This window comes from Cygnus olor, chromosome 6 (genome assembly GCF_009769625.2).
Source record: "Cygnus olor isolate bCygOlo1 chromosome 6, bCygOlo1.pri.v2, whole genome shotgun sequence".
In the NCBI taxonomy this organism is placed as follows: domain Eukaryota; kingdom Metazoa; phylum Chordata; class Aves; order Anseriformes; family Anatidae; genus Cygnus; species Cygnus olor.
Genome location: NC_049174.1, coordinates 23,417,175 through 23,694,753, shown reverse-complemented (window position 1 = coordinate 23,694,753; position 277,579 = coordinate 23,417,175). Strand labels below are relative to the sequence as shown.

Here is a 277,579-nt window from a genome sequence, read left to right as displayed (position 1 = left end):
CGCCTCACAATCCCCGCAGCCCTGGGCACGCGGTTAATTAGCAGCAATTCCTTGCGCTGCCAGGAAGGTGCCCCTTGGTCCCGTCTCGTTTTCTCTCGCTCTGGCCGCAGGGCTCTGATCTCCTCCTGCCTTTATCCAGGAGATGAAAGAGCCGCCGGCTCGCCAGCCCCCCCCGTGCGGGTTGGCGGGGGCACCTCTGTGAGGATGAGCTGAATCGCAGGGCAGCACCCGCCTCTCATTTTCCAGGCCCTGGTCCCGTCTTTTTAGCCCGCGATAGATACGTCTCATGTCTGGAGCATTGTGCTCCAGGCCGGATGGGGGACAGGGCCCCAGGAGCGGGCTCGCAGGCACTGGTTTGGTGCTGGTGCCTCCCCGAGGGGCGTGCGGAGCTGCCTGGTGCTGAGCGCACTGGGCAGGCACTGGCACGGGCAGGGTACCAGGGCATCCCCTAGTGCAGGGCTCTCAGGATGGGGCTGGGAGTGCTTTGGAGGGCTGCAGGACCCACACAGGGGGGGCACAAGGATGAGCACCCCCTGCTCCTGCCCATAAACCTTGTGCAGAGGAGCACAGAGACCTGGAAGGAATCCCTGGGCTTGTCCTGGCGAGGCCGGCAGGAGCTACGGGGATGGAGAAGGTGCCCCGCCACCCGGGGGGCCCAGCAATGCTATTGCCAACCCCAACGGGCTGTCGGTCAGGGCAGCGGGCGGCGGGGCTGCCCAACAGGCTGATGGAGACGGATCGGCGCTGGAGAGACACGTGCGCCCGCGTGCATGTGCACGGGGGGGCCCGGCTGCGCGTATTAGCAGGCCCTTAAATCAACACAGCACTTCAGACAGGAAGGAAATAGGCTTTGCCGACGGCAGGAGCGGCACTTGCTTTGTGCACATTACAGAACATCAGGAAAATGTCAAATTTACATAAAAATGATACAAACTCATTGGAAGAAACATGCATCCAATTATCGGCCCCAGCGTTGGCACGGCTCCGCAGCCAGAGGCTGGCCGGCCGGCTGGCTGCGAGGGACCCAGCCCCGGGGCACACATTTCATCTCTGGGTGTTTAACATCAAAGCAGCAAACAGCCGCGGCTCTGCGGGTTCCTGGCTGAGCAGGGCTGGCCTTTGGTCCTGCTGCTCTCAGGGCGCGTTGGGGCTGGGAGGTGGCCGACACGCCGGGCTGTCCCCAGCGGTGCCCCCAGCCCTGCCCGCTCCGTGCCGGTGCCAGCGTGCCACCCCGCCACCCAGGACTGATGGCCCGTCCCGATGCTACGTTTTTATCCGAGCCGCCCGGCAGGATTGATGTCTCACTGCACGCAGGCAGAGGCCATAACTCACACCCGGGAGCCGGGCTCCCAGCTCGTTACTCACCGGGCACCGACACCCCGTGAGTTACGGCGGGCGCTGGCGGGGACACGTCACCCGCAGGGGGTCAGGGCGAGGGGATGCGGCGCTGGGACGGGGACAAACCCATCCCTGCGGGCATCACAGGCAACCCCAGCGTGCCCGACACCTCCGTCCCTGGCAGCGCGGTGGGCACAGGTGGCACCCAAGGGTGATGCTGCCCCCGGGGGTGTCACCGCAGCCGGGATTCCCCGCGCTGCGCCCGCCGGAGGGTGCCCGGGCTGCGTGCGCGGGGGAGGCTGACGAGCTGTTAATTACAGGTGTTGCTTGGCTGCTGCAGCGCGTCTCTGCTGCTCGGCTGGCAGAGCCGTGCGGCGGGTGACACACTCCATGATAAATTGATATCCCGTTTAGCATCAATTTTCCCTTCTCTGGTGGCAGACAGCTGTGCTAATGGGATGGGACAAGTGAAAATGAAATAACAGGCCCTGAGCACACCGGCACGCGCCGCAGCAGCAGCCATGCTGCACGGCTCTCAGTCCCGCAGAGACAGGCAGGGCCGCGAGCACCCATGGGTGGGGGAGCCATGGGGCTGCCCCCCGAGCCCCGGCTGCGGCTCGGGTCACTGTTGGACGCCTGTGGTGTGTTTGCTGCACGCAGCGTGCCCAGCGCCCGGGGTTTGAGGTTTGCAGAGCACGCGGTGCCTGCAGCGGGCATCGAGGTGGGTGTCAGAAGAGGGCTGGTATTGCAGCGTGCACAGCTCTGGGTGGTCAGCGTGGGGGCTCTGCGCCTCTTTGGTGTCTGCGACACACTCGGAGGTCGGTGCCCTGCTGTGGGTCCTGTTCACAGCATAGCACATAGCGAGGAGCGAGGGTTTGTTTGGTATTCACAGCGCCCGTGCCGCACTGGGGCTTTGGAGCACACACACACACAGTGCCTGAGCTGGGTTTGATGTATGCAGCATCCCCAGAGCCCACGCCACGTTTGGTGTTTGCAGTAGCCCATGGCACTCGGTACCCACACCCGTACGGCTATTTTCAGTGCGCTCGGCGCTCAGCACCAGCAGCACACTTGTTATCGGGCGTGTATTTGTCAAATTGGTGCCTGCAGCGTGTTTGCACTCATGGTGTGCGCAGTGCTTGATGCCCAGGGTTTGCTTGGTAATTGCAGAGTGCTCAGCACTTAATACCTGTGGCATGTTTGTTATTTGCACAGCGCTCACCCTGTGTCTAAAGTGCTCGGCGCATGCAGTGTGCTCAGAGAGCGGGACCCGCGGTGTCTGATGCTTCAGCGCCTTCAGCGCTCGGTGTCAGCTGTGGTTTCCTATTTGCCAAGCGCTCGGTGATCTCCGCAGGCAGGGTTTTGTATTCCAGGTGTGCCCAGCGCCTGTTATATTTGGCATTTGCAGCGCAGCCGGTGCTCGCACTGGCCTGCTGTCTGTGCCGTGCTCGGTGCCTGGTGTTTTTCTCCCCGTGGTGTGATCAGTGCTCGCAGCAGGCTGCTGGCGCCGTGTCCGGCTCTCAGTGCCAAGGCCACCGCTGATGTTTGCAGCGGGCCCAGCCTGTGGAGCCCTCGGTGTGATCCCGCTGACCGTGCACTCCCCGCTCGCTCCCTGGGGCGTGCTGGCTGCTTGCTGTGCCCTCAGCCCTCAGGACCTGTGGTGCACGCTCCTCTCGCTGCGTGCTTTGTGACTGCTGCCCACAGTGAGGTTTTTCCCAGCTTCCTGATGTTTTGCGATTTACAAAGCTTGCTGCACACCATTTCTGGTGCATCCTGCACTCACAGCTCAGTTCTCAGTGCCCGCGGCACGGACAGCGCCCTCAGTGCTCAGCATCAGCCGTGTGCTTGCAGGGAGCTGGTGCTCGGTGCCTGAAGCTATATATTTGTGATATCCCAGTGCACATTTGTGGTTCCCCTTCCAGGATGCTGGGCACCCAGACACTTTCTGCACCCACAGCATGATCAGGACAAAGCCCAGCAAGGTGTCTGCACTGTGCTCGGCGCTCGGTGCCCAGGCTTTGCAGCACAGGGTCCCCAAGGGTGCCCGTCTCCGCAGCACCCAGCCTGGCACGCACGGTGTTTGCTGCGTGCCACGTGCTCAGCAGCAGGCAGGATCCGTGCCGGCAGCGCTCGCAGCCCATGCTGGGGCTGATTGATGCCGCGTGCTCGGTGCCCAGCTGGGCGCCGTGCCGGCAGCGTGCGCAGCCCCGGGACGTGCTGGGGGCTCCTCTGAATTCCCACCCCCACCCCTGCACACCCTGCCCAGGCACCGGCAGCCTCCGTGGGGACGTGTAGCCCTACAGCTTCCCCACAGCACGTGGCCCCAGCCCTGGGACCCTGCCGTGGGGGTGGGACAGAGGGACAGGGAGAGGGCTGTGCATCCCCAGGGCGCTGCTCCCGCGGGCACTGCTCTGGGCGAGGAGAGATAAGGGCACTCTGCTCCCGGCCGCTTTGCCCAGCAGCCCAGAGGGCAGACGGGGTGCTCTCGCCGTTGGTGGGGACGTGGCACGAAGGTTGAGGTTTTAATCACACAGATGTCAGGAAATCGGGAGCGATGGTTCCCATGGTAACGCTAACTCTGCCCCTTGCCCGTGGCGCGGCGGCTGTGCGCGCGCGGGGCCGTAATGGGCACCATGTGGCTGAGCTACGGCTGCTCAGGGACCCATAACTTTGAATTTCCTGACTTGGGTGCATTTAAAACCTCAGCCTTAATGCCGCGCCGAGGCAGCTCCGCTGGCAGTTTACAGCTCTGTTGTTTTAGGGAAGGCAAACGGGAGGCAGGAGCCGCCCGGGCTGAGCCCTGCTGATGAGGCAGGAGGAGCGGTCCGGGCAGGAGGGCTTGGGGTCAGCATCCCGGGACCGAGGGCAGGAGGAGCAGGCAGGCACTGCCCCGTGCGCCATCCCAACGGCAATGGCACGGTCCTGGTGGCTGCAGGGGACAGGACGGGGCCCGCGGGTGCAGCCGAGCGTGAGGGAGCAGCTGAGCAATGTCTCGCGGAGCATGAAGAGCCGATCCTCACGCTCTGCTGGCTGGGCACGCTCCCTCCCAGCTCCTCACGTCCCCAGGGCAGGGGGTCAGTCCGAGGAGACGCATCCTGCGGGTACCTGCCCTGCTGGGGAGCACCCAGTGCTGCGGGTGCCTCCCAGTGCTGGGAGCGTGCTGGTCCCCCAGCAGAGCACCCCCTGCCCGTGGGTCAGAGCCCCAGCAGGCTGCGTTAGGGGCTCACGCTCCCCCCAGCTCCTTTTGCCCCGGGGGCCTCCTGCCCTGGCTCACCATCAGGCAGGGCTTTGGGCCAAGTGGGCTGCCCGCTGGTTGCCTTTGCTCGCTTGTCACCCGCGAGGGAGCCAAGCGAGGGGACATCCTGCTGGGGGAAGGATGGCATCGCTGTGCTGCGTGGCAGAGCAGCGTGGCTGGAGCATCTCCCGGCCCCGGTGCAGCCCTCCCCGCGCAACCGCTGCAGCTCCCGTAATGTATTCATCCCAGGGTGCCCCGGTGCAGCTGCAATATCATTATTGGCGTTTATTACACCATTAGCTTTAAAGTTTTATAAACCACCAGGCAGGTGACAAGTGGCGAGGGGGGGGCCCAAGCTGCGGGCAGGGGGCTGCGCGGGGATGGTGCTGGGGTCCGCCCCAGCGGGGTGCAGGGCCTGGTTTGCCCCTGTGCTGGTGCTTTCACGGGCACTACAAACCAGTGGCACCCCGGAGCAGGCACGCACATCGCCACGGAGCCGCTTGGCACAGCGTGGCCACGTGCCCGGCCGCCCTCCTCAAGATGGCAGAGACCACGGAGGATCAGCCAGCTGCAGCAATGAAAGGCTGTAAAAGCAAACGAGCCTCTCTGCAGGCTGCAGCGATGCTTCCCCAGACGCCCTCCCCTTCCTAAGAGCACCGGGACAGGAGGGACCCCGCGCACACCCCGTGCAGGGGGCCGGGGCTCCTGCTGCCACGCAGCCACCAGCCAGTCACCAGCCCGCCCCGTGGTGGGAGTCAGGGCAGCCAGCAAGGTCCTAGCTGCTCTCTGGGATCAAGTACTGGGGAATCAGTCTGGCCCAGCACAGACCCTTCTCTCCCAAGAACAGGGCTGGGATTTGATCTGTTATCCCATTCAGAGCCCATAGGATCTGACCTGGCTGCGACGAGGGCTGACGTCTTCCTCCCAGCCATGACGGGCGGCCTGACACCCGGACCCTACTGAAAGCCACCCCCTAAATTCCTGCAGGAACAGCCCCAAAGCCACAGAAACCCAGTGATATTTTTCAGGCAACAGCAAAAGGTGTCCAGGGCACCTTGTGAGAGCTCGTGCACATAGCTCACAATAGGGACTTCGTAATTGAGGTTTTGCGCTTAATGAAGGAATAAATTGAATGGGAGTGTTGTCCTTAATTGGGGTGTTGCATTAATTAAGGTATTGCACTCCATTGGGGTAAAGCATTTAATAAGGTACTACATTTAATCGGGTGTTTTATGTGGGCGGGGTCCGTGCTTTAATGGGGGTGTTGCATGGCAGGTGCGTCTGCTGGCCCTGGCAGATCTCACCTGTGGCCGTGGTGCCAACCAGGGAACGGGTCCCCACACACCTGGGGGGTCTGGCACAGCCCCGCCACCTCCCAAGGGAGAAGAATGGGGCAGGTCTGCGGAGGAAGAGCTGCTGCCCTCCCCATCCTAGCATCCGTGGCTGCTAATGCTGCTTGTAACCACCGCTGTGCTCCCGCCCGTGGTGCCGCACGGCTCCCCAGCCACCTTCCCCAGCCCTGCCAGCACCACTGCTCCCCTGGGTGCCCCCCTGGGTGCTCCCCCGGGTGCCCCCTGTTGCGAGCAGGATGCGCGCAGCACCGCTGCCCCCGTGCCCGCCCCTCGGCTGGCTCCCGTGGTGCAGCCAGCAGCCGTGCCTGGCACGCTCCCCGCACCAGCCCCGCTCTCCCGTAATGGGAGCGGACACCTTGTCATCCCGCATCTCCCCGAAGCCGAGGCGCGCGCACGACCCGCGAGGCGGGCACAGGGGCACGCCGCCCGGCTCGTCAAAGCCGCCGCCTTCGCAGGGGTCTGGGAGCTTCCGAGGCAGAGACGAGCGCTGCGGCCAGCTGGGCTCCGCAGCCACGTTTCCTCCAATTAGATCAAAATTAATGATCGCCCCAGATCCGCTCCCCTGCGGGCACGGGGCTGCATCCGGCACCGGCTCCGGAGCACGTGGAGCTGGTGAGGGAGGTGCAGCGGCCGGGTCCCTCTGCACAGCCCAGCTCTGTGGGCTTGGGATGGTGACACCGACACCGAGCGGGCAGGTCGGGGCCCAGGCCAGCTGGGACCAGCGGGGTGATGAGGGCTGCTGCTGGGGCTCGTCCCTCCGACAGGTCCCCCTGTCCCCCCAGCCTGCTGCCTCCTGCGCCCAGAGCTGGTGCTGGTGGCTGGGGAGGGGACGGCGGGACCCTCACTGGGGTCTTCGTGTGCGTGGCCCCTCCAGGGGAGGGCGCACGGCAAATAATCGATCTCTCGTCTCGGTGGCAAGGCAAGAAAACCACAAACAAATCCTCTTCCAGACTGGCCTGAGAATAGACGAGGGCAGTGGCTGTGTCTCGGAGGGGATGAATCATCGCGAGCGTGCTGCAGGGCACCAGGGCAGGATGAGTCCCACGTAAACACCCCTCCAGACGGGGGGCAGCTTCCCCTGTGTGGGGACTCCACCTAACCCCTTCTGCCTCTTACAGCGTAGAGGGGCCGCGAAACTCCAGAACTCCCCCCTTCTTCTGTGCTCACAGCATTTATTTCGTCTAAGGTTGCAGCCTCTGCTCTCGCCCAAACCCCCAGTGCCTCCAGCCAGTCTCTGTCACTGCTATCTGTTATTGCCATCCTCTGCACTCTTTCCAATTAGTCTGGATTTTTCTTGACGTCTGGTCCTGGACCAGGCACAGGGCGCCCGCCGAGGCCTCGCCAGCAGCGAGAGCTTCAGCTGCCTCGCGAATGCTGCCCCTCCTCACGCAGCCCTCGGCACCGTCCTCCTTTCCACAGCGCTTGGCGCAGCTGCAGGGCAGCCACTCATCCCCTGTGACAGGGGCACATCCCCCCAAAAAAGCAAGGCTTCTTCTCTTCTTCCCTAGCTCCTGGCTGCTTCTCCAAACAGCTGGGCATCTGGGAACCTGGCTTCTGCGTGCACAGACACCCGCACCTGCACGGTGCCTCCTGCCTGGGGGTTCAGCCCCCCGCACGCGATGCGCACCCGGCTGGAGCCACCCTGGGTGTTAAATTCGGAGAAGCCGACACCACCGCTGCCCACTGCCGGGGCTCTTTTCTACTCCCCGACCCAGCCCAGATCTTTGCGCTTGTCCTTTTGAATCGGATCTGATTGTTTTCAGGCCATTTCTCCGATTTGTCAACATCATTTCAGATTCCAGTCCTGTTTTCTCCAGCCCTCACAGCTCCCCCCCTGCCATCCAAGCACGGCACGCCAGGACCTCGCTGCTCACCCACCCAAGCCTGGGGGTGGGGGGCAAGCCAGGGGGACCCCAATTCCCCAACCTGCCAGCGAGCCCTCGACCGTCTCTCCCCCGCTGCCTGCTCACTTGCACGATGGCAGCGCTGCAGCGTCCCCCCCCTCGCCGCCTCTCGCCCCCCGTGCACGCGTGCCGCGCTCGGCCGCAGGTGGGAGGCTCCGGTGCAGAACGGCGAGACGCGAGACACGCTGCCGAGTCGCAGCGAGGGCTGTTCCCAGCTGGTGCTTTTCTCGCTGCCTTGTCTGGCCCCAAGGAAAAGCAGCCCCTGAGCCTTGCTGCCACCCCTCTCCCTGGCCCTCCCACCCCAGTGTTAGCTGCCTGTGCTGCGCTGGGAGTTGGGTTCCCCAGCTGGGTTCGGCCCCATTCGGGCAGCAGGCATCTCCACTAGCTCTCAGCCTCCTTGCCAGCTCCATCCATGGTGCACAGCCCATGGTCCTGCTCATTGCTCTGCCCTGCAGGGCGCTGCCCACAGCCACGGGATGGGGCTTGTGTCCTGGGTGCTGCTCATTTGGACGCAGCTCGATCCCAATCCCAGCCCGGCCACGCTTCAGCCCGTTCCCAGGGTCCAGAGGGCCTGGTGGCCAGGCAGGAGCAGGGCACAGCAGGGCAGGAGACAGAGGAGAGGAGGGAGGAGGGGACACGTCTCTTTGAGCACGGTGGAGGGGGCCATGCAGATGTCCTGTAGTCACACAGTGTGGTTTGCCCTAAGGATCTGGGGCACGGATCCTGCCCCTACACCACGGACGCAGCAGGGGCCGGCTGACGGCATGGACCTGCCCGGCAGACCCTCGGTGTCCTCACACCCCTTCCACCATGGCCCCGGGAGACACAGGCAGGGGTCTCCACACCAGACTCAGCAGATCAAAGACCCAACCCCAGTGCCGCACCACAGCGCCTCCTCCCCGCAGGATCAGGCCCTTGCTGCCCGTGATCCTTGCAGGACCAAGCCTCCCCCCAGCCCTGCGGAAGCAGCCTGGGGCTTGTCACTGCGTGGCCGAGGCCGCTCATGGTGGCGGTGCTCCCTGCCACGCTTCGGTGGGCCGGGGGCACGGGGTTGGCACGTGCACGCCGCATCCCATGGGCAGGGGGAAGCAGGCGGCCGGGGCCGTGCGTGCTCCCCGCCGGAGGCAGCCTATCATGCTGTATTGACCCGCACTGGAGGCAGGAACATGCGTGCCATGCACGGATCGATGCGAAGATTGAAGATGCGTGTGCGCTTGCCGGACGACTGGGGAAAGCTTTGCCGTTGGCACCGGCAGCGCAGCGAAGGTCACGCTGACCTGCGGCGCAGTCCCCGGGGAGAGGCGAGGCCGCTGCCGAGCTGCTGGGGGGGGGGTCTCACTGCCCGTGCTCCCGGACCCCGGCCTCCCCATCGGGCACGCGCCTCCCCGGCAAGAGCCGCATCTCCTGGGGGGCTGCCTGGTGGAGACAGGGAACCGGTGGGGAAACTGAGGCAGGGCCACCACGGTGCCGCGCGGGGGAGCGGCCGGACCCAGGTGCCGGTGCCCCCCAACCTCACCCCGGCCCCCAGCCCACCGAGAAGCACGGGCAGAGCCCCTCCAGCTGCGGGCAGGACGGGGCAGGAGGAGGGGGTGCCGGGGGTGCTGCGGGGAAGCCCCGCGGCTCCCCGTCCCGGGGCTCGGCGCCTGCCGAGTCGGGGCGCAGCGGGCCGTGGCAGGGAGGCGGTTAACGGCCAGGGAGCCGCCGAGGCAGGAGGAGTCCGCGGGCGGGCGAGCAGGAGGGGGCCGCCGGGCGAGCTGCCCGCAGGCTGCCCGCCCCCGCCGAGCCGCGCCGAGCCGAGCCGAGCCGCGCCGCGCCGCGCTGCCCCGGGGCGCACGGGCCGGGGCGAGGCGCACAGCGCGGCGGCGGCGGCGGCGGCTGCGGCGGCGGGGGGCAGGCACCGTGCCCCGCCCGCCTCGGCACGGCACGGCACGGCACGGCACGGCACGGCGCGGCGCGGCGCGGCACGGCCACGGCATCGCACGGCGCGGCACGGAGCGGCACGGCGCGGCATCGCACGGCTTGGCTTGGCGCGGCACGGCTCGGCACCGCTCGGCGCGGCTCGGTTCCGCTCGGCTCGGCGCGGCTCGGCACGGCACGGCTCGGCTCCGGCAGGTCCCGAGCCATTCAAACAAGTGGCTCCGGCAGCACTTGGGAGCCGGGGCTGGAGAGAGGGCGCAGAGCGGCTCCCCCTGCCCCGGAGGCGCCGGGCCCTTCACACTGCCTCTTTCTCTGGCGCTCGCTCTTTATTTGACGATGAAATAATGTTGACATGTCTTGAATTATTAAGTATTCCCTGGATTTTATTAGCACATGATGCCTAAATGCTGCCTGTATCTGCCGGGGTCTTAACCAGAGAGGAGCGAAGGAGAGAGGCAGAGACACAGAGCGAGGGAGAGGAGAGAGAGGGGTTTTTGACAGCTGTATTTGTGCTGATAAGCGAAGGCACAAGGAGACGATCGACTAGTGAGACAAGAGGGAAGCGGCGGCTCGGAGCTGCTGAGAGGGGCTGCGCTTCCCTCCCGAGACGGCTCGGCCCTCCCGGCGCCGTGCTGGGGCTTGGGGGGGACCCGAGCCCCCTCCCAGCGCCTGGCCGGGCTCTCGGCCGGTGCCCGTGCCGGGGGGCAGCCCGCTGGCTGGGCACGCCGGCCGCGCGGGGCAGATGCCGATTGAGATCGTGTGTAAAATCAAATTTGCCGAGGAGGATGAGAAGCAGAAGGAGAAAGAAGAAGGGGACAAGGAGAGCCTGATCGAGGAGCCCGCGCGGCCCCGCTCCCGGGACCTGGCCGCCTTTGCCAGCGCCAGCACGCTGCACGGCCTGGGGCACATCTGCCGCTCGGGGCGGCTGGGCGTGCGCCAGACCCTCTGGGCGCTCGCCTTCCTGGCCTCGCTCGCCTTCTTCCTCTACCAGGCGGCCAAGTCGGCGCTGCTCTACCTGGAGCACCCCCACGTCATGGCCTTGGACGAGGAGGCCATCCGCGAGATGGTCTTCCCCGCCATCACCATCTGCAACATCAACCGCTACCGCCACTCGGCGCTCACCGACGCTGACATCTTCCACCTGGCCAACATGACCGGGCTGCCCCCCAAGGACCGCGACGGCCACAAGGCCACGGACCTGCTCTACCCCGACCCCGACATGGCCGACATCGTCAACCGCACCGGCCACCAGCTCGACGACATGCTCAAGAGCTGCAACTTCAGCGGCGAGAACTGCTCCTCCCGGGATTTCACTGTGGTGAGTGCGCAGCCGGCCCGGCTCCCCCGGGGACCCCGCCGGCGCGGGGGTCTCTGACCCCGCCGTGCCTCGCCGCAGCGGGGCTCCCCGGCTCGCTCCAGCTGCTGAAGTTTTGCATCTCTCCGTGTTTGAGTTTCTCTCCAAGTTTCGCATGGAGAGAGAGAGAGGATCCTCCGTGGGAGCTCTCTGCTGCAGGACCGTGCTGCCGGCAGCTCCGGGGCTGCAGGAGGGGGTCGTGGGCAGGAGCGGGGGCGGATGGGGGAGCGGGGCGCAGCAGTCCCTGGGGTGGGCGAGCAGCGGGAAGGGGAAAAGCAGTGGCACGGAGCCCTGCTCCAGCCTCTCTTCACCGCGGGCTGAGCTGCTCCGTCACAGGGCGTTTTGCACAGCGAGAGTGGAATGGGGGGGCCGGGACCCCTTTGCACGTAGGAGAGCCCTACTGCCTTCGGGGGTGGGCACTGGGATGTGTGCGAATGCGGGAGGCTGTCAGCATTGCTCACTTGTGTGTGTGTGCAAATGCACGTGCCCAGCACCCCCAGAGGGTCTGCTCTGGGGCACGGCCATGTCCAGGTGCCCTGGGGGCCACCCCCCACAGCTGGGGGTCCCCAGCCCCCCACCCAGGCAGCGAGCTCCCAGCCGGGCACCGCGACTGTGCGGCTCTGGCTAACGTTGAGCCTGGAATCACAAATCCCCGCTGTGGTTTGGGGAAATAAATGTGCTGAACGGGCGGAATACCTGATGGGACCCCTTTCAGCCCGTAATGACTCTGGAAATGAGCCGCCTCTCTCCTCCGGCTGCCAGGGGCTGCTGCTCTGCTTGCTCGCTGCGCTCCCCGGAGCAGCGCTGCCAGCCGGAGCCCGCTCCGTGCTGTGGAGGGGGATGCGATACGGGGGGCTGCGCAGGCTGCTGAGGGGAGAGGAGGCTCCGTGGGGCTGGAAATGGCTGATGCAGCACGTCCTGCTTCGCTTCGTGCCCATCGCTGCAAAGCCTGCTCTCGTGCAGGGTGCTGTTTCGGGGGGGTGCTGCGGGGGGCTGCCCTGTGCGGGGGAGCCGTGGGGAGCGCTTGCCTGCGGTGGGGTGGGGAGGAGCGGGGGGCAGCAGCGGGGACCCCCCTCCTCCTGGGGTTTTTCTGGGCTCTGTGCCTGCTGTAGCCGAGCTGCCCGAGTTTGGGTGCTGGGGGGAAGTGCGATCCAGCGGGGAGAGCGCAGGGAGCCCCGGTGCTGGACAATCCCGCACGTGGCATGTGGGGCTCAGCCACGCTGGCCGGTGGGAAGGTGGTGAGCCCAGCATCGTGCCGGGTAGCAGCATGGCATGGCAGTGGGGTTTGGGCTGGGTACAAGCTTGCCAGAGCATGGACATGCATGGGGACAGTCACCGGGACTGTCCGGTGTGCCGTCTCCGTGTGCTGGAGCAGGCTTCAGGCAGGGGGTGTCAGGACGGGGAGCCCAGAGCTTGAGGCACCCGGAGCGGTCAGCAGGCAGGGCTGTCCCTGCCACCTCTCGCTGGCCACTTTCCTGATGCGCCTGGAGCAAAGGGGCGATCTTGGGGCAGAAGAAGGTGCAAGGCGCGGGCTTGGGAAGGGGAGGGGAAGGCAGGAGCAGAGGGGAGGGATTCGGCAGCCTCTCTGTGCCGCACACCACGTCCCAAAGCCGTGCCAGGCAGCGGCGGGACCTGCCGAGGCAGCGCACCATTTGCATCTGGAGCCTGCTGCTCCCGTTCCCCGAGCCGGATCTGTCCCCTGTGCCTCCTCCTGGGGATGGCCCAAACACGGTGCGAGCAGCTTGGCAGGCACGGGTGAGTCCCAGCCGCCACGTGTGGGCTTGGGTGCGCCGTGCCTGCCAGCTGTGGCCCCGGTGCAGGAGCACCCGGTGCTGCGCCGCACCCCGCCGTCACACCGAGCTCCTGGCCCTGGGTGCCCCGCGTGCCTTTCTGCTCGCAAGGCTCCTGTAAGCCCACCGCAGCGGGTGCCTCTGGGAGTGTCCCAGCAGGGATGGAGGGCTCGCAGGGCTCGCAGCGCCGGGAGCAGAGGTTGTGTCCCCAGGGAAGGCAAGGAAGGGAAGTTTTCCCTTGCGGCTCCCCGGAGCTGTGCTTACGGGGGTGCTGGCGTCGATCCTCTGCTCTGTGCGCACGGTGGGCTTCACCCAGAGGCCACAAGTGTGACGGCCCGTGGGTGGCCGTGGGCAGCCTGCCCGCCGGGGCCAGCAGCGCTGCCGAGCTGGAGCGTGGAGCTCGCAGCCGGTGAGCACAGGATAAATAGCTCGCGCGGGTCCTTTAAGTAAGCGCCGCGAGTGGTAAACGATCTTCCCCTATTTAACGTCACAAATCCTCATTCTTTATGGGGTAGCAAATTAAGAAACTATGGGGAGAAAAATCCCCGGCGTAAGCATGTTCCGTGTAATAAAGCCCGGCTGGGCTGTAAATCTCCCCAGGCGGCAGGGACAGCACCGAGCCGCAGCGAGGCTCCCCTGCAGCCTGCTGACAAATGTGCCCCGTGCGCAGGCTGCCGGGAACCCCGGGCAGAGCCCTTTCCTACCCCTCTGCATCCCTTATTGGGGGGCAGCCCCATTCCCTGGGGGGCACAGCCCCGTGCCCACGGGCACGCTGCCCGCTGCCTGGGGCAGGGCGCTGGGGGCCAAGCCCGGCCGGGCGGGCGCAGCTGCAGCACCGAGGGTGCGAGGCGTGCGGAGATGGTGCAGGGAATCAATAGCTCGCTTTCCGCGCCATTAAGCGGGAGGCGTCCCCGCGGGGCCGGGGCTCAGCTGCGGCAGGTGGCCCGTGGCCGCCCGGTAGCCCGCTGGCACCTAGCCCCGGGGCGGTGCTGGCCACCCCTGGGTGCACCGCGACGGAGGGGACAGCGGGGAGGTGGCTTTTTGGCAGGTCAGGGCAGGTGGTGGCCAGGCCAGCCAGGCAGGCAGGGGGCTGCAGGAGGGGCTGCGGGAGGTGGTCCCCCCCCCGGACAGCATCGTCACCCCACCTCCTCGCTGGCTCTGCTGGTGGTTGCGCTGGAGCCTCTCTCAAAACCACGTTCCCCCATCAAAAGCCTTTTGTTTGGGAGCCGCTGCTGCCGAGGCTGCTCCTGCGAGGGCTGGAGCTGGGGGGAGCGCAGAGATTGCCCAGAGCTGGCAGCGGCCTCGGAGCTGGCACCGGCCCCGGCTCTCCCGGCAGGGCCCCCCCGGGACGTGGGCTGTGCGGGGCTCTCTGCGCCCTGTGCTGACCCCCAGAAGAAAACCCTACACCGGGTGGGCAGCGTCGGCTGCGTGCTGCTGGCGGTGGGGGGCCACAAAGCGCTGCATGGGGCCGAGCCCTGCAGCCCCCCGGCGGGGAGGGCACTTCCCCAGCTGCCTCCTTCCCCCCTGCAATCAGCGCCGCTCCCGACGCGGGGACTCTCTCTGACCTTTCCATCAGAACCATGTTTAATAAATGTCGCATTTTCAGCCTGTTTTTACACCTGGGAAAAGCTGGGCTCGTTCCTCTCCGCCTGCCCCTGCCCCGCCTGGTGCTGCTGCTCACCCAACGAGGCGTTCGGCCGCCCCATTTTGCCTCTTTGTGGTCTGTTCACCACGGGGAGCAGGGGGCTGGGGGCACGCATTTCCCTTCCGCGCTGGCCCTGCAAGAGCCTCCTGCTCGCTGCAGCCCCCGAGCAGAGCTCAGGACCGGGCAGGATTTGTCACCGTGCCGTGCCGTGCCAGCATGTCCCCAGGTCCGTGTCTCTGGTGGCACAGATGGGCTCTGGTTCCTCGTGCTCCCGTCCGGAGCGGCGGCGGTGGCTGTGGCGCGGTTACACATGAGCCGCCCGGGCACGGCTCGAGGCGCTGCTTGTGCCAGAAACCGGGGGACTTTAATGCAATTCGTTGCCATTTAATTTTACACAATTCCTGCTGCTTAATCCGCTGAGAAATGCTAATTTATACAATTCACGTCTAAAAATAAATGTCAGTCCAGCAGCTCCCAGCAGTGGGTAGCTGCTCCCCCAAACCCCCGCCGGAGCCTTGTGCGGGGGACCCCAGCCCGGGGCACACCCCCGAGGTGCCCAGACCTTGGGGTGCAGCCACGGGGCTGGTGGATGTGGGGTGATCGGGGCTATGGGGTGCCACGGCAGGACAGCGAGGGGCTGGCTGGTCCCACGGGCGTCACCACAGAGCCCCTCATCGCAGTGGGTCTCGGGGCTCCGTGGCAAGGAGATGCCGGGTGTCGCGGTGGTTTGGCTTGCTTTTGGGATGGACTGGGAGGTGGGAGGTGTCTTCAGGGCCCGATTCCCGGGGCTTTCCCCAGGGAGGGCAGCCTGGCCCGGCGTGCAGCTGCAGCTGACAGCGCTCAAGGCGAGAGCCCTAGTGCCAAAGAGGCGCCCGGTGCCAGGGGCTGGCATGGGGACAACAGAGCTGTGTGTGCTGGGTCCGGCCGCGGGTCAGGACAGCCCCGCGTAGCTGGTAGACATTAATATGTTGTAAGGCACCTTTAATTTATGTGGGAGCATAGAGAAACTCATACTCCATCTGCCTGGGCTGCCTGGATGCATCCTTACCTCCCTAAGGACGCAGGGGATGGGGAGAGGGTGGGATCCTGCCGGGAAGCGGACCCGGGGTGGGGAAAATCCCGTTCTGATGCCCATCCACGCGGGGTGGCACCAGCCCTGGTGGCAACGTGGGGACCGGGTCCCCGGGGCAGCGGGTGGGCTGCGAGGGCTGCGGGAGCCCACGGGTGGGGGAGCGGGGGCGCGGGGGCGGCGCGGCGGGGGAGCGGAGATGCTGGAGGAGCCGGCGGCTTTCCCACCGTCTCCCTGATTGAGATCGGATCACCGCGAGCATAAAAAAGCTCTCTTCATAATTATATTTAATGAATTGACTTTAAAAGCTCTTACACTCTTATCTGGGTAATTTAATATCACACACTTAATAAGCCTGTCTCCGATACGGGGGGGAGCCAGCGGCCACGACGCCCGCGCCTGGTGTGGCTCCCCGGGGACGTGGGACGTGCCGCGCGGCCGGCCCCACGTGCGGGGCTGGGCAGATCGGGGGACACCGCTGTCCCCTGGGGCCAGGGCACCCCTGGGGGCTTGGTGCAGGGGCTGCGGGGCCATGGGGCTGGGGGGCACGGGGCCATGGGGCTGGCTAGGGGCGAGGCGACTGCCTGTGGGGCCGGGGGGGCTCACGGGGTGCAGGAGGCTGGCTGTGGGGGACTCGGGGCATGGGGCAGGGCTGGCTGGGGTGCCAGCACTGGGGCTGGACACCGTGTGGCTGGCAGGGCTGTGCTGTGACCCTGTCCCCAGCGCCACTGTCACCCGTGGCAGGAGTCCCATGGCCAGGAGGCGCTGGGGGCAGCCGCAGGGCAGAGCACACACCGTGGGCCCCCAGCACCGTGATGCTGTTGGCTCCCCGTGTCCGTCCTACTCTGGCGCACCCAGGGCTCACTGAAACAAGGCAATGGATCCCAGTGGCACAGCTGCTGTGGGGACAGTGGGGCAGGCATGGGGGCAGAGCCAGCTGAGGGGGCAGGGAGGCAGACAGAGGGCTGCCGCTGACCCCGGTGTGCATGCACTTGTGCGGCACATGGCCCCCCCAGCACCGCGAGCAGGAGGAGCAAATCCCCCGTGTGTTCCCAGGGACGTGGCAGCCTCTGCAGCTCTGCCCCTTGGCCCTGTGCTACGGGCTGGGAACTGGGGGCTCCCCTGGGTGTGGGCATCGCTGCAGCCCCCAGCAGCCGTCCCCAGCCCCCCTGGGGCCATGGGGGCTGCAGGTGCTTGTGGTGAGCCCAAGAGGAAACCTCTGCCACGTGGAGCCGGGCGCCCCGGGGACGCGGGAGCCCCCAGCATCCCACAGCCACAGCGGGGGTGACAAAGCCACCAGCCGGGCTCGCGTCCCCGCTCATCAGCACAGAGCTGCAGGGAGGCAGCAGATCCCTCCAGCCCAGCACCCTGTCCCAATACCTGCGCCCTCCGCTCCCCAACTCCCAGGTGACAAAGAACAGGGGGGCACCTCCCAGCACCCCCCCAGCCCTGCCCCATAGGGGTCCCCACAGCCGGGACGGGGACCGCCAGGGTGAGGAGGGCGAGGGCGCAGCGCTGGCGCGCAGCTGGCCGTCCCCGTGCTGCCTGGCGGTGCCGGCTGCCGTGCCAGCGCGCGGTGCCAAGGCCCGGGCAGGCTGCGGGGAGCCGCGTGCCAAGGCGGTGACGTGGGGGGGACGCAGCTGCCACCTGGCCCTGCCTGGGGTGGCAGTCCCAAGGAGAGGGGTTCCCGGGCACCCCGCGGGCAGCCCGGGGCGCGGGGCCGGGTCTCCCCGCGCTGGAACAGGAGGTTTACAGAGCTGCACTAAGTGACGCAAATGGTTTGAAGCCCATAAAGAGAGACGGTTTTATGTAAGACGACTATATAAAGCTCCGCTGTTCTGCCATTGATGAGATATAGGCCTTTATTTATAGAAGGCAATGTTTGCGGTGCGAGGGCTGAACGCCAGCCAGGGACCCGCAGCTAGGACGTCGAGTCATTTCACATGCAGCTGCCGTCGACACTGTTCACACATTAAAGAAAAAAATTAACAAGTTTGCAGCCAGTCAGGTGGAAAAAACAATAATTGTCGAAAACCGTATTTCCCCCTTTTTCCAACAACAAATAGCTGAAGCGCTGCTGGGGAGGCTTGGGCTCGCTCAGCGCCTGCAAAGAGCCGTCTGAGGCTGCGGCATGGCCAGGAGGGGGGCGGTGGAGAAGGGGGGCGCACGCTGGGACCGTGGGGCTCCGGCTGGGCATCGCCCCCAGGGCACCGTGTCCCCTCCCTGCCCCGTGCTCGCTGTCCCCAGGGGCACAGGCGGGCACGGCGTGGGGCTGAGGATGCTCTCTGCGCGGCGGCTGCAGACAAAGCCCTGCTCGCTGGGTTTCCCTGCCAGCATCTCCCCGCCTGCGCGCAGGGGGATGTGCTGAGCTTATTTCTTGGCCAGATGTGGCCGGGTTCTTGCTGGCGAGCAAGCAGCACGTCCCTGTGGTCAGAGCGCCCTGCCAAATTTCGTTTCATGCACGAAAGGAGGAAAAACTTCTCATGATTAATTGCGCAACAGGGGAGAACACGCAGCTCTCTAACCTGCTCCTTGCTGATCGCTGCCCTTCTCTTCCTCGCTGCAAGCGCAACTGGGGAGAAGGGGGCGAGCTCTTCCCCAGGGCACGCTGTGCTGCACGACCCCGGGGCTGCACGGGCAGAGAGCGGCGAGCTTGGCAGTGCGCAGCGAGGGCAGGAGGACCTGAAACATCCCTCGCTGCCCTCCTAACCCCGCAAGGGGAGGGAAGCCAGGCAGGGCTTCACAGCAGGAGAGCAGTCAGGCTGGTGCTTGAGCTGCTTTCTTGCAGCTCCCTGCACATTGCTGCGGGCTGATGTCCGAGGCTGTCCCTTGCTTACGCTGCAAAACCTTCCCTCTGTGCACTGGTCCGTGCCCTCGGTGTGCTGCGCCAGCGCGGCTGCAGGCAGGGCATTGCCTGCACCCTCTGTGTGCTGCCGGCTTGCAGCAGGGAGAAGAGGAGCGGGGCCACGGGGCCAAGCTGGGGCACATCTGGGCTCTGTGCCTGCATGGCCGGTCCCCCACGGGCAGCACACACGGGTGGGGAGGGTCCTGGGCACCCCGAGCTCTCCGTTCCCTCCCTGAGAGCAGATGCTCGCTGGGTGCTGAACGGCCATTAAGCGCCGGCTGAGCTTTGATGGAGTCAACAGGTTTTCTTCCAGCAGAACAAAAGGTTACCTTCTTGATTGCAGAGCCGGGAACACAAGCAGAGGTGAAAAGCGAGGGCAGGAAAGCCAGAGGCCGGGAGAGCTGCGGGTGCCCTGTCCGCGTTGGGGAGCTCAGAGACGCCGCCGGCCGCGAGCCCATGGGGTGTGCGGGGCCGGGGCCCCAGGGTGGGAGGGAGAGCTGGCACCAGCCTCCTCAGCCAGAGCCCCTGATTAATCGCTAGCTGCCAGCCCTCCAGCCAGCAGCTCATTAGCAGTTTAATTCCTGGTGCCCATCGCGCTGGAGGGCCGCACGGCTCTGGTTGAGCTGCTGGGACAGGCTGGGGATGCCCACCAGGGCCAGCAGAGCAGGCAGGGGCAGGCAGGAGCTGGGTGCCCCAGCAGAGCAGTGGGGCGTGCAGAAAGCTGGCCCGTCCTGGGCGCACAGGGGTGGGCACGGCCACGCGTCCCGGCTGCCAGGAGGGGTTTCGATGGGAGCAGCTCGGCTGCCGGCCCCCAAACCCTGCCCTCGCTCAGGAGCTGCAATCTGTGCTATTTCTTCCCAGCCGGAGGAGGGAGGGGGCCGCGCAGAGCCAGGGTCCCGGCGGGAGCAGGGCAGCGTCTCCATCTTCTGCAGCGCTCAGCGGCTGGAGAGGCCAAGGTGGCCCCCGAGCGGGGCTGTCCCCAGGCCACCTCCGCGCAGGAGGCAGGGCTGGCACGGCATCTGCAGCTGCCCCGGGCAGGGCAGGGAGCAGCCGCCTCCCTGGGGACCGAGGACACTATGCAAATCCGAGATGGATGCAAGCATTAATTATGTCCTGGCTGCTCGGCCACCGCTGTGGCTGCTCCTGCAGAGAAAAGGGGTTACACCGGTGGCATGTACTCTGCGCCTGGCCCCTCTGTCCCCAGCTGGCTCTGTCACCCCGCTGTGCCCCGCGCTGCGCCGTGCCAGCCAGCCCTGCTCTGCCCGGCCCCAGGGAGGGGAATAGCAGGGGGAGCAGGAGGCAGGAGCGGTGCGAGCGCTGTCGAGCAGCCCGGCTCCGAGGTCCTGCTCATCAGAGAGTGTCTGCACATATATGTGCTGATTACGGGCAGAGGTTCGCAGGCTGTTCCTGCCCTGCCAGCACAGTGCTGCTGTGCGAGGACAGGGCCGGATAAACCAAGGCTGCTTGGGCAGCTCTCCCTGCCCTGCCTCTCCACAGCCACCTGCCCATCCCCATCCCATCCCATCCCATCCCATCCCATCCCATCCCATCCCATCCCATCCCATCCCAGGCTGTCAGTGTGCGTGGTGCCATCCCTGGAGCCCCGGAATGTGCAGCAGTGACAGCCGCTCCATCCCCAGGTGCCTGCCTGATCTTATCGTGGTGGAGCTGCCTTGCAGAGGGAGTTTTTCAGGCTCTGACCCCTCTGCGCTGTTGCTGCTCCGACATCCTCTTTCCTTATCACCTGACATGACCTTAATTTACTCCCCAGGCTGATAGCACTCCGGGCTTCTCCTCCAGGAGCTGGATCTCAGCACCATGCCCTGCCTCACCTGCTGCAGGACCTCTGCACAGGCGGCACAGGAGGCACCGAGCAGGGCACAAAGGGCTGCGCAGGGCAGGCAGCGCGGGGACACTGCCGCCAGCCCGGGCGGATTGAAATGCTGGCACCGACGACTTCTGTAGCCACGTTATCTCCCAAGCTTGGCAAATATTGGCGGAGGGGAGATTATTCAATAGCAAAGTTTGCAGATGGGAATCACGGCGTGTGATCCCGCGGGCTCCGTGCCGCAGCCCGCCTGCTCCGGAGCAGCCTCTGCTCTGTGGTGCTGAGCCTCGCGGGGGCAAGGCGTGGGGACAGGACGGGGCTGCTCTGAGCAGCATCCTGGGGGCTTTTCCCCTGTGCTGGTACCCAGCAAGGCACTGGTCCCAGCTTCCCTGCAGCTCCTATCCCACCCTGCAGCACCGGCGTACATGTGTGCACCGTGCCGGGGACCCTGCGCAGCCCCACGCAGCCTCCAGCATGGCGGGGCTGAGCTTCCCCAGGCGTGGGCACCACCTGGAGCATCTCTTCCCATGCTGGGGCCTGCACCCAGGTCCCCTCCCCGGGCAGCTTCTCCGTGTGGGCCTTGGTTGCCACCTGGGCTCCTCGGGGGCACCCTGCAGCCCCAAGAGGGGCGTCCCCCCCCAGCACCCAGCCAGGAGGCTCCATCCATCGGCCCCCGCGCCCAGGAGCACGCGGGCTGGGGAAAGCCAGCCCCTATCATGTTTGTTCCATTGATTTAGTGCCGTGGAGAGGGTTTAATCAGCCTTTAGCCTGCACGCTCCAGCATTAAGAACAAATCCATTAGCCACGAGATAACCACAAAGGGTTGCGCTGAGGCTGGATGAGGTCCCAGCGCCTTCAAGATGCAAATTGGCTATCAAAGATCAAAGCCGTGCAGCTCCCTAATCTCTACTAAAAGGGCTCAGCTATTAACGAGCCCTTTCCCGCTGGGCTGTGATCACCCCACTTCACTCCTGTCCCGATGCGCGGCGCGTTGCGCCGTGCCCCTGGCCCCCGCGCTGACCCTGGGGACGAGGGCGCAGAGGGGACCCGGGCTGTTTGTTTGCGCCTTGCTGCCTGCGGCTCTGACGTGCTGCTGTCAGATCTGTGCTGGCGCAGAGAGCGAAGCCCCGGGGAGCCGCTGGTCAGCGGGCAGAGGGGGCAAGAAGGGAAAGGGGCGGGGGCTGGGGTGGTGAGGGCTGTGCAGGGCTCGCGCAGAGACTTTGGGAGCAGGGGGGGTGCTGCCAGGTGGCTTCCTTCCCTCTGCTCATGGATTTAGCCCCGGTGTGGCTGCACCAGGTGGCTCAGGTCAATCCCTGCCGGCCCCAGGGAAATCAGGGCTGGGGACGTGGCGGTGGGGCGGGCGGCAGGGCTTGGGCAGGGCGCCCTGGGGCCGCGTTCCCCTTTCTGGGGTATTCCTGCCCGTGCACGAGGCCCCGGCTCCCGCGCAGTGCCGAGGCCAGCTGCAGGGTGGGGGCTCCCGTCACCGCCCCAGCACGCTGGAAGCCGTGAAGCCGTCGAGCTGTGACAGGAGCTGAGCTGCCAGCACCGTCAGCAGATCTCGGGCAGCACAGATGGGCTGCCAGCGCCGGGGCACGGCTCACCCGGGACCCTGGCGGAGAGGCACGCACCGCTGCCCGGGTGCCAGCACAGCACTTCCAGCCCCGCGCAGGCCCCGATGTGCCTGGTCCGGCTCGGGGAGCAGCATCCACGCCGCGGCATCCCTCTGCACGGCGGGACGCTCGGGAGGACCAGCACAGGGAGAGGTTTGGGCTGGGGCTCGGTGCTGCCGCTGGCTCTGACAGCACCCCCGGGTGGTGGCACAGCCTTGCCGTCGCTCAGCTGGGGGAGCAGGCAGCGAGGTGCTGGCAGCCTCTCAGCCGGGGTGACAATAAATCTTATCAGCGTAAACCCATCCGCAGGCAGCAGGATAACCCCTGTGACAACCCGGCTTCATCCGCACAGAGTCGGCGCTGCGGATTTACAGATAAATAACAATAAGGCTGGAGGGACCGTGCCTGTGCCGGCACCTGCGGGGTCCCGGGGGCACCCCGCGGCCACCCCTGCTCGGAGCCTCTCTGCCACCAGAGCGTGTGCGCAGGGACAAAGACACGCGTGACGCTGGCAGCGCATCCCCCGTGCCCTCACCCCGCTTTGGCCAGGCGGGGGGACGGTGCCAGCTGCGGGTGCCGTGCCAGCAGCGCGGCGGTGCCAGCCAGCGCGGATGCTGCCGCCGGGGGGGCGGCGAGGTGTGCTGGCAGGAGCTGCTGCCCCGGGCTGGCCGCCCCAGCTCGGCTCCTGCGTTCGCTGGCGGTGCGGCCGCGCAGCCGTGGGAGCCGTAATGAGATGGAGCAGCAGAAGGACGGCGAGATAAGGCTGCCTGCGCTGCCCCAGCAGATTAAACGCTGGGATTAAGCAGGCGGTGCCAGCTCTGCTGCCTTTTTATCTCGCTGCTTCTCCCCTCTTATTCTCCCGCAGTCGATAGTGAACGGTCTCGGAGCTGTCAGCAAAGGAAATTGCTTGTTAACCCTTTGGGGACGGGCGTGGGGCTGCCTGCACGGCTGCTTTCAAAGAGGAGCGTTCCCCGGGGACGGCGCTGCCTGCAGAGCGGGGCAGGCAGAGCAGTGGGGACCGCGGTGCCTCCCCCCTGCGTCCCCAGCCCAGCGTCCCTGCTGGCCCGTGGTGGCCCCATGGTCCCCATGGGGCTGCACGCAAAGGGGCTGGCGGTATTTAGGATCTGGTGCTGCCTCTCAGCCAAAAGCCACCAGCATCCAGTGGCAGGGGGGAGCAACGTCGTGGGGCACGTGGGGTGACAGCAGCCAGAGAGCGAGGCTTGCCCGCGTCTGGCCCCGTGGACCCCAGTGCCCCACTGGGCATCCTCGATGTTCCCTCCGGGCACCACTGGGAGCCCAGTACCCAAACCCCGGTTATTGCTGTGTGTGTGCATGTTTTTGTGTGGTGTGCAGCAGTGAGGCCGGGCTGCAGCCCGTCACGGCGATTTTCCACGGCACGATGTGCGCTGTGTGCCCGGGGGCTGCGTGCGGGGGTGTCTGAGGATGCAAAACGGGCTGGGGAGCGCGGGAGGGGTGCGCGGAGCGCTGCTTGGCACAGGCCAAACCCGTGCCAGGGGCTGTATGAGCAGCAAAATCTCGCTCTCACCTGCTGTCGGTGCGCCTCTCCCAGCCCCTCGGTGCCTCTGGCTCTGCCCCCACAGCTGCCCCCGTCATGGGGCAGAACCCCCCAGTGGCCAGCGCCCAGCCACATGCTCAGCACCCCAGGGGGCTTGCAGGCTGCTGCCAGCAGCGGTCCGGCCCCGGGTGGGATGCTGCCCCCCCCCCCCACGGCTGCTGTGGGGTGGAAAGGTGCCCTGGGCAGCCGGGTCTGAGCGCGGCACGGCGCTGGGGCAGCTGCTGCGCGGGGCAGGCGGGCTGTGCCGGCGAGCAGAGCCTGAATTAGGAGAGGGAATGGGAGCGATTGGCACGTGCGGGCTGGCAGGAGGAACGCTGCGAGAGGATGGGATTGCTGTTTATAAATACATCAAGGGAGTAAACACAACGGAGGGAAGAGAGCTATTTCAGCTCGGGGACAATGCTGGCGCGAGAACAAATGGTACAAACCGGCCGTGAATAAATTGAGCTTGGAAAGCAGGAGATCGGCGAGGTCCTGGGCCGGACTCCCCCCAGGAGGGGAAAGCACAGCGCTGAGCTCGCCGAGCTGGCAGGGGCGGCCGTGTGCTGGCCTCGTGGGTCCACGCAGGTCCGGGTGCCCCAGCTCTGCCCCGCTGACAGCACAGCCTGCAGCACAGCTGAGCACTTGGTATTCCAGCCGCGAGCCCGCTTGGCACCGCCGGGGCTCCCACGTCTCCCTGCTGGCTCCGGGGACACGTCCGCGGGGCTCAGCTGGCACGGGCTGGCCCAGCACATCTGTGCGAGGGGGTGGCAGGAGGGGTGCAGCCCCCCCGGGGCGTGCCCGTGGGTCGGGGATATGGGAGGTGGGTTGGGATGCTGGGGGGCATGCGGAACATCCCATAGCGGAGCCCAGCTCGGTGCTGGAGGGCCCTGCTTGGGGACAAAGGTGTCCTGGGGACCCCGTGGGGGTGGCAGCCCCGGTGCAGGGCTGTGTCCTGCAGGAGCCGTCCCCGCTACAGGCAGCAGCCCTGCGTGGGGCAAGGACACGGTGCAGGGGGGCTGCGGGTATTGGGGGGCGATGGCACCGGTGCTCGAGCTGGGATGAAGCCAAACTGGCTCCAGTCCTCGCCCCTCCGGGGAGTGGGGAAGGGAAATGATGCGACCGTGCATGAGAGGGACGTTTGCAGAGGCGAAAACATCCCACTGGCTCAGAAAATTGCTGCAGAATCGGGCTTGAAATGAGTTGAAATTGCTGAATCCAAGCGGATCTCATATCCCGGGCAGTTGCAATGCTGGCGTCAGCGCTGCGGCTTCCCTCCGTGGGCACCCAGGCGGGGGCTGTCAGCACCGCGCGGGGGGAGCGGGGCACCGGGGACACGGCCGGGGACTGGGGGGGGCTCCAGCAGGGCCTGGCCAGGGCTGGTTGCAGCGGGGGGCAACGGCAGAGTGGGGGCAGTGTCTGTGGGCACGGCGTTACCCAGCCCTGCCCGTATCACCCCAGGACAAGCAGCACCCTGTGCCTCCAGCTCCGTGTGCTCACTCAGGGAGCATCGTTTGCAATCTGGGGGGCTGCAGCCCGTGCCCCAGCTGCTGCTGGGTTGCTGTACCCAAGGACACCCCCGGGTCCCCCTGGATGGGCATCATACAGGGGTCTCCCCACCCCTGTCCCCATCGTGCCCAGTGACATTTGGCACCGGGGGGTGCCCGCTCCTGCGTGGCGTGCCCGTGCCCTGCCGGCTGCGTGTCCCAGCGGGGACATGGGACAGGAGCGCGTGTCCCAGGCGTGCAGGAGCCCCACGCGTGCTGCAGCTCGTCTCCTTTGCATGCAAACACGCGGCTGGCAGCTTAGCGCGGCCTCTTGTCTCTGCAGAGCAATCAGGATTTGTCGCTGCTTGCACTGTTTAACGTCGTCTTCCAGAGGCTAAATACCGTGGGGAGCCGTGTAAGCCGCGGAAATACCTGCGTGAGCCGGGATCAGCCGGAGGCAGGCACAATGGGCTTGTAGCGGCGGGCATGGGGGGGCTCGGACATGTGTGGGGCCGGCCCTGGTGCCCCGTGCCATGGGAAACCCCAGTGCTGGTGGGTGGGCTGCGGTCAGGATGCTGGGAACCGGCACCCATGGGGTGCCCACACACAGGGGGCAGAAGGGGGGGCCCCATGGGGTGGGGGCAGCGGGGTCCCAGGGCTGTATGGGGCAGGGAGGAGGATCCTTCAGCCCCCTGGCAGCGGCAATCCCCGGCTGGGATCTGCCTGCCGCGGCGCCGGCAGCTATTTCTGTCAAGGTCAAAGTGTCTCCACGGCACAGAGCAGGGAAATGAGGAATCGTGTCGAGAAATTACCTCCCTAATGGGGTCTCCCCTGCGCGGGGATGCCGGTGTGTGGCAGCTGAGCGGGGAGGCCTGGAGGCGGTGCGGGAGCCCTGCCTCCCAGCCCCAAGGCCCACAGCACCCTTGGGTGCCCCGCGAGAGGAGCAGGGTGCCCAGGGGGCCATGCCCCCAGCCGCCGTGCCCGGCAGGACACGTGTGCTCCATTCCACCCCGCGAGGCGCTTTTCTGGGTCAGCAGCGGGGAAAAAAACATCTTCCAGAGCAGGCAGCCTCTCCTCTGCCCTTCCTCCTCCTCCTCCTCCTCCTTTTCCTCCCGCGCTCCCTGTTACCTAATTGGGTTTGTCATGCTGGAAAGCCAAAGCCCTTCAGGACCGTGCTGTGCTCTCGCCGGCGAGATTTCACAGCTGTCCTCGGCACCCCGGCAGCTGACAAGTGGGGAACTCGGCTGGGCGCCGCGGGCACCCCTGCCCTCCCCGCGCACCCCTGCACCGTGCCGCCTGCCCGTGGCTGCGGGGGATGGAGATGGGGACGGGGACGAGGCCACCACCGCCACCGCCACCGCCACCACAGGACCTCTCCCTCTCTGCCAGCCCCGGCCCGTGTCCCCAGGCGCCCTCGCCTCTGCGTCCTGTCCCCATCCCTCGCCCCTCCCCACGGTGACCGCGATGCTGCCCGGCGACGTCTGAGCCGCCACGAGCTGGCAGCGAGCAGAGAAATGCCATTTCCTGCAGCCGGGGAAGCTCGTCCTCCCTTTGCAGAAAACTAATATCAAAGCTGCCCCGGCGCGCCAGGCGCTGATGCTATCAGGCCGGCGGGCTCGGGCTCTCCGAGCCGCAATAAAACCCCGGCCGGCGGCTCCAGCAGCCCCCCCGCAGCCCTCCCGCACCCCGGGGAGCTCGGGCTGCGCACCCCCGCGAGGGGACCGGGCACCGGGAGCCCGGCGGGGGGCTCGGACGCAGCCGGGGCTGGAGGGAGCGCGGCGGGGCCGGCTGCCCAAAAGCGGGGCCCTGCTGCCCCCTGCTGGATCCCGGCCCTCCGGGGCCCCCCCCGCTCCCCTCCCGGCGCTTTGAAGCGCCCCTGACGGGCAGCCGGGCCCCCGCCGCCAGCCCCGAGCCTTTGAGGAGCCGCTGGGGGTGCGCAGATGTCGCCGTCGTCGCCGTTCCCCCCCCCCCCCCCCCCCGCCGCCACCGCTGTGATCGGAGCCGCAGCCGTCACTTCAAAGCGCCCGCCGGGCTCCCACGCAGCAGCAGCCCCGCGGGGACGGGGTGGGGGCCCCCACGCTGCGGGGTTTTGGGGTACGGCACCGGGGAGCGGGGTACGCAGGAGGCGACCGCCCCCCCCCCCCCCTCCAGGCCTGGCACCGTCCTGCCCGCGTGGGGCAGGGCCCCCAGCCCCACAGCCGCTTTGCACCGCGTTGGGTGGGAGGTTTTGGGGGGCAGGCAGGGCTCTGGGGGGGCTGCGTGGCCCCGCAGCAATGGGCAGGGATGCTCCAGGGGGCAGCACCCCCGGGCAAGGGGCTCACATGGCACTGCTGGGTCAGGGCATCCCTGTGCTGGGGCTGCGGGGACCCCCTGCCTGGGGTAGCACAACGCCCCCCCCACCACCACCACCCCCGGCCCGGCTCGGGGAGGAATTTTCCACTCCCAAATCGAGGCTGGGGGAAGGCGCGCGTTTGCACCAGCCCCCTCCTCTCCCTCCCCTCGCCCGTCACAGCTCGGGAAGGCGCCTGCCACATTCAGCTCCGGGAAGGTGCGGAGCAAAAAAAGCCTCCCGGGAGGGAGACGGGGAGCGGGGAGCGGGCAGGAGCCCCCCCAGCGCAGCGATGCCGCTGCCGCTCTCCTGCTGCCCCGACGGAGGAGCCCTGGCACCGGCGCAGGGCGGCTTCCTGCGCGCCACCCGCATCCCCGGGCTGCACTACATGGGCACCCGGCCCCAGTCCCGCCTGCGCCGCCTCCTCTGGAGCCTGGCCTTCCTGGCCTCCGCCGGGCTGCTGGCCACCGGGGCCACCGACCGCCTGCGCCACCTGCTCTCGCGCCCCGTGCACACGCGGGCACGCCTGGCCCGGGCCCCCCAGCTCCGCTTCCCGGCCGTCACCCTCTGCAACCCCAACCGGGCGCGCTTCCTGCAGCTCACCAAGCCCGACCTCTACTCGGTGGGGCAGTGGCTGGGGCTCTCGCGGGAGGACCGCTCGCTGGTGCCCGAGCTGCTGGCCGTGCTGGGGGACGAGCGGCGCCGCTGGCTCACGCGCCTGGCCAACTACTCGCGCTTCCTGCCGCCCCGCCGCTCCGAGCGCACCATGCAGAGCTTCTTCCACCGCCTGGGCCACCGGATCGAGGACATGCTGGTGGAGTGCCGCTTCCAGGGAGAGCGCTGCGGCCCCCAGCACTTCGTCCCCGTGAGTCCCCGCCTCGGGTGCCCGGCACCAGCCTGCGCCCCAGGAGCCCTGCGGGACTGTAAAGGGGGGCCTGGACCTTATCCTGCTTGCAGAGCGCCCTGCCTGAGCTCTTCCCCATCCCTCACCCTCCCTCTCTCCATCCCCAGGTCTATACACGCTACGGCAAATGCTACACCTTCAACGGGGACCGGAGGAACCCGCGGGTCACCCGCCAGGGCGGCATGGGCAACGGGCTGGAGATCATGCTGGACATCCAGCAGGAGGAATACCTGCCCATCTGGAGGGAGACCAGTGAGTGGGGCTGCGGGCAGGGCGGGGGGTGCCGGGGTGCAGGGGCTGAGGGCTGTCCCCTGGGACCGGCTGCCCACGCTCCCCTTCCATCCCCCGCAGACGAGACATCATTCGAAGCTGGCATCCGAGTCCAGATCCACAGCCAGGACGAGCCGCCCTACATCCATCAGCTGGGCTTCGGCGTTTCGCCTGGCTTCCAGACCTTCGTGTCCTGCCAGGAGCAGCGGGTAAGGCCAGCTCAGGGGGCTGGCCGTACGGGGCCAAGCGGGGGGGGACAGCGGGGCGGTGCCATTCCTGGGGATGCCGCTTCACCCCATGCAGCCCCAACCTCTGCCGGGCAGTGCACGATGTCCCACAGCCCTGGGGATGCACCGGGGCACCCAGCCCCATGCGTCCCTACAGCGATGCCCTCTCGCCCCGGCAGCTCACCTACCTGCCGCAGCCGTGGGGGAACTGCCGGGCCAGCGTGCAGGGGGAGCAGACGCTGCCCGGCTACGACACCTACAGCATCGCCGCCTGCCGCCTGCAGTGCGAGAAGGAGGCCGTGGTGCGGAGCTGCCACTGCCGCATGGTCCACATGCCGGGTGAGGGTCCTACCTACCCCTGCACCTTCCGGCCTGCACCCAAGGGTCACCCCCACCCCATCGCTCGGCCCCTGCCCAATCTGCCCCCCGTGCCCTACCCCTATAGGGGAGCGAGCCCGGGATGGGGTGGCTCAGACTCCCACCCCCTGACCTGCAGCTTCCCCGCAGGCAACGAGTCCATCTGCTCTCCCAACGTGTACATCGAGTGTGCTGACCACACGCTGGGTAGGTGCGGGGCCGGGAGGGAGGTTGGGTGGCTCGGGAGGGACTTTTGCGGGGGGGTGCAGCCGTGCCCAGCGGTGCGTGCCCCCAGACGCGGCGGTGGAGGACAGCCAGGAGCGCTGCAGCTGCCCCACGCCGTGCAACCTGACCCGCTACGGCAAGGAGATCTCCATGGTGCGCATCCCCAACAAGGGCTCGGCGCGCTACCTGGCCCGCAAGTACAACAAGAACGAGACCTACATTCGGTGAGCCCCCGGGGCTGGGGCTGGGCAGGGGGCTGGGGGGGCTCCAGGAGGCGTGCGGGGGTGGGGGACACTGGAAATCTGGGGGACCCCCACTCTGCTCCTAGTAGTTTGTGGTGCAGGTCCTGGCACGCACAGTCCCTAAAGCATCCTCTCCCCCAGGGGGTTGTGGTTAGAGGCGGGACACCATCTCCTTGGTGTCCTCCCAGCCTGTACGTCCCCACCCCGCAGTCCCACCCAGACCAGGACATGTCCCTTCTGTGTCCCCTCCACACCCAGGGCCCTGCGAACCCAGCCTACGTAACTCACAAGGGCCCTGGGAGCACCCTGGGACGGGGTTGGGGGGAGGCTGGGGGAGGCTGGGGACAACGTGGGTGGTGACCGGCCCCACGGTGTCCCCACAGGGAGAACTTCCTGGTGCTGGACATCTTCTTCGAGGCGCTCAACTACGAGGCCATTGAGCAGAAGAAAGCCTACGACCTTGCCGGGCTTCTCGGTGACTCCCCAGCCTTCCCGCGGGACCCCCGCACAGCTGCCCGTCCCTTCCCCTGCACACCCCTGCTCCCCCCGTCCTGCAGCCCCAGACCCCATCTGTCCCCCTCTGTCCTGCTGCCCTGTCACCGTGCCGTCCCCCTCTGCCCTGCTGCCCTGGCACTGCCCTCCCTCCCCAGCCCAAGCGGGCTGTGCAGCAGCTGCCGGTGACCCTCTCTCCCCGCTCCTCCCCAGGGGACATCGGGGGACAGATGGGCCTGTTCATCGGTGCCAGCATCCTCACCATCCTGGAGATCCTGGACTACATCTACGAGGTGCGCTGAGCCCCCGGGGGCATGGCAAGGTGCCGAGCAGGGGCCAGGCTCCCCGGGGAGCCGCGTGCGGGTCCGTGCAGAGCGGGGTGCGCCCACGGGGTGCCGGGTGCGCGTGGCTCTGGGGCTGACCCCCTCTGCCCCCAGGTGATCCGTGACAGGGTGAGCCGCCTCCTGCGCCGCTCCAAGCCGCCCCTGAAGAAGCCCTCGGGCAGCATCGCCACGCTGGGGCTGGAGGAGCTCAAGGACCAGGTATGCCGCCGGGGTGGGATGGGCGGGCAGGGACCTGGGCACGGTCACCCCAGCCCCATGGGGACGGGACGTTGCTCCCTGGAGCCAGGGGGCTTGGTGGCCTCAGGCTGCCGAGCTCTGGGACGGATGGGGAGAAGGGACGGGGAGCAGGAAGGACGCCCCCCTGACGCTGCCGTCCCCGCAGAGCCCCTGCGAGACGCTGGGCCGGCACGTGGAGGGCGCCTACAACGCGGGCATCCTGCCCAACCACCACCACCGCCACCACTACCCGCACCAGGGCATCTTCGAGGACTTCGCCTGCTAGGCCAGCTGGGGACAGGGGGCGGCCAGCCCCCATCCCCTGCCGTCCCCTCCCCGCTGTCCTCACGGAGAGGGACTGCGGCACCGGGAACAGCCGCACCGCTCGCCCCCGGCCGTGCCACCGGAGCCACCTGGGCACCGGCACCGCCGCGGCCCCCCAGCCCCTCCGTCCAGCCCCTCCGCTTGCCCCCGGCGTGTGGGGTCAGCCCTGTCTCAAGCACACGGTATGGGGGGGCCGCCCCCCCCATCCAGCAGCAAGAGCAGCCCCGGGCCCCCAGCTGCATGCCAGGGAGCAGAGGGGCCCCTGCGATGCAGAGCATGCGAGGGGGGAGCTGGGTTTCCCACGAGCCCCTCCAGGCCCTTCCCTGCTGACCCCTCCTGGGGGGGGTCTCTGCCCTGCCCCGTCCCCCCAGGGGAGGGCCATGCCCGGACCACCGGTCCCCTCCCAGGGAATGTCGCAGGGTCAGGGGCTCCCACCTGCAGTCACACCTGCATGGCACCACCCTGCCGCCCCTCCGGCCCCTGGCACCACCACCACTGTGACACCCCCACCAACATCTCCCCTCCTTCCCCAGCCCCACGCAGCCCCCCAGGGCTGCAGCCCCCCAACACCGTAGCCGCCCCCAGCCAGACCCCTGCACTGTGACCCCCCCCCACACTCCAGTGTTAGCCCCCAGCCCTGCAGACCTCTCTCCCCGCTCTCCTGCCCCAAACCCTCTCCTCCCAGTGCCCCACAGCCCCCTCCAGCCTCTCCGCACCCGTGCATCGCCCAAAGCAGACTGTCCTCAGGCACAGCCACCCGGCACGGCCCAGGCGGCGCGGGGGCACCCGTCCTCGCTCCCCTGGCTGTCGCAGCTCTTTTGCACCGTGCACGTACCCACCCCTGCCACGTTCCTCCCCCCTGGGTGCTGAGCACCCGCTGTGCCTCCCCCAGCCCAGACACGGTCAGGAGTGTGCTCCGTGCCCAGCACAGCCCGGGGAGTGGCAGGACCCCGTCAGGACCCTCCCCCCCCCCCCACCCCGGTGACCCCTTCCTGTAGGACATCTCCTCCTCCCCCTCCACTGTAGCAGACACCAGCGCAGGGCAAACAGCCCCAAAATATCTCAGGAGGGGGGGGGCAGCTGGCAAAGCCCCCCTTGACACGCACACACGGCAAAGAGGGGGACCCGCGGCAGGAATTGGTGACATCGGGGGGAGATGGGGCGTAGCCAGGCTGGGTCCCATCCCTAGTGCCCCAAAACCCGAGAGGGCACAGCCGTGCCGTGGCCAAAGCCATAGATGCAGGAGGAGCCCCTCCACCACAGCGGTGTGCCCTGGAGGGCGTCCTGGTCCCCATGGGGTGGCAACACACGTGGCGTGGGACCCCCCAGCCCCAGGGAACAGCCACCCCATGCCCACCACGTGCTCCTGCACCATCACCCGGGTGCAAGCGGAAGCATCCCTGCAGCAATGCCAGGCGTCAGCCAGGGCCGTGCCAGGCCCCTCACCCAGCCCCACGCGGGCAGGAGGGTGCCTGGGTGCCGGGTGCAGGATGTGGCCCCCTCCCTGCCAGCGGGAGCGAGCCCCGGGCAGGGCGGGCACGGGCACGGCGGCGGGAGGTGACCGTCGGTGATGTGCGTCACTGTTTTATAGATGTACAAAAGCTCCCTAATAAAGAGGCACAAGTAGGTCTAGAGCTGCCTGCGTGGCTGGGGTGGGGGGCACGGAGGTGTGGGGATCCTCATGCGTTCCCCAAAAGAGCTGTGCCTGCTGGCTGCACACCAGCACCAGAAGCCCTCACGTCGTCTCCGTGGGCTGAAGCACAACGGGTGTGCCGTGGCAGGGCGGGCGCCCCGGCAGCACCCGGCCGGGCTCTATCAGCCCCATGCAGGCGGTGCCGGGGGGGGGGGAGGTCGGGCTCTGCCCACTCCGGGGGCTGCCGAAAGCTCACTGGGAGCCAGTGGGGGCAGAGGGGCTGTGGTGGGTGCTCCCCATGCCGGGGCTGCAGCCCGCAGCCCTGCCCGTGGCCAGGGCTCTGCTGGAAGGTGCCGGGCATTGGGGTGCCCCCAGCAGCGGTGCTGGCAGCCCCTCGGCTCCCGGGCGTGTTATCAGCTCCAGGCACGGCCCCTATCGATGAGAGGCCACTGCTTGCTTTCCCCGGCACTGCACTCTCACGGGGCCACCAGCTGTCTGCTCCTCCGTCACCCGTTCCCCGGCCAGGGGCACAGCGCAGGTGAGGTCGGGGACACCACGGTGGGGCCCTCGGGGTGCTGGTGGAGCCCAGAGGTGGGAGGTGGAGGATGGGGTCTGGGCTGGAAGGGGGGGCAAAGCAGGAATATCCCCGGTGCTGCAGGGAACGGGGCTCTCCTGCCTCCTCCTGGCCCTGCTCTGTCCCCCTGGGCAATCCTGCGGCACAGGGAGGGGACAGGGGGAGGCCGGAGGCGGCCCTGTGGCGGAGGCTGCCAGCACCGGTAGAGGTCCCCTTGGGGTCTTTGGGTCCCCCGCCACCATGTCCTGACCCAGCTGCCCCTCCAGGATGTCCCCCCGGAAGGCCACCCTCATCCACACCAAGGCGGTGACGGGCAGCTCGTGCTGCGCCCTGCCCTGCAGCGAGGACGTGTCGGAGGAGCTGAGCGAGGAGGAGAGCGGGATCGCCCGGCGAGCCCAGCGCGCGGCGCTGGAGGTGCTGGAGGACGCGCTGAGGAAGGACCGGGTGCTGATGAAGAACCTGAAGGACGTGGTGGTGCTGGCCGGGGAGGGCCAGGGGGGCGAGGGCTGGGTGGAGCGCTACGCCATGCTCACCAAGAAGCTGCTGCGCAGCCTCGTCTCGCAGCTCCAGCAGGCGGCTTTCCGCAAAAACCCCCGCAGGGCCAGGTCCTACGCCTACGTCAAGAAGAACGCCCGGGACCGCACCATCTACCTGTGCCCCCTCTTCTGGCAGGCCCCCGGCGAGCTGGAGAAGGACTCGCAGCCCGGGACGCTCATCCACGAGGCATCGCACTTCCTGGGCTTGCACGACATCACCTACGCCACGGCCAGCTTTCGGGCCGGAGGCGGCGGCGCGGCGATATGGACCGACCGCCGCGTGCCCCTCTTCGAGTCCCTGCGGAAGGCGCTGCTCAACGCCAACAGCATCGAGTACGAGTTCGAGATCGTGCTGAGGCACCGGCAGCCCTACCGGGGCGGACGCTACGCCTGCTGCGGGGAGACGGCCAGGAACTCCGTCTGCGAGAACGCCCTGCCCCACGGGGGGCTCTCCTGCGGGACCCCCGAGAGGTGAGCGCGGCCCCGGGGTGGGCACTGCCAGCAGCGGGGTGACGTGGTGGCGGGGGACACAGGGGGTGGCGGGCTGGGAAACGCTTCCTGGGCTCCCCCAGCCCCACATCCCACCCCAGCCAGGGGCCAGGTCCCTATATCCCGCGGGTTTTGCTCCCCAGGCACCTTACGCCCTGGGTGGGCCCGGCTGAAGCTGCCCCCAGGCTGACAGCCCCGCTGTCTCGCCCCAGCCCAGCACCCAGCCGGAGCACCATCGGGGACACGGTGCGGCTGTCCCTGCTGCCCGCCCGGGACGCCATGCGGAGCTGCCTGCGGGACATGCGGCGAGCGGCGGAGGCCACGGAGCGGTGCCACCGGGCGGCGGCGGTGGCCAACGTCACCGGCGGGGCGCTGGGGGCGGCGGGGGGGGCCACGGCCATGGCGGGGCTGCTGCTGGCCCCCACGGCGCTGGGCACCGCGCTGCTGCTGTCGGCCGTGGGCTTCGGCGTCTCGCTGGTCGGGAGCCTCGTCGGTGCCACCGCCACCGTCAGCGACAGCCTCGGGTGCCTGGCGAGGAAGGACGGGGTGGAGGCGCTGCTGGAGGAGTTCGGGGCGCAGGCGGAGGTGTTCACGGGCAGCCGGGAGCACGTGGAGAGGACGCGGAGGCTGCTGGAGGTGCTGGGGAAGGACGAGAGCCTGGACGTCATCCTGGGGGTGTTCAGGGTGGTGACAGGGCTGGGGCGCAGCGTCCTCAACGGCAGCAGCGTGGCCAAGGCCAGCGCGGCGCTGGCTGGGGCCAGCCGTGCCGTGAGCCTCGCCGGGACGGCCACGCAGCTCCTCCTCGGCCTCTCCTTGGCCCTGGACATCTTTTTTGTCACCAAGGACTCGGCTCACCTGTCCCGCGGCGCGCGGGCAGAGCTGGCGGGGAGCATCCGCGCGGCGGCAGGCGTGCTGGAGAGGGAGTTCGGCGTCATCGACGAGTTCTGCCAGAAAATAAACCTCTTCTTGGAGGAGCAGGAGTGAGGCCGGGCGGAAGGAAAGGCCGAGCCTCACGCGTGGCCGCCCCTGGACGGCTGCCAGCGAGGCGATGGGATGCGCCCCGGGAGCCCTCTGACGGCTTCGTGTGTGACCCAGCACGGAGCCCAGGGCGAGCTGCTTTCACCTGCCCCTATCCTGCTCCCAGGGCCGGCCCCAAACCCGGTGCCGTGGCCCCAGGGGCCCCACCCACGGGCCAGGCTGCCAATAAACTCTTCCAGAAGTGCCACAAGAAGCGTAATTTGTTCTTGCTTTCGCTCGAGCAGGGGGTGGTTCGTTGGTTTGGGTAGTGCAAAGCTTTAAGTACGCAAACAGCTCTAACTCAGTCTGGGTAAGCAGCAAGGAGACGAGAGCAGCTCTATCTAGACCGCCTTGCCACGACGAAACGACAATCCACGATTTCTTTTCGCAGCCAACTTCATTTGACGCCAGTTTGCTTTACATTAGCATCGGATACTCTTTCAGCGCGTGATCAAACGAGGCTCCTGGGTCTGCTCTCGGGAGAATAAATGTATCTGTAACGCACCTGCACCCGCCTCGCTCCCTTCTGTCCCAGATTCGCATTTAAAGGGAGTTAAGGATGTGCTCGGGGAAGATCAGAAATAGAAATATTTGGGGCGAGCTAATGGTTAGCATCCGAACTGTAACACCCGTGCATTTAAACACATGCGTTCCTACGCCTGGTTACAAGGAAGGAGCAGGGACACGTGTATAGCCGAGGTATCTTTCTTCGGGCAAGGACTGCCATACAGCCCTGGGGATTTCCAGGGGTTTTGCTGAGCACTTGTCAACTAAAAGTAAGCACTTTTAGTTAATTTTCTGGGGGATTTCTCTTTGATATGGGAATTTCGTGACCAAGTGCTGAAAGCAGCTGCCCCATAAAGTGTGCTTGCTGCAGCGAGCGTGCCCACGCCGAGGACCATGAGCAGCCCCACTCCCCACCCCACGCGATGCTGGGAAGCAGACTGGGGAGCAAAAAGGGGTGGAGAGGGCAGGCCAAGCAGTGCTGATTCACCATGGCTCTTAGATGGGGTTTCTGGCCTGGGAGCTCCCTTGGAGCTGGTCCTGGGAGGGCAGAGCAGGGCTGGACCGTGCTGCGCACCCACTGCACATCTCCGTGCTGTGCACGCCTGGCCGCTGCCACAAGGTGGGCTCCTGGTCCTGTGCTACTCACACAGCCCTCCTGTGGGAACAGAGCACATGGGAGCGATTAAAATCCTTTTTAACGCTGTTTCAGCGAAGGCCTGAAAGCCAGCCCCGTGGGAATTTAGGGCACCAGGGACGCCACAGCACAGCCCGAGCTCCGCACCCCTGGGTCCAACACCAGCCCCGTGCCCCCAGCGCTGCCCCCCAGGCACTGCCAGCAGCTGGTGACAGCAGGGCAGCCCCGGGGACCGCGGGCAGCACAGGGGGTGCCGGGCTCCTGCTGCTCACGTGGGTGTTTCCGAGGGGTTGCTTGGCCTCACGCAAAAGCAAAGCCAGAGCTGGCACATCCCAGCTCAGGTGCTGCATGCAGCCTCAGAACGAAATAAATAACCCCTCACCCTGCACGGCGTGCCCGAGCCCCTCACACACGCAGTAGCAGTGCCCCAGGGAGGAACCAGCCGGAGGCACGTGTTCATCTCTCCATTTTATTAGTGTAAACACCCCCCACCCCCTCTCCCCACTATTAAATACAAACCAGGAGCACAGAGCAGCTCCTCAGTCGCTTTCTCCTTAGGAGATGCGCAGCCGAAGCGCCCCTGGAGCCCCTCAGCCCGGGGAGCAGAGTGGGGGCCCAGGGGGCGGCAGGGGGGCAGCACGGCCTGCGCGCACGTCCCCGAGGGCAGGGACGGCTCCTGTCGGAGGGCTGCGACCTCCGTTGTCCTATGGATACTGCGAAGGCCGAGGCGGCCCGGGTCAGGGTTCCCATGGGGAGCAGCTCACGGTACACGAACACGGCAGGAGCACTCCCTGCGCCCCCGGGGGCCACAGCTCCCCCCAGCCCCAGCAGCCAGGGGTGCTCAGGCAGCTGTCTCCCTGTCAAGTGGCATACGCTAAAACCAACCTCGTTATTGCTTTTTTTTGGGGGGCCAGTCCCACCGTTCAGGGCTGCACGGGCACAGGGAGGCAGCCCTCCCCGCTGCACAGGGCCGACGCTCCAGTCCCTTCTGCTGTAGGGTGCCAGGAGAGCCAAATGAGCACCGGGAACAGCCCTGCATTCTGGGGGGGGGAAAGGGGAGACGCGTGTGGGATCTGCCCCAGCCCCGGCTGGTCCCCCACGGCAGCCACAGCCCCACTGCGGGGTCTCAGTGTCCTCCAGCAGCCGGAGGTGGAGCAGTTCACAGGACAAAGCAAGGGGCAGCACGGCCCCGCTCCTCCCCGCCGGGCCGGCGGCGAGCGAGGCAGCGGCCGGCACCGCTTGGGGTGAGGACGCGGGGGTCCCAGAGCTCAGCTCGGCTCACCCCATGCTGGCAGACCCCAGCCCCGCCCGGGCAGCATCGAGGCCGATCTCCACAGCCGCAGTGGAAGGAGGAAGACAGATTTTGGGCAGCAGGTCAGGCGGGGCGGGCAGGCAGGCTGGGCAGGGCCAGCCCCTCCGCGCCCCGGGCTCAGGTGCTGTTCCCCTGCTCCTGCTCGAAGAGCACCATGGCGAGCTGGGAGCGGGACCCGACGCCCTCCAGGCTGCTCTGCACGCAGCGGTGGTAGATCTCCTCGCTGAGCCGCGGGTTGCAGGCCTGGTGCCGGTAGCGCTGCAGCAGGGCAGGCTCCACGGCCCGGAAGACGTGCAGGTTGGAGTACTTGATGAACATGTCGTAGATGTCCAGGGTTTCCAGGATGTCTTCGTTCTCCTGCACGTCGCTGGCCATGCGGGTGCGCGCCGCCATGTAGTCGGCGTTGTAGAAGCAGGCCTCGTGGAAGACGTCGCGGTCGAAGCGCCCCGCGTCCCGCAGCAGGTCCAGCGTGGGGGGCGGCACCTGGTTGTGGTAGGCGATGGCGGGGTTGTAGCCCTGGAAGTGGATGGGGAAGAAGACCTGCCAGTTGTTGATGGTGTTCATCCGGCAGCGGTTCAGGAAGTCGATGGTGACCTCCGTGCCCACGCCCGCCACGAAGAACAGCGTGTCCACGGGGTGCTTCTTGGAGATGATGTCCATGACCTTGATCTGGGAGGGGGCGTCCGTCTTCACGCTGATCCAGGGGATCTTCACCTCGGCATACTTGCGCTCGTACTCGGTGATCTGCGCCTTCACGGGGGCAAAGATGTCGTTCTGGGTCACCTGCTGGGCCTCGAAGGGGTCGTAGATGAAGAGGAAGGTGAGCACGGCGTTCTCGCTGCTCTCAAAAGCGGCTGCGGCGTAAGCCTCCAGGAAGCGCGCGGCGTGGTCGCGGTCGTGGGCCGTGAGCGGCAGGATGACGTTGATGCGGCTGGCCTCCGTCACGTAGGGCATGGGGATGATCTCCACCTCGCTGAGGGGCCGCACCAGGTGCACGCGCTTGGTGACGGAGCGGCTGTGCCCCTTCTGCGTGACCACCTCCACCTGGAGGTCCAGCGTGTACTCCATGCCGCGCGTGGGGTCGAAGCGCCGGTACCCGTTCACCAGCTGCTGCTTGCGGACGTGCAGCACCGGCTGGTACTTGCGGTTCAGCTCCTCCATGGCCGTGGCCACCACGTCGGCCACGTCGGCCAGGTCCGCGCCCTGCAGCTCGCACTTGGGGGAGCCGTCCACGCAGGCGTAGACCTGATCCTCCGTGAAGTAGTCCCAGCGCAGAACCTCGAAGCGGGTTTTGGGCTGGAACGGGGGAGGGATGCCAACGGGCCACGTGGCGCCGTGGTCCCCGTCTGCGGACAGGCTGCTGGCGTTCTGGATTTCCAGCTGCAAGGAGAGACGCGGAGGAGTTAGAGCAAAGCATGCATAGAGCTAGCGCGCAGCACGCCACCTTCAGCAGCAGGATCTGCACCTTGTCCCACCCCGCGCTGCCTTTGCTGGCAGACCTCAGCACCCTGCCGGCTCTAGCACCCTGAATCGCCCCAGCCCCAGGACCCATCCGGACCCAAAGCTGCTCTCCTGACACCGCTGCAGTCACAAAAGCTGAGGTGATCGCACCCCAGAGTGATTGCAGGTCAGAAAGCCCTCTCATTAGAGCAGAAAGATGGGTGATGCCAGAAAGCGATGCCAAGAGGAGCCCAGATCCTCCCAGCCAAGCCACGTCTCACCTGGAGCTGCTCAATCTCCAGGTACGTCCTCTCCAGCTCCACCTGGGCAAAGTACTTGTGCAGCCGGTACATCTGGACAGGATCCAGCACAGGGTGGACAGTGAACGCGCTCTGGAAACGGAGGTCGGTCTCCTGCTCAGGGTCCACGTTCTTCCCCAGCTCAAAGTATTGGTAAAGCAGGCCCTGCGTCAGCGAGGGGAGAGAGGTTACGGCCGATCCAGCCCCACAGCCCCACCCCACCACATACAAGCACGGCAAGCTCCAAGGAAAGCAGCACACAAGGGCTGGTCCCACGGCCCTGGGAGCCCATGGGGAGCGGGCAGCACCGGCGAGACGCTGCCAGGGGGCTCTGCTCCGTGACAGCAAGGAAAGGGAGAGCAGCAGCCCGTGCCAGGCTGAGGAGGCAGGGATCAGGCTCTCGGAGCCCAGCTCCGTTGCAGGACCTACCTCGTGCTCCTCGGTGCAGCTGACAGCCGTGTGGTCGATGATGCAGCGCCCCAGCCACTCGTCGGGCCGGGAGCTGAGGATGTCGTTGCGGCAGGACTCCAGGTGCGGCTGCAGGCGCAGGAGGAGGCTGCGGGACAGCAGGTACCCGAAGCCCCCGTAGCAGTAGCGCCCGTCGGTGTCCCCGCCGATGAACTCCTCGGGGCGGCCCAGGTAGAGGAGGGTGTCGATGCTGAGGTGTGCGACCAGGCGGTTGATGCGGTGCGCCTCCGTGTAGGTGTCGTCCTGCACCAGGAAGAACCAGTCGAAGTCGTTGACGTGGTGGTCCAGCAGGTACCTGACGGTCTGGTACATGTTCCAGATGGGCCGCTCGTCGCTGTGGGTCACCACCGTCATGCCGTGGGGCACCTTGCGGCCCCGCGTGCCCGTGAAGTACACCAGGCGCTCCAGGCGGTGGGCCAGCGTGCGGTTCACGGCCACCGCCAGCGTGCTCAGCGTGCTCTTGGAGGTCAGCACGCCCACGAAGAGCCGCTGCCGCATCCCCAGCTCCGTGCTGATGTACCGGGTCCTGCGGGAGGGACAGCACCCCTGAGCCGACGGCGCCGGCACCCTGCAGCGCCGGGCAGGTGGCTGCGACGTGGGAGCGGGGCCGGAGCCCAGCTGCTGGCACGGGGAGGGCGCAGCCGCCCCCAGCTGCCGCGCTCACAATGACTTCCAGGTTTAATTCTTCCAGCCGGCCCCGAGGCAGGAAGCGACCCCCCCCCCCCCCGGCTCCCACGCTGCCTCCGCTCACACACTGGCCCCATTCAGCCCCACGGCTCCCCCCCCCGCCCCGTCCGCCCACCCCCTGGCGGGGACAAGGAGGCCCTTTCACGGCCCGCTCCGTGCCATCGGCGGGGTGAGGGCTGGGGACACGCCACCGCAAGGACGCGGCCCTGCTAGGGCTGGGCGTCGTGCAGAGCGTGCTGCGCCCGGCCCCGCAACCTTTGCACCGTGGGGACGAGGTTCCCCAGCGGTGGCGGGCAGGTGGAGGCAGTGGGGGACGGTCACGGGGAAGGGTTATGGGGAGGGGGACACGGGGCAGGGTCACGGGGCAGGGGACACGGGGAGAGGTCATGGGGAAGGGTCACGGGGAAGGGTCACGGGGAAGGGGACACGGGGAAGGGGACACGGGGAAGGGGACACGGGGAAGGGTCACGGGGAAGGGTCACGGGGAAGAGGTCACGGGGAAGGGGACATGGGGAAGGGGACACGGGGAAGGGGACACGGGGAAGGGGACACGGGGAAGGGGACACGGGGAAGGGTCACGGGAAGGGGTCACGGGGAAGGGGACACGGGGAGAGGTCATGGGGAAGGGTCATGGGAAGGGGTCACGGGGAAGGGGTCACGGGGAAGGGTCACGGGGAAGGGTCACGGGGAAGGGTCACGGGGAAGGGTCACGGGGAAGGGTCACGGGGAAGGGGACATGGGGAAGGGGACACGGGGAAGGGGACACGGGGAAGGGGACACGGGGAAAAGGCTAAGGGGTCGGGTTATGGGGAAGGTGCCACAGGGAAAGGTTATGGGGAAGGAGCTACTGGGAAGGGTCATGGAGAAGGGTCCCAGGGAAGGTTCATGGGGAGGGGCCACGGGGAAGGGTTACGGGGGCGCCGCCGGAGCTCAGGTCCCACGAGGCAGCCCCGCAGCAGCCCACGGGGAGGTGGCCGAGGGGCAGCAGGCCCCCCGCAGGAGGCAGCTCCCCCCCCAGCACCCCCCGGCGCCGCCCCGCACCTGACGGCCTTCTTGGCGGCCCTGCCGGGGCTGGGCGGGCGGTAGGGCACGACGCGCGGCTCCCAGCTCTCGGCTCCCAGCCCGGCGGGCACGGCGTTGGGCCTGCGGGCCGCGTTGCCGTTGTGCCGCCCGCCGTCGTGCGGGCCGCCCGCGGGGCCCACGGGGGAACCGGCGGCGGCGGCGTCGGTGCGCGGGCGGGCGTCGGTGCGCGGCGGCGTCCCGCAGGGCTCCTCCACCCAGGTGACGCTGAGCAGGCTGAGCGTGAAGCCCAGCGACACGCCGATGGCCACCGGGCCGGCGGGGCGCAGCACCGACAGCAGCAGCGACAGCCGCATGGCGGGGCCGGGACCGCGCCGCGACCGCGCCGGGACGGGACGGGACGGGACGGGACCGGAGGGGCGGGGGCGGCTCCCGCGGCCCGCTGGCGGCGCCGCCGTCCGACGTGTCACCCCCGCGCCCCGCCCCGCGCGTCACCGCCGCCCGCCGCCAATGGGAGGCGCCCGCGGGGAGCGCGTCACGGAGGGGAGGGGGCGGGGGGAGAGGGGAGGGGGGGGTCGCTAGGAGACCGCGCTGCCGCGGGGCACGGCCTGGGGGGGGGACGGGCCTGAGGGGGGCCGCGGCCGCCTCACGGGGGGGCAGAGCCACACAGTCACAGGGTCACCGTCACGGAGTCACCGTCACGGAGTCACCGTCACAGAGCCACACAGCCACAGAGCCACAGTCACAGAGCCACCGTCACAGAGTCACACAGCCACAGAGCCACAGTCACAGAGCCACCGTCACAGAGTCACACAGTCACAGAGCCACACAGTCACAGAGTCACCTAGGTTGGAGGAGACCTCCAACATCCCCCGGCCCAACCTCTGACCCAACACTAACAGGTCCCCCGCTAAACCGTGTCGCTAAGCTCCACATCGAAACGTCTCCTAAAGACCTCCAGAGATGGCGACTCAGCCACTTCCCTGGGCAGCCCATCCCAATGCCTAACAACCCTTTGGGTAAAGAAGTTCTTCCTAATGTCCCGCCTCACCACCTAATGTCCCACCTCAGTACCTAATGTCCCACCTCAGTACCTAATGTCCCACCTCACCACCTAATGTCCCACCTCACCACCTAATGTCCCACCTCAGTACCTAATCTCCCACCTCAGTACCTAATCTCCCACCTCAGTACCTAATGTCCCACCTCAGTACCTAATCTCCCACCTCAGTACCTAATCTCCCACCTCACCACCTAATGTCCCACCTCACCACCTAATGTCCCGCCTCACCACCTAATGTCCCGCCTCACCACCTAATGTCCCACCTCAGTACCTAATGTCCCACCTCAGTACCTAATGTCCCACCTCACCACCTAATGTCCCACCTCACCACCTAATGTCCCGCCTCACCACCTAATGTCCCACCTCAGTACCTAATCTCCCACCTCAGTACCTAATGTCCCGCCTCACCACCTAATGTCCCGCCTCACCACCTAATGTCCCGCCTCACCACCTAATGTCCCACCTCACCACCTAATGTCCCGCCTCACCACCTAATGTCCCACCTCAGTACCTAATGTCCCGCCTCAGTACCTAATGTCCCGCCTCAGTACCTAATGTCCCACCTCACCACCTAATGTCCCACCTCAGTACCTAATCTCCCACCTCAGTACCTAATGTCCCGCCTCAGTACCTAATGTCCCGCCTCACCACCTAATGTCCCACCTCAGTACCTAATGTCCCGCCTCACCACCTAATGTCCCGCCTCACCACCTAATGTCCCACCTCACCACCTAATGTCCCGCCTCACCACCTAATGTCCCACCTCACCACCTAATGTCCCGCCTCACCACCTAATGTCCCACCTCACCACCTAATGTCCCACCTCACCACCTAATGTCCCGCCTCACCACCTAATGTCCCGCCTCACCACCTAATGTCCCACCTCACCACCTAATGTCCCGCCTCACCAGGCACACAGGAGAACAGACCAACCCCCACCTCGCTACAGCCTCCTTTAAGGTTACCTGTAGAGAGCGATGAGGTGGCCCCTGAGCCTCCTCTTCTCCAGGCTGAACAACCCCATCGCCCAAGTTCAGCTCGTTTTCATGGGCCTTGTTCTCGTGAATAGCTAGCACGAGGCAGAGGCAGTCACACGGAGAGCAGCTTAACAAAGAGCACATCAAAAATACAAACAGCGGGAGCACGATGGGACTGGGAGATGCCAAGAGGGAAGAGATGCAGAAATGAGCAGAGATTTTCCATGGAAAAAGGCCAGAAAGCAAGTGTGGTCGTAAGCAGCCAGAGTCGCCTTTGTCTTCTATACACAAGGAAACGCAATAGAAATAGATATATTTGATTTCCCTCCCAGATTAAAATAGTTAATATCAGTTGCCTTACACGAACCCAGATAATTTTACACTTGTGATGGGAAGACGGGGCGGGGGGGTTCATTCTGAAAGTGCTGCTGCTGATCGGGGCTTGCAGTCAGACACAGGTAGGGACCGGGAGCACGAAGCCTTCTACAAATAGGACTGAGTTAGGAAAGCTGAACGGAGACAAAGCCACGGGCAAAGCAAGGCTCGTGCCTGCTGACAAGTCTTGGGGCAGCCTCCCCTGCCCTCGCAGCCCTTCCAGCCGTGCTCTCCCTGCAGCTCCAGGCTCCGTCTCTCCCCACGCACCAGGCAGTGGCCGAGGCAAAGGCCCCAAACATGGCCCCGAGGAGCTCCCGGGGGGAAGCAGCCCCCAGGCAGCTTTGCCGTTCCTCTGGCAGCCCCTCCGCAGCCCCCGCCAGCTGCAGCTCCGCGCTTTGTCTCGGGCTGGCGCGGGGCTGCAGGGGGCTGCCAGGGAACGGCTGTCGCTGCCAAGAGCCTGCTCCCTGCCAGGAGGGGCCGTGCCCGGGGGTCTCAGAGCCACAGCCGGGAGATGCAAGCCCAGGGGGGTTCCGTCCCTGCAGAGCCCCGTGCCCTCCCATTTATCCGCTGTGCCTGCCTCCTCCGGGCTCTTGCAGGGGAGAGCAGCCTCCGGATGTGCACCTAACTCGCTTTGTTAAACTCCCCGTGTGCCAAATTCCCCATGGCCCTGGGCCAGGCCGCCTCGTGCTGCAGGGCCATGTGTGCCCCGCACCTACCTTGCACGTCCACAGCGTGTCTTTCCCTGCGTGCCTGAGGTACTGTACCCCTGTACTTTTCACACCTGACCCCAGCGCTGTGCCCCCTGTGCTCAGCACCGCTCTGTCCCCGTTGCATGGTGCCTAGGGCCCACAGCCCTTGCAGCCATCTCCCACCAGTCATAGAATCAGAGAATGGTTTGGGTTGGAAGGGACCTTAAAGACCACCCAGTTCCAACCCCCTGCCATGGGCATGGACACCACCACTGGATCGGGTTGCTCAGGGACTCGTGTAACCTGGCCTTGAACACCTCTGGTGATGGGGCATCCACAGCTTCTCTGGGCAGCCCGTTCAGCGCCTCACCACCCTCTGAGCGAAGAACGTCCTCACAGCCTCTAACCTAAATCTCCTCGCTTTTAGTTTAAAACCCCAAACCACCAGGCGCACCCTGCACACGTCGCACAGAGCACGTCGCGCACACAGCATGGTTCGCACTCCCCAGCACGTGTCCCGGCGCATGCCCCATCGCCCACCCCATCGCACGTCCCCATCGCCCACCCCATCGCCCACCCCATCGCCCACCCCATCGCACGTCCCCATCGCCCACCCCATCGCCCACCCCATCGCACGTCCCCATTCACACCCCGCGGGCGAAGCCCCGCCCCCTCCCCGAAGCCCCTCCCCTCCCCGAAGCCCCGCCCCCTCCCCCGAGGCCCCGCCCCCCTCCCCCGAGGCCCCGCCCCGCGTGACGTCAGGCGGAGCTGTCCGCTCAGCACCGCCGCCACCATGCGCGGGGCCGGGGCCCGGGGCCGGGAGCGCCGCGCGCCGCGGGGCCGCCGCCGCTGCGGGGCCGGGAGCGCAGGTGCGGGGCGGGGCGGGGCCGGCGGCGGGGAGCGGGGCCCGGCGGCAGCCCCCGGGACGGGGCCGGCCCCCGGGCAGCGGCGGGGCCGCGGGAGGGCGGCGCGGGGCCGGCGGCGGGGCCGGGGGGGGCTCCGTGCCGGGCGTCCCCGGGCCGCCCCCGGCGGGGTGCCGCCGAGCGGGGCGGCGCCGCCCGGCCGGGGGGCTGCCGGCGGCCCCCGGGCCGAACAAAGAGCGGGGCGGAGCGGCCCTGCCGCCCGGCAGCCCTTGCGGCCGTCGCGGAGCAACGCCGCGCCCAGCCCGCCGGGGGGCCGGGGGGCCCCGACGGGGACCGGGGACCGGGGCCGGCAGCGGGGAGGGGGCGGCGGGTGGCCCGCCTGGGGACGGGCCCGCGGGGGCGCGGAGCGGGCAGCGCCGGGGACGCGGAGCTCAGCCCTCCCCCCCCCCGCCCCGTGGCGGCCCGCTAATAGGCTTGGCTCGTTAGCGGCTTTGTGCGAGGCGCCGCCGTAGTGCCGGCCCCCCCCCGTGGGCGCTGCCACGCGTGACCCCGCGTGGGCACCCGAGGCACCGGGGCCGGAGGGCAGCGCCCCGCCGGTGGTGCCCGCAGCAGCCGGAGCCCGGTGCCGGGCTGGAATGGGCTGGGGGCGCTTTTGGGGTGCCCACCCGCGGGGGTCCCACGCGTGGGTATTTGGGGCTGGATGTGGCTGTATGGGCCCCCAGTGGGGCGGGGGGCAGTGGCCTGTATGGCACGGCAAGGGGCACAGCGCGGTGCCAGGCGTGGGGCGCCGAGCCCTTAGCAAGGGGCTGGGGGCTGCGGGGTGCCAGGGGCTGCGCGGCGGGGTCACCGTGTTGCAGGGCCGGGGGCAGCGGGGGCAGCAGCACCGGGACCGGGGGCAGCGGCGGGGAGCCGGGGAGGGCGGCAGCAGGTGGGCGAGCATTGCCGGCGCCAATGAGCAGGCGCTGGGCTCCCCTAGCAACACTGCCCGCGCCAATGGGCGCCCGCAGCTGCTGCAACGCTGCCTGCAACGCTGCCTGCGCCCGGACCCCCGGGAGACCCGTCCCCGCCACGGGCAGCGTGCTCCGGCCACGCGCGGGGCGGGGGGCACAGGGCTGCCTGCCCTCCTTCTGCTCGGCCCGGCCGTCGGGGGAACCTCGCTCGCACCCCGCATGCTGCCATCGGTCGTCGCGCCCGGGCTCAGCGGTTAAAGTCCAATCCTGCTTAGCATCCTCCCCGGGGACGGACCGAGGGGCTTAGGCAGCCCCCCTGATCCCCCCGGGATTAGGCGCCGCGCTCAGCCCTCCCTCGCAGCCTGCTCCGGGCGGGTTTGCCCTGCCCGGCCCGGGCTGCCCGTGCTTTATCCCCAAATAAAGGGGCTGGCGGCAGGTGGGGTGCAGCGGTGCGAGGATGGGGTGAGAGGGCAGCAAGGAAAATGCGCCCGACTGCTGCCCTGGGGAGGAGGCAACGTGCACGGAGAGGAGCAAAGTGAGGCATCGGGGGGATTAAAGCCTGGCACGGTGCAGGGCGCGAGGCTGGCGGCAGCACTGGCAGCTGGGGCTGCTGGTGGAGAGCCTGAGCCCGTGCTGGCCCCGCAAAGACAGAGAGGCGTTGAAGTCACTGCAGGTCCTGCGTGGGAGGACGTCCTCGCCTTGTCATGAGCTGCCCGTGTCCAGGGCAGGGGGGAAAATGTGGCATAATTGCAGCCTGTGCCCTCTTTCCGGGCCCTCCCCAGTAACTTGGTGGGGTGTTTGCTTTTGTGGCCGGTCCCGAGCTGGCTGCTGTAAAGTGACACTCGGAAGGACGGAGCTGGCGCGGGGACAAGTGGTGACATTAAACCGATCCCAAACAAACCGAGCCTGGAAACGCGCCACGGGAACAAAGAGATGCTGGAGCGGCCTCCAGGTGGGAGCGGGCAGACAGCAGGCTTAATTGGGCTTAGGCTGGAGCTGGCTCAGTCTTTGCGAGGGATTATGACCCCTCCGTCTGTGGAGGCACCGCAGGGGCCCCAGGGTCCTCCTGCTCCGCGTCCTGGCACAGCCGCGGGCAGCGTGGCCGTGGCGTGCCCATGCTGGGGGAAGCCCTGGGGCTACGTGGGAGCGGTGCGTGGGGTCTTGGGGAAGGGGCAGCAGCTCCCCACCGGCCCCCTCAGGTCGGCGTGGGAGGGCTGGGTCTGGTGCGGGGACCTGCTGTTCTCTGGGGACGCTAGGAGCTGGAGCGGGGATGAGAAATAGCCAGAAATATGATTAGAGGATTGGTGAAAATGCCTTAGAGTACAAGCGTTAAGAGCTCAATCTGTTTGGCCTATAAAAATAGAAGATTGAGGGGTGACTTAATTACTGAGCATAATTACTTCACAGGCAGAAAATACCAGGTAGTAAAAGTCTCTCTAATCTAGCAGGGAAAGGACACGCGGGAGCCAGGGGCAGGAAATTGAAGCTGCAGGCAAATTACGAGGCGCAGCATCCCAGCCGCGAAGCCCCCCGGGGACGGGCACGGCCCCCTGGGGACGGAGCATCCTTGCTGCCACCTTCCTGGGCGATGGCCAGCTCCTGCTCGGCACCAGGACAGCAGCACGTCTCCGCTGCCGTTCCCCAGCTCCCTTTCTCCCCAGCCCAGCAGCAATGGGCTGGGGTGTTTTTCCGCGGCCGGGTGCCCATCGCCGGCGAGCGCTTGCCAGCGGTGCCCACATCCCCTTTCTCCCACCCTCTCTCTCCAGCTGGAGCCGGCGCCAGGGCGCAGCTTTGCCCGCAAGCAATGGGGCAGGAGCGGAGGTTTTGACGCCATCCCCAGGAGTTCCCAGAGCCATGACTGCAACGGTGCAGACGCTGCGCTTCAAGCTGCTGCCGCCGCACGACGCGGGCCAGGAGTGGGCGCACAGCTGCCAGCAGGAGATTGAGCGTCGCTACCAGGTGGTGCCCTCGGTGGTGTGCGCCATGTGCTGCCTCTTCGGCATCATCTACTGCTTCTTCGGTGAGCCGGTGGGGCGAGCAGAGAGCCGGGCGAGGGGCAGAAAGGCGATATTTGCCCTCGTGGTCCCCGTGGAGGTGGTGGGGCACGGGGCTGGCCGTGCCCCCGCTGACGGCGGTGGTCTCTCCGCAGGCTACCGCTGCTTCAAGGCCGTCATGTTCCTGACGGGGCTGATGTTCGGCTCCATCATCATCTTCATGCTGTGCTACAAGGAGCGGGTGCTGGACACGCAGCTGAGCGTGGAGGCTTCGGTGGGCATCGGGCTGGGCATCGGCGTGCTGTGCGGGCTGGTCACCATGCTGGTGCGCAGCGTCGGCCTCTTCATGGTGGGGCTGCTGCTGGGGCTGCTGCTGGCGGTGGCCACGCTGGTGGTGATGGAGCAGTTCTACCACCCGCCCACGGTGTGGATCCCCATCGCGCTGCTCCTGGGCGTGGGGATGCTCTTCGCCGTGCTCACCCTGCAGTGGCAGCGCTTCTTCACCACCCTCTCCACCGCCGTCTTCGGCAGCGCCATCATGACCGTCACCGTCGACTACTTCATCGAGCTCTTCCTCCTGGTGCAGTACATCTACGAGCGCATCAAGGTGGCCCCCGCCCGCCCCGTGTGCTGGTACAGCTGGGTCATCCTGGGCGTCTGGCCGCTGCTCACCGCGCTGGGCGTCCTGGTCCAGTGGAAGGTCACGGCCGAGGGTTACTCTCACACTGAAGGTGTGCAGGGGCTGGGGGGGGGGGGGAAAAAACGGGGATGGGGAGGGGGTGGACGTGGCGTTTCGGGGCGCGGCCGCGGCGCTCCCCAGCGCTGACCGCCCCCCTCGCCCCGCAGTGATCATCAGCCGGCAGCAGCGCCGCGTGCAGCTGATGCGCATCAAGCAGCGGGAGGACCGAAAGGAGAAGAAGAAGAAGCGGCGGCCCCACCACCCGCCGCCCCACCAGCACAAGGCCCACCCGCCCGAGCCCGCCTACCGCCGCAAGCCCAACCCCGTGCGCCGCTTCGATGGGGACGTGCTCTCCCCAGTGAGTCCTGCGCCCAGGGTAGAGATCTCCCCGGGCCTCGGCCGCCCCTTCCTTCTCCACGCGGGCGGGCTGGGGCGCAGGGGGAGAGGTGCTCGGGTGCCAGGTGGTGTCCGAGCTGCCGGTCATCCCCGAGGGCCCGGAGCGTGCGCTTGGCTGGAGACGCTGGGTTTGGGGGCTGGCGGAGCTCAGGGTGGGCTGGGGTGGCACGGGATGGAGTGGGCTGGGAGCAGAGCCCCCTGACTTTGACCCCCTCTCTCAAGCAGAGCTACATCCAGAGTTTCCGGGAGCGGCAGACGGGCCCGTCCCTCAACAGCCTGATGGCCAGCTCCCACGCCGTGGTGGACCTGGACTATGACTGCAGCTCCACCGTGCCCCTCACCACGGGCTCCGGCCCCGCTGTGCGGGTATAAGCCAACCCGGTGACCTCGAGCGACACCAGCACCCCAGCCTGCTCCCGCAGACCCCCTGGGACGCGCGGGGCTGCTCCTTTGGCCTCGGGTGGCCATGTGCGGCCCCAGGGTTGTGGAGGCTGCGGATGGAGACCCTTCTCGGGGCAGCGTGGGACTTGGCTCGGCAAGCCCAGGATGCCCGTGGGTCCGGCGGTGCTGGGGACACCCTTGGGCAGGGACTGAGCCCGAGGACTGGGGACACGAGCACCCGCGGACTCGTGGAGCGCGGTGTGAGCGGCTCTGCTGCGCCTTTCTCCATGGCCCAGGCTCGTCCTGCATCCCCACACCTCCCTCCCCGTACTCCAGCCCCCCGTGCCCCAGAGCAGCTCCCCGTGCCTGTTCCCTCCCCGTCGTGCCCCCACAGCAACTCCCCAAGTGCCTGTGCCCCGCGTCTCTGTCTCAGAGAGCACCTCTCCGAGCCCTTGCCCCAAGTGACTCCCCGAGCATGTGTGCCCCATCCCACCCCAGCCCCAAGGGCAGCCCCCGGGCAGCGCTCCCCAAAACCTGCCTCCTCAAGGGACCCCCCTGCCCTAGGCACCCTCCTTGCCCCCAGAGCAGCTTTGCCTGCCCCACCTCGCTTTTCCTGGGCTGGACCGGGGCAGTCCTGGGGCAGAGGCTGCCCAGGCCCAGCGGTCCCCGTGGGGATGCTGCCGTGGGGTGGAGGCACCGGGGAGCAGGCGGCACCCATCCAGCACGAGCTGCACTGGCGGGGCACCGCGTACATCTCCCTCAAAGGTTTAGACGGGAGACAGGACGAGGGATCCAGCTTTTGGGTGAGGCCGGGCTGCCTCAGGGACCCCTGCAGCACCAGAGGCCATCGCGGTGTTGCTGGCGACTGGATTTTATAGCGGCTGGGGGGGCCTGGGGGCAGCACCTCTGCGGGGCAGGGCAGGAGCCCCTGCCCAGAGCGCTGCTGCAGACAGAGGCTCCCGCCCTGTACGTACTTCTCTTGCTGTGATTTGTATTAATTTATTACGGAGTGAGCCAGGACTTCCCCGCAGCCGGGCAGGCGGGACGGCGCTGGGACCAGACCGGGGTGCCCCCCCCCGGGGTGCCGTCTCGTCCCCGGCTGCTGCCCCAGGAACCGCATGTTTCTGCCACGCCGTGTCCGCAGCGCCGCGACGCCGTCCCCCTTCCCAGCCTCTTTTGTAAATGTGCCAAACGCTGCTGAGGCCACGGCCGTGCAGTAAAGAGCCTTTCGGAGCCGGCGTGCCAAGGTGGGGGCTGCGCCGGGGGGGCAGGGGGGAGCGGGACCCCGAGGTCTGTGCCCCGTGGGGACCCGCTGCCCTGCCGTGCTGGGCTGGGACCCAGCGCTGGGGAGGAAGAAGCCATGTCGGAAAAAAAAGGCTGTTTAATGCAGAGCCGTGAGGCCGGGGCAGGACGGAGACGGTCTCCCTCTGTCTGTGCGTCCCGGGGGAAATGCGACCCCGTCTCCCAGCACCGCCGTCTGTCCTTCCATCTGCACACAGCCCCCGTGCTGCATCCTGGCGCCTAGCTTCCTGCAGGGACAGAGCGTGTCAGCATCCTTGGGGGTAGTGGGCGCACTGGGGGTGTCCCAACAGGGCACCACCCCAGGCATCAGCCCCTCCAAGTGATGGCGGGTGAGGGCAGGGTGCCAGGGATGAGCGCAGGGGCGAGGGAGGCTGTGGGGTCACTGCTGGGGGCTCCCGGCGTGACCCCGTCCCCGTGGGGTCCCCTCCCCGCTCACCCTCCACGAGGAGCCGCGCGGTGGAGCGGTCATCAAAGGCGTCGCAGGTGTACGAGTCCTCATCCTCGGGGCCCACGCGGTGGATGATGAGCGTGCGGTAGCAGTCCAGGTTGCAGATCTCGTACTTGTCCCCGGCGAAGATCTCGGTGTCCCCGCGCAGCCAGCGCACGCGGCCCCGGGCGTGCGACACCGTGCACTCCAGCGTCGCCTTGTGCCGCGCCAGCACCGTCTTGTCCCGCAGCGGCTTCACGATCCTGATGGGCAGCGCTGGCGTGCGGGGCAGGGACATCAGCATCGGGACCCCACGGGCCGACCGTGTCACCGTCACGGCGCTAGAGCCCGGCCACCCCGCGCACGAGCTACCTTCCACCTGCAGGCTGGCCTCCGAGGCGGCTGTCCTGGCCGCAAAACGGATGCGTCCCGCGTCCTCGGGGCACACGGCGCAGAGCAGCAAGAAGTGCCGGGTCCCTGCGGGGGGTGGAGATGGGCACCCCAGTAAGTGGGGTGCTGGGACCCTGCCCGGCCCTACAATCCACGCCAAATGGAGCTCTCCCTTTCCCAGCCCCAAAACGGGTATGCAGGCTGCCCGGTGCGCGATGCAGGCGGCACCTTCTTGCCGTATCTTCACCGTGCTGGACACCTTGATCTTCTCCCCGTCGCGGAACCACTCGCCCGCCACGTCCCCGTGGGACACCTCGCACGTGAAGACGGCGTTGTCACCCTCTCGCACGCGGGCGTCCTGCAGCTCCTGCACCACGCGGACCTGGTGCTCTGCGGGACAGGGGCAGGGTGCTGGGACCGGGCGGGCGCCAGCACCTCCGCAGGGGGAGGGTGTCCAGGGGCCGTACCGTGGACGCGCAGCGTGGCGGAGGCCTGGCAGTCGCCTGCGTCGCAGGTGTAGACCCCGGCGTCGGGCAGCTCGCAGTGGCCAAGCTGCAGGAGGCGGCGCCGACCCACGGAGTAGATGCGGCAGTGGGGCCCTGGCCGCAGCTCCTTGCCGTCCTGTGCGGGCAGCGGGGTCAGGGGGTGCCGGGGGGGCTGCGTGTCCCCCGCCTGCCCTGCCCGCAGCCCCGGCCGGGGGATGAGGGTGCTGCTGTCAGCCTGGGTGGGGTGGCTGTGAGGCCTCACCTTGAGCCACTTCACCTCGGCGGTGGGGCGAGACAGCTCGCACTCGAAGGTGGCGACCCCCGACTCCGGGACCCCCAGATCCCGCGGGAGCTTCAGCATGGTGACGGGAGGCTCTGAGGGGAGAGGACACAGGGTGGAGGGAGGTTTCAGGGGAGAAAGGCTTCGGCTCGGGGGTGCAGGGATGGGAGCGGTGCCTGGGGGAGCTCATCGCAGGGCTTCCAGGCACCGCTATGGGCAAGCTCCGCACGTGCCAGCACGTGCCCAGAGTGGCCCTGCTCAGCCCTGCCACCTCCCCGGCTGGAGGACAAGCAGCGCTGGGTCCCCATGCGCCCCCAGTCCCGTACCCCGCACGAGCAGGCGGGCGCTGCAGCGCAGGGTGTCGGTGGTGAAGGTGACGGTGCCCGAGTCCTGCAGCGTGAGCCCTTCCAGCGTCAGGCTGTGCGTGCAGCCCGTGGCGCTGATCCGGCATGTGCCGCTGGGCTTCACCCGCACGCCGCCCCGTGCCCACACCCCGGGCACGCCGGCGTGGGACAGCTCCAGGAGGAAGGTGGCTGTCTCCTTCTCGAAGGTCTCCACGTCTGCCAGCGGCCTCCGGATCGACACCTTGCGGGCTGTGAGGGACCACGTTGATGAGCGGTGCTCACCCACGCCCCAGAGCCTCCACCTACCCAGTCCTTGCTGGAGCGAGCCCCGAATTCAGCCCTGTTTACCAGGCTCCCACTGCTGCCTTCCCACTGCCCATCCCCAGCCCCGCTGCCCACCTCCCTGTCCGAGCACAGCCCTTCCCTGCAGCAGGAGGAGCCCACACCCCCATCCCCGTCCGTCCCCGCGGGGCCAGGCGGTACTCACGCTCCACGCTGAGCTTGGCCTGCGTGCGGTCGTGCAGGCTCTCACAGCGGTAGGTGCCGCGGTCGGAGGGGCTGACGCTGCGGATGGTGAGGGTGCGCCGGCGCCCCGACTCCTGCAGCTGGTGCTTGCCGCTGGGCTGGAGGAGGACGCCCTGCTTCAGCCACTGCACCTCGGCCGCCTCGTGGCTCACCTCCACCTCCAGGCACGCATCCTGCTCCTCCTCCACCACCACGTCCCGCAGCTTCTGCACGAACAGCACCTGCGCCTCTGCAGGGCCAAGGTGTGGGCACGGGGGTCGACGTGCGGCCCCGGGGCTGCCCGTGCGGGTCCGTCCCTTCGTCCCCTTCACACTCACCTTGCACACTCAGCCGGGCCGTGCTCAGCAGCCCCTCGGCGTTGGCCGTCACGGTGGCCGCGTCGGCCGGCTGGCACCGCCGGACGGTGAGGCTGTGGCACAGCCCGCTCCTGGCCACCAGCAGCCGCTCGCTGGGGACCACGGGCTGCCCGTTCAGCTGCCACACCACGGCCACATCCTCGGGGGACACCATGCACTTGAAGGTGGCGTCGTCCCCCTCTAGCACCGTCAGGCTGTGCAGCTCCGCGATGATCTCCACCACCCTGGGCACTGCAGCGGGGGCGTCAGGGCGAGTGCCCCCCGGCACGGGGCGGGTGCTGGAGTTTTGGGGGCCCCCAGCGCAGGGGGGCTTGTGCTCACCCTGCACCGTCAGCGTGGCCAGCGTCCGGTCGTCGTTGGACTCGCAGCAGTACTCGCCGGCGTCCTCGGGCCCCACACGGCTCAGCACCAGCGAGCGCTCTCGCCCCTGCACCCGGACCTCCCGGCGGGCGCTGGGCGCCAGCGGCCGCCCGTCCTTCAGCCACACCACGTCGCCCCTGGCCTTGCACAGCTCACACCACAGCACCACCGTCTCGCCCTGCCGCGCGCGCACGTCCGAGAGGCCACGCAGGAACTTCACCTGCAGCTCTGCACAGCCGAGCCCCGTGCATCAGCAGGAGGGTCCCCCCCAGCGCGCCGCGGCGTGTCCCCCCCAGCGATGCTCACCCCGGACGCTGACGTCGAACTGCATCTGGTCGTGGGGGGACAGGCAGGTGTAGACACCGGCGTCCTCCTTGGCCACGTTGCAGAGGACCAGGCTGTGCACGCGGCCGTCCTGCCGCAGCTGGCAGCGCTCGCCGGCCACCACGTGCCGCTGGGGACCCAGCCAGGTGATGTCGGCTCGCTCCTTGGACACGACGGCGGAGAGCACGGCGCTGCCACCCTCCAGCACCAGCAGCTTCTCCCGCTCCTCCTGCTTGTTCACGAACAGCACGGGCGCCTCTGTGAAGGGGAGCGGGGGCTCAGCCCGGTGTTGGGACGAGGGACACCGGTCCTGGCCCCCCGGGGGACATCTCGGCAGGCTTACCCTTGACGTGCAGCGTGAAGTTCACCTCGTCGTCGCCGGCATCGCAGAGGAAGACGCCGGCGTCGCCCAGCTCCGCTTGCTTGATGGTGAGGCTGCGCGCGGGGCCCTCGCTGCACACCAGCAGCCGCCCGCCCGAGCGCAGCGTCTGCCCGTCCTTCTGCCACTGCGCCGCCGCCGCCTCCGGGGACAGCCGGGCCACCAGCGTGACGCTGTCCCCCTCCAGCACCTCCAGCGGGCTCTGCGCCTCCTCCTTGTTCACGATGCGCACGGGCTGCGCTGCGGTGCGCGGGGGGACATGGCACGGGTCAGGGGTGACCGCCGCAGGGACAGGGTGATGCTGCTGACGGTGGGGACTGCTGCGGTGCCACAGCACATCGCCACAGAGCAGGGGCAGTGGGGTGACAGTGCAACCAGCTGAGGGGTGCCCGAGTCACTGGGGGTTGCTGTGGGTCACAGCGGGGCTGACTGGGGGTCTCTATGAGGCAGGCTGGTCACATCTGGCAGCTAAGCTCCCCCCGAGGACAGGGCCCCAGGCAGGAATGCTGACAGAGCCCGCTCCTGCACCCCCCCCGCACAAGCAGCCCAGCAGCTGGGTTGGAGCCATTAATTTCCACCCCCTTCCCCAACCCAAGCGCCTTGCTGGGATCGGGGATACCTGCCTGCACCACCCCTCTCCCACCCCGCGCGGCCCGCTATCCCCAGCTGATAAAGTCTGGGGCTGAGCTCAGCCCTTGGCAGCCAGAGCAGGAGGAGAGGCGCCTGGGAGCCGGCCAAGGATAAATTTAACCAGCCCCTGCCTGGGGAGGCAGGAGGTATGCGTCTGACGGCCCTGACATGCCCCTTCTTGGCTGACAACTCCAGCAGGACTTGGGGACAGGACTCCCCCCCTCCCCTGGTGCTGCTACCCTGTCCCCTGCCACCAGCAGGTCACAGAGCTGTCCCCTCCCCTCGCCAGCACTGGGTTAGCCTCAGGACACGCAGGAGAGGAGGACGCCACGTGGAGCTGTGGCACCAGGGGAGCGAGGGACATCCGCCCTCTCACCTGCCACCTCCACGCTCGTCACCATGCGGTCGCTGGCAGCGTCGCAGACGTAGCACCCCGAGTCCCCGGGCTGTGCCGCCCGCACGGTGAGCTCCCGCAGCGCCCCGCGGGACACCGCCTGCACCCGCTCCCCCAGCTGCACCTCGCGGCCGTCCCGCAGCCAGCGCACGGCAGCATCGGGCCGGGACAGCTCGCAGGCCAGCACCAGGTCCTCCCCGGCCACCAGGCAGCGGTGCTCCGTGGTGCCCGTGTTCCCCACGATGGTCACCGGTGGTTCTGGAGCTGGAGAGAGACACGGTGTGACACCGGGAGCCACAGCCGGTGGCTCCGGCTGCAGGGTGACGTTGTGGGGTGGGGGGAGAGGAAGGCTCCCTGCGTCCTGTCCTGAGCATTCAGCCTCTGTCAGCACCAAGTGCACCCTTGGGAGGATCCGCTGCACCCTTGGGTGGTGCCGTCCCGCGAGGGAGCTCCCCCTTACCTTCCACGGCGACGCAGAAGATGATGCTGTCGTCATGGGTGTCGCAGAGGTACTCCCCTGCATCCCCGCCCGTGGCACCCAGGACGACGAGCGAGCGGCGCGCCCCGTCCTCCTCCAGCCGCACGTGCCCCGTGTCCTGCAGCTTCTCCCCGTCCTTGTACCACTTCACCTCCCCGTGGGCGTGCGAGAGGAGCACCTCCAGCACCAGGTCCTCCATGGCCCGGCAGCGCCGGCGGGTCAGCAGCGCGTCCCTCTCCAGAATCCTGACGGGGGGGTCTGCGGCACCGCTCAGCACCACAGCTACCATTAACCACGGCCGGGAGCCCCTCGTGCGAGGTCTGGCCCGTGGGGAGCCGTGCCAGGGGGCTGCCCACAGCACGGGTGCTGAGGGGAGGACCCCCCCCACCAGCTTTGACCACAGCCCCCCAAATCCATGGGTGCACAGTGCCCCGTGTCCACGCGCCCAGCACCCAGCGCCCCAGCCCCTCGCTCACCGGACACTTGGACGGTGAAGGTCACCATGTCATCGCCAGCATCGCAGGCATATTTTCCAGAGTGCTCGGCTCGAGCAGCAGGGATGAGCAGGCGCCGGTGGGCGCCCTCCTCCTCCAGCACCAGGCTGCCCCCAGCCTCCAGCCTGACGCCCTCCTTGGCCCAGCGCACGGGCGCGTCCGCGCGGGACAGCTCGCAGGCCAGCGTCACCGTGTCCCCCGGGGATGCCTTCACAACCGGGGGAGGTCGCCGTGGCTGCAGGATCATCACCGGGGGCTCTGCAAGGACAGCAGTACCCACAGCTCCAAGCAGGAGCCAGTCACCCTCACCCGGGCTGGGAAAGGCTCCCCACTAACCTGACACCTTGACGTCGAAGGAGACGGCCTCGTCCTTGCTCTCGCAGATGTACTCGCCCGTGTCCTCCGCGCTGCTCCTGGGGATGAGGAGGCAGCGCCGGGCGCCCTCCACCAGCAGCTGCAGGTTGTCGGACTCGTCCACCTCCAGCCCGTCCTTGAACCAGCGCACGGGGGCGTCGGGCACGGACAGCTCGCACCGCAGCTCCACGCGCCCCGGCGCCAGCACCGGCAGCTCCAGCGAGCGCTGCGCGGGGTGCAGGATCCTGACTCGCGGCTCTGGCGGGGCACAGAGGAAGGGTGAGAGCTGCTCGCCACGCCGCTCCTCCCGCTGCTTACCCTCACCTGCGTCCCCGTCCCCGGGGCTGTGCAGGTGCCGGGTCACAGCCTCTCCCCCCAGCACACGGCGGCAGAGCTGCTGCAGGGCAGGAGCAAAGGGCGCACATCGCAGCCCAGCTTCCCTTTCCCTATGGCATCCCAGTTGTACCACCAACCTGCCACCACGACGTGGTAGGACACAGAAGTGTCCCCAGCATCGCAGACGAACTCTCCCGCGTCCTGCGGCCGGGCGCAGGGCAGCACCAGCCGGCACCGCGGCCCCTCGCGCTCCAGCACCAGGCTCTCGCCCGCCTCCACCTCCTCCCCGTCCTTGTACCAGCACACCGGGGCCTCGGCGCGGGACAGCTGGCACCACAGCTCCACGCGCTGCCCGGCCGTGTAGGCGTGGGGGGCCCCCTCGTTGGAGCTGACGATCCTCACCGGCGCCTCTGCCCGGGGACAGGGGGCTCAGCGCGGTGACAAGGCGGTGCGTGAGCCCCAGGCGAGGATGTCACCCCCGGCAGCTCACCGATCACAGTCAGCCTGAAGCTGGCGGCATCGTCCCCGGCGTCGCAGGTGTACGTCCCTGAGTCCGACAGTGCGGCTGCGGGGACGTGCAGCCTCCGCAAGCATCTCTCCGACTGGATGGCCAGGGTCTCGGAGGGCACCACGGCCTCGCCGTCCTTCAGCCAGCGGACGGGGGCTCCCTCCGGGGACACCTCGCACTCCAGCAGCACCGGCAGCCCCGCCGGCACCTCCTGGAGCTGCCGGACTTTGGGCACCGGGGTGATGCGGGCCGGCGGGGCTGGGAGGACCGAGAGGACCAGGGATTGGGCTGTATCCCCCGTGCCTGGCCCACACACAGGGTGGGCTGTGGGGGCCCTGGGCTGCCCCGGCAGGAGATGGAGCAGCCGGCCCTGCCGAGGAGCTGCAGCTGCTGCATCCCGCGGTGGGACAGCAGGGAGCCAGCGCAGGCAGCAAGGGGGAGGCGAGGAAAGGAGAAGGGGCAGGGGGCTGCCGCTGTGCCACACACCCACCTGCCACGGTGATGTTGTAGAAGACGGAGTCGCCGCCCACGTCGCAGACGAACTCTCCCGCGTCCTGCGGCTGGGCGCAGGGCAGCACCAGCTGGCACCGCGGCCCCTCGCGCTCCAGCACCAGGCTCTCGCCCGCCTCCACCTCCTCCCCGTCCTTGTACCAGCACACCGGGGCCTCGGCGCGGGACAGCTGGCACCACAGCTCCACGCGCTGCCCGGCCGTGTAGGCATGGGGGGCCCCCTCGTTGGAGCCGACGATCCTCACCGGCGCCTCTGCCCGGGGACAGGGGGCTCAGCGTGGGTGGGTCGACCCGAGCTGACAGTGGGGCAATGCAAAGCCCTGCGTGGGGCAACGGCTTCGCCTGCTCACTGGTTTTAAAGCTGGAAGCCAACACCTGATCCATGGCCTGCATGGCACAAGCGGTTGGGCTGCCCTGCTCCGGGGCTCCCTCTGCTCTCACCCCTCCAGTGCCCCAACTTCCAGCCTGGCTGTAAATCCCCGCATGGTGCCAGTCCCCATCCTTCCTGCTCACCCCCCGGGACACCCTGTTGAGAAGCCCTCAAGAGGTCAGGATGTGGCCCCTGTGTGGCCGTGGGTGTTCCCACCACCACGTCCCACATTGCAGCGGGCTGTAGCTGGCCAGGTCCGTGCCGCGGGTGCTCAGCCCGGCCGCGGGTGGCACGGGGCACGGCTGGCACTAAAGCACCCTGCCGGCACCCGACGCAGTGACCTGCCCTTGTCCCGGCCCCGTGCTGGGTGTCTGCTCTGCCACCATCCGAGGGGTTTTCGGCCCCGTCAGGGCTCGGTGCCGGCACTCGGCAGCACACCGCAGGGCAGCAGTGGCAGCCGGCCAGCTCGCAGGGACTGACCCGCACCGTGCCGAGCCTGCATCCGCCCCGCGCCCTGATCAAACGCCCCGCGGCTTCCTGCCCAGAGGGGCCTGCTAAAAGCAATCACGTCGCTGGGGACACTGAACCTGAAACCCCCGACCTCCTGCTTGGGTCCGCTATTTCCCCATGCCCCCAGAGCCCCCTTCAGAGCAGCGGGCGGTGTTAATCCCTTGGGAAGCGGGCAGCGAGCTCACGGCAGGGCCAGACAGAGTGAGACGGGCCGAGAGCTCCAGCACGGAGATGCGGAGGTGGAAATGGGCCCCACAAACAAAAACCTCTGAAGCTGAGGAAGCACAGCCACGGTGCAAATCCACCCGCAGCCACCACCTGGAGGGCTCTGCATGCAGGAAGCCCTACACGGAGGAGGGGGCGATGCTCCAGCCCCACCGATGGCCCCAGGGACCCCCAGCGCCCGGCAGCCGCCAGAAAACCCGGAGGCATCTGGGGATGTCGGGGCTGTGGGCAGCTGGGCTCATGCACTGCAGCAGCCTGGGGGATAGCTGGGATGCCTGGGGGAATCCAAGCGTGCCGCAGCGGCAGCGCCGCTGCCCCCAGCCAAACCTGCCTCCTTGCCAGAGCGGGCACAGCCCCAGGCTGCGGCACCCCCTCGCGCCCCGCTGACACCGGTACCCGTTACCCAGTGACCCAGCACTGAGCTTACCGAGCCGGGCTCCCTAAGACCCTTGAGCCTGTGGTATGCCAAGCTGGCGGGCTGAAAGGCCGAGCTCCAGCAGCTGGTGCTTCCCCTCCCTGGCGTTACAGGAGCTGAACCAAACTGCCGCGGGACGGATGATGCCTCCTGCATCCAAAGCACTCCAGCCACTGCCTGTCCTTTCCGTGGGTGATTTTGACTCCATCACGCTAAAATCCCTTCTTTCTTCCCCCTCCCAGCAGCTACCATTTTGCTGTTTCTCCCAGCCTCTCTTATCACCCATCACACCGTGCACCTGCATGCCCTGCCATTAACTTCCCCCCTTGGCCACCTCCTGCTGCTGCGGAGAGCTTTTATCGCTGCACTCAAACTGCCCTGTCACCAGGCTTTCCCTCTGCCCCCGTGGCCTTCCTGTGTTTGTGGGATTGTGTGTTTTGGGGCCAGCAACAGGAAGCCTTTCACTCCTTTTCAGGTTTCATTATCTTTTGCCATCTGAGCTGCCACCCACCAGTGCCAACAACCGCCCTGCGACCGGGGGAGCCGCTGCGCGGTGCCGGCCCCGCGTGCAGGCAGCAAACCGGGCTGGATCACCAGTATCCAAGCAACCACTAATTTTCAGGTCAGCAATTAAAGCTGTCCGTCAGCTCAGCCTCCAGCTGCGAGTCACCCCACGCCAGGTGCCGGTGCTCCTACCCACTATTTTTAGACCCTTGAGGGAGGTTTTGTTTACCGAGCAGCAAACACCCCAGTGCAGGGATGCTGGGTGCCAGCCCGCAGGGCTGCAGGGTGATCGAGCAAGCTGCCCGGTCCGCCAGCCAGTCCCGGTGGTTTTACGCACCAAAACTGCCACAGAGATCCCTGCCTGACGGGTATGCTGCTGAGCAGGCACCAAGAGCATCTCTGATGTGCCACCAACACCCTTTGGTTCTGGCCATGCACCACCCTGGGACGTGTCCCCACACACCCACCTGCCACGGTGATGTTGTAGAAGACGGAGTCGCCACCCACGTCGCAGACGAACTCTCCCGCGTCCTGCGGCCGGGCGCAGGGCAGCACCAGCCGGCACCGCGGCCCCTCGCGCTCCAGCACCAGGCTCTCGCCCGCCTCCACCTCCTCCCCGTCCTTGTACCAGCACACCGGGGCCTCGGCGCGGGACAGCTGGCACCACAGCTCCACGCGCTGCCCGGCCGTGTAGGCGTGGGGGGCCCCCTCGTTGGAGCTGACGATCCTCACCGGCGCCTCTGCCCGGGGACAGGGGGCTCAGCGCGGCACCCACGTGGTGGCAGCTCCCAGCCCCGGGGATAAGGAGAGGGGCAAGGGCACATGAAGTCACATCCAAGCTCGTGCCCGCGGTGCCCAGCTCACCCGTCACGGTCACCACGAAGCTCACGGCGTCGTCCCCGGTGTCGCAGGTGTAGGTACCGGCGTCCGCGGGGGTGGCCGAGCGGATGAGCAGCCTCCGCACGCAGCCCTCCGCCTGCATGGCGATAACGCCGTCCAGGGGCACGGCCTCGCCGTCCTTCAGCCAGCAGACGGGGGCTCCCTCCGGGGACACCTCGCACTCCAGCAGCACCGGCAGCCCCGACGGCAGCTCCCGGAGCCGCTGGGCTTCGGGCACCGGGGCGATGCGGGCCGGCGGAGCTGGGAACCAGCGCAGAGGATAAAAACATTAGAGGCAGCTCCCCACCTGCTGCTCTTTCACTTGCAGGATCCCAGGGCGAGCGCCCGCTCACCTTGCACGTGCAGCGTGGCCGAGTCTCGCACACCGCCAGCCATGAAGGTGACCGTGGCACCGCTCTCGGCCAGCTGCGCTCCCCGGATCAGCAGCGAGTGCTCCGTCCTGCAGTGCTGCACGCCGTACCGGCCACCCTCCTCATCCCCCAGCCTCGCACCGTTCAGGAACCAGGTGCCCTGCACCGAGGCCGACAGCTCCAGGGAGAAGCGCGCGTCCTCGCCGTCCCGCACCCACGCGTCCTGCAAGCCCCTCTCCAGGCGAGCCGCGGGGGCTGCAGCACAGCGGGAGCTCAGCTCCGGCAGCCTGCCAGCAGCCATCACCCACACGCAGCTCCCACGCTGTGTGGGGCACCCCACATCCCCAAAGGGGTCCCCAAGGGGCTTTGCACCCTCACCGAGATGCACGGATCCGGGGAACTCCACGGGGCCGCTGCGGCCGTGCTTGTTGACGGCGCAGACGCGGAAGCAGTAGTCGGCCTCGCGGGGCACGCTGTCGCCCAGCACCTGCACCCGGCCGGCCAGGTCGGTGGTGAGGCACTGCACCCACTCGCCGCCCGCCGCCTCCCGACGCTCCAGGACGTAGGTGCTGGGCGGGCGGTGGTGCACGTCGGGCGCGGGGCACCACGTCAGCAGGGCCGCGTTGCTCTGCTCCGTGCTCATCTGGGCCGCCACCGGCGCGCTGGGGGGGTCCCGCTTCACACCTGTAACACACAGCCTGCGTTGGCTGCATCGAGGCTCCCAGCAGGGTGGCTGGGGGGGGGATAATGGGGGGCAGGCAGCCTTTTTCACTGGGATGTGCTCCGGTGCAGCGCAGTGCCTGTGACGAGGCTCTGCAGTCTGCCAGCGAGACTGGAGCCCTGCTCAAAACCTTGTCCCCAAAGTGCCATTGCAGCCAGCCCACCTCTCCCCCGTGTCAGCGCCCAGTGAATGGGGAGGATGGAGGGTGTGGGGGCAGCTCCACGCAGCCTGGCCCTTACACTTGACCCGGAGCTGGGAGGACGTCTGTGACTCCCCGATGGTGAAGGAGATGACGCCCGCGTCCTCGCGGGTGACATGCACCAGCACCAGGAGGTGCGTCCTGCCAAAGCTCTTCAAAACGATGCGGGGCGACTCGTGCAGCTGCAGCCCGTTGTGGCTCCAGCAGATCCCCTCCACGGCCTCCCGCGTCTCCACGCAGAAAGCCGCGTTCTCCCCCTCCATCACGTCCAGCTTCCGCGGCAGCCTCTTCACAATCACCCCTAGGAGAAGAGACGTGTGAGGACGCTGGGGAGTGGGCTGGGCTGGCCGGAAAGCAAGGAGCAGGGCTGGGACAGAGGAGGAGGTGGTTGAAAAAGGTCACCTCGGACGGAGACCTCTGCGATGCTGCGCCCCTTGTCCTTCATCTGGCAGAGGTAGATGCCGTCGTCGTCGGTGCGGGCGTCGCGGATGGTCAGGCGCCGCACCACGCCGTGGTCCTCCATCACGTACTTGTGGCTGGGCTGCAGCTCCCGGTCCTCCAGGAACCAGGCGGTGGGGATGGTCTCCAGCGGCACGTGGCACTCCAGCACCGCGTCCTCCCGCTCCGCCACCTCCACGTCCTCCAGCTGCACCTGGAACCTCACCCGGTGCTCTGCAGCCAGGAGAGACGGGCGCTGAGGGTGCACAGCACCCTCCTGTACAGCACCCTCCTGCCTACCTCCTCGGGCACCAGGGACCACCACCACCAGCCTGCCCACCCCCGGGAGGCTGCACCCACGTCCTGCTCACCGAGCATGAGCACCCACGTGTGCAGGGCCCCCGCATTCCTCCCATGTCAGGAGCACGGCCACGGGGGTGGCAGACAGCAGACCCCTGCTCCCGACAGCTATTTTGGGTCGCAGCAGCTGGGAAGGAGGAATTTGGTATGGGGAGCACCCAGAGCCTCAGGAAGCAATGCCTGCCTGTGCTGAAGCACAGCATGGACTGGAGAAACAAAAGGATGCCACCACCAGCACCTCAGCAGCGAGTTGTTGGGGCTGCAGGAGCGGGCACCTTGCAGCAGGGGCTGCGGGGAGCAGGGCAGCACCGGGCACAAGGGAGGTGAGGGGTGGGGATGGTCCCACAGCCTTGATCCCACAGCCCCATCTGGGAGGGACCCCAAAGTGCTGCATGCACCCCAGGTGCCCCAGCATGCACAGATGCCTGCCAGGCAAAAAAACCCTGACCCCACAACCCCATCCCCGGGCATGCACCTACCCTTCACCTGGAGCTGCACGGCGCTGAGGGTCTGCCCGGCCGTGTTGGAGGCGGTGCAGACGTACAGCCCCTGGTCCTGGGGCTTGCAGTACAGCACCTTCAGGATGAAGTAGCCCTCCCGGTCCTCGTAGATGAGGTGCCGGCGGCTCGGCGCCAGGGGCTTGCCGTCCTTCTGCCAGACGATCTCCGGCTTTGGCTTGCCGGTGACATAGCAGCGAAACTTGGCGTGCTTCCCCGCGCTCACGGCGAACGCCTTGGCCCCCGGCACCCCGTTGGGCACCGGTACCCAGGTGTCCGTCCCCACGTGCCGGTGCCGCCGCGGCTGCCGCTCGGCCAGCAGCTGGGGGCCATTGGAGGGGGAGTTGCCGGGGGTCCCATCCATCGCCCGCGGCTCCACCAGGAGCACGGCCGCGGCCAGGGCCTCCCGGGAGCCGCTGCGTGCCCGGCACACATAGACCCCCGCGTCCGGGGGCCGGGCGCCGAACAGCTTGAGGAAGTGCCAGTCCTCCGGCGCCTGCCCCACCGCGAAGTGGGTGCTCTCGAAGAGGTCGCCGAGCTTGTGCCCGTCCTTCTCCCACTCCAGCAGCGGGCAGGGCTGCCCGGATACCCGGCAGGAGAAGGTCACGTCCTCCCCCCGGCACACCCGCAGGGACGAGGGCCCGACCAGGAAGGTGGGTGCCTGGCTGCCCGGGCATCCTTCCTCCTCCTCCTCCTCCTCCTGCCATGACTCCCCAGCCTCCACTTTGAGCGTGGCCGCGGCGTAGGTCTCACCAACGCTGTTCTTGGCCTTGCAGACGTAGAGGCCGCTGTCCTGGGGGGTGACCCGGGACACCAGCAGGCTGTACACGTTCCCCTCGGCCTCCACTCGGAAGCGGCCCGAGGGCTCGATGGGGGTCTTGTCCTTCTCCCAGAGGATGCTCGGACGGGGCTCGCCCGTGATCTGGCACTTCAGGACAGCGTCGGCGCCGCTTTGCACCGTGAAGGCGCGAGGGTAGGCCAGGAACCTGGGGGCTCCCCCAAGCCCCTCCATCACTGGCTCAAGGCAGGCGGCCAGCGGGCAGCATCAGCCTGGGGGCGCAGAGAGCAGGGAGGGGGCTCAGGCTGCGGCAGAGGGACCTGTGTGGAGCATCATGCCCGGAGCAAAGCCACCGAGCCCAGGGTCAGAGAGGGGGCCCTGCCCAGATGGGCGCAGGCAGCCACTCGCTGGGCCCCAGGGTGCTGGGGATGAGGACGGCCAAGGAAGGACTGGCCCCGGCATGGGCCCGTCCCCACCCGCTGGGGCATTCCTGCAGTATCGGGTGGTGGCAGGGCTGCATTCCTGCAGCATCTGGGCTGGCTCAGCGCACAGGTGCTGATAAGGGGCTGTCATGGGGCTGGAGGCATCCGGCCGCATCCGGGCGCTTCCCACCGGGCTCAGCGGGGCAGGGGAGCTGGGGTTCCCCGGGAAGAGGTGGTCCCATGGGCAGGATCCCCACCGGGGGTGGCCAAGGCCAGGACTGGACATAGTCCGTCACTCAAGCCCCTGCGGGACAGGGGGATGGCCGGAGAGACGGGTCCTGCTTTCCGAGGCAGTGCCTCTGTCCGCAGCACTGCAGGTAACCATGTCCACCAGCACAGCGCAGCGTGCTCGGTACCCCCCGGGGCGAGCATGCACTTTGGCCTCTGTCTACACCACGGCCAAGCCGGGCAGAAGCCTTTGTGCCTCCCTCGGGGAGAGCAGGAGCAAAGAGAAACCCAAATATTCCCTGGCTGGGCCAAAGGTGAAGGTAGGGCAGAGCCCGTCCCCGAGGGCCAGCTTCTGCCCCAAACCTTACCCCAGTCGGTGCACCCACACAGATACATCCCTGCCACCTTCCCCAGACCCACGGGCCACCCCCTGGCAGCCCCGCCAGAAAGACACAGGCAGCCCCGATGGCTCGGCTGCTCCTCTCCCCCCTCGGCCACCCCCTTCCCCAGTCACCCCGCCGTCCCCTGCCCCACACACACCTCGCTCCAACGCCTCTTCCCCGCGGCTCCCGCACCGGCACCCTGCTCCTGCCGCTTCCCCAGCTCCGCTCCCCAGCGTCAACACGCAGGGACCGAGCGTTACAAACGCCTGCAGCTGCTGTCCCCAAAAATACCCTCTGATGACACGCTGGGTTGATAAGGCCGAGCCTGCTCCATTCAGCGCCTCGGCGGGGCAGGGCTGGCCTATGTATAGCACCCGGCGGCAGGGCGCCGCAGCCCGGAGGCTCTGGGGTGCAGCAGCCCCGGTCTGGGTGCGGGCTCAGCCAGGGGCAGCAGGCAGCATGTTGGATGGGGTGCACGCCGTGGGGGCGGGATGTGCCACACAGGGTGTGGGACGCACGGCTGGCGGGCTGCAGCCGGGGTGGGTGCAGGCCCGGGGCTCTCCCTGCTGTCCCCGTGCCCTGGCGACGGGCAGCCCCCAACCCTGCGACCTCGGGGTGTCTCAGCCATCCGCAGCACCGGGGTGCTCAGCCTGCCTCCCCCATGTGCTTCCCCACGCTGGGACTTCACAGGGCTCTGCACACCATCACCCTGCCCAAACCGCACTCTCAGCCTCCTGCTGTCCCCCCCCCCAAAAAAAAAAATAATAATCTGCATTTCCACCAGCCCTGGGACACCCAGCACCAGGAGCTGCAGAGCTGTCCCAGAGCACCCCATCCATCCCAGCGGTGCCTTCCCACCCGCAGCCTGCTCCCCCAGCCCCACGCACCCACCGCAGCATCCCCCCTGCGCCCCCCTGCCCGGGCACCGTGACCCCCCCCCCCCCAGACCACACTGTCCTTGCAGTCCTCACATTCCAGACGTCTCAGCGCTCTCGCTGCCCAGAGATAATATTCAGGGCGAGCAGACGTTTGCGTCAGTGTCAGATACGTCTCAATGCCACCCTGCCCCGGGCGGAGCGCCGCGGGCAGACGGGCTGGGCTGGCAGGCAGCGCCCCACGGCAGAGCCCCCCGAGCCCCCCGGCCATGCTGCTCCTCCTGCACCTGCTGCCCGCCGTGCTGCCCCCCGCCGCCCTGGCCAGCTGCAGCGGGGCTGGTGCCGAGCGGCAGCTCGTCCTGGCCAAGGTGCGGGCACGGGTGCTGGAGCACCTGAGCCCCCCAGTCCTGCAGGAGGAGCCCCAGAAGGAGGCGAGGAGGGTGCACCGCAGAGACGTCCTGGAAAGCGCCGACGTGCAGCCCGAGGAGCCGGAGGACACGTCGCAGGTGATCCTCTTCCCTTCCACAGGTGAGAGAGCCCTGCTGGGATGGAGAGGGTGGAGGCGTGCTGGGCTGGGGCACGGGGTGCTTGGGAATGGGGCAGGATGTAGGGGGATAGGATGCTAAGGGATGGGGCATGATGCTGAAGGATGGAGCAAGATGCTGAAGGATGGAGCGAGGTGCCCAGGGATGGGGCAGGACACTGGCAGAGGGGGCAGGATGCTCGGGGTTGGGGCAGGGTGCTGGGGTGTAGGACAGGATGCTATGGGGAGGGGACACATTAACAGCATCCGATGGCACAGGGGGGCTCGGTGACCTCCCTCTGCAGCACAGCCAACCCCAGCCCCGTGGAGCACTGCCTGGTGCACAGCCCCAGCTGCTCCGGGGGACTGAATCCCCCGCCCCTAGGCCATGGGGAGCTCGGTGCGAGGTGCCACAGCCGTGCCAGGCTGGCAACAGGCAGGGCTGAGCAGAGCCAGGCAGAGCCATGCCACAGAGCTGGAGCTGCAGCGGGGCTCGGGCGCAGCGCAGGGGCTGCCGGGTGGCGCCAGGTGTCAGCTGCACAGTGCCAGCCGCAGGGCACCCCCCCGCAACACCCACAGGTCCCTCCATGCCCCGTCCCCTGCTTCAGGCACGGCACCCTGAGCTGTTTTCTCTCCCCGCAGACGTGCCGTGCGAGCCCACGCAGCCGGACAAGCTGCTGGAAGAAGAAGGGATCTTCACCTACCTTTTCCAGCCCTCGGCACACGCCCTGAGCCGCACGGTGACGTCCGCCCAGCTCTGGTTTTACACCGGCCCCTCGGCCGCCCCCAACCACTCTGCCCCCGACGTGCTGACCCTCTCCCCGCGGGGCCGGGTGCCGGTGGCGGCCACGGTGTCCCGGACACCCGAGCACTGGACCGTGTTTGACTTCGCCCCCGCCGCGCTGCCCCACCTGGTGCAGCCGCTCTTCGTGCTCCTGGTGCGCTGCCCCGGCTGCCCCTGCCTGGCCGACGGGGACAAGATGCCCTTCCTGGTGGCCACCACGCGTGCCAAGGGCGGCGAGAGGGCTCGCCGCTCCGCCGTGCCCTGGTCCCCGGCCGCCCTCAGCCTGCTGCAGCGCCCGTCCGAGGACGTGGCCGCCCACACCAACTGCCGCCGGGCGTCCCTCAACATCTCCTTCGAGGAGCTGGGCTGGGACAAGTGGATCGTGCACCCCAGCAGCTTCGTTTTCCACTACTGCCACGGGAGCTGCGCCGAGGGCCACGGGCTGAGCCACCGGCTGGGCGTGCAGCTCTGCTGCGCCGCACTGCCCGGCACCATGCGCTCGCTGCGCGTCCGCACCACCTCCGACGGCGGCTACTCCTTCAAGTACGAGACGGTGCCCAACATCCTGGCCCAGGACTGCACCTGCGTCTAGCGCCTGGCACGGCACGGCCGGACCTACGCGGGGCTCCCCCCTGACCCCCAGGGCCCCCGCAGCCCTGCCCCAGCCCCAGATGATGATCCCATCCCAGGGGATGGAGGAGTCGCTTGCTTGGGAGCTGCATGGCCCGGGGCAGGGATGAGAAGGACCCGGAGGGGAGGTTTCGGTGGTGCCACCCTCCTCTGTGCCAGCCAGGTTTCGTGGCCCCAGGCTGTCCTGGGTGTGTTGGTGCTGCCAGCCCTGCCCCCGGGCTGTGCCCAGCCCACAGCAAGCCAGGGCACGGGGCTCAGGACCGGCAGTGCCTTCCGCAGAGCTGCCGGCACGATGCGTGCCCCACAGAGGCAGCCTAGTTTCTCCCCCCACCCCAAAATAAAAGACTGGGGCTGCAGAAGCAGGTCCCTGCTCCTGCAGCAGAGCACAGCCACCTGCTGGGGCAGGGATGGGGCCAGGGCTGGGATGGGATGGGTGTGCCAGGGGCTCACACAGGTGGCAAGGCTGGCGGCACGTGGCGCTGCGAGAGAGCCCGCTGCCAGCAGCACAACCTGTTTGTGAGATTAGTGGGATGAGTGAAATAAACCTGTTTTTACAAAAACAGCCTCAAAGTGCCAGCTTCCACAAGAAACGGCCGCAGAGGCAGCGTGTGGTTACGCAGCGGGACGCAAACTCCCCGGAGGCTTTAGGCTGCAGGAGGGAGGGGACAGGCGAGCTGCACGCATCCAGCATGCGGCAGCAGGGAACGGTCTGCTGAGAGGGGTCCGGCTCCAACCCTCTGTCCCGGGGAGGGAATGGGGTGTGCTGGCCAAAAACGGGGCGCAGGGTGGCTGGTGGAAACCCGGGGCTGATCCAGCCGTGGGGCAGGGGAGAGCCAGAGCCAGAGGGCAGGATCCCATCCAGCTGCGGCAGACTGGGGTGTGCGAGGAAACCCCTGCTCCAGCTGTGCTGGAGCAATCCCGCACGCCAGCAGAGGCTGCCCCAGCCGAAGCCGCCCCCGCACAGCTGGAGCAACTGAGTCAGCCCAGGCCAAGTGGGGACGGCCGGGTCCCACCACGGCCCCCAGCGCCCCTTCCCTCCCCTCGGCAGCGTCAGCCGGCCCGCCCCAGCCCATCTGCGTAGGATCCCCTTCCCACCCCTTCCTCCCAGAGGACCGGATGCAGAAGTTCAGTACAAAACGTCTCCAGCCTTTACTGAATATAGATATTAAAAAAAAAAAAAAAGTCACAATCATCCAAGTACAAAACAACGCTACAAAATCACTGCGCGACCCGTGCTGAGATGATCAGAAATGCCCAACTGGCTCCCTGCCGACCCCGGCTCGGGCGCTGCACAGCCCCACCGTGGGACGGGGATCCAGCCCCACAGAGGGGCCCCAGCCCCATAGCAGGAGGGGATCGGCTTTGGTCCAAAGCCCGGCCACCCCCGCGGTGTGCGGAGCCGCTGGCAGGGAAGCGGAGGAGACGGGAAGGCCGGCCCCTGCCCTCTGCGCACACATTCCTGGCAGGACAGCCCCAGCCACTCCGTACGTACCCATGTGTGAGGGTGTCCCACGGCTCTGCCCCCGCTGCTACAGCCCCTCGGGGACAGCGTGGGCCCCCACAGAGGGAACCCCCTGCACCCAGAAACCTCTTCGTCCCCTGGAAAGAGCAGCCGGGAAGGGGACAGGCAAGGAAGAGGCAAAGAGGGACCTGTGTGTCCCCACCACACCTTCCAGCAGCAGTGCCACCAGGACGTGTCCCTCCTACCAGGAAAGGTCCCTGCTGCCACCTCTGCTTCTAGCTCCGTGCCCTGCCCCGTGGGATGGCCCGGCCAGCCGGAGCCCGGGTGCAGCCCCCACGCCGCAGGTATCAGTACTGCTGCCGTGACCTGCACGTGCTCAGCAGCAGATGACGGCGAGCACAGGGGGCACAGGGGAGGCACAAGTGGGAGATGCTGCGGGAATGGGGTGTGGGAGAGGGAAAAGGGGGTGAAATGGGAGACAGGGAGGGGAGGTGCAGGCCTAGAGTGGGTTTCACTAAGGGAGTATAAAAATGCCAGGGTGCACGCTGCTGAGTTTATAAAAATGTACAAAAATAAGATATTCCCTTTGTTAAAAAAAATTAAGAACAGTGAAGGAAGGTTCCCCAAGCCCCAGTCCCCATAGCTGCCCACTGGGACAGGGATGCCCTGGCCAGTCCCAAGGGACAGACGCACGTCACTGTCCCGAGCTGGCAGCCGCATCCGACCGGCCGATCCCGCCGTCCTCCGCGCTCACAGCCCTGCAGGAACAAGAGGAGGGTTAGCAGCCATGCCTGGGGGTGCCCCGACACCCCGCACTGCCCAGCTGGATCCGTCCCGTCCCGTCCCCTCCAGCTCACCCGTGGTCCTCTCGCAGATGCTGCCACCCTTCTCATGGGCCAGGTTGAGGCGGTTCTGCTCGGCGGCGATGCCGTTGGCCTCGGGGCTGCTGCTGCGAGAGGGGCTGGGGGGCTGCGGGGGCGGCTGGAGGTGGAAAGCCATCTCCAGGTGCTCCTGCGCCATGCGCAGGTGCTTGCGCAGCCGCTCCAGCTCGTGCTCGGGGGGAGCGCCGGCCAGGGCGAAGCGCTCCGCCGCCGAGTTGGCCAGGTTCTCCCTGTAGTCCAGCTTGCCGTTGGGCAGGGGGGCTTTCAGCGTCTCCTTCTTCAGCGAGTGGTAGGTGGGGGGCGCGCTGGGGGCTTTCTTGGCGTACTGTGGCGTGGGGCTGCCGCCGGGCGGGTGCGGGGGGCTGGCGGTCTGGCTGAGCGCGTCGCGGATGCGCCCCACGCCGAGGTGCAGGAGCTCGCAGAGGTTGAGGAAGAGGCAGAGCCCGCTGACCGCGTACATGATGAGCAGGAAGATGGTCTTCTCGGTGGGGCGGGAGACGAAGCAGTCGACGGTGTGCGGGCAGGGGCTGCGGCTGCAGACGTAGGACGGGCTCACCTCGAAGCGGTACAGCAGGTACTGCCCGAAGAGGAAAGCCATCTCCAGCAGCGAGCGGCACAGCAGGTGCAGCACGTAGGCGCGCATCAGCCCGTCCTGCTTGATGCGACGCCGGCCATCGTGCTTCTCCCCGCCCTCCGTGCTCTTCTCCTTCTCCACCTCGATCTCCTCAAAGATCATGGGGTCCTCTTCGTTATCGTCCTCTGCCTCCTCGTAGTCCCGCCCGGCCCCTCGCCGCACCACCGGCATGCGTCCCCGTGGGGCCACTGGCGCCCGGCGCCGCGAGGACTCAGGCATGCGGGCGATGCGGTGCATGGCAAAGCCCAGGTAGAGCACCGAGGGGGTGGCCACCATGATGATCTGGAAGATCCAGAAGCGAACATGGGAGAGCGGGGCGAAGGCGTCGTAGCACACGTTCTCGCAGCCAGGCTGCTGCGTGTTGCAGACAAACTTGCTCTGCTCGTCGTAGTAGATGGACTCGCCCCCCACGGCCGTCAGCACGATCCGGAAGACGATGAGGACGCTGAGCCAGATCTTACCCACGAAGGTCGAGTGGTTGTTGATCTCCTCCAGGAGCCGCGTCAGGAAGCTCCAGCTCATCCTGACCAGGCAGTTGGCTCAAACCCTGCGGGGAAGGGCAGGCAATAAGGCACGGAACAAACTACAGTGCACCTCGCCTGGCTCCCCCAAAGCAGCGTCCTTCACCCCAGCGCTGACATCCCTTCCCCTACCCACCAGCAGCATCCGGGCAGCATTGAGCAGGGAGCACCCAGCAGCTCTCAGCACCTCCTCCCCATGCTGCTGCCAGCCAGGGGAGTAGGGGAAAAGCCAGGACACTTACCGTCCCTTACAAGACACATCTGGGGGAAGAGTCATCAAGGCCTGGGTAAACAAGGGAGCATGGCAGCGCCAGGAGGGCGGGCGAGGGGACAGCTCCCTCCACCCCAGCGCCGGCACCCGCCTGCCACCTGCTCCCGGGCAGGTCCCCGAGCCATGCTGCACCCTGTGGCGCGGGCACGGCGGGGGGAGCAGAGGCACGGGGAAGGAGGGCGATGGCAAAGGGCAGCATGGGGCGGCCGGGGAATTGCAAAAAGTCCCAGAGAAGCCACTGGCACTGGAGGTCGGGGAGGAAATTTGGAGGAAAGCAACCCAGCTTCTGGCCAAAGGCGCAAGAGGAGCCACGCCACCGCCACCCAGCAGCACGCGTTGGGCTGATGCAAGGGAGGCAGGTGGCGGGGCTGCCGGCGGGCCCGGGGGCAGCAGCAGAAGGGATGTGTCCCCAGCCTCGGGCAAGCCCTTCTCCCTCCAGCCAGGTCTCTCCAGGAGACCACCGGTGCCTCTATTGTTCTGCTCCCAGCCCTCCGCCAGAGCCGGGGGCTGCGTGGCTGGGCTCAGCGCCCTCCCCACAAAGACCCCAGCACAAGCACCAGGCGGGACACCACGCGTGGCACCGGGCACCCCAACCCAGCCCACCAGGGCCACCACGCTCCCTGGGGCCACCCACCCTCGATGTCCCCGCGGCACCAGTCCCCCGGGAGCCCCCCGGAGCCCCCCCACGGGCAGGAGGATGCTTCGCGCCCGCACCACAACGCCCCGACCCCAGGGCCGGAGCGGGGGTCCCCCGGTGGCCGAGGGGAGCCCACCCGCGGCCGGGGCAGCGCGGAGCCCCCCGGGGCAGCGCGGAGCCCCGAGCCCCCCGCTCCCCGAGCCCCCCCGCCCCACCTCAGCCCCCCGCCGCCCCACTCACGGCGCTCCGGGACGAGCGGCGCACAAAGCGGCGGCGCGGCGCTGCCGCCTCCCGCCGAACAAAGGGGCCCGGGGCCGCCCCGCCCCGCGCCCGCCCGCCGCCGGTACGCGGCCCCCCCCCCCGCCCCCGCCCCGCCGCCACCCGGTTCTCACCTCCCGGCCCGCCGCGGCCGCGCAACTTCCCGGCGGGCAGGGCGCTCCGCCCGGCCGTGTCTCAGGGCCGGGAGGGCCCCCGGGAGCCGCTGAAGCACCCCCCCGGGGGGCCAGTTCAGCCCCCTGGGCGCACGGCGGTCGGGGCTGTTCCCGCTGGGGCACCCCGGGGCTTGTGGGCTTTGGGGACGTGGGGGGAGTTCCCCAGGAGCCTGGTCTGAGAGGGGAGGGAGGCGGCGCTCTGGGCGTGCGAGCCCCACGGAGTAACGTGCTGCCACGTTTGGTGCCGGATCTCCCTCGCCGGACCTCCCCGTGAGGAGCGGGAGGACGTGGAGCAGGCAGGACCTCTCCTGTGGAGCACAACGTGCCTGGGGGCTCCTGGTGGCCCCCATCTCTTCAGAGCGAGGGGTGCTTTCTCCCCCCCCCCACCCCCCAGCCAGCTCCCTGGCTTTGAGGTACCCCCGCTGCACCCCACACACAGCACCCCGGCCACGTGCTTTGTCTCCGCTGCTAAAATTGTCCCCGGAGGTTTTTGTCAGGCTGGGGATCCCCACGCTGGGTCAGCCAGGCCCACCACATCCAGGGCAGAGCAGCCCGCTCCTTGTGCAACCCGGAGAGCCGGGGAAAAGCCGCTTTGCCCTGCTGAAGCACGCTTTTTGGTTATTTTGGGCCCGCTGAGTAACAGTGGCCTTGTCACTTCCGTGCCCTAAGTCAGCAAGAGCCACGGCAGCGCAGCCCCAGCCATGGGGAGAAGGGTGGAGAACAGAAGCTGGGGACGCGGGGAAACACCGCAGGTTGAGAAGGGACCCGCATGCAGGGCCCGCCCCCATGGCGGGTGGCCTCGATGGTGCCGCATGCACGTGCTGACGAGGCTCCCCAAGCCGAGGTCACTGCGCCAAAGGGAGCCGCTGGCTGGGCCAGGGCAGCGCTCACCTGAGGCAGGCTGGGGAGGCCAGGCCCCAAGGCCAGCGCCAGCCACCCCTGCCTCATGACAGGCATCACGGTGCTTGCCACCGCAGAGCCATCGGCTTCGGAGCCCTCTCGTTTCCCCCTGTGGCGGTGTCACCGGGCTTCAGCCTCAGTGTGTGCTTACAGCATCGGAGCCAGCGGCATCGCCCATTCTCCCCAGGGCAGAGGGCAAAACCACAAGCACGCAGAGCTGGGAAGGCAGTGGGTGAAGGGTGCTGCCCACCCGCACCCCTCCCCACATCAGCTGAGGCTGACAGGGCCGGGCCCCCCTCGGGCAGGAAGGATGTACGAGAGCAGCAGCCTTGCGGGGTCCCGCTCACGAGGAAGCAGGAGCAAAGTCACCGACCGCAAAACCAGGATCAGCCCCAAGCCACCACATCCGTGGGGCAAAGCCCGCCGTTGGAGCAAGTGCACGGCGTGCAGAGCACTGCCGGTCACTGGGGTGATAGTGGCTGAGGGGGGAGTGGAGAGGAGGCTGTGAGCACAGGGATAAGGAGAGCTCCGGCCATGGGGAGAGCGCCTGCTTCTGCGAGAAGCCCCACAGCTCATGGAAATAGCTCCTGCAGGCAGTCCATGCTGAGTGCTCAGCCAGACGGAGGCATCCTCTGAGACTCTGCCACCAACAGACCGTGCCTCAGGGTGCCCAGCATCGCCAGCAGCCTCGTTTCTCCATCTTGGCTCTGCTGTGACAGCCTTCATTTCCGCTGGTGGGGCAGCTGCCCGTGGTGTTTGCTCCAGGTGGGAGAGGAGCCCGCCTGTCTGGCGTTGGCGCAGGGTGAGCCAGCTCCGCCTGCTTGGCACAGGGCTGCAGCACGCATCCTGTCCCAGCGGCAAACACGCTCTTCCCAGATTAAACAGCCCTGGCACTGGGACAGGGAGCAGACGGCTCCATTAGGGACTGTTTGTCCTGATACGGGACAGCCCCACAACCCCTTTAATATCCTTTTGATAACGGGCGGAGGCACGCTCCATCAGAGGAGCGCAAAGGGCAATGAACAGCTTCCACGCCACAAGCTGGAGCTGAGGGAAGGCTGAGACCTTTTGAAATAAAGTCCCCTTCCCTTTCTTCTGGCTTGATTATGAAGCATGGCAGCGGGTACACGGCACCGTGCTCACCTGCCAGGCTCTCCTCCCTGGTTCCTGGGCACTGCCAGCACCCCGCGGCACTCACGCCAAGCTCGGAATCACAGAATATCCTGAGCTGGAAGGGACCCACAAGGATAATCAAGTCCAGCTCCTGGACTTACGCTTGCTGCTGTCCCCCTCCCCTACAAGCTGCAGGGCAGCCCCACGGGAAGGGGCCTGCCAGCAGCGGGGCGCATGTGCCTTTTGCTGTTACATCTCCACGTCCCGCAGGGGCTGGAGCTGGGGCCGGCAGGGAGGGCCTGCTGGAAGCAAACAACCGGTCCCTCCAGTCACACAGCTTGATAAGAAACAAGGCTACTTGAGTTAGATACAGCGTGAGGGAGCTGACAGGCAACCCACAGGCTATGTATGCTCATGGCACAGCTGCTTTAGAGGGCAGAGAGCAGGAAGTAATTCTGTGATTCTCTAAGTGCCTAAAGACTCAAACCCACGTCTGAGGCATCATCCTTATCAAGGTAAGGCAGGACCAGTTTTAACCCCAGGGAAGCAGGTTGGTAGCTTCAGGCTAGCGGCGATGGCCAGCCTAAAGCCTGAGTCTCACGGTTCGCTGGGGCCTGTTTCCACAAAGCCCTGGAGTCCGGCAGCAAGGAACAAAGGCCACCCCTGGTCCTTGGCACCCCTCCAGAGCAGCCTGCTCCAGGTGGGGAAAAGCAGAGATTCAGGCAGTGCTAGCGGCTGAGTATTGGAGCCAAGTACACCCAGAAAAGGAGAGAGGAAGGAGGGGAAGAAATCTAGTGTGTCTAAGATGAGGTACTGCGTGCTCAGAGCTGTGACAAGCAGCAGATGTCTGCAACTGGTTCAACAGATGTCACACCTTTTGCAAACCTTGGCTCACCGGCACAGCCCCTCTTCTCACACACAAGGCTGGAGCACAGGAAGATGTGGGGCGAGCCCCTGCACACACCCCATGGGTGCAACGAGACCGGCTAATCCCACCACTAGTTATAGCCTGAGCAGCTCTACAGCAGTGTTCACAATCACGGAGCAAACACAAAGGGGTTAGGGTTACGTCCTGGTGGGTCCCAGATTAAGGGAAAGCAAAGCAAGCACTCCAGGAAGCAACAGCAGAAGCAGACTGCATGTGAGCTTCTCCCGTCAGTGGTCAGGGAGCTGTTAAGGGGTCTAAAGTGTTGGTGCTGAGCCAAGGGCACAGACTTGCAGAGACAAGGCAAGGAGCAGAAGCAAAATGAATAGTTACCTCGATGGTAAAACAAAGAAATAGCTTGAGAACAGCTATGGGCAGGCAAACAGATGAAACCTTTGGTTCTGGCAGTCCACACTTTGTCAGGCCCCTCAACATGTACCCAGGTGCAGCTCTGAGGATGGAAAAAGCAAGCTGGGGGTGAGCTGCGTCAGGAGATCAGCTGGCACAGAGGAGACATCAACAAGCTGGTCCAGTAACTCCAATTTTGACTCTTGCCCTTTACGAAAAACACAGTTATGGAAGGGGAAGACTGTACTTACACAAGCTCCTTAAATGGCAAGATGAAGGCAGAAAAATCTTACTGGTCTTTACTGGCTCAGCTCTGAGACTCCTTGCCCCAGACAAAGCGCTAGGTGCTGGCAGTGCTTTCACTGAGCTCACTCTGCTTCCCAGCTTGAGATCACTCCAAAGGAACGGAGAGCAGCAGCCACATGCCCATTTAGGAAGCGGGGACAAAGTGGAATGCGTTGTGACATCTGCCTCAAGACAGTATAGATCTTGTCAACCCAGTCTATAGAAGGCTAGATAAAAATATTGGCGACTGTGGGCCTTCAGCAACTTAACTGCTTCTCGAAGTGACAGGAGAAAGCCTAATAATAAGGAGATTCCAAGAAAGCGCCCAACAGTGCGCTGTGAGGTAGCCCTTAGGCCACGACAAAGTACAGAAACTAAACTTCCCCCTCCCCTAAGGCTCTGAGGATGGCATAGCTGGGTTGGTTGCAGCCTTGCCCCTCGGCCAGCCCCAGAACTGACTCCTGGAAGTAGATGATGATGCACGACCAGAGGACTTAGAGCGCTGCAGGGGCAGGTATTCACACCTCCACAGCCACGGCAGCAACAGCTCCTGCAAGAGGCATGCCTTTGAGATTTGGTACAGCCAGTAAACAACTTGGTGGGGCTGGGAGCCCAAAGATGATAACCACCCTAAAGAGGATGGGGGAAATGGCTCTCAGTCTGTGGGATCTTGGGGACTGCTTGAGGCTACTGTGAAGCTAGCATGCAAGACCTTACAAGGACATTATAGCGAGACAAGAAAAAACATGGTGATTCAATAAATATAAGCTTTTATTGCAATAGAAAAAAGTAAAACTCATGTTAAAATAGACTCTTGCTTTTGGACTGCTCAGAAAAGCCTAAGCCTCACTTTTACCTGCCAGTGCCCACGAGGGTCCTGACCCCTAAGCGATGAGCAACACGACTCTGTGCTAAGAGCTGCACGGCTCCTCCCTCCCCCGTGACAGTGAAGGACTACAGCAGCAGACTGAGCCATGCCCTGCCACGCAGGTATGGGCTCTCTGTGGGGTTATCAGTACAATATGCCTTATCCCTTTGTGCAACTAGGCTCCTGATTGAAGCAGGCAGCTTTAGGGAAGCTGTGGATAAGAGGGAAGAGGGAGAAAGAAAAAGAAAAAAATATTAGCAGCAGATAACGGCAGCTGTTCCGAGACAGCTAGGAAGGCAGCAAATACACCTGCTGGAGAGACCGCAGTGTCCAACTGCCTCTGGCCTGCTGGTTGCCTGAGTACCACCGAACATGCTCTGGCTCGGCTCCCTTCTTCCTTCAGTCACATTTCGTACTATCCTGAAGGAAACTAGCAGACACCACCAAGTTAAAACCCTGTAGCTTACGCAGTGTTACAAGGAACACCCTCCACCGCCTCCTTTCACGGCCAGCCCAGTGCCAGTGAGTGACTGTACAAAGTCTGGACCATCATGTGCTCACCTCCTCCTCACCAGAAAGGGCCAGGGGCAAGAGTACGTTAGAAGGCAGAGGCCACAGGACAGCAAGGTCAGATGGGAGGGGAGACATTTGTGTGCCACTGCCAGCACAGCAGCACTTCTGACTCCAAGTCCCGCCTGCCTACAGCGGGCAGGCTCACTCCAGGCCCTCATACACAGCCCTCCGTAGCTCGATAGAGAACATCTCCTCCCAGGGCCCCCGGATCCACTCCACCAGCTCTACCAGGAGCTCAGGGCACTCTGTGCGGATGTGCCACGTGCTCTCCACCTTCAGCACCTGGAAAGGAGGAAAGAGACAGAGGTGGGTGAGCAGGGCCCAGACTCAAAGGCACTGATCAGCCCCAAGCTGCCACTCCCCAGTGCCACAGCCAGCTCTTCCCAGTTTTTTCTGTTTCTAAGTGATATCCTCCTCTCCCTCTGCTGCCAGCCGTGAAAGCGTCCCTGCATGACTTTTGCACAGCAGCAATTCTCTGTGCTCCCCTGCCTCCGTGGTGCAAGGCCCTGGGTTAGGATGGGAGATGACAGCCCCAACATGCTCTTGGCAGGAACAGGATCTGAGCACAACCCAGCCCCCAACATCTCGTGTGCCCCACGACCTCCTTTTGGTTACCTCATCATAAAGCATCAGCTTGATGTCGCAAGGACACAGGCGATAGGTTATGACATTGCTGATACTGCTGATCGGCTGCTTCTCCTTCAAGTGGATATTGCTCCTGGAAGGCATTTCTGCCTCACGAGCTGCATCCAAAGGAGGCTGCACCTGCCACTGGTGATTCTCCTCCAGCAGAAACAACATGCTTCGGGTGCTCAGCAGGGTCACAGGGAAAGCAGATGCCCCTAAAAGGATACAAGGGAATATGAGAGGCTTTGCTCGGAGCCTGAGTCACCATAGAACAAGCTTTGCTTTCCATTCCTTCCCTGGGGAAACCCTTTTCAGCAACAGTAACTGGGTGAACAGCTTAACACAGCTTCTGGACTAAAGGCGGAGAGCAGGGTAGTAAATAGATGTACCTGGGCTTGATCAAGCTCATTCCTGGAGCATGCATATGAAAGACCATCACCCAGCCAGCTTTTTCTAGGCAATACCCTCATGTGAGGCAGGAAAAGGAACTCAAGTCCTTTGACCTCATAAACACCACCACTATTCCTTAGTTAAGTCAGCAGCTCCAGCTAAAAGGCCACCATTTTTGGCCTTGATTTGCCTGGCTGCAGATCTGATGGATGGAACACAGCATAAATAAAGTTTAAGATGTGTTCCATTTTGGTGGTAAGTACAGCAGAAAGCAGAAGAGTTTTGATAAACTAGAGGGAGCATAAATATCATCCAGCTGACTTCAGTGGATGCAATTAAAATGCACTAGAATTTGAGAATAAGTCAGAAGTAGGGAACCACTAGCTGAGGTCACAGGGATCACAAGCTGCTACAGCAACATGTTGTTTTTCTTGTCACATCTCACTCTTGGGAATTAGCAGGAATATCAGAGATGGCATGTTTAATTAGTCCTGTCTACTTGGCAGCGAGGCCTCAGCTGGAACTGTGTCCGGTTCTGGGTACTGTACTCTAAAAAAGGAGAAAAACGTACTTTAAGTTCTCCCTCCCACCCTCAGATACCACATTTGGACCTCAGCAAAACCTGGCACAGAACTTAGAGGACTCCAGCAGGCTCTTCTTGTCCTGCTGTCTAGGGGTTCAGACACCTGCTTCTGTTCTCCTAAAACATGGACCCTTTCAGCTCCCACACACTAACCAGCTGTGTGTGTGACCCCTCAAGCTTGTGGCAATAATACAGCCCTTGGATCACTTCCAGCTTCTCAGAAGTCGTTCTGAGTTTTCACCAAACCTGGTGTTCAAGACCAAATGCTCCCTACAGTTTGGATTTCCATGTAGAAAAGGACTGTGAGACTTTCTTGTATGTCTCAATGCTAAAAAAGCCCTTACCCATGCCCCTGCCCCATCTCGCTGATGGAGCCATGGCCCAGCCACGTTCCCACACGCTCTACACTGTGAACACAAGCATGTAAGCAGAGAGCACAGCATGTGGGATATCTGCCACGGAGATCTCCCGTACCTTGGATCAGGTAGGCCAGCAGGTAGAAGAAACAAGTGCCATCTGCAGCTGCAGAACCTGTGGTCTTGGAGTCCAGCAGAGGCCTGGAGGAGATACAACAGAGGGCCACTCAAGGAAGCGTGCTGTTCCCAGTCTAGGCGTGCTGTGAGCTAGTTACTTTTTGCTGTCCACTTGAGGAAGGGAGGGACCCAGCTCTTACAGTTTTTCCAAAATACTTCTCTCTCCTGCTATTTTCTCTGTCCACCACCTTGCTAATTGGGAACCAAATGTTCCCCACAAAGGGGGAGGCAGCCTTGTGGCTCCCTCTTTTCCACCTTCCGTTGTGTTCTGCTCAGGTTCCTCCATGAGAGCTGGAGTTGCACCCCCTGTGCCGCAGGCACCTGAGCCAGCTGCCATAAACCTATCCCACAGGCCTGGCTGCCACTCAAGCGGTGCCTCCTGCTGCCCTGTTCTGAGCACTGCACTTCCCTGCTACGGCTGGACAAGCACCCTTTTCTATCCAAACCCCCACCTCATATGCTGCTCTTACCATAGCCAATGTTGTGGATTCATTTCCACAGTGGGGATTTCCTTCACCTTATTGCTGTGCTTGGCAGGCAGCTCTTGTATGAGATCTAAAGAGGGGTAGAAGGTAGATGACTTATTGCAAGCCCACAGGCAGTACATAACAGCTCAGGATAGTTCTCCAAGTCTATAAGAGAGATATTGGAAGATATGATGCCAGCGGGGTTCTCCCCCAACTATTTTCTGAGCTGGCAAGAAATGAATTTGCCATACACACCCAGCTACAGATCTCCTGGTAGTTCTCCTAGAGAAAAATCCTCCAAATGCTCACCCTCCCCTCTGCTACAGCTCTACTCTTACATGTCAGGGTCTGCAGAAACTGGTCACAGCAGCTTTGGTTCCGGATCAGCAGATTGTAGGAGGCTTTGGGGTTCTCAAACTCCATTCGAAGGCTCTGGTGGCAGAGTCCCACTTCCAGATGGGAAACATCGGACAGGTAGTGAGAGTCGTTCTTCTTCAGCCACTCTGCAGGTTGTCCCCTAATCGCAGAGCACAGCCCTCAGCTGCAGCAGGCTGCCCCGTCTCCTCTCCCGCTTTGGATTGCGGCAGGGGGGTTTTAACCAGCAGAGCCTTTGCACGTCACCACACCTCCAGGGTAAGGCTAGCAAAGGCTGGCGCTACCCAGTGCTCACAGCCTTGCTGCAGGGTCTCATTGCCACCACTCTCCTCACCTGATAACCCCAGTGACTTCCAGCACATAGATCCTGAGGTCAGAGGCAACCAGGATCGAGAGGAACTCTCCTTGCCGGCCGAACTTCACCATGGCCACCTAGCGCACAGAGAAGGCAAGTCACAGCGCTGGCCTGCTCCTTGCCTGCCCACCCGCGGACAAGACTGACCCAGGCACACTGCAGCTCCCTTCAGACTCCAGCCTCCAGACGCCACCCCAGAGCAGAACTTGCAGGGTGGCGAGGACAGCCAAGGAGCAGGGCTGTAGGAGCGGCGCTGCAGGAGCTCACCTTGAGGAAGCACTGGAACTCCTCGTCGTTCTCCTCAAAAACCTCCATGTCCAGGTAGAGCTTCAGGCGGTGATCCACGGAACGGAAGTCCCTTGTGTTCAGGGCGCCGTTTGCAGCTGAGGAGAGCAAAGGGTGGGATCAGCACTCTTCCCACTGATCAGAAGCTGCCCAAAGCATACGGACTGGCACTAGGGCAGCAGCATCACCCCCTCCTGCCTCCATCACACACACCTGCCTCCATCAAGCCTCTCCTCAACACAAGGGGCCAGAACTAGCGCTTCCCAGGCCACAAGTCTCAATACTGAAACACGAGGGGATCCCAACACTGACGTTTGCCCTTTCAGATGTACATGGCTTTTCATACTAATACCCAAGCAAAAGCAGTCTCTGCCACACCAGAAATCCAAGGCCTTTCATATAAAGCGTGCATGGACCTCCTGTTAACTGCTATCTTGCAGGATAGGCCTCACACAGCCAGCACGCAGTCTCTTCTTTTGGACAAGCTTTGTCATCTGAGCTCACAAAACCCACTGGGAAGAACACAAGTGTCTGTAAAACCACTAACCACAGCCTCCTATAAACACGCTAGCCTCACACCACACTTAGGCCAGAACCTACAATCAGAAACTGACTACTGTTCTCCAAAGGTGATGCTCCAGCTGGCAGCTTACTAGTGCCGCAGGAACCCAAGTGCACTGGTAACTGAGTGGTGCAGCTCCCGCAGCAAGATCCAATTACTCAAAGTCTGAGCAATACTCGGGATTAGGAGCTGACTCGGTTTTCCCTACCTTCAGGCATGAGAGTTGAACAGAGAGGGGCATGAAGCACCCTGCTCACAAGAACCAGTCACTGCTGCTCATGTTTGATGATCTCCTTCCACGTGAAGCAGGAGGCAGTGCAGCCTGCAAGCGCCAGCAATAGCACTCAACACCCCTAAACCCCGCACAGCTCTGACATACTCACAGGGACTGAGGTTCCACGTTTCCTCTGACTCGGAGTTCAGAGAGAGCTGGGAAGGAGTGGGCCCGTGAGAAACGCTGTAATGATAGCTCCCCATCATGCTGCCCCCGCTGGTGTCCGTGCGGCTGAGGGACAAGTGCTGGCTCTTTGTTCCCAGCTCCTTATTCCCACAGACCCCGTCCAAACTGCGGGAACTGGAACGGAGAGCGCCGTCATGCTCGCCACTCAGCTCCGGGGTTCTGGTGCCGTTGCTGGTATCCACCTCCGAGCTGTCCTCCCCACCGATGTAGAACTTCCCACTCTCACTGGCCCGAGCAGGTGCTTCCTCTGGGCCCTCCTGCTGGCTGCCTCCTTCCAGGAGGGAGTTTGACAGGTCCTCGCTTGTGCCATCACGGCTAGGCGGCAGGGGCGTGCAGGAGCATACCTCTGAAGGCAGGATGACCACGTGGTCACTGGAACAACAGGGACAGGCGATGGGCTCACCAGCTGCTGCAGCATCTGTGGCAGATTTCATAAGGGATACAGAAAAAAACAGAATAGCTGTCACGCAACAAGATTTTACTTTCCCCTTAATGTCTGCAAACCACAAGCAATCCCTTTCAGAGCAGATGCTAGGTAGGTATAGCGTGACCTGAGAGGCTTGTTGAGCAGCTCTATTCAGAACCATATCCGACACACCTCCCCTTGGCAAATCAATGAGAAATTCTAGATCAGTGTCAACATCCACCCAAAACAGCCATGTTCGGAACTAGGGTGACCAGGGCGTACTGTAGCTGCAACTGAAACTACATCAGTTCTTTGACTCATCTCTTTCTTCCACTTCACGTCCACAAATGCTCACATTGCCTTTGAAGCCCCGACTCACACTCAGTTAATCCAACCATTCTTAGTCACCTCCATCCCAAACTGGTTTATCCTCAGCCAGCCAACCTACAAGCCCACTGTGTCTGTTCTCCAGCTGTCCTTATCCCTCCTGACCCCAATTCCTGAAGTTCACTTCACCCACACCACACACTGAGCTGGATCCTGGAACCCCCACTAGCTCAGGGGGAAGAAGAAAGTGTCTCAGGATGAAGGAAAGTGCTGCAGCCAGGACCGCACCTCTGCCCTCATTGCAGAGTTCTCCAGTCCCAGGATACTTCCACATACCAGAAGCATCTTCCGAGCTAACACTCCCCTGACACTTCAAATAAAACCTGAGCTTTGAAAAACTCAGCCATCAGAAGATGCTTATTCAGCACTAGCAATGCCTCAGCCAAAATACCACATCTAATTTCAGACACCCAAAGAAAAATGTGGACAAGTGGGGAAGAGTACAGAGGAGACCAGCAAGAATAACTGGATTGTATGAGATATGAGTGACAAGCAAATTATCTAGGGAGTTGAGCTTATTTAGTCTAGTGGACAGAACACAGGACTAGCTGTGGGGGGAGAACAACAGCCCTCCAGTACAAAAAAGAAATAAATCACTCCCCGTAAGGGAAGCAAGAGAAAGCTCAAGATTGTAGCTAGGAAGACTTAGGCTGGGGTTGTTTTTCTGATACCTAACAGCCACTGGAGCAGATTCCCCAAAAGCTTCCATTAGCAAGGCGTTTTAGAACAAATTAGTCTCTGTGCCAGAACTGGCCACGGATTCAATAGGATGAGACATGACATGACCTTTAAGGCCTCTTCCAGACTTCTGCAGACCAATTGGCAGTTTCCAGCACCCCTAACGTTCTCCTAGACCCAAAGCAGCCCGCAACAGGGGTGGCACTTGCTTAACAGTAAAACAGTGACTTATTCCTGCTGGTGAAGAAGGCGGACTGGGCTAGAGAAGAGCCTAAGTGGGCCGACAGAGTAGACTCCACACAGGTTGTAATTCCAGTACGACCAAAGCATCACCTTCTCCTGTACGTTCTATGCTTTGCAGCACAGCTGCCATTCTCGTAGTCTGCTCGGGCACTAGGGAGTATCCTTTCTCCAGGGACTACAAGCTACCTTGATTTGAGGCAACTAGGGTCTCTAGGCTTTCGGTGTCTCCAGCTCGTGCAGGATAAGGACCTTGCTGCCAGGGAGCCAGGGACTGCAAAAACTCGTGCTTGCATTTCAGGCACTGGAGCCTCATGGATCCTTTCTCCTGGTCCTGATTTTGCCGATTCTCTTCCACGGCTGGGGACAACACTTCAAGCACACACTAGAAGTCGCAAGACAGGGAAAGAGTGTTAGCAGGCATATACAACTGTCCTTCCTTCTTGTGGACACGCAACATAACTTGACTACTAGAATTCAGCGTGCCTTTTCCCAATGGGAGAAAACTGCAAGGTTTATGCACCCTTTATGCTCCAGGAGATCTACTGCTCATGGCCATGCTCATAGGGCCCCCCACGGGTCATTTGTGCAGAAAGAAACCCTGAGCTTACAAGCAAGACAAGGGCTACCTAGATAGTTACAGGACAGTAGATGTGCACGTGCTCTAAGAATGGAGGCTCTGTGCTGGCTGGCAGAATCCAGCATCTTCCAAGAAAATTGTCCCCATGCTTCCTCCCAGCCCCTCCAACCTGCAGACACTGCTCCGGGCAGTCATCCAGCACCACGTATTTGCGCTTCTGCCGGTCCTTGCGAATGTAGCTAAAGTGCAACGTGAGGACAGGGAAAACTCGCTCCAGGTCCTGCAGGAGACAGAAAACACCCCTTCCAGAAAGATGGCGCAGCATCCAGACTATGTTTGTTTGCAAGTGTTGGAAACATGGACATACAAGTACTTAACTTAGTGAGCCTGTAACAGTTCTCCCAGGAAAGCCCTGATAGCATTTGGTAAAATGCACAAAAAAAAAAAGTTCATGTGCTAGGTACAACAGTAAATTACAAGGCCCAGAATGAAGCATCTCAAATCAAGCCACAAACATTCAAGAGGTACAAAGGTAGGAAGAAAAAGTTTGAGCTTTTGGGGAACAGTATTAGAGAAGCCTGTGATCAAGTTCATGCACATATTTAATATTCTTAAAACCCTACTGCGAGAAAGAGAGGTTACTACACTCCCTTTCTAAAAGGCCACAAAAGCAAAATAGGGCTGCGAGCAATAAAACACACATCTAGCATGGATAGAGAGCTGCCCACTGAGCTGCCAGTAGCTTTCCAAATGTCACATTAGACTCAGTGCTGCGCTGTCCAAGAAAAAGTGCAATCCACAAATAGCTCTGCAAGGACAGGATGATATCCCAGTAAGGAATGGACAGGAAAGAGTTCTCCTTCATTTGATTCAGGCTCCCCTCAAGAAGTCTCTTATTCCTGTCACTGGGACAAGTCTTTTAACCCCAGCTTTAGAAGAGAATTGGTGCTGACTTCTGCTGCATTATCACAGATACTCTACTCAATACTGATGCTGTTAAATACTTATGCATAGGGTGGAATAGATGATCAATCAGGCTTTGCAGGCATTAGGAAAACACCTGCAGGGTCCTCTAACAGAAGTAAAAATCCAAAATGTTGACCCATACAGGGAATAAGAAGCCAAAGGCATGAGACATGACTCACCATCCTCTTCCAATTCATCTCAGAGGTCTCTATCTTCTGCAGACATTTCAGCTCCAGCTTGTGGAGGACTCTGGCAGCCTTCAGTTCCACCTCAATCACATGCCTAGCTGTGACCCGCAGGAAGATCCAGTCTAACTCTGGGTCCCCTTCACCTTCTATTTGGCTCACCAGCACTGGCTGGCAAAGGTCCACTGCCAAACAAGACACAGCACAAGTCAATACACACAGCAGGCTTTCAGGCCTGCTTGAACAAAACCTTTGCAAGTCCCACATTGCTGGGCAGTATGATAAAGCTTCAAGAATACCACATTCAACCCACCTAATCTACCACCACCCAAGCCCTCACACAAGGCGGTGAAGACCCATTTACCTTCTGGCTTCTCATCATCTTCTTCCCCCAGCATTAGCTCATCTGCCTCCTCTTTTCCTCTCAGCTCTCCTCCCACATGCTCATCCACTTCAAGGTCTTCCTCCTTCTGAGTATCATCCACAGCAGGAGAGAATTCTTTTGGGGATACTTGGGGTTTTACTTGCTCTGGTTCAAAGTTCTCACTCTGCAAGTCTGTTGCTGCAGGTCTGCCTGAGATCTCATCCGCAGAGCGGCTCCGGCAGATGACAGGTAGTTGGTCATGCTCCTCCAGTCTCTTGTACTGCAGCCAGTCAACACCAAAGCGATCTCTGAAGCTGTCCATGCGTTCCATCTCCTTCTGATGCTGTAAAACCAGGCCTGCAGAGAGAAAACTTGGGAAGTATGAAAATAATCACCATGCCAGAGCACTCCTCTGACAGGAGGCAGTTCAGCTGCCTCCTCTGAACTGCAGGCAGTTCAGCTGCTGCGTTAGTGAGAAAGAAGACAAGCCTCACCAGCAGAGAGAGGTAAAGTCTGGGACTCATGTTCCGTGTCACTGGGCTCTGAAATGCTCGCTCTGCGCACTTTGACTTTTCCCTGGAACAAACAGGATAAGAACAGTTGGGAGGCAACAGAACAACGAACACAGCATCTGATCACAGCCTCCTCTGACAAGCCAAAGGATTCATGGCTGTTGGAGTGCAGAAGCACACCATGAAACATTTGTTACAGTATATCAAGACTGACTTTAAACTGAGCCCCTTCCTAACACAGAGCAGTGTAGAGACTCAGTACAAAACCACATCCCCCAGCACGGGGCTTTCACGCTGCTGCAGCCCCTTCACCCAACATGCCAGCAACATGGTTAAGAAGCTGTCTCAGTCCCAGACCTTGCACTTCTTCCGAGGGAGCCTGACAGCCACATTCTCTGCTGGGGACTGGCTGTCACTGAAGTCTGCAGCACAGGAACTGTCCAGAGCACTGCGGTCCAGCGCGGTCCTCTCCGAGGTAGATGTGTGGATGGACTGTGACACACTTTGCACAAGTTTTGGGAGGTGCTGAATCCAAAAGAAGAGAAAGCTGTCTACTGAGTGTGAAGGGGAGACAAAGTAACCAGGCCACAATTCAGGCTAACAATTTCCCTGCCCCTCACCCCAAACTTCCACCATCTCAGTAGGAGCAGTGACAACAGATCCTACCCGGTTGATTGGACTGTTTATCATGGCTGCTCCAATTTAACTCACCCTCTGTGTCCCTTAAAAACAGGAGATGGGATGTTGAAAAACATTTGTTTTGCTAAAATGTAATTCAAGTGTCAAGTGCCAGATAGTACCTGAAAGGGAAACCGGCAAGGCTCCAAGTTCGGCAAGGGTACTTAGGACAGAATAAGTTACACCGACCAGTCCCAGCAATTACTAGGAATCTGCACGGACTGAGCCAAAACGAACTGCTTCACAGGGAAGAGGCAGCCAATACAGATTTTATGGGACACATGAGGATGCAAAAACCTGTCAGACTTCCCAGTCCCAAAGGCAGTAAGATCAGTTTACAGCGATTGTACTTACCATTAGGTCCGAGGAAGAGAGTGGTTCTCCATCCAAGAGGAACTGTAATTAGAGACCCATTTGCAGTCAGATTCCACTTGACTGGCACATATTCAGGACAACACCTACTGACTCTATTTCCCTTCAGGTCATCGTAGGGTTGGCACAAAATTGCAAAGACTTCCAGAAACAGCACTGTTCCTGCCTATCCATCAGGCCTTTACCTGTAGCTACCTAAGAGCATATAAGGTCAGAAGGGACTACTGTGGTTTTCCTGTTTACAGACCTTTTAACTCCCAGAAACGCATCCAAGAAGGTTTGCAGAAGAGATTTGATAGATTCTTCTGCAAGAACTCAAACTGTTTTGGCAGCTACTCACTTCTTCCTCAAAGTTGGTACCCTACTTCTAATTTGAGTCTACCTAGCTTCCAGTAACTGGAGCTCAGTGAAAGCTTGTTCCAATTTGCAGTTTGATGACAACGAGTCTAGCAATTTGCTGCTAACATAAATTGCAAACCAGCTCTGGAACACCTCTGACCCCTTAACAAGACAATTTACTTCGCTAAATTGCCAGAACACTGTCTTTGCTGGCTTCATTATTTAAAATCAGATTACCAAGAATTGACTTAAGCACCAGAGCACAAAGGAAACGGTGATGACACCTAACTGAGAGCAGAGGAATGTGGGGAAAGAAAGAGGTGGTCACTGTTGTCAACAGAGCATGTAATTAGGCAAGGTAGGTTGAGACAGTGAGTTTCTTTTTGCAAAGTCCAGCTATGTAGCTACTATCTGGCAGAATGGAGGAATGTTTGGGGAACTTCAGTGAGCAAAACTGATGAAGTAGACAAGGAAGAAATATTAAGATCTGAGGTCTTGCAAATCTGAGATCAATATTCAACTGTGCCTGCCTGGGCTACCACACCTTACAAAAATTTAAGGTTATTAAAATTGCCCTACCTAAAAAAACAACCAAACAAACAAACAAAAAAACCCCACACACCACAGAACCACTGAAACTGGTCTTCAGGTTTACAAGATTCTTTCCACTCATTTGCCCATGAACACCAGAATACCCTACACCTTCAGCAAGCATTGGCAGAAGGCGTGTGGCTGATACTCACATTGGAGGAAGCTGCTCTGGGAGACAAATGTACCAGGGTTGCAGACCGGTGGTTTTGATGGAACCATAACGGGTTTCCCTCTAGGTGCAGCTGGGTGGAGGAAATAGAGAAATAGTTATGAGAAAGAAACACTCTATACCTTGATTTAATCTCCCTGGAGGCTCCAGGATTTCTCTCTGCCTCAGGAAATATCTTAGTAGTGGAATGCTGATCAACCCAGAAGAGGACTAAATTTTCATGCTTCCTGAAATTAATTTCATTCTGCATTGCTGAACAAAAGTGTTTTCTGCTCAAGCCCCTAAATCATCATGAGCCTCTTCAATACTGACTCTGAGAAGTCTTGGGAGAACAATTCTTTGTAGGCTATTTTCCTTCACAGACACTACAGTGACTGTAGTTATCCTCCTTCAGACTTCTCCAAATTCTACAAATCCACAAAAGCATTAGGAGAGGATCCTTACTGAACTTGATGGTGTTAAAATTGGAAAGGGGGAAAAAAAGGATGTGGGAATAAGCATACAGAAAAATGAGCAGGTGTTAGAGAAAACAAAGACTAAAATGCACGTGTCTTTCCAAGGTTTCCCCATCAGCTTTCCTCGTTAAAATTAAATGCTCAGGAGTTGAATTTATCTTCCAAAACTCTCATCTTACCACACAGTTTCTACTTTGCACCCTTCCAGACCACAACATCTCCAATCTACCAACTCACCAGCTTTCATGCTTACTTTTTTTAAACAGTGCAGAGTGGACAATGGTGCCAACTGGGCATGTTCCAGCAGCAGGTTATAGGCCACATCCAGGTGCTGCAGATTCACCAGCTGTTCAACCCCTGCAAACAAAGCAAGAAGCCATCAGCTTAATAGAAGATACAACTTAGGAAGCTTCCCCCTGCCCCTCTCCCCCAACATTGAACCCTTGTAAAAATAGCTGTGCCCAAGATTTCAAGTTCTGCTCCTCCTTGAAGGAGAGATAAATACGTCAGACTCAAGTGTTCCTCCACTGCAGGCTCACCATTAATGCTGTCAAGTTCATTGTTGCGCAAGATCAGAGTCACCAGCTTGGATCGGCTGAAGATGCCGAGGTTTGGCACTTTGGACAGGAAGTTATAAGCCAGATTGAGGTACTCAAGTTCTGTAAGGGTCTGTTTAGAGAGAAAAGCAGCACTGGATCAATTGAGACCTTCGGTCAAAGCCTGATCCTGAACTCAAGACAGAGCACTAGTCCCTGCCATTCTCTCCATCCCACCAAGGCCACTTAAAAATTGATTTTCTTAAGACTACTTCTGCATCAAGACTTCAATGTTCACATTTGGAGTGGTATGTCTAGAGGTGCTCAGCACAATCTAAGTGCTTTACAAAATTTGCTAGGAGCAGCTTTTCCCTTCCCCAACATTTTAATGGAGCATAGATAGGGACTGGACTCCCTGCCTCAGGCAAAGAGCTGAACTTGCTACCAAAAGAAGCCCTTTCCTACTTTCGGAAAGACAATGGTGAATGACATATTGTGAGCCTTACCAACTCTGTGAAAAGCTGTTTCACAGCTTCTCTTAAAAGAAACATATCCAGCCCAGCAGAGTCTAGATTTCAGTGCCTTTCCCCAGAGACCCACATGTCACTGTGATGGATTACCACCTCTCTAAATTAACTGACAGGAGATTTCTAAGAGCAAGAAAAAAACGCTAGTGGCTGCCTAGATAAACCAAACAACAAATCTCAACAGCCCTACGCCTGGCTACCTAATTCTCACCTGCTGCACAGATTACAACAAAGCGTCAGCCACGCTGAATTGCAGCCAAGCGATACGCACAGCGATGCACACAGCAAAGGTGCCTGTCTCAGAGCGATGAGGTACACTGCCTTCCCTGCCCCGCCGGGACAGGGGCTGCACGTACAGGGAAACGGTTTCAAGGCTGCAAGCACTGGCTCTAAACCACACGCCTGCCGGACCATGTCTCCAATCTCCTGCGTTATACTTCGCTTAGCAGGCTCGCACTGACCTAGCAGGTCAATGGTTGCAGCACTTCAGCGGTGTCCTCCCCCTGCAAGGAAACTGGTGCTCAGCCCCAGATACTCACCGTTAAATAGTGCTCACAATCCTGGACCTTGTTATGACTCAAATCCAAGACTCTCAGAGCATTTAGTAATTGCTGAAGGATGAAAAGACACAAGATCAGATCCTACAAATGTCTTCACTGCAGCATGGAAACCCTGTCCTGCTGGGAGAGGCCAGCAGAATTAACATTGCTCACTCCCTCCCACCCAGACCCAGCAGCATCAGTCAAGCAGTGGCCAATTTCTGGCCGTGATCATCTGCTCACTTCCACCCAGTCACGCAGGAAGGATGCCCCACTCACCAGTGAGTCATCCAAGGCAGTGATCGAGTTGTAGCTGAAGTTGACAGTATGCAACTCCAACCAGGGGAGAGCACAGCTCAGATCTCCACCACACGCTGAAATGATTTCCTAGGAAGAAGCGAGGAGCCGTTCCCTGGTTAGTACTGGCTGGTACCGTAACAGCAGATGAACAAAGGAGAACAGCTAGTCTAGAACAAGGGTGGCATATTGTGCCTCACAGACCCTGGAATGGATCAGTGACTTAGAAGTCATTGCCAAGTATTTGGAGGCGGTGGAAATTCCATGACTAGATATGCAGAAAGAAGAGGAGATGCTCTTGCTTCCTACACGCAAGTGGCAGTAGTTAACCTAATGGTTACAAGTTGGAGACTCTGAAAACTAAGCACAGAGACTCATCTGCGCAGAGACTCATCCTAATGAAAACTTTTCCAGACCTTCATCAGAAGCACCCAGCAATAAGACACACGTGCTCTGGTCAAACAACTCATGCTCTGGCAGGCAGAAGAATCTCTCAAGGCACTCTGTGTCAGCAGCCACTGTTCCCCAGCAGGCAGCTGCTTCCATGCCAGACAGAAGCCCAGAGCCCCACTGCTAACACAACCCACACTATTAGTTCTTCATGGTTGGAGCTTTATGTCTCAGATCTGCTGGGCACAAATGCTAGTTAAGACACTGGGACACAGCATTTCTCCCTTACAATCAGCTCTAATTTACGATTGCTAAGGTGCAACCAAATAAACCTTGATCAGCTGCAGGACTTTGAATGGAGAAATGGGTAAACACAGAGAACAGTGAGACTTAGCAGATATGAATATTGGCTGGAGCCAGAAATCCTCAAGCAGCTAAAGAGGAGACTACCGAGCACATAATTAACCAAGGAATACTTCAACTTTATTTCAGTCAGGGGAAGGATCCCAGAATGGGGAAGGGAGAAAAAGCCATACAGAATGCGGACTGAGAAGGCGGTTCACATGGCCTGTCTCGGTCGTACGACCCTTCAGGTAGGGAAGATACGGGAGGCATTCTCCTGCGTAGCTCCCCACGGGCTGCAGAGACACTCACCTCCAGCGTACTGATACATTTGCAACAGGTTAAAGACTCCAGCTGAGAATAGACAAATCGCAGACCCCGGAGGCAGTGTGGAGGGACAGACCTCAACTGCAGCAGTGATGAGAAAGTAAGGACAACATACATCAAAACATCACAGCGCAAGAGCAGCTGCCATCCCAGACCCATTTTTGTAAGAGATCTCCCACTTCCCTGCTGGAGCCTCCCTCCCCAGCACTCTAGCCATCGTTCATACCCAGCTTTACCCCAAGCAGGTGTTGCAGGAGTTTAAACTACGCCTTGTAGGAAGGCCACAAAAGCCTACCCAGTTTTTAGGAGCAGAGGCATTCTGCAACCGCAAAAATAAGTAAAGAACAGCCAAACGGCAAGGCTCGGAGCTCATTCAGCCTCCTGTACTTACTTCCAAATGCCGGAGGGACTTGAAAGGGAAGATCTTCACAGTAGATTGCAAAACACAGTTTGGAACATGAATGAGCTAGAAAAATCAGAAAAGAAGGCTCTTATTAATCTCAGTTTGTGAAGCAACAGCACTGCCCTGACGCGCCAACTGCAGTACCACGAACAGGCTCCTTCTCCAGCTCAGGTGTTAACTAACAGCCTGATATTTAACATTACCTAATGCTCTCCGTGCTGGCATCTGCACTCTCACAGTCCCACAGTTCAAGAAAGGTCAAACAGAAAAGCATGCTAGCTAGCACAAGACTGCCAGACCATTTATCTCCATTTCTTCTCCTTTGCTCATGTGGCATCACCACGGTCAGAGTCACAGGGAGATCTGACAGCCGGGTTCCTCATCAGCCACCACTAACTAAATAAAGACAAATCTTGCCGCTGGAGCTATGTTTATCAAGCAGCTGAGCTGAACTAGCACACTGGTGGGAGGTGTGCACGTGTGTTTCACTAGAACAAGCCAAATAAGGCAAATCACAAGCAGATACAATGGAAAATAGAGCTGGTCTCCAAGACACAGTTATCATTAGGCTGAGGTAGCTGCAAACCTCCTCTTTGCATTTTGCAGGGCAGCCACAGGCTCTTTCACCACAGGGTACGTAAGACTGTGTTCATACGCCACAGAGCTTATTAAACCCAGCTCCTTATGCCTTCTGTGGACACTGCATAAGCAGGATTTCAGACTAAGCGAGTAACGAAGTAGGTAACGCTCCCACTGCAGAGTACAACCGGAGAGACCATCTCTGCCAGCTACATTCGCGCAGAAGTGACTCATCAGGTGCAGAACAGACGTCCCAAGGCCTCCTCACCGCTTCCACAGCTCCAGCCACGGCAGTGATGAATCACTGCCCCGCTTCTGCCAGCACTAATGCAGCATGTTGAGCAGGGCCATTTGCAGGGGAAGCTTGTTCTGGGAAGCTCTGATGGTCAGTTTTAACAACGTTTATGTCAGACGCCAGCCTTGCTCTGTGTCTTGACAACTTAATTGTCTCCTTCTCTCCTCTCTTTCCACTGGCTTAAGAATCTGAGAAGGCTGCTACAAATTATTAGTTTCCCCAAGCAAATCGGTTCCTGCACCGCAACGCGCAGCTTCCCCTCTGCTCTGGGCCTGTTACAGAAATAGCCCGTTATTTGGTTAACACGAGCACTCACCACAACAGTCTCCTGACTGCAACATCCTTCCCCTCCTTGTCCTGTCAGAGGGCCTGTATTTCTGCACAGCTCTGGGCCCTCACCCTGATCTCCAGCCTCAGGGTATTGCTGTAAAACTCTCCCAACAACACTCAGATAGTTGTCTCTAGCGGAAAACTCTTTTAAAGACACTGCAGGCTGTAGTACCAGACTTGAAGGCCCAGCCACGACACCTCCTGAGCACCACTGTGGGACACGGGGGCAGGTAATTCCCCTTCTCCTTTCAGGTCCATTTCACCGCTAGTGAATACCTCTAGTCTCTACTCTTCTCGCGGTGCCTCGGTGCCAAGTATAATCGCGTGCAGCCTCACGACACGTGCCACCTTTCAGAAAGCTCTCTGAAGGACCCCTCGCTCCACGCTTCTATTTCTATCACAGCCTCCCTAAAACGAGCAAGGACACCTTACGAGCAACCTACCATGCTGTGAAACAGCTCAGCCAGGACCTCTGCCCGGGCAAGAGCACGTAAAACCCAGAAACACGAAGCGTCAGTTAGCGGGAGGATAGGACGGCTAAGCCGTTCCGCTCAAATACCCCCGCCGGGAGCCTCGCGGGGATCAGTCATCGCTCGGGGAGCGCTCAGCCGCCTGACGCCGAGCCGCTCAAGCATTTCAGGAGACAACCGGTGCCTCTTCCCAGCACCGCCTCGCCAAGGTCAGGCCGCCGTTAACCCCCGCTGCTCCCCCCGGGCCCAGGCGAGGCAGCCGGGCGTCGGGGCGCCGGGGGCGGCCGTCCCCGTCCGCACGGACCTTGAGGGAGCGGGTCTTCTGCAGGACGTCGAAGAGGAACTGCGCCTGGAGCACGGCGGCCGTCTCGGCGGGGTGCGAGGGCAGCGCCACGAAGCCGCGGTTCTGGTCGCGGGGGCCCAGGAGCTGCTCGAAGAGCCGCGTGAGGTGCTGCAGGGTGCCGGCGAGCAGCGTCAGCGTGCTGGAGCCGTCCAGGACCAGGTCCCCTGCGGGCGACAACGGGACGGGGACGGGAAGAGAGCGGGGGGGGGGGGGGGGGGGGAGCCGGGCCGTGAGCGCCGCCGCCTGCCCAGGGGGTGCCCGCAGCCCAGCGGCAGCCGCTCACCCACCGGCGTCGCGCAGCAGCCGCGCCAGGCCGCGCACCGCCGCCTCCGCCATCAGCACCGCGGGGGGGGAGCGGGGGGGGCAGGCCGCGGCCCGCTGCCGGTACAGCGCCGGGACGGCCCCGCCGCGCTTCCGCGTTACCACCGAGACGCGCCCTTCCGCCGCGCCTAGAGCGCCGCCGCTTACATCCGGTTGCCATGGAGCCCGCCCCGGCGTCCCCCTCCCGCCCGCCGCCCCGCCGCCGGCAGCGGAGGGAGGGAGGGAGGGGAGGGGAGGGGAGGGGGGGGCACCGCCGCCCGCAGCCGCCACCGGCCGGGGGGGGGGGGGGGCCGCGCCGCCGCAGCCCTACCTGCAGGCGGGGGCGGCACAAAGGGGGCGGCGGGCAGCAGCGCCGCCTGCCCGGTACCGGCACGGCGCGGCGCGGCGCGGGCGGAGCGCGGCTCTCCTCCTCCTCCTCCTCCGGCGGTGCGAGGTAGGGGCCCCGCGGGGCCGTCCGTCCGTCCGTGCGTGCGTGTCCGCGTGTCCGCCCTGCGGCACCCGTCGCCGTTACCCCTCCGGTAAGGCACCGGGGCGCGGGGCTGGGTGTGCCGGCTTGCCCCGGCTGCCCGCCAGGCTGGGTCCCTCAAACCCCGCTCTGTGCGGGGCGTCGGTGTGTCCAGGCGGCCAGACCCGCGGGTTCAGTCACGCCCGGAAAGTTTCCGTGCCCGCTGCCCCGCGCGCCGCCGTCTCGCCCCGCAGCGCGCTCCCCGTTCGGCTTTCGTGGGCCCGTCCCGGCAGCTCCCCTCCGGCCACCCCCCGGGCGCTGCGCCTCGCGTAGCCCTGCTCCCTTCGGAGCTTTCTGTCCGTGCCCGCCAGCCCTCCCGCGTCCCACTGCCGGCTTTACTCCCCTCCCAGCGTCAGCTCCCCGGCCGCACGCCCCGCGGCTAAAGGATTCCCCGCCTGGCTGCCGGCAGATTAGGGAAGAGCCGGGATGTTCCTCCGCTCGCCCGCGTTTGTGGGATGGCCGGCTGTAGCTCTCCTGCCCAGGCTCGGCCTGCCAAGGGGCACCGTGGGCTGCTCGCCTCGCCCCTGCCCCTCGGAGCCGCGCTGGGTCAGCAGGATGGCAAAGCTCCATCAGCGTGCTGCTGTGAAGTGGCCTTTGGGGACCGGGGGGAGCCCTGCTGGAGGCCGTCAGCAACATGTGGCCCTCGGGAGATCCCTTCGCTGCCGGCGTCGCGGGACGTGCCTGCCCGGTTTCCTCCAGCCTTCGTTTAGCCTAGGTGGTGGGTGTGAGACACGGAGATTCGGGTGAGCGCTGTTGTGTTTACTGGTGCCGAAGGCTGCGTTCGGAGGGGAGAGCCCCTGCAGGAATTGGCGCAAGCGAGGGTAATGCACTTGTGGAGAGAGAAGGAAGGTGTGAGTGCGCACGAGTCAGCAGTCTGTGGATTTTTCTGGCCTCCCTTCGAATCTGGCCTGCTGGCGTTATGCTTCTGTTGCTGAAAATTACTTCTAGCGGGAATGCTGAATCACGTACTCCTGACACGCGTGAGATAGAGTAGGATGAAGGTATCATTCATTCAGTTTTCTTTCGGCGTATTGTTTTTTATCCCCCTTTTGTCTTATGTTCTTCTCATGACAGCCCAGGCAGCGATCCCAGCAGGCTGGGTGGTTCAGCGTGATGCTTATTAGCAGAATTCTCCCTGATGTTCTTTTTAAATTTCTCTTTTAAATTTTAACCCATTTCTGAGTCTCTTTGTGTGGGTCCGCCTGAAAAAAAAAACATCTTCGTTTGTGTTTTACACCCTTGAGATCTTTCCAGACTGCTGGCACGTCCCCTCCCCATCTTAGTCATCCCATCTTGCGCTAGACAAATTTAGCTCCTAACCTTTCCTCATAAATCAATCCCCCTGGCCTACTGGCAATTTTTGTTGCTCTTCCCTGAACTCCTTCTGTTGCAGGTAATAGAAAATGCCAGGCTGGATCCGAGGCGATGTCTCTCCAGCCTTTCTATGACAGGTTGCACCAGGCGCTGCAGAGTAAGGGGCAAGTGGCCTCTAGTGGCCAGCCACCAAGGAACGCACCGAATCGGCGCTACGAACCGCAGCGCTCGGCTTTTGGCATCCCTCAAAATCCCCTCAGTGCTGGCAGTGATTTGTAGCGTTACCAATTCTTAAACCGATTTCCTGACAGCGCGGCGTGTGCTGCAGCTCTCGGGAGCCGTTCAGCACCTTCGGGACGCCGCGTGCCCCGTGGGCAGCACGTCCGCCCTGGGAAGGGATTGCTGCCTTTGGGGGAGCATCTGTGCAGCATTTGCACGCAGGCTTGGTTTTTCCTTGGGGGGGGGGGTTAAATAGGGAACAAAAAAAGCTCGTGTAGTCTCAGTGTGCCCATTAAATGTGTTATTACGTTGTTGGGATGGAAAGAGGACAGAGGAGACCTTGTATGGTTCAGATCCCAACACATGCTGGGGGCTGCCATACCTCACCTCCCACTTCCACAGGGTGAGCGGGGACGGGGGGAAACCCCCGCACACCGCATAGTCCCCCTGAAATCTCAAAACGGGTCCCAGGGGCTCCCTTGCTTTACTGCTAGTACAGCTGTCTTGCTTTTAGCTGCTCAGCAGAGTCATTAGAGTGACGTATTTTCAGCATGTTTGAGAATACGCCGCTTGGTTGGGTAAAGAGAGATTAAGCATTGAGTTTTCCAACCCTTTTAACTTCATTTAGGCAGTCAGACTGTAGTTGTAAACTCAGCTTAATGTTTCGCAAAGATCACGCCAGAAGAGCTCGTCGCATCCAGCAGGTCTCCTGTCTGCAGGTTTCCTCCCACCCCGATCTTGAATACCCCCGTGAGCCTTTGCATAGCTTCAGACCAACCTGCAGCCGACCTGAAACAAAGCACATTGTTTTTCAACATTGCTGATAGTTTGCAGTTTCCTTTCGAGGTCCCATAAGATACATTAGTGGCACAGAGGTGGAGCTGAGTATTAGCATTTTTTTTGTTAAATTACCGTTAGCATTTTGCTAGTTTTTAGGGATTCTGCCACTACCAGAACTACCTTCCAAAGCCGTGAAGTAGTAGTACTTGTAGCACGTTTTTGCCGGCAGTCCTCTCTGCTGCAGCTGTGGATGTGGATGTTATGTGCCTCACAAATACCCAGCCCTTTTTTTTTAATGCACACGCTGCTGTGGCCCTGAGGGACTGCAGAGCCAGGGTCCACCTGCCAGCTCTTCTCGCTGTAATAAAGTGTTCCCTTCCTTCAGTTTCAAATTTGCTGCTGTTTGATTTCATGGAATGATACCCTTTTTCTGAGTTAAAAGCGAAAGGAAATAAAAGACATGTATTACCCTTCTCTCTATCTTGTCTCCTACTAAAAAAGCAGCTCAGTCTCCTCTTACAGCTCATTTCCAGACCTTTCTCCTTTTTCTGTTTTTTTCTCTCTGAACCCTTTTGCTTCATCTGTCTTGGAAAACAGAGTGGAAACCTGAAGATTACACCTTAAAGTAGGAGCCTTAACAGATCTACAGAGTGAATTGGCTATTTTCATTGTTTCATTCTGTTCCTTGTGATTGGGACTCTCCATTTGCTTTTTAGACTTCTGTCTTGGCAGCGTATTTCTCTTGAGCTGCTCAGGTCTCACAGAAGGGTTCAGTTACTGTAGATTTCAGTGAGGTGTGTTTGAGGAATTTCATCCACTACGTTTTGCCTTTTTCACTGATAATTAAGATGGTGACATTCAAAGGGAGGAAAAGAATAGCAAAAATCTCAGGTTATTCACCATAAATTTTAATTGTCCTCCTATCCCCATCCACGTAGCTGTGTTAGTGCCTCCAGTATTCCTCACGTTTAATAAAATTTGGTCCTTTCATGCTTGTTCTCCCTGTCCAGTACTGAGCAAACATTGCATGTGGAGTCCTCTTGATACCACAGGAAGGAACTGTTGTCATTCATGCCTGCAAGGCCTGGGTGTGCAGCCCCAAAATCGTGCTCTAGCTGTTTGCAGCCCTATCCTATTGCAGCATGTAACTTGTAGCTGTACCGCTTCTGGCACTGCTCAACAGTTTGTTCATTTGCATGAGTGCATCCTGAGATAGCTGCTAAATTTATAAAAATGGTTTGAGAGAAGACGGCTTGGAACAAGAGAACATGCTTCATCAGTGATGACATTAGCTCCTCAAGAAGTTGCCTTAGAGATGGCCCCAGAATTTTTTGGCTTCATAAATGTGTGCCTTTGGGTAGGCAGGATAAGCAGAGACTGTGGTAGCACCTTCTGAAGATCTTCAAAGATAGGAGGAGGGATGATGAAGTGGCCTTACTGGTGTCACCTTTAGACCACCTGTTTTAGTGTCTTGTCCTGAACAGGGCCCATGCCAGGTACTTCAGATGAGATGGTAAGAAATGCCTTAGCAGATCTCCAGGCTGTAGCCTGCACTCCTCTGCTACTTCTTCCAAAGCTTCATAGCTACAGAATAGCTTGTTCTGAAAGATGAGTTTTGTAATAAATATGACTTGTTACCCGGAGAGATGGCCAAGCTGTCCTCTAATTTTGCAGTATTTTTCCCCTAATGACATCAATGAAAAAATCTTCTCTTTTGCCAATTTTCTATTAATTTGTATTCTTCTCTTGCAGTTTTAACGAATGTCCCTTTTCTTGCTCCATGAAATGAGAACACTTTGCTTAGCCATCCCTCTGCCCAAACTACTGTGGATGTGCGTGCATCTTCTGTCTGTCTTCATGAGTTCAGATGAGTTTTCAGAGGCCCAAATCTTCCCAGTGCCAGTCTCTGAACCATCTCCAGCTCTCCCTGATGTGACAGCAGACGGTGCAGCCCATGCTGAGTTCAGACTGCCCTGCTGCTGTAGATATGACATGACTATAGCTGTTTCTGTGTTACTCTCAGTCCCATTCCTTATGACCTGTGGAACCTCGTTGCCTTCTTGCCTTGCAATTGAACATTGAGCTGAGCACTCCCTTGGGCTGCCCACAGGGTTATCGGTCCCTTAACCAAGCTGGTGCAGACAGTGCACATCTCTGCAGTCCGTGTGGGCCTCTTCCCCCATAACATGTATTGCTTTGTGTCTGTTGTATGAATGCAGAACTGTTTGTCCTCGTGCCATCCCTCTGGCCTGCATGGATTTTTCTGAGGTTCCTCGTGGCTGTTTTGGGGTCTGCCCATTTTTAAGGCTACGTGGCACAGGACCGCTCCGCTGCCTGCTGCTGGCATACCCTCTCATTTTGCCTTTCCCATTTTACCCTTGCCGGCTGCTCAGCCATGCTCCAGCTTTGCCCAGATGTGCTGGTGGAGAGGTGACTGAGCAGGAAACCTTCCCTTCCCTTGCACAGCACGGCTCGGAGCAGCAGCTCGTTTGGAGGAGGACAGGGAGGTGTCAGGGCCTCACATGGCCTTGAAATGGCAGAGCTGGCACCAAAGCAGCGTGGTCCGTGCCATTCCCACCCCCTCACCGCACCGTGCTGAGGGACAGCCCTGTCCTGGTGGTGCTGGGGAGGTTTCCCAAGGTGGCCTCTCTGGGTTAGGGGCCACAGGGGCTGAGGGCAGTGGGTGGCAGTCTCCCACCACATTCCCTTGTCCTGCCCTCTCTCCACAGGTTATGCCACTCTCCAGGTTTGCTGGGTGCCTGCCGGTGAAAGAGAAGGGTTGATATTTTGCCCAGGCCCTTAGGTCCTGAACCAAAATGGCAGCTGGAGAGTCCCCTCCCGTAGGAGAAGTCTTCATCGACCTGCATCAGGTGAGGTGGGAATCCAGCGGCAGTGGTGCTGTGTCTGCCCCGGGAACCGCGCTCCTGTCAGGCTGTGTGCGGGACCTGCGTCCTGGCAGCCTGCTGCAGCAGCACAAAGCCTCTGCTCACTGGGGCTGTGTCGGCACCAAGGGTGCCCGGAGGCTGCCCACAAGGCCAGATCTGCTCTCCTGTGGTCAGGAAGGCCAGAGGTTGCCTTCGGATGCTGTTGGGTGGAGTAGGCGAGTGGCAGGAGCCTCTGGGAGCGCATGGTGCCTGTGGCTCCAGAGATGGTCTCCATGAGGCCCTGCTTGCACAGGAGGAGCTGGGCAGCTTGCAGTTAGACTCTCCCCATTTTGACCACGCTTGGGACACCCGTGCTGAAGTGGACAGAGAAGCAGCCTCATCCCCACGTACACAGATATGTCTGAGGTACAGACCTGAGAGCGCTGTAGCTGGCACCACTCACCCATGGGCCCTGCCTCCATCCCACTCCCCAGCTCTTTTTTATTCTTGCCTCTCCCCCTCACACCTCCTTCATTACCCAGGCCCCACCACAGCCACTGCGGAGTGCCTGGTGCTCCCTTCCCACCCGCCAGCCTGCAGAGATGCTCGGTGCCCCCGCAGCACCCAGCCTGGCCGCGATGGGGTGGGAGCCGAGGGGGCTGGTGGTGCTGGGGCACAGCTGGGGACAGCTGGGGGGTGTGGGGGGAGGCAGAACGTGGCCCAGGCCGCTTTGCTCCCTCTTTCCGCCCAGCACAGACAGATTTGTCACAGTTGGGCCTCCTCCTGTTTCCATGGAAACACGGGAGTCCACAACAGCTCAGCACTGGCATTTCGGCTCTATTGACGGAAAATTTTACCAGCTGCAGCTGCTCAGGAGGCAGAAAGGACAGGAGTCACCTGGCGGTGCTCTTCTCAGAGCATCTCTACCAGCAAAAGGCAGAGGAGTGCCCACAGCTTGAAATGTGAGGCTTTTCAGGCAGAAAAGCCTGAAGAAGGCATGCTAAAGGAAACACGGGAGCCCTGGGATTGCAGGAGGGGTGGGAGGATGTACAGGGTGGTCAGTGCCCCAAGGGCAGCTCACCAGAACAGTAAGAGCAGCTTTAAAAGCTGCCTCACCAGAGCAGGGATGCTGTTTCCCAGAGAGAAATCTCAAGAGGGAGGGCTGTCAGACTGAGCAAAGGGAAGGCCGGAGGGTAGCAGTAAGGTGTGAGGAAAGAGAAATTCCAGCTGAAAGAAAGCTACGCATCTCGGCTGGTAGCTCAGAGGCTTGCTGATCTGTTCTGACTCTTGACTCTCAGTGGAGCTGTGCCCATAAATGAGTAACTGTACCCCAGCCCTGTGGTGCGACGCCCACTGCTCTTCAGCAAGCTCAACCCCATTTGCAGGACATGAGGACCCAGAGGACTGTAGAAGTCTGCAGTGTTTGATTGTTATCTGGTGATTTCTGTGCAGGGCAGAGATCACGCAGAGAAAGCCTCTCCTTGTGCCGAGGACGATGAGGACTTGGATAAGACTTTGTCAGTCGAGAGATTTGGGGACCTGATAAGCAAGTCAGCATCAAGCGATCTGGAGAAGCAGAGACGCAGCTACAGTGAGAGAGATTTTGAATGTACGTAGGTCTGAACCGTTGTACCCACTTCCACCCTCACTGCTAACCCTTGCTCAGCCCCACATGCTCTGCAGCCTTGTGCTGGGGTCCCTGCAGACCCTTCCTCCCTTCAGAGCAATCCCTGAGTGCTACACCCAGTGCCCACTGCCTCATCCCAGTCTGCTCCCCTCATCCCAGTCTGCTCCCGACCAGTGTCCCCTGTCCCTGGAGGCATAGCTACTGCCCAGCCCAGGTGACAGCATAGCCCAGGCCTGGGTGCTCGCTCACCTCCCCACCCAGTCTCAGGGACCTCTGCAGCCACTTCCGCCAAACTCAAGTTTCCAGTCTGAAACTATTTTTCTTCCATATGGCTGCAAAGAAACATCCAAACATGGCTAGAAGCCAGGCTGTCCTGCCCAATCTGAAAGCAGATGGCTCCAGTCAGACATGCCTGTGTATTTCTAAATAGCAACCATGAAACCATCAGGTTTATCTGCTCAAAGAAAGGACTGAAAAATAAAAACGGAGTGTTTAAAATGTTGTAGCCGTCTCCCCTGAAATCCTCTGATCAGCACATTTATTCCACTAATCACCCTTCCATGAAGATGGCAACAGTCAAAGTCACTTTGGCTGTAAAATGAGTGTGCCCACAAGAGCAGCCATAAGCTATTGCCTGGTGTAGACTGGTTGCATTAGCTAGTAGTAACAGTAATGGGCAGGAAGAGGAGTACCCCAGTCAGCAGGCTGTTTGTGTGGAAGATGAGTAGCAATGGTTGGGTCATTTTCCCAGACTCTGGCTCTCCACAATCAGATGCTGCTTATTTTACAACTCAGCTGTGATATGATGCAACCTCAGGAACATTTTGTCCTTGGTACATCACCAGGCTGGTTTCTGCTTGGCCGCTCCTTTCCAATTGGTGCTGTAGAAGTTTGCTAGTAGAAGTCTACTACTATAATGCACCCCAGCTGCTACTTTCTGCTTGTGCCATTTCTCTACAGAGGCTCCATTAAAACAGCACTTTCCACCTAAGCACACAGTCACTCGCACACATGGCTGCAAGGTGCTGATAGCTTTGCTGCGGGTTGAATACCTGTACTGTGCTGGTGGGACTTACCTGCCTGGAGCTCTGCCTGTGTGCACAGCTGTGTGAATTGGCTCAGAGTACACAGATGATCTGCTTGAGCATGCATGGCAGAAGCTTCTTGGAAAATTTGCCTACAGGCTTGTACTGTTTTGCTTTGGTTTTGTTTTTTTCTCAATAGAAGTATCCTCTCTTTGTCAGAATCAAGCTTGTTTTCCTTTGAGATCCTGATGTATCCCGGTTATTTAGAACTTTGTCAAACCTGGCTATTGGAAATTTTATGCAATTTGTATTCATGAAATGGGAAGATCTGGTTAGGTCATTAGACATCGGAAGGTATTCTGTGAGCCCATAGAAGTGGTTCTCTGGGTTTAGAAATGTTTCCTGCCACATTCAAAGCCCGAAATTACTAACATGATCCGAAATGCAGACATTTCTGTCTTGGGCTTATACAATCAATCCAGGAGTGAATGGGCTGTGTCTTCAGCAGCAGCTTCGTGCTGTAGGAGCAACACATGCACAGTTGGGGCCTTCCTTGCTTCTTGTTACATTAGAAATTAATGCCTGCCCTACCCGTGGCAGGCAGAGCAGTGCTAAGGGAGTGCAATAGCAGGACAGGAGTGCCTTTATGCCAAAACCTACCAGTGAAAAGGGTACATCTAAAGGGTACATTTAAGTCAAAGAACTAAAGAACACTTTGGAAGAAAAAGAGTTTGTAAAGAGACCAAACTCTTCCCATTTTGCATGTATGGCCATTCCCAATCTCTTCTAATCTTGCCACGAGGCTCTCCTGCTGAACCAAGGGGGTGTGTGAAATATTCCGTCTGTTCCCAAGGGGGGAAACAAGGGAGAAAAGACTTGAGAAACCAAAGGAAAGGAAACATGACACCAGAACAATGAACCTGCCTGGCTCTCCCAGGGAGAAGGTTACAGCTTCCATTGAAAACGTCCTTTGAAGGTAGTTTTCACTATAAACAGATTTTGCTGCCATGTCACAGGAAAGCTGGGAAGGAACCAAATCAAAACAGACTGGAAACAATTCCTCAGGAAGAGCTGCTGAGCAAAGCCCCCTTGCAAAGCGACTGGTGCCCCCGTGATTTCAGCTGCTCCGGGTGCAGCCCCAGGGTCTGTGCATCCTGCAGGCTGTCTATGGGAGGCTTTGTGCCTGCAGATAGACCAGGCAGAAATGGCTTTCTATCTCTTGCAGGGAGGTGCTGAGCTTACCCTGCTCCCTGCATGGTGCATTATCATTGTTTTTGAGTGATGGCTCAGAAATGCCATTAATTTCTTCTCGCTGTGTAATTCCCACGACACCCAGGTCAACCCTGTATGAATTTCTCTTTGTAGATTAGTTTGACGAAAAGTCCTTCTGCCCTGTTTTTTACCCTGGTTTATAAAGAGAACCTCCTAACTGAACCTGCATTTCAGGGGCTGGTAGGCACAAGGCCCCCCCGAACCTGGGACACGGATTTATGTTGCATCTGCACTAAAAGACTTGGTCTGTAATTCCTGTCAAAGCCTGCGAGTAAAATAAGGCACATCTATTTAAACTGAACTAAAGAACACTATGCAGGAAAGAAATGTTTGTAAATGGCCCAAACTCTGCTTATTTGATAACGTGAGAAGTGTTTCCCCATGTTTAGGAAGGGGGTAGAGTCTCTGGCAGGTCACTGCAGCTCTGCCTAGCCGTGCAAATGGCTTTCAGCAGCCCTGGGGGAGTCCTGCCTTGTCCAGGGTGGTGAAGCTGGGTTGGGGTGGTTTGGCACTGCATGAGGGCTGCCTCCATGGCCACCCTGGGCTGGATGCATCAGCCTGCCACATCACTGAAAGAGCTTTGCTATGTCCCTGCGGGCTGGTGGCTCTCCTTGCCCTTCCTGGCCCTTGATCTCCAGACCATGCTGTTTCCTGGAGGGGCGTCTGGCAGGTTCCTCCCAGCCTCTTCCTGCCCCTGACTCTCTTTTTCTCTCTCAGTCCACCGCCAAACCTCGCACCACATCCATCATCTCCTTTCCACTCACCTCCCTTCTGCCCTCAAGTACCAAAAGAGGCCCCCCCGTGCCAGCAGGAGGAAGAAAAGGAGAAAGAAAAAGAAGAAAACCTCAGTACCCCCCTCAGAGGTCACCCCCACCATCCAGGAAGTGGACGAGGAAGGGGGAGAAGAGGAGGAAGAAGAGGAGGAAGAAGAGGAAGAAGGAGAGTCTGAGGCAGAGGAGGCCCAGGAGAAAGAGGTCTCTGCAGAGTCTGAGGGCGAAGCTCGTGGGAAGGACACGTCCCCTAAGCTGGAGCCCCCAAGCAAACCAAAGGCAAGGCTAGGGCATCCCTGCCTGGGTGGGTGTGGGAGGCTGGGGGATGTGGAGGGCAGGTCAATAAAGGGTGTGTGGTCAAGGGAGTGAGCTGTTTGAGTGGAAGAGTTTGTAGAGGAGAGCCTCAAAGCTGTGGAATATTGTGGGAAGAGTGGTGCTGTCCCTGCCTAGCAGAGATGGGCACCAGGGGACAATGACAGGTAAGCCGTTGCCCAGGGTGGGTGATGGGGAGGGTGTGCATGACAATTTTGGGGGTGTAAGACGTGGGGGAAGATCAGTGTGTCTGTTCCCGGGGTGTATCAGATGGGGGGGCTTCATATGGCCAGTCCCAGGGTGTATGGGGCACATGGGGGACGTTGGAGTGGCCTTTACTAGTCTGTGGGGACACGGGGAGGATCTGTGTGCCAAGGACTGTGCCAAGGGCTGCCTGGCCTGGCTCGTGCTCTCAGGGCTGTCGTCTCTGCAGTTCACCATCGGCAGCGATGAGGATGAGTCTGGCAGCGCTCTGGCCCCAGCGCAGTTCCACGTGGAGGAGGAGTGTGGCGTCCTGTCCCCCGTGCCATGCTTCACTGACCTGCAGCCGGACAAGAGCTCTGCTTCCCTCCCCAGGTAGGAGAGCGGGTGCTGAGCTGCTGCCACCCTCCAGTCTGGGGGGTCACTGCCCTGCCCTGCCCCTGGGGTAGCACGGGGAGGTGTGTGGCTGTGCCCAGCCTCCGCTCTCCTGCTGAACCAGAGGGGCCCCATGGCTCAGTGGCCGCAGCAACAGTGCTGCTCCCCAGCAGGATGGTCGCTTTCTGGGACCCCCTTGGGCCCGTGGGATCCCCAGGATGTGGGTTTAGGGGCACTGGGCTGTGCACGTGGAGTATTCTTCCTCCCAGTTAGCTCATGCTGACCTGCAAGCTGGGAAACTGAGCTGAGGACCACGAGGTCCTCATCCCCTGCGAAGGGGCAGAGCCTGTCGCCACCCCCCTATTTGCTACCATCAGTCTCTTTGCTCCCTACAGCCTCCCTGGGCCTCGGGAACGTCTGTCCCGAGGGTGGGAGAAGCGCAAGCCCTGGGGCCAGGTGGCAAGTGGACAACGAGTTACCTACGACTTGAAGGAGAGAATGTGCATCGGCAGCATGACCACGCTGGAGAGCGCAGCGTACCAGCGTGTCCCCACAGATGAGGCTGAGGCCCAGATGCTGGCATCTGCTGACTTGGACGGCATGAAAAGTGAGGCTCTGTGGTACTATAGTGCACGTGTTCCTTGCATCTCTCTGCTTTGCCCTCTTCCCTAACAGCTCCAGGCGTGGTCATCAGCCTTCCCCGAGGACCTGGTCCTCATCTCCCTGTTCCTCAGCCCCTGCTTTTCTGGCTCTGACTCCTCTCTATCAGTTTCGGGAGCACCCTGAGCACCAGTCCCCATGTTTCCATGTGAGCCCAGCACCTCTCCTCCCACCCAAGCCACAGGTGCCGGCCCTCCTCCACCCACCCCGCTGCCCTCTCCGTTTCAGGGCTCCCTGTGCTTCCCTGAGACCCAGCTCTCTCCTTCCCTGACACACTTTCCCAGTTACCAGCCCTCCGTGTGCCACGCCAGCTCTCACACGGCAGACACCCGATGTGAGGAGCCTCCCCTCTCCTCCGCGCTGCTCGCCGAGAGGCAGCTGCCCCTTCCGAAGCGCCTCCGAGGGGACTGTCCCCCGTGCGCGAGTGAGGGCAGACAGCAGAGACGTCATGGAAATGCACGCTCCGGGCCTGAGGACATGGAGAATTCAATAGGTTGCTCTGCAGGCTGGAGAGGGAGGGAGACACCCGAGGGGAGTGAGGGAGAGAAGCGGAGCTGCATGCGGAGCCGGGCTGTCCCTGGGCCACGGGCAGCGCGTCCCTGGGCATCCAGCGAGAGACCCCGCGGCAGAGCGAGGATCCCGCTCCCGAGGAGTCGGTGGGGCAGCCCCCACAGGAACATCCCTGGGTGGAACCGTCCTTTCCAGGACCTCCTCAGTCGCCAGGGGCTGCTGCAGCCAGCACCTTCATGCCCCGTGCCCAGGCGAGCGAGGCACCGGGGCTGGCCCCAGGGCTCCGGTGAAGCCCTCCCGGGGCAGCTTGCTTTCTGCACTTCAGCCTGGCTACCCCGGCCCCTCCTCTGAAGGTGAGTGGCTCATGGCGCCTGACCCCTGACCTTCGCAAGGACAAAATGACAACCCTTCAGGAGGGAGAGGAGGCAGCGAGGGAATCGGAAGGGGGCAGCAGCCCTGAGGTAGCAATGAGTACCTGCATTCGCAACTCGCTCGGCTATGAAGACTTTGATGAATTTGCCTTCAATTTTGAAGACTATGATTTATGGGAGGCCATCAGAAACCATCTGGGCTACCCAGGCGGGGAGCCCACCTGTAAGTACCAGAGCAGTGACCCCCGGTTGCAGCTGTAGATCAGAGCCCCAATCTAAATATCCCCCACCCTGTGTTTGCTGTCTGCTGCCCCCTCTGTGTCAGGTTTGTCTCCTAGTTTAGAGAAGGGATTGTCCGCCCCGCTGCATGCAACCCTGTGCCTGGGGATGCTGGAGGAGCTGTCTGTGTGTCTGTCTGAGGTCCGTACAGATCCATTTCGTAGTGTTGAGGTGCTTCCCTGTGTGTGTCTTGCTCAAGTAGTTCTGGAGGCAGCTGCATCTTTAGTTTGTGCTTATCGGGATGTAGCCCATGCTGTGGCCAGAGGAAAAGCTGCTGCTCCAAGGCATGTATAAGAACAGAGAAATTTTCCTTCCATCTGTGGCACAGAGTGACAATGAGCTGTTGCTCTTTGCTGGAATTTGAGCTGGGCCACAGATCCAACAGAAGCAGTAGGTATCAGGTTCTCAGCTCTGCACTGAGGAGGACATAAACTAGTCCCTGTGTCTGCAGGCTTGAGCGTTGTTTGTGAAATCAGCTAGTGGCAGGCTGGCTGGGGTGCCTGGAAAGGGGAAAAGAGGAAGGAAGCGAGAGCGAGAAAAGCAGGGAAGGAGAGAATAGGAATCCCTAGAGCAAAGAGCACCTTTCTATTCTCTGCATCTGTTTCCTTGCCCGTGCAGCCCTTGTGAAAAACTGGCTCTCTGAGCCATCCCAGGGACTGCACAGGAACCAGAGCCTCACTCCCACCTTTCTTCTCCTTTCTCTTCTCAGCAGGCGGTGGTCACTCACAGTTGAAAGGTGGCTTTGCGTGTCGCTTTGGGAGTGACACTATTCATAGTCGTAGCTCTGTGGCAGCTGCCCAAATGTCCTCATCTAGATAGTGTTCTGATTTTTCAAGGCATTGTACAAGCACGCAAGGGAAGGTGACGTGGCCCCAGAACTAGCTCGCTTGCAGGCTTTGCAAGCAGGAGTGGGGAGGCAGAGTGCAACACAGACTCAGGAGGCTTGGTTCAGTTTCTGGCTCTGCCACAGCATGCCATTATGATCTTAGGCAAAACATTTAACTCCCCATTCCTCCCAGTCCCAGCATCATTTTCTCTGTTTCAGCTAGTCCATCCTTATAAACCATGCAGCCTCTGGGGAGGAAACGTCTGGCTGTGTGCTTGTACAGGGACCAGCAAGTGGGGATTTGCTTCTGGCTAGGTCTGATACTTGTTACTGTAAAGTCACAGACAATTTAATAGGAGCAAAGTTCAAAACAAACCTGGAGCAAATTGTCACTGTCAGCTGTCCCAGGCCGAGCAACCTATGCATTAAAAGTGTGAGAAATTGCCCCAATTTCACCCAAGAAGCAATGGCAGCTCTTGGGAAGTTGGAAGGGGCAGATTGCTTCTAGAAGGTGTGATATGCATCACTTATGAAGGGGGGATATTTGGCTTGCTAGCAGTTAACACATTCATTGATTGCTACAGCTAATGCTGCAGGTGCTTGAAATAGGATGTACTGTCCAGTCAACTCTTAATTATTTCTGCACAATAAATCCACACTGTGAATTAATCCCGCAGAGATACGGCAGAGACAGAGATGGCAGAGACAACAGTGTCAGGTCTGTACAGAGGCAGCTCATGTCCAGCTAGTGCCGCGTGCTCATCTACTTGCTACATGGCAGTAGCTCTTGGAGGATCATCTTCGATCGAGGAGGAATAGATTCTGCAGAGCAGAGTCCTTGTTGGACCTGAGCCGGTCTCTTTATACTCCTTTTAGTGACTGGAGCATGGGGACACTATTCAGGGACACCTGGGTGGTAACAAGGATTAGCTGGGGTCCAGCTGGCTCTGTTATGTTGAACTCAGCACCATCCAGGACAGACTAGCGTTCTGTGCCAAGCCATCCAGGGATTCTGTATTGCATTTCCCTAGTATCTGCTTTATTCGTGCTTTTCCACTATGCAGTGCGTGCTGACATCTGAATGATGGAGAAGTGACAGGCCTTCGGTCTGCTATTTCTGCCTTGGTTGGTCTGTGTGAGGTAAAAAAGTACATGCTGTCTTGGCTGAGTATGTGTGCAAACAGCAGCCAGGAAAGTTGTCTTGCTCCTGCTCTCTATGTTGTAGTTGCGGGTCCACAGAGCTCATTCTTAGTCCCAGGCCCCCATTCAGGACTGCTGGTACGCCTCTTGTCACAGCCTCCAGAGATGCATGGCAGGTTGCGGGTTTGTTCTTTCTCTGATGCTGGCTGGTAACTGAGGCACAGAGAGCTTGCATCTTCTTAGCTCCTCTCGTGTCTTACTTACCTTCCTTTTCACAGTGACACAGGTATTCTGTAGACACAACAGGCGTGGCCCAGTCTCATCCTCACATACTTGTGTGTGTCTGCACAGGTATGTCCTGTCTCTGCCTTCACCTTCCCACTTACACATGCTCTGCTACATGTCTGCGCACACTTGGCCGTATAGTTGTAACACACATCCCACATGCATGTACATACTTCGGGGCTGGTGGTGTTTGTGTGTCTCTATATATTCATATTTACTCACAAACGTACTGTCCCACTCCAGCTAAAACTGGGAAAGCTGTGGCAAGGGCAACAGCTGTTTCCAGAAGCCAGCACAGGGGTTTTTATGTGTTGATATATGTGACTTTTTATATGTTGAGTAGCATTTTGTTTAGTCTAACTTTAAATATTCCAAGAGATTGGGTTTCAATCTCTTCTTCCTAGAGGTGATGCTATAGCTTGCCATTGAGGCAAATAGGAAATGTTCACCCTTGCTGTGATGCTCGGTTAGCAAGTTGCTCTCTAGTACTGATACAACAACTCTGATGCCTCGTTCTGGTCTTTCTGCTTGTGGATGGAGGGTAAAGAAAGGAGGAAAGTGGGAGCTAACACATGGGTTGACGGCATTCTGCTGAGATGGACTGGCTAGGACTGATTCTGGAGGAAGACTTTAACCAGTGGAAAGTAACATTTGTCATCTTCAGATTTATCTGGAGGAAAAGATACTTGGTCAGCCCGAGAAATCTGACTGATGGAAGCCAACGTGGCAAGATGATCTTCTGGAAGAGACTGTGGGAGAAGCTGTGTGGGAGGGTGACACACCAGGCTGTTGTAGTGGAGCGTGTTGGAGTGTAGAGTAGGAATCATGCTCCATAAACTGTCCTCAGACACTGTCACTGTCTCGTGCTCTGCTCATGGGGAGCTAGTGGAGCTAGCTATGGCAAGAGCTGTACTTGGTGAGATAAAGCTGCCCTGGGGAATTTGGCTTCAAGCAAAGAGGCAAGAGGTATTCTCTGGGAACATCGCCCTTGGATGTCAGTCCAAGACTGTATCCTGAGTAAGGACCCCAGGCTTCAGGCTCTCACTTGAACTTGACATTCATTTGGGAGAAGTGGCTGCGGAGCATGCAGGAACTGCGAAATCTATGCAAAAGTCTGAGGAAGCCCCCCACACACAGCTCCCACAAACGTTTGTATCAGCGGGTGGTTACTGGCTCCTATTGACATTGCAGTGCAGTAAGTGGAGCAGGGAGGAGTCCAGCTGACAGCAGGACTTGCATCAGCAGGGCAGCCAGTGGGTGAAAATCCCCTGAGGCTCACTATTGATTCATTTTATATTTAATTTAGCAACCCAGATTTCCAAGAAGCAAAGCCATGTTAGGCCTGGCCTGGTGCTGGGCTGTTTCTTTCCATGCCATAGATGCACAGATATCTTCCTGCAACGTCAAGGAGAGCATGTGGCCTTCAAGCCCAATGCTTTTCACTACCTCTCATGCCCAGAGAGCTCGCGGTCTGTATGTGCTGAGGAAGATACACTTGCTCTCTCTTGCCCAGGTGCTGTTTCTCTGGCATTGCAAATGGGGCTGGCGAGGTCTTGGTGAGCGCTGGCTAGCTAATAGCACTGGTGTACTTTGGTGGTGGGGCTGTAAATGCAGCCTCTCTGGAGGCTTCAGGAGGCTGTGATTCTGTAACACAGACCTTTCAAGGGGCACTGCAGCACCACCATGGATCGTCTAGAAACGGTGATAGCTGGAGTTGGTTGCACAGCCTACATGCCAGTCCCAGGTCTGCTCTGTTACACTGCAGTCTTACCACACAATTAAATAAAACGGCCATTGATATTTCTATGCGTCTCCCAGACCAGCAGCTAAATATCCTTCCCTTTCACTGCTTGCTGAGCTTCCCTTTATGCTTGCTGAGCACCAAGCCTTTCTCCAGGGGGAGAAATGAGCCCCAGCCAGCTGCCTGCCTGTGCTGTCGGGGTGCAGAGCTGTGCGGGCAAGGCTTCAGACTGCTTTTTGTTGGGGCGGTATGGGGAGGGTTCGCCCACCACTCATTCAGGTACTGTGAATAAGCTTTTGCAGTGAAGCTTCAGCATACGCGCAGCCTGGGAGGAAACCTTCTTCTGAAGGCATTAGCTCTTAGACATCAGGAACAGCTAGAAGTAGGCAGGTGAGACAGGAAAGATCTTCAAAGGTCTGGAGGGTGATGGTGAGTGCTCCAGCTGCCAGGGCTTTGCTAGTGTAATCTAACGGGAGAAGGGCGGGCTGGGATGTGGTTCTGTGCCAAACAGTGCGTTTCCACTAGACACACCGGTGGTCTTTTCTCCTTTCCCTTGCATTCAGGCCACCGTTTTGAAGATAACCCTGGTGTGAGGAGGCATCTGATGAAGAAACCGTCTCGGAGCCAGATCACCAGGACAAGCAAAAAATTAGCATCAACCCCATCTGTCAAGAAAAAGAAGAAGAAGAAGAAGTTGGATAGAAAGCCTCATGAGGTATCCATGTGCTGTCCTCCCACACTTGTTCAGAAGCCATAAATCAGGATGAGAAACAGGCATTTTATAAAGTGATAAATGTGGTTTCAATATAATTAATTTTTTACATGGCCTTGGGAGTGACATTTCAAGCTCTTATCCATTGTCATGAGGGCTGAACAAGTACTTTTTCAATAGAAGTTGAGATTTCTCTGAAATCACAGAGCTTCAACTTTAGGAAAGACATATTAAAAAAGCCAGAGAAATGATAGTGCTGTTTTGGAAGTCGGCAGCACAGTGATTTCACCACCTCTGGTAAGAAAGTTAGTGTAGGAAACCTTGGGGGGAAACTTATTCTAGCCAAGAAGCAGGCAAAGGAAAAAGATGTTTGTTTCGGTAGAGAGGGATCCAGGTTTGCCTCTTTCTCTCTTCTCTGCCTGTGTCATCTAAATTGAAGCTTTCTGCTGCTCCATGTGCTGATGGAAGCTCCTGCCCTGCTGCCAGTGATATTTGTCCTGTCTGTTTCTGTTCACCAGCCCTCTGGTTAACTAAGGCAGGTTTACCCAGGCATTGCTATAGACCAAGTAGCGCACTGAGGACAAAGCTGAGGCTTTCCACATACGGCTCATAGAACTCTCTGCATCAGGGGAAGTCTCACATCCTTGCTGTAATTCCTGCTAGGTTTTTGTGGAGCTGAACGAACTGGTGGTGGATAAGAACCAGGAGATGCACTGGAGGGAGACAGCCCGCTGGATCAAGTTTGAGGAGGATGTGGAGGAGGATACAGCAAGGTGGGGGAAACCCCATGTGGCTTCACTGTCCTTCCGCAGCCTGCTGGAGCTCAGGAAGACAATTGCCCATGGTGAGTCAGGAACTGCTTTGTGCCACCAGCCAGGGTTTGTGTATTGCTCAGGGACAGGCTGTGCTGGGCAGCTTCTGTTGCTGTTTGGCCACTTACTGAAGACATGCCAGCAGTGTCTCTGTCCATGCTCCTTGTAGGGTGTGGGGAGACAGACAGCCCTGCACCCCATTTTCCAGGGTAGCCCAAGGATGTCCATGTTGGTTCCTTGCTCTGCTTTGCTGCTCTCAGGCACGTGGCAGCTGCGACACCCAGCTGTGTCTGGGCTGGAGATCTTCTGTGTGAGAAGGCAAGGCCTGTCAGGGTGGATGAGAGGGAGCTACAGAGCTTCCAGTCCTTCTGGGCCTGGGTAATTCACTGAAGGGAGACACTTTCTCCCTGGAGAGCAGAGACAGATCCCCTTGGGATGAGAGTCTGGAGTCAGAGCCCATGCAGTCTGCTGCACGCATACATCCCACTGAGTGGGATGTCTTGCTGTTTGTATATTGACATGGTGTTTGTGCTATTTTAGTGAGAAGTGCTCACATCCCACAGGTGATGGGGAGGCAAGTTTTTCTGAAAGCTGTCAGCATGCCAAGACAGAAGCTTGTGGTTTCTGTTGGGACAAAGGTTTACATGGAGGACATGGGACACTTAGGCTTGGGGCATTTTTCAGCTGGGAGCATTAAAATCTGTACCCCAAACAAAGCCTGGCTCCTGGTGTCCCCACAAACACACGTTTCTCAAGAGCACAGACCAAAATTGCCCTGGAGAAAGGCTTCCCAGCAGTTGGCTGGTCTGAGGCCCCTGCCCTGTGTGCGGGCACCGAGACTGGCTGCAGAGGGGAAGCAAGAAGGGCTGAGAGGTGCTTCCAGTGGGAGGAGGGCGGGGTGCTGGTGGGGCTGTTGTGGGATTGCTGTGTTCCCAGAGCACGTGTGCAGCAGGGAGTGCTGCACACTAGGAGCAGGGCTCTTCCCCTCCTGCTGGCAGGCGCCGTCCTTCTCGACCTGGAGCAGACCACACTGCCTGGCATCGCTCACCTCATGGTGGAGACCATGATCATCTCTGACCAGATCAGAGCGGAGGACCGAGCCAACGTGCTGCGTGCCCTGCTGCTCAAGCACAGGTGGGTGAGACACAGACAGGGGCTGCGGGAGGCTCAAGGCTTGTCTGCAAGCCCCAGGCAGCAAGGGAGGCTGGCAAGGATCTGGCTGTACCTCAGATAACTGCATCACTGCCATGGTGGGGCAGGTGGTGGGATAGGGCAGGGAGACTATCTAGAGCAAGAAAATGAGGCTGTGCCACTCCATCTCCCAGCCATCCAAATGATGAGAAAGAGGGCTTCTTTCCAAGGAACCACTCCAGCTCCAGCATGAACTCCATTGTGGGGAACCACCACCACAACCACACCACGGACACCTGCGTGCCCCTCATGGGGGAGGAGCGCATAGAGATGGCTGACCCCAAGGCCCACGAGACGGAGTGCAAAGAGGTAAGAGCGATGTGAGGGGTTACCACTCTTTTCCAAACACACCCTAAGGTCACCCTTTGGCCTGTGATGGCACACAGCAACTCTTGATGCCCACTTCTGGGCTCCGTCACGGGATGCCTCATCATTGCAAGGGCTGAGATCCCCTAGATCACCTGGAGTGCTGGAAATCAGGTCACTGCGTTATGATTTTGGGACCTAATTATAGCCTCACGCTGCATGTGAATGTCTGCTGGAGCTTGCGATGGCAGCAACAGCCCTGGTGTTTGCAGGATGACCTTTCACTGCAAGGATGCCTCACTAGTGTAGGGAAACCAAGGCACAAGGGCACAGTACTTACTTGTTTGTGTTCTCCCCTGGCAGAAAAACCTACATCTCCATAACTCTGAGGGGCACCGTAAATACCTGAAGCTGATGGAGAAGATTCCTGAAGATGCAGAGGCCACAGTGGTCCTCGTGGGTAAGAGGCAACAAGTGGACTCCCCTGACACCAAAAGAGACCAGTTCAGATCCTGATGTGGGCCCAGCTGTGGGTGTTCTCCCTCCTGAGGTGTATTTAGACATCTAGTACATGTTCCCAAAGTTTAAGTGAGAAGGGAGCCTTGTACGCTCTCTTCTGTAGAGATAATGCACATTTTGTTTGTTAGTAGTAAATGTAAAGGGTGACTGGGTAGTTTTTTTCTAAAATTAAGAAGTACTGAACGTGAAGAGGTTGATAGACTCTGCTGTCGGGGACTGGTGCCCAGCTTAGAGGAGAAAGTTTAGCCACCTCACCAAAACATCCCATTTTGCAGCTCAGAAGTGGATAAACGGTGCCCAAGGGACTGATTGCCAGCACTGCTGTAGGGCTTTGTGTTGTTCTCTGACCATTGCTGCCCCCAGCCTGGCTAGCCCATTACACCTTGCCAGCACCTAGGTCCTGCCCCCGGCTAGTTTTGGTTGTTGGCTGTGTGTGCCGAGGAGCTTGGAGTTTTTGGGAGCAGGGCCCAGCAGCTGGCAAGGCCTCTGGTATCGGCCATGTCACTGCCTAGAGATATTTCTCTATACAATTGAGGGCTGTGGGCAGGCAGCCTCGAGCATCAGTGCGTTTAGTGCCTTCTGACCACAAGAGAAGTCCTCTTCAGCACTTTGCTGGCATTAACATCTGAGCAAACAGAACTATGCTACGAGCAAAGTAAATGTCATTGCCTGTCTAGGAGATAGAAAACTTGGGCAAAGAGATTTGGCTGCTTAACCAAGCTGATGCTAAACCATGATGAGGCCAGATCCATTTGATAAATGCACTTTGAATACTCAGATAACTACACACTGGTCATTTCTGTATCTTGGGATTCTCACGGCTGTTGAGATGGCCCAGATTTGCAAGTCTAACACAGAACACAGCTCTTTGCTGGACGCAGATGGCAGAAAGATCAGTAATAATGCCAGAGAAATAAAAGTACTCAATAAACATTTGTGTTCAGTATCAGAAGGAAGCGGCTGGTATGCTGGAGGATGCGGGACTGCTTCCCAATCTGTTAGGTACTGAGAAGGCTGCCAAACACATTCATGAGATGCGGACATCGTCAAACAAACTGTAATTTGTACCTATGAGTCTTTAGAGAACTGGCTCATTTTTCATCCGAAAAAGGTCTAGGAATGCAGGGAACACATGAGAAAAACAGAATAAAGCTAACGGTGTCAGTGCTCAAGAAACGAAGTACGGTGATCCAATACCTATAGGTTGTTTAACCTGACGTCCCTCTCGGCCAAAATAATGGCAGAGCTAATATGGGATTCAATTAATAAAGAGCTAAAGGATAAGAATGTAATTATTGCCAAGCAGTGAGGTTTATGGGAAATAGGTCATGTCAAGCAAACCTGATTTCATTCTTTGATGAAATTAGAAGTTTGTGTGATAAAACTAACTGCCAACATGTAAGAGGCTTCCTTCCATAAGGCAGCGGCTTAGTGGAAAACAACCTTCTGATTTAAAATCAGCCCCTTATAATGTAAGTAGAGCCCATGTGTAAGAGATTGAGTATGTGCTAACTGGGAGAGCTAAAAAGAGTAAGTAGCATTGCTGGGGAACGATCAGTGAACAAGGGACTTTGAGCAGTCCTCAGCATGAAGCTTGGTGTCCTTTCAGTGGTCTGGAAACAAGTACGGAACTACAGGGCTCGTGGGAACCTCCTACATTGCTGTTTCCACTGTTCAAGGCAGCCCAGTACAGCTCACCCCAATGATTAACTATGCTCAAAACATTGCCTCCTGGTAGGTTGTGTGCAGTTCCTGGAGCAGCCAACTATGGCCTTTGTCCGACTAAATGAGGCCGTCTTCCTGGAATCTGTCTTGGAGGTCCCAATCCCTGTCAGATTCATCTTTGTGCTGCTGGGACCGAGCCAGGCCAACATGGATTACCATGAAATTGGCCGGTCGATCTCCACCCTCATGTCTGACAAGGTGAGGAGCTGACCAGCGGCAACGCTGACACAATGCAAGGGAGCTTCAGTAGTTCCTCAGAAGTCAGTCCTGGGACAGGAGTGCTGCTGAGATGCTGTGCAAAGGCCCGGGTGGGAAAGACAGGCCTGAGCAGCTAGCATTTTTAAGAGCAGCCTGGCTAAACCAAGGTAGGATGCTCCAGTACAGAGGGAAGAGTAGGGTAGATGTTTGGTTGGGACAGAGCGTGCGAGGCTGGGAGGTGAAGAAAGGGGGGTATACATAAAAGCAGGAGCAAAGGGCTGCCCAAGGTTAGAAGAGTTGTGTTCAGTTCACGTTTCACAAACAGAGGAGGGGAGGCTGAGTGGTGTATGTGACCATGACATCTGGCCCAGGCGACACTGAAAAGAAGGCCTAGCAGTGCCTGGGAACTGTTCATCAAGAGTTTTGCCAAAGCTTTCTAAGTCCCATGGCTGCGGCGTCCGTGCAGAGGAGCACATCAATGCAGGAGAGATGAGGAGGCGGAAAGGTTTTCCTGCCAGGCACAGACACGGCTAGAAGTTCCCCATCTGGCTAGATGGCAGGAAACTGAAATTTATTATCTTGGTAAGGAATTAAAGACAAAGAAAAGATAATCTGAGCACCTGCTGCATACATCCAAGACAGGAGAATCAGAGGTTCACAGGGTCTTTCTGGCTGGTGCCATGCAACTTTAACCAAATAACAAACTGCCATTCCTGGCATCAGTGCAGACCTCTCCCTGAAATGGGGACTGAAAGGTCCACTCAGAGCAGGTGGGTTGTGGGCAACAAGGGCCCCCAGCTGAAAAATCCCTCCCCAGGAGTCAGCTGAGACCATGCTTAGAGCCAGAAGAGGTGAGCTGCCATATTCCAGCTTCAATGCTGTGTTTGTAGGCTGATCTCCTCATCTGAGCCCTGCTGCTCTGTTGCTGGAGCAGGGGAGTCAGCTGCTGCAGCTGAGGCTGGCTGTAGCAAGGTTTCTTGGTGGCTGGCGCCGTGAAGAGAGAACGGTATCATTTACAGCTGGAAGCTGTGGCTCCAGGGAGTCTGTGTACTGCAGAGACCTTAGCTGTCGCCTACCTGCTTTACAGACAGGCTGCTCACTTGTTCATCTTCTTCTAGCCCTTTCACTGCAGCGATATTCAGGAGGCAATGCAGCACTTCTGCCCAGTTGCCAGCCAGCTCCCCTACTACCTGTAGTAGTGCTGTCCCCTCATGGTCTCCTCAGAGACCTTCCTTGTCATCTCGTCCTTGCTGTCAGGAGCATCTCCATTTTTTTCTGTCTGGTTTCACCTGCACAGCTTCCCTCATGCTGTAGACTCCCATTTTGCCTTCCTCTCCCATATTTTATATCTTTATGTCAAAGTCTCCCAAGAGTCTCTTATGCTTGCTCCTCGCTTACATGTCTCACACTCTGCTTCTTGGTTCATACTTTATCTGCAGTATGTTAGGACTCCACCAGCTTGTCCCTCAAAACTAGGTTCAGACTAAAAGGACATCTATCTGTTGCGTAGTCCTAATTTTGAGCTGCAGGGACAGGAGACACCTGACATATTTCATCTCTGTGGTGTGGGGCTTCTGAAATATTACTGAGCTGGGCTCTGCACTGGAGCCCTGCAGGACTAAGAGATGGCACACAGAGCTTGTAAGGAGGAGGATTTGGCCCGATACAGCAAGTGGTCTGGAGTAAACACTGTCACAGGCTGGCAAAGTAAAGCAGCTAAGCTAGGGAAAGAGGCACCATGATAGCTGGGAAGTGCAGATCTGATGTTGTTTGATGGAGAGGTCACAGGAGGGGAGCCCTGTGGTCTGGTGGAACACGTAGCTACCAGAGATGGGCTAGAGCAGTGGGGCCTGGGGGTGGGGGGAAAGCAAGGAGGTCACTGAGACAGTTTTATAGGGAAGGGGGGATATATAGGGAAGTGGCATTAGGTGAAGGAGCAGTGGGAAAACGTATTCAGCAGTGTGGGTCACAGAGTGGCAGTAGTGAAACAATAGTGGGTGGAGGGACTGGGATGTTACTGAAGGGTCACAGCAAGCATTGTGATTCCAGTCTGTAGATAGCTGAGTGCAGTCCTGGTCTAAGCCTTCTCCCTTTCTTCTTTTCTCTGCCCCCTCAGCACTTCCATGAGGCTGCATACATGGCAGATGACCGTCAAGACCTCCTCAACGCAATCAATGAGTTCTTGGACTGCAGCATTGTCATCCCCCCGTCAGAGGTGGAGGGGAAAGACTTGCTCAAATCCATTGCCACCTTCCAGAAGTTGCTGCTAAGGAAGAGGAAGGAGAGGGAGCAGAAGTCCATGAAAGAGGGGGATGTCCAGGAAGCCAAAGGTCTCTCCACTCAAATTTGGGCAAAAGAGTTTGTGCCTAGTGCCCTCCGTGCCCCAGTGGGCCCTCCCCTCACAGAGCCTGGCAGAGGGGTGAGCGGGGCCTGGCTCCAGCAGTGGGCAGCATTGGTGGGGGGCAGCAGAGAGGGGGGGCAAGGGGAGGCAGGATAGTGGCTGGGGCAGCTGGAGGCGGTGGGATGTGCAGTCCTGGGGGGCCCACCAGGTTAGCACTGCAGGAGAAAGGTCTCCGTGGGGCAGCCCAAGGGTGGCCCTGAATTCCCTCGCTCAAGCCCTGCCCTCCATGCACCTCCAGAGCTGTGTGAAGTGAAAGCTGAGGAAGAGGAGGAGGAAGCTGAGGACGACCCTTTGAAGCGGACTGGAATATTTTTTGGAGGTCTGGTTCGGGACATAAAGCGCAGGTACCCCAAATACCTCAGTGACATCAGAGACGCCTTGCACAGCCAGTGTCTCGCGGCCGTTCTCTTCATCTACTTTGCTGCTCTCTCTCCTGCCATCACCTTCGGGGGACTCCTAGGTAATGGGCCTGCTTTCTGGTCTGCTCTTTGCACGCTGGAACACTGGCTGTGTCTGTGTGATGCTGTGCTGGGGTGGGCTTCGGTGCCGCTTGCTGAGGGAGCGCAGCGGTGCTGCGCTGTGGCCGCTGCCTTGTCCCCTTGCTGCTGCTCGGCCTCTCCAGCCTCAGCTCACTGCCCCTCTCTGAGCGCTCTCCAGGCAGGCTGTGCTGTTCCAGCCAGAGGAGCCCAGGGCTGGAGGCAGGCAATGGGAGCCATCACCCAAGGCTCCCTGGTCTCCATCTGCACTCCCTGCCCAACGCAGGGGACCTCTGACTGGTGGGACAGGGACCTGCCTCCTCTGCGTGGAGTCTACAGACTACCTGTCTATGGAGACAGCGCCTGTGTCTGTCTGTAACACTTACATGCTGTTCTCTTTCCCAGGAGAGAAAACTGAGGGTCTTATGGGGGTCTCCGAGCTGATAATCTCCACCTCGGTTTTAGGGATCCTCTTCTCCCTGCTTGGAGCCCAGCCACTCCTGGTCATTGGCTTCTCAGGGCCTCTGTTGGTGTTTGAAGAAGCTTTTTACAAGGTACTTGTGAAGCAGTGTCCACGCTTGGCACCCATTCGCTCTGCCCATGCGCTACAGAGGGCAGCCAGCATTTCTCAGCTCTCCCAAGGGACTGTGTTACTGTGGACACCCTGCTTCCTACCAGGCTGTCCTCGGTTCAGCTGGGGCTGGCCTTATCTATGCTGACCCTTTCCAGGTCACACTGCTGGGATTTCTGTCTCCTGTTGCTGTGTCCCATGGGCTGACCCTGTTGAGGTGTGACAATGGTGACAGCACTCCTTTACCTGCTGACTGGAAGGGAGGCATTGTCCCCCAGCCCTGTGCTGCAGCCCAGTGGGCACTTGTAGCTGCTTCCTAAAATACTGCTCCACAGTACTTCCTTGTTCTTGAGGCTTCCTTTGAAGACAGTTTCACAACTGTTATCCGTACCCAGATTTCCTTGTATAGGAACCCAAAAACATTCAGTGTGTCACCCATTTTGGAAGTCCCATGCATGTTACTTCTGCCTCTGAGGATGAGCCCAAGGGTGCATGCAGTGATACCTTGGCCAGACAGGATGGACATGTTTTTTTTTTCTCAAGTAGCTTGATCTCTTCACTGTTAAAGCATCCTTGTGTCACCTTACCTCCAAACAGTGGGTTTAATCCTTCTTTTTTTCTGGCTGCTGACATGTCAGGGTGTATAAAGCATGTTTTTTCCTACAGCTAGGTTTTCAGCTTGGGGTGTCAAGAGTTTGGAGCTGGTGATGCCCTTGCGCAGTGGGGATTTCTCTTCTGTTCTGTAACCTCACTTTCCATTGACTGGTTTTGCTTTGCCCAGTCATGGTGTACAAAGGTGTACCTCTGTACACCTGCTTGGGGTGACCTGGCTGGTGTTAATGAAAGGTCTGCAGCTTTACCTGTGATTCCAGCCTTGAATTCGCGGTCTCTGTGTTGGTTGCCTGTGGAGATGAGGATGCCTTTTTCCAGGAGAGTCTGTGATCTTAATGGGGAGGAGATGAGGGAGGCGGCCTGAGGAGGTGTGAGTAACTCGTTGCCCTTTCCATTTCAGTTCTGCCAGACACAAGGCATTGAGTATCTGACAGGCAGAGTCTGGATTGGTTTGTGGCTCATCGTCTTCATCTTCATTATCGTGGCAGCTGAGGGAAGCTTCTTGGTGCGCTACATCTCACCCTTCACCCAGGAAATCTTTGCTTTCCTCATCTCCCTCATCTTCATCTACGAGACCTTCTACAAACTGTACAAGGTGAACCTTCCCTGGGGAGATGGGCTGCCATGTCTCTCAGGCCCCCATTCGAGCACCTTCTACATGCCTGTCCCCAACAGCGACAGTGTCCCCTGCCCCTTCTTGTTGTGACAGTGCCTGCTGCTTCTCTCACCTGCCCAGGTGTTTGCAGAACATCCTCTGCTGAAGTTTTACCCACCGAACGTGCAGAGCAGCCTGAATGCCAGCATGCTTTCTGCGGATGCGATGTCACTGGGAATCAGGATGCAGCCCAACACTGCTCTTCTCTCCCTTATCCTCATGCTGGGCACCTTCTTCATTGCCTTCTTCATGCGCAAGTTCAAGAACAGCCGTTTCTTAGGAGGAAAGGTGAGAGGTTTGTGGGACCCAGACGTTAGGGATAAGGGACGTGCCAAACAAATAATGCTTCTTGCTGCAGCCTTTTGTTCTTCACGGTGTTTGCTTGTTGAAAGTTCGAATGAACATGACCACAGTACTCTGTCCCCTTTGTGTCTTATCCAGCCCTATATGATCACAACTGCACCCTGGAGTGTTGCTTTACTCCATGTGATGCTGGTGCTATTAGGGGACATCCGACAAAGAAACACCAACAGTCCTTTAAATACCATGCAGAAGGGATGGTACCCTGACCTAGGCTGTGGGTGAGAGCTGGCTGTTGATGGTATCTGTGCTGTTCTGCTCCAGTGAGCTTTTCTGAAAAGTCCCCTGGGCCTAGGGAAAGCTCCTTTGGCTGGATACAAGTCTGTTAAACTAGAATGTAAGAGAAAACTTACAATTTTTTCCCTTTTCACATCTGTGCACACAAGGCATCTGTGTAATACCTGGAGCACCATCAGAATAGGCCACTTGGAGCAATTAGCTGAGTGAATCACTTCAGAATGGCTGGATGACTGGGTGTTATATGGGCAGTGGGATGCACAGCCCAATGGGCCAGGGCTGGGCTCCTTATCCTGCTCGTTAGCAGTGCTCAGGTTTGCAGTAGCGCTTGGCCCCGTCAGGCCCTTGGCTTTGCCCTGAGTTCCCCCTAGCAAGGTGGGTATAAGGAGCCGGCCTGTGCTCTTTGCCACTGAGAGTGTTTGTTCTGCAGGCTCGGCGGATCATCGGAGACTTTGGGATCCCCATCTCAATCCTGGTCATGGTGCTGGTGGATTACACCATCACAGACACGTACACGCAGGTAGGTGCCAGCGTTGCCCTCGGAGCCCCTCCTTCAGCACAGCCAGCGATCCGTGCCACACCGTAGCATGCTCTTGTGCAACTGGGGATTTATATTTCCTGCCTTGTTAGTCATAACAGCGCAAAGCAAACAGAGACGCTCCCCTTGTCCTTACTCCCACGCTGAAAGGAAGCTCCAAGGGTCTTGCTGAGACAGAGACCAGAGCTACAGGGACCAGAGTGCCCCTGATACCCCTCTGATATTCCTGCGGTTAGTAGGGGAGGTTTTAGAAGATCAGAGGGAACCAGTGCAGTTAATCCCATGTTTGTAACTCTAAAAACTTATTTTCGTTCAACAAGACAAAAACAATTTATTCACACTAAAAGGGGTGGCATATAGAGTGTTTTCAGTGGTATACTTCATCAAGTTTTTAGTACTTCCATGTGTATGCTCTCCTTGACTATAGGCTACTAAGTGTTTTGATCATTTTATCTCAAACACAGGGGTCTCTTTCCTAGTTTATGCACAAACTTAAGTATTATCAAACATACCCATCTCTCTGGTTTCCTTTTTTTCTCCCTTTTTAATAGATGCATAGTTTTATCCTTTTGTTTTGGTATTTCTGTCAACTAATGCTAGGGAGAGGGTGAAAGGTAATTCCTGTTCAGCATGCAAGCTCTCTATCAAGACAGCCCAAGGCTTAATGGATTCCAAATGCATTCTTTTTCATTTAAATCTCAATGTAAAATCTGGTTTTATCAGATGTTAGTAAAATCATACACTTTGTTACATCCCTTTCATACCGTTCTACACTTCTACAATTAATATCAGAAGCGTTATCATTTCACTATCAACTCAGCATATGTACATGGCTTTCTGAGAAAACAGTACTTAGTTGCACAGCTTAGCTCAAGTACAAGCATTCCAGAAATATTATTCATACTTATGCTGATTAACATAAATGCAAATCATAAACTCTCACTGCAGTGTTCATGCTGACAGATAGCAAGAACTGCTGTAAAGCAGGGCAGAGCCAAGACTTCAAATGCTAGTGAACGCAGGGCTGGGGCCATGTACAAATAGGAGTCTGTGTGGTCTCTGAGAGCACAAACATGATATTCCCACTGAACATGATAAGAGTGAGGACATTTCCAGAGAATGTGTCTAGTTCTGGGGTCCACAGTGCAAAAACAATATTGAAAAATGTCTCAGAAAAGGCTTAGTGTCTGGAAAACTGCCTCAGAGAAGAGTGACCAGTTCAGGGCACTTGGTTGCTCCAAGCAGAGGTCAAGGAGCATTTTAAACATGGTCTGCAAGCCCTGACATGGGGGCGAGGTTCTTGAGGGAAGATGTTGATCTTTTGGACAAAAACCAAGTGAATTCCTGTAGCTGAAAGAGGAAATGAGGCCCTTGTTTGAAACAGGGGACATGGGATATTTTACACTGAAGGGGATTATCCATGAGAAAGTCCAGCTTGGGTCAGGGTTGCTGTCTTATAATCTGAAGCTTCAGACCAGGGAGTCCGGGAGGATCAAGGCTAGACCAGTGTGAAGCTGTTGGCATGTGTGTATTGATGAATAACTGCTCGGTTTTGCGCCTACACCACCAGAAGCTGAATGTCCCGTCTGGCCTGTCAGTCACATCTCCTCACAAGCGTGGTTGGTTCATTCACCCCATGGGCAGCAGTGGGACCTTTCCGTTGTGGATGATGTTTGCCTCTGCCATCCCTGCCCTCCTGGTCTTCATCCTTATCTTCATGGAGACACAGATCACTACGTGAGTACCTCCCCTGCCAACACCAACCATCGCTCACCTCCAGGCAGGCAGGGCTGGGATGGGTGCTGTGCCATTGGTGTGGGGGTGTACCTCACATCCCGGTGGGATAGCAAGGGCAGGACCCTGCCCATTTCAGACCACACCTTCTTGGGTTCTTCCATTGTCTCGTGGCTCTCCTCCTGGGATGCAGTGTGGTGGAGACCTGCCTCAGACAAGCACAGGACAAAACCTCTAATCTGAGGTTGGCATCTGCCATCTCCTGGCCATCTCCTTGTTGTCCCCACGTGTGCCCTGTTCAGGGAATGATCATTGTCCCCAGCTGCGATGCTGTCCATGGGCACTGGACACTTCCTGTGATGTACGTAAGTTGTGCCTGGCTGACACAAACTCTCTTTCCTCCCAGGCTGATTGTGAGCAAAAAGGAGAGGAAGCTGCTGAAAGGCTCTGGCTTCCACCTGGACCTGTTGCTCATTGGCACTATGGGGGGGCTCTGTGCCCTCTTTGGGCTGCCCTGGCTGACCGCAGCAACGGTGCGCTCCGTCACCCACGTCAATGCCCTGACGGTCATGAGCAAGGCCATTGCACCAGGGGAGAAGCCCAAGATTGAGGAGGTGAAGGAGCAGCGTGTGACAGGAGTGCTTATTGCTGCCCTCGTCGGTGAGCCTCTGCTTGGGGGAAGGAGTGAGGGCGGGTCAGGGCTGGCCACTCAGATCTTACCCTGGCTGTGTCCCTGCCCCACAGACCAGCTTGCACTTTGCCCACTTGCTGCAGGATTGCCCCTGCCTACCGTCACACCAGCTCCCCTCTGGAAACCTTGGGTAACCCCCCATGATCAGCCCTTCTTCACAACCCCTCCAGCCAGACCCCTCTGAACCCTTGCACCCCAGGACAGATAAAGAGGAGGCGGGAGAGGGCTGAGTGTGCAGGGGCTGGCCTGAGATGAGCCATGCCCTGAGCTCTGTCTCTGCAGGCCTGTCCATTGTGATGGGGAACATGCTGCGGCAGATCCCGCTGGCTGTGCTCTTCGGCATCTTCCTCTACATGGGGGTTACGTCCCTCACCGGCATCCAGCTCTACGAGCGACTGCTCCTGATCTTCATGCCATCCAAGCACCACCCTGACCACATCTACGTTGTTAAGGTGAGTGAAGGCAGGCCGCAGGAGAGCAGAGAAAGAAGAGGCAGGTGAGAGAGGATGCTAGTGATGCTTAGTTTGGTGACCCCCGAGGGGTGGTGTGCTGCAAAGTTGTGTCCAGAGGTAGTGCAGGATGCACATGGAGGTGATACAATGCTAGGATAGTGTGCTGACAGATTGCACACAGAAGTGTGTTGCCAGGATATTGGATGGACAGAGTGTTCACAGGGGTAAGGCATTGCTTGAATGGCTGTAGAGGCACTACACTGACGGATATGCTGCTAGGCTGCATGGATGCTGACGTGCTACAGGGTTCTGCCTTGCTGTAGTGTACAAACAGGTAGAATGCACAGCACAGCATGCTATGCAAAAGGGTTATGTTTGGCCAGTTGGGCCTTTGTTAACCTGTGCGGGAGGATAATGTGTTCTCAGACTGGATTTACCTCCCTAGGTAAAGACCTGGAGAATGAATCTCTTCACCTGCATCCAACTGGCCTGCATTGTGCTGCTTTGGGTGGTGAAATCGACAGTGGCGTCCCTGGCCTTCCCCTTCGTCCTGATCATGACAGTGCCGTTGCGACGCTTCGTGCTGCCCCGCTTCTTCCATGACAGGGAGCTCAAAGCTGTAAGCAGATAACTGTCCCTGCACTCTTGCTTGCAACACTGTTGTGGGGTTGAGGAGATCCTTGGCTAGCTTGGAGATCCTTGGCCAGCAAAGCTTTGCCTTTCCCTGCTGTTGTCTGGTGGTCTTTGTTCAACAGCAGTTAGGTGGCTTCCTCAGAGCTTGTAGCCCTGGGAATGGAACATGGGATGGATGGGCAGCCTATGGTAAGGAAACAGAGGATCCTGCCACACAGTAAGGGCTTTCTTTTCCATTCTCCTCCTCATTTGTGGCTACTTCATCAAGGAGACACCCTGTTTCCCCACTGAGGCAGCAGCAGGGACAGCCCAGCAACACACCAGAGCCTGCAGCTGCTTGGCAGAGGAGCACTTTACCACAGAGCCAGCACCTTAGGTGCTGGCAGCTCCTTGAGTGCTGTCAAACTCCTGAGTTCCCTTTGGTGAGAGGCCTGGAGCAGCACCCAGAAGTGCTGCGTGCCTGGGTGTTGCTGGCAGGGCAGGAGGCAGGAGCTTCTGTGCTGGACCAAAGCCCCAGTGATCGGGCACTGTCAGAATAAAATGCTTATAGCATTGGGCTGGGGAAGCATGGGTGGGCATGAAGGTTAGAAAAGACAGGCCTTTTGGGAGGGAAAGAAGCGAGAGCTTTGCTCTTCCCAGAGAAGAGAACTGCCTGGCTCGCTGCACGCTGTTCCCTCAGCACCAGGTGTGCCCCGTGCTGGGGGCTGCTGTGGCCCTCAAAGCCCTGTCTCTGTCTCTCCCCAGTTGGACTCAGAGGATGCGGAACCAAACTTTGACGAGGACGGCCGGGATGAGTACAACGAGCTGCACATGCCTGTGTGAGCTGGGGCCTGCCGTCCCCACTCACGGGACAGCTGCTCACGCCTGCTTGTCGCTCCCGAGGACTAACTGGAGACTTGCCGTGAGCCATGCAGTCTTGCCTGGACCAACGAATGGCTGTTCCATAGCCCCGCAGGAGGCAGCCCTGGCTCCTGCTGCCCCATCACTCGCTCAGCAGAAGCTGTGAGTCTCTCTCTTTTCGGACCTGGTGGGCCGAGAGATGCCTCTCACATCCTGAAGCAGTGTGGTTCCAGAGTGCCCGTGCGTCAGGGGGCTGCCCTGTCCCTGCTGGAGGCAGCCTGTGTTCAGTCTGCAGGCGGTGAAGGGGAGCCATGCCAGCTGGTACCACTGTGTCCCACTCCACTACCACGAAGCTTGGGTGTCACAGCACCACGCACCATCGAGCAGTCACAGGGACAGGCCGGTGGATGGCCAGCGGGCTCCTCGCAGGCTGGGCAATGAGAGCAGACTCCATGCTCAGCGGGGCAGATGCCTTCCTCCTGCTCCCTCTGCCTTCACAGCCAAACTGCCATCCCACGCACCCTCCTGAGCCTGGGGTTCCCTGGGAGGCTCTGCCACCAACCCCTCAGTGTGTGCCCCAGTACACAGGTGAGGAGGGACCAGTGCTCTTCTCCGGCCAGCACAGCTCCCCCCGCACCGGTGGGACAGGCACTTTCTGGGCCCTGACGTCTTGCAGATGAGGGGTGCTCTGCAGGCCCTGTCCTCTAGGCCTTCATCTGCCCGGTCACCCTCCCACAGGACTCGTTTCCACTCATGTTTGGCATGCGGGAGGCTGATCATTTCCTCCTAACTTTCCCAACACTCTTCCCAAAAGGAAAACAGCACTGGGAGGAGATGAGCAGGTACCCTTCAGGCTGCCTTGGGTGTGTGCCCTGTTGCAGGGACTAAGGACTCCTGTGCCATTCTGTACATTTAAAAGGGTTACAGGGGTCTGAGTAAAAATTCCTCACAGGTTTATGTCCCAGTTCCAGATCCCCAGCTCCCTGTCCTTGAGCACAAACCACATTTAAGAAGCTATACAAGAGATTTAGTGCTGGAGCATAAAACAGTCGTGTGGTTCCCCTGTTTTTCCCTGCGCAGTGATCCACAAGGGCTGGCTCCCTGCAGCCCTGCAGTGAAGTCACTGAACCCCACGGCCCCATTTCTGCTCACATACTGGGGTGACTTGTCGTCTCCAGGGGTCCCCGCTGACCGGGAAGGAGCAGCATTCAGTACGCCCAGCACTCGCCCCGCTGGTCACCTCCGGGCAGCTCTGACCACCTTTCCTCTTGGCAGGGAAGTCTCCTGGGGTCCCCTGGACCACCAGCCTCCATTCAGAGCTGCCTTAGACACCACTGATAGTGCCCTTGCTGCCTGGGGCCAAGGCAGACGTAGCGGCCACCTTGGCTGCAGCCAGTAGCTCTGGCACGTGGGCGGCTCTGAGGGTAGTGCCCAAGGAGATGGGCAGCCCAGCCTCTCCCTCCAACATTGACTGGCCATCAAATTTGGGATAAGCCACTGCCCTGGTTCCTGTTTATCAGCATGGCTCCTGCAGGAGAAGGTGGGTGTGTCGCTGCCGGGAGGGTCCCACATCTCCCCAGGAGGCTGCAGAAATACCTGCCAGAGAGGGAAACCCTTCCAGCAGCAGGCTCCTGCCCCGCAGCCTGGCCCACCGCAGGGCCCGGGGCGGAGAGACGAGCGTCTCCGTGTGTCTGTGGCCGTGTGTGTCCTGTCCTCCCTGTGTAGTGTAGGAGGCCTGTCGTCGCTGCGTGTTGTGACTCCTCTGACTGTAGTGGAAACAGCTACACCAATAAACTCTTCACAGGAACCACGTCTGGCTCTGTTCCCAAATGAACTGGGCAGCTCTGCAGGGTGTAATGTCAGGGGTGGGTTGGGACCGAGCAAAGAGGGGCAAGGGGCTGGAGAGCAGGAAGCAGGGGCGTCTTTTCCCTAACCATTTGTTTATTTGTCATTTTTCTTTACCACCAGAATCAGTAACTAAAAGTTTGGTAACTGGGGATAGATAAAATTGATCAAAATTCCCCAACAAAAAAATTGTTTCTTGCCTGCAACAGCAGGCAGTGAGGGAACAAGCCTGGCTGGAGCAGGGGGTATCAAACCACCACCCGCACAGGGGCAGGCTCTCCACCGTCACCAAGTGGGCTGGTTACTGCTGGAAACCAAGCTGGCGGAGTTGGAGACCTCATGCTGGCCGCTGGAAACAGCGGTCAAGAGCCCCGTATTTAACCAGGAATGTGCACTCGTGCCTGTGTGTATCTGTATGTGCGTGTGCCTGCACGCTCAGCCGCGCACGTGCCTGTTTCTTTACCCAGCCTGTAGGCACATGCTGAACGGTGGGGTCACGGGTTGAGTTCAGAGGAAACATCTCAATAAATACACGTTCCCTCCACGTTTTCTTCTCAGACGGGAGCCAAACCAGGCAGACAGACAGGCCTGACCCAGCACTATTCCGCATCTCCCCGAGCTGCTGGCTGCTCCTGCCGCAGGGAAGCCACGGCCCGTGCAGCACTGGGTCAGACGTCCTCCAGCCACGCTCAGCCTGGGGCAGGTGCTGGTGCTGCTCTGGGGGGCAGGAGGTGGCCCCCACTTCCCGCAGTCAGGGTCGCTGGTTCTTGCTGGGGCTGGGTTTGGCCGCTGGCGTGGGGCTCATGGCAGAGGGCTGAGCTTGCCCAGGCGCAGGGGTGGTGGCTGTCCTGCTCCTGGGCGGGCCCCGCAGCGGGACAGCCAGCGCCTGGCCCCGCAGCACCCTCTCCAGGTCCCAGCAGCGCTGCTGAACCTGCAGAAGAGGAGGAAGGCAGTATGAGTGCCCAGCTACAGCATGTGCAGCGTGGTCAGATGCAGCCTGGACAGGAGCATTCATGAGCTCTGCCTGCAGGCTGCTCCACCTGCATGCTCCCCGCCGCCTTCCTCAGCTCTGCAGAGGTCCTTCCTCCCCCCAGATGGATGTCCAGCCCTTTCTGTGCATCTCCCCAAGCCCCTGCACGTGGCAGTGCCCCTGCTGTCACCCTGGGACAAGGAGTGCCTGCAGAGACAGCCCGCACCGCTTACCGCGTCGATCCTGCGGACGAGGATGGGCCTGACCTCCAGCTCCAGCAGCCAGTCGGCCTCCAGGATGCTGCGGTGGTACTCCTCCAGCTCCAGGCGCTTCTGCAGCTCCTCCAGCAGGGCAGCATGGCGCGGGCAGCCCCCGGGTCCCACATCCTGGGGCTCCATCGCCATCCCCATCCCCTCGCACTGCTGCTGCAGGCGCAGGGCGCGGATGCGCCGGGTGACACCGCGGATCTGGGCACGCAGGGCGGCCGCCCGCTGCGCGCGGGGCAGCAGGGCCAGCAGCTCCTCCTGGCTCTCCTGCAGCTGGGCTCGCAGCACCCCGGCACTGCTCCCCGCTCCCCAAAATTGTGTCAAGCCAGCAGGGCTGGGTGGCTGGGGGGTCCTGCTGCAAGGCGGGGGCTGCACAGAGCCTGGAGCCAGTGGCGGGGAGAGGCTGTACCGGCTCTGGTGGACACGGACCCAGCGCCGGGCGAGCTCTGCTGTGGCCAAGCTCTGGTGAAAAATGTCAGGCACCAGCCTCAAGACCTGCACGACAGGCCCTGTGTTGGTGAAGCCGTGCAGGTCGTGCAGGCTGCGGGGGCTGAAGGTCTGCTCATGGACAGGTCCCCCCCGCAGCAGCAGCGCCCAGCTCCGGCGGCGGGCGAAGAGGTGCGTGGCCAGGCGCGGGATGGAGGCCGAGGGGCACGAGTCCTCGTGCACGTACAAGTTCTCGCACAGCGGGAACACCACCCTGGCGTCAAACCTCTCCTTCAGCGCCCGCAGGTGCTGCAGGTAGGAGGCCAGCCAGCCCACGTAGCCAGCTACGTCAGGGCTCGGCGAGCCGGGCTGGCGCTCGGCGAGCCTCTCCAGGTGCTCCCAGCTTTCCACCTGCCCCGAGGGGCTCCGCGGCAGCACCAGCAGCAGCACATCGTACAGGGTGCGCAGGTCGAAGTCCTGCCGGCACTGCTGCACGTGCCCCACGAAGGTGTCAATCTCGCCTTCCAGGGCAGCGTAGAGGGCCTCCATGGGCAGAGGGGAGGCAGCTGGGATCGGAGCTCACCTGCGTGGTCCTGAGCCCCGCGGATTGCTCTGCTGGGGAAGAGACAGCAGGTGGGTGGGGAGGAGGCTCATGGGGATGGGGTGGGGTGGAAGGACACGCAGGAGCTGCAAGGGGTGAGCTCGGGGGGTACCCCCACTTCGCAGGACCAGCGCAGGAGGCTGCTGGGTGCTGCCATAACCAGTAGGGTTATTTTGCCACACCACCGAATGCCCGTGTAGTGCAGGAGAGGAGCCAAGGGACTGCCCCGGCCCAGCCCTGGGGGATGCGCTGGGATGTGCAAGTGTCCTGCTCCCTGGCAGGGGCTTGGTGCTGCCGGACCAGGGCCGCACTCTGACTGCCAGCTTCTCCCACCTCTGCTGTCTGAGAGGTTTATCTTTACAGAAGTTAGCGCCCACCCTTGTCTGTCTGGAGAAATCCTAAAAATAGGAAGTCCACTCCCAAAATTATCACCTGAATTATTTTAAACCCTTGTGTGTTTAGGCAAACTATTTGGGTTTCTGTTTCTGCCAGCTGGGTTCAATACGCTTGAGCTCTCTTCTCCAGCTATTTTTACTCTCCGCAGCCAGGAGGGGCTGACACATCTCTGTTAGGAGATAACATTGGCACCATCACACGGCCGTGCTGTTGGGAAATTGCTGGTCAAGACCAGCCCCATGGCAAAGCTGGGGGCCAATGCCACTGGCAAAGTTTCCCCTTCCCCCTGTATCTCTGTAGGTCCTTGCCTGGGCTGTTGTGTCTGCTTCCCAGTCCCTCAAACTTCATAAATGTAAATTGAAAAAACCACAAAAAGCATATCACAGTTCACTTGGACCCCACACATCCCTGTCACAGTGCCAGCCCCCCGCTCTGCCCCCTTTCTGCCCTCCATCCACCAGAAAAATGGACTCACCAGCCCCAGGACAGGCTCCGAGGAGAGGAGAAAGGGCTGAGCCAGGAGGCACCTGCCCTCGTGGGCACGGCCACAAACCTGCCTCCCCATGGGAACGGCAGGCTTGGACCTGTCCCCGGCCTTCCCCAGAGCTGGCTGCTGTCCCCGCGGGCATTGCCCCGTGGCTGCAGGGGAGGGATGCTGCTGCCTCCAGCCCCTCTCCCTCACATGGTCTTGGCCGAGGGGGGACCTGCGGCAGGCTCTCGTCCCAGCCTGGGAGGAGGAGGATGGAGCCGGCATGCCAGGGAGCACGCAGGGAGGGGAACCAGGACTGATTTTGCAGGCTGAGGCCGCACAGGAGAGATCAGGAAGAGGAAATGTCCTGAGCGCAGGCTACCAGCAGACCTCAGCGGCTGCCAGGGGTGATGACATGACACCACGTAACCTCCCTGCTTGCCTGCCTGGGTTCATCGCGCAGCCGGAGACAAAGACAGAGCCGCTCGTGCCTGGTAGAATGGCCTCGCCTGTGAAACCGCTGCACGGCAGCTGGCTGACACACTTTCTGAAGCACGAACCCCGCAGTAATGGTATCTGCGAGCAGAGCCCTGCTCACACGCGCAGTTAAGCAGAGTCTGCAAGGCTGTTACAGAGCCAGCTGTGACCTCCGCAGCAACACGCCATTAGCAGCAAGGCTGGGCCTGGGTCAAACAAAAGCAGGGCAGGCTTAATAGGAGAGGAAATTAGGTGGATGTGCTTGGCTGGCCTCATCCCCGCATGTTCCGACTGTAATTACAGCCTTGCGCAGCGCAGCTCCTTTATTCCATGATCTCGCCGCCAGGGCTGCATTTCTCATGACCCAGCTGTAGAAGCCACAAGTGAGTATGCTTTGGCCCCAGGCAGACCTGCACCAGCACAACGAGAGGTGTGGTAGGGACCCTCAGACAGGGCAAGCACGGGAAGGGCAGGACCCCTGTCTGCGGGGGAAGCTGGAGATTCCTGCTTACGGATTTGGTCTGTCCAGCACAACACAGCACACGTGGGGCCAGGAGAGTCACAACTAATGCTGGCCCCAGGAAGCTGCTCAGAGATGCAGCCAGGGAAGATGCCCCAGGGGCCAAGGCACCAGTAACAGTGGGGTGGCCATTCCCAATATCTGCCCTCTGCTCCAGCTCTCTGTTCCTGCACCCAGACCGACAATGCAGAAGGCGTCCTGCGTTTCTCACCTGTGGAGAAGGGGCAGCACTGGAGGGCTCTTTCCTCCACAGTCAAACAAACAAGGGTGCAGCCACACTGGTCCTGAGCTCTGCGGTACACAAAGGCAGAGATGGGTGTGCTGCCATCAGCGGCTGCAGTGAGATGGGTGCCCAGGATGGACAAAGGATGCCCGCCCTGAGCTGCCCCCCCTTGCAGGGGGGCACATCTCCTGCTGCCCTGCTCACACTCGTGCTCTCAGGGGAAGCAGGTGCCGCAGTGCTGGATGTCGCCCTGTGAGAGCCTCTCCAGGTGGCCTTAATCACATTCCTCTGGAGCAGGGACACATCTGGCACGAACATGATCCTGTCCCCAGGGAGCCCGGGCTAATTCCTGCTGCACAGCCCCAGCGCAGCCCCGGGCAGCAAGAGCTTTGGTGCAGCCTTGATTGCCACCAGCCTCACCTTGCTGGGGACAGGGCTGGCTTGTGAGCAGGGGTAGAGGGAGGAGGGGGAAGTGCCATTTGCAGGAGTCATCTTTTAAGTCATTTTTCAAATGACTGTGAAAGCAGAGCTGGGAGGAGGCCAGGGCTGCAGGGACAGCGTGCGCGCTGCTCTGTGTCACCTTCTTGCAAGGGGATGAGGTTGATTTTTGGCTCCTGCTTCTCAGTAGTCCCCCCCCACTTCGGAGAAGCCTCTCCTGGGTTTTTGGCAAGGGGGGGATGCCCTGACGAAGCAGCAGGGCTGCAACAGCGATGATGCACCTCTGTGCCAGCACAACTCCAAGGAGCCACCGGGGAGGTGGCACCCACGACCACAGTGTCACAGCTGTCCCCTGGCAGGATGCGGGACAGCGAGCCCGGCAGATGCTCATTGCCCACGGCGGGGCCACGCCGGCCTACCTGCCCCCAGCCGTGTGCCAGACCCGTGGCAGAGGAAACTGGGATATTGTCTGGTGTCCAGGAGGAATTCCTGCCTCCGCTTGTTCCTGCCAGCCTCCCGCCAGCTCCCCTCGGTGCGGAGCCCAGCAGGAAGCTGACTCACGGGCTGCTGCCTCCGCGGCTGGGTGCGGGGCTCTGCCGCTGCAGCTCCCCAGCCCCGCGCTGTGCACCAGGCCGTGGTGGCTGCAGGGAGCCTGCCATCGCCCCATCACCCCACGCTGCCCCTGCATGTGGCCAGGGGTCGGCGATGAGTTGGCGTGTGGCTGCCCATCGAAGCGCTGCAGGTGGTCGCATCCACCCCTCCCTGGCGAGCAGCACCTAGGGAGAGTTAGGAGGCTGTGCAGATGTCCCAGGTGGGCCGTAGGGATGTAGGGCTACCGATTTAATCCTGTAACTGAAAGGAGCAGATATCAGGCATGAGTTTCTCATCAAGATTCTTGAAACCTTTCCCACCAGGCAGATGAAACACCGGGTTCACAGCACCAGTTACTGCTGCTGCCTTTGGAGAACCTGACATTTATGGCCTGGGCAGTTTGGAAAGCGATTTTGTTCTGAGGACCAGGCTGAGCCACCATTTTTATCCTTCTTCACATGTCACTCAGACAGTGGTTAATACCGAAAAATCTTCTCTTTTAAAAGGTGGGTTCCTTGCCCACCTCACTGTCTGATCTCCCTTGGCATGGGCTGTGAGGGTCACACCTTGATGGCCTCAGGGACAGGAACCATAGCCAAAGCTTCCCCACTGAAGAAGTCCGAGAGGGGACTTCTGGAGACACAGGCGGAGACCCTTGACAGGTAGGCAGAAGAGGTAAAGGCCATGTGTGTGCTCCCCAGTTTGGCCATGGCTGTGAGGAGCCCACCAGCTCCCCGCTGAGCACCCGGAGGAGAAGCTGGTCAGCCAGCATCGCCTGCGGAAGCAGCGGCACCGGAGGAGGAGCTGCCTCCCGCTGGGGAAGGCTGGCTGAGGCACAAACGGCCCGATGACAAGTGCCTGGCCGCAGAGGGGACTGTCAAGGACAAGTCAGTGCGCAGTCGATCCAATCCCCTCTGCTAATGGGGTAATTGGCCTTGAGGATAGGAGTATTAGATGTGAGATAAGGACCGGGGTTGGGCTTCTGGCACTGTCTTGCATAAGACGGGGAAAGTGGTGTAGCTTCAGCTAGTCCCGCAAGAGTGCAATAGAGGTTGGATGGTCATGCCCGGCGATCTGGTATCAAAGTGGAAGGACACACTGCCAGTGACTCACAGCACAGGAAACCTCACCAAAGAGTCCGGATAGCGAAGGCGGAGCGGAGTGGTGAGGGCTGTCTGCGCAGGTTGTAGTGGCCTGGTGTGACTGTCTTGTGGCAGAGGCTGGCCAAGATACCGCCACCTCCCTCAGAGCCTTTGCTGTCTTTTAAGTAGTTTTAAAAGCACATTATTCACCGGGAAAAAAAAAAAAAAAAAAAAGGAAAAAAGAAAGGAAAAAAAAAAGGGGGAAAAAAATAAAGAAAAAAAGCCCTGTTCCCCTCCTTAGTTAGATCTCCTTCCTTCTTCCAGAAAAACGAACTAACTTCTTCCCACTGCAAGGAACACGTCCGCACCACCCCTTCCCCAGCATGCAGACTGTGACCCGGCTGCACTTTTGGGACACATCACCCAGCCCCTGGCCGTTCCAGCACCCTAACCCCAAAGCACCCTCGGCAGAGCCGCAGAGGACCCCTCTCGACCCTATTCCCAGCGCCCCACCCGCCCCCAGCCCCCTGCCCCCTGCCCCTCTCCGCGCCGCCCTCCCGGGGCGTGCTGCCCCCGGAGCAGCCCCCCGCTTGCTCGGCCCCCCCCGGCCCGGTGTGCCCGTCCCCCCGCCGGTGCCCGCTGCCCGGGGCGGGGCGGAGGGGGCGGCCCCGGCCTCCCCCCGCTCCCCGCAAGGCGGAGCCAGCGTGGCGCGGGGCCGGCGAGCGGCGGCGGCGGGACGCGGCCAGCCCAGCCCAGCCCGGCACGGCACGGCTCGGCACGGCACGGCACGGCTCGGCTCGGCTCGGCACGGCGATGCGGCGCTGAGATGGACGCCTCTCTCCGCCAGGTGGGCGCGGGGGGGACACCGGTGGGATGCTTACGCCGCAGGGAGCGGCTCGGCCGGGGGCTCGGGGAGGATGCTGCCCGCAGCAGCGGAGCCCAAGTTTCACTTTTTTTTTTTTTTAATTTTAATCAGCGCTCGGAGGCGGCGTGCGGGGCTCCCGAGCACCGCCCGGGCCCTGCGTGGAGTCCGGGAGCCCACGCGTGGGCTGGGGGAACCGGAGCCCAAGGGATGCGTGGCTCCAGCCGCTCGTGCTGCGGGCTCGGTGCGTGTGCCGTACCATAGTCATGGCTGCCCGCAGACGCTCGCATGCTGCTTTAATCCCCCGGAGCGACTTAAAGGTCCGGAGCCTGCTCCTGCCTGCGTGTGCATGTCACGGCTCAGCTCGCCGCGCGTGGCACCGGGCCAGAGCCGAAGCCGGCGAGGAACCGGGGAGCGTGCGGCGTGAGGGTGCGCCCGCCTCCGGCCTCTGCCTCGCCAGGGCCGCTGCCCAGTCACCTTCACACCGGCGGGCTCCTCAGAGCCAGGCTGGTCCCCGTCAGACGTGGGCTGTGGTCCTACGAGCACCCGCAGCGCTCCTACTTTGGGCGCTCTGCAGCAGCACGCGGGGCACCCATTGCACCTTCGGGAGACAGAGGTGCGCAGCTCTAATGCACGTGCCTGGTGCCATGTGCGCCCCAGCCCTCCCAAAATGCTCTCTGCCTCTTTCCTTGACATGCTGCCAGCCTGGCCTGGTGCTGCCTTTGGTTGTGAGGGTCTTTCCTGCGAGGCTGGGGGCAGCCTGTGCTGGCCCCATGGGCGACAGCACCTGTGGCTCTGTGGGGCCATGGGACCGTCCTGAGGTCTGCGGCTGAGCTCTGAAAGCCTCGTGTTTGGGGCCTTGCGGCTGGGGCCATCAGGCACCCCCGCTCCCGTCCCCATTGGTTTCCAGGCCATTAAACCCAGTGTCTGGCCTCTGCCTTGCCCTGGGTGCGCCGGGGAAACTCCAGCCCCTGTGGAGCAGCTAATGGGCCGGGGCCTGACCCTCCCCCAGGAAGCGCTGGCCTTATCGGAGCAGATGTTTTCCCAGATCTGGGAAGGAAGGAGCCGCTGCCCCTGGGCTGCACGGCAGGGGCTACCCCGAGGCCAGCACAGCGCATAGCTCAGGATCGTTTTAGCCATTAACTGATTAACCTGCTGCTCCTGGCAGCCTGGATCTAATCAGATGGAGGCCAGGGTTTCCCAAAGGGCCGTTTCACCAGAGCCTTTGTGGCCACCCCTCTGTCACAGGGAACCAGGAATATAGCCACTGAGGAGCCTGAAGTGCCTGATGGAAAAAGGCAGTGGCAGAGAGGGTGCCCAGAGGTGTGTGTCTGCAGCAGCACCCAGGAGGGTGCTCTGAGCTTTGTCCAACTGCGCACATCAAGGCGTGATTCTGCCGTTACCTGGTGAAACAGGGATTTCCAGGATAGGTCTGGGGGCAGTCCTGAAGCCCGGACTCTCTAGGACTCTTATTACATCTTGTGTAAGTCACGGGCTCAAACCCTGGTGCAGCAAGGTGGCCAGGGCTGGAGAACCAGGGCAAGCACGCATGGGAAAGCCTCGAGCCTTGCAGGAAAGGCGGTGGGGGCGAGAGCAGGGATTGTGGCTTCTGTGGAGCGGGAATGTTTGGCATCTGCTGCACCCCGGCCACTCTTCCTCCTTGGCCATGGGGGTTCTTGGTGGGAGGGCAGCGCCTGAGCAGAAGGGAGTTGCTCCACCTCTTTCTGCTGCAGCAGACGCCAAGATTGTCCCGGGGGATGCATGTCATCCCTCACAATGGATAGTTTAACCCCCAGCACATTGCTGGTCTGGCTTTAGCAGGCTCCCACCCTGTGCTGCCAGCGTTCAGACAGCATGCGGGGCCACACGGCCGGTGTCTGGGGTTAGGTGCGGATGCTGTGTGTCTTCCCAGCTTCCCTGGTTCCCCTCTCGGCTTGGCAGAGACCATAGGAGTTCTTATTCTTTGAAGTCCACCTATGATAATCGGCTTGATGATGGGTTCAGCCTATGTGTCCTGTCTGTGGAGGTGCTTTGGACAGGTTGTGCCAGCGTGGCACCGCCGCAGGACTTCCCACAGGCTGTGCCCTCCCCTGGCTGCGACCCACTGACAGCGAGCTGGCGGGGTGCGTGCTGCCACGGCTTGTCCCCTGCTGTGCCCCGGACTGGAAACCCTTCATCCTCGGCACGCGGCAGAGCACAGAGCTGTGGACGCACGCCTGCCATCAGATGCCTGGCACTCAGGGAGGAGGGGCCCCGGAGGGAAGGGCTGCAGCCAGCGGTGCCGGGTGGTGGTTTCCCTGTGTGTCTGGAGCGTGGGCAGGATGTGGGGTGACACAGAGGATGTGACTCGCTCTCCGATTCTCCCCAAGGAGCAGGAGTGCCATGACCAGGGTTAAAGGAGACGCTGCTCCCATCCCGTCCCTCTCTGAGGCTCTTTCTGCTCTCCAGTGACCAGCAATGTGGCCCCACGTCAGGCTGAACCAGGCAGCAGCATCTGGTGGAGTCACAGACATCATTGTCCTGCTCATGTGCCACCGGCCTAGACATGCTGGCATTTTTAAGGGTTAAACGTGTTTCCTCATGGCTCTCATGGTGAAATGCAACACATTTAATCCATGTTGTAGAATAAATCTGCCAAAGTCCTTAAGCTTTCTAAGGTGGGGGCAGAAAGGCAGGGGGATCCTGTACTCAAGTCCCGCATGGCTGTGGTGGTCTCTGCTTTCCTCCCAATAGCTGGCATGGTCCTCGCTCACTGACCCTGTCCTCCCCCAGGGGTATATGTGGATCAGCCCCAGGTCCAAACCCATGGAGGAGCAGCCTGTCTGGAGCACAAGGGCTGCCCGATTTGCAACCATGTATACATCTGAGCTACCTCCACAGCCCCAAACTGCTTGAGGCGTCTGGCCAGGTGGCCTGGAGAATCCTCCCGCAGCTCCTTGTCTGCAGCACAGGGAAATAAATGCTCCAACTGACTTTGATGACGCTGACCATGAGTGATGTGCTGTCTTTCCAGATAATGGTGAGATGAGGGCCTGTGTGTTAACAACTGTTGGCTTAGGGAAATGCCAGCTTGGGAAGGAATGATAGGCAGAACGTCATCTCCTGCAGCAGTGGGGCTGCTCTGCGGGGGAGAAATCCCACCAAGCCTCTCCTTCCCTGAGGACCACACGCCTCACCACGCTCCCTGATAGCTTAGCAAGAATACTGTGACCTCCCAGAAAAGAGGATCTCAAGAGACTGGGAAGAGGAGAAATGCTGACTATTACATATGTAATGCTCGAGGGTCACCAAGTAAATATGACACAGAGCAACCCCTCTCTATTCAGTCTGTGCGGTTCAGCAAAAGAGAAGTATCGCTGTCCTTGAAGATACCCATGGGACTGCTTCAGCACGGATGTCCTACATGCAGAATCCCCCAACCCAGCTGCGCCTCCCCCAAACCTCCCAGCGCTGTAAGGAGGTAAAGGTGGGACAAAAGGAGCCCCTGCCCTGTTCAGGAGCAGCAATTGCAGTTTGGGTGCAGGGGGGCCCACACGAAGTGGAGCTGCATCTCCGCAGGCCGGCCCGTGGCAGCTCGCCGCTGCCTGCCGACCCTCCTCGTGCCACACCGCTTTCGCTTCTCGCCTCCCGTGGCTGTATCACCGTAACTGTGAACGTTTCGCAACATCTCGTTTCCCATTTTACTTTAGGGAAAATGGGCAAGCTATTTAAATGGGATCATTAAGATTGAAACTTCTGCCCCGCGGGTCTGGGTGAAGTGAACCAGCAGCGAGGCCTCTCACAGATGCGGGTGTTGGTGTCTTTGAGGAGGAGGTGGAAATTCAGGCCCTGGCGTTAGGACCAGGGCTGTGTCTTAGTCCTGCTCATTCCCCTTACTTGCATATTGAACCAATGATTAAGATTTGGCTGAATCACGCTTTCTGGAAAGTCTTATTTCTGGAGGATCCCCCGCTTTTTGCAGTTTCTTCAAGCGGTTACACAACCTTGGTTTAAAATAAATCCCGTTTCATTTCTGAAGTGTCTGGCAGCCACATCCATTTTTGGGTCCTGCTTCTGCTTCATGAGAGCTGTTTCATCCCAAATATCTCTTCAGCCTGCAAGAAATCATTCCCGGGCCCCCGTCTGTCTGTGTGCTGGCGCTGCAGGGGCAGCAGGAGCGCCGCAGTGCTGCAGGGGTCAGCAAGCAGGAGGGGGCTGAGCGTGCAGGGACCGAGGCGAGGGCTGCAGCCCGTGCTGGGCCACATGCTGCTCTCATCCCTGCGCTATCAGCGTCTGGGCTAGATAGGGCAGCCCTGGCTCTGGCTAATCTACATAATGACGTTAACATTTTCACAAGTGCTTTTGCATTACAAGGGATCTGTCTGAAGAGCAAAAATGACTGAATTTTTTAGATGCTCTCTGAAAGGGTTCTTTCTCACACCTCAAAGCCTAAGTAAGCAGTAAACTTCCTTGCTCCTGTTTATCCACCCAAGACACGCATCAGCTCTTGTTGCAACCAAATGTCCTGGGAGTTTCTGTGTAGCAATTCACAATCCTCTTTGGGTCTGTGACTTTCCAGTAGACATTCCTCTCTTTGAAGTGTTCTTGCATTCCTTCTCCCCTGAATATGACCTTTCCGTTTGGCTGTATTTTAATCCCATTTTGTCCAAACAAGCGTGGAATCCACACTGCTCTGATGGTCTCATCCTTGTGGACACTTACTGATCTACCAGATGTTGGCATCTGCCGGCATTAGCAGCACTGCTTTTGGTTTTACATCCTTGATGAGAATACAGAATAGTATTGGCCCTGTCCCTGCAGAGTTTTGTTAGGAACTCCCTTGCTTAGTAATGATTTTTGCCATTCATAACTACTGCTTTGAGATCCATTTGCTGTATTTTTACCTGTTGGCTCTTCAGGGTCTGGCACCTATCAGAACACTGCTTTCTATGTGAACAGTGCTGTGAGAGTCTATTACTGTCCAGTTTATCTCTTATGCTTGTATGCTAATAAAAGAATGAAGAGATCTGTTTGACTAGCCATCTTTCTGCATGCTGACTGGTGCTGGAAAATAATTGACGCTACAGTACCATTAAATTGAAAATTCTGGGGGCAAAAAACTCTTTATCTTCCCTGGGGTTGTCAGATTAAGCAACCCATGGCTACTTGGGATAATCGTGCCAGAGCCCTCATTTAGGCTCTGACCCTTCCGGTCTCATGGAATTTCCTCTTCATTTCCAGGCTTATCAAAAATGAATATCAGCTGGTGAGAAACTTTATTACTCAGATCTCTGGGAATGCTTGGACCTGTTGATTTTTAAAATGTTTTGTGTCCTTTCCGTTTACAAAAATATGGGAAAGTTCATCAGCATCTCAATGTGATGCAGGAGGGGTGCTTTCCAGGGCTGCCTATTAAAAATTTGTGCATGCCTCCGTTGTTATTCACAATGCTCTCATCCCCATCTAGTAACTGGATACTGCCACTAGCGCATGCTGTTGTCCCCAGTGATTTTAGAAGAGAAATTAGTGAAGCTTGGACTCTACTGTCTTTTCTGTTTCCCAACATCTTACTTATGTGGGCTGTTTCCCTTTTTTTAAAAATTTTTTTTCCACTTCTACCCTTATTTCAGATTGACTGAAAGTGCATCCCAGTTCAGAGGCACTCCACTTGCTTTTTTCATGGTGTTTGAGGCAAGGACACCGAGGACAATCAAACACCAGGAAAATGTCTCACGTGAAGAGTTTGAAACACCCGAGAATACTTTATTAGTGAGATGACAAATAGGGAGAGACGTGGCAAAAGAGCAGAAAATAATGGATGAGACAGAGAAGGTGGATTGGAATCCTCTGTTCTTCCACCTCTAACCACAAGAAAAGGGGATTTTCTGGTTCATGGGAATGAGACTGATTTAAAAACTGTGTTTTTACATATAATGTGTGACTAGATGGTACAACTCCACATGGCAGGGAATTACTGGAGTCAAGGATGTGGCAAGATGCAGAAAGGTATTGGACATAATCCCGATTTATGCTTAACAGAAACTGCTGAAGAAATAGTTTCAGGGCTCTCATCTGAGACTTCTACAAAATGCATTGCACGGATGCTGGGGCTGGCTTCTCTTTGACAGGCTGCTGTGGCCTCGTGAGGCACTGAGCTCTCCTCTGTGGACCTTAAATGCCATGAGAGTGCTGTGAGAGTGCTTCGGCTTTGAGTGGGTTTTGGAGAGGTGACGCTGCCACCGTCTCCAGCTTCACAAGGCAGCTGTGCTGTCATCCGCAGCAGGATGGGCAGAAACCACCTCTCCTGACCTTCCTCTGGTTTCGATAATGACTGCCTTCCTGCTCAAGTGTCACATCTGGGCGTTGGCACTGCCACCCCTCAGACGAATGGTCACTCCACAGCCCCTTTGCCTTCAGCACCCACAGACTCACTGATCTGCAGCAGGTGCCGCGGCATTGGAGTGATTACAGGGAAAGCTGCAAGACCCTGGTGGGCCTTGGGCACAGCTGTGCTGGGGACGAGTGGGAAACCTCAGTCCAGCTGCAGCTCTGAAGCTGTTGGTCAAATTCTCTCGTGGCGAGGAGACGGTGTGCTTGCTGCAGTTGGTAGCTTCTCCCCCTGCCTTCAAGGAGCAGGCGCATCCTGGGGGATATCTGAGGCGGGGAGATGTGCAGGAGGAGAGAGGCAGTGCAGCAGCCAAACTGGGGGAGGAGAGAGGCGCAGAGCAGATGGGGGGGGGGGGTGGCGAGAGGGGTGGGAATCGGTGCACATATATAAGTGACCGTAAGTGACAAACTGCTCTGAGAGGATTTAAGATGCGTAACCTTTTCCTGATAACACAGAGCTGTTATTCTGCAGATCAGCTGGTACGCTGAGGACTTTTCCCCTTAATTAGGAAGGAACAGGGCTGATAACTGAACTTGCCTGAGACAGGGGCTGAGCTGCGTCTTGGCCCCAAGAGCTGTGCTTGGCTCCACAAGCTGTGCTGGCCGTGGAGCTCCCTGAGCCCCACAGGTACAGTCTGTGGGGCTGCAACCACAGCACATTCCCGGGTGAGATTCAGTTCTTCCTAGCTTCACAGCAGGTCATCCGTGTGCCTTACAAGAAGTAAATTATTTTTTGTTCTTGTTATTTTTGCTCTTCCCAGCTGCTCCATGTTGGCTGCTGCCGGCTCGGTTGTTCCTGCTTCTGCCTCTCTCCACCTGTGGTCTCCTGGGTTTTCCCAGGCCCCCAGAGGTACCGCTCCTGCTGGTCGGACCTAGCCTGGGGACTGGCCGGGTGACTTCATGTCAGACTGACACAAGAAACGCAGCAGGGTTTCTGCATCCCTTCCCATATGGATCTAGGGTGTCACAGACTCCCCCTCCCCACCAGTCTTGTGTCCATTAGCTAAGTCTCTTTATTTCTGTCCTATCACTTATTCATGATCGTCTAGATCAATCTGTTGAAAAGTGCATTTATTGAAACCTGAGCCTGGCTTTGTCTGCATGGCACGGGCCTTTCTAGCCCAAGTGCTGCTGCCTGGCTTTCAACCACAAAGCCCACTGAGGCCAGGAAGACAGCTGACTTTGCATGATGCTGCTTCCACACCTCGGAGCATATGGATCCATCGGCAGGGAAAACACAAGGCTTGGATACCTAATACCTACTGAACAGCCTCAGGACAAAGGTATGCATATACACAACAGTATGTATAGCTGAAAAACTTGTAGCACCCACAGTGATGTTTAACTTGGACTCACAGTGCAGGAGAGTCCTTTTCTGAGACATCCCTGCCCCTTGCAGAATGGCTGATGGAGGAGTTGGCCCAAACCAAAGTCCTGCAAGGGCCTCTCATAGTATGGATCTGCAGATAGGTCTGAAAGCTGAGAGTCTTGTTCATTCACAAAGAAAACATCACAAAAACATGCCATAATGGAAACAAGCTAGGCAGTTGTGTGCATGGTTCGTTCTCTGGAAAGTATCTTTCAATCAAAAGCATTTTTCCTCTTTGAGTATCTCCTGGAACATTGATAAACCCACCTGATGCACCCCTGCCAAGCACATTGCTCCTGGGAGCTGTGCAGATTTGTGCACAAGGAGGGAGGATCGTGCACAAGGATTTCCAAGTCAAGGACCCCAAAGTGCCAGGTGCTCTGTGAACAGAAAAATTATGTCTGGAGTTCAGTGTCCTCAGTGAAAGACAATGCTGTGAGCGTGAGACAGGGCTGATGAAACAGTGCTCTTGGTATGCAAGCAACTTTATTTTCTAAATTATAACTCCCTGTTATGGGATCAGTTTTCAGGATTGTGCTTTGCTATGCACTTTGTGGTAAGGCCAGATTGTGGACAGATTGTCACTGAGACTGTAGGAATGAGGATGCTGGTCTCTGAGTTTGTTTAATATCCAAGTGACCTCTTGGTACAGGAACTCTGGTACATTACTAGTTTATTCTTTCTTTCAGTAGCTGCTGTTGTTGCTCTGTTTGAGGGTGTTGGGGTAATTTGACAAAATCCTACTTAAAAGAGGAATCAGGAGGGGAAGAGCTATTCTCATTACAAAAGGAACTCAAGTTAAATATCTTTAGTATTTTACCAGTTTTATTCATTTGAAAACAATTACACAAAATCATCACTCTATTCCTTAGCTGTCCATTAATATATTCTTTTCAAAACAGTGATTGCTTGTTGCTTCATTTTTTGTGATATTTTTTTGTTTCTGGATGCAGGTAAGAATTTCTCTATCCCAGTCAAAAAACTGAGGTTTTTCCACCTTGTGCTAGGAGAGCAGGGTTTTTCCCATCATCTGTATTGCCTGTGGGAGCTGGGACCCGCCCGACCCCAGCAGATTGCTGTTCTGCTTTGCTTCTCTTGCTTCTCCCATGGAAGCTTAGTCTTGCTGCCTGGCAGTTCTTAAGTTTTCTGCTCAATTTAATCCTTTCAACTGATCAATGAAATGCATGGTACTGGGGGAGAGGGGAACGATGTGAGGGCAGTTTCTTTGGTGTCGCCATCTGTTTCTGTATTTAGTCAAGGCTCCTTGGGGAATTTCATGTTTAGAAAAAAAGGGCTGATGGAAGGAGATGCACTAAAACAAACTCAGTCTTTCAGGAAATAGGTGTTATGCCGGGCAGAAGTTAGAATAATTTGCTCTGTGGTTCCTGTTCTGGCTGTCTCAGCATGATGCTCCTTCTGGAAACAAAATAAATGGGTGCAGTGCACTTCTACTGGGCAGAGGCAATTGCTGTTGCGAAAACTACTGCAACATCAAAGTGGACTGAAGTAAGTCCTGGGCAGCTGAAATGCCCTAGTGCCTGGGAGTTTCATCGCATTGCCCTCTGCACTTGGGCAGCATGCAGGAGAAGGATCTCCCGTTAAGTGTGTAGAAAATGATGCAATACTGTACAAGGGAAGTAGGTCTTCTGCTTTTGGGAGTATTTCTTACTATATTTGTACATGGACTTCTGCTGGGAAAGGGAACTGGGTCAGTCTGGACTTTCTGATAATTCCTAGGAGTCAAAGATAGAGGGTCACCCCGTCCATCTCCCTCCTTCTCACCTCTAAATGATACCTAATAAAAAATCAGAGTTGGTGCCTATGGAGCATCTCTTGTGTGGCTGATCATCAGCTGCCTATTCCTCCAAACTCATTTCTGAGCTTAGTGAGCGGGAAGTGTGTGTAACCCAGGTTCTCTTTGTCTGCAGGTGTGCACGAGGTCTTGCGAGGAAGGCATGCTGCTAATGCTGTGCGTGTGTGCAGGGGAGGGTGTGGGTCCAGCTCTTGACTAATGGAGCTCCCACCTATGATCTTGTGGGTTAGCGGCGTCTGCAGGCTGTTGAGAGTGCACTGCTGAGAATGTGCTAAGTGTATTAGAAGAGGTTTTCTTTCATCTTGCTATTTGTTGGGAGCTCCAGGAACATATTTTCAGTTTTCTGATGATGACTCTTTGCTCTTGATATTGTGATGGTAGCTAGGGGCCTTTAGTGAAAAAGATGTGAACAGCAACATGTGTTAGTGGAAGATGTTTGTGCAGTCTGAATACGATTTGGGATATGGATGATTTCTAACTACCAATGTCTTGCCCGGGTACCTCAAGACACTGTCTAAAGCATCAGAAAAATCAGAAAATGTTAGAAGGATGTCATGAAGATCTCTAACAGTCCCTCAAATTCTCTATTCAATGCATTGCTTACTATCTCTCTGGGATCTTGAAACTCGAATCTGTAAAATTAAGAAAACATTTCTCTGTTGCAATTGCTCACTGGTTGTGAGGGCTGAGCTTCACACACAATCCTTGCATTGGCATACATCCTTGCACTGGTGTTTTTCATTCATCTAGTGATGGGAAATCTAAAGGAGAACATTGCAGTGAAGCTAGAATTATGCCGGCTTTCTTAATGTCATTAAAACTGGGAGGGCTGGAGGTTGTTCAATAGGTATATCTTCTACAGAAAGGAAAATGCAGGGTTTTAAAGTATTTAAAGTGACCAAAGTAGTTAAAAATAGTAAAATAAACCAGTAAGAATAAACTATTGTTCCACATTCTGTCTAATGTAATATGGAAATCCTATCATATCTCTTCAAATATAATAAGCCTATAAACAAGGAGGTAATGGTGCTGACATGTTTAAGAGGGCTTTCATAATCAATATCTTAGGGTTATAAAACAAATTAGGAAGAAAGTAGGTTTATGAATCGATTGAAAAAAGCGGGATGTTCTTAATATTCCTGAACAGTTCAGCACTTTGGCTTTTTCTGAATACCTAGCTAAGCAGAGTTTGATTTCTGTGGGAAGACAGAACATATTGGTTTGCGATAACTGAAGAGCAGTTTGATGTTGTGCCTAATTCTGCATAATGCAGACTGTGTCTGGTGGGGCAGCTTGTTCTTCTTGCATTTTATCTCTTTTTTCTAGATGCTGACTGGCTGCATACTTGCACAACACATCTTGGGCATGATTCTGGTGAAAGCTCCATCAAAAAAGCTAAAGTAATTTTGGTCTCCGTGACCTTTTTATTACCTAGCCCAAATAAACATGTAAAGTTTAAGATCATCTGCACAGTGACAGAAGTGTCTTGGTGTGGCCACAGGGCAATGATGACTACTAGGAGGCCACAGATCAGCTGCCTTGGCTGTGTTTCTACGTAACTAGAAAGTTTTCAAACGAAACTCACACACTGCTTCCTAATTGTCAGTTGGCACCCATTAAAGTTGCATTTTGGGCCCCTTCTTTCCATTGTACTATTTAAGGACTTCTTATCCACAAGCCTAGTTTCTAATACTTTTTTTAGCAGTAATTCTTAAATCTATTTCATGACTTAAGATCCATGCAATTCATACAGCTTTGCCTTTGCAACAGCCGCTGCAGACGGAATTTACATTTGGTATGGTGAGCCCCAGACTTTGATCTCTGCTCACATCCTGACACCTTCCCCTGAACCTTTCCCTCCGCACAGGTTTTCGCAGCAAAGCCATTCACCCATCCTTTCCTGTGACACAGCCTGGCTTTGTGTATTGAGGTCTTGAAACACAAGGCTGAGAATCAACTTCGACTGGACATAAATGCGTGTTACCAGAAGTCTGCCTTTGTGCTCAGGGTTGTCTGGGGAGACTCTGAGCAATTTAAGATATTATAGTGCGTGTGTGAGACTATATACATCACATGTACATCAGTGTATATATACATCAGAAAAACACTCAAATCGTGTCACTTACCCAAGGAAACTCTTGCAAGAGACGAAAGCAGAAAGCTCTGTGAAATCTGCTTAGCTTTGGCTGATGGTTTCTGAGAGCATTTCGACCTACAGTGACGTGTGGGTGTATGAAATTGTAAACAGGCTTTATTTACATTTTCTATTATTATTATAGCATGACTTTTGATGACTTGCTATTCTAAGTTGAAAAATGTTTAGACAGTCTAACCCACTATTCTGTGTTTGTATCTTTCCATTACTTTCTATAAAAACTGATGTTTTCTTATGTTGGTTTCTTCACGAAGCTCATTAAAGCTGATTTTTGTTCCTCTCATGTTATATTGAAGAAGTTCAAACTATTTTCCCTGAAAACTTAAGTAGAACTCACTTAAAAATTGTAAGCAGCTGCAGTTAGGAAGTAGCCTTAGAACACTGCATCTTCCTCCAGCTTTCCTTGAGTGTTCACACCCCACGTGCAGACCTCTCAGGCTCCGTTCTTTCTAATGGGAGTTTTTTTGATTTTTGCAGGGTGCCAGGGTATGGCTGCGGGAGCAGGACCAGCTGCAGCCATGTACTGTCGGCTCATGTGCCGATGGAAACGTGCTCTTCACCTCAGATTATGGCATGGTAAGTGGAGGTTTGCATGAGGCTGTAGCCTACGCCAAGTTGCAATATGGAGTTCATGATCTTGCATATTTATGTTAAAAGGAAATGTATCAGTTCAAGTGCTGCCACTGTCTGAAAAGTATCCCAACTCTATTATAAACCATGTCAAAGGTCTAACTAAGGTTAGAAAGAAGATTGGTCTCCCTTTCTTCTCTTCATTTGTCCGCTCACCTCACTTTGCATGGCTGTTCTTGTGCCGTCTCTGATGAAGCTGCATGAACGGTACCACCATATTGGCAAAAGGCTCCTAGGAAGGATGGAGTCCCACCAGGTAATCAGCCCTTCCTGCCAGGATGCAATTCTTCCAAGCCACGCGGCCGTAAGGGCTGTTCTGTTCAGCTCTGCCTGCTCTCCGCCGGTAATGGGGAACAAACCTTTTCCCTGCCCTATTTCCAGCCCTGTGCTCCTTGCAATTCCCTGGTGTGCCTGCTGCAGTGCTCGTGGAGTTATGTTGGTAGGAATTGACCTCTGGGGACTGTCCAAATCCTTAGTGAGTCAGCTCGGCTTGCTAACCCTGGGAAAACTATTAACTGCCATCACTGAGGGTTTTTTCTGAGTCAAATTTGGCTGTGCGCTTTATGGCTTATGCAGGAAAAAGCACATGGTGGTGGCTCTAGGGCTTTCTCTAGTCAGTGCCCTCCACAACAGCTGTCCTGTATGCTTCCCTTGCCTTTCTTCTTCATTGCTTATTGCTTGGCAACTGTAGGAGGCATCATCTGTTTTATCCCTGGTGAAAACTCAGATGAAAACATCTTCATTTGGGTTTGGACTGGATGAGCCAGCTGATCTCTAAATCTAGTGTCCTTGTGTTTGCTCTGGCCCAGCTTCACTGCGGCTCTGAGGTAAGATGTCCAGTTTTACACTTCAGGGCTTTTGCCATTTGTTTTTATTTCTTTAAAAACTTCTCAAGCAACAAATCCATCAGAAATGTGACTTCCTGGAAGGAAAGGAGGAGCTGACACTTTATGAAACACAAGAGATTGGAAACCGCATTCGGGACAGACCAGCCCAAAGCTTTATGAATAAACATAACAGATGCTGGGTGGGAGCTTTGCTTGTGTGCTCAGGGTCACACTAATGGGTGAACTTGGGGTTGAGGAGGAAAACCTCATTACTGGGGAGAAAGCAGAAATCTTTGGCTGTGTTGTGAAGTACCTGTGTGGTATTTGAGGGCTTGTTTGCACTTAGAAGACTAAAAGATATTTTTCTTCCCAAATTTAAAAAAACCCTGCTTGCTAATGCCTATAATTTTCCCTTTAAACATTATGTGTTCTTGGAAAAGGGGGATTCCAGAGGCAGCTCTGCTGAGAGATCGGTTTGTCTGTGCTTTCTCACTTGCTTCAGGGAAAATCAGCCAGGGGAATCAGCTCAGTAATGCAAACCACTGAAGCCAGACCTGGCTTACCATACCTGAGGCAGGATAGTGCCAAGCCCTCTGAACTGTGCTCCAGGCTGATGGAGGGGTCCAGAACTGAGTGGGGGAGTAGCGAAGGCCTCTTTCCTGGCGTGGCTGGAGGTGGGAAAGGGCCTGGCTGGCCAGAGTCAGTGCAGCACCCTGCAAGCTCTAAGGGTGGAGAGTCATCGTGTCTGGGTCACGTTTGTGCCTTTGAAACGTCAGAGCTCCTCTCAGGGAAAACCCCTTTGGCACGACAGTGGGCAGAACAAAAAAACACGTCTCCTGTCTCCAGGACCCTGGATGATCCCTGGTGATACGGAGACAGGAAAAGTGTCCACCCTGGAAGCCAGAGGACAGGCTAAAAGTCAGCCCTCTCCCAGTGCTAGGGAAGACCTGAAAGCTCTTCCCCAAGCCCCATGCCTCTGACAGGCATGGAGAACACCCCCACCCCCACCCCCCCCATATCCCAATGGGGCTGGAGGACCCAGTTTCCACCTGAGGAAGGGTGAGCTGCTAGTACTGAAGTGATGGGCAAGGGTATCGGTGAACTTCCCCAGCCTTGGGGAGAGACAGGTGACATCCTGGACTCAGTTAGGGTGTCAATGTAGCATCAGCCTGCTCCTCCAGGGAATAATTTCACCTATGCAGTGTTTCTGTCCAGAGGGTACCGGAGCTAATGAACACTCCTCTCGCTGTGGCTTTGCTACAGTCCTGCCAGAGTACCTGTGTAACTGTGGATCTTGGACCAGATTCTTCTTTAGGGAGGGATGATGTATAATCACAATCAAGAGTCTCAAGACAGGGTTAATAGATGATGATCTAGTCCTGACTAATCATTTAGCCTTGTATTCAGGGCCGTGTTACTCTTCAGGGTCCCATTTTCTCCTTTTTTTCTACAGGAGGAAGTAAACAAGCTCTGACCCATCACACAATTATTGTTCAGGCATAGCAGCCTCTTGGCACAGGTGCTGCCAAACGTCTGCTATCTTTTGAGACACTTGTGCACTCAGCTTTTTCCCTAGACATTTTTTTATTGTTTCTTGTCTGGCCCAAATGGCCACAAGTGCTGACAGTGTGGTGGTAAATGAGTAATTGCCAGGCAGATCATATCATACTGTTTTGGACTTGTCCCCTTCCAAAATCAGTCCGAGTCAGCAGAGAGAAGAGAGGTGGGCAGGTTTGCTGCCTCATGGTCTGAAAGTGCTGTAGTGGTTTTGATCAAGACGCACCTTTGTAGCTTGTACTGTCCCCCAGATTTCTCTGTCCGACTCTCCCAACCTGCTCCCCTTTTTCTCCCGTGGAAGTGTATGCAGTGTCTGCTCCAAAGACAAAGATCCTGCAGCAGGTTATCCCCCTTCTGCTCCATCAGCGGTGTGGGTAGGGGCTGAAAGGGGCACTGGCTGGCGCCTGCATGGTGCTGCTGCCATGAGCTCCCTGCCGCAGCTCCAGCTCTGGCGAGGTGGCTGGGAGGGGGCAGGGTGACCTGATTCTGTCTGCAGCTTCCAGCTGCCGGGCTGGCCTCTTCTTAGCAGCTACAGCAGCCTGAGGACTGCAAGGGAGCAGGCAGGAGAAAGCACTGAGATCCATGCTGTACACTGTGGGCTCGCTCTCTGTGGGGTCCTTCAGGTCCGTTGGTGGCACCTGGTGAGCTGGCAAGCAGGGATGAAGATGAAATAGAGACCGGTGCCTCGGAAGGGAAAGAAAAGCCCAAGTTACTTTGGAAAGGCTACTGCAGGCTGGTTTGCTTCTCCTCCAGGCTGCCCGTGTGAAGTGTCCCATCTGCACAGCTTGGGTCTGGCTATCTAGCGCAGCCTGGGAGGATGGGTGGGAGATGGCACATGGTTGAATCCAAGAGTGGGAAGCAACTGAAATAGCATTGTGAAATGCCAGCATCGTGCCTGAGGAGGAGGAAAGGAGGGCTGGGATGTGGCTATGGTGGAGGGGAATGGCAATTTAATCTCAGCTGTGTGAACGGGGGTGAAGATGACCCAATAGCTGAAGAGTGGGTTATTGAGGAGGAGGAAGCTCTAGCAGGAAGAAGGTTGCAGCAACGAGGCAGGAAGATTGCAACTGTGTTGACAGAGGAGAAGGCACTTCCCAGAGCAGTGACAGAAGTTAATAGATGTCATTGTACAAACACTTTGAAAGCCACATCACATATGTCCATGCCAGCATGCACACAGGATGTCACTCCTTTGGCTTCTCAGCTGCTTTGCCTGCTTTCCTTTGCCCTCAACACAAAAACCTCTCCCTCTCTCAGACACTGCTCCAGGGCCAAACCTGGAATGTGAATGAGCTTTGCCTAGACCATGCTACAGACAGAGACGTGATCCCCCTGTGCTTCTTTGAAAGAACATTCTTGGTCTCCTGGGAGCAGCTGCCACCATTGCTCACAGGCATGAGCACAGTGTGTGCTACGTGCCTAGCCTGGTGCACCTGGTGGTGCCCTGCTACTGCTAAGGGGGCTTCAGTAGAAATCAGGTAGCCCTGTATTGGTCTGTTCCTGGCAGTACTGAAGGTGAGAGAACAACTCTGTAGCAAAGGAAGGGTGTGTGCTTTATGGGTTCTGGCCAAGGAGCTCAAATAGGTAGGAACAGGAATAGAGGAACTACTATACAAATAGGGAACGGATCCGTGCCTTATTCATTTCCTTTTCCAGTGCTGAAGGATAAAGCTGTGGAAAAGCACTTGTTTCTGGTAGGAAATCAGACTGTACGGCCAGGTGGCATGCTCTTATTTGTCCTTCTCCCCATTCCTCCAGGTGTTCCAGTGCCCCAAGGCCTCCCTTTCCAGAGAAAAGGTCTTGCCAATGCACCAGACCAGCATCGATGGGGTAGAAGACATGTCCATGCTGGGAGATCTGCACGAAGCTGCCATCCTGCTTAACCTTCACCAGCGCTACCAGCAGGGTAACATCTATGTAAGTGCTCGACTGGGCCACATCCCTTAAGGCTGACGATTTTTGTTTACCTTTGGGGCTGGCACTTTTCATGGGAAATACTGATTTTAGCATTGTTTCCTGAGCATTGTTTCGTGTGGTTAAAAGGGGAGATTTTTTCTGCTTTGTGCCTTGCTAGCTCCATCAGCCCTGTGAGATTCTACCCCTACCAGAGAGGCCTCTTTGCATATCTAGAAGAACTTCCCAAACATGAACACAAATCCTAGAACCTCTAGGATCTGTGGTAGTTGTGCAGCTCTGTATCCTCCATGAACATCCATGTTTTACCAGCTGGTGTTCATGTTCCCCGGATTCCCCGTTGTTGCAGTTCAGAGGTTATAGATGGCCAAGTAGACTGGAAAGTGCAGTGCACACAGGTTGTTGTTGAGATACCCTCCTGATTTGGACAAAGAGCTCAACTAAACTAGGAAAGCAAACCTGTTGCCTACTTCTGCTTGTACAAGCAGTTATGTCTTTTTTAGTTGTTCTGCTCTCCTTGCACAGCTGAATACCCAAAGCATGTCCTGATTCCCTCTTGGGCCCTCAGGAAGGAGATAAGTGGCAGGAGAGGGATGTGTGAGGGAAAGCACACTGGGCGTGAGGCTGCTGGGATGGCAGTGTGCTCTGGCGAGGCTTGGAGAGGACAAGGAGGAACTATTGTGAAGACTGCCTTGGCCTTCTTTACCCTTATCTTGCCTGTCCATCTTGTATGTGTACCCAGAGTTTTTCAGATTATGACAGGAAAAATGTAAATCTGTGTTGCGTAGCAACTGTTACTAGGGCAACCGAACCCTATGCACCTGTATTCTGGGAAATGATCAATAAAGTGACCCGGTTTCTGAAACATCTCCCGCAGTGGGATGTGGAGGATGCTGCGCATCCTTTCTGGTTTCTGCAGACCCCTGCCTGCTGTCTTTCAGCACAGCCCCCATGTGCACACACTGTTTGGGCAGCCCTTGGCCTTGCTGCCCTGCCTGACCAGTGCTTGACACCCGCAGTGTGTCTGTGCAGCTCTTTGCCAGTGAACAGTTCCCCTTTTGGGTGTCCATCTCCCGTTTGCTCTCCCTCACGCTTTGCAACGTGAGGCAGGGCTGGCTCCTCAGTCAGTGCCCTGCACCAGAAATGCCACATCACGTGCTCTGTGACCGTGTCACAGGACCCTTTCTCCGTAAGCCTCTAGCACTGGTCTGTCACTCCTGCTCCTCTTCCAGCTCCGTGCCTCCACCAGCTGTGTGTAAAGGTGTTAATGTTCAGGTGTCATGTCATTTTTCACCTGCGCCTAGTGTATGCATCTCAGCTGCATGCCTCAGATCTGAGTGTCCGGGAGGTTTACAAAGGGCCCTGACTTCTGGAACACCTCAGTGAAGGACTGCAAGCCCCTCCTATAGTGGGACTGTGTCTGGTGTATGGTTGTGCACTGCCTGACCTGGCGGGCACCAAACCTGACACGTGTGATGCATTTCTGCAGTGCAGACATTAACGCTACAGTTACCCCATCACTAGCTGTTAGTTTTGCCGTAGCGCTGCTGCGTGCGGTTTTCAGCTAAGCAAAAGTTGAGAATGTCAGCTGTAGTGCCACCTAATGATTTGCAGTGATCTGTCAATACCAGAAATGAATGTCTGAGTTTATTTAATACCTTCCTTAACAGTCTCAACAGATTGAATGTAGTAGGCTAAGGCTGCAGGTAAAGCTGTACTGAGTGGAGTTATGCCTATCAGTCAGGGCCAAAAATATCTCGAAGGAAATCACAGAGATCAGAAAAAGCTGAGAAATATCATCATTTTCTGGAAAACAAAAGCACTGAATGAATGGGTAGCCTGGAAACACCAGTATTAAAATAATAATAATAAATTATTAATAATAATAGTAATTAGGGCAATGATAATATTAATTAATTAGGGTAATAATAATTATCAGAGGATGTCAAATTGATATCTTTTGTTTTCCAAAGATCTTTTTTTTCAGGCTCTACCAAGCTGTTTCAGAAAATTATGTGAGCACAGCAACAGCCTGCAGCATTTAGCAATTCCTGCATTTCCCAAATCCTTTAATAAAAGTATACCCAACATAATGTGAGTGATGTATAAATGAGCCAGGAGCTGGACCATCACATTTTTTGCTGTTTCTAGCTCTGCCATGTCTACCCACCCTTGTAGGATCTGAGAAGTAGACGTGCCAAACATGGCATGTCCTGGTCTGCAGAGTTGTCTTGGGAAGATCACTCCTTGCTAATACAGTGGCCAGTATGTGCCTGGTTGATGCACAAATGCTACTGCTGTTATAAATTGTGAACAGAAGTAATCTATAAGGGGCTTCAGGTGATGAAGAGTGCAACTGGGAAATGGAAAAGTTTCCTAGAAACACCTTTGAGAGATGGCTGCAGTGGAAGTTCTGGGAAGGGCTGCGGCAGGAGCTCTGTTCCATGGGAGAGATGAAAATAGAGTGGGAAGTGCAGAATAAAACATATGAGAAGAAAAAGCTCTGTGAAGATTTGGGAGAAGAGTTAGGATGTATTTCTGGACATCTCTGTTATCCAGTCTCCACACAGTATCTGTTGCTCAGCTGGTTGTACAGTGCTCTTTCCTAATCTGTTTTCTCTTTCTCAGTACTTTCCCATTTCCTCCCACTTTTCTTGCAAAGATCATCTGCTTGCTTACTGCTTCTATTGCCAATTAATTTTATTTCTGCCTACAAAGTTCCATATAAGATGATCTTCAAGACTTGTTCCATGCTAGTCTGCTCATACGGGTACTGCTGATAACGCAGTTAGGTCTAGGTGATGTTTTTTCCCTGATGATCTGTGATTGCTGCTTTAATAAATGACTCATATAGTTTGGTGACTACAGCATCTTATCAGTCTGGCTTCTGGCTTCGGAGCGTAGCATTGCAGTATGTCCCCAGATTTCATTTGGCAGGGAGAATGCATGTGTCTTTCTCAACACCAAGTGTTTCATTTACAGCTTATCCAGTGGATGCATGCAAATCCTTATATCCATATGTGGTGACTGATAGTTCATGTTTTGGACATAACACTAGATCTTGCCCCTGTCCACAAGGCTTTTTACCTAATGCAGCTCTCTAAGGGTTTCTTCTGACACCTCTGCTGAGGATGGGTGTTCCTGGAGCAGAGCAGCCCAAGGTGTGGGAGCCCTGTGAAGGATGCCACCACACCAGCATCAGCATTTAAGCTGGACTTTAACCATATTACAAATTCGTTGTTAAGGAGAGAGGTGGCACCATTGCTCTGAACTGCAGCTCTGAGAATAACTGGATTTGAGCTGGTTGGCTGCACTGAAAAAAACATGCCCTAAAAAGCTGAATGAATTTCCTTCTGACTTCACAAAAGAAAATGTTTGAAATTAGATATTAGGCTTCGGGTATTTCATTTTAAACCTTGTAAACTCTTCCTAAACTGGGAGATTTTCAAAAGAAATATTTTCAAAATAAAGTGTTTAGAAAATGAAACAGTGTTTTTGTCCTGAAATCCTTGAGCTTCAGCTGTCAATTTTGATTTGGCTTTACCACTTGATTTAAGCTGCTCCAAACAGTACCTTTCAGCAGATGAATGATACGCTTAAGTGGCTCTTTGCATGTGTGTGTCTCCATGTCCCATCCTTGTCCAGGAGCTGCTTGAACCCAGCCAAGCCCCCTCCACTTAGAATCCTGGAGAGGGGCCTTGAAGGTGTCTTCTGACCCTGCTTCAGTCCCGGCTGTGCTTTTCAGCTTCAAGCATCATGCAAGGTAGCTGGGTGTGAAGATGGCTTCATGTTTTTGAATTGTTTAAGCATAATTTAGCAAAGACAACAGACTAAGAACATTTTATTGCCAAAGCGTGAAACTCAAGCCGCCCCATCCATACCCAGTCCCAGTGATCCAGTGATGCAGCCCCTGCAGTGGGGTTTGACATTTTTTGCCAAACTGGGGAGCTTTCTGCTGAAGCCCAATTTCCTCATTTTCTCCCTTCACCTTGAGTTGTTTCAGGACCGGGTTTGTTGTCTTTTTTTTTCTGGAGCTTTATTTCTTTGCTGTGTTTTGTTTTCTCCCCTTAGACAAACATTGGCTCCATCCTGGCATCAGTAAATCCTTACAAGCCCATCCCTGGTCTGTACAGTGTGGATGCCATAGACCTGTACAGACAGCACCGCCTGGGTGAGCTGCCTCCCCATATCTTCGCCACCGCTAACGAGTGCTACTGTTGCTTGTGGAAGCGCCATGACAGCCAGTGTGTTCTGATAAGGTCAGAAATGGGAGAACCAGCTACCCCCTGACTGCATGACATGCCTTGCTCCCGCTACTCCATTTGCTATGACTTTTGCCTAAATACCTGCACCATCCTACTCTTTGCCTCTCCCCTGCCTGCTGCAGAGGCCATGCTGTATGTTTATTCCTGGAGATCACCTCTCTGCCGTGGGTGGGATGGCTGTTAGCTCAGTCTGCCCTGGAGCTGTGAGTGGAACGTATGTCTTTTCCTCAACAGCGGAGAAAGTGGAGCCGGAAAGACTGAGAGCACCAAGCTGCTGCTGAAGTTCCTGTCAGCCATGAGCCAGACCTCCCTTGGGGCCCCAGCCTCTGAGAAGAGCACACACGTGGAAGAAGCCATCCTGGAGAGCAGGTGTGCTTCACCTCCATACCATGGGTCTCCACAGCTGCCTGTGTGCAGGGCACTGCCTTCTGGATGTGTTTGCATTTGGGCTGCTTGAGCCTGAGCGCGGGTTTGGTCAAATGTGGGCTGGGATGCTCGTGCAGCTAAATGGAGGTGTGTCAGGGAGGTGTGGAGGTTGTGGTCTCACTGGGATGTCACCAACTGGTTGCTATCTCAGATATCCTTGAATTAGGCTTCTTCCAATAACAGTGTGGGGTGTGTGTGGCAGCTGGAGAATTAATACTCCAGCCAAAGCTAAGATTTCTTCATCCTTCAGTAGTAACTCCCCTGCCATGCCCACCCTCAAGCTTGCCGTCGAGTCACGGCACTGCCCTCAACCCAGGTCTCAGGCCCACGTCTCTGTGGCACATCGCCCCGCTATGTGGGTAGCCTCCCTCCCTGCTGCATGGCAGCGTGGTGAATAAAGCTGGAAACCTTTGAACCGTGTGTGTAAAAAAAAGAAAGGTAGAAAAAAAGCTCTTAAGTGCTATACAGTCACGAGTCAAGACCTGCAAAATCTGCTTTGGGGAAAGTGGCTTAGAAGGCTGAAGCCTGCTTAGCAGTTAAGTGGTAACTTGACTGTAATCCAGAAAGCCTACCTCGGGAGGTGGTTCCCCAGCCTGCAAGACCCCACCGCTGCGAGGTGAATTAGTGCAGGAACTCACGGCCTGTTTTGTATATGCCTCGTGAGCCATTCCAACACGAGTGTGGAGGACTGATTCGTCACCTTGTCCCTGAGGACGAGAAGGCAGAGGCCTGTCCCAGGACTGCTGCCACTCCTCACAACCCCACCTAGTCCCGTGGTGGTTCAGCTCCTCCTTGCAGCTGCCACTGGCCTCCAACATCCACCTGCCTCCTTCCTCCCCATGCCCCAAAAGGCTTCTGCATCCATGCACTGAGCCCATGGCCAAACTAAACTATAAAGATACTTCCTTGTGTTTTGCTTGTCTAATTTAGCATGATTTAGAGCTGTAAAGATTGGCTGGCTGGTTACTGCACTCTCACTGCAACTGTGGGGTTCGTATAACCCTGTCCTCTTTCTTCTGGTTGTCCCCATTAGTTTCTGTTGATTTGTGGTGTTGGTGAGCACAGCGGGATGTTCCTGTGCAATACCATTATTTACATACTTGTTCCAGAGGCACGGGTCTTGGATTTCAAATTCTCCAGGGCAAGGAACTTGCCTCCTCCTGATCCATGCCTACAGATTTCTGTGATTGGATTTTCTATGGTTGCAATATATCATAAGAAAGAAATTTCATTTCTATGTTTTTGTTTGTTTAAAGTGTTTGGGAGAAATTATGAAAATACTGCCTGAAGTTTCTTAAAGGTTGTTGGTCCTTTCCCATAACCACATTTCTCATGCAGCTAACGCTTGCAAAGCGTGAAACTTTCAGCATTTTTTTGTGGTACCTATAGTTGTAATTACTTGTTGTGTTATAATCTGTTATAATTATTACATTTTGAACAATCCTGTATCTATCCCTCTCTTCAAGTGGACCCACACAGTAGATAGATGGAGACATTTAAAAAGCCAGTCTTTCTCAGGGTAACGACTGCAGTCATTTTTGTTAAAAATTGTGTATGTTTTAGAATTTAGGATGACCACATACAGGCCGTGCTTGTAGCATCTCCCAGACTCCTTGCTTGTCAGGCCTTCAGGTTATTTTAGAATTGGCTAAATTTCAAACATGAATATTTTAATCCTGCATTTGATGTGTCAGTTTGAATGGTATTAGGCTTTTTCCCTGGTGCTGCTCTGTGGAATAAGAACCAAACTGCATTTTAACTCACCATTTTCCATTTGTATGCTACCTACTGAAGACTGGAAGGTGACCAAGAGACAAAGTTTTTCAGCTCATCACCATTTTTTTTCCTCTGCAACTTCTTTTTTTCCTCTCTTAGAATGAAGTTTTCAAATATATGATGTGTGTATATTCCCTCTGCTAGGAAATCATGTGGCTTGTAGCAACCTAACCAAGTTTTTAAGTAACAAGAAAGAAGTTTGTGTTCCAGTACCAGACAAATCAGTTTAGTACTATGTTTGTTTGGTACTTTGAAAATGTTTATTTGTAATTTTAAGAGATGGCTTATATTGTCTTCTCTTACAAAGAAGGAAGCAGAAACAAAAAAAGTATGTACTTGAAAGCTACAGAGTACTTGCCTTAAATGATGTTTCTGAAAATCCTGAAAAAAATACAAGCCTATTTCATGGGATGCTGCTGTGTTAAGCACACAACCTGACAGGGTTTTGCCACCTTTCATTTTCGAATCTGCTTTTGTGGGGAATGCCCTAGACAGCATGAACACCAGCTGCCCACACTGACCAGGGACTGATTTAATTAGCTCCAATCCCAAAGGTTTAAAATTTGTCTAGCAGTGTGTTAAATTGCTTTTGCCATCCTTCCTTGCCCTTGAGCTCTTCCTGCTTGTCCAGTCTGATGCTGCAGCAAATTAATCTCACGTGGCAGTGCATGCTGTGCAAATGGCAAAAGGCCGGGCACAGGCTTTGTTGTAATGGTATCACGTCACCAGTCATGTCTTCATTGCCTTGTTCCTTGTAGCCCTATTCTGGAGGCCTTTGGAAATGCCAAGACAGTTTATAACAACAACTCCAGCCGCTTTGGCAAGTTCATCCAGCTGCACTTCTCTCAACACGGACACATCCAGGGAGGACGAGTAACTGACTGTATCCTTTTCTTCAGTGGACCACACAGTTGGAGTGAGTGAACATGAGGGGAGGAACTCAGGGTGGGTCAGGAAATCCCTCAGCACCATTACTCAAAGCCAGTTTATGAATGTGGGTAAATCTGCAACCTAAAGGGGAAAGAAGTGTTTGTTTTGTGGCTGTGTGGCTCCGAACTCTGGAAAATCCTTGTTTATGCAATAGGTGGGAACATAGTTTTCCTTTTAACTTACACAGTCACAACACTTGATACTTAAATCCATACAATTTGCTGCCTAGGAAGATCCTTCATGTATACTGCACCCTGTTTTTCCCAGAAGATCATTCCCTATGTTAGATCTGCCAATGAATTCATGATTTAGGAAAGTGAAACCCAAGCCAAGAGCCAGTATATCCTGCACAATATTTGGATGCAAAGGACAACAGGAATTCAGAGGGCCATTTACAACTCCTTGTTTTGGGCCACCCATCTCCAGTGGACCTTGAAACCCTAATCAAGGACAAGAAAGAGTCAAATTATGTTGTGCTATGACCACTTTCTTCCTTGTTTGCCCATCTACCCCTCTCCCAAAGGCTGTGACACATCTGTTGTCTACATGAGGCAGCTAAATCTGCACTGTCTACATTTATTGATGTTGATGTTCAAAGCTACTGATCACTGCAAACCGCACCAATTTCCACTGGAGTAGCAGCCAGATGAATTTACTACTGCTGTAAACAACAGGCTGGGATTGTTTGGTCTCTGCTCTTTGTGTTGTCGGTAGATGAAAGATAGCTGTCTCTTGCAGAAGCAATAAGAACTGATGCAAGACTTGCTGTATGAAATACAGACTTTCAGATTAGAGTGCTCTCTAATCTCTCTAGGCAGCCCTGATGTGGCTCATCCTTTGTTAGGTTATCCCACCATTGTGCAGGTCCTATGCTCTATCTGACCCTGCCCTTTTAAATGTCTCTTTGCTACATAATACCTTTGTGGACAAGGAATAGGGAGGAGTATTTATATACCATTTGAATGTTTTCTCCTTAACATGTTGTTCAGATTTACTGGAAAAGGTAGGTGTCACCTCTACTGGCTGCTGGATGAGCCCTCTCCTAATAGCCCCAGTGGAGCAGTGCCAGCTCTCCTGCTGGATGCTGCTGCCTCCATCCCAGCGATGGAGCACAGACCTTAGCTCATCAGGTTTTACTACCACAGCTGTCCCAAGTGAGGAAGAGGGTGGTGAAGGAATAGGAGGTTCTGTATCTATTGGAGCCTGTTCTCCAGCCTTTGATAAACACCGGACACTACAGAGAAAATCCAAAAAAAAAAAAGAAAAGTGTTTACTGAGGGGAGAGAGAGCGAGTACCTGGAAACTCAATTCTGTAGAGAGGTTTATGGGATTACAACTCCAAATGCCATCAACTCTGCTCTGATTTAGTTTACTTTGGACTCAGGAACTCACTGAGGAGCAGGGCCAGAGCTGGCCAGGTGACCATCCATGAGCAGTTTCACCATGAGCACACTCTCTCAGTGAGTTACATGCTTAGATGCACAGCTGCGCCAGACAAGATCTTGATGTACAACTTATTTAGACAGCACCATCACTAAGCTGGAAGAAGCTTCTCTTGTGCATTGGCCATAGAGAATTACCTGCGTCGCAGTCCTCTCTCTGCCTTTGTGACCACAAGTGCAATCTCTTTCCACTGGCTATGCCTGTGTTCTTTGTTTCAGAACAGAGTGGTACACCAGAACCCTGGAGAGAGGAATTACCACATCTTTTATGCTCTGCTGGCTGGCGTAAGCGGGGAGATGAAAGGTAACTTAATTTTCTGGGATAGTGCTCTTTCCTCTCTCCAGTCCAGCGTGTGAAGCCTTGGCAGGTGTAAGTCAATTAGAGCATGGATATTTCGGGTACTTGATACATAACTTTTTCCTGAAGTCTGTATGGTGATTTCATGGAAAACACAGAAAGGGGAGTTGAGAGGAAGAGGCTGAGGATGACAGAAACACTATATGAGAAAAGATGCCTCAGGCACTCTGAAATGGAGGGCAAAGTCTGTGCAAAGTGAAGAGGGGTTATAGAGAGATGAGATAATAAAACTGGCTACAGGCAAAGGAAAGGTGAAGAGTCTTGATTCAGATGCTGAATGGAGCTGTTTGATGAGTTCAGGGTTTGGTCTGACAGGCATGTTTTTGCAACAAACCGTCAGCATCGGTAGTAAGAGAGAGAAGAGACCAGGGGTGCAGTGGCATCACTAGAGTCAAAACACATCCAGTGTCTGAACAAAGGGTCTATAGTTCTGTACATGGAGAAGGGAGAGAAGGGTCTGGAGGAGGGCATGTGGGGAAAGCAGCAGGTGTAAGCTGTGGAAGAATCCTTTTTCTAGTGCAGCATCCCCTTACAAGCACTTTCAAGAACATGCCCCTGGCACCGCTGAGCACTGATGGTCTGCTGAGGAGATCAAATAGGCAGGAACATGTTACATCTGCACTCAAGTTTGGGGGAGACAGGGGAATTTCTCAATGCCTTTATTCTATGTATGCCAGAATAATCAGATGGAAGAATTGGGCCTGACATGGAGTAGAAGGGAATATGGCTTCAGTCCTAGGAAGTTCATGCAGGAATGGCCATGTAGCTCAATTCATACATCCATCTACAGCAAAGGGAAATAGCGGGGCTGTGGTTAGTACCAGATACTCAGGAAAAGCATGCAAAAAAAAGTTCTGTTCTTCAGCAGATCTCTGCAGGCCTCTGCTATTCTTCCCAATCTCCGTTTCTAAGCTGGTGTCCCAGACTGCTTCTCTTCCCCCATCTGTAATGCATTCCTACTTCTTGATCACCCTTTTCTCCTTTCTCCATAGATCTTCTAGTTCTCCTCTGTTCTTTCTGAATTGGGAGATCAAACTTGCAGATAGTGTTCAAGACATGGTTGTGCCAAAGATACATGCAGAGACCTAAATCAGTTTTTATGTTTTGCGCTGTGTTCCTTCTGTGTAGTTTTTAGTAATCAGTTTTTGATTGCTGCTCAGCACTGAGATGTTTTCAGAAATCTTACTGTGACTCTCTGAACTGTTTCAAGTGGTAATACCTAATTTAGAGCTCCTTGTATGTGTATATAGTTAAGACTACTTTTCTGTACACTTAACAAGATTGAATTTCATCTTCCCTTTTTTTTGCGGAGTCAGTTCAGGATTGAAAGATTTTTCTGCGACTCTGCAGTCAGCTTGGGATTTGATTGTTCTAAATCATTTTGTATAAACAACTGCAAGCTTTGTTACTGCACACCTTCCTCTTCCCCTTCCCAAGTGCATTCACTGTCTAGGTGTGCCTTCTGAGGCATGTGAAGTCTGTTCAGATGAACTCCCCCTGTGGTGAATATACCTATTGTTTTCGCGGACTAAGATCGTAGAAGGAAAGCGATGAATGCTAAATAAAGTGTTGTCTTTCTCTTTCCCTGCATCCTTCTCCTCTGTTGCAGAGAGCCTCTCCCTCTCTGAGCCAGAGACTTACCGTTACTTGAACCAGTCTGGCTGTGTGAGTGATGAGAACCTGAATGACATAGAGATGTTCAGTAAGGTCATGGTGAGTCCTGTTCTAACACCTCTTGAGCTCCTTAGACACAATCTCATGGACTAAGTGTGCTGCAGGGTCTAGATTTCACAGGCAGAATTTATTTGCCCTAAGCCAAAATTTGATGTTCAACAAGTTTAAAACTCAGCTGTACCCATTTATGGTAAAAACAAGACTAGACAAATGTTTCTAGTGTACAGAAATGGGAGAGTTTGGGGAGCAGTCAAGGTTGAATAATAATTTAGAATGACAGAGCCTTTGGGGAGCATGAACCTCACGCCCACCCCATAATGGTTCTCGAGAGCCCTCTAGGTGGCCTGAACCAGGAAACCTCACAATGACCATTAGAAGGGGAACACTTTGCCCTAAAGGTAGTGTTCTCCAGAAATGTTCTGGTTATATCAGCAGTATAAATGGCATATTCTGCCATTTCACACAGATTTCAAACAGCATCCGTAACTTTATGAGAGGTTATGTGTTTAGCAGGATGAATATGCAATTCGTGTTTTGTTTGATAAGTGGTGTTTTATCAGCCTGAGGGTTCTAATAATGTAGGTGAAACAGGATACACAAGGTGAGAAGAGGCAGCTTAAGATTTCAGTAGCTCCTGCTTAGATGTGATTTAAAGGAAAGGAATATCTCCTATTCAGCAGCTGTTCCAATTTTAACATGGCATTTATACCTCAGATGAGGAGAGGGCTCGGGGCATGCATGTGGTTGTTGCATTGTACTGTGGCTGTACCTACAGCCAACACTGGGTGTATGGTTTTGCATAGACTGCCATGAAGGTGGTGGACTTCAGCACAGAAGAGATCCGAGACATCTTCAAACTTCTTTCTGGCACACTTCATCTGGGAAACGTTGAGTTCATGACAGCTGGCGGGGCCCAGATTACAACAAAAGCAGGTAAATGAGACCCTCGCAACTTGGTCAACCCCACAAAGCCCTGTAAGGCCTACACCAAAGTTCACTCCACAGTCCTCTCCCTCTATCCTGGTCAGCAGTGCCTTTGCTAGCAGATTCCCTGTAGTTTAACCCCACAAAAATATTGCCATAGAATGGCATGGCTCTAAAGCACCGGAATGTTTTAGCTGGGCTATGATCCATTTTTTCTCCTGGATACTCAGGCTAAGTCCACAGTCTCACAGTTTCTCTTTTGCATTGAAAGAGCAGGAAGAGAAAGGAACAGGGAGGAGTTTTAGATAAGGCTGTTAAAAACCCTCCTCTGAAGCATCGCTAGTGTGCACTCTGTTACAGAGGACCAATCTGAGCTGGTCTGGTAAAGTCTGTCTAGACAGACAGAAGTAACAGAAGTAGTAACTATATATCACAAATGCTTTAAGTCTCAAGTTAATTTCCTCTCTTCTGGACATCCAAGTTTAGCAATCCCAAACTCAGGCAGCACTATTGTGCCTTTAGGAAAATATACCTTCCTATTCAATAAATAATTTGCTGGTGCTGAGCTTTACGCCATGTTTTGTTCTTCCTGTTGTCAGCATAAAGGCTGACCTATACAAGAGTCTGTCTGTGGCCCCTAATGGATGCTGATCCTACCTTAGACTGGGTATGTAGGCTTACAGCATCAGGTATGCCAAAGGGAATTAAGTAAGCAGGATCTTCCTGCTGGAATTTAGTTGCTTGACTTAGAGGAGTCCCTGGGATTTCCACAGTGAACTGCAGAACATGCATCCCTCACAAGTGGTGGGGACCCATACTGGAGAATGTCCATTTTTCTTACTAGTGCTGAACATTGCCAGTGACCTCCTGGGCTTAGATGCCTTCCAGCTTTCCGAAGTACTGACTCAGAGGTCCATGATTCTGCGTGGGGAAGAGATCAGCTCCCCTCTAACTGTGGAACAGGTGAGTGTCCTACTATATGCTTCTGTCACTTCTACATTTCCAGGCCTTTACCATCCACTCAAGTTTAAGGATCCCTGTTATGCTCCTGCTAAGTGCTCAGCTGTGTCCTCCAGTCTTTTGCCCTTAACAGTAGTTCAGGTCCCAGCATTGCCTCTTCTGCTTTTTAGGCTTCACAGGGCAGGAGGAGTTCATTTGTAAAAGGCAATGCACAATATTGGTTTTAGGTCACCTTCAGTCACCAGGAATTGGCCATGCTCATATTGTGTAGAGGATGCATCAGGTGCTTTGTGGTGATTGCATGTGCGCATGCTTTTACCTTGCAGAACTCCCAGGTTATGCTGCATTTACTGTAAAAAGCTTAAACACAGTTACCACAAAACATCTGGCAGATGTTAGGTTGTTACCCCACAGCAGCTTGTTTGTGTATCCACAGGAGCAGAAGAGGACTAAACAGGCTTGTATGTATGCTCATCTCCGAACCTGTACAGCCTGCGGGGGCCAGTCCTACTCATCTGTTGCATTTCTCTGTGGTTCATTACACTGTTGTCCCTACTAATTGTAACTTGTGGTTATGCTGATCACTTGAGGGCACTCTTGGTGTTTTAGGTCCATGCATAGATAACTGTGGAAAATCATCCTATGTCATTAATAAGATGCAAGACACTGGGAAGCAAGGGATAATATAGCTAGGATGGAGTAAACATCATGTTATAGGAAAATAAACATCTGTAATGGAAAGCTTGGGCTGGCATGGACAGCAGAGAGTTATCATGCCAACCCTTACACTAACAGAAGAACCAGTGTTTCCAGGCTCCCTCTGACAGATTCCAACCATTCTTAAGGTCTCCTATTGAAGGAGTTTCATGGCCTCTTTAAGTATGCTTGCTCAAGCTACAGTGGAGACTGTAGCTGAAAAGTTATCCTTGGATTTAGATTACCTTTGGCATCCCAGCTATCCACTTTATAAGCTTCAGTTTATGTAAAGTTTTTCACTTGGTATTCTCTTTTCTAAACTAAACAATCCAATTCCCTCCGTTTCCTCATAAGTAATTTTCTAAACCTCTTTTTCCACTGTCCCTGTTTCCACACATCTTTCAAGAAGTGGCATGCACTTCTTGGACATCATATTCAAGCTGAAGTCTCAGCAGTGCCCATTTCAGCAGAGCAGTCACTTCTTTTCTTGTTTTGGACACAACTGCTAATATATCACAATCTGAGCTTTGTCTTTAAGAAATGCTATCTTTTTGTCATAGTCCATGCAATGCTGTTGTGTGACAATTATGTTTTTGCCTAGAGTCTGGGGTAGGTACCCTCAGTATCTAGTACCATGGTTCCTCTTCTCCACTGCCTGTCCTAGATAAACCACACCTTTCCGTAGCAGCATGCAGGGATGGATAACAAATAATGCCAGAGACGTTCCATGCAGTCCAGAGCAAGAGCGTGCAGTTGTAGGTTTTACTGGAGTCTCCTTGAGCAGAGCTTTCCTTGAAAGCAGGGCCATTCCCGACATTCTTGCATGTTGGACCCCTGCAGCCCAGTGAAGCCCGGTACTAAGACTGGAAGAAAGCTATTACAGCAAGTGGATGCTACTGCCTAGGTGTCATCTCTAGGTGTCATTTCCTGTTGCACCAAACAGCAGCTGTGTAGGGTTGTACAGGCCTGTAGCCCTCAAGTACTGTGCCCACTTCTTCCCATTTGCTGTTGCTGGAACGCAGCGATAGAGCTGCCAAGGATTTCTCCTTCTGTAACGGGCTGGTTGCCCATCCGAGCTTTGACATTTCAGTGGGTTGAATGGATGAACTGGCCTGAGGGCGGGCAGGGCTGGGAGGATGAAAGGAGCCTTTGAAAATCTCATCTGAGCCATGCTGTGGGGGAAGAGGCTTTGCTTACAGCTGGACGGGGAGGTCCAATTCCTGGGACATGAGCCCAACTTACTGTGCAGCCAGAGGCATGGCCCTGAGGGCTTTCTTCCTCCTGACTAGTAAGGCAGACCAACTGATGGAGAGAAGAAATACCCAGAAAAGGCATGCATGACTGTGCTTTGAAATGTGCCGTGGAGAAGGGAGGTTGCTAGGCCTAGGGTTGCTGGAGGAAAGTACCGGTGAGACTGGGTAAAAAGGAGGATCTTGCTGGCTGAGCCTCAGGAGCAAGCTGAGCAGGGCTGGAATGATTTGGAGGTGGCTGGCCTGTGCCTTTAGTGAAGCAGAACAGGAGAGGTGGCGTTATTCAGGCTTGCGAAGCTGGACAGGACGAGGGTATGTTTAGAAGACCTCTAACATTGCTGCCCAGGGCTACTGAAGGAATTACCTTGGTGTCGTGGCTGAGAGTAAACAGGTAATAACTGATCTAGATACCAGCATTTATTTAAGAAATTATGAGATTAGAGCTTTTACCCTACTTGGTTACTTGGTTATTTCACTCACCACCACCCCCAGCATTATGTTCATCAAATGTCTTTTCCCAGTAGGGAGATTACTGCTTGTCCAGGAGGGTCAGGCAGGCAGCTGTGCTGGTCCATGCTGTGCAGCTCCTCATGTTACCTGTCTCAGAAACTACAAGTCCAGGTCCCTGGGCATACTCTGGCTTTTGTCTCCAGGCATCTCTGATCTCCGGGATCTTTCACCCCATCCAGAATCTTTCTTCTAGTCAAGATCTTTGTCTTTGTCTTTCCTGGTCCCCTCTTCTTTTCAGGAACACTTATTTTTGGCCTCCTCTTCTTTCCAGAACCATAAACCCCGGTTTCCCAGCCTCAGTAGTCTGTGGGCAGAAGCGGAGCATATGATCAGCCTCTTAATTTGCGGTTCTGTCTCATGTCTCTCTGTTAATTGGAGGATTTGGGGCATGACACTTTTGTTTAGTCCAAGTGTTATCAAAATGTACAACCAGCCCATTCCAGTTACTTCTGCTTGAAAGTTCAAAAGTTCAATTCTGGCCATTCACTGCAACACTTACATAGGAATAATTATCTGCTGCCAGTTAGTGTTCAGAATTTAAGCCTTTTTTTCAACCTATGACTCTTGGTAATGATCACTGCATGAGATGTAGGGCCAGCTCTTCCTTCAGCCTCTCAAGTTCAGTTACCTAAAGGTCAGCGACAATGGTATATCTGTGCGTGGCTGGGCTATTTGCAAATTTGAATGTTGACTGTACATATAAATATTGCACTGTGCATAACGAATAAGAGATGCTGAGGCATCTAAAAGGAGTGGAGGGACCTGAAGTCCCATAGAGATTCCTGGTGCACCTTATGCTTTCTGTTCTCCCTGTGACTCATTTTTTCCTCTCTGCATTTACAGGCAGCAGACTCCAGGGACTCCCTCTCTATGGCACTGTATTCTCAGTGTTTCTCATGGCTCATTAGCAAGATTAATACGAAGATCAAAGGCAAGGAAAACTTTAAGTCTGTGGGCATCCTGGATATCTTTGGCTTCGAGAACTTTCAGGTCAGGATTTTATCTTTTGCAGGGCGTGTTGGGTTTGGAGAGGTCAGTGGATGTAGGGAGGAAGTTTTTAGGTTTGTATCTTGTGTAGGATAGCATAGCACATTCTGGGACTTCTCCACTGCTCCCTACCCCTGAGAGTGGCAAAATCTACTTAGCTGCCCATTTCTGGTAGCTTTAATTGTGTAGAGTGATGTTCAAGGTCTGATTTGTGACACAGACCTGAAGCAGATGTGGTGTGGTAGGTAATATTGATATTTATGGAACTATGTTTCTTTCTTCCTAAGAAGAAGAGAAATGTGATTTTTCTTATCATCATTTACTACCATATAGACCTCCTGCATTAGGCTAGCATGAGCTACAAAAGCTGTTCTCCTGATGGGCCTCCCCATACTGTCCTCCTCATGTCCAACTCACAACCCTTGCCTATGTGCTCTGTGGCTTTATTCCAGGCCTGGCACCTTCCCTGTAGCTGTGGCAGGAGATCATTGTGGCAGGGAAAATAATGTTGAGTTTTATATTTTTGTTTCTTCTCACAGGTGAATCGTTTTGAGCAGTTTAACATTAACTATGCAAACGAGAAGCTGCAGGAATATTTCAACAAGCACATCTTCTCCTTGGAGCAGCTGGAGTACAACAGGTGAGGGGGCCTCCCAAACTCATCTACCTATTGCGTGAGGAGCAACCTTCTTTTGTTTGTTTGTTTTGATCATGGCTGTTAGCTTCATGTAATGACTCCTAGTTCTTGAGTTAAAAGAGAGCAAACTGTTAGCCTCTATCCATTCTGTTTGTATCACAACTTATGTTATCAAACTCTATTATGCCATACCCCCACAATGTGTAGTTTTGCAAAATAACAACAAAACAGACCTTCACAATTTTGAAATTTCAAAAATCTTAGTCTAGATTTTCTTCTTTTTCTAAGCTGAACAGGAAGATCTTGGGCTCTAACACATTAGAACACATGGTCACTTGCCTGATTACTAACTTTTGATGATTTACCTAAGGTGAAGGTATTGTTATGCAGATGCATTCTCGGTGTGCAGAAAGTAAAGTCCCTAATAGTAGATAGGTATCTGGCAGCTCTTTCTGTTCTAGAGAGTCCTATGCTATGAAAATGGCTCTTTTACTCAGCAAGGAGATTTAAATCACTGTTTCCTGAGCTTAAAGAGCTTGGGGCTTTCTGCACAGCTGATTTTCTTTGCGGACTTCGTATTAGATTGTATTTTTTAAAGTACCTGGGATGCTCTAGATTATCTCAGCTTCTAGAGAAGCCTGCTAGAGAAGTACTTCAGTTCTTGTTCTGAAACAGAAGCCTTTATGTTTGTGAATGAAGCAATTGAGTCAGGTCAGTGAGGGCAAATGAGAGCAGCTTTGTAAAGGGAGTAACTGAATAGGCAATTCATGAAATTCTAAAGATTACAAAACTGCAAGACTATTTACGTACTCACTTCTCAGGCCAATTCCACCATTGCAGGAAGCTTGTGTTAAGAATGGTATCATTGCAACAAAAGATTTTTTCCTGATGATTACATAGGAGTTTAAATTCTGTGTCTGAACTTTGGAAAGGATGAGAGAATTTTATTATTAACTTCTTTTCAATTATTGTAGGGTAATGTGATTAAAGCTCACATTTCACAGTAGTAGCTTCACGTCCTCAGGTTTAATAAATAGCTCCATGTATTTTGTCACTCAATTAGATAAGGGGTCTGTGGCACTAGAGACAACTTGACTCGTGTGATTTCATTTGTTTTAGATAACTCTGCTTCCTTCAGTTCTGGAAGGACTTCTTGCTCTCAGAAGTGATCCGAGAGGCCTTTTTGTAAAAATATACGGCCTCTTGTACTGGGTCTGGCTGGGATGTTAACTTTCCCTGCATCAGCCCATACAGTGCTGTGCTCTGCACTTGTAGCTAAAACAGCAGTGGTATCACACCAGTGTTGTGTCTGCTGCTGAGCAGTGCTGGCACAGCATCAGGACTCTCTCTAACCCTCCCAGGGGGTGGGCAAAAAAAAATGTGAGAAAAGAAACATCACCAGGGCAGCTGACCTAAACCAACCAAAGGGATATTCCATACCATATGATGTCACACTCAGCAATAAAAGGTGGAAAAAGGAAGAAGAGGGGAGGGGTGGGCTCTCGTGAAAACGTCTGTCCTCCTCCCGAACACCGGCTACGTGCGTTGAAGCCCTGTTTCAAGGACGTGGTCAAGCATCGCTCATTTGTGGGAAGTAGAGAGTAATTTCTTTCCTCTGCACTTCCACATAGCCTTTACTTGTTTTGTTTAGTTTTCCCTTTCCTCCTCCCTTTTCCCCTTTCCTTTTTTTCCCCTTTAGTTAAATTGTTAATTGTTTAGTTAAATTGTTTAGCTAAATTGTTTAATTAATAATAATCTTTCCTTAATAATTATTTCTTTTGTCCTTTAATTAAATCATCCTTATCTCAACCCATGAGTTGTTCTTTCCTTTACTTCTTCCCCTCCTCATCTAAGGAGGGGGAGTGAGAGAGCAGTTGTGGTGTTCAGCTGCCTAGCACGGTAAAACCACCACACCTCTCTGACACCCATTGTTGCAAAGATTTAAAACACTGTGAACTGGTATTTTTTGTCATTAAGGGGGTAAGATATTCTGTTCCCTTTGGAGGGAACTTCTTTCCATTCTTTAGAAATGATTCTGGTTTGCTGCTCCCAGCTGTTGGCCACAGGTTTCCGAATGCTTTGAACCTGAACATACAACGTCTAGGCTAAAGGGTTTGTAGGGAACAGCTTCACTGTCTTCAGAACATTAGCCTTTACCTGAAAGCAGTCTGTATCAGTGTCAGTAAGCAGCTTCACACATAGCTGTAGTTTTCCTTGGATTCCTGAGCACGAGTTACTCACAGGCTTTCTGGATTCGTGGGTCATCGGTTGACTCTTGAAGCTGTGTAGCAAACTGTCCAACATCACTACCAATTGGGCTGATGTTCATCTCTCCTGAACTAGCAGGAAATGCTTTCCATCACCTGGAAAAATGGAAGCACCAGAAACTGAGAGCAACTACAGTTCGTCAGTGCTTGATGTGGAATTTGCTCAATGACTGTAAGATGAGCATCAGTCTAAATCACCTGGATGGATAAGAAAGGCTGTCTCCTACTTACATCTCCTTGTGTTAGCAGTGCCTTGTATATACTATTTTATTTCCTCAGGCATGGCAGAGCCCAATTCCTGCAAACCCTCTTCAGTCCTGGGAAAGCCATTCTCAGCCTATTCTGTTCTCAGTGCTCATGGGGGCTTTGGATCTTGCTTTTCGTGTTTGATCTGTTTGTTCCTGACTTTCAGGGAAGGGATAAACTGGGAAGCCATTGACTGGATGGATAATGCAGAGTGCCTGGACCTTATTGAGAAGGTGAGCAATTATCTGGGACAGTTTCCAGGGACCACAATGGTGACTGCTGATTGTCTTGGGGCCTTCCCTGGGGTCTGCTGGTTTTAAAAACAGGCGGTTGCCTAGATCCTCTTTCCCTTATGACCTGGCAAAAGTATGAGCTGTTCTACCCATAGTCTCAGCTCAAGAAAGCATATCTGTGCTTGCGAGTGAAAGCAAGCTTAGGGAGGGTGTCATAATTTAAGATAGGGAGCATGGTTTCAGTAAAACCTTAATGTGATTTGCTAATAAATTCTTCACTTCTGTTCTGCTTGCTGTATGTGTTGACTAGCCAGAGTTCTGCTTTCAACTCAAGCTTTGCTGGTTTATAACCACGGGTTATTGCTCAATGTGCTGTCCAAATCTCCAGTTTTTGGCTTGGTGATGTGTAGTTAGAGCTTTTGCTGTCTGTAAAGCTTGTCTCTTGTTTGGCTGTAGAAACTGGGTCTATTGGCTTTGGTGAATGAAGAGAGTCGATTCCCGAAAGGCACAGACAACACCCTTCTGGAAAAACTTCACAGCCAGCATATGGTAAGTAAGAAAATAACCCGGCAGGCAAATGATCAGTATGTTAGCCCCATCAGCATTTCAAAGCTGAAAGTGAAGTTTTTGTTGATGTAAAATATGTTCTTTGTGCAGGAAATTTGAAATGCCCTAGGCTCGAGTCTGCAAGTATTTAATAAGGCTACATTGAACAAAAGTAGTATGTGAAGAAACTTGTAGATGGTCTCTTGCACAGAGAGAGAGGGAGCATGCATACTGCAGGCTGCAGGTAGAGGAGATTTGAATTTGTGGCTTGGGATGAAGGTCAGGTTCTGCTGGTCTGTGATGGGACATGAGGCAGCACCCCAGGTACAGGATGTGGCTGCACAGTGTGGTTGGGTTTCTTCTGCCAGCTGACTCACAGGAGCCAGCTCCAGAGCACATCAAATCTGTCTCCTGGGGCTGGGGACAGATTTGGCTTCATGTTTTTTAATGGGAACTCTCTTATTGTTCCTAATTAATTATATTCTTTCCTCCTCTTTCTTGTATTCTGGGCATGGGAGTAGAAGGGCTTTTTCATACAGGTCTGAAAGTTACCCTGGGGACACAAAAACCACAGTGAGATCACTATAGCAGTCCCTTACCCTGTCTCCAGTACAGGCAGCATTCTGATCCTCACAGTAAATAGACTGAAAACAAAGCAAGTTAAACCCCGTAGCAGGCACTTAAGGAACAAGTTACTACTTTAGCAAGAACAGAGTCAGCTAATACATTACCTAGTCTGCTAATAAAGGCTTCATCGAAGCCTGAAAACATACAAATTTGTAGCCTTTATTAGTCTTTTTTTTTAAAAATTGGAATAGATGCAGATACTCTCATTTTTCAAATGTACATCTAACTCTGCTAGTAATACTCATGGCTGCAAATTGGATATAATGACAACTTCTATTTATTCAAAGTTTTGCAGAAATATTTCCTTTCTTTAGGCTTAAGTGGATGCCTTCGATTTAGTCCATTGTGGTTTTCCCTTGTATTAAAGGTCAAGGTATATAAGAATGCCTGATTTACCTTTTTTATTGTTGTTGGTGTTTTATATATTTTAGTGTCACATTAATATTTTTAATACATCCCTTATTTTGTATTTTCTTTATGAAATGTCCCAGCCTCTTCAGTTTGTCTCCAGATGGAGAAATTTCAAAGCTCCTCTTTCTTTCTGCTGTTTGTCTCTGAACTCCTCTAGGTGTTTTCTCTATTCTTTTCTGAGATAAATATTCAAACCAGAAAGCAGTTCCCTTGGCAAGAAGGTACCTGTGGTTTATTGTACAGCAGCATGAGACTGTCAGTATTATTTTGCATTCCTTTATGCCCCACAACATTTCGATTGCTGTTTTTGGTGATTTTTGTTCATTGACTAGCCTTCTCATTAAGCTGTTCATAGTGTCACTTCTGTCTGCTTTGAGGAGATAGCAGTTAACGTGGAACCCCAGGGAGCATAGGAGAGATAGAAGATGCTGAGGAGTTGGAGTGCAGGGAGGAAAGGTGAAGTAGACAGTAGTCTAGTGTTTGCGGTTTTTGAAGGCAAAGTGTTCTTTATACCACTAAAGTCTCTAGTGCAGGCTGGAGGAGCACTGGAAGGCATCCACTCACTGTTGCTGGAAAGCCTGATGAACCTTAAAGGAAAACAAGCTGTCTTCTCTGTGTTTTTTTGTGGATCACAAAAGGCTTAAGAAAGAAGACCATGAGAGCTGGGATTTAAGAGAATATGACCTCTGGGTCATATTGATGAAGAGCAACAGGGGATCCGGGAGAAGGAACTAGGAGTGTTGTAGGCATGGGTAAAACATATGGGCTTGGTAGGTGGGAACCGGGCAAGTATTTGGAAGTGAAGTCCACTTTGGGTTACTAATTAGATAGACCTTATGAAAATAATCAGAGTTGTAAATAGCAAGAGAATAAACTTATCATGCACTTGCCTTTTTCTTACTCTACCTTACATAGTCACTGCTGGAGGCAGGATACTCAGCTGGATCGTTCATTGATCTCAAGTAGCATGGCTGTTCTTGCATATTTAAGGATTCTTATTTTAAAAAAAAGAAGGAAAAATAAAGGGAGAGACTAGAACAGCTAGTAAGGGAAAGTAAAAATTAATATGGAAAAAGAGAAAGAGAGGTGCAAAGAAAGATGGAAAACAGGAGATTGGTATGGTACCTCCTTTGACAAAGAAAAAGCGTGTAGGTGTTCTGCAAAGCTGCCATCTTCCCTGCATCCTGATCCCGTGTACTGCCCCACGTGGTTTGTGTGGAGCCCAGTCTTCATGGGTGTCAGACATGCAAGAATTAACATTTCATCCATGGCATGCCTGCCCAACCTTGATTCTGCAAACCCTTGCTCACATGAGGAATGCCTTGAAGGACTGGATTTTTCCATCTTATTGGAATAACATATTTGCAATGTAGCTGCAGATAACTGTTGCACATGTGGTCAGGCTCTGCAACAACTAAGGTCCTTGCCATCCCAGCATCGCCATAGTCATGGCCGAGTTTCTGACTGAGCCTATGTATTCTTACGGTGCCATTATAAGAAGCCTTTTTTTCCCTTTGATTTCAGAGCAACCATTACTATGTGAAGCCTCGGGTGACAGACCATCAGTTTGGCATAAGGCATTATGCGGGAGAGGTAGGTGTTCGTGGTAGTTCATGGTGTATCTGTGAGATGCTTGCACTTGGGCTTGAGGTCATGGAGCATTTAGATTCCCAAAGTCAAGAATCTCTCTGAGCTGTGTGTATGCTCTGATCTTAGTGCCCCATACCTGAGCACAGGAGGTGCAATGGGCTCAAAGTAGCATATCATTCTCCAGCAGTATATTCGCCAACTTGGACATTTGTTTTTCTCAGGTAACTTTTGCCTTGGGAGATAATAAACTCCTCCTTACTTCTGATATTCATGTTTTCTTTTCTTGGACATTCACAAACAAACAAAACCCAAAATAAAAATCACAAGGACACTTTCATTGTTGGGGAAGAGGAGAAAAGGTTACATGCCTACTGCAGAAAGGAAAAGGCCTCCAAGGTTAAACGCTGCTCTTTGTTATGGAGGGGATGGAACAGATGGAGGTGTGTCAAGGGAAGTCACCTGCACACTAAAGAAGGACTAATCTTCTCCTAGACTCATCTGCTGAGCAGCGGTGGTTGGGAACTCAGGGCACTACATGGCACAGTTAGTATTTCCTGCTCATACCTCACAGAGGATTTCCCCACACTGTGACTGCAGGCATATTTCTGCAGCTCTTTCACTTAGCTCCTGGCTTTGTGTATTTATTTTTTTTAATTGATGGCTAAAAGCCACTTTCTTGTTAGTAACTGCTGAGCGCTGGAACTCTTTGACCCCCAAAATTAGGATCCTGGCACATGCCCGCAGTGTTACTGTGAAGCACTGCTGGAGGCTTTGTATATTGGCATGTTAATGTAGAAGTGCTTAATGATTTGTACTGCTCTGTTCCAGCGGCTCTGTCTGTGTTGCAGGTGCTCTATGATGTGAGAGGGTTTCTGGAGAAAAACAGAGACACCTTTCGAGATGACATTTTAAACATGCTGAAAGACAGCAGGTATGTATGTCTCCCTTATGCTTGTGAAGAGGCCACGACTGCTGGGCTGGACTAAGCCACATTCATGTAATAACCAGGCCAAGGAAAACAGTCGTTTAGTCTGAACATCAGGCATCGTTCTTCACTATTCTTCTCCTTGTGCTTAACTGCCCTGACAAAAGAAAGGAGAGCTGGAGAAGACAGATGAGGCACAGATGAATGATTTATCAGTACCCTTGTCCCAGTTTTGAAAAGAGCAATGAAAGTAAGACAGAAATTCCCACAGGCAATTCTGGTTGTCTCCCTCTTTTCTTCCCCCTTTCCTCTTTTTCCTTCTGCTTCCCTGTCCCAGCAATGGCAAATTTGCACCTGAACAAGTCAAGGCTCTTTGCCACATTGTGAAATGCTTGCCTTTGCACAGAGACTGCTTGGTTTCCATCCTGCTTGTTAGTGGAGAGCTTCCATGGTGTGCTTCATCCTTATCCTGATCCAAACTGAGCCATCACTGTGGGGCCAGCTGTGGTCCCAGTTTTATACCCCAGTGACCCTGCAATGTGACCTAGAGAAATGAGCTGACTTTCACCTTGATCAAGGTCTACAAGGCAGAGATGGCACGTATTAGAAAGAGAGAGGTGTTAAATGACATGGTGGACCCCAGACGTTTTTGTGTTGCAGCTCCACCACATGCTTTGTACCACAGTTCATATATTTACTGTCTTTGGGCTCCAGCCTGATGGGGCTGTTACAGAATTGCATTTGCCCAGAAGGCAGCTGCAGAGTTTGCACTTGACACAACCTGAGAGAGCTGAGAGGACGAGCTGCTCTTAGCTGCCTTACTCAGACAGCGGCATCTGGGTAATATTTTACACAGGGCTTGAAGCCAGAATTGTGGTTGTCATTGTCCAGCATTACCAGAAGGGCTCAGGCTATTTCAACAAGCCAGAAAAGGAAATTCTGCTACAAATAGTCATAACAATAAATCGTTGTGTAGATTTTGTACGAACCAGCACCACTGTCTAAGGAGAGGCAAAATGGCGCAAAAAAAGATCCCACAGAGGTAAAAAAAGATCCCACAGAGATGACCTACACAGTGGGTAGCTCCAGAAGTCTTCTGGCCATGGAAGGGCTGTGCTTGCAGGTGCAGGGGCATGGCTTGGGCACCATGGCTGATAAGGTACAAGAGCTAGCTCTGGATGGGGATTATAGCACACAGCTTAGCTGGAATGCCTTCAAGGCAGTTTTGCTTGGGGGCATATAGCTAGAGGGAGGCGTGCTGGCCAGTGCAGAATGGAGACCTTCCTTTGTTTAATATTCTATTCTACAGCCTGAGATGGGTCTCTGGCTTTGCAGCCAAGTGTGGCACACAAGGCAGCCCATGTGGTCTGAGCAGACAGATGGAAAGTATTAATTTCCTCACTGAATCACCCAGCTGAACTGCTTCCTGCAGACACTCTGTGGTGGCAGGAATAAAAATGAGGTGTTTCTTACTGGGATGGGGGCAATACCTAAGAATAAGAGCCATCTTCTCACGGGTGGTTGGTGTCTTGCATCTTCTTTAATTCTTTTATTTACCCTTAGGCTGGACTTCATCTATGACCTTTTTGAAAGAGTCTGCAGCCGTAGCAGTGAAGAGACACTGAAGATGGGCACCCAGAGGCGCAGACCGACTGTCAGTTCCCAGTTCAGGGTAGGATGTTTTCCAAGAGAGCAGCAGGCTGCTGGGGAAGAGCAGATGGGTAAAGCAAAGCCTGCGGCCAAGAGGAGTCATTCATCCTCATTTTGTGTCCAGCACTGTAAATGTGCAGGAATGTGGTACAGCTAAAAAAAGACAGTGCCACTGCCTGAAGGATTTCTCTGTATGGTGTAAGATGTGAGATGTTAAGACTGGGCATAGTGGCAGAGGAAAAGAATATCAATAATATTTTGTTAAATATCTGAAGCTTTTTATGTTCTTTGATCATTTATGTTGGTCTGGTGTTTCAGTTAGGTGTATGTGTTCAATTCAGGCCACATCTTTTACAAGCATAGTGGCAATTACAATACAACCTTGTTGGGGGGTTTCATAGCCCCAGGTTCATACCTGCACGTATGAATTTTCTCCATTAAGATTGTCTGCAAACTTATGTTAATGTCACAGTTTTAGGTTCCTATATAAAAAAGCTTGAAAGACATGTAAAAATAATTCAAATTGGCTATAAAGCTTAGAAAGCAGGGATGGCTATGTACACAGTGTTGCAGTAAACAAACTCTGGGTATGTTTTGGACAGGAAGAAATCTCCTGGGTTACTGAGAGCAGGCTCACTGTGTTGCAGCGTTAAGACCTATAGTATAATAATAGGTTATAATGCAACATGTGAGTTATAAAACCCATAAGAAAAAAAATCTTATGAATGAATCTATCTGCATTTTTAAAACAAGTTAAATAGTTGGAAAGAATCATGATCAGATATTCCTTGTTCCAGCTCTGAAAAACATTTTTCAGACAGAGATACGATTTATCGTTTTATTACTTTTAATTTAGAACAGCTTTACTTTTTTACTTGATGAAAACGATATAAGAAAAAACAGGTTTTGGTAGGCAGAGTCAATGGAACACATCAGGAGTGGGAGGGCTGCATGAAAACTGTGTTGCATCAAGAGTAGCACTTTTCTCTCCTGTAGTGACTCAGCCCTTGGGTTTTGTCTTACTGCTTTTTAGGATTCTCTTCATTCACTGATGGCAACGCTGAGCACTTCCAACCCATTCTTCATCCGCTGCATCAAACCAAATACAGAAAAGGCAAGTCTTTCTTCCAGCAAAATGTATACGTGCAATACAGGTGCCCATGAGTGCTCGCACAAATGCCTGCCTGACAGGTGCCTCTGTGCAGATCCGAAACTGGGGATAAAAGCAGTTCACCCTTCTCATCTGTTTTTCCTTCTAGTTGTTTTATTGTTTAGGAAAAATATGCTCTTCTGTTAGTAACCAGATAAAAAAAAAAAAGCTGAATATGATACAGCCTTTCCCACCTCCTTCTGTGCTTACAAAACCTGGAAGATGAACCAGGCTTGTGTAGAGCCCAAAGCTGTGGTAGAAGAAGCAATCACTCCTGCTTGTGTTGCCTGCACACGATTTGTTCTGGAATGCAAGGTTTGTGCAGTAGAAAGTGTCTCCTGCAGCTCCCTGGCTCTGAGGCAGAGGAGATGGATGCTTCATGAGCAAGTCACAGTGCGTAGAGACAGGCTGGCTCTCGCTTGTGCTGTGAACCGTGGCAGGAGGATATGCTGCTGACTAGACTGGGTGGAGAGCCCTAAGCTGATCATTTTCTTTGTGTGTTTTGAAACTCTATGCTATGGCAGAGAAAAGCCTGCTGGGGCTTTGTGTCAGAAAAAAAAAATCTGCAGTTTGTCTTCATTTTTGGCAGTAGAAGGCTGATAGGGTCTTGCAGGCTACACGACTGCAAAGATAACTGAGTCAGGGTTCTGCATTTTGTATGTGTTAATATCATTGCTCTACTGCCATGATCTGACAATGACAGCACTCTGCAGACTGCTTTTTTCTGGGATCTGCCCAACTCCCTTTTGTCATCCCTTTTGCTGTACCATGCAGTGTCATGAGGTTGCTTTCCCCTTAAGCCAAACTTTTCCCTCTTCACATGGCACGCCCAAGGGTCGGCTTCCCACAGAGAAATGGACGTACAACCTGTGGTTGTCTGTGCTCAGAGAAACCATTCAAGTCAGCAAAGAAGTAATACCAAGATGAACACTTTGGCTCTCTTCTGATGTGTTTTTGAATCTGGATCATAATGCAGGCACCAAACCGCTTCAATCCAGATGTGGTTCTGAACCAGCTGCGGTACTCAGGGATGCTGGAGACAGTCAAGGTCCGGAGAGCAGGTTTCCCTATACGGCGCCTTTTCCAGGACTTCCTCAGCAGGTAATTGCTAGTATTGTGCCAAAAGCTGTAACGGTGCCAAGGTATACGATTTTATATGTTTGTTCCCTCTATAACTGCCGTTACTGATATGGATCATTTGTGTGATGTTTTTCTAACCGTGTCCTTATTGACTGTATCACAAACTGACTTGGATGTTCTTTTGGAGACTGCTTGCCTTTAGGGTAAAAGTAAGAATGGAAAAATAGCCAGACAGCCCACATTGTTTGTAGTTTTGCCGTAGATTTGCTTGTGTGATGCCGTGAAATCCACATGGTCATAGCATGTAAAGGGACAGTATCATGCCCTTTAATCTGGAAGGCTGAAGGAAATGTTAATGGGCAATATAATTGATTATTAATATTGGAGAGAGTAATTATTTCTGTTAATTATCTGCGCCAAAAGGATTTCTTGAAGTTTAAGGCTAGAAGAAAGTATCTTGGAGCATTACATTCCACCCCTATTCTGAACAAAGTAACTTGTGATCAGTGAAAGCATAAGTTTCAGAAAGACAGTTGTTCTTTATTGAAAAATGAAGTTGAGTTTATCTTTTATTACTGGGATCGCAACAATAATAGCCAATGTGATAACAGATAAAAGTTGGGGAATGGAGGTTCCCAAATTGTGAAGGAGGGAGGTCCCAGCTGGAATTTCTCTCCCAGAGGGAGAAGGACTAATGAGAAAAGGATTACTGGAACCGTGTGATGCGGTGGAGGTGCGCGGGCTACTGTCACACATAATCTCATGAGATTCTGTTTGGTTCTTAGGTACAAGATGCTTGTGAAGGTACCACATTTCTCAGACAACAGCAAGGCTGTATGTGCAGACTTTCTTCAGATCTATGACAGCAGGAAGAAAGAATGGCAGTTGGGTAAAACCAAGGTACTTCATCAGTGTGGCTTTGTATGAGAAATACCAGGGTATGGCTTTGTTCCAGCTGCAAGGGGATGCAGTTGTATCTGGTGAGACTCGGATCAGTAGAAGGACGGAGTAGTGATGACCCTGTTAGACCCATAGGCATTGATCTGTGCCACTGACCTGTAACATCTCAAATGTTTCCCATGTTATGTACCTAGAGATGTAGAAGGCTTTCTGGTTTTGTCTAAACTCTCACTGATCCAACCAGATTGATTTGGTTGTGTCTGATCCAATTTAAGGATCCCAGGCAAGATGTCATTGTATGCAACTGCAATGTGTGCCATTAACTCTTGCCTCTTTTGCCTGATATTTCGGTCTGCTTGGCTAACTGAAGTTCCTGCAGGAGGCAGTGAGCCTGGTTTATATCTAAGCTAGGAAGAGGTAGCTAGACCACCAGATGTGTGACAGCTTTCTGCTGTGGAAGCTTAGCTGATGGTTGTGCAGTTAGCACAGACACTAGCATACGTTTTCTGGGAAAAGGTATCCAAATGCTTCTTCCTACTTGCATAACTCAGATTTTCCTTCTGTTTTCATGAATGCTTAACGCTTCTCTCTTTTCTGGTGCAGCCTGCAAGTTGTTATTTTTTTTCTCCAGACATCTAGCTGGAAATATACCATTATCTTTCATGTGATAGGGAGGGAGCTGATTCAGTCTGTTTTTTTTTTTCAAGCTTTGAGACAGCTTCATAAAGAAAGGGGTGTGAGCTTTGTGAGGTACATTGCTCTAGAAATCTAGGAGTGGGGAATTGTATCTATCACAACTTTACACATACTCCAATAAATTCTTTGAAGAATATGCCAAGATGGATGGTGTCCAGAGCAGACAGCATTTCTAAGCACTGGGTATGCAGTCCATATCCAAAGCAGGTGGTGGTCTGGTTTCTAAGGCCTTCCTTTGTATGACTGCACTGATGTTCAAGAGAGAAGTTTTTATCAAGTAGCAGTATTTCCAGCCTGTGATTCAAGTGTTCCCCCATCTTTGATCTGGGAATCTGTTCTCTCCACACTGATCCCTGCAAACCGGGAACCATTTCTGTCATTCCTGTCCCGGGATAACCCACATTGCTTGGGTGGCTGCCAGTCTCCCAGAATTTTAGTGTTAAGGCCTGTGTGGCATGTGTGTGCGTTGCAGAGCTCTAGAAGAGGGGTGGTTAGAGCTAGTAAACAGGGAACTGGAAGTTTCTTTGTCAAGAGATGGAATGTATATTGCTGGGCTACAGCAAGGGCAGCAGCGAAATGCATGTGAGGACCGATGTTTAGAGCATAAAAGGTTGTAAGTGTAGCTGGAGTCCATGGATGGTGACAACCAGGAAATCCAGGCTGCTTTGAGCCCCTGGCAGCAACAGGGTCTGTTTTCTCCTCAGTTCCCATTGTACATCCTGAACGGCTGAGTCCATCTGACTCTTTCCACTCATGCCTTGACCTGCACAGATAAATTCTTTTGGAAAAGCAGTATAGGTGGTAAATTATGGCAAATAAAATGTGATTGTATTTTGCCAAAACACCAGACATACTGTAATGTAACTTTTTTGAATGATTCTGTTCTATAAAATAAAAACTGGCTGTAGGGGGCATGTTAGCAAACAGCAGTCTCTCTGCTAGAGCTCAGGTTGCTGTTGTGTCTGAATGCTGCGGGAAGAAAGAAATGATTAAGAATGACAATCTTTGCATCTCTTTATTTCTTTATGGCTGAGAAGGAAAACTGAAAGGAGTCGGGAAGCAGTTGAGCTATCTCATTTGGTTGTTGAAGTTACTTTATATGTGGCATGATGTGGATTAGAGGTGTGTATCCTGGTAGAGGGGAGCAGTTTTATTTATTCTAAAGTATACATCACTCCAAGGCTGTCCTGGCCTGTTCCACCCTTGCTGCCACCTCTCAGCATCCTGACAGTCTGGGCAGCCCACAGCTGCTCAAGGTGCTGTTGCCATTGCCCTGCCATTTCATTCTTCAGGTGAGTTGCTTAATGTGCTTTGTGAAGTACTTGATGAAGTACTTGATGAAGAAAAGAGACCTGATTTTTCCAGAGGCTTTCAGGTAAGGGTGAAGTGAAGCTACCAGCTAAGGGGCACATAGTGTAGGTTATCATTCTGGAGAGGAAGTTCCTGAATGTCCTTGCTACCACTTTTGCTGCTACAGGTGCAGCTCTGGTACCAGGTAGCCATTCCCAGCACCTGGTAAGAATCAACCTGGGGTACAGAGTCAGGAATAGCTACTGCAGAAAGATGTGACGGGTCAATGGGGATGTAACCTAGGAAGAAGTACAAGGGGTGGGTGAAGAGCAAGGCTTATAGAAGGGGGAATACTTCCTGCAAAATGAATGGAAGGATAATTATATCCCTAGCAATTGTTTGTAGGAGGAAGGAAAAGACTCTGTGAATTAGTGCTGGGGATTGTGAAGCTTGGGAAAGGAAATGGGGGAGGAAGGGCAGGATGATCTTTGTGTTTTTCATTAAGAATAGAGCAGCTGCTGTGCTGGCAATTGTCAAATTAGTGTTTATGAAAAGTATTAATGTATAGAAGGCAGGTTTTATCCGGTGGCATGGCAGAGGTGAGGGCTTGCATGCAGACAGGCAGTGTGATGATGGCTTGTACCAAGGTGCCCTCATCTTCACTAGGGATGTGCTGGGATGGAGCACATCAACTCCTTCCACGTCAGCAGCTTCTGTGTCCCTTTCCTCTGTGCACTTGGACCTTCTGCCGTATTTGTCTATACCCTCAACACAAATTTCCTAAGGCTGTTTGATGCAGTAATCCTTGCTGTTTGAATGCATTCATTTTCACATTTCAACCTGCTGTTTTGCTGGGCCTGCTTGAAGGAGGAGGATTTTGTAGACTAATTGGCACCCAGGTCACAGTGACCCACTTCCTGCTTTCCCAGTGTTTTCCCCTAAGAATCATATGATCCCACTTACGTACACATGGGTGCACGCATGGCTACATTTGTGCCTGCTGATCTACACCCAGCCTCAACGTATGTTTGCTGTTGCACTGACAGTGCATGCAGGCATTGAGGTTGTGTGAGGAGCGCTGGGGCTGCACTGTGGTGCTAAACTTAGCCAGTGTATAATATGAGCAGATATCATAGAAATAGCCTGTAGGTTTTGTCTAATCGTTCCTTCCTCAGATGAAAGTGATCTCATGTTTTCAGAAAGTAACTATGAATTGTGACATAGAAATAGCGATGTTTACAGTTATTTCCACAAAGCATAAAAATATTTTTGGATTCAAATTCATTTCACTTTTCCTTGCTATCTACAAGGAGGCTAAAAAAACACCTTCAGGATGCCATTAGCTTATAGACAGCTATTGTATTTGAGTTGTATGCTATTTGAGATTAACATCTCAATCTATAAACATATACAGAAAACCCTACATGGTTAGGGTAAGGTCTTGAACTCTGCATACTTCAAAGTTGTTTTCCCCCCCTCCTTGCTGGCACAATAAAGTCTATGTTTGCTAGCAAAATACTTCTAGATTGAGTATTTTTGCAATTTGATTAAGATAATGGACTGAGACAATGTTTTGCTAGCTGCCTTCTTGAAATGGGTGACTGCTGCTTGGTTCTGGAATGTAATGGAAAAAGCAATCCCTGCCTCAAAGAAGCCTTTAAAAGATTGTTGAGTTGACAGAGGGAGTGGATGTACAACTTGCAGGGAAGGATGCCAACTTCATGGTTGGCAGTACCTTGATAATGAACTTCTTTTAAGGCTACCCACAGTTACTTAGTCATTACAAAACAGCTCATTTCTTTGGGCCATCTTAACAGAAATTGCTCTCCAGGAAAAATGGGAGTGCAGGGAAGTCAGTGGCAATGGGTGCTAATGCGTGGAGAGATTTCAGTACGTGGTGGTCATTGTTGGGGGGAAAAAAGAGCCTAAATAGGTGATGAGGCCAAAAGCAGTGATGGAGAGGAAAGTGCTCAGAGATATAAGAGGAGGTAAGTGGAGAAAGGGAGACTTTATGCAGAACACTGGAGTAAATGTTCAAACCTCTGGACATCTCTGGCCCCTCAGCATAGCCTTGCAGAACCAATAAATCCATAAGGAGTTTTCACCCAGTAATGCAGTCCTACAGACTGACGAGTGTCAGCTCGCAGCCCGGGTTTGTGACCGTGCTTTGGTAAGTGGGGCAGCACTCCTTCAGTGGAGCCCGCTCCTCTGCTGGCCTTGGCAGTGGCTTAGCCAGCAGCATGCAGCCGATCACACAGGCACGGGCACACGGCAGTAGCTGTTGTGCCTGCAGCCTGTGTGGACAGACCATAGCCAACTTTAATCTAGGCTAACGCTGCTAACAGCACACCCACCGTGCAGGCTGCAGACCTTCTCAAAAGGCAAAGCATGTATTTCAGCAACTTGTGCTGAATTCCGTGCTAACATAATGCGAGCCGGCTGATTTAAATTAGCTCGGATATGTCAGCACAATTCCTGTAAACATGCCCTTATCTTGCTTGTATCTCAGTCCTTTTGTCTCTGAGATAGCACTGCCATCCCTCACGCAAGCATTTAGCACAGAGCAGAGGTTTGAAATACAGGCGGTGGAAGATGCTGGAGAATTAAAATACAGGACACTGAAGTGCAACTTCCCATACTTGGAGACTTCTCCCGTGGGGGCTCGGTTCTCTCTAATGCACGCTGCAGCGCTGAGCTGCTTCAGCAAGGAGAATCTCCACTGGCTTTTTGGAGGTCGCTGGAGGGCTTCAGCTTGCACCGAGAGCCGGGGGGTGCAGGGTACATTCAGCTTTGCCCCTCGACAGGGCTTTTAGCTTTCCTACTGTCTTACACTGTTAGGACTGCTGCTAAGATTGCTCCCTGGAGTCTGGAAAGCTCAGTGTTCCTCCCTTTCCTCGACATGTGGAGGAGTTTCTTTGCAAAGAACTTAACCGGGGAAGCAGGTATCCATGCCTGCTGTGAGGCGGTACCAGGGCGTGCAGGGAAGGAGTTAATACCAGGCGCAGGCACGGGCTCTCCTCCTCCTCCTCTCTCCCTCCTTCCTCCGCTCCCTCCCTCGCTCTCTTTTAAGTCTTGACCACGGAGGGAGGGCGGGAGGGAGGCGGGGGCCAGGGCTGGGTGCTGGGTGCGGGGCTCCCACCGCTGAACTTTTCCCGCAGCAGCCGGGGTGCAGCAGCGGCTGCGGACACCCAGAGAGGAGCGCAGCCGGGGATGCAACCTCCAGGCTCTCCCGGGACTGACTTCTTTCCTCTCTTTGTGTTTATTGAAACTCCTCCCCGCGGCGTCAGGTTTTCCTGAAGGAAGCTCTCGAGCAGAAGCTGGAGAAGGATCGGGAAGAGGAGTTGAGGAAAGCTGCTGTAGTCATCCGGGCCCACGTCTTGGGCTACATGGCAAGGTCAGTGCTGGGGGCTGCCCCACCGTCCCTCTGCTTGCCTGTCTGGGTCGCCCCGAGCCCCTCTCCAGTCCCCTCTCATCGCTCCCTTCTCTCTGCCTTCAGCTGCCCTCCCTGCCTGCACCGCTTCTGCGGAGACCCCTACACCGTTGCCAGCTCTTCTTGAAGCCTTGCACCCTCCCTCCCCACTGCTGCTGCTTTGGGGACCTCTGCATTTGCTGCTCAGCTCCGATGCCACCTTTCCCTTGCCTTCAGGGCTCTCCTGGCTGGGCCCCACCTATGCTTTGGGTCCCCTCTTTTTCCTTATGCCTGTCAACTCTTGTTTCTGCTCCTGCAAATCGCTTGCCCTCGCTCACAGCTCTGCCTTTGCTTGAAGTCTATCCTAGCCCTGCCTGCTCACCTCGTGATCTCCCTCTCCTTTTAATTAACTCTTCAGAATTGGTTTTTGGCCAGCTTTGCACCAGTAATCTCGTCTCGCCGCTCCCTTTTGCACCTGACTGGGGAGGGCTGGGAGAACCAACTGCAGACAAAGCACCCCTCCTCTGCCCCTCCAGTCGGGGCAACAGCTGACTCCTTAATGGCTGTGGCATGCACACTTAATCCCAGTAAGATGCTCTTTCCTGGCTGGTCTCTGCTCCAGACACCTGTCAGTCAGGGGTGCGAGGAGGTGAAATCCTGGCCAGTTCAACTCTCCCAGCAAGCACTCTTATTAGAGTCCCAGTTATACCAGGTAGCTCACTTTTTCTTTTTTTTTTTTCTTTTTTTTTCTTTTTTCACTGGGAAATGCATGCAGGGGTTGTGCCCTGCCTTGCCAATGTGGAATATCAGCAAAACACATGCTTGGTCTCGGGGGCTTCTACTCATTTATTTATTTCCCCTTAGGAAGACAAATGAGCTAGCTCTGTTGTTTGTACATGAGATTGCAAGTTCTTTGTGTCAGGGCCTCTGCTCTATATTACTTTATGTCTAGCATTTGGAGAGAGGGGTAGGGATTAGCACAGAAAAATTGATTTTTCTGGGAAACATCACTGCAAGCAAACTGGATTATTGCTTTGCTGAGTTCCTGGGAAGGTAGCTGCTGCCCTGCAGGGCTGTGACGGAGGCAGAGGTGCAGCAGTGCTCCTCTTGGCTAGAGATCTTGTGGTCCTCCAGCCTGCTCAGATCTGGATTCCTTGTCCCACACATTGCTCTTCCACGTCTCCTCTCTAGAACAAGCTGTGCTTGTGCAGCCCGAGTGGAAATCCTCTCAAGCAGCTGGATGCAACTGGGCTTTGCAGGGGAGGATAGCAGGGAGTGAAGAAAGAGCTAGGGAGGGAGACTGGAAAACATCCCTGTGAAGAATTTCCAGTTGCATTGCACCTGTATTGGAGGAGGTCCAGCAAGAGGGAGTTCATCTGGGCCAGTGATGTATGGTCTGTGCAGAGCTGGACACAGGTCAAAAGTTACCAGCATTCCCTGCCTTGGGCTTGGTACCATTTCTTTTAGTTTTGCAAGGACAAGTGTGTTTAAATTTGCTAAATCTCATGCCAAGTGTTTGGCAAAGAAGGGTATATATGCCACAGGAAATATTTTACTAGTTTTTCCCCCTTTGTAAACTTTTTCTGTGAACCTGGAGGACCAGTCCTGAGGGGCATAAGGCTTGCTTTGCTCTCATTCCCCGTAGCCATCTCTGAATGGTCACTAAAAAAGTAAGAAGAGAGAAACAAGCCCATTCGAATGACCTCATTTTTGTTGTAGCTCTGAGCTGCAGGTAACAGCCTCACCAGCTAAACACACACAACCATTCCCAGGCTTGCAGGATCCGTGAGGAATAGCTGGTATAAATTTGGCTGTGCCCCTGGATCCTGCAGGACCTTATTGCTTGGGGGAAGAAGATGGTAGGAAATGACTCCGTATTTGTTGTGGTCTCTAGCCCTTGGAGGCATAACTGCTAACTGCAGCTCAACAGAATAATTAACTAAATTCCAAATGCAGCATTGCAGCCACCGTGCTTGCCCTTGTGATACATGGTCAGGATGTCTCCAGCTCCACAGCACGGGCTGGAGATTGAACTTCTGTGGGCAGTGGAAGAAAGTAAGTGGAGGGCTGAACAAGGAGAATAAAATTCATGGCTTGCGTGCAGCAGCTCCAGCTGAAGGGCGTCTGCGAGCTTTGCTGTGGTCATGAGGAACGAGGGGGCACTTCAGCCTGGCAGATAAGCAGGCCGAGCCGGCCTGTAGCTGGGCAGGGCTTGGCACACGTTGCACTGGAGAGAGTTTCTGGCAGATGCATTTTGTAGAAGTCAGTGTGCCCTTTTTGATGCACTTGTATCTGCCTTGGCAGAGAGGGCCTGTGCAGCTGTTCACACCCCATGTGCAGGGCACAGGGAGGACAGAGGGAGCAGGGGTGAGGGGACTGCAGCCAAGGAGCAATTCTTGTAAAACCTCCCAATTCTTATCACCTCTTCCCTTTCCTCCTCTTTTCTCTGTGTTTCCTCCCTTTGACTTAATACTTATGGAAAAAAAAATGTATGACCTCTGTGTACTATTGCTGTTAGCATCTCTCTCCTGATTTTCTTGACTAGGCTGTTATATCTGATGTGCAGGGAGGTGGCAAGCTGTCAGCATGGGTCCCTGTTGCCATCTAAAGAGGGTATGTTTGCTAGGAAGGGGATTTTGAGGTGTGCCTTTCCCTCAGGGGGCTGCAGAAGGTCTATGGGAAGGATATGTGAGAATACTCTGTTATCTCCAGCATGCTTTCTAGAATTACTAAGACCATACAGGACTACTGTAGCCTGATGTCCAGAGCTCCTCCGTAGCACAGGCCCATAGATTTTCCCTCTGCAGATTCTGCTTTGGAGTAAAGAAAATTTTGATTTAAATAGTACCAATGATCATTTCCTTCCAGCAAGATATTAAGGTATCTGAATATCCTCAATTGTTTAAAAAAATGGAGGCTTATTTCCAGCCTGAATAGACTTCAGTTTCATGTCAACTAAATCACGTTACGTCCTCTGCCAGATAAATGGAAACGCCACCCAAAAATGGTTCTCATGTGAGTACTTTGCTGGGATTAAGCCATTCCTTAGCCTTCTGTTTCCTAAAGTAATGGAACAAGTGCCTTAAATCTCACTTTCAGCAAACCAGGATTTCTGGTTTCAGTCCTGCTTTGTCAGAAATCACTGGAGGGTCCAACATAGGTGCTAACACTGAACACAAGGTAAAAGTACAGCACAGTCTCCTTCAACACAGTATTTCTGCTTGCAAGTGTGACAGTCCCAGTCTCATTTTTCTATAGCATTGTGTTGGGAGTTTGCATTCAGCTGATGATCCCTGTGAACCATAAATCTCTCTTCGACTTGCTGTTTCCTAACATAGTCTCACATCAGGTGTGCTTGGCCTTTGGTTCCTTGATACAAGACCTTACATTTGGCTCTTTTGGATTGTTTAATGTTTGCTTGAATCTAGCTTACAAATTGATTCAGATTACTGTGTAATAGTAACTCTTTTGTTATTTGCCTGCTTTGCTATCATGTACAAACTTCTACCAGTGGCTTTTTTTTTTTTCAGATCTTTGATAAAAGCATTTAGCAATGCAGAGGCAAGAAGTGACTTTTCTAGTACTTCACTAGAGTACAAAAATACTGAGTGATGATTCTTTTATTTTGGGTCCTACCATTTTTCTGTTGTTTTGTTTTAAAAGTGCTGCCAAGTTGATTTTTATATCATTACTGTTCAAGGAAAATGCTGTGCAATTTAAGTACGTACTTTATGGGAGCGTGTTACAGTGTTAAATTCAGCAATACAGTGTTTTCCCCTAGACAATACCAGATTAATGTGACCAGATCTTTCTGCCTCATTTTCACATTTTTTTCTGGAGTTTTTCTGGTTTTGGCTACTTAAAAGATGAGGCAAAATGTGACTTTGTTCTCATAGTCAGGCTTTTTGTATGTTTTTTATATCATAAATCCACACTGAGTGATTATATTAATTGAACAGTGAATGTGTATACGTGCGGTGTGAGTAGACTTTTGGCCAGTGGGCATTCTCTTTCTGTGTTGTGAAATATCTGTTCCTCAGAAAGTCTTCACAAAAGTAGGTGCCCAGGGAAACAAACCAGTAGGCGTGGGACTGAGAACATCAAGGAGAGTACAGTTCATACATAGTAGCAGTGGAGGAAGAGAAGTTGTCATTCCTGAGCAATATTGTTCCAGGTTCCTTCTTCTGTGGATGTGATAGGATCGGTCAGCACGCTAGGGCACAAGAAATGCAAAGCATGTGTTGCTTCATGTTACATTAAGTGTCTGGTTCTCTTTCTAGGAAGAAGTACCAAAAGGTGCTAGCCAGTGTTGTTATAATCCAAAAGAACTACCGAGCGTACTTCTGGAAGCAGAGCCTGCTGCGACTGAAGGCGTCTGCAGTCGTCCTGCAGAAGCACTGGCGTGGCCACCAGGCTCGCAGCCTCTACCGGCACCTGCGGCAGCAGGAACTCAGGCGGCAGCAGGAAGCGGAGGAGAGAAGGCGGCGAGAGGAGGAAGAACAGATCAGAAGAGAGGAAGAGGAAAGACAATGGCAAGAAGAGGAGGAGCGTAGGAGGAAGCAGGAGGAGGAAGAGGTGAAGGAAAGGTACAAGATGGTCTCTCACACTCATCGTTCCCTAACACTAAAGCTGCTGAGGCGTAGTAGCAGGTCTGGGGCCTTGGCAGGACAGTAATGTGGGATAATAATTGCCTGTGACAGAGTCAAAGTGCCAGGGGAAGAGTTGAGGTGGGCTGCACATAGCTCGGAATAGGAAAGCAGGTTGGAAAAAGAGCATCCCACTTCCGTAGGAAAGCTAATTCCGGTGTATTTTTACCTCTGTTTAGTGATTTTCTGCTTTGAAATGTATTTTAGAAAGGCAGGTCTTCCAAAACCTGGAGGGATTAGCCCTGTGAGAAGGTACCAGAATTCCTGGGTCTTGGTGTGTTCAGTAGGCTGGGTCAGAGTGGAAGATGAGCAGTGCACCTGTGCTGCCATTGCAGCTCTTACACTCGTGAGAACACACCTGCACCCCCTGTCCTGCTGCTCTGCTCCTCTCTTCAGGGATACAGATGTGTCGGGAGGTCAGGAGGAGAAAGGAGAAGCTGACTTGACAAAAAGAGGCAATCTGTGAGCAGTGACAGCACACCCATTGAGAATCTTGCACCTCATACATTACTTACCGTTCACTCCCTGGTTACCTGCATCCTATTCAAACTGGCTGGCTCCTGATAATCTTTTGTTTTAAGCATAAAACTTCAACTATGGGATAATTATATACATTTTAACAAATAAATCCTGTGTCATTTGAAGCATTTCATAAATAATTAATTCTGTTTCTTATGATGGACTGTAGTCGCATACTTGTTCTGAGGTTGGATCTTGGCAGACTGAGATTTGTGACAACAATCAGAAAACTGTTAGGAGTATGTCAGAAGGAAAAAAGGTTGCCTACAGTTTCACAGGAGACAGTAGGGTAAAGTACGTGCTGGGAAAAGACATGGAGTCAGTGACCCCAGTGATGAATGGTTTGGTCAAAGAATCTGTTGAACATCAGTAAAGGCTCCATTTTATCAATTGTCAATTTTCAACAGCAGCCTCATCATCAATGCAAAACTACAAGTTCAGAATGGCATTACCTAGCTTACAGGGATCAGATGCCACAGATGCTCTCTTGGGTCTGAAGTCCTCTTCCTACTACGTAGAGCTGTTCTCTATCTAGTTTTAGATAAAAGGATTTATTTAGTTTATTATTATTATTTCTCCCCCTGCCCTCTAGTTCCCTGTCCACGAAAGAAGTGTTTGAGCCAGCATCATTATAAAGAAATGTCAGTGTTTCTAGGAATCAGGAGAGCTGCTCATTTTGCTTTCACTTTCTACTTGGTCTCAGATGACTTGCTGCAGAGTGAGTACCTGAAAGAGGTACTAGGGGACCAACTTGTCTAAATCCTGAACTTCCACTGGACCTCGAAAACAAGGTAGAAGTCCATAAAAATTGCAAATTGGCTACTCTACTGAGAACAAGCAAAAATAAAAATAAAAAACACACATGCAGAGACAAAATCAGAAAGACCGGGATGCAAACTAAAAGTTGACATGCAGTTATTGCGCATACAGTGTTAGTAAAAGGGAGACAAGGAGCAGTTTGGTCTACTCTTCAACAGGAAGAACAAATTATGATGTTGAGAAAGCTGAAGTATTTGATGCTATTTTTATTTGTTTTCCCAAAAGGCTTAGCTGCTGGACAGTAAACACAATTAGCACAGATGTGCAAGAATTCAGCACCTAGCAGGGAACGAAGCAGTTAGTGAATGCTCATATAAATCAGATAACAAAGAAGTCATCCAGACTTGTTGAAATTAATATTTGCATACTTTGAGAAGTACTGGCTGAAGCAGTTTGAATCAGTAGCTACTCTGTTTCTCCTGTTTTGTGGATAGCAATGGAGTTTCCATAAAACTGGAAAAGTCTAAACATAATGACCTCTTTTTAAAATGGGGAAGTGAAAGAAACGGAATTTTGGACCAGTCAGCCTAACCTCATTTTCAGGGAGATACTGAAACAAATAATGAAACAAACCATTGTAAGTGCTTGATAAAGGAGGTAAGAGCCAACGTAGGTTTGTGAAGAACAAACAGCATTAAAGTTATCTGTTTCCTTCTGTGATAGCTTATGACATATCATGTAGATAGAGAAAAGCCACAGAGGGAAGGTATCTTGACTTCAGTAAAGGCTTTGACGTTGTGACAATACTCTTAAGACACTATAAGGAAGGTGGTTTAGATAAAAGTAGGTGAAACAAGACGAGAACTTGGTTTTTAACTTCATTGTATTATTGCATTTTAATTAGTAAACAGTAGTGGTTACTTGTTAAATAGGAGAGCACTCAATGGGGTTCTTCCAGGGTCTGTGCTGGATATGGTTCTAGTGCAATGCTTTCATAATGAGTCGAATGAGGAAATACGAGTATCTTTATTAAATTTGCAGATAAAACCATCTGGTGAGGGTCTGCAAATGTATAGCTAAACAGGATTACCATTCAAATAATTTTGGCAAATTAAAGAAGTGGTCTGGAAAACATAGGATAACGTTCAGTACTGGCACATGCAGATCTACAGCTAGGAATAATCAAATGCACAGAGAGAGGAGTAGGAACGACTATTTCAACAGCAGGAAGAAGGTCTGAAGGTTAATTTGAGTTTTAGTCACTGGTGTCATGCTGTAGTGAGAGGAGAAAGCAAATGCCATAGATAAACAAGATTGTTTCTGTAAGAGATGGGGTGATTCTTCTGTTCCTCTTGGCGCTGGTAAGGCTTCAGCTGGAATACTGTTCCTTGTTTTGGGTATCACATTTCAGGAGGACTGTGGATCACTTGCAGATGGATGGAAAGCAGCAAGAAATATCAGAGGTCTAAAATATGTGAGGAACAGTTGAAGGAACTAGTGTGTAGATTGTAGTTAGTATTTCTGATTTCTTTTAAAATGGCTCTGCTTCTTGCACCCACAAATGATTTAAGGCAGTTTTTCAGCTCATGACTACTCTTAGAGATCTTTCAGTAAAGTTGGAGCCATCTGGATCCCACTTATGTCAGCTTTCATTTATAAATATTTTGTAGATTTATTTGTGTGTGTGAGAGAGAGTGCAAGAGCGAGAGCTTTAAGGACTTTGTGACTTGCAGCTGCAATTTAGAATTTGGCTGGAAAAAGCTGTAGGGCCTGGGAAATAAATACTCTTGCCTCCTGTTCTGCATGAGACTGAATTGTAGATTTGCAAGTTACCACTGCCAGTCTGAATTTAGCTACGCAGTGGTTGCTACAGGCAGAGTCTTCCATCCAGCCACATCCCATCCCCACTCCATTTGCATGACCTTGGCATTTGTCTGCTACATTTGTCTGTTTGTTCAGTTGCTTGTAGTGTGCTTGCTATGGAGAACCTCGTCCTGGTGAAAGCTTCCCCTTGGAGTACAACCTTTTTGATCTGGGTGGAGATGCAGCACCGTGGGATAGTTTTTTCCTCTACTCGTGTTTACTAACAAACTCTGACTCTAACGGCCTTTATAGTAAGTTAGGTTTTTGCATACCACTGAGAAGTTAGGCAAGCTGGAGCACCCAGGTCTTCAGAATAGAAAGTCTTCAGCTTAGCCATTTAACAAATTACTAAAATCTGATTTTTTTTTTCCTAGGTTTAATATAGTAAATGCAAAACAAAACACAAATTCACTGCTGGCATTGCAATAATTCTGCTTTGTTTAAAAACAGTTTCCTGAAATCTGTCAATTATACATGTAAAACCTCATTTAATATCTGTAGACGTATAGTGCTTCCCACTGTGTTAAGAGGATTAAGTTTACATTTAACATGAATCTAAACGATCTGACTTTCTGTCACTATTTCCAATGCCCTTCTTCCTGTGTTCCAACTAATCCAATTTCCTGATTGATCCAAAAGTTAAGTGCGTAGGGAAAATCTGTTGTATCCACAAAGGTCATGCAAACCACAGAGAAATGGATTTTTACTAAACTGTAAAAGCTTTTAAATCAGTCTTAGACCAGGTAGTTTTTTAACCTTATCCATGGAGGGGTGGCGTGTCCATGTAATTCTAAAAGCCTTACCTAGGAAAACCAGGTCTGTCTCTGACTATCATGTCTTGTTTGTTTGTTTTTCAGAGAAAAGGAACAACTGAATGCTTTACTCCAGGTGTCTCAGGTAAGTTTAGGAGTTATTCCTTCCATATGGCTTCTCTGAGTATATGAAGGGTCCTTCATTGCCCACTCTTCGCCTGAAGCTAATATCTATATTATGGCAACACTACTTATAAAATGGCCTTGTTCACTCAAAACCTGCAGGTGTTTGGCTTTGACAGAGGTGCCTAGAGCTAACAAGGTTGTTTGGTAGGGTTTTTGTTTGTTGTTTGTTTGTTTGTTTTCTTTTTTCCCAAGGGTCATGTACCAGCTTGCATGGTTCCTATTTGAAAGTTTCAGTGTTGAACATGCAGCATCATTTTTTATCTCTACTGCTTGGGCTTATTGCATGACCTTGTGATGTGCTACACGGTGACACAATCTGTTTTGTTGGATTGTTGCCTATAACAGCCCAAATAAGAGTGCAGATGATAGCTACCATGGCTAAAATAACCCCCTGGTAACTGATCTAATTGTTAGTACTTGATATATCAAAGAGCAGACCACCTACCCTGAGGTGTGTGAAAACAGCTGGGTGTCATCTTATTCCTTTGCCCAGACCATTTGTTCCCTAGTTTCAGTCCAGCTCTGTTCAGGAAAGATGACAGATTAGTATATGAAAATTTATTTCTCCACAAGTCAGAGTTGAGTGGAGAACAAGCAATAGAGCAATCCTGAAGAAAATACAAATTGTGACGTGATGGGGCCAATTCATTGTCTACATTGTCATATTCCTATTGGGGAGTATATTAAATCCTTTTAGAATGTATTTATTTATTTATTTATTTATTTATTCTGTGTGTGTCTGTTTTCAACATCCTCAGTGGAAGGGAGGATGTCTTCATCTTATAGCTAAACCTCAATGCAAGCCACCAGTGTCTCCCATCTTCCAATTATTGCGTACTTGCTAGAAGTTTCCTCAGTTATTTCAGTGTGCAGAATAGAAGAAGAAAGAGACTTCAGCACCCAGCTAGCTATTATCCATCCAGTGATGCTTAAGAATGCCAAGAAATTCAGAATAGAGTTTGGGTGGGGTTGGAGAGGGCATAGCCCTGCTTCATTGCAAATATCCTTTCCAGAGCCAAATTTTGGTGGTTCTTTAGCAGGTTATGCATATACATATTCATACATAGTTGCTTTCTCCTATATATGTGTGTGTGTGAGAGGGTGATAGTTCAAAAGGAAAGGAAGCTTCTGTTAAAATTCTAGTGTACAGAGAGCTGTAACATGAGCAGCCGACAGAGGGGCTCTTCTAAAAATTCAGTGATCCCAGTGAGCTACTTTGCACAATTCAGAAACAAGGTAGGCTGCTGGAAGAATTGAGGTACCTGAAGATCAGTTGTTCTACCTTTAGCTTTTACACTGTGGGTGATTGCAGATGCCAGACAGAAAAGGAAAGGATGCTTAGGGTCATATTTTGTAGATGGGAAGTACAAGGCAAGCACAAAAGATAGGAAAAAACGAAAGGTCCAAGGAAGGGACACACATAGGTTAAAGAAACTGCTTTAATACTATTACAAATTCTTTAAGGTGGAAACAGTAAAGACTGAGGAAGTAGATATTCCCCTGCAAGAAGAAGAAAGACGTCAGATGGAGGAGATCTTAAGGCTGGAGAAGGAGATTGAGAAGTTGCAGCAACAGAAAGAGGATCACATGTCTATCATCTGTGAAAACACCAGGAATGAAATCAATCGGCAGCGGGAAGAAGAGATCCAAAGGCTAGAAAAGGAGGCATCTAGGGTTGCCCAGGAGTTTCTGGAGCTGCTGGATTTTGGCAATCTGGATGAAAGTGTGCAGAACTTAGAGCGCTCGCTTTCTAGTGAGGGAACACTCAACGTTGACTGCAGCATGGTAGCACCACTGGCTGAGGAAGAGGTGGATGAGGGGTTTCATGCTGATGATGAAGGACGACCAACTTCCAGTTTGGTGGTCATGACTCAACGTGACATGAAAAACAGTGATAACTACTTGGAGAAAGATGTGGACACAAGAGTTTCACTTCTCCAAAGGGAAGTGGGAGAGGTTGTCCCTGCTCCAGGACAACCTGTGGAAAGAACCACTAGCCCCAAGGAGCAGAGTGCCCTACGTGACCCAGCAGAAAGCAGTTACAGCACTGTCTCAGATACACTGAGGAGTAACAGCGGAGAGGTGGGAGAGCTGATTTACAATTCCCCCCAAGATGTGGAGTCTGACTATGACCACGAGGAGTTTGATGGCTGTGGAGACACAGGCAGTGCCTCAGCCGAGCCTCTGAATGGTGAGGAGAGTCTGAGAAACTCCCATGGCACCAGCCTGGACTCCAACCGTGGCAGCCTGGACTCGGTAAGAATCTGCCTCCATTCATTTTTCTGGACATTAGTGTGACTTTGTTGATATTTATAACATCCTTGCCTTCTTACTGCATGCCTGCTTGCTCTATGTATAGTTACTGATATATAACGCTCTCTTACATCAATAAACAGCATGAAAAAAGGTAAGAGTGACAGGCTGAGGGCCAGCAGGCTTGTGACTGTCCAGTGTCACTTGTACACAATCTAGTACATAGATACCTAGGCTATTTTGGATTGTTTCCATCACCAGATATAAGAGTAACATCATCTAGGAAGACTGAAAGCAGGCAACTAACATCTTGTAGGTATGTATCCTACCTCAGAGAGATTTCACTGAAAGCTTGGGCTACTTCTGTGGACAATCACAAGAGGAAATGGGAAAGGCTGGGGTTTAATTTGTTCCCATCACTAAAACTTCTCATGTCCTAGTCCTAGTGTTCAAAGTCAAGTGTTTATTTTCATCTGGTGTATACAAAGTAAGCTATTCTAAGGCTAGAAGAAATAACTGTGCTGATCCTGGTGGGTCCTGGTGGATACAAAGACCACTTTGCTTTCCTTTCCTGCAGCAGGTGCGATGGCAGGTAGTAAAACTGGGCTATTAGCCTTGTACTTGAAGCATCCTGGCTCAGCTTCCACACAGGGCCCTGAGCTTTGTGAGTGCCCTCAGGCTAGCTGCTTAATAATGCCACAGTAAATCCCCCAGTAGACCAGCATGTCAGATGAGCCCACAAATGATTGAAGGGAGTTCAGGTGTGAAGCCAATGATAGCCATAAAAATACCTCAGATAAATGATGTCTCTGTGAGTAGGAGCTCAAACTACAAAATACCTTTTAGAAAATTATTGATTTTTTTTTTAAGGAATTCAATTTATTTCCTTTGCTTTTCTTCTCCAGTGGCAGATTTTGACTCTTGAAAAGTTGTGTGTTTTTTCCTGTTTGCATTTCCCTAATGTCAGCTGCCAGCCATCAGAATTTTTTATGATGTGATCTGCTTGAATAAAGGTATCTTCTCTGTGGGCAGATACTCACAGATCACTGTCAAGTAATCTTTCAAGTCATGAATCGCCCTGTCACAGTGCTTATCACAGTCTCAGACAGTTTCTACTATTCTTAAAATTTAAATGGAAGTGGAGGATTTTATTGGGCTCCTCAGTGAGTAAGACTCAAAAAATGGAGGTGCTTCTATGTCATGGCATGAGCCACAGGAAGAGATACCTGCAGCTGGCTCGGGATTGCATCAGGAGCTGCTGATCCAGGACTACCTGCTTTTTCAAACTTAATGTCAAGAGAGGGAAAACAAATAAGTGAAAGAGGAGTAGGACAAAAGAGGAGGACAAATGGATCACAGAGAGACAGGTCAGAAAGGGGAAAATGAAAAGAAGCAACATGCGTTTGGAGAAGGAAAAGGACTAAGGAACTGCCTTCCTATTAAATTAATGAAGCTGATCATAGCAAAGTGTATTTAAGGCAAAGGAAAAGATAGCATAATTTGGGATTTCATGTTTGATATACGTATGGCTAAATGCAATTATTTAGTTGGAGAACAAGGATGAGTAAACATTGTATTGTTGTTTCAGCAATTTAGATCTTTGTTTTTAGGGTTCAGTTATTCTGGAATGTGCTTTTTTTCCAGTAAACCCAAAGCAAGGCGAGGGTTAGATCAGTGTTCCATCTTGTCCAGCATGCTGGCCTGTCTGCCAGAAAAATCCTCCAGAAAGAAAAATTGTCTCTTAACCCCATTAAATTAGATTTTGGGCTGTATGCTCTGCCCTGAAATAGGAAGGTTTGCTTCTGCAGGTAAGTGGAATTTTCTAGCCATGTCCACTGCTGAATGTCACTCTCCTTTCTGGTATGAAAATTCCATGCTCTCTGGAGACTCTTGCTTTAGGCATTAATGAGTAATCTGTCAAGCCTTTAATTTTACTCTACTGCTTTTTTTTTTTTTTTATAGAGGGAGTATGTGTAGTTTTTCACCTTCTGCTCATGTGACTTCTGCAGTCTTGTTACTTTGCTCCAGTTGTCCTGTGGGACCCAAGTAGCCAGGATTTCTTCTTTTCCTTTTAGTTTCTGGACAGCGAAGAGGAAGTGGATGTTTACATAGATACAGATGAAGAGTTTTGTAACGGACGAGTCACCATCTTCAATGGCTCAGGACCACCCTATTTTCACAGCTATCTCTACATGAAGGGTAAGCAGCTTTAGCCAAAACTGTTGTAGGATGGGATCCAGAAAACCTGCTTTCCTCTTCTGTTTCTTCAGAGTCACTGTTTTCCTCTGCTCTTACTTCTCTGTTCACTCTTTTTTCCCCCTCTTATTTCCAGCAAATAAAACAAAGAGCTAGGAGGTGGATGTCAGGGAATTAGACTGAATATCTTTGGCTCTGAGATATGTCCACTTGGTACGGGCTTAAATGACTCATTTTGAACTACAAGACTGAAAACAGTACAAAAATATTTGAGTAATGCATATATTTCTATATTCTGTGTTTGTTTCACTGGTTCTATTTTTCCTCTTTCCAAACTTTAGTACAGTGTTGTTTCTCTCCCTCAGCTCCCTCGTTGCACATAGGAACTGCAGGGGCAACTGAGTGCCCAAGAAGCAGGATCAGAATGGAGAAATGGTCGTTGCTGCACATCTGATGAGATCTTGCTCCCTTGCTTTGCAGGAGGCCTCATGAACCCATGGAGGCGGCGCTGGTGTGTCCTGAAGAACGAGGCCTTCATGTGGTTCCGCACCAAGCAGGAGGCACTGAAGTCAGGCTGGCTCTACAAAAAAGGCGGAGGCATGTCGACACTTTCACGCCGCAACTGGAAACGCCGTTGGTTTGTGCTTCGAGAATCCAAGCTGATGTACTTTGAGAATGATAGCGAGGAAAAGCTGAAGGGGACAATTGATCTCAGAAGGGCAAAGTGAGTGAGGAATTAATCATTTTGATCCCTAATATTTGCTCTAAATTGATAATTAAGTGTCCGGTGCAGCCAGTTCATCCCTCTACAGGTCTCCTGTAGGGCGAGAAGAATCAGAAACATAAGGGAAGGAAAAGATGATTAGAGCTTCTAGTTTTACTCTGGAGGGAGTCTGGAATTATTTGGTAGTCCTTCTTCCAGTCTTGCATTTCATAGTCTGGCAGAAGCTCTTTCAAAGCCATGGATGGAGCCAGACCAGGAGGAGCTAATTAAGTACATACCCCATGCATCCTTCCCTACCCTGGTTCCATCTGTTTCTTGGACTCCCCAGGCATTTCACTGTGATGGTATGAAGCACGCAGCAGGATTTGAATTTGGCAGCATGTGCTGTGCCTTTTCCTGAGCCTTGAATGTTCTTTTTGCCACCGTAGCCAATTCCTCAGCTCCTGCTGAAGGAAAGGAGAGACTAGTCACCTCTTGGCATTCTGTGGCCCGGTAAAGTGCCAAAAAAAAGTGGCACACCCCACTTTGTAAACAGCCCTCTATATCAGCCTCCCAGTTCTCTCTTCTATCCAGTCTGCTGGTGGCTTGAAGAAAATCCATTTAATTCCTTAAGTTCTGGTTTTATAGTAGGTTAACTGTACAGATCTATATGAGGGGACCCTAAAAGTTGTAATGTGTGTTAAAGGAATGTTGTATTTCTGTCAAAGTTACAATCTATCTGAAACAATTTATTCCTGTAAAAGGTTTTCGGCATCTGTCTTGTAATTTGCTGTATTCCAGGGAGATTGTGGACATTCATGAGAAGGAGAATGCCTTGGACATTGTGACAGAAGACAGAGTTTATCACATTGTGGCAGAGTCACCAGAAGATGCCAGGTATAAGAGCGAGTTTTAAGTTTGTTCATTCAGTCTAGATCTGACCCAGCTGCTCATGGGGGAGCTTGGGGAACACAACCACTTCCCTTTTGCTGGAGAAAAGTGGGGATTCATTCCTGAGTGTCACCTGCTGGAAGGTACGCTCCTGCTTCAGGGACTCCTTGTTGCAGCTACTGAGATGGTAGTTCAGCCTACCAGTCACAGGACTGCCACCTTCTGCACGTGGCTGTGAGCATGCTGAATTCAAGGGTTACTTCAGGAGACACACAAAACCTTAACATAAACTGGAACTTCTAATAGCTGATTTATTTATTAAATGGAATCTTGAATCAAACAAAAAGTCTATTCATGTTGCCTGTAAATGATTGCAAGAGCAGCTGGGTTTTATCCAGGAGACAGAGAAAAGGCTGCGGCTTATCAGAGTCTGTAATGTCATCCGATAAAATCTTCCCAGTGCAAAGCAAACAAATGACTCATGTCCTTCCTTCTTGGCGTCCTGGCCAGGCAGTGGGAATCAGTTGTTTAAGGGCAGGTTGGACAACCTGTTTGGGCTATAGAAAGCCAAGTTAAGAGGTTACTAACCCTGTCTGCTTATGTCTTCCGCACCATTCTCCCACTCTTACCAAAGCTCTTGCTAGTGTAACTGTTTCCCTTATCTAGTTTAATCTGATTCAGTGAAGTTATTGTGGGTCTGTTATTTCATTTGGTGTAGGGGGAGGAAGGGATAAAGTGTTTGGACACAAATAAATTAACAGAAGTAGACTACAGAGCAACCACATAAATGAGAAACAGACAAATTCAAGGGGTAGTAGCCGAAAAGAGAGTATCTTCTTAACTCAGAACCTCCACAATTGGAATAGTCATGCCCAATAGTCATACCATTACAGAATTGCTAGGACAAGCGTAACCCAAATGTGGGCTCTGTCTGTGCCACAGCAGTCTCTGTTCTGGGGGAGAAGAAAGCACCAACGCTTGCACTAGCAAAGGACAGATGTTGTACAGTCTCCAGTTTGAGAACCCTCCACAAAGGCTAGATGTTTGCTGATCTCACTGGAAGCTGCAGATAAGAATCTGCTTGTTCTGCAACAGAGATTCAGCCTCCAGATATGCCTGTAATGAGAAGCCCTTTCACAGACAAATAACTTCACTCCAAATGAACTTATAAAAACCCCATGATTAATAGAGAGCCATATGACTCGAGTTTATGAGTGGATCAGACAGAGCCTAGTCAGGAAGGCTCCCAGGAGTCTCTAGGACTAAGAGTCCCCAAAGATTCCAACTGACCCCGTCTTTGCAAGTGCTGTATGCTCTTATTCTGCTGACACGTGCTCCCCAGTGAGTCCACCGCCTGCCTGCAGTTTCTTGAACAGCAAGTAGAAAACTGGATTTTGTGGGAGCAGCTGTCAGTGGGTTGGAGAACATGCACAGAATTTTCATGGATAAATAGGGAGGAAGGAAGATATTAGGGTATGGCATGATCAGCCCAAAAGATGTTTTGAAGCATAGTCTGCAGGAAATTGTGAATGAAGAAATTTTCCCACTGGCAGCTTTCCAGGTTCCTTGATGATATTCCAGAGCTAGTTTCAGTACCCAAATCTTAACTTTGAGTCTGTTTTGATTGCCAGCGGTTGGTTTAATGTCCTGAGCCGAGTACACAGCGCTACGGCACAGCAGCTGAGGGAAATGCAAGATGAACAGGCCAATCCAAAGAATGCTGTGGTGAGTTACTGTGCAACCAGTCCGTGGGCATGTTCAGAGCCATCTGTGTTTAACTATTTTGTGCATGTTTTTCAAGGACATGCAGTGCTGTAGTTCATGAGCAGTAGAAGAAAGTCACACATTTTTTTAAAAAGAAACAGCGAAGCTGATAGAAAAGAGGGTAAGAAGTGAAGATCATGGTGGCTGTGGTGGGTGTCAACATGATCAACATTGGCTATCTTCTTTGCTTTGCCTCTTGCAGATAAAATGTTTTTGGATGGGATTATGGGACTAGTCTGTGTCAGTTTTCCAGACAGAAGATAAACAGTAGAGAAGAACAATGTATTTATGTATTTTAGGAGTATTGAAATGTGGAGGCAGACCTTAATAATGCTCTCTGAAAATGTGTAGCTCTCTTTCTTGCAGTTCTCTGGAGTCCTTGCACACCTTTTCATGTTGTTTAGGGAGCAAAGTTGACTCACTCATGCCTTTCTCATATGCTCATTGCTACTTAAGCTATTGGAATTCAGAAGAATGCTTTCAGGTTCAATACTATTCACTAAGGAGAATGTCCGTAATTTAAGATGCAAGCAATTCCTGTTACCTGTCTCTTTCACTGTACAGGGAACCCTGGATGTTGGGCTTATTGACTCTGTCTGTGCCTCAGACAACCCTGACAGGTATGTATAGCAATATAGCCATCTCTTAGATTTGAAACTCCCTGACTTATTTTTGTGGGTAGGTCCAGGTTTTGTTTGAAGTTTACATTTGTTTAAACTCCTAAGAATTTATCTCACAAAGAAACTCAGCTAAAAGTCCTTAGTTTCTTCCAAGCTATGCTACTTTCCAGGCACAAAGTTCACAAGTGTATTGTCTTTGAGTGAAAGTTTCAGTACACATTTCCATCTGAAGAGTGAGAACAGTGTAATCTAAATGTCAAGAAATTATAGTCTTATCTACTATTAACACTAAATAAAAAAGTCCAACAAAAGCAGTACTTCCAGTTTTTCAACAGAGCAATTTCAAGCTAATCTTGGAAATTTAAGGAAAAAAATAAAACAACACATAAAAACAAACAAACAAACAAACACAAAACAACACAAAAAAACAACAACACAGCACAAAGCAACATGGGATGAATTTAAAAATCTGTACTCCACTTGAAATCTTTGTGATGCAACAAAGCATAGGCTTTTAGTTCACAGATAAGTTAGCTTCAGAGAAGAGATTATGGAGCATTTCATATAATTTTACATTAACATTTAATTATTTCCTACACTGTTAACAGGTTCAGCCAGGGCCAAGCTTCTCACTGCAGTACTGAAGTAAAATGTTAGCTATTAAGCTATTTACTTCTATGCTGTTTGTTGTTGTTGTTGTTTGCTTTTTTTTTCTCTCACAGATTGCAGGGACTTTGTGGTTACTAGTTTAGAAAATGCATATCTTGGTAGCAAACTAAGATTTCTTTGAAGCAAAAGTGTTTTGCCCAGCCTGGACTCCTCAGAGTTAATCTGTGTCCCCAGTAAAAAAATAAAATAAAAGGGCACAAATAGTAAGCTGAACAGGCAGAATTTCTTCATGAATCTGCTGAGGTACACTCTTCTGGAATGTCAGTGTTTGAATTATGATAAACAAGTTCTGAGGAGAATGCTTATTTTTCAACCATGTTTTTATGCATCTTATTTTATTTTCCATAGCTTTTTTGTCAGGATCAGCTCATCCTTCCTAAAACCAATCGCAGACCCATTTTAGCTGTCACTTCTGGGAACTACATTTGCTACTGCATTACTGGTTTTAATAAGTATGAGCAGAACAGCTGTACTAGCCTAGCCCAGTGGTACTAGCACTAGTTCAACCCAGTCAGAGGGTAGAGCAAAGTCCTGTGCTTACAAACCCAGGACATTTTACAACTGGGCATTAACTAATGAATGTTTTGTAGTCTTTGAAAATAGCTTTTGGAAAGTGTTTAATTCTATCTGTCTGGACTCTGCATTCATCAGTTTGCAGAACAACTGCACAGGGGATGCTCTTAAGAGTTTCTTCACTTCTCTGTAGTTTGTATTCCAAGAATCTTTCTGCAGTGCCTGTGCAAAGGTAAAGGACATGGCTTTGGGTGTGCTGTGATTTCAGATATTTGTATGACTTCGACTGATTTCTAATGCTTTTATTTTCTGGCAGACCAAACTCTTTTGTGATCATCACAGCAAATCGAGTGATTCACTGCAACAGTGACACCCCTGAGGAGATGCATCATTGGATCTCCCTTCTGCAGAAACCAAAAGGCGAATCTAAGGTTGATGGCCAGGAATTCCTTGTGAGAGGTAAAAGGAAATGCACGCAGTTATGACATGTGAAACTCATCTTCTGTTTGTGATTTGAGTGGGAGGTTTGACTGTAGCTAATCCAAGCTAGTGTTTAGCTGCTCCCAAAACACAACCATTGCCTGCCCCCTCCATTTTCCTGCCTGCTGTTGGCTGCCTCCTATGCTCTGCTGGCACTGACTCTTGTCTGACTCCACATCAGGTGGGTTCAGAAAGCTAAAACTGAAAAAATAAGTATTTCTTTATACGTTTATTTTTCTGGTGTTAGTTCCATAGCCTGTTTCAACATGTTGTCGAGCAAATGCCAGCAGGGAATAGGAGGGAGCATGGCTGCTGCTTGGGAGCAGCTGGCTTAGACCGACTATGACATGACACTGCAGCTTTTGTTTTCAGAAAGCTCTGTTCCTTCTGACACCTGTCGTGCTGCGAGGGAGGGAGAGAGATCTTTGTAGGATTGCTGCTGTCCTCAGCTGAACAAACTAACCTGATTCTGATAGACATAGTGAAGTGAGAATAATTCTCTAAGGTTGAGCAAAAGATTTATATTCTGTCTCTAGTTAGAGCTCAGCTGGACATAGAGGCACTGATGCATGAGTAATGTTCGTGCATATAATACAAAATATTCTCCCTTTTTTTTCCTCAAATATTTTTAAATTTCCTCAGTACTTCTAGCTCATTACATGTTCTTTAATATACAAAGACACTTAGGTCTCAATCTGTGGAAAGCAACCGTTTGAGCAAATTGCCCTACATCTTCCAGAAAGTATCTATGATGGAATAAAGGTCTGAGAGTGGTCATGGCAAAGCAGGAGTAGAGGAAGAAGAGAGTCACCAAAAAGAGGCAAAGCTTTCTATAATCCTGGTCTTAAACATTTCAAGGAGATTGTCTGATAACCTGTGTTAACGTTACCAGCTGGAGTCCCTTAAATTCAAAATACTTAATTGCAAGGCAACAGCTCCTTTTATTTCATTTTGTTCATTAAAGAAAAAAGTCTAAATATTCTTTTGCAAAGTCAGTATGTGTGTTGCACTTCACAGTAAAACATATGGCTATTTGAGAGGCTATTTGAGAACCACAAAGTCTGTCTCTTTTATTTTTTCTTTATATGCAACCTCTAGGATCAGTCCCACGTTCTTTGAACTTTTTTGCCTTGTGGGTGGGCATTGCTTTTTACAGCTTTGAATAGAAAACTATCTTTTCAACAGGTTTAGTAACACCGACTGTAATTTTTTCTTTTATAGCACTGAATTGTTTTTTCTTCTTTTTTTTTCTTTTTTTTCCTCTGTGAGGAATCTAAAATGAGAGAGAGCATTTTTCCTGATCATAGGAAGAAGAGATGCATGTAACGCTTACAGATCATTCTACTAGAAGAAATGTACCACCAAACCTCTTCCACCCAGGTTTGGATAGGCGTTTGGCATCTCTTTGGAAGAAATGAATTGTAAATGATTTATTCAGATGGCTGTGACTTGTGAGAGAAGCATCCTGGACAGAGAATGCCCTAATGGTGATGTCAAACTAAACCACAGCTCAATGAGAAAACCATACATAGGGCTGAAAAATAGAACAGTTCCATGAAAAAGTTGTCTAATTTCTTAGAGTGACTGTGCAGGATACTGCTACAGCCGGGTAAAGCAGAACTGGCAGGTCCCAGTATGAAGTTTTGCAGAGAGTTTGAGTTCTGCTCCCAGAGGTAGAGAGCCACCAGGAAGTGACGAGGTTGTTGTTGTGGTGAACAACAACCACTGACGTGCCTGTGTTCCTCTGCTAGGCTGGCTCCATAAAGAGGTTCAGAGCAGCAACAAGATGTCCTCTCTGAAGATGAAGAAACGCTGGTTTGTGCTGACAAACACTGCACTTGATTACTACAAGTCATCCGAGCGCACAGCTGCCAAGCTTGGCACACTTGTGCTCAACAGCCTCTGCTCCGTGGTGCAGCCCGATGAGAGGGTCTTTAAAGACACAGGTAAGAAGAGGAGCAAACAGTAATCAGCAGGTGTTGCATGGGTGGAGTTGCCTGAAGAGGGGAGGGTGCAGGAATGTAATGGTGTGTCTTGCTGAGATACAGTCTTGGTGATTGTGGTTGCAAACTTCTTCCCCACACAAACCATATGAGACTTGCAAAGGACTAGGGAACAGTGTGCAAGTGATGGTAGTTCCCTCACACCTGATGGAGATGTACAGTGCTTATATTTTTTCACTGAGTAGTGTCACTATTTATCTAAATGTTTTCCAAATAGGTCCGAGTTCTTAATGCTCACATGTAAATACCATCAGCACTAAGTAACTGTCGTGATACAGCATGAGCTGTGTTCGTCTCTCGGATCAATGTTATTCCCTTAAATAACAGTAATGTCATATACCTCACTCTTTTTTGTAGCACTCAGCCTGCTAGAACCAAAAGATGACAGGGGCCTACGTTTGCTTTCTGTGCAGTGTGACGCTGTCCTGGTAGGGCAGGCTCTGCCACGATTCTCCACTGCTTGCACCTTGAGTTTGGGATGGAAATGAGCTTATGAGGCAAGGGGTAAACCCCCCTGACAAAGAAGGTGAAGTTTAGAACAAAACTTGAAATACTGGATTTTTGAGTACTGGAGTTACCTGGGATGTTTTTTTAAAGGTCTGGAAGCAAACTGCTAGCAGTGGGATACTGTGGTGTGTTTAGTAAAGTGAGATGAGGAAGTTTCTTCTGCTCACTTGCAATAAATCTTCCACATTTGTGATCTCAACAGACACATAGGGCTGCCTGTAGTGGAGTGAATTGTCATCATCCTGACCTTTTCTCTCAGTTTGTCAACTACATGATTTTTAAAATTTACGAGAATTGATTTGGCAATGGGACTGGGTGCTGTGTGTAGGCTGGTCATTTTCTGAGCGATTAATAGCACAGTGTAGCCGAAACCCTGACTGTGGAAGTGAGTTGCCTGGTTGGCAGGGAAGTATTTATGTTACAGTGTGAGCTACTTGTGTCTTGGAAAGCTGTGTTTGTGCCAAAACCTGGATTGGGACTTTCCTACTGTTAAGTCCATTTTGGGAACGGGGAATGTTACTGTTTACCCAGTCCATCCTAACCACACACACCACATGTAACTAACAAAGCAGCAAGGGTTTTCCTCAGACAGGTGTTACAGACAAAAAGAGAAGGTAAAATGGAAGCAACTTAACCTGCTAGATTCTTTGTGTCTCTACAGGCTACTGGAACATAATTGTCCATGGGCGAAAGCACTCCTACAGACTGTACACAAAGCTGCTGAATGAAGCCATGCGCTGGGCCTCTGCCATCCAAGGTGTCATTGACAGCAAAGTTCCCATAGAAACACCTACGCAGCAACTCATTCGTGACATCAGGGTAGGTAGCATCATGCTGATTCCCTTGTGGCAACAAACGAGGTTGCTCTCATGGGGTAACCAAAAAGTAAAAGAAACCTAAATGATTGTATAACTAAATAATCGAATCTTATGTGAATTTTATCTTGAATCAGCTTGCTAACTGATCTGCTTGAGTCTAAGCTATAACTGCTGTGCAATTACAAATTGCATGCAGGATTTATACCTCAAGTATGTGCAAATCTCTGCTTCATCCGTTCCTTTCCCTAAGCATCTTCTGGACACATAAATAGAAACTCTAGCAAATTAAATGTATAATCAGAAGACAGACCAAGAAAGGTATCTAAGACAAGGGGCTTGCCAGTAAATTGATAGGACCAGTTGATGGAGGCGAAAAAGAAGTGTGTAATAATGGTAACGCATCTGAAAACCTGAATTAATTCTCTGCATAACTGATGACTACAGAGGAGTGCAGGGAAATTCCAGTATTGCAGCCTGTCTCTAAAAGGGATGAATTTGAGAAACTTGCCAGCTGAGATGTCAGTTAGAGGGATTGTGGAACACATCAATAAAACAGAGTGTGAAATATAGCCAAGATCAGTTGGCAATAACTCTACAGCTCTAAAGGAACTGAAATGTGAAGTTACTGAATTACTACTGGCTGTAGAATGTAACCCTAGGCTATGTGGTCCTAACGTTGAAGAAATGGGAGGCAGCTAATGTGACTAAGCTATAAGAAAAGATTCAGAGGGGATCTGGGGAAATACAAAACAGCCATACTTGGCATATATCCTAAAGGTCTTTGAGGGGATCAGCAAGCATGTGGATGATGGTGATCCTGGTCATAAAGTTTATTTTAATTTCCAAAAAGCTTTGTCAACTTTTAGCAAAGAAGGAAGGAGGAGGAATCATGCCATATGTGCTTGTTATATGCCTGCAGTAGGCATGAGTCACAAGCTGCATTTGGAATCAAGACCCTGTGCTTGGTGACCCAGTATGGCTATTCTTACATTTTATTTTCAGAAATAATGTACAGAGTAATTTTTATATGTAAATTATTCTTTAGTCACCTCGTCCCTCTATGGACCTTCCAGAATATCAATAAAGGTGGTTGATTGACTTTAAATGTATAAGGACATCTTAGGAATGACTATCCTCATTTGAGGATTTTATTTTTTTTTTCCAGGAAAACAGCACAAACTTTGAAGTAGTGGAACAGACATACAGGAGGAACCCAATCTTGCGGTACACCCAGCACCCTTTGCATTCTCCCTTGCTCCCATTACCATATGGAGATGTTAGTGTCAACTGTAAGTATTTTACCCATATGACAAAATCCACTCTCATTTTAAGGATCAGTGAGGAGCCTGAGCACCACAAAAGTGGTATATAAGCTCTCTTTATGCAGGTGAAGTTCATTTTGGAGCAGTGTATCCCACAGTGTTCAGAGAGAGGGATTAGTCCCTTTCTCTTCCCAGAATGTATGCTTCATCTGCAGCCTTGTGTCTTAAGCACACTGTATCTTATAGTAAAGGGGAGAAGATAGCTTATCATCCATCTGGGGGATGTGCAGCCTGTCTTTATGAGTTGCAACTGGGTCGTAAATGGTGTGTGTGTGTGTGTGTGTGTATCAACACAGAGACACCTTATGTTGGGAAATGTTGTTTCTGGTAGGAAACTCTTCCTCTGAGAGATGCATCAAAGGATGCCAATTGAAGTGTCAGTAGCAGAGGTTATGTAGCAAGTCAATAGATAAGTAGAACAAGCTGCCAGGACCAACTGGTCACCTACGCAAAGGAGCTTAGGAGAGCAGTAGCTGAATTATTAATAACAACAAGCAATATCTCTCTTTTTAATAATAACAAATTCTTTTGTACAACACGTTCAGTATTGTAAGGTTCCCAAAGTGTCTTAGGAGCACAAACATACCAGACAAGAAAGACTAAATGATATACAATGTGCACATTTGTGGTAAAGGCAGACAGCAGGGAAGCAGGAAGGTCAATGCCTGACTCTTCAAGAGGTCTATAATAGCTTCCATGACCTCCCAGAGATGCCAGATGGTTTGTTTTTGACCATATGGGATGAAGCAATATTGGAGTTGCTCTGCTTTGGACTAGCAGGTAGAGGAAACTGCCTGTAATTTGCCATGTTCTGAGCATGGTTTCAGGAAGTCATCAAACTTACCTTGGGGTTGGAGAGGGAAGGACTGAACATAAAAGAATGGTGCCCAGAAAAACAGGCAAGAGTCTTTCCTGTTCTGTGTATGCTAAATTTTCCCTGTTGTTCAAAAACTTTTTTTTTTGGGGGAAGTAAAATGGATAAGAATAGGTTGGCACTTGGGATCAGTTTGTCACTATTGTTTTTTTCCTTTAACTGAATTAGATTTCAACACTAATTTCCTTTAAAAACATTATTCTCCTTTTCTGTACAGGATATCCAAAAATGGATTTGCAATGGTGACAAGTTAGATGTTGGTAAATACTAATTAAAACTACATTTACACATGTAAAGGGGAAGCATTAATGAATTTTGAGTAGAAATTCAGGTTCAAGAGATGAGCTAATGCAGATTCTCAGGTTGCTCTTCTTCCATCACAGACTATACTATAGTTGTTCGTCCTACTGCTGGGCCAGTAGGAAATGGGGGAGATTCTTACCTGATGTCACCTTTATGATCATTCCTCAGTGCAACAAGAGAAGGGTTACAGCAGCTTACAGGATGAAGCAGTGAAGATCTTTAACTCCCTTCAGGAGATCGAGACAGTGTCTGACCCCATACCAATTATCCAAGGCATTCTGCAGACCTGCCATGATCTAAAGCCCCTTCGTGATGAAGTGTATTGTCAGCTCATCAAACAAACTAATCACATGCCACATCCCAACAGTACTGGGAACCTGCACCACTGGCAGCTGATGTCATGTATGAGCTGCACTTTTCTGCCAAGTAGAGGAATCCTTCGTTACCTCAAGTTCCACCTGAGAAGGTAAAAGCCCTTTTAATTTGCATTGTTTCCTTTGTCCCTACTTATCTTCCACTGCCTGGTGTAGTTGTGTGTCTCACCCTCCTCCTGTGCACATATCTTCCAGTAGTGTTGCAACCTCCCACCCTTGTGCACAAATCTTGCTACCAGCTGTTGTGGTGTATTCAAACCCTGTCCCCCTTGCTACCCATCTGTTGTGTCAAAAGGATGTGGAAAGTAAGGCTACCTACACAGAATACCATGAAACTGTGTTAACGTGGATTTACAGCTGATCACCTACTGCTTACTAATGTCCCTATAAACATTCTCAGCCTGCAGGAAAGGTGAGAAACACACTTCATATTCACTGAAGTAGGTACGGCCTTGCAGCAACCACAGGCAAAATGTGTGTACTGTGGAGTAGCAGATATACCCTAAATCCAATTTACTGTTTTTCAGTGTTTGTTTGCTTAACGAAGCATGTAAGGCTTACAATTTGTATTTCTAATCTGCTTTAACCTCCAATTTTCATGAACTAAATTGTTTACATTCTTCCCAATTTATGTTCGGCATCTTAAGCAACTTTCTAAAGAGGTCTGCATCGGAACTAAGCTGCAGTTATGTAGCCTCACTCCATTCATTAATGATAAAAAAAGGCATATAAAGTCTATTTGATTCCTTCCAAGTGAGGAGAGAGTGAGTTGAAATTCATGCAAATACACAAAATAGCTGAATCTTTCAGACATCCAAGGCCTTGTTCTAAAAGATGCTGAGCAATACTCCATGTTGCCTTTGCACGTTTTTATCGCTGGAGTTGCATGTACTGTTATACTTAAAAACTTCTGGCCTTGGAGAGAAGAGAACATGTATGAGCATCTACTCTCTACCTTCTTGAAAATGTTTCTGAAAAACACTATAAAAATTCCTCAAGCACATCCAGCAAGTAAAAAGAGGCAATTGAGAATAAATTTAAAAAGCTTATATTTGATTCCATACTTTTTAATCTCAATTTTGTGAATTCAGATAGTTAATCCTCCTATCTTCAGCCAGTACTAAACTCTTGGAAGTTTGAACTGCTGATTTCATATGGTGCTGACAAATGGCACTGAAGTGACTTTGGAGTGACTAGTGAAAGCAGGTTCTATGGTTTGGGAAATAACTGGGATCATTCTTCTGGTGATTGCGTTTGACATCTCTACTGAATTCCCTGCCTACAATATTCCAAGTTACATGGCAATAAGCTTGTTTTCTGTTTCACTGTGTAATGGCTTTTTTGCTTCTCTTTACAATTAGGGTAAAAGATCTCTTTCCAGGCTCAGAAATAGACAGATATGCACAATTCATCAGTGATTCTCTGAAGAGGACAAAGACAAGGGAGTTTGTACCCTCCCAGGAGGAAATACAGGCTCTTCTCACCCGTGAAGAAATGACCACAACAGTATACTGCCATGGCGGTGGCTCCTGTAAAATCACCATCAATTCCCACACGAGCGCTGGGGAGGTAATGCATTTACTAATTAACTAGATCTAAGCACACCTCTGCGTCTAGGTACTGAGCCTGCTGAAGGGACACCTTTTCCCCATTCATCTCCAATTTTTCAGGGTTTAGGGAATGTATTCCTCTATATTCTTTCCTGGGAACATGATTTGACCGCTGTCAGAGGTGGGCTTAGTAGACCGTGGTCTGATGTAGATTGGTAGTTCCTATGACCTAAGCCAAGCCACACTGGCTTCCATCACCCCATCCAGCTCTCAGCAGTTTATCTCCATTCTGTTCTTTCCTGCTGGTGGTAGCATTTGTCCATCTGCACAGCCAGTGATTCCACTAGCTCAGAAACACAAAATATTTGTTTATTTTCCTTTCTTTTTTCCAAGAAGCTAACTTAAGAAAGTGTGTTAACACCAACCCTGTGATCTGTCTCTGATGTTTGCAGGTGGTTGAAAAGTTGATCCGAGGCTTAGCAATGGAGGACAGCCGCAACATGTTTGCTCTCTTTGAACATAATCAGCAGGTGGACCGTGCTGTTGAGAGTCGAGTGATTGTGGCTGATATCTTGGCCAAGTTCGAAAGGTAGAAGAATGTTTTATGGAACCGTTGCTTTAACTCCTAGTTGGTTAAGTGAGAGTACCATCAGGTAGTTTTATCCAAAGTAGCTGTTGTGTTTCAAGAGTTCACTGTGGTGTGAACTTCTCTTTGGTAAGGTTCAAGTGCTCTTTTTTACTATGTGGAAAACTATGTTCACATCTGTTTTGGTGACAAAGACGCATTACTTATCAGGCTTGTCAGGACAAAATTAGTAGTGCCTTTATCAAATAGTAATGGTTTCCTACCAGAGCTCAGAGAATAGTTAAGTCACGTAGTTGTCTTGATCATTCTCTTTCTCTGAAAGGGGAATACTGTCTCATGGCTTGTTTGTGGTAGGACAAGTGAATTATTACATAATGTCAATGTATTTAGAAGTACCAACAACTATCTGCAGATTGGAACAGCTTATAAAATGAAGCACCATCAAACCAAGGTATTTTCTTGCATAGTAACTTGTGCCATTGTGATGAATGGGGCGGGTTAATATGGGCTACACAAGCAAACACCATCTGTAAGCTCCTTGACCAAGGAAGTGATATAACATGAAAGCCTTAAGAAATGATACGGGTGCTGCTTTTCACATTTTTGGACCTGTAATTTTGTAGCTACCAGTGTTTGCTTTGATGTTTGTCTAGACATTTCTGAGCTGCAAACAGTGACTGTTCCTTGCACAGTTTATGAATGTGAACCCTACTTAGGGACCATCTCAGCAATATAAGTTTCAATGCCTCTTCCTTTGAAGTAGTTGGCTTCATCACCACTAGTCACACATGAAAATTAATCTATTTGGATAAATGATTCAGGGTACTCAGCTCAGTGTCCTCTACAAAAATGTCTTTATATCAACTAGCTTTGATAACATCTTGTCAATTTACCTCATAATAACTTCATCAGAAGAGAGAGCAAAGATTTAAGTGGGCATAGAAAAGCAGCTCTAATTTCTTACTCTGGACTGTGATTTTGTGGCTAGGCATATAAAGAAAGCAGTAATTTGTAGAGAAAGCTGCCATTGCCATTGTCTATTTTATATTGGTTCTGAAGACAAAAATAAAATTGTTATAAATGGTGGCAAGATTGATGCTTTTCACAATCTACACGGACTACACAGAAACAATATATTAAAAATGGGAAGCACTTTGTGTCCTCACCATAACTCTTGCATTTATATAGAACTATTGATCCAATTTTTTTTTATCTGATAAGAACTTTGGGTCCTGCTGAATCAAAGCGTGAGGTGACTCAGAGAAAAAAATTGAATCCACCAGAAAAGTCTGCTGCACAAAGATTGCCCTGGTAAACAGGGTAGTTCTGTATCCTTTCTGTTTCAGAAATCTAGAGGAACTTTTATATCACGAGTTGCACTGTGGACATCCCAGTACCATGGTGCTTCTAGTTACCGTTTTTTTTTTCCTCTCTTATTCTCTTTCCTATCTTACAGACTTGCTGGCTCTGAGGAAGAAGAGGAAGAAGGACAATGGCAGCTATATTTTAAACTTTACTGCTTCTTGGATATTGAGAATGTTCCCAAAGATGGAGTGGAGTTTGCTTTCATGTTTGAGCAGGTAAGCTGGCAGTGGGAGAATGATTTAGTTTCCAGGGTAGCAGAAGTACACCAGAGTAAACAGAAAACTGGTTTACCTTCACACTAGAAGTGTGAATGCTGGTCTGGACAGAAGAACTTATTGTCTCAGACTTTTGCCTGGAATCTAACAAACAGATACACAGAGAAATTCTCGAAGGAATAGGAGTATTAGAACAAAAGCAAGAAAAATTAACAGAGGCTTCCAAAAACTGAAGCACTAATTATAATAAAATGCTTTTAGAATTCATCTTTAATTTTGAAAGATACGGAAATTTAGATAATAGTTTAAGATGATCCTGTAAAGTAGTTGCTTGCAGAATGCAGGTGTAAAGAAAATTGAAAAATCTAGCTGTATGCTGGATCCAGCTTACAAGAATAGTCAAACCTTGGGGTGTTATGGGGATTGACAAAGAAAATTATCTTTCAGGCAACTTCTCCTGATTAACAGGCACCGGAATACAGTACTATAACAAAAAGAAAAGAGAATGTTGTTGACAATAGTTTGCTGACTAATTTTTTTTTAAGTCACTATAGTTTGTAGCAACATGATGCTTGTTAGGCCAGAGATCACACTGGTATGAAATAACCCCGCAATTAGGGATGCAAAAGTAAACTGAGTGGAGTAGCCAGCTGTGTGATTCAACCCATCTTTGTTACTTCTAATGAACACTATGATCTTGCCTCAGAATATGATATCTGTTGAAATTTAATTAATATGTGTTCAAGGGGTCAGTGTCATGAAGATTAAAACTGGCTGTTGATCAAGTTGTTGGCACGTACATCACACAGACAATTGTTCCCCAAGAGGACTTTCTTGAAATGAAGATTAGGTATTGTTAACTAAATGTCTAAGAAACAGTCAGGAACAGGACACAGTACTCTGTGGAAACTCAGTTGTACCAAAATCCCAACTGACAAGGCTTTCAGTCTAGACAGCTTTCACTAGCAAAGGTTGGTAGAAAAGAAGTAACAGGAGGAGAGCAGGAGTTATTGAGATATTCATTTCACATTTTTTGATGTGTGATGGACGCAGTAAAAAAAATATATATAATTATATATATAATAGTAATACATTTCACAGAAAAGCAAGCAAAGGAAGCAAGAAGACTGGGGGAGGCACCAGATGAAAGAGGAGGAGGTGAAAGGTGCTGGTGTGCAATGAGGCTGAGGTTGAATGTCTTGAGTTTATTGCATCCAACTTTATCTGTAATTGAATATAATCTCCACACAGGAGCTGCAGCTGGTAGAGCACTAAACAAATTGTCTCAGTTTCTGGCTCTCCTATATGTTACAGATCTAAAGAATCTGTTAAAGGCCTAAAGGTCCTTCAGAGTTCTCCTTTCTGTCCAAGCTTGCAGAAAGACGCATTCCCCCCCCAGTCTGCTCATCCACCAGTTACAGACTTTGAATTCTTTATTATAATGTATGCTTTGACCTCCTGAATTAGGTCTTTCCTGCAGGGATTGGCTTTCTATTATGGCAAATACCATAAGAATCCCTACATGGACCCAGATATGAATAAAGTGTGTTTCTGCTTTCTAATGATTTGTGGGTGTGTTGTTTTTTTTTTTGTAGGCTCATGAAAGCCTCATAGATGGTCATTTTCCTGCACCAGAGGACACCCTGCAGCGCCTAGCAGCACTACGGCTGCAGTACCTTCATGGGGATTATTCTAAAATAAGTTGGACCCTTGATGGGATCTACCCAGTTAACAGACTAAAATCCAAAATACTGCACTCAACAAAGAGCAGTGGCACCACCAGTCACACTCTGGAGAGGAGGCGGACCAGCTTTCTTGAAGGGACATTGAAACGTAGCTTCAAGACAGGCTCTGTAAAGAAGCAGAAGGTAGAAGAGGAGCAAATGATGGAGATGTGGGTGAAGGAAGAGCTGTCAGCTGCTCGTGCAAGCATAGCACAGAAATGGACCAAGCTGCAGGGACTCTCTCAGCATCAGGCCATGGTGAAATACATGTCCATCGTAAAGGAGTGGCCAGGTTATGGGTCAACCCTCTTTGATGTTGAGGTGAGAGACACACAATCTCATTTAACTACTGCCAAGGAGAGGCATCAGCCTGTAGAATAGATACAGCTATATATGTTATATTGCTCAGCAGCAGAAGGGAATTTCAGGAATTGGCTGCATTTTGTCGTAATAAGCTGAGAGTAAGCCTGTAGTAACACATATACAAAAAGTTGTGAGGCAGAAAGCAGTAGATTTGGGGAAACTTTTCTGGGCTTAAGAAGATGGTAGCTAGTAGAAGTGGAAGTAAAATGAAGCCATATTGTCCTTCACGGCAAAAAGCACAACCCTGTTCTGTAGCAATGTGACAGAAACCACTCAAACTGGGTCTCTTAGACTGCTGGGATTAGCCTGCTACTGCAGGAATCCACAGCTCCAGTTTTTTTCATTTCTGTTGCTGCCTAGATGGATTACCATGGGACGTTGCTTGCCCTTACTCTATGATCTGTAAAATAATGAGGAGAATCTTAACTTCCTAAATCTCTTTAAAATCTGATAAGTGTTAAGTACTATAATTATTTATTACTCAAATGGTATTTACGCACAGCCATGTCACTTCTAAATCTTTGCAGAGGAGTGCCTACAAGATTCCTTCTGTAGACATATTATTTTTATATTGGGCTGGAGAAATTAAATGTCCTACAGGAGCCAGAAAAGGAGGGCTTTTCCTTGAATCAAAGATGATTTGATACTCCACTGCATTTAAGCAAAATTTCGTGTTTCTGTTTTCTGCAGTGCAAGGAGGGTGGATTTCCAAATGATCTTTGGCTTGGAGTCAGCACAGAGAATGTGTCTGTCTACAAGCGTGGGGACCCTAAACCACTAGAAACTTTCCAGTACGAGCACATTGTTTTCTTTGGAGCTCCACAACCTAACACCTTCAAAATTACAGTGGATGAGAGAGAAATGTTCTTTGAAACGTCCCAGGTATGTGAAAGCATGAGACTTGTTATATGTGCAGTTTTACTAGCACTCCAGTAAAGCTCTAATTTCTAAGGACAAGACAAGGTTATAGGCAAGAACTTCTGCTGAAGGGACAGGACAGCCAAAGAAAAAGATGAAGGGACCTTAAACCTAAAGGGTTGAGGTGTCTGTCTTGAATACAGAGATATACATAAAAAAGAATGATGCTGTTTAAAAAGTGAAGGAGGTTGAGTGTCTCCCATGGCACTCGGAATTTCAAATTTTGGGTGCTCATGAGTGTGCATCCTGTCAGTTACTTCATTCCCTTCCAGTTTATAAATGTGGAGTTCACAAAATTAGAAAATAAAAATTTTTAGTAGCGTTAAAGGTGCTTTTCTTTGAGCTACAAGCCAGACCACACACTTGTCAAGTACTAAAGGGTGCTGCTGTAAGATCACAGCTCTCTCCCACCAGAATCACAGTCCTAACTGCCGTTAACTCTATCCTGAATGTACCTCAGAGGAAACTTAGGTCTTTTTATGCACAGTGTGCACAATAAAGAACATGCTAGAGTAATCTAGAGAGGCATATATATGTTTCAAAAATGCTTGCAAATATGACAATGAATTCTGCTGTTTATGAGTAAAAAAATACTCTCCTCAGTTAGTCTACCACTGTATTTCATTTGATATCGTCCCTTTCTTGTGTTGGGAAAGACTGGAACCAGTCATTCTCAATTTGTCTTTCCCAGGCAGCCCAGGCTTTTGTGGAGTTCTGCCATATCCTTCTGTCAGCTTTTTTCCATATTGAAAAATCACATTCTTTTTAACGTTTATTTGTAAAGAAGCCATTGCATACCTGTTACTGACCTTGTTTTCATTTCCCATATCTTTCCTGTGTATAGTGGTAATGACTCCAGCTCTTTCATGCTTATCCTTACTGTCATGTTCACATTAACATTGCATGCAAAATTTACAGTTCCGTGAGTTTGGACAAGGGGAAACTTTTTCTGCAAAATGTCTGGTATACATCAATGGAAGAAGGTTTTTGATGTGCTTATCCCAATATTATGTTCTTTCTCTAGGTGGGTGAGATAATAAAGATCATGAAAGCATACATCAACATGATAGTGAAGAAACGCTGCAGCGTCAAATCAGCCACCAGTGTGGACAGTCACGCTAGCGTCTGGACTAGGTGATATGAACGAACTGCCATGAGAGAGAGGCAGTTGTTTAATGATTGGTATTTGCAACTTGCCAGCACAAGTGTAGCAAAGATGTTTATAAGAACTCCACTTGACTGACTACTGTATTTAAGACCTGAAGTGGCATCTGCAGTACCATAGGATTTGCACCTCTGCCCAAAGACACTGAACAGTAACAACTGTTGTTGTTGTTAAATATTAACAGCCCAAAACTTGTTTTCCCTTGCTTGTCTGATGAACAATGTACCTTAAAGAAGCAAAGTCAGAAGCATCCTCCTTCTGCCTGTCCCCTCTGCTGCTTTCACAATTACCTGTCATACTGGCAGAAAATATCACAAGAATCTGCACTACAGGAGGCAGAGTTAAGCTTCCTTATGAATTTCCAACATGCAAACATCTGGGATCAGGGGATCACAGCACAGTCTGCTAAGAGAATATTTGTTTTTTATTTATTTTGTAGGCAGCTCCAAAATAAGTCAGTCTGGAGTTTTCTCTTCAGGATATACTAATGATCTCATCTGGTCTTAAAACAAAATGTCTTTTTGTAATTCAAGCCAAACAGTCCAATTAAGAGGTCAAACCCTACATGAGAGACCATTAAACAAACAAAGACACTTGAGGGGAATTGTTACCTTCTAACAGAAGTTCACAGGTACATGACTGTAAAAAATGGCACTTTAAGTAAAAATTTCTAAATACGCAAACATAGAAGAAAATCGTGCAGAATAGTACCACTGAAATATATCATCAGGTACCATTTTGGTAATTCCGTGTAGCACCTGTTACCTAAAAATTAATGATTGCCTTTTCCCCGGTACAGTCCAGAAGACAAGATTGATTTAGTTGCATTACCAGCGAAGCTGTTCCTCACAAAGTCCAGGTTTCAGATGGAGGTCAGAGGTTTTTATGGCCAGAAGCCTACCTGCATTGAGTTCCTTATTTCTCTAGATGGGATTTTAGGATGACTGGAACCCCTGAACGTTAGCTTTAAATGAACAGTTTCATACTGAGTGAAGAGATGCCTAGATAAATTCTTATAGGCAATAATTCAATTCCTTTGTACTACCGTAAGCAGATGCCAAGTCCTTCATTCTCTGCTGAGTTCTAATTGGAACTGCTCCCATCACTGAATCTCCATATCCCCTTCCAGTCTCTCTTAGGTCCCTAGACATCAGCAAATATATATATATATATCAAAGAAACAATGCCTCTTGGAGGTTTTTATAGTCATCTGCAATTTGAAGAAGCAATTTTTTTTTCATTGTCAGTGAAAGATGACAGTCATCTTCAGTCTCCTGAATTCACTGTTTAAAACAATATTTGGTATCGTTAGTCGCATCACAAATTGGTTGCATTGGCAATCAAGAAACCTTGTGGCTAGGCCATCATTTTCTACAACCCCAGTCAAGTCTTGGGGTCCCGAAATGCAAAGGCCCTTTCAGTTTCCTAATGAAACTGTAGAGTTGTGTGTGTGATGTGGACCTTGTTGCAGGTTTGCTTAAAATCAGATGTTTGTATTTCTGAAGAAGTGGCAGCTTAAGGCCTGTTAGCTATAAAATAGAAATTTCATAGACAAGAAAACTAGGAGTCAGTATGCAACAGGTTCAGTTTAAATTAAACTTCAAGTTGTGCCATTTCACTAATACTGTCATGTAACACTACAGATTTGAGGCTGACAATGCAAGAAAAAACACAGTGCCTAATCTGTGCTTTTCTCTCACAATACACTGCAGCATGTGCAAGCACCCTGTCCACCTTCCACACATCCAGCCTAAGAGGATAGCCACTACTGTATATCGTACTTTCAACTGGAGTTTTGCCTTAAATAGCTTTACCGAAGGATCGTACAAACATCCACTTTTTATCACAAAGAATAAAAAGATGGCCAGGTCACAAGTGAGAGAGAACAGGAATGCAGAGGCAACCTGAAAAGTAACACTTTGTGTTGGTCCATACACTGACTAGATCTCTTTATGTATCAGAATAGCCTTGATTATCCCTGTCCTAACTCTGCACTATTTCTGTTCTGGCTCTTGGGTTGCTGCAGGCAGCTTGAACCCACTTGGGAATGTAACTCCCGTTAGTATTTGTTGTAATTTTGCTCATTTCTATTACAGAATTCCTTCCGCTGTCTTTTTTAATTTGTAACTGGCTTTACAAGATGAAAGTTTAATAAATTATTGGATTGCACAGGCTGTATTCACTCTCAGACATTGCATGCTCACGTTAAGGTGTTTACTCAGCGATCTAATACTCAGAACTTGTAAGTAAAAAGGAGGCATCAACGGCATGAGTGGACAACAGCCCTTCTCTCGGAAGGGAAATTTGCCTCTGTGGCAAATAACAGAAAGCAATTTGCCACTACAAGGTGTGAGGTTTGTTTCCAGGTTCTGCTGCTCACTCACGGGCTGGTGTTCACCCAAGGGCGCATCACTGAAGCAGTAAATCTGCATAGGAACAGCTGATCATCAGCAATACGGACAGACTATCCTCTAGCAGACAACAGCTCCTTCGGTACGTCCACAGGTATGGAAACAATACAGTGATGCACAGTCCCCATCAATGTGTCCTTATACATCCTTTAGTCGGATGCTCTGAGAGCCCTCTGGGACCCTGGAGATCACTCAATGCAAGGGGAGGTTTAGGTTGGAAATTAGGAGACATTTCTTCTCAGAAAGAGCAGTCAGGTATTGGAATGGGTTGTCCAGGGAGGTGGTGGAGTCACTGTCCCTGGGGGTGTTTAAGGAAAGGCTGGACCTGGTGCTTAGGGACATGGTGTAGCGGGTGACATTGGTGGTAGGGGTATGGTTGGACCAGATGATCTTGGAGGTCTTTTCCAACCTTAACGATTCTATGATTCTATGAATTTCACCACCACCTGTTCACAGATTTTCAGTTTCTTCATCTGTAGCACGTTGTGTAGTCTACAGTTCCTTTAGGTGGTGACTGCCTGTTTACTTCAGCAGTTGCTTTTCTTTCCGCAGCTGTTGTGCATTCCTGCCTGTAATTGCACAACCACTTGGTCTCTCCTTCCTTTCTGCTTAGGAAGCCCCAAATGCAGGCAGCTCCCCCTTATCTGGGTGGGTTTGGGGGCAGTGCCAGACCTCACGGACCTCATCCCGCAGCCCTCCCCTGAACACCCCATACACGCCAAAACCCCTTCCAGCAGCCCCAAGCCGCCATGTCGCCCCTCAGCCGGGCAGGCATTGGGCACTCACTGCGCCTGCGCGGCGCTCCGCCGCCATTTTGGGCGCTGCCGCAGCGGCCCGCCCAGGGGCCGCCCCTCGGCCGAGGCGGCTGCTGGGGGAGTTCCGCAGCTGCCGGGCGTTCCTCGGGCTCAGTGTCCCGGCACCCCGCGATGGGGTTGCGGGGCTGCTGGGGGTGCTCGTCCTGCGCCTCTCAGGCTGGTGGCTGCAGGTGGTGCTTGCTGGTCTCCTTCCCCGGCAGCTGGTGCGCGCTGGCAGGCTTCCGTGTGTGGTGGTGAGTTTATCTGGTGGTGCATTCGCCAGTGGTGCCCTAATAGCGCTCGTCGAATAAGTCTGAGGTTTTCTGTCTGCCAGTGCTGGTGTTTACACGTGAACCCCACACCACAGCTTAAGTAGAACTATGCGTTCTCTTTTAAGTACTTGCATTTAGGGTGCCTGCAGGTGGTAAGTCACAAATCTGGAGGATCCAGGCACGACAATGCCCGCGTTAAGCCTGTAACGTGCCCGAGCAGGGCAGAACAACAGGTGCCGGTGGGAGGAGGGGTACATGAAAGGGTGGCAGGGCAGGGTGAGGCAGAGGCTCTAGAGGCCTGTGTGAGGTGGATGGGCAAAACCTGGGAGGGACAGGGCGACGGGTACAGAACAGAACAGGTATGAAGCACAACAGCAGCCGCAGGAGGTAAGACACAGCAGAAACTTTAGGAGCCCAGCCCTTTTCCTCAAAGTCCTGGGTAAATGTGCCCACATGTTACCTGTGTACATGTAATTTACACTCTCCCTTGCAACAAAGTGCCCCAGTACCCATACCATGCTTAGGAAAATAAAGGCCAATGAAGCAGCAGGCAGTACAGTTGCTAACGGGGATGCCATTCAGTCATGCACAGTCTTGCAGGCATATTTGTGGCTTCCTCTGAATCAATGTCTTTGTTAGGTTAATCTGAATAGGCATACAATGCTTGCTGGGTTTTACAGAGTGTAAGAAGTGTTGCAGTTTTGCTTAAATGTTTATTCTATATCGTCTGTTAAAGGGGAACAATAACACAGGGCATACGAAAAGAGAAGCTGAGAGAAAGCAGGAGTAGAAAGAACTCTCTTAGAATTAATGCAAGTGCCCTGAGATACAGCATGTAGGAAAAGATCTTTGTTCTCCCTTGCTCTCACAAAAAATGTGCACGTTAAGGGGCCAACATAATGAAGAAAGCACATTTTGGAATAATTATTTTCTATCACTGAAATGCTACTTTCTTAAAAGTTACCGTAGAGAAAATTGTTATATTTATGCTGAAAAGGAGCAAAGCTACCAACCAGCCATTGTTTTGACTGTATTCCTTTCTGCACTGCAAATAGAAATCCAGCACTTGAAGTCTGTGTTGCATTACCATGTAATCACAACAAATGCCTCATCTGGTATTTCCCCATTCCCTAACCCTGCCCCCCCAAGTTCTGTCGAAAAGCTTAGTTACTGGCAGGTATTACAATAGTGGGCATAGGCATTTTCAATGTGAAGATACGATAAAGGGATAAAAACAAGATAATGGCATGAATGCTATGGGGCATTTGCAAGTTAATGTCATATCAATAGTGAAATTACATTTTGTAGTGCTTTGTCAATTGCCAATTTCAAAACTCTTTAAGAACTAAATGGGAAAAGTCCATTACAGTGACAACCGAATTTTTTTGTCGTATACCTGATGGCCTGCGTTTCCTAAGCTTAGTTCTTTAATTTTGCTCATAGTTCTCTATCAAAGTCTGTTAAATAATTTGGTCAATAAGAACTTTATGTTTTCTTGACAACAGAATGAATTGTGGTTTTTCAGTACTTTAAAGGGGACTTGTAAAAAAGATGGAGAGCAACTTTTTCCTCAGTCAGATAATGACAGGACAAGGGGGAATGGTTTTAAACTAAGAGGGGAGATCTAGATTAGAGATTAGGAGGAAATTCTTCACTCAGATGGTGGGGAGGCACTGGCACAGGTTGCCCAGAGAAGCTGTGGATGCCCCATCCCTGGGGGTGTTCAAGGCCAGGTTGGATGGGGCCCTGAGCAACCTATTGAGTGGTGGTGTCCCTGCCCATGGCAGGGGGTTGGAACTGGATGATCTTTAAGGTCCCTTCCAACCCAAGCCAGTCTATGAGTCTATGAATTAGACGAACTTTTATGAACGTGAGGGTTACACTGTGCTCCATACATGGAGCAACAACAGGTGCATAAAGTGTCCAAACTGTAATTCTGACTTTGAGCAATACAAATTGTAACTGTGGTCTTTATTTGCAACCACCAAATATATATATGTGTGTGTATATATATCACTGACAAGCCTTGCAATTTATTTCCGCCATTCAAAAATGTTTGGATGTGTAACATATGTCCAGAGCAATGAGCAGATGGTATGTTTGGTTTAAAAAAATAAAAAGGAAAAAAAATGATAGAAAATGCAATAAATGCATCAGACCCACTGTTCGTGCATAAGCACTTGTGGTTGATATCTGTATGAGTTAAGTTACTGATACAGAAACAGTGTTAAAATGAAAATGATGGATGGTCTAGTATCAGATGTAGTTTAACCTTTCTATGACAGAGGATTTGGTGAGATGCTTCAGAGACTGGGCAAAAATCAGGAAGAGTAACCAAAGGGTGCTGCTCCATTTGCTGTGGATCTTTCCACAGGAGTAAGGTCTTCTGTTGTAACGGGACTGTGATGCGCACATCAGGTCGTAGGTGTGCAAAAACCTTTGTGCATTTAGCTGAAGCTGTACAGTTTTTGTGTCGAGCTACTGCAGTCCAGCAGACAGTCTGTGCTTTAAGATGAAGGAGTTTTAAGATGTCTTCCCACTTCCACTGCTGTGTGACCTGGGGAAAGTACTTTGTTTTTGTGTTTCTGTTTCCGTGCTCGTCCTTTGTCTTCAGCTTTTACATTAATTCTTTTGATGCAGATGACCATGTTCATAGTCTTGTATCATAGGATGTTTCTCCCAGCAAGGCACTACCTGTAGCTAGTAACACTGCCCTCTGACCAGGTGTTATGGATTTTAGGAGTCTGGATTTGAGAGTTTCAGGTGATACTTAAAATGAACACAGCTCATGCTTAATTGCAAATGTCACAAGGCTGGAAGTATTTTAACTTTGCCTCTGTTTTACGAGGAATTACGTTAGGAGCCCTTATAAACTGCATTAGAGCTAAGCTTTTCAAAGAAAGCTAAGCTGTCTCATCTACTCAATCTACTGAGCTATACCTTGATTTAAAAACAAAGGCACAGAGGAATGTTCCCTTTCTGGGCAAACCTTATCTGTGTAAAACTTATCTGTTTTAATTGTGATCACAGCCCCTGTGCTATGTGCTTTTTTATGCAGTGATTAATAAGCTGTACATTAGCTCTGATAACTGCTTCCATGGAAATAAAACCAGTGTAAGCAGTTTAGTGTTTTATTTAACTTTATTCTTTCAGTAACAATACTGCTAAATAATTTTCCTATATATTTCAAATAAAGTGGGTTATTCATCTGCACTAAGACAGTTGTGCTTGTTCAAATAAGAATCACCAGTGATTAGACAACTTGGGTATGATAAAACAAACATGAGAAAAGGGGCCTTGCAAAATTATTTACATCATTCATAAGAATAAAATATACAAATATTTGGTTTTATTATAAAAAGGATATAGTCATTTGTTGGGTAATTAGGATTTTATCACTAATTTCAAATTTTAATTTCAGACTCGCACCTAAAAAATTTCCAAGTATAAACACCTATAAAACTAGTAAATCTAAAAACATGAATTTGTAAATATTTTTTCCCCAATTATTATTGTTGTTAGAAAAGGACAATAAAACACCACTTTTAAAGTTTGTTAACTTAGAAATTGTTTGGCAAAGCATTTATGCTTATAAGCTAAACCAAGATGACAGGCACCAGGGTTTGTTATGTTTCACGCTTCTGGAACCAAGGAGGCTTAAGAAGGGAGGTGGGGATTATTTTCATTATGTAGTAACTAGCATCAAGAAAGAAGAAAGAAAACGTTCACAATTGTGCCTAAGTACCAAATAAACAATGAAAGTGCTTATTTCTTCATCAGCAAACTAAAACAATGTTTCCTTTACTATATGCCCCTTCACTCTGCTATTTTAACAGGCTCTAAAGTGGTATCTACAGAAAGTTCTCTATTTCTCAGTACAGATGATAAACACCTGCTTATCAAAATAGTGCAAACAGGAACAAAGAAAAGTGCTGTCAACGTAAGTAAACGGCAGGGAAAAAACGCAGCTGAATGTTATGACCTTGCAATGTTGCTTCAGAGAAATCAGTAGTACGTTTTTTTCAGCATGTCAGACCAAATGTATTCCTATTTACCATATCACACCATCATTAGATGGGGAATGGATTTGGTCTTTTGCATATACTCCTTCATAAAAGTAATCGTGTCTGTTCTGACTTTCGTACTGCACATTTAAGAAGTCTAATGACTTTTGAAAAAGTCAAATCATTAGAATAACATTTACAATGCTGTCTTCCCTTTTTCCCTTTATAACTTTCTTCGGAGTGCATAGAAAAGGCCACAGTGACACATTCCATACAAAAATCAAGTTTAAGTTTTATGTAAAATACTCAAGTATTTTTAGCATTTACATACGCAACTTAATTTACCATACATTCTTTCACACTCCTTCCTTATATCTTTATCTTACTTCTTGGACAGACAACAGATATTTCACCTTATATAGTTAAGCATTTAACCCTAGTATAAACAAGAGCATTACTGGAGGTACAATGTCAGGAGCATCTCGTTACAGAACATGGAACACCATCACTGCAAACTCCTGTCCTCAGGTGTCACAGTGCAACAGATCATAAAATGGAGGTCTTTTCCCTGTTTTATCCACAGGAAAATCACTCGGGTCTAATTTCAGAGTAGTTTGAAGACAAGCTAGAGTGTGATAAATCTTCCTCTAAATACTACTCTAGGTGCAGTTTTCTTAATGTTTGTCTTAATTAATGCTTAGCTCTAGAGACGGATTTTCACTGTAAACATTTCTGCTATTTGTGCTTTTAAAACTTTGTGAAAGGAGTTGTGAAAAGAAACTGAATAATTTACTTAACAGTTATGTCACAGGATAAAACACAACATTCATGCCTTTGCTTTTAGAAGGCTAAGGCTTTTAGTATGTCTTGAGTTGTGCTTGTGCTTGCAGTTAGCCCTTAGTGGGTAGTTTTGCTAGTCCTGCTACCTTTGGGGGATAAGATTAGTTATTTGTCAGCTTGCCAGTCTCAGACTTAAAATATTCTACATTTATTTAGTTTACTCCTAGATAGCATGGCTTTAGTGCAGGGTATTCCCTATAATTCTTTGCTCAAAATGTGCATTCTGAGATTCTTATCTCACCATTATAACATGTTTTTTTTTCATGACTTTGAGGGGAAAAAGTAACAGTATGATCTTCCTCCACTACAACAAGAAAATTTAAAGTCTAGTTGGATGGGAAAGAATGCTTAGTTGTCTTATAACTCCTTTCTCCCCTACTGTATCAAAATTTGTAATAGCTTTCTAGAAAAGTTGCTACACCAAAATGGCTTGTCTCCTATTTATAGTCTTTGTGCTAGCTGCTACAGGGTAAATCCAGTGCTAGCTATCAAAATGTTACATCATTTGGCCTGAAGTTATTGAGTGAAAATTGTACAAAAGTGACAGAATTCATGTAGCAATTTTACATATATTCAATACGGTGATGTTGCATAAGTACTATTGGCACAAATTATTTCATTAAAAACGTTTTCCAGTAAAGAGAAGGAAAATAATACTCTAAATTAAAATATATTACAGAACTCCAGAAACCTTGTACCTTAAACAACTGAGGCCAAATGTAAATGGGCTTGAAAAAAAATTGCACGCTTTTATAAAAGAATGGAATTTAGCCCCCATTAATAGCCTTATTACTTTTTCAAAAAGAAGTAACAAAACGTCAAGTAGTTCATTCCTTGTGGCTTCACACAGTGAAGTTCATGCTAAATTGCCTAGAAGGAACAGGTTCTCAATAGCTATCTTTTGTGAACACATCATCAGTTTCATCATCATTCATCCCTCTTTGGTAACGTACTGAAGAGAAGGCACTCCAGTGAAGACGTTTCTTTTTATAGAGAAACCACACTAATCCGACAGCGAAGACTAGGATAATTAACAGGGCAAATGCTACAGCCACCCCAGTATGATTAGAACCTGTAACAGAACAAAACAAAAATTGTTGTTATTTAAAGAGTTTTGATAAGAATATTGCTTTCATGGGGTTGGTGCTTAGGTAGCTATACACTAATACTGTATGCATTTATGTAGGAGTCATTTAGCTGGAGTAAAGGCAAACTGTTTCAACATATTAATAGACTTCACCTTATCAACTGGAAGTTAGATTCTCATATGAATCAGTATTTAATTGTTTATTTTGATTAATCTGCTTAATGCTCAACTGACTGCTTCCTTTTCTGGACAGAGCAGAATATGAGGAATTAACATGAGGCCTGAGTTTGTTTTTTTTTTTTTTTTTCTAGAGCTGTGCGACCATTTTCAGAAGCTTCCTCCAGACTGAAAACAATCTGAGTACCTGTTTACTCAGCTTCTCTGACAAGCAGAAGTCTTTCTGTACCTACCTGTATGGACTCACCCGTGAAAGACACCCTCCGGTAAGAACTAAAAACACAGCAACTACTCTATGCTGTCTTTTAAGTGTGGATTTCAATTCTCTCCCTTACCCTATTATAAGCGGACAGTGGGAGCTGGGAGAAGTAAATTTCTAAAGAATTTGTCCTTTGTTTCTCATCAGTATACTGTCTTAGCTGAATGTAATTTTATGGCAGAACAGTCACTGAAGGCTCCTGCTTAAGGCAGAGCTACTTGATAGGTTCTTTTGAGGATTGCACTATTTTTTATTTTTTACTTTAAGAGACTTTCCCCACCACAAAAAGAAAATCCTGAATATAGTCACTACAGTGTTAAGTCTCTGCTAAAAATCAATTTTTCCATACCTAAAGGAGCTTTGCAAACCACTCTGCTTTGACTACGACTGCAGTCAACTTTGGACCATGTGCCAGTTGTGGACAGGATAACACTGCATTTTTCATTGAGTTCTGTGCTTTTGTTTTCCCAGTTGGCGTAATTAACTGATGAGCCATCGAGCCAGTACAGGGACTGATCTGTTGAGAAAAATTTGCTTAGTTAGGTCACCAAAATATTCTCTAGTACTACAATGAATGTAGCTCACGAGCTATCGAACTATTACTTTACACTGCTAAAAGAATCAGAGCTGAGAACATCTATTCTGTATATTTAAAGCAATAAATATGACCACATCACTTTTAGCCACACCTCTTCTCCAGACCTGATGCGTTTGGATGGAAGTGACAGCACCATCAAGCATCAATGAGAGTGTTGGAGAAAATGAACTTTGCTGATTCCTGATTATCTCAGGTGAGCAACAGGAAGAGACTTAACACATAATGAAGTCCAAAGGGCTGTGCCCTGCTAAGTGAGGGATGCCAGCCTCAGACAGGAGTTATTGTAGGCAACCACTACTACAAAACTGTATTCTTATTTGAGGATTTATACATTTTTATTTACCACATGAAACACTCGTGTTCATACATGGTTGCTGCTTCTTACCCTTAGAGTTCTGAGTCAGTCCAAGCCATACTTTCTTGGTGATGAGATCATTCTCCTTTATGTGTGTGCGCACAAATGCATTTTCTTCAGCATCTCCTATGGTCAGAAGTGTTGCTGAAGGATCTAAGGGGAAGAGGAGAATGGTCAGAATTGTAACTTCAGAAATTTCCATTGTGCTCATACATTAAGCTTTCTGTGGGAACAATTACAACAAGAAAAAAATTGATGATACGGGCTTCTATGATTAGTTGAAGTAACCTGCAAAAGAAAGACAAACCCTCCACACCCTAAAATACAGTGTAATGTTATACTAGATAGTTTCAGATGACTGGTTATTCAAGCAGGTCATACGAAATAAAATGGAGTAAACTTACTGCAGCTGTGGACTACTTAAATGGAAGATATCAAAAGGTATGTCACTGATTCAGAATTTCTGGTCTTGTTCAAGTGATAATCCCTTTTGTAAAAGGCTCAGCATTTTGCTGAATCAAGTTCTTTTCTAAATCAATTGTACCTCATTTTTTTATATACAGTGTTAAATTAAGGAGTAAGAGGAAGGAAAGGATACGCTGGCATCAAGACTCAGTGTACCCATTCTTTACCACTATATGCAAATATAAGCCAGAAGTTTAATTTAGAGAGCGATAACTTTATCTTTCAGCCACCAGGGCAGGCTGAATAGAAAGGTGAATCCAGAACTGGGTCTATTTGCACCTTTTCTTCTTCCTCCTACATAGTAAGTTTATATCATATGATTACAAAAAATATGACAGTCACTACCTTCTAAACTAAGGTGATCAAAGATTCTGTACATGAGGCTGCTTAACATTATCTTTTGTGATACAATCCGCACATAGCTTATGAAATAGGAGAGAGACTCCTTTAACTTGACAGAACAAGTGTGGTTTTTAGTAATATCTATAAATGTATAATATCTATATATTATTATAATCTTTGGACTATTGGCAGGCAACTAATGAAAGCATATAATGTGTAAGAAAGCACTATTAAAAGCACTAACTTTATTTCTAAAAAAGTTATTTGTATAAAATGTTTTCTTCCAAGTTGTAAACCTTAAGTGTCTGAATCCTTTATGAATGAATATCTGCATTTCCTTTTGCAGATATCCACGTGCCAACCAAATTGTCAGCCTACTGCAGAGTTCTGTCAAGGACCTTAATCGGATGTTCAAAGGTAAAGCTACCTATTAGTTTTCCTAAATAAAAGATTAGCTGAAAAGCTGAAGCATAGCCAGTGTATGGCTTTCATTCTTGTTTTTAATTCTTTTGGTATAATAGACTAATTACAGATTGTAATGTGATAAGAGTCTAAACATACTCAGTTTCTGGCAGACTTTCTTAGCATCTTCCACATTATATACTGAAAAATTGTAGAACGCCATGTCAAATGCGTAACAGTGATCCTTATACTGTATCCACTGTAGTGTTCCACTAATTTGCGGGCATCCTGGGGCTTGGCTCACTTGCTTTTGCTGTAATTGTCTCTCTGGAAAGATAAAGATATCAATGTTATTTCTGCTGCAGGAGTTTGTGCAGTTTCTTTGTTGTAGTAACATGGAAGTATTAACAAGGACTACTTCTCCTACCAACATCCATTATTCAATTAGTATATATTCCTTCTTCATGTCTAGTAGAATTATTTTAAAATGGACATAAGACAAGTCCCAAAGACTTGGGAACCTTTTTTTTTCCCTTGCCTTTTAGGGTGTTTTGAAGTTTGGTTTATGTTTGATATAGATTTGATTAAGAAAAAGATCAACGCTTACGTATATGTCGGAGGTGACCAAGAGAAGACAAGGATTGTTTTAGATTTTCACCTCTAGAACAGAGAGGATGAGTCTCCAACATTTATTAAAAAGCATTCTATCATCCCCACTAGACTCTTAAAAAAAACAAACAAAAAAAAAAACGTGGTCTTTCAGCCTTTGTTTCTAGTTCTAAATAAATCATGTAAATATAGAATACAGAAGACAACTACATAAAATGTTGAAAAGTAACACTTACTGTTTGGAGGGCTATAGCAAATGGCACCTTCAGCAACATTTGTACATTTTGTACGGTTCCAAGACCCTTTAGTATCCAACAGAACACAATTCTCAGTAGTATTTGCGTTTTCTAATTCCCATGGATAGTAGTCAAAGTCAGTTCCATCTGACCATTCAAAATTAGCTTTGCTTCCCTAATTAAAGAAAGAAAACTACAATTTTTAAGCTGCAGTACATGGTTGTGGTTTAAATCTTGTCAGTCATTAATAAGTCATGTAGCAATAGTTATCACTTGATGAGTGATAAATTAAAATTCAGGTACCTCATTTTCTCAATCCAAGCAATTCTTACATAGGAATTCTACCTGTTTGTGCGAACTGAGAAACCACAGCGCCTTTCTAAGCTTAAACTTGCAGTGTGCCTTGTAATACTCTACGGGGAACCTTTTACTTAATGTAATCCTGCTGTTCCATTTAAGCAGTCTGTCTTCCTTTCTGTGGAGATTACTAGACGTGTTGCAAACTGCTGAGCCGCTGGGAGGGCTGCAGTGCATAACACAGGCCAGGCTCAGCACTGTCAGCTCAAACTGCAGATACAGCGATGGAAACTCGACACTGAAGAGATGGTTGTGAGAAGTGGGGGCCCCATTCACAATCAAAGGAGGGGCACAGATAGGAAAGGTAAGCATGGAAAACACACTTCTGCTCTCTCTGCAGAGGACTATCCCGCCAACCAACTACCACTACCAGTTCTGGAGGCAGATTTGGGGAGTACTGTGGGAAACAGGGGTGGGACCATGTGCTTTTGCTCCCAGGACAAGCAGACAGCAAAGGAATATGATCTGTAGCTTGGCCTTCTGGAAGAAGGGATGCATAACTTGCTAGAGAGCTAATTCCTGAATGGCCTTGAAGAACCAGTCCTGACCTGCACTAAACATGCTCCATATAGCCTTGTCTGATTGTATTATTTTAAAGTTTCAAAGATCAGAAAAAATAGTAGCAGTGTCTCTACATATACTGAAATTTGATATGCTTTAACATATGTTACATGGAAATGGAGCTGCTAAGGATCTGGAAGAAAAATATGGGAAAATATTTGATGTCATGTACAGAATATTATTTACAAACTCTTACTGAGGTTACCAACAGTACATACTTACATCATGAATTGACAACCCAAGCCACAGAGGATACCCATCCTGCTTGACAATATCTTCCAGAAATAACTGTTGTGATTCACTGTGTACACTTGCTAGATCACTCCTGTTTTGTTTGCATTCTCTCAGTGCCTCATACCACGTTATTTTTTTCTGAAGGATCCTGTATGTTCTGTTTCCATGTGGAATAGACTCAGGCAGTCGAGGTTTGTGCTGCTGGGGTCCTATTTCAAAGAAAAACAAGACAAACTGTACACTTCATTAATATTACTAGGAACATACAGAAAGTATTAAAATTAATCTGTAACACTGCAAGACAAGTTAATTTTTTTCAGTACAAGCCACTTAATATGTAAAATATCTTTTGCTATTTTGAACGTCACAAACAGCCAATGACGGAGTACAGCAAACACATTCGGTCTGCTCAGAATATTGCAGTAGTTATGCACAGACTGACCCTATACCAACAGGAGCCCGTGAGAGTTGTGCCACGTGTTTCAATGGGAGCAAAACCAAAGCCTTGTACAGAAGGTGCTGCAGGACCAGAACTTAAATATGAGCCTCATCCAACACTCCATAAATTATACGTGAATCTTCTTTACAACTTACCCCTTTCAATTTTACAGGCAAGAATACTATACACATTATAGTGATGAGCATGCCAACTTTGAGAATAATTATAAATATCCCAGAAACCGTCAAGATTTACACCAGCAAAAAAATTGTTCTTCTTTATGGTAGGTCTTCCCAGCCTCCAGTTATTGTAAGCCAGATGAGTTTCATCATACCACTTCAGAACTTTATCTGTGGAAAATATTGCATATTTATCAAAATGTTGTCATTATGCATACAAATACCATTTAGCTTTTAATGACATTAACAGGTATTCACTTTGGAAAAAAATCAGTGATGCTCTAAGTTACTCTAAATTAGTTCTGTGTACAATGCTAAATACGTTAGTATTACTCATCCAGGCCCTTTTACGTCCTGCTTTCCAGGGAAATCAAATCTAGATGAAACAGAACATACTGGATCTAATTATCACTCAAACAGAAACCATGTCCGTAACTATTTTCTTCTAGAAGATAAATACAAATATAAATCATTATTATATGTTTGTATTTGGTTTGACTTTGGCTATATACTGAAACATGCAAGAAACATGTACCTAATGCTGCAAACCATCTTCAATCTAGTTATTACAAAAAAAGAAAAGACAACTTACCACTGTCATCATAAATTACACCCAGCCAGACCCACATAGCCAGACCACTGAATGAATGAAGCTGTTCAGTAACAAAGTTATTCTCTTCTTCATCTCGAACGCTCAGAACAAATGCTTCTGGGTCTGTTGAAAATTTTTTTAATTACTTTCTTACAGATTCACCTTTCAGTTACAACAAAGTATTTTTCACTACTATTATTAACTACTACAGATAGGTTAAAAGCGCATAATAACAAGACAAAAGAACCAAATGAATAGTGGGAAAACAATTCTCAAATATGTTATCAACAGTGCTTCCCCTGGTTTTGTGGCTAAGACTCAGCTCCAGAGATTTTATGGGTTCTACCATCTGTAAAGTTTTATTTTCCCTTTATTATTCCTCCCTTTATTATTTTTACTAAAAATCGGGTGTATAGAACACAAAGCTATCAGCAATCTTTCACAATGTTCTTAATACTTTTTATCTAGTAGGCAGATTAAGAAAAAGACTGAATTGAAATCAATTAATGAAAAATCAGTTTATGGAAAGACGCATGTCTTTGAAATGCTAAAAGAATTACTTAATATAAGAGGGAAGCTGTTCCTAAGTGTACGCTTTGTTCAGGATGAACAGGAAAAGCCCACGTGCTTTTCTGAATTGGACTATTCTTTGCCTGTTTACTTTGTTCACTTCACTGTTCCACAGAACAAGGGAGAAAAAAAAAGTACTTGTGACTGTAAAGACAAAATGTTGCCAAGGGGATAACAATTACCCAAACCATTTAAAATTTGCATATTTTAAATAAAAAAAATTAATGTGTTTTCCATTTTTCAGAGATCTCAGAATTCAGTAGTTCCTAGTTATCTCCCTCTCAAACACGTGGCCTTGCACTTTTAATCAGAGTAGCATGAGCACAAACAGCATCAGGCAGTGCAACACTAATACACATATCCAAATGCACAGCCTTCCTAAACCCTCACTTTGCTGTCTTTTTAAGACGGTGACTCAGATCTAAAACTAATCTCCCTCAAGCTGGTATGTCCTTAGATACCTGTAATATAAAGAAGTACTTACTCATTTTCTTGCATAAATGATGAGCTTCTTGAGACTTCAGTTCTTGCCATCTATTTTTTGTTATCATAAAAGTGTAACAATTGTTTCTAAATGATATCCAGGGTGTATTTTTAATCTTATGTGGGCACTTAACTTGTGTAACTTGTTCTTTTTCATTCTTCTCTGAATAGGGAAAGACATGACATTATTAAAACAATTTTACACACCACAGTACATTTTCAGGTAGCATATTAAAACAATCAAGACAAATAAAAGTGTTGCCCCTCTGGATGGTTGATGTGTTACTGTTTTCAATTTCTTCATGACAGTGAGGTTTGGGTTTTTTGTTGTTGTTTTGTTTTTAAGTAACTAAATAAGCAGTAAGCATTATAAAAGAATACAAACCCTTACAGGTTGCACAACTGTTAGGTTATATAGGTTTAAGAATACAATCGCTACATAAAAATGCTAAGCATGAACGAGTAACTAAAAGCTCTTACTGCCTTTTGTATGAAGGTAGATCACCATAACAAGCTGTTCCATAGCTGGCAATACATCCTAGTTCTATGACTTTGTTTAATACTTGGTAAGTGAGAAGAACTCTTCTTGTAGTTGATTAGAGTGGAAGCACCACTTAATTAAAGATGTCATAATCTCAAGTATATACTTTACTGTGACTCAGTGTGTACAACAATGGTTCAACTGTCTTCTCACCAAAATATTGTTGTTATTATTATTAGTATTATTATTATTAATAATAATAATGTTCTCCTAGGGAAGAAATCTGTGATAATCTGAGATGTTTTTCTCTTTGAGAAAGGAGTCATGCTTCATATGCCTCCCCCTCAAAAGCTATCCTGCTATAATAGATGTATATTTAGAACAGTTTACGTGAACTGAAGATGACTTTAATTTGCACCTTTCAATTCAGTGTCTACCTGCTGTCTTTCTCCTCCATATAGTCAGGTATCTCTTACCCTTTTTAGACTTGAATGACTGAAGAGGTCTCAATATTAGATGTTTATAGTACAGAGGTAGCTCAGTCATCTTCCGCATGCAAGTGGGAGAGATTAGTATGCAGTGGTATTAAAGTAACAGTACAAAGGTAGAATCAGTTGACAGTATAAAGGGTATGGTCTACCCCAAAGCACTCACGCTGAGTTCGTTTCTATGTAGCCTGTGGATTAAGATCAACAGGTGCACACTACCCTATTTTAAACAAGCTAGTCTGAGGGAATGTAATTTAAAAAAAAAATTAATTTTGAAGTTACAAGCTGAAATTTTCAAATATGCTTCACCATAAAACAAAATGCAGCTTTTTGAAGTATTTTGCTCGCATACATACTTTCTGATGAGTAGCAAATAACACCTCGGTTTTCAGAGGAACAGTCAGAAGTTTTCCAGAAGCCATCAGTATCCAAAAACACACATTCTTCACTTGTTTCTTCATCATCTTCAGACCAGCGACTAAAACTAACGTGTTTCCCATCCAACCAGCCGTAGTGTTTTCCACCCTAGCATTGTGCAAATAAAATGGATCAGCTTACATAGTAAATAAATATATATATGTATATAATGTGCATATATAAGGTACAGAAAACAAGATAACACATTTACATTGGCCAGAAAGTGCTAAACAGATGGCATTCACAGTGTCTCTCTCTCTCTCTCTGGTGTGAACTGTTAAATGTCCCGCTACTGTTTCATTTTGATCTGTTCACAATATTACAAGCTTTGTTATTTTAAGTTTTGCAGTTGCAAGAATATGAAACAGCTGAAGTGGATGACAAATTATCAAATGTTGATGTTTAACTTTTATGCTTATGGAGGAAGGCCAGGCAACGAGATGTCCACATTACATCATTTGCACTTGTAAATCAATGGCAGGTCTAATTATCTGGTCTTGGAAAACTGATAATATCTGAAAACAGAGTTTCTCCACAGAGAGTTGAAAGTAATCTATCAAGTATTTAACTAATTTAATAAATAAGATGTGTTTCTGCCCTGGAGAATGCAGGAGGAATAAGAAAAAGTCCACATGCAACAACCATGGTACCCTTTAAGAATCTTACATTTTAAAGTTTTCCTCAGGAAATCTCCTTGACTCATTGTAATTTAACGTATTTTGTATCTTTCTTTTGTGTGTAGGATTCCAGCACTGGAATAACAAGTTTTGTTGATCAATTTCATTAGAATTTCCTTTCATGTGACTTTTTAATTGTGCCCGAACAACCAAGCGTTCCAATATTGAAAAGCTAGTGTATGTCTGAGCTGTATGCAGCAAAATGAATCATTTGATCTTCACATACAGATTAAGATTCAAAAGAGGAGGGAAAAAAGGTTGTTCTGGTCTCTTCATCTTCATTAAGATTAAATGCCTATTTCCTTTTAAAAAATACTCTCCATAAAGTATACAATGAAATTTCTATTTTGTTTCCTGCTTGCTTTGCCTTGAATACTCAGTAGCCAATTACTGACATAGGAAGATCGTAACACCGTAGATGCCAAGTGAGCACCAACCTTTGCAGGTAAGCCTTTTTTCAAACCAGTTTTAACTGTTTTCTTGCAATTATCAAGACTCATGTTCAGGAAAAAGATAAACCCTGCAAGCAAGCCCAGACCTGTTCATTAACATCTAAGAGTGCTTTCAATATACACTGAAGATCACCAGGAGGTCCTCTGGCTAATAAAGGCAAAACAGTAAAGCAGTACCTCCTGCATTGACTTTTTCAGAGAATTTAAAAACAAACAAACAAATAAACACAGCCAAAGAAGAGAAAAAAAAAAAAAACACTAATGCATCTCAGGGATGTCTCCCTCAAATTCAAAACAGAAGTACAAATAACATGAAGAACAGCAGAGTTTAAGTTAAACTTCACAAATGTATCTCCAGAAGTATTCAGTTATTCATTCTGGTTTTCATTTGTCACTTCTAGTTTCTCCCTTTTAAAACAGATTTGAATTAACTTTTTACAGTGGTACTGTAAACAGTGCTGATGATACTAAAAGCCAATTATTCGTTCATTAACAAAAGAGACAAAAGGTAACACAGTGACCTGTGTTGATGCTACCCTACAATATGTCCCTTCTTCCTATAATCTTTAAAAACAATTGTCTCCTCTTCATCAATCCATTCAGTGGAGTCCAACAACTGACTATGTAACTCAGAGAGCAGAAAGATTTAGAACATTAATCTTGAGACCCTCCGGATGATTATCACTAAATGAAAAATTACCCCAGGAAATTAATGTGTTACTGCATTTTTTAATCCCAGTTTCTATTTCGTACAACTCTAAAGATTACTTTAAGCTACAGTCTGAATGGAAAATAAAACTTACATCTCTGCTGAAGAGCCCAATCCACAGGGGGTGATTATGAAGGGCAGCCTGAACAGCGAGAAAAGCCTGCTGGAACTGATCTGTGATGCTAACCAGCTGCATCTTGCGATTTATGCATGCAGCCATTGCATCATCCCAGGACAAATTCTTCAGAATTACTTCGTATTGAACATTTTGATAGCTGAACCTTTCATTAAGGACTTGCTCTGTCTGATTATCAGCAGCTCCTATGCCTAAATAAGAAATCCAGTTATTAGATGGTTAAACAATGGAATACGTCCTAAACTCCCAATTTCTCTGTAATAAACAGAAAAAAACCTGTTTGTATTCCCCTGGAAAAAAATATCAGAAATACTTTCTTAGGAAGTAGATTATGCTAATGATTTTAGTTAGGAACAAATATCTTTTACACTTCAGACAGAGAATATATAAAAGCAAAAAATGCAGGAAGGGCTATTTTCAGCCACTCTATTTTTATCTCTCTCTCTTAACTTGGTTTCACACATTTTTTGTGCCTGCTATTTTTATTTAACTGCTAAATACTGTTAAAAATTTCATTTATTGAAGAAAAAACATACTCCATAGCTTCAATTAGATACAGCAGTGGGAGAAAATGACTGCTCTCTGCTGCAAGATAGCAACTGCTATACTTGATTCATTTATCTCTGTGGAGCCTGTGGATTTACGCTTATGCAAATCCAATGGGCCATAAAACTTGTCTATACAGATCTCACAGTGTACAGCACAGCCCCAGAGTTCCTTACTGCCATCCACACGTATATTGGGAATTGATTTTGTTTCCACATGCACTTAATTAATTATAGAAAATCCACGTTGAATAGGGAGGGGTGTAATTTACTGTTTATGTTCTTAGCACTGAGTCTTACCACAGTTATCAGCATCATTCTGAAGGCAGATAGCTCAGTGATGCGTTGCAATTGCAGTTAATAAAATATGCAAACATTCCCATGGGTGGTAAATTAAAGCATGCAAAGCTAGTAACTCCCCAGAATTTATACATAATAAATAAATACATTTTTCCCCAAAAAAGGCAGAAGAAACTTGACATGGAAGCATAAAAGGGCTCACTGAGAGAGGAAAAAAACACTATAAATAATAATGTAAAAATGGCTAATTGGTAGGCTGACAGAGCCATTTTTCATAACACAGGAACAGAGAAAAATAATATACAACTGGTATTTATGCACTATATTTCCAACTTTCAGTAGACCATAAAAGCGACCAGGCTGAAATGGACTGTTTGAATGAAGTTGCTTATGTCTGCTGCCAAGTGCTTTCACTTAATATACAGCTAGTAAAAAAGAACCATTGGACCAGAAGAGTCACCACATATCAAGGGGTACCAAACTGGAAACAAGTTAGTAAGGAAACTGTTCATTTCTGAGAAAGAAAAGAACAAATGGCTGACGATGAATGTCTCAAGAAGTTGTGCAAATCACAATCATATCAAGATTTCTTAGGAATCTGAGTTGTCTTTTTCCCTAGGATAAAGCTCAAGGCAACTGGGACAGGTCTCATAGCTATCCCTGCAACCTTCCGAGGTCCCTTTCCACACAAATCACCTTAAGACCCATATCACCAATGACCGGGACACATACTCTGACAGTCCCAAACCCTTTCTCATTACATCTTCTGCAGTTCTGGCTAGGAGGAAATGCTTACTATTTCAGTTAACCCAGACTGATAATACACCGATCTACGCAGATCAACTTTCTATTAATAAAAATCTAATTTAATTTTTTTTTTAATGACTACATCTCTCCCAGCTAAACTTCAAATTTTGACACTTGGAATTTCCAAAATATTTGGCACTGGAATAAAGAATATTTTTATGTTAAATAAGGGGGATAAGCTTGCTTTGCCTATTTGAAAAAGACGAAAAAGAAGGTGAATATTTTTTTGTGTGTTTATTTTACACAGCTTTTTTTTTTCTAAGAAGATAGCAAGTTAGTTACTTAAGAGGATTAATTACATAGAAGTACATACTCAAAAGTGGGTATGCTGAATATTAGCCCATAGGAGTAATTAAATGCAAGAGTAGGTATATTTATTTGATCTAGTTCCAGTAATTTGTGCCGAGCAACCTACATGGCTGTATCGGAGTATTATTTTTAGTTCAGATTAAGAAACCCTACTCATGCCAATAAATCTATGAAGCTAGGGAAAGCCACATCACTGCAAATTATCACTCTTCATGTATGCCCTCAAGGTTTGCTCTGGGGAGACCAATTTCAGCTTCAAGAGCACATGATACCTCATATTCTGGTAGTGCTAAAAGCACAGGAGATGTTTAAGTATGGTGAAAATATTGTGAGATTCCTCCCCAGGACTTCCATCTTCCACAGTTCCAAGGGGGAAGAGGGAGTCACTTGTTCTAGCCCTTGATGTACGTGACATCTATATCCCCAGAATGTTAAAGCTCCTGTATGCCAAAGCATGGTTCCAGTAAAACCATGCAGTCAGAATCTCTCAGGAAAACAGATACATTCTGAAGTGGTCTATGAGAAACAAAAGGGAAAATTCTGTATAGCTGATAAAATTTGTGCCACATCATTGCCCTTTCACACTATGCTTTTCCAAAATGTACCTGCTCAGTGTCTACAAGAATCTTGCTCTTCTAGTGCAATAATTTACATGTATTAAGAGGTCTACTGGCATACTCAACAGCAAACTCTGGCTCTAATTTATTTAAATTATTTTGACTCTTCAGACTTACCTGTAGGCCGCTGGCATATACCCAAGAAATGCCTGTCAGCGCAAGCAGTGAAATTCCATGTTCCAACATACTGAGACTTGGGATCATTGAGGATTACACCACATTGATTGTTAAATTCTTCATCGAAAAGCTGAAAATCATAGACACACTTATCAGACAAAAAGAAGGTATAAACATACTTGTGTAGAGAAAGTGAAAGAACATAAGACTAGGAGAACTTGATCTGTCTGAACTTGTTTAAGAAGTTTCAAAGGAGTGGTGCAATACAGCTTGCCTATTTTACAAACACTACCAGGTGCTTAGACTCAAAAAGAATTCATAAGCTAAATATGGGGGAAGAACATTAAATGAAAAAAATTAACACAAAATAAATCTTGTTCGTGGGTGTGATTCCATTATATTTATTATGCTTCGCCTTGGTAGAGCAGCATGCTAAATACCGATGTATGATGGTTTACAGATGCTAAGTATAACTGAACTAATAATTACTGATGGCATCTTTTTGATGACTGTTTTTTATGTAGTCTTTTAATTGCAGATAGCAATTACAGAAGAGTCATTAAATAGTTGGGTTTTTTGTGTTTTTTTTTTTTCCTTCACCTTTCAGTGTTTCATATATCAGTTCAGAAGACATCATACAAATAAAGGTCCAAATAAACAGAATTCCATTACTGTCAGTCACCTTGTCTGCCAATTAAAATCACCACTTGAGGGATCTGGTCTGCTTTTTGTTGTTTTTGGGTTTTTTTTTAATCTTTTCTTTCCTTTTTTCTTTTGATACAATCGGTATTCCAACTTTCATTTTTCAATAGTCAAGAGAAGTTTAATAGTCAAAAATCCGAACTTACATCCAGAGGAATTTTCCTTAGTCTTCCTGTCAGGAGTGGGTGAAAATTACTATACAACAGTTTACTCCCATCTATCCATTTGTTTTCTCTTGTGCTGAACAAAAACTGCAAGCCAATCCAAATATCTTTTGGCATTTCAGGAAGCAAGGATGTTATAAAATCTGTTGGACAAAACAGTAAACACGTACACATTGTGGTTCAGACAACAGCAAACACCTGAAAAAACACTTTGCATAAATAAGATAATGCAACCCCCATTTTTATCAGCTTCATTTTCCTAGTCCTTTAAGATTCCCTAATGCTCATCATTGCCTTCTTTCATAATCAACCCAGAAAGTGTTATCTTTTATCTGAACAGAGCAGTCTGTTGGTATTTGTCCTCCAAATTTTCAGCTGAGGAGCAAGGAGTATATTTAACTTGTTTTTGCCTTCAGTGCTTTGTACCCTTGCGCTTGCACAAATTTCAGAAGCTGCTTTTCCACGAGTCTGCATGATCTTCTATTGTCTCCCTGCAGAGAGAACGCAAGAGTTCTCCTTCCCTCTCCAAAGTGATGAAGGAAGTCATAGCTCCCATCTTTTTCTCCTACTGACATACCTCATAGGGCAGAACCATTTCTTAGATTCTAGCAGAGTTTGCCCACCCCATCATCAGAGGAAGTAAGACTGAACAAAGGAAGAGAGGATTAGATGGAAAAAAAAATCCAGCCAAGGAAATCTTAAACCAGAGCCCTCTTACCAAGCATTCTGGAATGAAACAATGGCCTTCAGTGAACCCCCCAGGCAACAAAGGCATTCACTCAGCTTATCTAGATCAGGAAGACAAACTGAAGCTATGTAATTAGCTACTGCCGACATGTCTTAACTACTGGCCACATGCGAGCCTCAGCCTATTTTCTAAGCTATACAAATCCATGGAAGATTTACATGTCAGAACTAGCCACTCTCCTAACACCAATGGGACCAGCCCACAGAAAGAGGCAAGCTCCTTTAAGATCGCACCTTTTTTTCCGTGTATGTGGACTTCACTACTTGGGGGAGGAATGGCAGGGGACAAATAAAAACTGCGGTCTTCACAGTACAAAGTCTACAGTCTCAGTTGTTTTTAACAGGCAAAGCAAAAGATGGAAAATCTTCATTCAGCAGTGACCCTTCTCTCCTTGATCTTTATTTATTTATTTATTACTGACTGAATTTCCATGTTTCTAGCAGCACAAACAACAATAGACAACACATTTTTAACCAGTCTTGGATTTTTAGAATGCTCCTGGTACGCCTGTAGATAAGCAAGTGATTTTATGCTCTAGTTCTTAGGCAGAACTATATTGAGTTTGGAAGAGAAGCTGCACACTAGAAGTGCCCCCAGTTCACCATACCTTGCTCAGCTTGATTTGAGATAGATGGAAGTGAACCTCCAAAAGTTATACACTTTTCATTAGCTGCATTAAATGTTAAATATTCAGATTTCATCTTTAGAAAACACTGCAAAATAAACATAAGAAAAGATTTTTTTCATACCTAAGAAGAAACTCATAAGAAAATGTTTCTAAATCAGCCTTAAAATCTCACTTCATTTCCTGTAATAAAATGTAATTATTTTTCTCAAAAAGCATGGGAACCATTACTAGCTAGTAGAATAGATAAATACAAAAATGATTAATAATCTCCCTGAGTAGCTCCTCATTCACAGCAGAGGATTAGAATTCAATAACTTTTAATCAGCTCTATCAGGATCATGTACTGTTTTAAGAATGAATTCATATGTGTTAACTAAAGTCAGACTGGAATGGGCCAAGAACCTTTTACTGTAACACATTATCTTTTGCAAGAAACTACATAGGAACTCAAAAGCTATATTCTGCAATGACTTGAAGTAAATTTGCAAGTCTTGGCACAATACAATGTGCAGATTTGATGCACACTCCTTCTTATGTACAGGGAACAGCAACAGGTCACATAAGAGGAATCGGTCTAAGATTTCAAATGACTACCTTGAAACATAGTACTGAAATTCACTATAGTATGGCTTTTGATTTCTGTTGGTTCATTCTTAAAAATTTCCTCTAATTCCTAAGCAAGTCAAATCCTTAAGGTGACTTGGGAAGCAGAAATCTCATCCTTCCCTTTCTAATACTTCTTTTTCTTCAAATGAGATTAGATAATAAAAACAAAGTTCTTGGACCTAAGTGTATGGTGAGGGGAAAATGAAAGTCCTGAAGATTACTGCTTTGAAATTTGAAAGCCATCAAAAAAGGACAGAGAAGTAGAGGAGATGATTTTAATCACTGCATGTAGTTTTCAAAAGCCACCTCCCAGTTCATTCCAGAACACACTGGATACTTCCTTGCCTCTTTCAGCAGGGCACTCCAGCTTACTAGACAATGAAGAATAGGTACTGATAATTGATCTGTGTTTTTTCTGTACCTTATTCCGAAACCGAAGCCAATCCTTAAGGCAACCTCCTGTGACTGGGCGGTAACTGGGATCATGTTTCTCCAGTAAGGAGGCATTATTTTTCTCACAAATGAAGGGCAGTTTCATGTTACAGTTAACTGGGTAGTCTGCAAAAATGTAAGTTTTAAAAAACAGTTATGATAATTTCTGTCATGCTCTAATTGCCACACATATTTTGACATGATGAAACGTGAAGCAAAGTCCTTTTCAGTGCAACTATAGGGAAGTATGGTCCAACATAAAGCTTTAAATGTAACAGGAGAGCAAGAGACAAATGTAAATGATTTATATCAGAGAATAATATATCATTCCTAAAGATACAGATCCTGATCTTTTACTTCCAGTAGCGACACTTAACATAAGTAGAAGTAACTTCAACAGACAAAAGATGAAATTAAAAGATTTTGAATGAGGACATTTTCTAGCATAGAGGGTGTGTAACCTAAAGTCCACTAAAGCCAAAAGAAATTCTGAGTCTGCCCTGTACTGTTTTACATGATTCCAGTATTAACTGGACTGTCTTCCTAGTAAAGTTGAATTTTTGGCTAATAGGGATGAAAACAGGTGAGCAGCGTACAACAGAATAATGGGGGAAATGTGCTATAAAGTGGAAATGATAATAGACATATTTAGTCTCTAGAGGTTACAAAATTTTCCCAATGTAAAGCAATGTTGAAAAAAGAAAAAGAAGAAGCCTCAAGTACCACCAGATAGCATTTACGTTACTTTGTGTACCTTTTCCAGTATGACTCCACTACTTAATAAAATTTACATCTCCAGCTGCATATTCAGTTGCAGGTGTTAAGTCAAACTACTCTAACACCACTCTTAATTTCCAGAACTCAGAATATGTTGCATACACACAAAAAAGACCAGCGAAACAGATTTCACGTAAATTAATTTGTGTCACAGAAGGAGTGACAATCAATCATAAAAAAAAAAGTCATATGAATTCAGGCTTGCCTCTGGACATCAAGAAATATTATAATGGCTTCTACTATAGAGAAACAAATTATTCGAAATTGAATCAGATAATCATCAAGAAGCCATTCACTTCTAACTCAGTATCAGTGTGCATTCAAGTATCAGAGTTTTGGCAGAACACTTGTTTTTTTAAACATAATAATGACAGAGAGGGGGGAAAAAATGAAAACAACCATACCTCTGTACCAGTTCTTTCTAGAAACATACCAGCAATCCCTCAGGAATCGATCATGGAAGCGTGGAAATAACTGTAAACTGGATACAAACATTTCAGAGTCAATCTCCAATCCAGTGTGATCTTCAGGTGGAAACTCTGATATCAACAGAGCCAGTACATACAAAAATTTGGGCTGGTAATTGTTTCTAGAAGATACCCTACAACACTGGAAAGGACAGAGGGGGAGAAACTAGACTAGGAACAAACATGTGGTACGTTCAAAAGTTATATACCATGCCCAAATCAACTGTGTTAAGGAGATGTGCACTACAAGGGTAGATTATTCATCACATGCTGCAATTGCTAGCACACTGTGAAGACAAGCGAGGATAATCGTCAACAGCCCACGTTTATCCTTTCTAAAATATTTTTGAAGTAGTATATCACTACAGTATTTTGGCAAATTAAGAGTTTTGCTTATAAGAAGCTCATGATCCTTTGCTGAAGACACAGACAGCAGAATGCAAGGTTTGCTGTGAAGCATTCCAGCTCTACAGGAGTACAGTAGTGGCTATCCAAGTCTTTCACATTACCTAACTGGGAGAAAGATGTCAAACTGATTTCACATTTCCTGTTCTCAGATATTCTCACCTATCCTCAAAACCAACATAGAGTGTTTTTTTTTTCAGAATCTCTTTTTCAGTTCCCCAATTATTAACAAGAAAAAACTGGGCCTAAAATCCAATAAAATTATTTTAAAGATCAATTGAATTCATTAGCTATTAGGGCCCTGTACATTAATGATTCACATGACAAGACTAAGATGTCAAAGCCCAACAACCTGAAATCTATAGGACTGGAGAGACTTAGAAGAATTGGATTAAGAATTAAGTTGTTCCTTTTCATCCAAGTCTGTACTATTAATTTACACACATACACATACAGTTATGTATAAATTGTTGATGCTTTGTAACGGGAACAGAACTCAGGCATTGGCAACTCATTAGAATATTTCAACAATATTTTGAAATATACTTACTTTTTAAGTATATATACACGTACTGTGCTAACTATGACTTGCTTTGAGCACCACATAGTTCTCTTACTCTCTCTGCCCTAGGTACTCTGTTGTCTATGCTTAGCATTGCAAGAGTAGGTGCAGGTAGGTACATGTAAGCAGATGTGGAGAACAGTGTTCACTGAACAGCGCTGTAGTGTTTCCTAGCTTAGTGCAAATTTATCTTACTTCTTCAGGATGATACAGAAGAAGTGACCTTTTACAAATTTGGGGATAAAATATTTTTCTTTAGAAACTGTTCTACTTAACTATATGCCTAAAAATGGCATGAAAAAAGTTTACAATAATGAATTATTCTACATACGGTGAATGATAGCTGTAGCCATAATCAATAAACTTCAGCCACCACTTTTGTTCACTGTTTGATAACTGTGGGAAAAAAAAGAACAAAATGGTATTTTACAATCCATAGAGACAGATCTCCAGACTCCATCATTAATAAACCAATGACAAAATTAGTTTGATTTAAAATGATTTTTTTTTAAATAGTGCAGATTTACAATTATTCAAGAACAGGAAAAGATACAGTTCAAGACGCGTATGCCAGATAAACAGACCCCTGCATCTAATATAAGAAAAGACACTTTCCACTCTGTTGGATAAAGCTATAAGAAATCTTGCATCAGTTTCATAAGTGCATGCTACATGCATTATTCCTGCAAAATTCATAGCAGCAACACTACCAGACAACCAGAACATTGCTGAAAGTTGTCCAAAGCTGATGTGGTTCCACAGAATATCTAAGGACCTTCCTCAGAATAATCTCGTTCCTCCAGCAGACAGCTCAGCAATTAATAGTTTGTAAAAAGGCTAGAGATTTTGCAGGTTAGATTCTCAATTTCTCCTACTTTGTCATTTGTCCTTCCAGATAATTTCTCCTTCTCAGGAAAAATTTCATTAAGAGACTTTGCAAACTGCTAATTTCACATTTTTGTAAGATTCCTTAGAAGACCGCACTCATGTTATGAACACCACAAACCCCTTCCACAGTAAAAGCTATCAGGCTATCATGCATTTTTAATTTAATTCTCTCCTTAGGTAAAAATTGCATGCTACCCCATGCATAAAATTAATAGCCGGGGCAATTGTTAGTCAAGTATTTGCAGAAAACGTGGAGCTTACATGATGGTCCTGTTAAGGCATTTTCTATCCATTTGGAATTTTTTTTTCCAATTGTTGAAGCTATTTTTACATTTAAACATTCTTTTACAAGACTGATGTTGTATTCTCTTTCAACTCATATTTTGGTTTTAAAAACAATTAAAAACTATTAAGGCCAATGGGATAAAGACAGAAATTAAGGACTAACATTTTCTAATATTGGAAAAACAGGCAATGATATTTCCCTGTAGTGAAAAGTATCTGTTAGATAAACTTCCTTACCTTTTCTATTTGAGATAGTATTGTCCTGAGTTTTGGGTAAGACTCCACAGAGGCTAGATCGCTATCATTTTTTTGACAGTAGGAAATAGCTTCTTGGAAGCTCAGGTTTTTATCTGGTACAAACCATAGCTCCGCACCATCAACAACAAGTGGGGCTCCATGAATTCCAATTTCATCTACACAGAAGAAGTATCACACGCATAAGAAATCAATTCTGAAAAACTCTTTCTTTTTCTGAATGTAATGAGAAATTTCAATTTGACACCGGAAAAAAAACAACACTCATTCTTGCATTTGGATCTCTCTCAGAATCAAATCCTATCAGTTGTGACCTTTGCTGTCACCAAAAAGATATTACAGTAGTAATATTACAAAACTAATAAAAGATATATATATATATATATATATATATATATATATAGTTGTTACTACTGTATAAGTGTTAGAATACACAAAAAGTCCATTTACCTGGTACATACCACTCAGGTGTCTTTGGAGTGCTACCTGTTCAGAGGAAAAAAAGAACAGTCACTTCAAGTTCATCCTATAATAAGACTGTGGTCACAAATAATGGAAATGATAGGTTATACTCATGCTTTTGGGTATGCATGATGGGGGGCAGAGGAGGAAGGAGAAAAATCATACTTAGATAAAATAGTCTAAAACAAGCTGATTCAAAACTAATGGGTGTTTTCCATACCTCAGTGTTAAATACCTGTGCTTTTTATTTTCGTTTGTTTCCCTCTAAAAGAATACAAGCAAAGTAATATATTTTATCTACCCATTTCCCCCCAGGACAGGAAAGTCTCATGCCCTGAAAAGCCTTTCAATGAATAACTAAAACACAAAAGCCTACTTGATTAAGCATGTCTCATACTGCAGGAAAAAAGCTGGATCTGTGCAGAGATGCCACCCCATTCTTTTGCATTCCCACCTCTCTGTCTCACTACAATGAGGAGCTAGTACCCTAACTTTATAGTACACTAACTTTACCAGAAGAACAAGCAAGAGGCTCATTCACCTAAAGTAGAAGCAGACTGTATACCCAATATGCCTACAGTCATTTAGTTACAAATATTACTTGGTTTATATCACCTCACCTACTGAGAAACCACTTCTTACTTCACGGGAAAAGAAAGAATACGGAAGCAGTGATACTGCATCCTCCTCCTCATGGTCGTTTTTTGATAAATCTTTGAATACTCTGGGTGCATGTCAGTTTGTATATCACATAAGCAAGGCATCTCAAGTACTGACTTCTAATGGTCCACAGAGAAAAAAATAAAACATTGGTTGCAAAGTTTCCGCTATTGGGCAATAATGACAGCTCAGTGGCAGATACCTTCTTTTCACTATTGAAACACAAAGAATACCAAGAAAAATGATGAATTTCTGAAGTTTATAACCCTAGTTCTTGGTCATATTTCTTTGCTGCCTATTTCATATCTTCCAATTTGATAATGAGCAATATTTCAAATATGCTTACCTCATCTCAGCTAGTTAGATGTATTTCACAAAAGCTGTTAACACAAAGGAACTAAAAACCCATCACTAAACTCTTATATGAAATGTGTGTAAATGCAGTTTACCTTTTGTGATCTGGCAAACCCATTCGAGTTTAGCTTCACAATCAAAAGGCTTGACATAAAATTCCAGGTCTCTGCCCTCATGGAAATAAAATCTCCAAAATGATCGCCGTGAAAATTGAAAGGTCTGTATAAAAGCAGGAACAGAGAAATCAGTTAAAAAGAGTATGGGCCTCTGTAATGTGAAATGAAACTATATTAAATATCTTTGACAAAGTCAGTATGTGTTATTGTGGCATCAGCCCCATACATCTTGAAAAAATGAACAGATACCACTGTAACTCTTTAAACTATAATTCTCCATGCTAGCCAAGATTGTGAAGCAATTGTGTAAGGGGTTTAAGGTCATTCTAGGTATACAAGTCTATTCTTGCAATGTTGTTTCTTCACTATTTTGTAGCACACACAATCTCATCTATGCTTATTATTGAATTATCTGTTGGAACTTCTTTCCCTGAAATAAATTTTCATTTCTCCTCAAAAGAAACACTCATCTGAATCCAGCATAGGAATAATCTTTCTTATCTAAGATTATTTCTTACAATCAACTTTAAGATCTGACTTCACTCTTGCTGATCTCTCCAATAAAGAGAATTTTGTATCATTTAGTGAAGGAACACATGCCTAGACCTAGCAGGTAGGGGAGGGAGGTTGCTATATTCACAATGCTCTTCAGAGTGCTTTCCTCTCATCTGATGCTTCTATCAGCCTAATGTTAAAGATGACAGCTTCTCAGCCTGGGGTCACAAACACAAGAGAAGATATTAAGGTGTAATGGCTGTGAACAGAAGCAAGGGCATACAACTATCCTTTCCTTCAATAAATCTGAAAAGCAGAATTGGTTCCATTTCAGTTAATAGAAAGGAGAGTATTAGAACTATCTTACAAAAATGCTCAGGAAAAGTTAAAGGCCATTTTACAACTCATGCCATCAAGACTGAAATAAGCAACGAAGAACATAATTCACTAGAGGCATGACATTTTGAATTAAAACCTGACACAGCAGTTACAGTCTATTTCACAAAGCAAACACAAGCATAAATACTCTATCCTGGCTACTGCATCCCTCTACGTTATGTTTCAACGATTTTCTTAATTTGCAGTTCAGAAAAACAAATCTAGATTTTAAAACTTACTTGTAGAGTTGTGGGTGTTTTTTTTTTGTTTTAGACTCCATGTTATGTTCTTAAGTGTCACTTATAACATTCAACAGATATGTAGCATGCCATTATGTAATAGAGAACTGTATTATCACTAAAATATTTTGTAGATCAGAAGTCTTACGACAGGTCATCATTAGCATAGCACTCAGTTTGTTAAAACCACTTAAATAAGGGAAATGCAATACTAGCTGTACATTAATAAAGGGAACACTAGCAACTTTTTACTATACGAAGAAAACATCTCAGCAGTCAACTTAAATCCAATACACAGCTGGCAGGAATATTTTTTCCAAGTACTTTCATGAATAAATAAGCATGCTGTTATTAAAAACCTTGAAACTAACCTTTAAAGCAGCACAATCTCTTGTGTTATATTCATCTTCCAGAAAATCACGTGGCATAATAATACTAGTTACCTATAGGACAGACAGGACGAAAGAACAATTACTTCATGACTATTTTTGCTACAATAGTCCCCAAAGGTAACCATTTAAACTTGTGATCCCATTAAGTTTATCACTATTAAAATATATATTAAAAGGCAGTAAGTAGATCAAAGAGTTTTGAGTCTGTGTACCTGTTATTATAGAGGGAAAAATAAATAAACTATCTCACACTTTCAGACAAATAAATCACTTGCAGTTAAGAAGTTATTTTTGGAGAAGCCTGCTCTGTCAAGAAGATGAGCTCATACCCCTCCCCCCCCTCTTGCCATGGCATGAAGACATCTTGTTCTCTCCACCAGCTCTTAGATTTTTATTACTATATTTCCATTAAAGTATTTTAATGTGATAGAGACAGAGATCAGATTAACCTTATTAAAGTTATGCTTTTAATTGGAAATCTGCCTGGATGGTAGCTCTTAAGTGCACAATCTTCTGAATTACTCATCTGTTGAAGGATCTGCCATATCTTAATTAGAGGATTTATCAATTTATTTTCAATTCAGCCCAAGCTAAAACAAATGAGGACGTGACATTTCTTGGTTAACTTACGGGTTTATCATCACTCCATTGCCAGGTTCCCAAAGAATCTGGACTCCTCTTATTCATTCCAATCCATACCCATCTGTCATTACTGTAAATAAACAAAGTAAAATCTTAAGCCAAATATATGGTTCAGCACATTTAATAGAAAAACTGACCTAAGTCATTGCATCACTTAGGTTTGAGCAGCAGAGCCAAAAGTTTACTCCTGCAAATTGTAGCAGGTCAAAGGGGAAAACAGGCCTAGAGTCAAGGTCCTCTTCCGCACTTGTAATAGGATTTGTAGGTTAGTTTTCTGTGTGGTCAGGGACAGAAGACTAAATCATGTAATTCCTTCATTCACTGCATCAGTTGTCTCTCGATATACTCTTCTTCCAGAATCACAAACTGTATCTATTTGGCTTGCTTCTCCTTGTCCACCTCCAGCTCACCTCTCATCAGCTCAAATACAATCTTCCTCAAACTACATGAAAACTTCTGCTTACACAAAGTAACCGACTCTGCATTTCCCTTACGCTTATCAGTGATATAAACAAAGCACAGGTATGTATTTCAACTGTGCACCTTCATAAAAGAGGCCCGTAACATCGCTGACCTCAACACTTGCTTAAAAGAAAGGTGATAGATATTTGTTCCACTGCACCAGATTACAGTCAGAACTGCATTTTTACTTTTACTTTTTCATTAGATTTTACTTTTGTTTTTCATAAGCAAGGGATCTATAAACTGAAAATTTCAGTTATGCTGCAAGACACAAATTGTTAGGAAAAAAAAAAGGTGTTTACAACAGAAATACTTAAATCTGCAGTAACAACTTTAACCATACTCTTTACCACTGCTTATGAATCCAGGATACCATGACAAAATGAAGCATGTGTCAAACTGCAAGTTTAGTTTTGTACTGCAGCCTCTACTTTTGGAAGTATCAATTTGGTTCTAGCTACTGAAGTTTATGACAATTCACTCCAACCCCCTACCCTGCCCAAGAAAAGTAATAGATGATATCACCTAACAGCAGCAGAGGAAAGACGCTAAGGTTTTTTTTGTTTTGTTTTTAGAAATGATATCACAGCTGATGTGAAATCCTACTGCAGTGCAGCAGTGAAGAAGGCCCCCTCATGGACATGTTCTGACAGAGATAATGAAGCATCAATGCCACAGTACAGGGCTCCTGTAAAACTTTATCTGGAGCACTACTCCATCAATTCATGTTGCACCAAATACATAGAAGGATATTTGAGGCCACGCAGAATATTTGAGGCAATGAAAGTTTAGTTTATTTAAAAGAATTAAGGGTTTTCTTTTCTAGCCTTGAAAAACAAAGGGAAGAGATATAATTGTTCTTTACATTATATTAGGACACTAGGCCCATAGGAGGAAGAACCATCTGAGGAAAAAGGACATTGTGTCTGAAGGAACCACAGATCAGAAGTAAATTTAGACTCAACTGGAAACAGGTTTCTGACCAGAGGCCAGGGCTTGGAGAAGTCTCCCAAAAATGTAGTGATGACAAATTATCAGAGTGATTTTAAGATAGAACTTGGCAACTTTATGAACATAATTTTATTACATGGAGGGACGGACTTAAATCCAGGCTTACCAGCACAAGAAATTTTAAGAAATCCCAGGACAACATGAAAAATTTCTTTGCTAAGATCGTGCCCCTGCCTTCCCACACACATCACCATAAAGATGCTAAACTGAGCATGAAATGGCTGACACAGCAGCACCAAGAAAATAACTGGAACAGCCTGGGAGATCTCAAGGATGTGTTTCCTAGACCATTAGTATCAAAGGGTGAAAAAAATAAAAACAACAACATCACATTCCAACAGTGGGTTCATGAAAACAGATCTGGAAGCTTGCCCTTGGGACTCAGGCCCATGACAAACAACAGCACAGCCCAGACAGAGTACATAGGCAAAGCACGTGAGAACCAGGAAGGGCAACAGCATTTTACTTGGTAGGCCTCCCATTAGGGGGAGGCAAAAAAAAAAAAAAAAAAAGCAGCCACCAGTAAATCTCACCCTTCCACACACCAGCATTAATTTCTGACATCAGTGTGATATTGTGATCACACTAGTGTGATCTTACCATACTGAACAGTCTTTAGTCTTTTAATATCACTAAAAAGCCTTTAAACAGCCTAAATGTCCTACATCACTCCAGAGGGAAAACTATAAGCCATTCACCAGCTGTCAAGCAGCTAAGTGGCTTTTGGCAATCTGCCTTTACGATTTTGTTGTTCTGTGATTATTCTTTCCAGTTATGAATCAGACATTGCTTAACTCTCCCCTCCTGGTCGTCACCTACAGGCCTCATGCAGTTTAAGTAATTGATCATCACAGAGGAATATCCACTAAAAAGAAAGTTTGAGACACTCATTTCAAAAGGATTTGCAGTAATAAACTGATGAGCTAGAGCAATTTTTTCCAAAGTCTTTTAACTTGTATAGGCTTTTATGTAATAAATAAAATAAATAAATATAAAAGGTGTGCTAGGTCAAGTCCAGCCTGTCTCCCAATTTCCAACTATTAATCTGCCAACAGCACAATGTTGCCCAGCTGATCAGGCATTTGCACATTAACATACATTTTTTCATCCTTTGCAATTGTTCAGACATGAAAATTAATAGTTCAGTAACTGCTACGCTATTCTTGATGACACTTAACCTTAAGTAATTACTTCTGATAGCCCTCCAAAATAATACTACCACTGCATTGCCAAAAAGAGTTCTATTAACCATGTAAGACAAGTATAAATTAAGACTCTTGCAAGTGAGCTTGCAGCAAGGTATTTGCTTGTACTTCAGTTGTCTGTGTCCTCACTGGAAAACATTTAAAATCTGTCTTGTGGACTGCTAGCAAAATAGATATATCACTGCCAGAGTATTCTTTGAGTTACCTTCCTGGAACTGCATCTAAAACCTAGGTTATCCTGAGCTGTAACCTAAAAAGTAAGTGCAATTAGTGCTTTATAACAGACTTCACATTGACTAACAATGAAAGACCCTAAACCCTGCAGTGTTTTTTCTCTCATACAGAAAAAAAATCATAAAAGGCAACGTTGTGCACAAGTCAATAAATGCTGTTTAGATCAACGTGAATGTAATGTAAAACAGTACTTTTTCTACTGTCATATTCCAACTGCTGAAATAGAAGAAGGATTTCTTTTTGTCCCTTACGTCAGCTCCAACACAAGATTAAGAGCCTAAGTGAGGTTACAGCCTAACTCTAGATAAGAGGTGAAATATAACAAACGCATATATCTGGGCCAATGCCAGAATGGCGCAATTTAAAAGGACTGCTGCTTCTGATAGCGGTATGCATGAAGCCCATTTGATCTCTGCTCCTCCCTCCGTAACAGGCTACTGCCACTGACCAAATCTCCATCCTGCTAATCAGCCACTCCCTAGCAGAAGAGCACAGAAGCTGTATTAACCCAATTACTAGAGCTTGCATCTTATTTTTATTGTTGTTTTGGTCAGTGTGTTGAGAGTATGATCAGTCTTTTCTTGCAAATTCAAGTGTTAATGAGGATTTCTAGATGCAGTGCAATTATACAAGCAGCGCTGTGCATATAAAAGGCAACTGGTTTCTTTCCAGTAAGGTGTCCTCATTGAAATGTTATTTCTAACCAATCCAAGCTGTTACTCACTTTGCATCCAATGTCGCTGCCACGTATAAGCTGCAAAATGCTCAGAAAAACAATCTTAGAAGAATGAAAGTAAGTTACCAGGATCTGTTCTGCCTGTACCATGTCCCTTGAAGTTAAAATATGTTATCTCATATTTCTTTCAGACAGGAAGGCTGGCAGGCAAATTTTATTTTCCTTTCCAATGGCAATTGCCTGATTTGGCTGGAACAGTTCTAGTTCTTATTTGCCTCTAAGGTGGAATCTGAGTAAAGAACAAAATGGACTAGGCAAGCTGCCCTTTTCCTGGTGAACCAAACTGACTTATGCTAACGTTTAAAAACAAACAGTTCTCAATGAGTCACCGGAGAACTGTGCAAGGAAAAAAAAAAAAAAAAAAAAGCCAAGGTGTGGTCCTTCACTGAGCCAAAATAACTGCACTGAATGAATACTTCAGGTCAGACTTTGCACTGCGTAAATGCAGGACAAACTGCACGCCAGAAAACTCTGGCAGCTAATCTCTCCTAACATTACCTTAGGATGATTTCTCCCAGTTACCTGAACTGTCTGTTGTTCTTGGTGAAGTAATTCACTTGTTTTCCTCTCTCCTTTATCAAATGAGCTTATTTTCAGACAAGCTACCCATCACTCTTGATCTCTAAAATGCTTCATATAATCACCACTTCTGAGTAATTAATTTGAAAGTATAACCAAATTAAACATCTCATTACATTGTCTAAACAAACATTATTTAAAATGCTTTATCAAGGCGATACCAAAACTATTGTATTTCTATTCAGGAAGTTCTGCAATGTTTCAAAAGAGGTTAATCCTGACAAAATACTGTGTTTTGGTTTATACTGGACACATGCAGTTACTGCAACTCTGACAAAGTCAACTTATTCTGGATTCGATATATTGCCCCATATTTATATAGTGGGCTCAATATATTGCCCCTTGTTTAAGTGCTGCTAAAATAATACTGAAGTACTGGGACCCTCCTTCTTTCAGGGAGTTTCTGAAATATGGGAACTGCATAAGCATCATGTGTCAGATGGCTTTCTGGAATGACAAGTTTTCAGCTTTAAACTCCTAACCAAAAAAAGGCCATTAACTACAATCAATACCAGAGAGAGTCTTCAGGCTGAAATGTACTTCCAAATATTTGTAGGAATAGTAGGAAAATAAAAACTAGTTAATTCTCTATTCATATTTGATAGTAAATTAGGCACACTAAAACAAAATCTGTAATTGCAAAACAGTGTACTAAGATCTATAGCTAAAAATAATCTCTGCACTGATTTTTATTTCAGGCACTTTAGTCACTTTAGCAAAGGAGTCACAAGTGGCTTTTAACAAACTAAGCCATCTATTTATAGAGCATATGAGTTTGGTTTTGTCTTTTAGTAACATAAACATTAAGTAATTTTCATGACTTGTGCACTTCTAAAAAAAGGTTCACTGGGTTTTCAAGAAGGCATCTCTTCAGTCATCAAATTTTAAAATTTAATCACAGCATTGTACACTGGCAGCTTCTAAAATAATCCTGATTTTGTTTGTTGATGAAATAAATTAGGATCACATAACTGGCAGCATTTGAGTTTAAGCTGGCAAAAGTTCTGAAACACCAGGCTGCCAATCAAAAAAGCATATTACACAAGGATCTGACATCACACCAGTGCCTAATAAAGCTTTGCAGTGACAGTTCCTCTGAATAAATAAAAAGCCTTAGATTCATAAATTATGTAGCATTTCATTTGTTGATACCAGAAAACTCAACACACCCATCTAATGCCCATATAGTGTTAGTGCCGTTATGCCAAATGGGATCTCTGCCAACCAGATTGCTGGACACTACATTATTCACATTTTCAAAAAAAAATAGCACCCAATTTAGTCAAGAAGCATTTCATGAATAAAAATGAGACCTATTTGAAAAACTGAAGTAATAACTCATCTTTAAAGAATGTATCAGTAGAGAATAGGAGCAGCTACAATGCAGTTGTACCAAAATTCAGCATAAAGAAGGAAACAACACAGATTTAAATTTGAGCAATCGAAGATGCTCAAAGTAAATATCTCTTTTCTTGCATTCCCTCTAGCAATGTGAAACATTTGCCCAAGCTGTACTCCCATGACATTTTCCAGGAAGGCAGTGACATGCCAGCAGTTCAAATGCCACATCTAGCTGTTTACTGTGGGAAACAGTCAGTGTACACTGTCTCATACTTGCCATTTGGGGTCAGCAGCAGCATTTACGATCTACACCCGTGTGTGTGACTGAAATCAAAATTGTAGTCCATGGCTGTTTTGTTACCTGATTATTCTTCTCAGGATAGAATGAAGTGCCTTGATTTCTTCTGTATTAGTAAAGCTAGGAAGGTGGCCTCCTAGTGCTTCACAGAACCTTTCTGCCTCTTCCCAAGTCCTGGTTCGCAGCACTCTTTCACTGTGGAAGAACTTCGCAACAACCAGCCATCAGAGTAGAAAATGACACAAGTGACAACATTTTTAAAACTCTGTTGCACTACTCAGATATGGACACCTCTTGCTGGAATGAATAATGCACATCTCCATAGGGAGAGATCTTGATTTTAAACCTGACTTCTTAACTATTTTATTTGTTCCAGTTTGTTCAACAACAGCGAGACTTTGAAGTTTAGCTGACAAAATTTGTTTCAAATGCAACATATTCCATATGGCAGAATTTCTCTGTTTTTCTTTACCAGAAAGATTTTTAGAAAACAACACCCAACTCATTCCAAAACTGCAAGCCAAATTATGTTTTAAGTGATGGTGTTCTTTAAAACGTACGGTGAACTGCAAAACCCAGTTTCCACTGACACCAAGCCCATTTGGGTGCTAAAGGTGAAAAAAGTTCTTCAGCACCTTCTTTGCTACCTGCGTGTGTCAGTTTCGTACTTGGCTCATACACCTCAGCTAACATATTCACTTGATCCCCTTGACTTCAGTCCAAGCCAATTCCCGTCAGCAGGATCTCTCTGCACAGACATGCTGCACTTGGTCAACAAGAGTTTTGGAGAAACTGCCAGAGCCAGCTGTCACACCCCATCGGCTGAGCAGGGACAACTATGCTGCACATCAGCAAGACCCACACATTTGGGATCCTTGCCCACAGCCTTGTTATGCGAGTTGCGTTTCCCCACTTTGCTACATGAGCTGTGTACAGGACACAGTTCATTGCAGGCATTGGATCTAGAAATAATGAACACACAATCCAATAAACAGCCTCAGTTTTACCTTGATTAGATTCTTAATAGTAAGAAAAAAGGTGCACTTCTAAATGCGAATTTATTTAAGCCATTCCAGCTAACAGCATGACTATTTACTTCCACTGTTTATTTCAGAAACAGTAAAATGCAACCGAGGCAGCGTTTTTTGTTTTGTTTTCTTTTTTAAGAAGTTTGATATCCACATTCAAACCAGAAAAAATCTCATCTTCCCCATCTACACTCTTAAGAGTACAAGGGAAGGAGATTCAAAGCACCTTCCTTTCTTATTCAGGTGTCTGTGTGCTGGATGATGGCAATCAGGCTAAGATACAGACATGGCACCCTCCATCAGTACTGGGCTCCTGAGATGGAAGCAGGAGGTGAATGCTGTCACCCCACTCAGCTCTAATGTGCAGAGCTGGCCACAGATCAAGAGGGAGAGGCACACTGCATCTTTTGAAAACCAGCACAGGATGAATGCCTCCAGATGTTCTTGTGCATCAATGTAAATCAGCAAGAATTTTTCCTCCCTGTGTAATACGTCCTTTGAAATATCCTTCAGAGCAGTCATAAGACATAAAATGGCTAATCACATACTTGCTGCAAGACAGTAACAAACAATTAACATCCAATAGGAATAACTTCTTACCTTGTAGCAGGCAAGGCCTGATCCATTGTGCCACCCAGGAGGACAGGGATCAGATGGCTTCGGAAGCACTTCTGGTTCCTTGGGCAGCCCAATGTACTTTTTACAGACAGAAAATGCTTTTGTGGTTTTACAGTCCTTAGTTTCCCACTTTCCAACAGACCTCCCACTGGGCATGGCCACACATCCTCCTGAGAACTCTGAAATTTAAGCCACCAAAGAAATATTTAAAGCCATTGGTTGGTTTTCCAAAAATACAAAGATTTCTGAATGACTATTTTATTTCATCCTTGGAGTCCCCTAACATGGTGCTCCAATGCTTGCTGAATGTAAAATGATAGCATTTTTAAATTTTTTAAGAATTTGTTACGTTTACCTGGTTGCAAGGAATTCCAGTTAGTATATGTCACAGCTTCATTTTTTTCCCCATCCACTGCACCCCAGGAATATGTTCCTGTATGGCTAATATCTTGCAAACCAGTCCAGAAGTATTTTTCTTCAACTTTGGTGTACTTTCTAATCAGACTGTTTATAAATTCTTGCTCAAATCTGAAAATTCACAGATTAATCTCAGTCAATATTTGAAAGATAACTGAAACTACTGAGTCAATCTGAAAACCAGGCATATTATTACATGAGTTAGTTCAAATGCTTGTCCAGGCAGTCCTGTATTCAATAAGGGGTCAGCAGGCTGGGAATTCAAATACATCTGAGAAGCCTTTACACTGTAGGTTTGCCATGGTCACACCACAGAAAACATAGTTTGTCAGTTCTCTGCAGTAGCAATTCTACGTCTATTTTTTCTGTTTTAAACCATTGCTTAGAATATGGAGGTTTGATGACGGCATCTCCAGGATCCTACTATAAAGCGCACAAATAAATTACAGAAATTACTTTACCTGTTTGTTACTGTAAGATTGCACTGTGCTCCAAATGAAACTTCTGTTTTATAAATCCTGTAACAGTAGTTTCCATGCATCTCCCATCCCTGGTTAAAGAACAAAAAAACACATTTATACTTAACAACCTAATTTAGGCATTATCTGCAGAACAGGAATCACTGCTAACATTGGTTGACGTACACAAGCTGACAAGCATATACAAGAAAGAAATGCAGCACATCACACACAGGGTGCAGTATTATCAACTCTCGGATTCACAGTTCTAAGAAATAATGCAACCACAGAAATAAAATACACCACTGTTTTAGCTCAACTGTGCAAAGTCTTCTGACTGCTATGTGCATTTAGAGAGAGAAACACAAGGGTGACAGCCTAGTCCTATTCAAAACAATAGGAGTTCTGATGCTGTTCCACCAACGCCAGGATTCAAACAGAGGAATAATAAAAGGGCGTTATTAGCATTTCTTTACTTCCAAAAAAAAAAATCCTTTATACAGAAAATGTTTGAACTTACAAAAATTCTCTTATTCAAATCTTTCCCCCATAGTTACATGGAAATTTCAAGGAATATTACTGTGCTCTTTGCTAGCCTACCAATGCACTGGTGTCTGAACAGCACAGCATGCACCTGGTGTCTGAACAGCACAGAAAGCTGTAACCACTGGCAGTCTCTGAAAAGACAGAGTAAGAATACCCCCAGGTTGTAAAGAAAGGAAGATATGGGGTAAATACGCCTTCTGTTGCAGGCAAGACACCACATAAAACTTAACAAAAGAATTCTGAGTAGCTAGTAACTCCATCCCAAGATTGTTCAAAACAGAAAAGACTTCCAGACTTATTTACACTATAACATGTTACACCTAAAAAAACAAAACAAAAAACTTCATTCAAGTCAACAAAGATGAGAGCCAAGTGAAACATAGCAGAAACCTAATCCTTCTCATTTATCTCTGCACATTTATCTCTGCACATCCTTATGTTGCAAAGTGCTTATCCTAAATTAAAAACGATGTTTAAAACAGAAACTACAGAACAAATGGCATTAGCAACAACATACCTAATAAAATCAGATTATTATTTTTTTCCAAACAAATGAATAAAACACACCTCCTGGGTCCAACCTCATAACACTTTCACCCATAAACAGAGTGGTAATACATCCAGACCCTTCATAGGAGAATCTGAAGACACACCAAATTTGGCTCATATTATAAAAATGTTCTTTTTCAGCCAAGATGTTCCACATGCTTTATTTTACAGGCATTAAGGAAATAGGAAGTAGAGAGAATAAGTAATTTAATACAGGCTTCTGAACTAAGCGAAGGTAAAAGATATGCAGACTTTCTATTACCTCATCATATGAGCAGCTTTTATCTGATTTCGTTTCATTCAAAATCTCTCCTCTTTTCTTACACACATATTTCAGTTTTTCTTCACAGGATTTGACTCTCCACTGTCCCAGCTGTTAAAAGGAAAGGAAAAAAGAGTATTTAAAATACTAAAATATTTCCATAGTGCAGGAGCAGAGTTTTTGGAAGTGGGAAAGCCGCAATGCCTCAGTTACTTGTACTTGCAAAAACATTGAGAGTGGGATACCCTGGATTACATGCATAGGAACACGTTTTGAAGGAAGAGAGAAAACTGACAATGTGGAGATGGGATAACTCTGGATCACCTCTGAAAAGGAAAGAAATAGGCCAGGGGAGCACCAGCTCTCTCGTGGATCAGAGAGGGTGCAGGGCAGGTGGGCTCAGCTCACTGCAGAGAGCTGAGGGGCACGTGAGCTTCAGTGGACAGCACAGCAGGCAATTGCTCATCCCACTTTTCTACTGGAACTGGGAGGATGGAATACAGCCTGCTTCTCCCAACATTCATCTTTGAGACCTTCTTTCCCCCACCCACTCCTTGCTGCTTCTGTTCTCTCCCTCCCAGCTGTCCTTATCCACTTCTTCTTCTCTCACCAACATATCTCACTACCCATCCTTAAATGGGGAGGCCCAAATTGATCCCAGAAGTGACTGAAGACAGCTTCTCCTCTCAAAAGCTGGTCCCACCTCCTTCCCAGCTCTCTGCCATAGACAAGCAAAAATAGCATAATCCAAAATTCTGAGCAACAGGGACAACTAGTTGGTCAACAGCAGTGACAGTCTCAGAGCTGTAAGCAATTTCTGCTGTTCTTTGTGGCACATAACTAACAAGTGTTGGCTAAATAGTTTTAAGAAGCTCTCTTTTAATCAAATGGTTATCTGCATTTTAAAGATTATTCCAAAAATAAAATCGTTCTTCTGATTTACCCCTCTTGACTTTCACACACAATGTCACCACTACTATGATGGAAAAAAAAAAAAACAAAAAAAAACCAACGCCATGTTCCCACCTTGCCTGAATATGACACACAGTTAGGAGTGATGTTAAAAGGAACTTTTGGTTCATTCTGATCCCAATACGTAAAATCCACAGCTGAGTGATCCGACCATTTGAACAAGGTTGGTACGTCTTTATTCCTGAGACCCATCCACACTTCTTCTTTAGCATCTGTAATTTAAAATTAGGGCAACACGGAGGTTTCAGAATAATCCTTAAACTAATTAGAAAGGAGTGATAAAAAATAGTTTTGCTGAGTTCACATTCTACTTAAAAGCATAATGCTTTTTTTATTATTATTACAATGAGAAAGGAAATTTGAGACAAGCCCAATTTATTTTTAAATCATACATTATATTCATGAATGTGAGTACACTTCACAGAGAAGGTAACAAACAGGAAAAAAAATACAGAAAATAATGAACGCACAAGAAAAGAAGCTCAAACAAAATCTTATTTTTACTGTGCAGACAAAAACGTAAGACTACAAAGTACAGATCATTTTTGTTAGTTCAATGACCCAGCAGTCAAATATCCAACCCAACTATCTAAGACTCTGTTCGAATGAGAAAACTGAACAGGTATTAGGCATTAGGAATTAGGCAAGCTGGCCCATTCAATAAATAAATACATGAATAAAATAGATTAAATTAAAACAAGAGCTAATACAAAGGGACTGGACCTGAACTCAGCAACAGCCTGTGTACAAGCTCAGCATTAACACCTTCATTTAGAGCTACAAGTTCTCACACTCACATGCTGGAACATGAAAAGCAGTTTGTAATTTAAGATGCACAGCACTTGGTGCTTGACTTTTACAAGTATCCCAACTCACCATTATGAAGCTTTGTAACAACCAGTTCCACATCTGTCAAGGAGTGTATGCTGATGAGGTTACTCTTATTTGCTTTGCACAGTTGATCTGCTGAACTCCAAGGAACCTGGCTGTGTATCAGCATGTAGCAAAAACCATTGTGGGGAAGCCAGCCCATATCACATTGAGTATCCAAGTGTCTCCAGAACTCTAATAATGAAGAGAAACTGAATTAGAAGGTTTTATTTTACATTGACTGGTGCATTGGGTTGGTATTTTGTTCATGTCTTAAATGTGCCAGCACCCTGAAAGCAGACAAAGCAGCAATCAGAATTTGTTCACAGATAAACAGCACAGCTCTTCAGGGCTGATGTTTTAAGGAAGGGTCACAATTTAGTCAAGCAAATAAACCTGACTGAGCAACATTATGGGGATTAGTAGTATTCTGGGGCCACAAGGTGGGCAAGAGGAGAAAGTAGTTAGTGGAAGTGAGTAAAAAGCTGGAATTCTTACTAAGCTGGTCTTAGTGTAAGTGAAAGTTTCAGAAGTAACTATAAGTAACATTACAAGAGCAATTAAAGGCAAAACAAGTTACTTCATTGCAGGACAGCAGCTTCAACAAAAAGTTGCTTGTTTTGCTCCAGCAGGGGTTTGTACTTTTATAGGGCATTATTATCCATATTTAGAGCAGTACCATGAAAAAGAACAATTTTGAATAACTCAGAATGAAACAAATGTTTAGTTTTAAATAATTCTTATTCTGAAAACTAAGATATTCAAGAATTCAGACTGTTTTTATGCATGCTGAAAAAGGTGTATGTTAAAAGCTTTTCTGTTTCAAAATATAAAATAATATGCTCAAGTCACAAGAATTTTGGTTTATAATTATTAAAACAATGTATAAATATTAGTACCATCATCACATACCCCAGCGAGGAGCCAGAGAACTGATGTGGATTAGTGTTAAGATAAAAATCAGATTAGGTAACCGAAAATTAGTTTTTTGGGGATCGTTTATAATTTTGAAGCAGTTTAAGTTAATTTATATGGCCTACTTTTTTTTTTTTTTCCTTAATGGCACATATCTTCCCTGGAGGAGCTGGAAAGAACATGCCATAGCCAGAGACACTATATGTCACTTGCCACCCCCAGGCCACTGTTTCATTCCCTTTATCCTCTATCTCTACCCCTCATTCAAGGACAATCATCTTCCAGTGAAAGTTTCCTCACGAGAGCACCGCACTTTTGAGCCCTGTGAACTGGGTATGGCCAAAGCACCAATGGAAGAACAGGCCATGGACATGGGAAGGGTTGGACATCCAGGTGTAGGTAAATTGCCAAAAGCATGGCAGAAGTTATATGTCAGAGCTGAACACTGTAAGAACTGAAGCACTGTATGCGTATTTGTGTGGCGGGAAGAAAGAATGAAGCTTTAAACTGCTCCGTTTTTCCCCATTGTGTTATCATCTGCTCTAGCAAGATAAAAGTAACAGATCCAATAAAGATTACACACTGGGCGAATTACCAACTCTTGCACTCTTGATTTCCAGTGCTGGGCTTGGTTTCAAAAGATGGTAAGGTCATTTAATTACTTTTATTTGAATTCAACAGGGTTTGAACCAGGTCCCAGGTAGGTCTCATTTTATGTTAATACACTCCAACAGTGAGAGAAATGGTCTTAATGCAGTGATGGAAAGCTTTGAGGTGCAATTGCCAGTTCCAGACTTCCAGCTGCACATGAAAAAAAGCACAAGCTATGGAGAAAAAACATGATGAAAAGGGCAGGACTGTGCTGGGAAATGCTTTATGTGTGAATGAGAAAGCTGTGAAAAATGAAAGCTGTTTGTGATAGATCATCTTGAGACTGAAGATAGAGAGTTTGATTCTGCTCTGCTAAAATACCCAAAGCTGCCGTGAAGTGTTTTGGCAGAGATGCCTATGAAGGCTTGGGAAGGAAGAAAAAGACTGCATAAGTGAACATTACTCACATACTAACACACAGAAACAAACATGCAAGCTGTCCTACCTGGGAGGTTTGACGCTTCATCGAATGACTTCTTGCAAACATACGGAAGTTGAGTCCCACAGTGATAACTCTGCCACTGACCCGAGGCAGCATTCATCGCCACACAGCTAGCTCCATCCAGAGGGGACAAACTCTGCATATCTATAGGCAGAAAAAAATAAAAGAGCACAAAGTTATCAGTGAGCTTTTCAACGCAGTAATATATGCTGCATATTACAGCACCTTGTATTTGAAGAACATAACTTGCTTTGAATGAAGGCACCTGTCCTACCACAGGTCCCAGAGAAACTTTTTTGTGAGAGAGAAGGTTACAGAACCAAGGTATCAGGACTTCCATTCCAACATTTAATCATCTAACCAGGCAGAATGTTCTATTTACAATACAACAAACCTTTGGCCGAGCACTTTCCCAGACTAGAAATATCTCAGGGGAGAACCCTTCTTGCAGCTCTCAGTTTCCTTTGGCAGTCTCTTTCCAGACCAACTCCAAACACAGTTCTGCAGTTTCGCAAATATAACCATAATTCTTACCTTAACGGACGAGGCCCCTGTCCTGGTTTCAGTTAGGACAGTTTCCCATTTCTCTCCCCCATCCCAGAGAGGGAGGGGGGAGGGTGAGCGAACGGCTGTGTGGTGTTTAGCTGCCAGCTGGGCTAAACCACAACAGCCCCAAATCAAAAATTTTGCATAGGAGAACTCATTTTGTAGTCCCCAGCTTCCCCTGGAGCCCCCTTCCAACAGTACCTTTTGGCTCTCTTTCTTTGAAGCCTAATGCAAACCCCACCTGTGCCCCACACAAGGCACCTGTTTCCCCTGCACTGAGTTTGTTCAGCCTCACACAGAAAAGTCTCAGGGGGGAGCTTAGTTCTTCATGCAAGAGGAGACAGGACCAGGCTTTTTTCAGAGGTATACAGTGAAGTGACAAGAAGCAAAGGAGACAGCTTGCAGATAACAAATTCCAGGTAGATATTCATAAGTATTTTTCATAACAAGGATATTCAATAACTGGAATAGGTGGCCTAGAGAGGCTGAAGTATCTCCATCTAAGGAAACACTAAAGTGTGGCTGGACAGGCCTAAGCAACCTGATGCACAGGGCTCAGGAGCTGGACTGGAAACCATCTGAGATCCCTTCTGCCCTGCAGCTCTAACTTGTTGATGACAAGACTAGTCCAGCAGCTGAAATAATACTGGTGACTTCAAAACATATTTGTTACAATTTCATACCTGTACATTTAAGCTAGAATTTCTCAGTAAAATTAGTAAGTGTGCCAGGACTGCAGACTGAACTATCCTACTGTATCTCAGCATAGTCTAGTCTCTAGCACTGCATTACAGTCCCACAGGGTCACCACAGTTGCAGAAGATGCAGCAAGGAGCAGAAAAGTCCTTAAGCTTTCCAAAAAAAAAAAAAAAAGAAGAAGAAGAGACTACATTTGGAAAATCTAACAGACATTTCTCAGCAAATCTTTAAAAAAGTAACAGAAACCACTTCTCTTTTCACAGAATTAATGTCACAGCCTAACGGAATAAAACTATTCTAGAAACTGAAGGAAAAGAGAATTCCATTTTAAAAAGGTCACATTCAGCTTGAATGACAGAACAATGTTAGCTACAGAATTCCTGACTATTACTCCTCCAGGATTCTCATATATCAATATCCACATCATATTTCTGAGAATATTACAAATACATGCTGTAAATTCCGATCAAACAAGACTCTCACTGATTCTATAGGAACTTGGAAGTAATTAGAAAAGGGTTTTCAAGGTTTTACACTTCTTTCATCTTCACCTCAGAACAAATGTAAGCAACCTTGAAGACTTCTAAGTAATGTCATTTCTTGCACAAACATCAATCATTGTAATATTTGAGGGAAGTCAGCTCCATCCTGTCAGTGAGAGGAGAAATTTAGCAGCTACGGCAGCGGTAGCCTCCTTTGCTAAAACGGACCTCAAAGATATCATTCAAGTTAGAGATTTCCCCTAATAGACCATAAATAGAGAATTAGTGGAGAAAGATTCACTCTCTAGAAGGAAAGGATGCCTCCTGAACTTTTAACAGAAATAGAGCAATGATTGTTTTGATGAAGTCCAATGAAAAAGAGAAGATGAGATAAATAAAAAGAAAAAAGGATAATGCTAGTTTCTGTTCTAAATATTGTTAATACCACCAGAAACACCATTACCTGGATGCCAGTTGACAAAATTCAAAGGCTTGTGATCTGACCACTGCCAACCTCCAGAAACGTCCAGTTGATTTAAGCCAATCCAAAAGATCTCAGCGATGTCATCTTTAGCTGGATATTTATCATTATTCAAGAAAACAATTAGTATAAAATACTCATCCCTTATTGGTCTCTTCCAAAATAAAAACGTTATCTAACAGGGCTTGCATTAGAAGGGGAAAAAAATTGCTGCTACTATCAGATGTGCAACTTTTCTTGAATTGAGGAGGAATTCAACCACGTCTCCCCTCCCAGCGCCTCCAGGTATTCAACATTTGATTTTGTATTCTCAAAAGCACACTGATAGTTCCTCCAGGCCAAGCCTGAACATCAGCGAGAATGATTACACAAGATGCTAACATGCTGCTAAAACACCAGTGTAATAAGTGTGCGTACACCCCAATGAACTGCCACTCTGGCCCATATTTGAGATTTTGGGAACGTTACTTATACGTAAGAACAAGAGCTAGCCACCGCAACAAAGTCACACAGATAAACTTAAAAGCAAACAAACAAACAAAAGAAACCCATTCTTCTAAAGTTAGATCAGCACCTCAGTTTTTGTTACACTAAGTAGAGCACCAAGTTTAATCACGATCAAGTTTTAACCCAGGATTTAAAGACAGAAACTAAAATGTTGTCTTCACTGATGTTACTTAACTACACTTCCTATTCATACGTGAATAAATACACCTACCTTGTACGTAACTCAGTTCAGATGCATCTTGGATGCTAAGTAAATCTCCCCCTTGCTTTTGACATGAAATATAAGCTTCCTTCCAAGAAAGAGCAGACTGTGTATTAAATTGGTAGCAACTTTCAGCCCCCGGATCATGTTCCCAGATATCCTGACAGCCATCCTCTGTTTAAAGGAAGCAGAAGGTACGTTTAACTATGGCTATAATGAAATATCAGGAATGTTTCAAAACAAAAACTGTAATATTGAAACTTTATGTATTTTTACATTGAAATCACATATACTGCAGAGTAAGTGTGTGCTGTCAAGGCTGCAGAAGAAATGTGACCTGTTTTTACCCAGCTTACCAGTGAGGTGTTACGCCAAGGTGGAGCTGTACGTACAGACATGAAGTGACAGAATGCTTGGATGACTATTTAAAAACCCAACACACCTGGCTGTAAGCAGATCCCCCATTTTCCATCATGAGTATAATCTTCAGATGTGGCGCACCATTTCCCACCCGTGTGTGTTTCATCCTGAATGCAGTCATGATGCCAGGTGTCATTATACAGAAAGGGGAACTCACAGGGTTTCCCATAGGAGTTCCCATCTTTGGTATAAATCTCTGTACCAGGGAAAAATAAAGTAAAAATTAATAAAGGATTAGATACAAGTTGTCTGGGCAAGCAAAGGACACCAAAATATATTGTTATTGGTTGTACAGACATGGTTAATTTAAAAGCACCCAAATCACGCTTGTGCACTTAAAACACAGTATCTTGTTCTAGATAATATGTAGCAATGCCAGAACTGAAAGAAATGAGAAGAAAATATTTTTCTGTACTTTTTCTTCTGTGTGATGCGTAACACATTGGAAATATCCTCCCCCCTTCCTGGTAAGTCAGGGACAAATACGTTGTCCTGTTGAAATCCAGATGGTTCACACAGAATACTACAGAACAAGGTTGTAGTAATCAACAGACACAGAAGAGTGAAAACTTATTGCAAACTGGAGCCTACTGGGCTCTTCAGCCTGGCCACTTTGAAAAAAAAAAAAATCAAATACAATGAAATTTCTCCTCTCAAATAGGATAAAGCAAGTTTCTACCACTTCTTTCTGCGCTCATTAAATTTTAGATGAAAATCTAAAAAAATTCCATGGCAAGTGAATAGACTACCAGACTAAAACAAACATGGTTCCAAACAGTCCAACAGGCTGCGAACTGACAGCACATGCTGAATTTGATTGTACAGCCTACCAGCTGTACAAATCCTGCTTTTAAGGTAACAGAAAAATACACATCTCTGTGAAGAGGAATTTTTCAGTTCTGATACGATGCGGTTGATATTTCATAACAGGTTGTCACAAAAATATGGGGGTGGTTTTAAACATGCTGAGAAAGCTACTTGGTAACACAACTTCTCCAGCTGTGTAGATATATATTTTTTTCTTAAAATAGTTAAGATTCATACTTGAATATCAGTATCTCTCTACAGCAAAACATTCTATTGCTTTATTGATCAGTCTTTTCATATGATTAATTTTCTGAATTTATTGTCATAAATGTAGGGGAAAAAAAAACTATTCTCCATCCAAACCCCAGTACAAACTTACCATGGTAAGGATACCGACATATATCATCAGAGGAATTGTTGCTTCTCCACTGGTCTGACGCATTTATGTTTGCAGTTACATAGGTAGTCTTCACAGTCACCTTGTACTGCGATGCACCAATGATAGAAGCGTCAGCACATCGCCACCACAGCATTAGTTCTGAGTTACAATCAACCATTTTCAGGCGAGATGGTAATTTGGTGAATATATCAAGTCCCAAGCACTGCCTGGATCCCAGATGAAAAAGGCGATTCTGGGATACCCACTTCCATAAAGCTTCACTTGTCTCTTTGCAGTCATCTATCACTATCCGTGAGTTTTTAACTTGTATGCACTTGTTCAGTGTGTCATGGCGAATGGTAAAGGCATTGTTGCCTGGGTAGGAACAAATCAATATCCACGTAAGAGTATGAATCAGTATCACTTTCAGAGGAAGTTCTTTTTAAAAAGTTTAATCACATTCTGAGGCACACCAGCAGAAAAGTACAGTGACAGCTGTTTTTACATTATACTCGGTCTCTTACTGCAGCTTACCAGTAAGTACATATTCCTGCACTTTAGCGAGTATTCTTTCCTTCAGTAACAACAACAACAAAGTCTCTTCCAAAGTTATTATAAAACGAGGGGATAAAATGAGGCTGTTTTCTAAGTCCAATTCTATCAAACAAAAATCATCTTTTAATTATAACACATACTGATTGGATCAATCCCTGATTAATTTGCAAGCTTAGTGAGTTAAGAATCTTGTCTTTGATGCAAATGCAGTAACACACCACAGGCAACATAAAATATAATTAATAATAATCCTCAGTTAGTAAGCACTTTTTTTTTTTTTCTAAACTGTGTACCGTGTAAGACTGATAGCAGGATGGGCTCACGCTTGAACCAGCTCATGGGTGCAACTGCATCATTACTAAAAAAAACTGGCACTGCTTTTTGAGGGAGAGATTTTTCGAATGAATATTCAGCTCACTGCAAAACTACACATGAACAAAATGCAGGGCCCCTAAGATCCCAGACAAAACATTAGGAGTATCATTTTCAAAATGACACAGGAACACTAGTTCCACTTTCAGCTGTGACTTAGCTTGTCACTTAAAAGAAAAAAAGAAAAAAAAAGAGCTGGCAAAGCATAACATTTAATTTTAAAGAGATATGGATCACCTCACTGTTACAAGCTGATGCCTCTGACAGTGTAACACCTCTATGACAAGTGGCAGTGGGTTTAAGCTAGCCAGGAAAAAAAATGGCCTAGAACTATTTCTATGACACAGTAAAGATGGCCCCCCAGTATAAAATGTTTGCTAACCAGGCTGAAAAGGACCTCTGCTGTCCCAGACCCACAAGGCTATTACTCTGCTGCTTAAATAAGGAATCTGCTGAGTAGTGTTTTGTATTTAATAGTAATGCACTGTCAATCACATTCCTACTGCGTTTTTTTAATATGACTTAATAATAGGTTTGGCTGAACAGCAAGGAAAATATTCAGTGATGTTATTCAGTGAATTTTACCACTATTTCCCAGTATACTAGTGTATTTTCCACTGCATAAGTGCCAAATAGTCTAAATGGTACTGAGCTGGTCAAACTGTAAAGAAGAATCCCTAAGTCAGCCACCACGGAGGTGACTTTTTCTAAGTGCACGTTTTAACCAACCCTCTCTTTCATACATATTAACTAAATAATATATTTTAAGCAGCCAATCCTGCTTTTGTGGTATCTTTTTACCCTGTGCTTTTGCCACACTTTATCTTCCTTTTGCTTCTTATTGTCCCCTCCAGACTTTCATCTTTTCAGTTTCTTGTAAGTTGCTCTATGCTTTTCCCCAGATCTCCCCTTTCCTCATTCTTCTTTCACTTCTTTCACTTCTTCCTGCATAACCTTCACTCTTACATCAAGAGCAAAACCACCGCTTTTTAAAATTTCCCCCCAAAAAATCCAGTTTTCTCATCGGACCTCTCTGTGCGGCACTTTTTGAAGAGCAGTGCTCGATTCCTCCCATTCGGCGCCCTTACCACGAAGCTTGACGGGGCACCTTTAGCTACAAACTCTTACCATGAAGCTTCACGGGGCACTTTTAGCTACAAACTCTTACCAGGTAGCTTCACGGGGCACCTTTAGCTGCAAACTCTTACCACAAAGCTTGACGGGGCACCTTTAGCTGCAAACCCCCCTCCTGTCACTGCAGGGGCCGCAGAAAGGCGTGAGGTGGCAGGGCTCGGCGACGGGCTGGCGCTGTTCGCCACCAGCTCTCACCGCCCCAGCAGCTCCGAGACTTTCCTTGAGGTGAAAACTTCCGAGCTGCTTTGTGAAGAACAAGCCTTCCTCCTGCCCCTCTGCACACAACGCTGGACAAGCCAAAAAGCCGGTCAGCCCCCCCCTCAGCCACGGCGCGGCCGGGAGAGGCCGGGCAGCGTCACCCCCCGGGGCTGCCCGTGAGGAGGAAGGCCCCGTGCGGAGCAGGGCAGCCCGGCTTTTCTCTTCACCCCTTGCCCGCCCAGCAGCCGGCCCGCTCCGCACCGCAGGGCCTTCCGCACCGCTCCGCGCCCGCGCAGCGCCGGCTCCCCGCCTCACGCCCTCACCCCTCAGCCAGGTGGGCTCCCGGCTTACCTGCGGGGTCCCGCCGGGCCGCGCAGCAGACGAGGAGCCAGGCGAGCCCGCAGGCGGCCACGCCGGGTCCCGCCGGCCGCCCCATGCTCCCGCGGCGCGCAAGTTGCGCGGAGCGGCCGCGCTGAGGGGCTCGCCGTGCCCGAGCGTCGCGCCTGCCGCCGGCTGGCCCGAGCGGCGAGCGGCCGGCCGGATTGGTCCGCCCCCGCGGCGCGTCACTTGTTGCCAGGAGAAGAGAGGCTCCGGGTTTGAGGCGAGGGGCGGGGCCGGGCGGCGGCCGCCGGGTCGGGGCCGCGGGGCCGGGCCGGGCAGGGTCGGGGCGGCTGTCCCGGGCGGAGCGGAGTTAGCGCGGGGGCAAGGGAGACAAAGGAAAGGGAAAGGGGACTCGCGAGCGGGGGAACGGGAGCGAAAGTGAGGAAAGGACGCGGAAAGTGAAGGAGAACGAGGAGGGAAAAAAGGGGAAAAGTGAAAGAAAAAAGAAGCGAGGGAAAAAAACGAGCAAAATCGAGAAGAAAGCAAGAAAAAATACAAAACCGGGCCTAGTTACCTCATAGTGTTCAAAACAAACTAACAAAAAAGTAATTAAAGTAAAAAGGAAATTAAGTGGAAATTCTAAACAGACAAAAAAGTGAAGAAAAAGCAAAGAACCAGACCTAATTAACACATAGCAATTAAAGCTAAAACCAAAGCTTTAAAAAAGTTAAAAGGGAATGAGTATGTGGTAGAAGTGAAGAAAAGGCAACAAAAAACAGAAGTAACAAGTAATAGCAGATGCTAAAGTAAAATAACTAAAGGTGGATACAAACACACTTTTTTTTATAGGCCACCCTGAGGCCCTCGCCCCTTCCCAGCACCAGGACCACGTGCCAGGGCCTGGGTGTGAGGCCCCTGTGTCCTGCTGTGGTCGCACAGCACCAGGCCAGGGGCTGCAGGCACCCACTGTCCCCACAGCCTGTCACCCCAGCCTGTCCCCACGGCCTGTCCCCACAGCCTGTCACCCCGGCCTGTCCCCACAGGCCATCCCAGCAGCCTGTCCCCACAGCTTGTCCCCACAGACTGCAGGCAGGGGTCCCTGCCCTCCTGGCCGGCAGCCGAGGGCCCCAGTGTCCCCCATGGGTTGCTCTGTGTTGTGGCCATGCCCAGGGGACACAGCTCCCTCACGTAGGGACATCCCCAGCAAGGCCACTGAGTCCTCCTCTCCTGCCGTCCCAGACCGGTGCTGGCTGCAACACTGAGGAGGGAACAGAACAGTGGCAGGCAGCCGCGCGATACTTTCTAAGAGTTGGCGTTTTCAAGTAGCTAGAAGCTAAAATTGCAGTGAGCTGATCTGCTTCTGCCAGGGAAGGGAAAGAGGGAGGAGAGAAAGGCAGCAGTTGAAATAGTTATTGCTGAGAAAATTATGATGCTGAATACAGGAAGTTACAGAAACCAAAAATAAAAGCACAAAGAGACGAACAACCAGTTGGCCTGAAGGAGGAAAAGAGAAAGGAGAGCTGACAAAGTATGTAAAATAAAATTGTGTCTGTTTATAGCTCTGTGTTCCGTGATTCAGCGCTGACCTGGAAAGGCTGTAACCCCAGCTGTGCAAGAAAGCACTTGCAAAGTTGCAAGGAAAAAACATTTTGGCTAGAAAAATCTATTTTGATTTGGCTTAGAGGAGAAGTCATTCAGGGAGAGAAACAGATCTTCATCAAGCTGGGAAGGGCAACATGCAGTCTGTTTTATGCGTTTCAGATGTGCCCATCGCATAGGAATCTGGCCACCCGGGGAAGGCAGGAGTGGAGGGTGTGCCGGACTGGGAATTGAGCGGAAAGAAAGTGAACAAAACCAGGCATCTGTAAGTAAGCAACTGTTCTGTGCTGCTGGAAACCGCAGAGCCAGACCTGGCTGCGAAGGCAGGAGCTATTCTTAAGATCAGAAATTGGTTTCAGGCAGCGAGGGGTCCATAGCTGCAGCAAAATTGAAGCTCTACTACCAGAAAGTGTTTGTTTTTTGGACGAGCAAAGCACTCACGTCTCTATGCAGAGAGTGGGAGGCAGAAATTCCCAACTGGAGGGTCTAATACAAAAGCAAGCTATTGAAACTAAAATTAAATATGCGGTGGGATACCGCATATATTTTTTAAATAAAACATCATAATGAGAAGCACCAGGTGTGAACCCTGCATCCCCATGAATCTTTCCAAATGAGTGCTGTTTTTAATGTAATAACTGACTGTCCCAGTTTTAGTGTAAAGAGTTTAACTTTGAAACTAATAGCATGCAGGGCATATTTACTGAACATATACCAGCAATTTTGAAATTAACGGCATGCTATTTACTAAACATGTATCAGCAAATACTTGTATTAATACTGGGCAGGTTCTCTTAAGACATCTAAATTTATATAGCATATACTCTTCAGTGTGTGCTTCCAATTTGAGGTCCTTTTTCATTTATCTGCATATATAATACCATGCTAGATAACACAAGATCAGGCCCTGATCTTGACTCAGAAATTAAAGAATGCCAAAGGATAGTAAAAATTGCTGTTTGAATTATTTGCTGGTAGTTTCAGTTGCATGTGCATGTGTGTGCCCTACACTTACACTCTCATACATTAATATAAAAGGAGATACACAACATACATCCTTTGCAAGTCCACCAAAA

General features: G+C 51.6%; 12 protein-coding genes across 27 annotated transcripts; 6 read left to right on the top strand and 6 right to left on the bottom strand.

Annotated features, from left to right (window-relative positions):
* Positions 1–9,798: 9,798 nt before the first annotated feature.
* Positions 9,799–32,489, top strand: ASIC4 (acid sensing ion channel subunit family member 4). Its single transcript, XM_040561653.1, has 10 exons — positions 9,799–11,064; positions 28,270–28,414; positions 28,514–28,641; positions 28,839–28,998; positions 29,167–29,223; positions 29,312–29,465; positions 29,867–29,958; positions 30,189–30,268; positions 30,413–30,517; positions 30,702–32,489. Exons 1-10 carry the CDS (start codon positions 10,489–10,491, stop codon positions 30,819–30,821), a joined length of 1,617 nt encoding a protein of 538 aa, XP_040417587.1. The 5' UTR covers positions 9,799–10,488; the 3' UTR covers positions 30,822–32,489.
* Positions 32,490–32,695: 206 nt separating this feature from the next.
* LOC121072231 lies at positions 32,696–35,306 on the top strand. Its single transcript, XM_040561654.1, has 3 exons — positions 32,696–33,030; positions 33,333–34,073; positions 34,304–35,306. Exons 2-3 carry the CDS (start codon positions 33,334–33,336, stop codon positions 35,073–35,075), a joined length of 1,512 nt encoding a protein of 503 aa, XP_040417588.1. The 5' UTR covers positions 32,696–33,030; position 33,333; the 3' UTR covers positions 35,076–35,306.
* Positions 35,307–36,704: 1,398 nt separating this feature from the next.
* CHPF (chondroitin polymerizing factor) lies at positions 36,705–41,905 on the bottom strand. The gene is made up of 4 exons (XM_040561780.1): positions 41,497–41,905; positions 39,730–40,294; positions 39,283–39,465; positions 36,705–38,941 (listed from the first exon to the last, which is right to left on the bottom strand). Exons 1-4 carry the CDS (start codon positions 41,829–41,831, stop codon positions 37,679–37,681), a joined length of 2,346 nt encoding a protein of 781 aa, XP_040417714.1. The 5' UTR covers positions 41,832–41,905; the 3' UTR covers positions 36,705–37,678.
* A 3,488-nt stretch (positions 41,906–45,393) lies between these two features.
* Positions 45,394–51,075, top strand: TMEM198 (transmembrane protein 198). 7 transcript variants are annotated; one of them, XM_040561809.1, is made up of 5 exons: positions 45,394–45,448; positions 48,159–48,412; positions 48,542–49,117; positions 49,233–49,441; positions 49,687–51,075. In XM_040561809.1, exons 2-5 carry the CDS (start codon positions 48,247–48,249, stop codon positions 49,831–49,833), a joined length of 1,098 nt encoding a protein of 365 aa, XP_040417743.1. In that variant the 5' UTR covers positions 45,394–45,448; positions 48,159–48,246; the 3' UTR covers positions 49,834–51,075. The 7 variants fall into 7 exon arrangements, with proteins under 7 accessions (XP_040417743.1, XP_040417742.1, XP_040417738.1 ...); XM_040561808.1 differs by lacking the exon at positions 45,394–45,448 and adding an exon at positions 46,073–47,344; XM_040561804.1 differs by lacking the exon at positions 45,394–45,448 and adding an exon at positions 46,073–47,344 and having other exon boundaries at positions 47,841–48,412.
* A 140-nt stretch (positions 51,076–51,215) lies between these two features.
* OBSL1 (obscurin like cytoskeletal adaptor 1) lies at positions 51,216–66,415 on the bottom strand. Its single transcript, XM_040561577.1, has 26 exons — positions 66,176–66,415; positions 64,190–65,257; positions 63,315–63,584; positions 62,953–63,213; positions 62,371–62,676; positions 61,975–62,247; positions 61,607–61,882; positions 61,154–61,482; positions 58,699–58,969; positions 58,191–58,466; positions 57,838–58,110; positions 57,347–57,622; positions 56,993–57,268; positions 56,499–56,774; positions 56,021–56,302; positions 54,979–55,254; positions 54,618–54,893; positions 54,273–54,539; positions 53,913–54,182; positions 53,558–53,824; positions 53,053–53,319; positions 52,709–52,821; positions 52,429–52,582; positions 51,944–52,351; positions 51,581–51,847; positions 51,216–51,371 (listed from the first exon to the last, which is right to left on the bottom strand). The coding sequence occupies exons 2-26, from the start codon at positions 65,217–65,219 to the stop codon at positions 51,364–51,366; spliced, it is 7,248 nt and encodes a 2,415-aa protein (XP_040417511.1). The 5' UTR covers positions 65,220–65,257; positions 66,176–66,415; the 3' UTR covers positions 51,216–51,363.
* A 747-nt stretch (positions 66,416–67,162) lies between these two features.
* INHA (inhibin subunit alpha) lies at positions 67,163–69,143 on the top strand. Its single transcript, XM_040561504.1, has 2 exons — positions 67,163–67,421; positions 68,059–69,143. Exons 1-2 carry the CDS (start codon positions 67,163–67,165, stop codon positions 68,790–68,792), a joined length of 993 nt encoding a protein of 330 aa, XP_040417438.1. The 3' UTR covers positions 68,793–69,143.
* Positions 69,144–69,959: 816 nt separating this feature from the next.
* Positions 69,960–74,226, bottom strand: LOC121072241 (gap junction gamma-1 protein-like). 4 transcript variants are annotated; one of them, XM_040561677.1, is made up of 4 exons: positions 73,477–73,563; positions 72,571–72,611; positions 71,150–72,354; positions 69,960–71,050 (listed from the first exon to the last, which is right to left on the bottom strand). In XM_040561677.1, exons 3-4 carry the CDS (start codon positions 72,327–72,329, stop codon positions 71,043–71,045), a joined length of 1,188 nt encoding a protein of 395 aa, XP_040417611.1. In that variant the 5' UTR covers positions 72,330–72,354; positions 72,571–72,611; positions 73,477–73,563; the 3' UTR covers positions 69,960–71,042. The 4 variants fall into 4 exon arrangements, with proteins under 4 accessions (XP_040417611.1, XP_040417610.1, XP_040417608.1 ...); XM_040561676.1 differs by lacking the exons at positions 72,571–72,611; positions 73,477–73,563 and adding an exon at positions 73,629–74,226; XM_040561674.1 differs by lacking the exon at positions 72,571–72,611 and having other exon boundaries at positions 73,477–73,609.
* Positions 74,227–77,991: 3,765 nt separating this feature from the next.
* On the bottom strand, positions 77,992–96,112 carry LOC121072239 (serine/threonine kinase 11 interacting protein). Of its 4 annotated transcripts, none has more exons than XM_040561669.1 (24): positions 96,085–96,112; positions 95,578–95,780; positions 93,588–93,662; positions 93,182–93,277; positions 92,120–92,227; positions 91,841–91,912; positions 90,778–90,907; positions 90,492–90,595; positions 89,767–89,856; positions 88,667–88,708; positions 87,992–88,159; positions 87,617–87,698; positions 87,123–87,479; positions 86,753–86,943; positions 85,777–85,887; positions 85,217–85,412; positions 83,240–83,734; positions 82,277–82,392; positions 81,989–82,086; positions 81,618–81,796; positions 81,283–81,367; positions 80,754–80,836; positions 79,295–79,521; positions 77,992–78,961 (listed from the first exon to the last, which is right to left on the bottom strand). In XM_040561669.1, the coding sequence occupies exons 1-24, from the start codon at positions 96,095–96,097 to the stop codon at positions 78,821–78,823; spliced, it is 3,462 nt and encodes a 1,153-aa protein (XP_040417603.1). In that variant the 5' UTR covers positions 96,098–96,112; the 3' UTR covers positions 77,992–78,820. The 4 variants fall into 4 exon arrangements, with proteins under 4 accessions (XP_040417603.1, XP_040417602.1, XP_040417604.1 ...); XM_040561668.1 differs by lacking the exon at positions 96,085–96,112 and adding an exon at positions 95,904–96,070; XM_040561670.1 differs by lacking the exons at positions 93,182–93,277; positions 96,085–96,112 and adding an exon at positions 95,904–96,070.
* On the top strand, positions 95,641–130,486 carry SLC4A3 (solute carrier family 4 member 3). 2 transcript variants are annotated; one of them, XM_040561667.1, is made up of 23 exons: positions 95,641–95,775; positions 101,485–101,625; positions 103,072–103,228; positions 106,261–106,592; positions 107,059–107,201; positions 107,597–107,808; positions 113,577–113,728; positions 114,389–114,569; positions 115,536–115,671; positions 115,863–116,037; positions 116,398–116,494; positions 118,292–118,476; positions 120,593–120,806; positions 121,116–121,337; positions 121,759–121,907; positions 122,937–123,131; positions 123,273–123,479; positions 124,219–124,308; positions 125,897–126,063; positions 126,467–126,720; positions 127,034–127,203; positions 127,649–127,822; positions 128,581–130,486. In XM_040561667.1, exons 2-23 carry the CDS (start codon positions 101,572–101,574, stop codon positions 128,656–128,658), a joined length of 3,744 nt encoding a protein of 1,247 aa, XP_040417601.1. In that variant the 5' UTR covers positions 95,641–95,775; positions 101,485–101,571; the 3' UTR covers positions 128,659–130,486. The 2 variants fall into 2 exon arrangements, with proteins under 2 accessions (XP_040417601.1, XP_040417600.1); XM_040561666.1 differs by lacking the exon at positions 95,641–95,775 and adding an exon at positions 96,225–96,370.
* A 786-nt stretch (positions 130,487–131,272) lies between these two features.
* Positions 131,273–134,013, bottom strand: LOC121072240. Its single transcript, XM_040561673.1, has 3 exons — positions 133,656–134,013; positions 131,725–132,798; positions 131,273–131,452 (listed from the first exon to the last, which is right to left on the bottom strand). Exons 2-3 carry the CDS (start codon positions 132,730–132,732, stop codon positions 131,273–131,275), a joined length of 1,188 nt encoding a protein of 395 aa, XP_040417607.1. The 5' UTR covers positions 132,733–132,798; positions 133,656–134,013.
* A 3,654-nt stretch (positions 134,014–137,667) lies between these two features.
* On the top strand, positions 137,668–223,398 carry LOC121072237 (unconventional myosin-X-like). Of its 3 annotated transcripts, XM_040561663.1 has the most exons (41): positions 137,668–137,827; positions 150,023–150,121; positions 154,318–154,476; positions 158,545–158,732; positions 158,973–159,107; positions 161,699–161,823; positions 162,860–162,873; positions 163,532–163,616; positions 165,280–165,383; positions 166,148–166,277; positions 167,113–167,231; positions 170,528–170,674; positions 171,211–171,311; positions 173,988–174,054; positions 174,511–174,603; positions 177,163–177,231; positions 178,077–178,159; positions 179,717–179,825; positions 180,837–180,917; positions 181,930–182,054; positions 182,819–182,933; positions 188,207–188,313; positions 192,609–192,914; positions 196,973–197,012; positions 198,518–199,309; positions 201,382–201,505; positions 201,983–202,226; positions 203,007–203,102; positions 204,728–204,821; positions 205,425–205,480; positions 206,979–207,121; positions 208,894–209,088; positions 210,314–210,471; positions 211,636–211,759; positions 213,138–213,435; positions 214,705–214,912; positions 215,346–215,482; positions 216,936–217,059; positions 218,655–219,104; positions 219,837–220,028; positions 221,089–223,398. In XM_040561663.1, the coding sequence occupies exons 1-41, from the start codon at positions 137,807–137,809 to the stop codon at positions 221,200–221,202; spliced, it is 6,171 nt and encodes a 2,056-aa protein (XP_040417597.1). In that variant the 5' UTR covers positions 137,668–137,806; the 3' UTR covers positions 221,203–223,398. The 3 variants fall into 3 exon arrangements, with proteins under 3 accessions (XP_040417597.1, XP_040417598.1, XP_040417599.1); XM_040561664.1 differs by lacking the exon at positions 170,528–170,674 and having other exon boundaries at positions 137,763–137,827; XM_040561665.1 differs by lacking the exons at positions 137,668–137,827; positions 150,023–150,121; positions 158,545–158,732 and having other exon boundaries at positions 154,337–154,476.
* A 4,430-nt stretch (positions 223,399–227,828) lies between these two features.
* Positions 227,829–275,175, bottom strand: LY75 (lymphocyte antigen 75). The gene is made up of 35 exons (XM_040561660.1): positions 274,935–275,175; positions 272,325–272,699; positions 271,161–271,334; positions 270,728–270,892; positions 269,992–270,102; positions 267,805–267,945; positions 265,800–265,988; positions 264,978–265,135; positions 263,952–264,062; positions 262,598–262,686; positions 262,075–262,247; positions 261,702–261,898; positions 260,137–260,279; positions 254,196–254,277; positions 253,545–253,616; positions 252,041–252,164; positions 250,920–250,955; positions 250,452–250,627; positions 249,373–249,437; positions 248,012–248,088; positions 246,820–246,956; positions 245,772–245,877; positions 244,399–244,559; positions 243,551–243,680; positions 240,814–241,046; positions 238,821–238,989; positions 237,497–237,658; positions 236,443–236,565; positions 235,827–236,021; positions 235,221–235,441; positions 234,081–234,255; positions 233,395–233,562; positions 232,057–232,179; positions 231,423–231,590; positions 227,829–230,622 (listed from the first exon to the last, which is right to left on the bottom strand). Exons 1-35 carry the CDS (start codon positions 275,017–275,019, stop codon positions 230,438–230,440), a joined length of 5,199 nt encoding a protein of 1,732 aa, XP_040417594.1. The 5' UTR covers positions 275,020–275,175; the 3' UTR covers positions 227,829–230,437.
* Between the last annotated feature and the right edge of the window lie 2,404 nt (positions 275,176–277,579).

Bases quoted from the DNA above. Each gene is read 5' to 3' on its own strand.
- LOC121072231 (XM_040561654.1), top strand. From the start codon at position 33,334: ATGTCCCCCCGGAAGGCCACCCTCATCCACACCAAGGCGGTGACGGGC. The intron at 34,074-34,303 runs GTGAGCGCGGCC...GTCTCGCCCCAG, and splicing joins TCCTGCGGGACCCCCGAGAG to CCCAGCACCCAGCCGGAGCA.
- CHPF (XM_040561780.1), bottom strand. From the start codon at position 41,831: ATGCGGCTGTCGCTGCTGCTGTCGGTGCTGCGCCCCGCCGGCCCGGTG. The intron at 40,295-41,496 runs GTGCGGGGCGGC...TCCCTCCCGCAG, and splicing joins GCCGCCAAGAAGGCCGTCAG to GACCCGGTACATCAGCACGG. The intron at 39,466-39,729 runs GTAGGTCCTGCA...TCGCTGACGCAG, and splicing joins GCTGCACCGAGGAGCACGAG to GGCCTGCTTTACCAATACTT.
- SLC4A3 (XM_040561667.1), top strand. From the start codon at position 101,572: ATGGCAGCTGGAGAGTCCCCTCCCGTAGGAGAAGTCTTCATCGACCTG. The intron at 123,132-123,272 runs GTGAACCTTCCC...TCACCTGCCCAG, and splicing joins CCTTCTACAAACTGTACAAG to GTGTTTGCAGAACATCCTCT. The intron at 127,204-127,648 runs GTGAGTGAAGGC...TTACCTCCCTAG, and splicing joins ACCACATCTACGTTGTTAAG to GTAAAGACCTGGAGAATGAA.
- LOC121072240 (XM_040561673.1), bottom strand. From the start codon at position 132,732: ATGGAGGCCCTCTACGCTGCCCTGGAAGGCGAGATTGACACCTTCGTG. The intron at 131,453-131,724 runs GTAAGCGGTGCG...CCTCTTCTGCAG, and splicing joins TCGTCCGCAGGATCGACGCG to GTTCAGCAGCGCTGCTGGGA.
- LOC121072241 (XM_040561676.1), bottom strand. From the start codon at position 72,329: ATGAGCTGGAGCTTCCTGACGCGGCTCCTGGAGGAGATCAACAACCAC.
- LOC121072239 (XM_040561668.1), bottom strand. From the start codon at position 95,952: ATGGCGGAGGCGGCGGTGCGCGGCCTGGCGCGGCTGCTGCGCGACGCC. The intron at 91,913-92,119 runs GTGAGTGGGGCA...TTCATCCTTCAG, and splicing joins CTGCCTTGGATGACTCACTG to CAATTACTAAATGCTCTGAG. The intron at 87,480-87,616 runs GTGAGGCTTGTC...TTCTCTCTGCAG, and splicing joins GACTTTACCTCTCTCTGCTG to GCCTGGTTTTACAGCATCAG.
- LY75 (XM_040561660.1), bottom strand. From the start codon at position 275,019: ATGGGGCGGCCGGCGGGACCCGGCGTGGCCGCCTGCGGGCTCGCCTGG. The intron at 243,681-244,398 runs GTAAGTTCGGAT...TATGATTTTCAG, and splicing joins TAAGGAAAATTCCTCTGGAT to CTTTTCGATGAAGAATTTAA. The intron at 241,047-243,550 runs GTAAGTCTGAAG...TTTCTTATTTAG, and splicing joins TATATGCCAGCGGCCTACAG to GCATAGGAGCTGCTGATAAT.
- LOC121072237 (XM_040561663.1), top strand. From the start codon at position 137,807: ATGGACGCCTCTCTCCGCCAG. The intron at 179,826-180,836 runs GTAGGATGTTTT...ACTGCTTTTTAG, and splicing joins CTGTCAGTTCCCAGTTCAGG to GATTCTCTTCATTCACTGAT. The intron at 207,122-208,893 runs GTAAAAGGAAAT...TTCCTCTGCTAG, and splicing joins CCAGGAATTCCTTGTGAGAG to GCTGGCTCCATAAAGAGGTT.
- TMEM198 (XM_040561804.1), top strand. From the start codon at position 48,064: ATGGGCTGGGGTGTTTTTCCGCGGCCGGGTGCCCATCGCCGGCGAGCG. The intron at 48,413-48,541 runs GTGAGCCGGTGG...GTCTCTCCGCAG, and splicing joins CATCATCTACTGCTTCTTCG to GCTACCGCTGCTTCAAGGCC. The intron at 49,442-49,686 runs GTAGAGATCTCC...TCTCTCAAGCAG, and splicing joins CAGTGAGTCCTGCGCCCAGG to AGCTACATCCAGAGTTTCCG.
- INHA (XM_040561504.1), top strand. From the start codon at position 67,163: ATGCTGCTCCTCCTGCACCTGCTGCCCGCCGTGCTGCCCCCCGCCGCC. The intron at 67,422-68,058 runs GTGAGAGAGCCC...CTCTCCCCGCAG, and splicing joins GATCCTCTTCCCTTCCACAG to ACGTGCCGTGCGAGCCCACG.
- ASIC4 (XM_040561653.1), top strand. From the start codon at position 10,489: ATGCCGATTGAGATCGTGTGTAAAATCAAATTTGCCGAGGAGGATGAG. The intron at 29,466-29,866 runs GTGAGCCCCCGG...GTGTCCCCACAG, and splicing joins AAGAACGAGACCTACATTCG to GGAGAACTTCCTGGTGCTGG. The intron at 29,959-30,188 runs GTGACTCCCCAG...GCTCCTCCCCAG, and splicing joins CGACCTTGCCGGGCTTCTCG to GGGACATCGGGGGACAGATG.
- OBSL1 (XM_040561577.1), bottom strand. From the start codon at position 65,219: ATGGAGGGGCTTGGGGGAGCCCCCAGGTTCCTGGCCTACCCTCGCGCC. The intron at 63,214-63,314 runs GTGACCTTTTTC...CTCTTCTCCTAG, and splicing joins CGCAGAGGTCTCCGTCCGAG to GGGTGATTGTGAAGAGGCTG. The intron at 52,822-53,052 runs GTACGGGACTGG...CTCTCCCCTCAG, and splicing joins CGCCCGCCTGCTCGTGCGGG to AGCCTCCCGTCACCATGCTG.